A 288,358-nucleotide genomic window follows, 5' to 3' on the forward strand; every position below is an offset into this window, starting at 1 on the left:
ATTCAATAATAAATAATTGCCTTTTAATAAGAGAATGGAATCTGAGAATTAAGGTTTCAGGACTTCTTAAAATGCGAATTTTTAGAAAAAAGATAGAAACATTTTCAATTGTCATCAGAGACATTCCCTTTGAAGCATCTCAAACTGAACACAGTCCAAAACCAAACTTCCCATTTCTCTTATAGCCTCCAGCCTTCCATTTCCTCATACTAAAATCCTTGGAGTCAGCCTGACTTCTCTGTTTCTCCCCCATTAAAAATCCATGAGAAATCTTGTGGCTTTCACTGCTGCACACATTAGAATTCAGCTACTTGTCACACACTTGCCACCACCACTTTGTCCCAAACTACATGCTCTCCCACTGGGATTATGGTGATAGCCTTCTAACTGGTGTCCAGGAGGCTATAGATCCCCTCCTATATGGACTTTGTTCTCTTTAGCAGCCACCATGGTCCTTTAGAAATAGAAAATAGATTGTGGTATTCTTGTGCTCAAAACCCTCAAATGGCTTCCAGGGCTCTCAGAGAAAAGGCTGAGGTCTGGAGATACCGACATATCCCTATCTAACCTGTCTCCATAGCCCCCCTTCCTAACTTCATTTTCATGCATCAGCCCCTGCCCCCCCCCACACACACCCACACCATCTAGACACACTGACTTCTTTGGCTATTCCCTTTTTTTTTTTCTTTCTAAAGTGTAGCTATTAGAAAATTTTATTAATTAATGAATTTATTTATTTATTTATTTTTGTTTCAGGTTTTAATTTAAATTATTGTTACTTAACATGTAGTGTAATATTGGTTTTAGGAGTAGAATGTAGTGATTCATCACTTACCTATAACACCCAGGGCTCATCACTACAATTTCCCTCCTTAATACCCATTGCCGATTTAGCCTATCTCCCCACCCACCTCTTCTCCAGTAAGCATCAGTTTGTTCTCTATAGTTAAGTGTCTCTTATGGTTTGACTGTCTCTCTTTTTTCTCTTCCCCTATGTTCATCTATTTTGTTTCTTATATTCCACATACGAGTGAAATCATATGGTATTTGTCTTTCTCTGACTGACTTGTTTCATTTCGCATAATACTCTTGAGTTCTATCCACATCATTGCAAATGGCAAAATTTCATTCTTTTTGACGGCTGAGTAATATTCCATTACATATCTGTATCAATATTGATATTGATATCAATATCGATATAGATAGATAGATATAGATTCCACATCTTCTTTATCCATTCATCAGTCAATGGACATTTAGGATCTTTCCATAATTTGGGTATAAACATCAGGGTGCATGTGTCCCTTCAATCAGTATTTTTGTATCCTTTGGGTAAATACCTAGTAGTACAATTGCTGGATGGTAGGGTAGTTATATTTTTAACTTTTTGAGGAACCTCCATACTGTTTTCCAGAGTGGCTGCAGTTTTCATTCCTACCAACAGTGTAAGAGGGTTCCCCTTTCTCCCCATCCTCGCCAAAATATGTTGTTTCCTGAGTGGTTAGTTTAGCCATTCTGATAGGTGTGAGGTGATATCTCATTGTAGTTTTGATTTGTATTTCACTGATGATGAGTGATGTTGAGCATCTTTTCATGTGTCTGTTAGCCCTCTGGATGTCTTCTTTGGAAAAATGTCTATTCTTATCTTCAAGGCCATCTCTTTGAAAAGCAACCATCAAGAAAGATAGTGCCCCATCTCCCAGTCTCCCTCTCCCAGGGAGGATGAGACTAACTTCCATGTTCTACATTGGAACACCACTTACTGTCCATGAAGATATGAAAAAGCTTGCTTTCCTTTGGGTAAAGCCAATTAATGGACACCGATTGGATATGATCTCAACAACCCAGCTCTTAAAAATCTCCACTCCTGTGTGGAGTTCAATCTCTCTTCCCCTTTACAATAGTCTTAAATAAAATATTCTTTGCCTACTTAACTTTGTAGGGTACAAGTTTTCTTTAATAACACCAAGCACACTAATAACTTAGGCTCTTGGTATTTATTATTCCCCCTGTCTGGCATATGTTGATGGTTATATGTCTGCACGACTTGTGTGCTCACTTCCTTCAGACCTTTGTTCAAAATGCTGCCCTGTGAGCTCCCCTACCCTACATAAAATGGTAAATTCTACCCCTCAAATATTCTACACACTTTAATTTGCTTTATCTTTCCCAATAGAATTTATTTTTATATTAACTCATAATTTATTCATTGTCTGTCTGTCTCTCCCAATGCTATAAAAGCTCCATGAAGGCAGGAATTTTTTTTTCTTTTTTCTGGTTTGTTTACTGCTGCTGTATCACTGACATTTTGATAAAGGTATTGAGGAAGTGCTCAAGTAAATATTTGTTGCACGAAAAAGCAAAAATGAATTGAGAAATCAATGGCTATCAGTGCCTTTTTGTGTCTTTAGAGGCAAAACCTAAGTTTGAACTTTAATAATTCAGTTATCCAAATCTTGGTTAATTCCTAACATAAACAGGCTGAGCACCTTCATTGGTATAGTTTGTGAAATAAATATGTTAATGCATTTCAAATGGAATTTCACTGAGGACACAGACAGATATGAAGTAAAATAAGAAAAGGTGATAATTAAAAATCAGATTCCATTAGAAAAAACACACACTTCGTAGGCTTATCACTTCTGCTTTGCTTTCTCTGAATTTCTGATTCAACAACTATTGAAGAATCTATAAAATGAAATTTTAGAAGACATAGCATTGAATAAAATATAGTTCCTATTCTAAAAACTTATGTGCCTGGGTAGCTCAGTCAGTTAAGCATCTGACTTCAGCTCAGGTCACGATTTCATAGTTGTGAGTTTGAGCCCTGCCTGAGGCTCTGTGCTGACAGCTCAGAGCCTGGAGCCTGCTTTGGACTCTGTGTCTCCCCCTCTCTCTGCCTTTCCCCCACTTGTGCTCTGTCTCTTTCTCTCTCAAAAATAAACATTAAAAAATGTGAATAAATAAATATGTTCTAATAGGAAATAAAGCAACTTTGCAATGGAAAATACGAAGAAAGTTAAATAATGATAATTGAACACCTAAAACAAAGTGGGAATATATTTGAAAAAAAACATTTCTGAACTGCCAATTAACTGGAATATTTGATAGAATATATAACAAGAGTAAAGATCTTTACTGTGCCCTGGTCAGCACTGCACTCATCACCCATCCCTAGGTCTTATAAAATAACACTATACTTCAGAGCAGAGAATAGTGGTCAGCAATCTGTCACCTAATTTGTGAAATGAAAGTCATTCTCCCTTAGCTTAGATCTCTCCAGTATTATTCAAAATAACAATAATAAGAGCTAATACACAGCAATCGCATACCATTTACCAGGTACTATTTAAAACACTTTAGGGGCACCTGGGCAGCTCTGTCTGTTAAGCATTCAGGCTTAGGTCATAATCTCCTGTTTTGTGAGTTCAAGCCCCACATGGGGCTCTGTGCTGAAAGCTCGGAGCCTGCTTGGGATTCTCCCTCTCTCTCTGCCCTTCCCCCAGTTGTTCTCTCTCTCTCTCTCTCTCTCTCTCTCTCTCTCTCTCTCTCTCTCAAATAAACATTAAAAAAATGTTTTAAATACTTTACTTGGGTCATCTTATTGACTCCTCTCAACTCTGTAAGGTTGTATTATTAATGTCCTCATTTACATGCCAAGAGTCATATACCAGTAAGTGACAGGATCAGGACAATTACAAAAATCAGGTGAAGACAGTGGATAAATTATCATATAAAAATTGTATAGCTACTAGATAAGAGAATAAATAGTAGTATACAAAATGCATAATTACCCTGTTTTCCACCAAAGGCCCTAAAATACCTATCTAAAGGGAAATGGATCATTAATATCCATTCACAGCTTGCCAGTGGATTCCCAAGACCCTTAAGAAGATTATTTATGACTCTCTCCTTTTGTAACCTGTAATGAACTCATTCAAATCCTGTGGCCAATTTGAAACATTTTGCAGAGACCCTATTGCCAATGGTAGAGCATCTTTTATTTTAAAAAAATAATCCTAACTGCTGGTCTGCAGCTGCAGATTGCAAAACATAAAAATTAAAATATGAATGCTCCAAGACCATTTTGAAACAACAGAGAGGGAAAGTTGCATTAACCTGAATAGAAGGTAAGAACATAGCATCTAGAATCAAAAAGTCTTAGGTTTAAAATGGAACCTGACACTTAGTGGATGTTGACTTGAGCAACTTACTGAACTATTTGGAACTGAGGTTTTCTCATAAAGTAAGAAGGTAAAATTGGTGCATATTTCAAAGAATATTATGAGAATTAAATTCAATAAGACATGTAATTCACTGAGCATATGCCTATCATGGAATGAGTACCCTGTAAGTTACTGTTATTCCTCGCATTATTGCTGCTATTTTTTGCACAATCAACATATAGCACTTCAATAAAATATAATTTTTATGAGAGATATAAATTATTATTATTTTTGTTAATGTTTATTTATCTTAGAGAGTGCAAGAGGGGGAAGGCAGAGAGAGAAGGGGACAAAGAATCTGAAGCAGGCTCCAGGCTCTGAGGTGTCAGCACAGAGCTGCATGGGGTACTTGAACTCACTGACCACGAGATCATGATCTGAGCCGAAGTAAGATGCTTAACCGACTGAGCCACCCAGGCGCCCCTATAAATTATTATTAACTATAGTATTATAGAATTTATTAGAAGTTAATTTTCAACTTCAGAAAAATATTAAAACTTATTATAATATGCTCTTATTTGGTTTTATTCTTTTTTTGTTTCCTTTTCTGATAGAATGTAATCTCATTGAAGACAGAGATTGAGTCTCCTTCATTTGATTCAACAAATCTTTATTTATTGCCTGCTGTTTGTCAGCCATCATTCTAGGCTCAGAGAAATCAATAAGTAACTAAAAAGAAAAATTTCTTGCCTTCATGAAGCTTATTTTAGGGTAAAAACTGACAATAAACAAATAAGCATACTGTATATAATATATAGTTAAAGGGATGTTCCCAATATCTAAATAGGAACTGGTTCATATAGACACTCAATCTGAATTAAATTCAATTTTATTAGTTTAAATAATGTCTTCAGAACATGGAAAATATGTAGAGGGATACCGGAGTGAGCTCTTTCCAGCTAGGAGAGCCCATTGTAAACATTTCTTCCGAATTCTGCGTTCAATGACTTAACTTTTGCAGCTTTAAATTAGTCTATTAGGTGTTTTTATGCTACAAATCCCACCAATGCAACAAATTGCAGATAATTTTCCTGAGAACAAGTTGTTAAACATTTATCAGCACACCACCTGATCAAGGGTGACCAAGTGTGGAATCTGAACTTTATGTACTTCTGAAAATATGTAACCGTTAGTATATCACATTAATATATTAATGTATTTAAGATAATAAAATTTACAAATTAGGTAACAATGTTACTCTGAAGATGATTCAAAAAATATATGCTATATATAAATAGAATTATTTTTTCCCAAAAATAGGACCCATGGAAGAAGCAGGTCATGGATAACCCATAAAATCAACAAACTAACAAATGCTTCCTATTTAATTTTAAATATATCTTTCTGATAAACAATTTGTGTTTTGAATAAGAATTTACTTAGTGTGATGTTAAACATTGTATGTACTTAAAAATATAATAACCTGCTATTTATAAAGGGAATAGAGAAGTTCTGGGTGTCAGAAATCAGCATATTTGAAATTATTTTCCTGTGTAAAAATCATTTAGTAAACTTTATGAAGATCTGTGATGTCCTAGCCCAGGGCTAGAAATTTCCTAGGACCACATGCCTGGGGAGCATAAATTATTAAATCATAATTTTAAAAAGAAAAATGAAAGCACTTTAAATTCTTCTACAATCTGTGACTTATTTTATTTTAATTTTTTAAACATTTATTTATTTTTGGGAGGTAGAGAGAGACAGCATGAACCAGGGAGGGGCAGAGAGAGGGAGACACAGAATCCGAAGCAGGCTCTAGGCTCTGAGCTGTCACTACAGAGCCCAATGCGGGGCCGGAACTCACAGACCGTGAGATCATTACCTGAGCTGAAGTCAGACACTTAACCGACTGAGCCAACCAGGCACCCCAAATCTGTGATTTATTTTTTAAATTTTAGTGGTATAACTTATAAAATGTATCTTGTTACTTTGTTTAAGATATATATTCCTATTAAATATTTGATATAGATTTGTTTCTGAATCAAACATTTAAAAAAGGAAAACATTTGTGTATCCTTAGCCACCAGTAGATCTCATAGAAGAGGAATAAATGAGTCTGAGAATTATCAATCTGTTCTCAAAAACAACTTCAAACTGTATTTCTAGCCTATGCCCCAGCTGAAACATCCAGACCTTATTATATTTAGCTCAATAGTAATAAACAGTTACCATTTATGAAAAAACACCCCTACCCCAGAAAAAACTCTTGGCACTTCATATATTATCTCTAATGTGCATAACAATCTGTCAGGAAACCCTAATATTACAAATGAGGAAATTTGTATGCAGAGATTAAGTATTTTCTCTTAGGTCAAACAACTAGCAAATGATAAACCCAGGAGCCTAAAAAATTCCCTTTTGGCTCCAAAGCTTATGTGAGTTTATTGAACTTATTGGTAATTACCTACTTTTCCTGCTTAATCACTCTTAATTTGTTCTATGGCAGTCTTTTCTCCTGGGGGTTGGGGGGGGGGGGAGAGAAAATAAACATCAATTTGGCAATGGGGCAATTGTCTCCATAAACACTACCATCCAAAACCAACTCGAACAGATTGAATTGGAACCAAAAGTTCTCCCAGCTTTACTGTGGATGATCTGTTTTGATTAGCTTACAAATGGTACAAACTGTCCTTTTGAGTTTATGCCAGGAGCAAAGTAGAAGTTGTGGCTTTTTTTATTTTTTATTTATTCATTCATTCATTCATTCATTCATTCATTCATTCATTTATTTATTTATTTATTTGTTTTTCTGGCCAAGCAGTTTATACTCCAATTTGTGACAAAATAGGTGTAAGTAAAGAGAAACTCTCTAGCTAGGACTTTCACTTCCAGGTCAAATGACAGCCTCTAGTAAAAGCAGCCGAAAATCATTTTCAAAGGAAAGACTGTCTACAGTAAACTTTTCTTAAAGGTAACATACACATACCCTAAGATTAGAGTTGAAAACAAGTTATTTGGGTCCCTCAAGTCAACCTAAGAAAAAAGAATTTAGGTGAAAATAGTCGTACTGAAATAATTTATATGCAATCCAGGAATGATGAATTAAATAAAAAGAGAGATACTATGAAACACACAGCCCCATAAGTCATAAATATCAGAGGGCTGGTGCCTAATTTCTTATAAATCCAAGCGAGTTAACATATAGTATAATAATGGTTTCAGGGGTAGAATTTAATGATTCATCACTTACATATAACACCCAGTGCTCATCCCAATGTCTGCCCTCCTTAATGTCCATCACCCATTTAGCCCATCCCCCCACCTAATACCCTGCCAGCAACCCTGAGTTTGTTTTTTGTATTTAAGAGCTTATTGGGGCGCCTGGGTGGCGCAGTCGGTTAAGCGTCCGACTTCAGCCAGGTCACGATCTCGCGGTCTGGGAGTTCGAGCCCCGCGTCAGGCTCTGGGCTGATGGCTCAGAGCCTGGAGCCTGTTTCCGATTCTGTGTCTCCCTCTCTCTCTGCCCCTCCCCCGTTCATGTTCTGTCTCTCTCTGTCCCAAAAATAAACAAACGTTGGGGAAAAAAAAAAAAGAGCTTATGGTTTGCCTCCCTTTGTGTTTTTATTTCATTTTTCTTCCCTTTCCCCTATGATCATCTGTTTGGCTTCTTAAATTCCATATGAATGAAGTCAATATGATATTTATCTTTATCTGACTTATTTTGTTTTGCATAATACATTCTAATTCCATTCATGTTGTTACAAATGGCAAGATAACATTCTTTTAGGTCACCAAGTAATATTTCATTGTATGTGCATATATACCACATCTTTATCTATTCATCTGTCAATGGACATTTGGGCTCTTTCAATAATTGGGCTATTGTTAATAGTGCATGTGCCCCATATAATCAGCATTATTTTATTCTATGAATAAATACCTAGTAGTGCAATTGCAGAGTCGTAGGGAAGCTCTATTTTTATTTTGGGAGGGGATTTCCATGCTGTTTTCCAGAGTGGCTTTACCAGTTTGCATTCAAACCAGCAGTGCAAAAGTATTCCCCTTTCTTTGCATCCTCACCAGCATCTATTATTTTCCTCAGTTGTTAATTTTAGCAGTTCTAACAGGTGTAAGTTGATATCTCATTGTGGTTTCATTTTGTAATTCCCTGATGATGAGTGATTTTGAGCATCTTTTCATGTCTATTAGCCATCTGAATGTCTTCTTTCAAAACTGTCTGTCCATGCCTTTTGCCCATTGCTTCATTGGATTATTTGGGTTTTGGGGGTATTGAGTTTGATAAGTTCCTTATAGATTTTGGACACTAACCATTTATCTGACATGTCATTTGAAAATATCTTCTCCCATTTCGTTCGCTGTCTTTTCATTTTGTGGATTTGTTTCCCTCGTTGTGCAGAAGGTTTTTATCTTGATGAGGTCCCAATAGTTTGTTTTTGTTTTTGTTTCCTGTGACTGCGAGACAGTCTGGTAAGAAGTTGCTGCAGCTGAGGTCAAAGAGGTTGTTGCCTGTTTTCTCCTCTAGGATTTTGATGGCTTCCTGTCTCACATTTAGGTATTTCACCCAGTTTGAGTTTATTTTTGTGTGTGGTGTAAGAAAGTGGTCCAGGGTCATTCTTGTGCATGTCACTATCCAGTTTTCCCAACAGCATTTGCTGAAGAGGCTGTCTTTTTTCCACTGGGTATTCTTTCCTGCTTTGTTGAAGATTAGTTGGCCATATGTTTGTGGGTATGTTTCTGGGTTCTGTATTCTGTTCCACTGATCTAAGTGTCTGTTTTTGTGCTAGTACCATACTGTCTTATGATTACAGCTTTATAATATAGCTTGATGTCCAGAATTCTAATGTCTCCAGGTTTTTCTTTTTCGACATTACTTTGGCTATTCAGGATCTTTTCTGGTTCCATACAAATTTTAGAATTGTTTGTTCTAGCTCTGTGAAGAATGCTGGTGTCATTTAATAGGGATTGCATTGAATGTGTGGATTACTTTGGGTAGTGTAGACATTTTAACAGATGTTCTTCCAATTTATGCACATGGAAGGTTTTTTCATTTCTTTGTGACCTCTTCAGTTATTTCCATAAGTTTTCTATAGTTTTCAGCATACAAATCTTTTACTTCTTTGGTTAAGTTTATTTCTAGGTATTTTATGGTATTCGGTACAATTGTAAATGGTATCAATTCTTTTATTTCTCTTTCTCCTGCTTCATTATTGGTGTATAAAAATGTTACTGACTTCTGTATGTTGCTTTGGTATCCTGTGACTTTGCTGAATTCATGTATCAGTTCTAGAAGTTTTTTGGTGGGGTCTTTCAGGTTTTCCATGTAGAGTATCATGTTATCTGTGAAGACTGAAAGTTTGACTGTTTCCTTGCCAATTTGGATTGCTTTTATTTCATTTTGTTGTCTGATTGCTGAGGCTAGGACTTCTGACACTATGTTGAACAACAGTGGGGAGAGTGGGCATCCTTATCGTGTTCCTGACCTTAGGGGGAAAGCTCTCAGTTTTTCCCCATTGAAGATGATATTAGCTGAGGATCTTTCGTATATGGCCTTTATGATATTGAGATATGCTCATTCTATCCCTACATTCTTAAGGGTTTGATGCTGTATTTTGTCAAATGCTTTTTCTATTGAGAGGATCATGTGATTCTTATCCTTTCTTTCATTAATGTGATGTATCACATTGATTGATTTGTGGATATTGAACCACCCCTACAGCCCAGTAATAAATCCCTCTTGATCATGGTGAATAATTCTTTTAATGTGTTGTTGGATTGGGTTTGCTAGTATCTTGTTGAGAATTTTTGAATCCATGTTCATCAGGGAAATTGGTCTATAGTTCTCCTTTTTGGTGGGGTCTTTGTCCAGTTTTGGAATCCAGGTAATGCTGGCCTCATGGAATGAGTTTGAAAGTTTTCCTTCCATTTCTATTTTTTGGAACAGCTTCAAAAGAATCTTCTTGGTAGATAGACCCCTTAATTATGATATAATGCCCTTCTTCATCTCTTATTACAGTCTTAGTTTTAAAATATAGTTTGTCTGATATAAATATGGCTTCTCTGGCTTTTTTTTTGACATCCATTAGCATGATAGATGGTTCTCCATGCCCTTACTTTGAATCTTCAGGTGTCTTTAAGTCTAAAATGAGTCTCTTGTAGGTAGCATATAGATGAGTATTATTTTTTTATCCATTCTGATACCCTATGTCTTTTGATTAGAACATTTAGTCCATTTACATTTAGAGTGAAAGATATGAGTTTAGTGCCATTGTGTTGCCTATGGAGTTGGTGTTTCTGGTGATGTTCTTTGGTCCTTTCTAATCTTTGTTGCTCTTGGCCTTTTTTGTTTTGTTCTGTTTTTTTCTCCATTCAAAGAATCCCCCTTAAAATTACTTGCAGGGCTGGTTTAGCAGTCATGAACTCGTTAAATTTTATTTGTCTGGGAAACTCTTTATCTCTCCTATTTTGAATGACAGCTTTGGTGGATAAATAATTCTTGGCTGCATATTTTTCTTATTCATCACGTTGAATATATCCTGCCATTCCTTTCTGGCCTGCCAAGTTTCTGTGGTCATATCTACTGCAAATCTGATCTGTCTTCCCTTGTAAAAGTTCTTGTATGTTTCCTTCTTCCCTTGTAAAAGTCCTTGTTAAGGACTTTTTTCTCTTGCTACTTTCATGATTCATTCCTTCTCTGTACATTTTGTGAGTTTGACTATGATATTTCTTGGTGATGGTCGTTTTTTGTTGAATGTAATGGGTGTTCTCTATGCTTCTTGGATTTTGATGTCTGTTCTTTCCTCAGATTAGGAAATTTTTCATCTATAATTTGCTCACATAAACTGTCCTTTTTTTCTCTCTCTTCATCTTCTGGGACTCCTATGGTTCAAATGCTATTCTTTTTTAATAAGTCACTGAGTTATTAAAGTCTTGTATCATAATCTTTTGCCTTTGTTCCTTTTTTTCTGCTTCATTATTTTCTATAATTTTATCTTCTGTATCACTGATTCACTGCTCTGCTCCATCCATCCTTGCCATCATGGCATCCATTGGAGATTGCACCTCAGTTATATCATTTTTAATTTCACCCTGACTAGATTTAATTCTTTTATCTCCCCCAGAAAGGGATTCTCTGTGGTCATCTGTGCTTTTTTCAACCCCAGCTAGTATTCTCATAGTCATGGTTTTAAATTCTAGGTCATACATCTTACTTATATCTGTGTTGCTTAAATCCCTGACCATCATTTTTTCCTGTTCTTTCTTTCCAGGTGTGAGAAAGCTTTTTATTTTGATGTAGTCCCAATACTTTATTTTTGCTTTTGTTTCCCTTGCCCCTGGAGATATGTCTAGAAAAACATCACCACAACTGATGTGTTCTCTTGTAGAATTTTTATGATTTCATGTTTCACATTTAGATCATTAATCCATTTTGAGTTTATTTTTGTTTATGGTGTAATAACTGATCTAGTTTCATTCTTTTGCATGAAGATGTTCAATTTTCCCAACACCATTTACTGAAGAGACTTTTCGTCATGTTCTTGCATCATTTGCCAAAGATTCATTGATTATATAAGCATGGATTTATTTCTGGGGTGTCTATTCTGTTCCATTGATCTATGTGTCTGTTTTTGTGCCATACCATGCTGTTTTGATTACTATAGCTTTGTAGTATATCATGAAATCTAGGATTGTGGTACTTCCAGTTTTGTTCTTCTTTTACAAGATTGCTTTGGCTATTTATGGTCTTTTGTGGTTCAATACAAATTTTATGTTATGTTATGTTATGTTATGTTATGTTATGTTATGTTATTTTTTAATGTTTATTTCTTTTTGAGAGAGAGAGACAGAGACAGAGAGACAGAGAGAGACAGAGCACAGACAGAGTAGGTGTAGAGAGAGAAGGAGACACAGAATCCAAAGCAGACTCGAGGCTCCTAGCTGTCAGTATGGAGACAACACGAGGCTAGAACTCACAAACTGCAAGATCTTGACCTGAGCTGAAGTTGATGCTCAACCGACTAAGCCATCCAGGAGCCTCATTCCCTAAAAGTTTTTAAATTATTTGTTCTAATTCAGTAAAAAATACTGTTGGCATTTTGATAGGGATTTCATTAGGTTTTTATATTTCTTTGGGTCTTATGGGCATTTTAACAATATTTGTTCTTCCAATCTATGAGCGTGGAATATCTTTTCTATTTCTTTGTGTCATCTTCAATTCCTGTCATCAATATTTTATAGTTTTTCAGAGTACAGGCCTTTAACTTCTTTGGTTAAGTTATTTCTAGGTATATTATTTTTGATGTAATTATAAGTGGGATTGTCTTCTCAATTTCTCTTTCTGCTACATCATTATTATATATAGAAATGCAATGGATTTCTGTATATTGATTTTGTATCCTGTGACTTTACTGAATTCATTAATCAGTTTTAATAGTTTTATGGTGGTGTCTTTAGGGTTTTCTATATATATCATCATGTCATCTGATAGTAAGTTTCACTTATTCCTTACCAATTTGGGTGTCTTTTATTTACTTTTCTTGTCTGATTGCTCTAGCTAAGACTTCTAATACTATGTTGAATAAGAATGGTGAGAATGGACATTCTTGTCTTGCTTCTGATCTTTGGGGGAAATCTCTCAATTTTTCACATTGATATAATGTTAGTTGGAGGTTTTTCACATATTCCCTTTATTATGTTGATGTATGTATCCTCTAAACTTACTTTGTTAAGGGTTTTTATCATGAGTGGATATTGTATTTTATCAAATGTTTTTTCTGCATCTCTTGAAATGATCATATGGTTTTTCTTTATCTTGTATATGTAATCTATCACATTGATTGATTTGTGAATATTGAACCACAGTTGTATTCCGAGAATAAATCCTATTTGATTGTGGTGAATGATTTTTTTAGTGTATTGTTGGATTCAATCTGCTAATATTTTGTTGAAGATTTTTGCATCTATATTTGTTAGAGATATTGTCCTGTAGTTGTCTTTTTTTTGTAGTGTCTTTATCAGAGTAATGCTGGCCTTATAGAATGAATTTGGAAGTGTCCCTTCCTCTTTTATTTTTTTAAAATAGTTTGAGAATAGGTATTAACTCTTCTTTAAATGGTAGAATTTAACTGTGAAGTCATCTGATCCTGGAGTTTTGTTTCTTGGGAGTTTTTTGATTACCAATTCAGTTTTATTGTTGGTAATTGGTTTGTTTAAAATTTTTATTTGTTTCTGATTCAGTTTGGTCAGGTTATATGTTTCTAGAAATTTACCTATTTCTTCTAGGTTGTCCAATTTTTTGGCATATAATTTTTCATAATATTCTGTTATAATTCTTTGTAATTCTGTAGTGTTAATTGTTATTTCTCCTCTTTCATTTCTAACTTTGTTTATTTGAGTTCTCTCTCTCTCTCTCTCTCTCTCCTTTGGTGGGTCTGACTGAAGACTTTTTTTTCTTTTCAAAGAACCAGCTCCTGGTTTTATTGATCTGTTATTATTATTATTATTATTATTATTATTATTATTATTACTATTACTATTATTATTATTAGTTTCTGTTTCATTTATTTCAATTCTAATCTTTATTATGTTCTTCCTTGTACTAGTTTGGGGTTTTGTTTGTTCTTTTTTTCTAGTTCCTTTACTACAAGTTTAGGTTGTTTATTTGATATTTTTCTTACTTCTTGAGGTAGGTCTATATTGCTATAAAACTTATTTTTAGGACAGCTTTTGCTGCAGCCCAAAGATTTTGGACTGTTGTGTTTTCATTTTCATTTGTCTCCATTAACTTTTTAATTTTATCTTTGATATTTTATTATTTTTGTTCTTAGTGTTTATTTATTATTGAGAGACAGAGACAGATTTTGAGCATGGGAGGGAAAGAGAGAGAGGGAGACAGACTCTGAAGCAGGCTCCAGGCTCCAAGCTGCCAGCACAGAGCCTGACACGGGGCTTGAACCCACCGACCGTGAAATCATGACCTGAGCTGAAGTCCGACACCTATCCGACTGAGCCACCCAGGCGGCCCTATTTTCTCTTTGATTTTTTTGGTTGATTCATTCATTGTTTAGTAACATGTTATTTAGTCTCCATGTATTTGTGTTTTTTCCAGATTTCTTCTTATAGTAAATTTCTAGTTTCATAGCTTCGTGGTCAGAAAAGATGCAAGGATGACTTCAATCTTTTTGAATTTGTTGAGAATTGTTTTGTGGCCTAATATGTGATCTATTCTGAAGAATGTTCCATGTGCACTTGAAAAGAAAGTGTATTCTGCTGGTTTAGGATGAAATGTTCTGAACTTATGTGAGGTCCATCTGCTACAATGTGTCATTCAAAGCTTCTGTTTCCTTGTTGATTTTCTGTTTGGATGATTTATCCATTGAAGTAAGTGGGGTGCTAAAATCCCCTGTTATTATTGCATTCCCATTGGTTACTTCCTTTGTGCTCATTACTAGCTGCTTTGTGTATTTGGGTGCCTCCATGTTGAGTGCATAAATATTTATGAATTTTATATGTCAGATTGTCCCCCTTATTATTAGTGTCCTTCTTTGCCACTTGTTACAGTCTTTGTTTCAAAGTCTATTTGTTTATATAAGTATTGCTACCCTGACTTTCTTTTCACTTCCATTTGCATGAAAAATGCTTCTCCATCCCTTTCCTTTCAAGCTGCATGTGTCTTTAAGTCTGACATGAGTCCCTTGTAGGCAGCAGATAGATTGGTCTTGTTATTTTATCCATTCTGTCACCCTGTGTCTTTTGATTGGAGCATTAAGTCCATTTGCATTCAAAGTAATTATTGATAATTATGTACTTGTCATCATTTTGTTACTTATTTTATTATTGTCTTGTACTCGGTTCCTTCTTTCACAGTTTGCTGGCTTACTTTGGTGATACACTTTGATTACCTTCTGTTTATTATTTGCGTATCTATTACTCATTTTTGATTTGTGGTTACCATTTGATTTGTATACAGTATATTATGCATATAGCAATCTATATTAAGTTGATGGTCACTTAAGTTTGAAACCATTCTTTTTTAAAAATTATTTTTAATGTTTTATTTATTTTTGAGAGAGTGAGAGCAAGCGAGCGAGTGAGAGAGAGAGACAGAGAGAGAGAGAGAAAGAGAGAATGGGAGCAGGGAAGGGGCAGAGAGATGAGGAGACACAGAATCTGAAGAAGGCTCCAGGCTCCAAGCTTTCAGTTCACAGCCCAACACAGGGCTCGAACCCATGAATTATGACATCATGACCTGAACCAAAGTTGGACGCTTAACCGACTGAGCTACCCAGGTGCCCCAGTTTGGACCCATTCTTTACTCCTCCCTGCATCATGTTTTAGGTTTATTATGTCATACTTTACGTCCTTTTATTTTGTGAATTTCTTGGCTGATTTTTACAGATATACTTATTTTTGTACCTTTTGTGCTTTCTACTTTTTCTTTCTGCTACTTATATTCTTTCCTTTCCACTCTAAGAGTCATATTTAATATTTTCTGTAGGGATGGCTTAGTGGTCATGAATTCCCTTAACTTTTGTTTGTCTGGGAAACTCTTTGTCTCTCCTTCTTTTCTGAATGATAATGTTGATGGATAAGGTATTCTTGGCTGCAGGATTTTTTTCTTTACCATTTTGGATATATTATACCATACCCTCTGGCCTGCAAAGTTTCTTCTGAAAAATCTGCTCATAGTTTTATTGTGGTTTCCTTATATGTAACTGTTACCTTTTCTCTTTCTGCTTTTAAAGTTCTCTGTTACTACTTTTTGCCATTTTAGTTACCATATGTCTTGGTATTTACCTCTTTGTCTTGATTTTGTTGGGGTTTCTCTGTGCCTCTTGGATCTGGATGTCTGTTTCCTTGCCCAGATTTGGTAAGTCTTCAGTTGTTATTTCTTCAAGTAAACTCTCTGCCCCCTTTTCTCTCTCTTATCTTCTGGAATCCCTATAATGTGAATGTTATTATGCTTCATGGTGTAACTGAATTCCCTAAGTCTATTTTTATTTTTTTTCCTCTCTCCTGTTCGGCTTGATTCTGTTCCATTACTCCATCCTCCAGGTCTTTGATCCATTCTTTTGCTTCCTCTAGTCTATTATTTATTCTATTTAGTGTATTTTTAGTTTCATTTATTGAGTTCTTCATCTCTGATTATTTCTTATTTATGTCTTCTGTCCTTTTGTCAATGGTCTCACTGAGGTTCTCCACTCTTTCATCAAGTCCAATGAGTATCTTTATGATCCTTACTTCAAATTCTCTATCAGTCATATTACTTACCGCCGTTTCATTTAGCTCTCTTGTGATTTTGTCCTGTAATTTCACCTGGGACATATTCTTCTGTTTTCTCATTTAGTCTAACTCTTTGTGTCTGTTTCTGTCTGTTAGGAAATTCAGCTATGTATCCTGCTTTTGAAAGTAGTGACCTTATGAAGAAGAGGTCCTGTAGTGCCATGCAGTGCAATGTCCCATGTTCATCAGAAAGTGGCTGAGCCACTTTTGCCTTCAGTCTAACCATCTGCAATGGTTCTCTTTGCCTATTGCAGCCAGGATTTGGTCCCTGTGTTTTTACTGGTACAGTCTGGGGATGCCTTGGGCTTGAATTGAGTCAGACCATCTGTTTGCCAGAAATGTAACAGCACTGAACAGTAGGGCACTTTCCCTGCATTGCACCCTGAGAAGCTTTCATTGTTGGTTAGGGCCTGCAGTCAGACCAGATGTCTGCCCTCAGCCCACTGCAAGGGCCACAGTGAGACTGGTGTGTGTAATTATCTTTCTCTCACTCCTGGGCGGGAGTCAGTTTAGAGTGGTGGTCTCCCTGTTGAGGCTGTTTGCACATTGCCATGCTTCTGGCTCCACTTTGGATGGGCTCTGGCCAAGGGCATATTGGAGGGGGCAGGTCCACAACATAATAAGAGGTAAGGGCACACTGTGTTAGCAAGGTATATGTGGGTCTGCTGTGGGAGAGGACCTGAAGCCACTTCAGGAAACTCCTGCCTTGAATGGTTGGAGGGGGTGGATCTTCAGTAGAATACAGAAGTGGGGCTCACTTTTAGCAACTTAGGTGGAGAATGTTTGCCCCATGCTGGTTCCACAGGTGTCAGTGTGCCTAGGCTGGGAGTAGGGGAGTGGGAGGGAAATAGCACCAGTTCTTTGTTCCTGAAAAACTCTCCCAAAAGATTCCTGCCCCAGCACTTTCTGAGATTAGTAAATAAATCTTCCCATATACGACTGGCATTTTTCAAACTGCTGCTTCCGTGCTGTATCTTCACTGAGCTGTTTGTTGTGCTATTTCTCTGAGGGTGGGGATTCAGTTTCCTGTCATCCTCCTGGTTCTCTCAAAGTTGAGGCCACTGATTTTTAAAGTTTCAGGTGTTAAGCCCTGCTGATTGTAAAAACTCATGAAATTAGGCCCTTGTGGTTTTCAAAGCCAAATGTTATGAGAATTTATCTTCTCTCTGTAGGTTCCTCATGCCTGGGATACCTGGTGTGGTGTCCGTTTCTTTCCCTGCTTCATGCCTGTGGTTTCCCTCCCTTCCATGGATAGTCCTGGAGATCTGATTAGCTCTGGACTATGTTCCAACCTTTCTACCTTCTTCCAATGTGGTCTCTTCTCTACATTTAGCTGTAGAGAGTCTGTTCTGCCAGTCTTCAGGTCATTTTCGGGGTTATTTTCACTGATGTGGGTGTTTTCTAGTTGTATCTATGGAATGAGGTCAGCTTAGGATCCTCCTACCCTGTCATCTTACCCTCTGTGTTCTGAAGTTTTAAGTGGATATGTTTGAAATATTATACAGCTGGATAATATTTACAGCTTATAAAAATACTAATCAATTAGAATTCTCTGCATTTACATTGTGATTGATGATATGTTTGAATTTATTTTTGCTGGTTTATTTTGTGCTTTTTGTAGAACTTCTCACGTGCGCGCTTTTCACTTTAAAAAATTTTTCTTATTCCCTTTAATTCCCTCCACCAATTAGTCAATAATATGGTTTCTCTTTTCTTGCAGTTATTCTACAAATTTTTAGCATGCATAGTGTCTAAGATTATACCATTTCTTACTTTTTTCTACAAGTACAGTATATTTGTACTTGGATTATGATTTGCATGGTGCCCCCTTCAACGTATAAAGTATATTCCACACAATCTTATATGTTCAACAAAACTAGAAATTCAGTTTCCCTTAAATCTGGTTATAATCTATTCTTATAACCCATTCTTATAACCTATGTATACTTATTGTCTAAGATTTTAGTTCTATCATGATTTTTTTGAACTTACAAATTAGAAAACATTGTTATTGCCTATACAGTCATCATTTTCTTAAATTAATCCATAAATTAATGTTCTTTGTTAACAATTCTTTTTGGTCATCAAGATTATTTTGTAAATCACTTTCCTTCATGAAGAATTTCTTTCAGATGTAAGTTTAGTAACTTGGCAAAGATTTCAGTTTTGATTTGTCTAAAAGATTTTTATTTTTTTCATATTCTTGAAAAGTGGCAGCACATTCTTGTGTAGATTATTATCTTTCAATGCATTGATTTTTTCATTATTGTATGGATCTGCTGATATGTAGAATTCTAATATGGACATAATATTTCATTTTGTTGGCAAATTGTCTTTTCTTTCTATTTGATTTAAGATGTTATTTTTGATATACTACAGTCCCAGGCAGAGGGTACAGATATGAGATTCTTTTTGTTCATTCTCTTTTGACCCAGTGGGCTTACTGTATCTAAGGGTGGTGTTTTTTAGCAATTCTGAAAAATCCAACCATTATCTTGTCTTTCTATAATTTTCTTTATTGTCTTCTCTGAATTCCAATTATGCTTTATCTCTTTACCTTTCGTTTTTCTCTATTTACCTTTCTTTTATATTTTACATTTTTTAGTCTCTCTGTGATCTATTATTAATAACTTACCTCAAATATATCCTTCAGTTTATACTTTCTTCAGCAATTTCTAATCTCTATCCTTTATTTTTTCCACCTCCTTTTCAATATTTCTGGTCAATATTGATAGCTTTTTGTCATTCTTCATATTTTCAATGCATTATTTTATTTTTTAATTATTAAAAACACTACTCATATTTTTTGCAGGTCTGATTTAATATATTGTTGCTATAGTTGACCAATGGTTGTTTCTATGTGTTTAATTTTTTAATTACAAATTTGCATTACTTGGGACTTTTTCTTTGGCAATTCCTTGGTATCTGAATTTAGAGACCAGAAACCAGAAATGATTTACTTTTGCTTCATCCAAGTGCCTGGGGCACATACCAATTTGACAACACTTTGTACTATATTTTTCACTTGAAATGTATTGGGACATTTTGATAATGTTGATTCAAACCCAATATTCACCTGAAAAAAAAGTTAGGTCTTTAGAAATGTTAAGAGAAGAGGTTATATATTCATATTGTCTGTGTCTACAAGGTAATTGTTCTTTTTCTAGTTTCCTCTCTGAACATTATCATCTTTAATGGGTCCTGGATTTTTGTGAAGTTTTTCATCCTGTCCCCAACTCTGTTTATGCCTTAGACATTGTTTCTCATTCTCCAGTTGTGGACCATTAAAGTTCAAACTCTGTGGCACCAAGATTCTGCAGATACCCCAAGGCAAACACCAGTTCTCATGCTTCCTTATTCTTCTGGACTCCCCTCTTGTCATTCTGGTTTCTGAGGAAATTTTTTTCTTTCCTTACTGCAGACATGCACTGAAAGAGATGTTTTTATTTTACAGTGTATTATTTCTAAATGTGGCATATTTTGGTATGTTCTTCCAAAAAGGGATGTTATTCTTTGAATAAATATTTTACCATACTGCTAGAAACTGAGTATTCATGTTTCATTGTTTACAATTAATTATGTTTTCATAGAAGTTACAATTTACTGGATAGTTACTATGTTGCAGGCACTATACTAAGTTCAATCTATTACCTTATTATTACAACAACTAATAATATAATACTAGAGCAAAGTAGCATGGAAATGCTTGAGAAAATATGACCACTTAAGACATTCTAGTACTGTCTTTAATTATGAAGCTATTCTAAATCTTGGGCTTACTTTGCTTTAGAGTCTTAATATTAAAGATTAGAAGAAGGACTAAACAAGATCAAATGACTTTCCCTAATCACTCTTTGGTTAATAGCAAAGAACAATGGTATGCATTACTTTTCACAGAATAGTTTATAGAACTTCTGGTTTTGCCTAAGGCTTTCTTAATATCCACAACAGCTCCACACAACAATAAGCCTCTGAATTACCTAGGCAGTGTAGAATCAAGGAATTAGAAATTATTTAGGAATCACATACTTGTCCAATACATTCCCCACCTGAAATATATTACAAAATGTAATTAATACTGACCCTTCTGCTCAGCCTAGCTCCTTCACTGTGATGACAAATCTCTGGAAAAATCTAGATTCCTGTTACAGTTAATACAGACTCACTTGTTCTGCCCACAGTTTGCATAAAAGAAACAATTAGTGTTCAGATCCCACCTGCTACAGAATTAATAGGAAAAGATGAAAAATAGATAGAAACTGTTTCTCTTTGGCATGTGGGTGCTAAGACTATCCCTAATATTTGCTGAGCCTAGAAAAGAGTAGATATGAAGATTCACATACCATATATCTAAATATTTAAAAATTATAAATCAAGCTAACAAATAACCGTGCACAGTAACTAGAAGACTTGGGTTTGTATTTAGAATTCTGGGAAAATTCAGAGTTCTGCACTAGAAACTAGAAGCATGAAGAACCTCAATCTACTGGAACAAGGTGCACCTTCTTTTCTTCCCATTCCCTGCTGTGTTCCATATACACCTTGTATATGTGTATCTGTATGTGTATATATATGTGTGTGTGTGTGTGTGTGTGTGTGTGTGTATTTTGTTATAGCAGCCCAAATGAACTAATACAGTTACAGTACGCTTGCATAAAATGAATTGCATTTAGAATATAGTACTGTGAAAAAATAATTTGAGGGGGCACTAGTATAGTTTTCTGATATAGCTGTGTTTTCTTCTTGCCTTGATTGTCAGAAAACTCAAATGTAATACAATATATATGTTATGATATTTGTTTTTTCCTTATTTTACGAGGAAAAGACATGGCTATGAACAACATATCGACACCACTATTAAGGGAGGACAAAAGGGAGGTAACAGGGAAGAAACCTTGACTATGAGTTTTACTGTCATGACTCCAAAGTTGTTATCACTGGCCCAGAGTGGTCCAATATGGCTTTAGAGTAAATTGGGCCCTGAGGAAAGGAAGTATAATCAGATATGCAACAGGTCTAGTGGAGCGTAGAGAATAGGCTAGAGTCACAGGCACACATGGTACCATCCTGCTTCTGCCAATTACAAATAAGCTAACTACTCAGTGTCTAATTTTCTCATTAATGGGGGCAATAATAATCCCTAGCTCATATTTTATTTTTATGGGATGAACTACTAATGTTTAAATGAGTTATTTCATGTAGTATAGTGCCTGTGATGTAGTAACAACTATTAGTTTTATTGTGCATAAGAAAGGTAGTTGTGGTAGGCAGAAAAGCTCCCCAAAGATGCCCACACCTGGATCCCTAGAACCTGTGAATATGTTAGAGTATATGGCAAAAGGGAATTAAGGTTGTTAATCATCTGACCTTAAAATAGTGGGACCATCTGGGTTATCCTGGTAGATTGATTTTATGTGTCACTTTGGTTAGGCCACATTACCCAGATATTTAGTCATACATTATTCTAGAGGTTTCTGCAAGGATATTTTTAGATGAGATTTACATTTAAATTGGTGGACTTTGAGTATAACAGATTGCTCTCCATAATATGGATGGGCCTCATCCTGAATAGCACAAAAGGCTGACCTTCTCAAGTAAGAAGGAATTCTCTATCAGACTGTCTTTAAACTCCAGTAAGTCTCCAGTCTGCTGGCCTCCCCCATCGGATTTTAGACTTGCAAAGTCTCAAAAATTGTGTAATTCAAGTCTTTAAAATTATTCTCTCTATATAATTTTAGATTATAAATTATATATAGATCTCCTCTCTTGATTCTGTTTCTCTGGAGAACCCTAATGCAGATTTTGGTGCTGAGAGTGGCTCTGCAGGAACATATTAGAGGTGAGTTTTCTGAGTTGGTTCTGGGAATTCTGAAACTGACTCTCTAATATGATTAGATTTAAAGACGCTAATGACTCTAATTTTAGCAGTAAAGAGAGCACTGATCATGCACGGTGTGATATGGCAATAGAAATACAGAAAATATCACCATTGTATACTCACAGCCAAACACGTATGAGGAGCAAGGATCTTGAATTCCTAGCTCACACATCACATAAACAATCTGAAAGCTGCCCTGATAAAAAGACCCCTTTCTCTCATAGACACAGGGCTGGGATTTCTGAAAAACAAATCTATAATCTCATCCTGTGAGTGACTGAATTGCAATGCAAATTAAACTCCCAAGCTCACAGGTTATTTACTGTTCCAGTGAGGATATTGATTGGGAAAGAGCATTGTCCTGAAAGTTGGAATGGAGACATGTTGGAAGACCCTCATGAAGCTGAGGACACGTTAGCCCCTAAACTCTGATGAGTCTTTGCCAGTAGAATTAGCCTCACCATTCCCAACAGAAGCAGCCACACCACCCACATCTGAGATTAACTGAGGCAGTTGCCACGTAAACTAATGCTGATTCCCCTCAGGACTGACCCTGACCACTACTCTTTGCTAGTAGACCTATAATTAGACTAAAGTCCCACCAGGCCTCACCAACTATGAGGTATAAAGTGTGACCCGTGAAGATGTATAATACATTCCTAAAAAACTATTTGAGTTTGCTAATTTATACAAAGAAAAATCCTGGGACTATGTGTGGGAATGGATATTAAAGATGTGGAATAATAGTGAAAGTAGCATGAAGTTGAATTCCAATGAATTTGTTGGTATGGGCACACTAAGCAGTGGTTCTACTTTTAATGTCACAACTCGGGGAATTATAAAGTGTTCCAACAGGGGCGCCTGCGTGGCGCAGTCGGTTAAGCGTCCGACTTCAGCCAGGTCACGATCTCGCGGTCCGTGAGTTCGAGCCCCGCGTCGGGCTCTGGGCTGATGGCTCAGAGCCTGGAGCCTGTTTCCGATTCTGTGTCTCCCTCTCTCTCTGCCACTCCCCTGTTCATGCTCTGTCTCTCTCTGTCCCAAAAATAAAATAAAACGTTGAAAAAAAAATTTTAAACAAAAAAAAAATAAAGGGTTCCAACAGTTTGGTTGGTTGGTTGGCTCAAGTATGGACTAAAAAGGGCCCAGAGTGAGTGAGCTAGAAATGCCATATCTGCCTTGGTTTACTTGTAAAGGAAGGAATTCAAAGGCTTAGAGAGATGGAAATGTTAGAGTTGATTTGTCATTTAAGACCTACCTCCCCATGCTGGGAAGATCCAGGAGACATCGTTATGTGCCCCCCACAAATTAATATGCTGAAGTGCTTACCACCAGTACCTCAGAAGTTGACCTTCTATGGAAATTGGATCCTTACAGAGGTAATCAAGTTAATGTGAGGTCATTAGAGTGGTTTCTAATATGATTCATGTCTTTATAAAAGAGAAAATTTGAATAAACACACACACACACACACACACACAAGGGAGAGTGGTATGAAGAGACACATAGAGAAGATAGAATCTACAATGCCAATGAGATGGGCTAGGAACAGATTCTCCCTTACACCCGTCAGAAGGAATCAATGCTGCCAACACCTTGATTTATAGCCCCAGAACTACGAGACAATAAATTTCTATTGTTTGAGCCACCACCCGGTTTATGGTGCTGTGTTATGACAGCCCTAGAAAACTAATATACTAAACATTGAATAAATGTTATTTTCTTATTTTTATTACTGATGCATTTTGAAAAGAATAGAATCATAGTACATCCATCAAATTCATTGAAAGCTTTTGTATGTGCCAGAAAAGCAACTGCCTTCTGCTGGCTCCATAAACGTAGGCTTAAATGCATTGCTTTTATGTGTAGGAGTCAGCAGGCATAACTTTTCACTGGCTTAGTACATTTCTGGATGGTCCACTTATCTTTGTTATCCTCTATCCTTATTTGGGGGGCTTGCTGTCTTCTTTCTTGGCTAATAGTTTACTGCATTAAAGTCATGCCTTTTCCCAAAATCACAAATATAAAAACAGGGTTGGTTTATGTCACTATCCACTTGGTCCTCTTAGACAAAGTTTATCGTAACAAAAATGTCCACTTTTTTGGGAATAATGCACATACACATTCAAGAGAATGACATTCAAGTCTTCTTTCAGATTTTTCTCTTTCCTCATCCAGTCTTCAGCATTTTGCATGTAATAAAGGTACACACTGAGAATCTGTATGTTGAGAAAGAACACTTGAACTTCCTTCTTAGAATGCTTCCTTCTTTAGCACTAGATGAAGTTTTAGAAGGACATGAGGATCTGTTAAGTGGAATTATGGATGTTTCCTATCAGCCTCCGTCTAGACAGGCTTTCAACTCTGCTCTCTTGCATCCTGTCTCTCTCACCAAGATATTTTGCTGGCACAGTTTTCATTTCTGTCCACACTATTTGTGAAAACAAAATGACTATACCCCCATGTTTTTGAAAGTGGGTAGACAGAACACCATTAGAAGCTAAAAACTAGGACTTATTACTCCACATGCTGGAATTGTATCTTATAGAATGTTTTAAAATATTTCTAAGCTTAAACTCTGATGACCTCCACAATAAATATTGAACAAGAGTCTACTAATATCCACAAGATGCATGCAAATATAAATACAGGGTGTCCCAAAGTCTTAGAGACGTTCTGAGCTTTAATAAACTCAGAAGTATAAATGCTACAAACTTACAAAAACACCCTTTGAAAGGTTAATTACATATATTGCTCTCATCCTGATCTTTAAATTTGAAGAATAAATTCTTAATTTTAAGTTCTGGTTTTAGTTACTTTGCAGATGAATTTTTTAAGTTAATTAATAATTTATTCTTCTAAACAAGTGCAAAAGAAATGGAAATAAGTTTTCAAGTGATGTCTTTCATTTGTAAGCTTTTATATTTCCAGAGTTATTTAAAGCCTTAAAATCTCACTAATACTTTTGAGACATCGCTTCATTAATTCACTTTTTTTCCCCTTTAACAGGTCCTTTTCTTTAATATGATTGTATGATTTTTGTTTTCTCAGTAGAAGAATGTTTATTTTTCATTTCTGAATCTAGCCCATCTCGGCAGATAGATTTTGTAGTTGCCAATTAAAAGACATTGTTCAGCACTGCCCTGCCTAAAAAAACAATCTTCTTTTTTCCTTTCTACAACACATCAAAGTGCATTTCTATTGGAATTCCTCTAACATAGTCATCACCAAACTGTAACCCTGGGACTTCACTGAATTTGTTTACATTTTATCTGTTACTGTCACTGAGGGCCCAGCTTAAAATCTAAGTAAAGAAAGAAAATGTGCGGTTTCTTCTGTAAAGAATATTGCAAAACAGAGATCAAAGGCACAATTTCACTTCTCAATGTGTGCAATCTAACTTAGTTTATTTACAATTAAAGAATGATTTTAATTGTCAAACTTTTAAATTTTATTAAATGTTTGTGGCAATACATAGAATGAATTCCAGACCTATATAAATACACAGGCAGCTGTCTGTAATTTGCATTTTTATCAGTTTTGAAAGAGCACAATGTACTTCCTGCATCTTATTTTCAGAATTTGCATTTTATCATCTTTGGCTACCCAGTATACAGTATGGAGTACTTGAATATCTCATTCTTTGAATTTTCACTTTTGATTGTAAATCAGATGATATCTGGCACTTTTCTCTTTTCTCATTTTTCTCTTCTCTCAACCTCCAGATTTACTTGCTCCCATTTCTTCTTGGCTCTAATAATAAAACACAGAAAATCCTTCAATTATTTTCTTGTTCAGCATTCTTCAGGGCACCATCATTCTGCATTTCTTTGGCTAATTACTTACCACAAATCTTAAGGCAAAACAAAAACTAAGCTCATTGTCTTAATTCATAAATTTTCAAAACACCATACAAACTAATTCCATTTCTTTCCAAGGCTTTTGCATTTGGATGGAGGGATGAAAAGGAATGGAAACAATACTACATATAAGGTTGTACCTTGGTACACCCAGAATGAACAGAATGGATGTTCTATCCTACAGAGACAGGCACCTCCAGTCACACCAGCTCTATCCTGATCAGAAAGGACATGCAGCCTCAAGGGAGGGCTGACATCTCTAATCGCCTTTTGCTCCTCTCCTTGGTTCCCACACATTTTTCTCTCCTACTGCATTATCCTCATAGCATCAGACAGCATTTTCCCAAAAGGCTCCTCTCGCCCATTTACACTTCTGTAGCCTTGGCTCTGAGATATTCCTTAGTGGAATAGACTAGTGGCAGCTTGTGCTTTCTGCCTCCTCTCTCCAGCAGCCCATCTGTCCACTGGGAAATGCTGAAATCGCTCCTCTGTGCCCTAGCAGGAAGTGCAGGGGAAGAAACACAAGCTAGTCTTTCTCTAGTCTGAGAATCACAACAACAATTGGAAAGGATAGGAGTTTAGGGGTTACAAATTTCCCAATCAAAAGCTCAGGTAAATAAGAAAACTTTATTTTTATAATTCTATTTAATTTCTTGACTCTATGTCCTCATTCTGCCCGATGTAGAAAACTTATCTACTCCTTTTCACATAAACTTAGTCAATTTCAGTGATTTCTTATTATTTCACATTTATATTTCAACCACATTCTATTTGAAATTCTTTCTCAGGATTTTTTTCCCTCCCTCCCTCACCTCTCTGCTGCTTATCCTCATTTTTAGGGTTGGAACAGGGGAGAATGTTTGCTTCATTATGACAGCTTGGAAGAGAATATTATTTCAGCAATCTTGGGTCTCCACAAGGCCTGGGTCCTGTGCTGGTGAATGGTGGTCCAGACAACATAGCCTATGGTTTCTCAAACTTTAATGTGCCTCTTAATCACCTGGGGAACTTGTTAATATGCAGATTCTAATCCAGGATGTCTGATATGGAGATACTACATCTCTAATGAGTTCTCAGGTGGTATCATTGCTGGTTGCCCTCAGACAATATTTCAATCACAAGTAACAAGTGGATAATTTGGCTTATAATCTACTCCCTGGCAGAACAATCTTTTGAGATTCTCGTAATAATTTGAGATTGGAGTCCACTCCTCTAATAGGGCCTGACCACAAAGTCATCTTTTGATGCTATGCTTCCAGTCCCAGCCAGGAGACTTTGTGTAGCCCTCTGGCCGTCTCCTGGAAAACTCACTTTCACTTGAAACTCACAAGAATACATGATGCCCTCCCAAGCAAACTTGGAGCTTGGGAATCTCCAGAGGCTGTCTCCAGCCCTGTCTCATGTTAGACACTCCCACCACCAGATGGCATTGATAAATTCTCTCCAAAGCTTTTCTCCCTGGGTTGCATCTGGGACGTACAATGCAGATCCTGTTTATGTTCAGATTCTTATAAACTTCAAAGGGAAATCCATCACTGACTTTCTGCCCCTGAGCCCTGGCATAGCTGGAGGTGACAGGAGAAGAGCAGAAGGGGACTTGTATGTAATAAGTGGCCCCCCACTGTACCTGGTTCCTAGCTGCCTCTCCATACCCTCCTCCTTGCTCTACGGATTGAATGGGAAAAAGTTTTATAAGCTTACATCCCCTGCACATCCCTTTTCCTGTGCCATACACGGATGGTACATGTTTCTTGCTCTGATGTGATCCCTCCACCCCCCAAATCCTTCTGTAATTCATGTTTAACTACTTAGGATGGGAGAGGAGAAGGCTGCCGGGAAACAAGAGCAGTCACTGGGATAGGGACAGGGGATGAGGAGCATGCCCTTTAATACTCCAAATAGTATCGCACCCACAAGGAAACCACAGGAGAAAAAGATGTGGCTCAACAATGTGTAGTTGTATCCAGGATTTTTGCCAGCTTTTCACGTCCTTTCCCCCAAAAGTAAATCCAATTACATGTGAAAACCCACAGAAATCTAAGAGAAAATATAGCCAATTAAATAGCGCTGCAGCAGAGTTCTCTTGGAGTAATATGATTTGAAAGATCTGGGCCAAAAAAGAAAAACAATTGACTGCACAGTTGAAGTCAAGAGTTTTGAGAGATACTACTTAAGATCTCAGCTGTTTTTTGTTTTTGTTTTGTTTTGTTTTGTTTTGTTTGGAAAGTGGACAGTTTCTAACCTGGATATGTTCAGTTTTCATTCTGGGAAGCTCTTGTAAAAGAGTTTATGGATTTCAGATGATTCTGAAAGTTCTAGGTTAATGATTTAGGTAGGAACTTTCTATCTTTTTCTGAAAGATTCAAATTTCTGAAAAGTAACTGCAACTGTTTCATCCTGTGTGGTTTTCCAAATCTGCTGTGCCAGTCCCAGATCAGCTCGGAGAAGCCACTAAGCTTTTTAGAAAAACAATCACCTGAGGTTGGGTCTGCCTCAAACTTCATCCTGGGGAGGTTCCTAGGATCCCCACACTCTTCCAGAGAGCAGAGCACAAGGGGGACACCACAGTCACTCAGAGCATCCTGGCCTAGAAACTTCATCTTAAGGTGCCCTGTCAGACTGCATCAGCTAATATTTGTGTATGGTGGATAATAGTAGGGCTTTGATATTTTGTGTTAAGATATGGTTTTATATATTCACTTTGCAGTTCAACAAAGAATACATTTTAACACATAATTGCTGCAACTGCTAAGCTTGTATCTAAGGAGAGAGGTTTTTCAGAAGATTTCTGATAACACAAAGGAGAACACAATAAAAAAAGGAAATTAAATTGCTACTACATGATCTCTACTAAACTCCAATATCATGGAAATTCTCTTAATTTTTCTAAAATATGTTTCCTGACCTTAGAAACTTGTCATTCATTTTTTAGAATTGTATGATACATTAAAATCACTAGTAAATATTTACCTGTATATATCTTTTCAGTTTTTGAATATGTTTTTGAAAAAGGAATTCTTTTTCGCCAGGCTGAACCATTATATGATGTTGACATATATTTATCTGAGAAAAAAAGAAGACCAGAATTAAATATTTTCTTACTTTAAAATCATATTCCAAAAGTGTCTCAAAGTTATAAACATCTCAGAGGTGAAGCTATTCTCTGAGTAATTTATTTTAGCATTTCAAAGGTAAGGCATTAGGAACCCAAGTGAGTTTATTAAGACCATATATGTTATCAATGAACATGGTTATGTCCCTATTATTTGGCTGCCCAATTCTTCAAATAAGGCTCTCCCCATGAGGCTAAGCTAAAGGGGACTGTGATATCTGGATGTGATCAAAATATTTCATTGCCTTGCTTTACCATGATTTTACATACAATTCTGCTAATACTTGTAGAAGAAAGAAAAGATCTAGAAGGCACCACCAATTCCCTTTACCTTCCATAAGGTGATTCCCATGATGGCAGTGATTGCTCTACCATACTACCAACTCACTGTCCCAAGGAAACCAAAGCCTTTATATACTGACTCGGTCTATAAATACCTCATTTCCTCTGGCAACTTTATATCTGAATGATTATCTAACAATGTTCTATTTGTGTTTTTAAGTATTACTATGCAGCTATGATTCTAAAAGCATGGTTCATAATAATACCAGGAATTTCTTTGCTTTTTTTCCTGTGTTGACATTTGCACCAATGGCCCAAAAGCAATAGTGAACATAACTGTGACCACCTTAACACAGATCTAGACAGCCATCCACTCACAGTAAAATAATACATTTAATAATAAAACAATAGTAATAAATAAAATTAAGACTGTTTCACCTAAGAATATTCTTATTTTACACATAAACCATTATATCATTCATTTCTAAGACAAATAGAAGAAAAACAATTTAATAAAGCTAACTTCTATTTAAATTATAAAAGTAAGGACCTAAGAGAGACACTGAATTTTTACTTATGTTTCAGAAAGTACACAACATCCAGAACTCCACTAACTAGACTGTGAACACAGGAAAATACAAACATAAAATTAGAGGGAATTAAGTGGCCTTTTGTTAAGTTGAGAAAACTGAAACCCAAATTCAAAAGACCAAAATTCATCTGAGACAGGAAGAGAAGATATGGTTCCTTCCTCCCTTGTGGCCTTGTACTTACTGACATACTATGACTTTGCCTATTACATGATGAAATGATTTAGAAGCAATCTGCGCATGGTGGGAGAGATGAGAGGTTGTCAAAAATATTGCAGTTAACCCCCAAACTAACCCTTTCAGAAAGCAATCATGAAGGCTTAAAGAAAAGCCAAGGCACTACCTGAAAGTAGGACTGAACAATGCGGTTAGTGGAACAAGAAAATGTCAACCATTTGAAAACAATCCTCAAGAGTGAAATAAAGCTTATCCAGGGGGAACAAAGTGTGATGGTGTGAGACAAAACACTAGAGAGGTTCAATGTCTAGTCATCTTCACCCAACACATTTTTTAACATATCCTTCTTCTTAATTTTTTTAATGTTTATTTTTGAGAGAGAGAGGGAGAGAGAAACAGAGTGTGAGTGGGGGAGGGGCAGAAAGAGATGGAGACAGAATCTGAAGCAGGCTCCAGACTCCAAGCTCTCAGCAGAGTCTGACATGGGGCTCAAACCCACGAGACATGGGATCATGACCTGAGTTGAAGTCGGAAGCTTAACTGACTGAGACACCCAGGTGCCCCCTAACATATCCTTTAAACCGTGTGCACTCCTGCTTGTGGAAGAAATCTTCCCACTAGTTCTCTAAGACATCATGGTGGTAGTGATGGCCCGGAAACAGAACACCGGTTGGATAGGGATGAAGATTACTTGGACCATCAGGTGATTCCATGGGATTGCAAACCACGTGCATGAGTAAATCATGTAAGGAAAGAGCCTCACCTGGACAAAGGTTGAGTTTGGGTTCCTTGTTAACATCGACTTTATTGTAGGACCTATTTGTGGGCCTGCTGCGGGGAGGTGCACTCAGTGAGACAGTCCTGATAGCATCTCTCTGAACATGGATATAGGATGCATTCTCAGCACTTCTGTTTTTATTATTGCGATGGTAACTCATTTTATTTTTGGGATTTGGGGCCTGTACTGCTGTAAAAGAAAGCAGGAGGGGAGTGAGGGATAAAACAAGCTGGTTTCATACTCATAAATAACATACTGCATGGTAAATGTTTGCACTATGGAAGACAATGTGTGCTAAGAGAATTAAATCTATAGGATTTGGGTTGACATGTAAAATAACATGTTGCACAACAGTAATTTGTTTTTCAGGTAGAAAATATTATTTTATATTTAATTTTGTTTCAAATTATAATTTAGAAATATCAAATACATAGATCCTTTACCTCTCTGCATTCCTGGGCCAGGAAAATTCTTTGGTTCATCGTAAATCCATTTTCTTTTCTTCACACCTTTAAAGTGAGGCTTCCTCACTGGCTGGACATCATTCACTTGAAGAAGATACAAATTTTTACAGGTTTTTAAGAGATGCTTTCATCTGAAAATTACTATAGGTGATAATTACATATCTGTGCATACACATGTCAAGCAAGAGAAAAAAATAAATGCACTACACTAATATTTTACTTTCTAGAACAAAGTGTGACTTATTTTTTAAAGCACCCTGCCCTCAAGAGAAAGGCTATCCTGAAAATTGATTGATGAGAAAACTTTTGATACGTAGCATTCCTCAGAGGAAATGTTTCCCCCCAAAAAGAATTTGTGGATTGTTTAAAAGAATACAAAATTATATTCCAAATATAATTATATATCTCATTATAATGTTATTTTTAAGTAGTTTTAGAATTGTTATTTTGAACATAAATCTACTTCTTAAGAAGGTGGATTAATGTAAAATACTTTTAGTGAATATTACTTTATTCTTTTAAGTTTTAAGAATTTGAGTATAAGGTTAGTTTGGTGAAACAAGACTAAGTAGTCAGAATTGTAAGTGCTAATAGTACTAAATTATTCACTTTTTACTGGCATATTTTTACACTGAAAAATTTATATACAAGCTCAATCTTCTAGGAATTTCTAAGGTACATTTCTCCAGAGACTCTTAAAACAATTTAGTATACAGGCCATTCTTTGTTGTTTCTCTGTGTGGAGGTCCTGAACATTCACTATTGAACAGAGAAAATGAACATCAAGTTCACTATGTAGATTACATTAGCTCTCTGTAGTGGACTACTAAATCTGTCTTTGCCCTAGCTCTCAAATTCAGCTTAAGCATTAAGTTTGAATTCTGATTCACCACCTCCTCTCCAAATATCATGCTCCACCCTTACCCTCAAGCTCCCATTCCTAAGATTTGAAAACCATATTTTTAACAAATGTCACTAAACTGGGCTTCTTAGGAGTAAGCCATCATGTTTCTCAAGCTCCCACTCCTAGGATTTGGAAACCATATTTTTAACAAATGTTACTAAGCTTCTTAGGAGTAAAACCATCATGGTTCCCTTCAATGCCTGGCTGGGATCCAAGAACATTATAGTTTCAGTAAATGAAATAAATGAAAGAAGGAAGGAAGGAAGGAAGGAAGGAAGGAAGGAAGATTCATGAGTCTTAATTGTATCAAGAGAAGTAGCTCAGAATACAGAATGGCATGGTAAAGCCAAATCATGAAAAAAAATCCAACACATAATAAAAATTTGTCAATGTATCCCACTATGGGTTAAATTTAAAAGGGTGTACTAATGAATCTTCCAAGAAGGTAGTATATCATTAATTTTAATACCTAAATTAAACTAGTGGGTATGTATATAATTTACTAGGACCTACATCACAATTCATTGTCCGAGTTAGTAGAAGAATATTGTTTTTAATTCTTAATCCTGAATAATTTTCAAAACATCCTTTTTTCTTTCATTTTAAAAATTCTATTTCAAATAAGCAAAACAAATCCATGATAAGACAAATATATCTAAGGCCAAAAAGTGGTAGAGCTAATGTCTCACTTGAAGAGGGGTCCTCTCTGCACTTCATACTGATATTCTCAGTAGCATTTAATACATGCGTTGTAGGTACTAGTCGGGTAGTTAGGGAACGCTTTGGATGAGGGCTGTCCTTGTTATCTTTTAAAGCAAATTAAAAAAATAAAATATCAATATTAGTAAAAGAAGGTTTCAGTTGGTATTTTACTTTTCAAACATTATATGATGGGTATACCTCTTTAAAATATATATATTAATTTTTACAACACTGAAATTCCCTAACCACTACATTGAGTCCCCAAAATTTGTCACTAACAAAACATTAAATATCTGATATACAGGCATTATCTTCAATATATAAATAATATATTTGTGGCAATATTTTTAATAATTTCATAAGAAACAATCAGAAGGTTATCAATTTTAAATCAAATGTGCTGATTTAAAAATAGGTTCCAGAAATAATTTAAGTGGAACAACTTTCGTGTGTTCTATGCTTTGGAGCAGGACTGTCTAACAGAGCCTTATACAATGATGGAAATTTTCTCAGTCTGTACTGTACAAAATGATAGCCACTAGTCATATGTAGATACTGAGCACTTGGAATATGGCTAATGCAAACTGAAGAGCAGAATTTTTAAAAATTTCATTTTAGTTTAAATTTAAACAGCCACATGTGAAGAGTGGCAACGGTTATTACTGTAGTTAGAATTTTTTTGTTTTTTTGATCGATTCAGCGAAAGGTTTCCATCTTTGAGTGAGAAGAAAAGTTTTACATATCATTTCCCATAAGAATTATTTGATCACAAGTGCCTTAACCTATTCTTGAAAATGTTTATTTAAGGGTGGGCAAAACAGTAGATGAATTTGTTTAACATTTGGATGCAGAATATGTAAAGCCCTCTAATTACAGGACAGCTAAACTTTTAGTCTGTGACTAAGAGAGCTGCCCAGCAGAGAGGTACTAGCTGGGGGCTGCTAACCATGGTAAGGGGAGTACAAAACTATGAAGTACAAACTATGATTTTATTATATCCTTGATTATTCACAGACTATAGTTGGTAATAATTACAAAATGAGGAAGTCATAGAAGTCATCATGAAATTAATACTCTTCACAGTGTTCACAAACAAAGCTTTTTAAGAAAATTCAATCACACGGAGTATTTGAAGTTGGAAAAAGAAACTAAAAAGGACTTGGTTTTACCATTTAAAAGAACCAATAACTGTAGATCTAGCAAGACTCCTAGAAATTATGTAGTCCAACAGGCCAATAATTCAGATAAGGAGACTGAAGCTAAAAGAGATGAAGTCTCATGGTCAAACACTTAGGGACAGACCAGGACTGAAACCTTGGGGCTCTTGACTCCGAATCACTGGATTTAGTGTATATTTTAATTTATGACCTTGCCTCTTATATTGGTTTCAAGTGTCAAGCTTTATATTTACATTTCTCAATCCAAATTATGAACGGATTAAAACTATAGGATGGTTCATTACCTTTAGTATTTGAACATTTTGACACGATAATTTCTTTCTCTTCAGTTGCAGCTTCCTTTTCATCTACTCCAAGGAATATGATCCTCTGTGGAACATAACAGTCACCTCCTATGACAATACCTTACTGTCAGTGGCTATGATGGCAGAAAGTTGTAAAACACTATCTTCCAATACAGGATTATCCTCTACAATATACCTTTGCCAGTTTTGTTTAAACACTTCTTAGTGATACCACCCACATCTCTCTATATATCATATATGTTTAAATTAATACATGTGCATATATATGTATATGAATATACAGTATATACACTTACAGATAATTGCAAAAAAATTCACATAGTTAACAAAATTAATTTTTCTTTAACATATGGAAATCTTTATTTCTACCCTGTCCCACCCTTTAGAGGTACTCAGAATAAATATAATTTATCTTCAATATAACATCTTCAGATATACGAAAGCAATTTTTATGTTCCTTAAAGTTCTTCCATTTTCCAAGATAAACATCCATAATTGTTTTAAATGTTATATACTTAATTTCCAGATTCTTCACCATACAAATTACACTTTTGTAACATAAAATATTTGTTTCAAGTAGCCTTTTTTAAAAATGACACACAAATGTGGACTACCCTGTACAGAAATCAGTGGAACTGGTATAATAATAATTGGCATTTATGCAGCATTCTTCTAGGTATCAGACACTCCACTGGGTACTTTAAATGACTTATCACATTTAATGATCTTCCTATACTACTCCTAATAATTCAATGTGAGTTTACCTGAGCTATTTGGTAGCAATCACCAATTACTGAATAATTTTTAAACCTTGTGGACAACAAAAACACTTATTTTTTTCTTCACAATCTGTATCATGTCGAGTCTTTCCCGACTTGAAGAAAATCCACCATTAATGTCTTGAACTTAAATGCAAGACTATGTTTATCACAGCTTGACTTTACCTTGTTTAAACTTGGCTCATTGATCCAGCATATTAACTTCTAGACATCTGTCAATTTTATAAACATGTCTCATTCATCTAGCCATTCAATTGTTTAAACATAAAATCGTTTATTCTACAAATATTCACAGAGTGCACCTCATGTGTCAGACATTCTACTAATAAGGATTCATATATAGCAATTAATTATATACATTTCCAGGCCTCAAGTGTCTTACCCAAAGCCAACAATAGGAATGTCAAAAAGATTTTGAAAAAACAAAATTAGTTATGAGAGAGGAAATTTGACTCATTTATTATATGGTGATATATTCAGAATCAACCAGTTATAAATTAACTCACCTCCATTTTCAGCGTTTATTTATTTTTGGGACAGAGAGAGACAGAGCATGAACAGGGGAGGGGCAGAGAGAGAGGGAGACACAGAATTGGAAACAGGCTCCAGGCTCTGAGCCATCAGCCCAGAGCCTGACGCGGGGCTCGAACTCACGGACAGTGAGATCGTGACCTGGCTGAAGTCGGACGCCCAACCGACCGCGCCACCCAGGCGCCCCACTCACCTCCATTTTCAAAAGCAGCAATGTCAGTCCTTGGTTTCCTATCCAATGATGCTTTTATCTCACCTTGCCTTTCAGATAGGCTAAATTTTGTTGGAACTGTAAGACCATCCCCTAAAAAATTAAGTAAAAATAAGAAAAAAAAAGAAAAAAATAGAAAATCACCCCAGGAGCCATTAGGTACTTACATAAAATTCATGATGATAGTAAAAAGCCTAAAAGTTAGTGCAATTATTGTTTGCATAGTGATATGATGAACAATAAATTTATAAATATATGAATTTTAAGCATATTTTATAATTATCAAGAAAATAGCAAGCAAGTTTGTTTTCCTATATGTATTATTTATTAAATGGCAATTTAAAAATTTAAACAATCTAACATTACTATGTATGTATAATATATTTAACTTATTTGCTATGTTCTTCATATAATGAATTTTATAATATTTCTTTTGATTATACCTATTTATCATGAACAAATTGAGTAAAAAGCATTAGAGTCTACCACTGACAAATGGTAATTATACTGTGATAATTAAATAATTCTTAGAATTTTTCTTATACATCTCTAGATAATTTTTTACTAAAATAAGCTATTAAAAGCAGAATAAAGAGAGACATGATAATCTAATGCACCATGTGATTCTGGATTGGATTCTAAACCAGAAAAAAAAAAGTTCATTTTACCATAAAGGACATGGATGGCACAGCGGGTGAAATTTGTTTAAAATTCTGTAAATAATATCAGATCAGTGGTAATTTCCTGATTTTGATGGTTATACTAAAGCTATGTAAGACTTATGCAGGAGCATCATCTCTGCAGCCTACTCTTACACTAACAGTTTAGAAAAAATAACAATGTATATATTTAGAGAAAGGAAGAGTGAAAAATCAAATGTGTAAAACGCTAATATTTGGGAAAATCTGGTGAAGATTATTCATGAATTAACTGAAATTATTTAAATATAAAAGGCTTTTAAAACCATAATTTAAGGCGAAAGTACATGCAATTATCTTTAATCCCTAATGGTATTCTACTGTTTTTATATTCATTGCTGACTTGTATTATTGGTTTTGCTTTCTTGTCCAAGTAATGCGGGCAATGTGCCCTTCTCTAGATGTGGTGCTCGCCTATCAGTTAAGTCTTTCCTATCATTTTAACATCTAACATCTAATGGTATGTTGCTGCCACCTACTGCCATATGTTTAAATAGTTTACCACATATGTACTTGACTGGCAGGCATTTTACTCTTTATCCTCTACTTTATCCTACCCTTGTCTTGATCCTGGGAGATTTTCCCAATTATCATTTTTTACTTTTAGTGAGAGGAGAGGACTCAAATCTCCTACTTCAGCAAAACTTGCCTTTCATCTCATCCTCATGGCAGGAAAACCATATAAACTCGTAACACCCGTGGATTTTCTCTGAGTTTCTGGTTTTACATCCAGAAAATAATGTTCTTCTTATCTTGCTTTTAAGGGCAAATTGTTTACCAACACTGAAATCAGATTCACCAAAGCATAAGATCCATGAAAGGTCCAGCCTTGGAATAATCCAACTGCATTGTCTCTGAAATTGCCTGGTACACATAAGGCACTCATTCAATGCACAAATGTATTCTTGTTCTGCCACTAACGTCATCCTGTGATCTCCCTTTTATCCTTCTAGGGCTAGGTTGTCCTTTCTATTCACAGAGAAAAATAGCCCCTACTTCACAGGGAGAGTGATTTGCAAAGAAAAAAAAGATGGTAAAAGCAAGTTATTTATAGAATTACTGCATCGAGGGTGTAATGCCCCCCATGTGTTTATGTAGTCTTTTCATTCTGCACCTCCTCTGGGAAAGCATAATTAATAGCAGCTTTTCATATTAAATTTAGGTCATCTGATAAAAGCATTTCCTTCTCTCTCTCAATTCTGATGTATTATTTATCATTAGCTCTAGTGTACATCTTACTAAATAATTCACAGCCTATCACACCAAGTATCTCTTATACATCACCTTGAAATGCTGCCTTTTCATGCCTTACCTTCTTGCAATTCACTGCCATTTTCCGAAGGCTTTTCTAACTCTTTGTCTGCTGTAGAGGCTATGCTTTTTGATGATGAAATATCTGGAGTATGAAATCTGTAGTATTCACCTAATCTCCCATGAGAAAGCTAGTGGTTAGTATATTTGTCACATCAAACATTAGGAAATCCACAAATGTTTGATTTCTTACCGGATTTATAACACATCTCCTTTATTGCTCTTTTTTCTTCAATTTCTTCAGGAGTCTTTGTCCATAAACTAGATGCATCTATAGGATATATGTACATCTTTTTAAATTAAATTGTCCCGAAGCCAAATGGTATGAAAATATACAAATCAGAATTAAGAATCCCAAATATTGTTCTCACAGGTGGGATTTTTTGAAATTTTTAAAATCAGTAATTTGCATACTAGTAAATGTCTCAAACTGCCGTATTTCACATATTAGAAAAATCAGTGTAAGCAACTGTCCCTATTTAAATGAGGTCTATCTCCCAGCCATCATACAACAAAAACTCTCCAATCCAAATGATCATATATAGACATAGAACAAATTAGAACATAATGAATTTAATATACTTAATAAAATTGAAGCTATTTTCTTACTAAATTCTGCCCTATTTATTACATTATAAACCTCTAACAGTTAAAAAAATAAATTAAAAAACATGATAGGGTTTTGAATGTTCATTGTAAATCTGAGAAAAGTCTTACTAACCATTTTGTTCATCTCCTTCCTCCTCTTCTTCCTCAAAGTTAGTTTTTAAAACTAAAGGATGATGAATGGGTCGTGATATATTCTCCTGAGGTTTCAGGGGTTCCTGACTCTGGGTCAGGGGTGGAATTCCTTCCTGAGTTTCTTTCTGTGGTGTGATATCTACAGAGAAAATACAAAGTTTCTGTCCTTTTAAGATCTATATTATATACATGTCTAATGATCAACATTTACCTCCTGATTTATTATGCATTTTGTTAAGAGGTATCTCGTCTTATTTCTGGAAAGGTTTTCAAACTAAAAAAGATAAACATTTTGCCTGTAAAGTGCAGAAAATATGCCAATTCATAGATTTTAGATAGGAATTATAACCATGACTTGGTATATCACACTTTTGGTATAAATGCATAGTAATCATAAGTATCACTGTATTCTTACACTATGTGAATAAGAATAGCTTAAGTAATTACAACAAATTAATGAAGGCAGATTCAAATATGGCATAGCTTATAATGGCAGAGTATATACAGCAAAACAGGAATAATCCAATTGTTCTAGTTTTTGGTGGCTGCATGATTACTTGGAAGTGAGAAAGAGTGAAACTTTCACATTCCTCTATTGGCTACACATCGGTCAGACTGTCCAAAGTTCTAGGTCATATTTAAATGTTCTATAACCTTCAAAACTAACAAGCAATTACTAGAAAAAGCTAGTCAACATATGAATCTTCTTCATCATCAATTCAACCCCCTTTGTTTTCTAAATGAGTAGTTATCAAATTTGGCTAATTACCAGAATCAACTAAAGAAATTATTCAAAACATCTTTTAAGTCTCTGCTTTCTGAACTTCTGATTTAGCAGGTCTAGATTAAAGCCTGGAAATCTAATTTTATTTTTTAAAAGTCTCAGGTAATTATGAAATCAGCCAAATATGGAAACCACTGCCCCAAATGAATGATCATCTAACTAGGGTTCTAGATTATAGAAAGTCTTTAGGTGGGTATGCCATATCCCAATTATTTGAAAGCAAGGAATACAATTCCAGATCCTCAATTTCCATATTTATCTTTCCCCTAAAGTTGGTTTGCCTAAGAACAGGCTTAAGTTCACAATAACCTTTCCTCCACTGTACAAGATAAAGGCCTACCCTTCACTCATGCCAGAATTTACTATAGCACATGCTCAAAAGAGAAATCCTCCGTTAGTGATAAACCAAACTACCATAAACCCATAGGGCTGTCTCCATTACCTTAATTTATATACATTTCTACTAGGATAAAATAATGATGTGGTAGGCAAAATAATACCCCCCCCCCCAAGATGTCCATGTCCTAATTCCTAGACCTTGTGTATGTATTAAGTTATATGAGAAAGAGGTATTGAGGCTACAGGTAGAATTAAGACATAATCAGGTGGCCTTAAAATTGGCAGATTTTTTGCCCTGAATTATCCAGGTGGGCTCAAAGTAATCAAAAGGATCTTTACAAATGGAAGAGACATGCAGAGAAAGAGAGCCAGGAAAAGAGATGTGACAATGGAAACTATGTCAAGTGATGCAGTGTCAGAAGGACTTGACTTTCATCGAAGATGGAAGAAGGAGGACATGAACCATGGAATACAGGAGGCCTATAGAAACTGGAAAAGGCAAGGAAAGAGGTTCTCTCCCAGAGTCTTTAGAAGAAATGCTTCCCTGGAGACAGCTTAATTTTAATCAGAAAGTCTTCATGGAATTTCTAGAGTATAGATCTACAAGATATCAAATGGGTCGTTAAAGACACTTGGTTGATGGTAATTTGTTACAGCAGTAACAGAAAATGAATACACAAAGTATTAGAAAAAGTGCTACTAGTGTCCGTTTTGGAACATTCTAAATTCAAATGCATAGTAGAGTATGGCAGCAGTTAAGAATTTTTGTTGAAAAATTCTGCCTCTCCCATTTCTGGAGTAATGTTATATAATATATAACTCTTGAGGGGAAAGTCTCTTGACATCAATGGAAGGAAAGCACTGGTAAAAACTCTGAAGGAAAAACATGGCTTTAAATAAAGCTTTTTAGCTATTCTCAATATATATTCCCAAGACTTGTCATTAGCTGCAAAGAAAAGCTTCACTGAACATTCTAAACAGTAAATTTTAGAGCCACATTTTTAGAAGTTTCATTGAGATGTAATTCATATGCCATACAAGTCACCAATAGAAATATACAGTTCAATAGTTTTTAGTATATTTACAAAGTTGTGCAACCATTGCCCTAATTTTAGGACATCACTCCAAAGAAGAAACCTATTCCCATTAGCAGTTACTCTTCATGTCTTTCAAACACCCATACCTCTACACAAGCACTGACATACCTTGTTTCTATGAATTTGCCTATTCTACATATTTCATGTAAGTGGAATCATACAATATGTGGTCTTTTGTACATGACATCTTCCACTTACCATAGTGTTTTCAAGGTTTAGTCATGCTGTCACCTGTAATAATACTGTATTCCTTTTTTATACAAATAATATTCCACTGTAGACATATACCACAATTTATCCATTCATCTGAAGGTGGATACGTGGGTTATTTCCACTGCTTTGGCTGTTATAATGTAGGTATGAACATTTGTGTACAAGTTTTCATGTGGACATATGTTTTCACATCTCTTGGATATATACCTAGAAGTGGAATCACTGGGAAACATGCTGACTCTGTTTAATATTTTGAGGAGCTGCCAGAATGTTTTCTAAAACAATTGTGCCATTTTACATGCCTTCCTGCAATGTATGAAGATTCCAAATTCTTCACATCCTTGTTAACCCTTACTATATGTTTTTGATTAAACCATCTTGATGGGTATGAAGTGGTAGCTCATTGTGGTTTCAATTTACATTTATCTAATGGTTGATGATACATGATGAACATTTTTCATGAGTTTATTGGCCATTTGTAAATCTCTGAGAAATATCTTCAGATTCCTTGCCCATATTTTTCATAGGATTATGTTTATATTATTGGGTTACAAGAGTTCTTTATATATTCTGGATACAAGCCCCTTGTCAGATATAGGATTTGCAGATATTTCTCCCATGCTGTGGGTTGTCTGATCATTTTCTTCATGGTATTCTTTGAAACACAAAAGTTTCTAATTTTGATAAAATCTAATCCATTTCTTGTTTGGTTTCTTGCCCTTCTGGTGTCTCTCAGAAGGCTTTGCATAACCTAAGGTTCCTTATAAGAGTTTTATAACATTAGCTCTGTAGGTTTTTTATCTATTTTGAGTTAATTTTTTTGTGTAAGGTGTGAGGAAGAAGTACAAAATAACTTTATGTGGCTATCCAGTTGCCCTAACACCCTTTGTTGAAAATACTCTTTCTCCCCATTGAATGATCTATGTATCCTTGTCAAAAACCAATTGACCTTAGGTTGATTGATATAAAGGTTTATTTCTGGTCTCTCAGTTCTATCTCATTGATCTATATCTATACACCTATTTTTATGCCAGTATCAGGTGGTTTTGATTTCTATAGCTTTGTAATAATGTCTAGATTTTGAAATTATTAACACTGAGCTCTATAGCTTTGTTCTTCATTTTCAAGATTGTTTTTGCTATCTTGGTCCTTTGAATTTCCATATACATTTTAGAATCAGCTTGTCAATTCTTCAAAGTCATTTGGGATTTTGACAAGGGTGACATTGAAACTATAGATCAATTTGAGGAGAATTACTATGATAACAATATAGCCAATGTATGAACATGAGCTATTCTTTCTATTGAGTGTAATATTTGTACTTCTTGTGCTAAATTAATTCCTAAATATTTTATTCTTTTTGATGCTGTTATGTGTAATTGCTTTTTTCCTTTAATTTTTTCCTTTAATTTTCCTTTAATTGTCGTTTAATTGTGTGTTCCTTGCTAATAAATAGAAATCTAACCAATTATCATATATTAGTCTTTTACCCTGTAACCTTGGTGAATTTATTAGTTCTAATAGTTTTTTAATGATTTCTAGAATTTTTAAAATAAAAGATAATGCCATATGTATAGAGATAATTTCATTTCTTTTTTTCCCAAGCTAATTGCCTTTTATTTGTTACCATTGCCCAATTCTTCTGGCTTGAATACAAGTGACAAGGATGAACATCCTTGGCTTAAATGTAAGTGCCAAGAATGAACGTGATTGTTCTTGATCTTAGGGGAAATGCTTTCAGTCTTTCACCATTAAGTATGATGTTAGTTGGAGATTTTTCATATATCCTTTAGCAGGTTGAGTAAGTACCCTTCTATTCCTAGTTTGGCTAGTGTTTTATTTCTTTATTTTTTAGTCACAAGAGAGTTTTGGGTTTTGTTAAATGCACTTTCTTCATTATGATCATGTTTTTTCCTCTTTATTCTATCAATGTGGTGTATTACAGTAATTGATTTTTAAAAGTTAAACCAACCTTGAACTTCTGGGATGAATCTCATTTGGTCATGGAATATAATCCTTTTTTAAATGTTGGTGGATTTCATTTTCTATAATTTTATTAAATATTTTTGTCTCTCTATTCACCAGGAATATTGGTCTGTAATTTACCTGTGATGTCTTAGTCTGGTTTTAAAATAAGAGTAAATACCAGCCTCATAAAATGAGTTGGAAAATAGTCCCCCATCTTCTATATTTTTGGAAGAGTGTGAAGAGTTGGTTATTAATTTTTCTTCAAATTTTTGGTATAATTCAATAGTAAAGCCATATGAACCTGAGTTTTTATTTGTAGGAAGATTTTTAAGTGCTTATTCTATCTCCTTATTATAGGTCTGTTCAGATTTTCAATTTTTATTTTCTGGAGTCAGTTTTGGTAGTTTGTATCTTCCTAGAAAGTTGTCCATTTCGTTAGTTGTAAAATAATATTTGTTCATAGTATTCCTTTCTGATCTTTATTATTTCTGTAAGATTGGTAGTATGTCCCCTCTTTCATTTCAGTCTTTAGTCATTTCAGTCTTACTTCTTTTTTTCTTGGTTAGTCTAGCTAGAGTTTCAATTTCCTTGATCTTATCACTGCTTTCATTGATGTTCTCTGTCAGTTTTTTACTCTCTATTTCATTATTTCTGCTTTACTCTGTATTATTTTCTTCCTTCTGTTTGCTTTAGGTTTACTTTGCTCCTTTTTCCAGAGTCTTAAAATGTAAAATCAAGTTATTAATTTGAGATCATATTTTCATTTTTTTACTAAAATTTTTATATTTATTTTTGAGAAAGAGAGAGTGCACACACAAGTAGGGGAGTGGAAGAGAGAGAATAAAATGTGAAGCAGGCTCAGACTCTGCATTATCAGCGCAGGGCCTCGCGCAGGACTCAAACTCACTAACCATGAGATCATGACCTGAACCAAACAATGTTGGACACTCAACCAACTGAGCCACCCAGGCACTCCTGAGATCATATTGTTAAATGTAGGCATTACAACTGTAACATTTCTTCTAAGTACTGCTTTAGGTGCATCTCTTGAGTTTTAGTATGCTGTTTCTTCATTTTCATTCATTTCAAAGCATTGGCTAACTTTCCTTGTAATTCTCTTATAATTTTCCATGTAATTTCTTGGTTGTTTGCAGGTGTGTTGTTTAATTTCTACATATTTGTGAATTTACCATTATTTTTTTCTTCTATTAATTTCTAATTCCATTGTTTGGAGAACAGACATTGTATGATTTCTACAATTTCAAATTTATTGAGCTTTGTTTTATGGCCTAATATATACTTTATCCTGGAGATTGTTCCATTTGCACTTGAGAAATATATGTATTCTGCTATTTTTGCAAAGAATGTTCTACAGATATATTCAGTTGTGTTGTTTTATAGTTGTTCAAGACTTCTATTTCCTTGTTGTTTATGATTGTTTGCATAGTACATCTTTTTCATCCTCTCACTTTCAACTTGAGTTTTTGAAACTAAAATGTGTCTCCTGTAGATAACATATAGTTGAATATTTATTTGTAATCTGACAGTGTCTGTTTTTCTGTATTTTTACCCAATCATATTCAATGCTATTAATGATATATTGGATATTTATCTGTCATTTTACTTCCTGTTTGCTTTTTTATTCCTCTCTTCCTCCACTGCTTTCTTTGGCAGTGAGTGAATATTTTTTAGTGCAATATTTTGATTATTTTTATGAGTTTTCCCTATTTTTAAAGGTATCTTCTTGGGAGTTGCTCTAGAGCTTACCATATACTTCCTAACTTACCATAATCACCTGTGTATACATCACAGATTTATATTATTTAATTTCAGCTAAAACTAATAAGGTTATTCCTATATAGCTCTATTCCTTTTCCCCCTTCCCAATTTGTGCTATTGTTGTTATATTACCTCTATATGTGTTACAAACCCAAAAATACATTGTTATAATCATTTGCTTAAATTTGTATCTTTTAAAAGGTTTATTATTTATTATTTATTTTTGAGGAAGACAGAGAGTGCAATCAGGAGAGGGACAGAGGGAGAGGGAGAATCCCAGGCTAACAGCACAGAGCCTGATGTCGGGCTTGAACTCATGAAACTGGTGAGATCATGACCTGAGCCAAAATCAAGAATCAGATGCTCAACTGACTGAGCTACCCAGGGACCCCTAAATTGGTATCTTTTAAAGGAGCTTCAAGGAAAAGGAAGAGAAAATATATATCTATAGGGTTTGTCATATTAACTTTTTTATTTCTCATTTCTTTTTTATATAATTTTTTTAATGTTTATTTTTTTGAGGGAGAGTGTGTGCAAGCAGGGGAGGGTCAGAGAGAGGGGGAGAAATACAGAATCCCAAACAGGCTCCATGCTGTCAGCACGCAGCCTGATGCAGGGCTCAAACTCATGAATCATGAGCTTAAGAGTTGAACATTTAACCAATTCAGCCACCCAGGTTCCCTTATTTATAATTTCTGATTCTCTTCATTTATTTCTATGTATTTGAGTTACCACCTGGTATCATTTCCATACTATTAAATAGATTTTCTCCCACCTGCCTCCGTTATGCTCTTATTGACAAATATATTACATTTCTAAATGTTATGGGCTCAAAAATACAATTATATACATATGCATATATATTTTTCTTTTTTTAGTACTTTGTGTCCTTCTACTGCCTTATGGACTACAGTGTGTCTGAATCTTACTGAGGTTATTTTATATGTGACAAATTATGTTTACTTTGTTGTTTTCAAAAATTTGTTTTTGTTTTTGACATTTAACATTTTAACTGCAGTGTGTCTGGATGCAGATATCCTTGGGCTTATTCTACTTAGAATTTGTTGAGCTTCTTGAATATGTAGATTAATATTTCTCATTAAATTTGAGGAGTTTTCAACCATTATTTCTGTTTTTTCTCTCTTTTTCAGACTGTATAATCTCTTTAAGTTTCCTGATTGTTCTGTCAGCTAAAATATGTTGAGCCCTTCTAATATATTTTTTTCATTTCAATTGTTATACTATGCAACTCTAGAATTTCAATTTCATTTCTATTCATAGTTTGCATCTATTTATTGATATTCTCTATTGAGACATAATCATTATACCTACCTTAATATCTTTAAGCACAATATCTATTTTCTGTAGAATTTTGAAAATATTATAACTGCTTAAATTATATCTACTAACTCTAACATCTTCGCCCTCTCAAGGCATTTTGTTGCCTACATTTTTTTCCTATGTGTGAGTTACACTTTCCTGCATCTTTCCATGTCTTACACATTTTTTATAGTTTTCTTAAAACTGGACAGTTTGGACAATATATTGTAGCAACTCTGGATCTTGATTTCTCAACCCTAGCCCAAGGGTTTGTTGTTGTTTGATTTTTAATATTTTAGTGATTTGGTCAAACTATTTTAGCAAAACCTATTTTCTCCCACTCTATATAGCCCCTGATGTCACTCCTCAGAGGATGCAGCCTTGACATATCCACAGTGATCCGGGAATGACAATGGTTTTATCAGGACTCTCTTTGTCTCTTTCCTTGGTTTCTCTGTTAAGCTATCTACCTCTGTTGGTATCTCTGACAGCTGTCAGACTCCATTCCTTGCTGGTTGATTGCTCTATTATTTTCACTAGTGCACTCAGGCATAATCTGCTTCACCATTCGATTCACTTAAGTTCTGATCCCTTTGCAGAGGTAGTCTTTGAGTCCAGTCTTTCAAGTTTGTTCCAATCCCAGGAGAGCTCTTCTTGACTCTTTCCTTGTTTGTCTTTGGTCAAATCTGGTTTACAGTTTAGCTTGTTGCTCTCATAGAGCTACCAGTCTCTTCATCATTTCTTACCCCCAAACTCGCCATTGTTTTCCAGAGTGTCATAATTATAAACTTTCCCATGCTCTGTTCTGTTCCAGATAAATTCAGATCTCTTTTGGAGAGCCTCAGAGCTCTCTGCTCTTACAGCCTACCTCTCCTGCCTAAGCAAAACCTTAGTGCCACTATTGGGAACAGGGACAGGCACTCACTTCTCTTGGAATGACACCCCTGCTTTATAAGCAGGCACTAGGTAGGGGGATAGCCTCTGATATTTTTGGTTTGTCCCTTCTTGCAATTGGGTAATTTGGGGCTTATTATTCTAAGCCTGCTACCTCTGTAATAGAACTGCCCCATGAGTGGGGCTGGATAGAAGACCCAGAACTCTCAGCCTGAAAAATAGAGCTCTTTCAACATGAAGCTGTGAGTGAGGGAGTATGAGAAATGGTAGCAGCCTGCTCCTCCTAGGAAGATACCATAGTCCTCAGCAGGGAGCTGGAGGCAGAGTACCCCCTGTGTTCTTGGTTGAACCACCTGGTGTAGAACTTCTGCCACAGTGAACTGAGGAATGGAAAGAGGAGTGGGTGGTGATTTGAATACCAGACTTGTTGTTCTTACTGATATTTAACAGATTTCTTGAATAAATAAACTCGCCATATGTCCTTAGGACAATTTCCAGACACATTACTTTTTGTTTAATATAATTTTCATCAACTATTGTTGCCTTACTAAGGAGTAGATCCATGGAACCCTTTACGATGCATTTTTGAAAGTTACCTTAGAATCACAATTTTTTTTTAATTCAGGTGTAATTATTTACAGGGTTGCCAAATTACTCATGATATCTTAGATAAAACCAATGGGTAAAAAATATTTTGAAATGACTTTCTTCTAACTGAGTGTTGTTCCATGAGGTAGTTAAGACCCATTTTATCAAATAATATTATGAATTGTTCTTATTAAAATCAGTCCTCACTTTATTTCAGCTTATAAAATATTAACTATCTCCTAACTCTCTTGGTAGAATTAGAATAACATGCTAGTGCTGGATATTGGCTTTTAGCTATATGCCTTTTTATTTCATAAACAGATGAGAATAATTTTGATCATTATCTCATTAATAGATAATTTTCCAATAAAAGTCTATTTTTATGTGCAATAATTTATCAAAGTGTGCAATGTAATTATGCTGTTTACAAATTATGTATTAATAATAATTGTAATAATAACAACCCTAAAGAAATTTATTTTAAAAATGTGTTAATGATTATGAGGATCCATAGTGTAGAGACTTGCTGTCATAGAAAATAAAACAAAAATTTAGATTTCAATTTATATATGCATTTTTATTATACTTAAATTTCATAGGTGCTCAATAAAACTCAAGCATAAAAATATTAGATTAGGATAAAAATGTGAAGGAAGAAAATGAAAATAATAGTTTTAGGAGAAGGAAAGATTTTTTTAAATTTTTGAAGAAATTTTTGAAGTATTTATCACCTTTTGAAAACTGTCAAATATAATACATATCCAGAACAGTGCACAAATCATAAAATGTGTAATGTAATAAACATCACAAAGCCAATGCTTAAGTCAAGAAATAACAGCCCCCTCTGTGTCCTCTCCAGTTCATATCACTTTCCTTCTCCATTACCCACACTAGGTATGTTCATCGTGATTTATAATAATCACTTTGTGATTTTTCTTATAGTTTCATTACTAAGTATGTATTTCTAAAAATAAAGTTTAATTTTATAAATGTTCCATTTTATCAATGGAATTCAAGAGTATGCACTCTTTTTTCTGTCTTCCACCACTCAACATTATAACTGTGAGATGTATCCTTGCTTGCATATTTCTTTTATTAATTTTCATTACTGTATGGTATCCATTGAATGAATGCACCACAATCTCTTTATATATCCCACTATTATTGAACATTTATGTTATTTCTAGCCTTCAGGCATTACAAAAAAATACTGCTGTGAACATTCTTTTACATATATCTGGATGCACATGGGAATTAATATTTTTAGGATATATGCTCCAAAAGTGGAGTTACTTGGACTAAGTTATGTATAACTTTTCCTCGAGATCATTCTAGACTGTTTCCAAAGTGCTTGTTTCAGTTTATACTAACTACAGTCCCCAAGAATTGCCAGTGCTCTTTGTTTTACCAACAGTTGGTAGATTTAAAATTTTTTGCCAATACAATGAGTGTAACTTGATATCTCAAAGTGATTTCCTTTTTCATTTCCTTGATTACTAATAAATTGATCACATTTTCATTTGTTGGTTGACATTTGGATTTCCTATTTTTTTTCAAAATCTTGTTTATGCTTTCTGCTAATTCTTCTACCACAGTGGTTCTAGGCTGGGGATGATTTTATTCCTTCCCCTAGGGAACATTTGGCAATGGCTGAGTGTACTTTTTGTTGGCATCTCATGGGTATGAGCCAAAAATGCTGCTAATCCCATAATGCATAGCATAGTCCCTACCCCCACGCCCCCAACCTCACCTCACCCCCACCACACCAAAGAACCATCTAGGCCAGAATGTCAATAATGCCTACAGAGAAACCTGTTCCATCAGGTTCTCTGTCTTGATTTTTCTTCAAACAATTGACTTAAAGTCTTTTATTGAAGTCATGTAACAACATATGCTGCACATATTTTCTCCCATTCTATGGCTTATCGTTTCATTCTTTTATGGTGTTTTTGGTGAATACAGATTTTAATTTTAATGCATCCAAATTTATTCATCATTTCTTTAATAGCTAATACTTTCTGTGTGTTTATTACCTTCTGAAACCTTTAAAGATTGGCCTTTTACATTTTGGTCTATAATTTACCTAGAATTAATTTTTATGTATGGTGTCAGAGTAGTCCACCCTTAACTCATTAACTGAAAAGATCATCCTTTACCCATTGATCAGCCATGCCACCTGTTACAAATCAAGTATCCATCTCTGCAGGGATCTCCAGCTTCTTATTCTATCCCATTTGTCAGTTTTGTTAGCCCTTGGCTAATACAACACTATTCTAATCTGTATCACTTTATAGGCCTTGAAATATGGTTGAACAAGTGCTATCATTTTGTTGTTCTTCAAGCAGTCTTCACTGTTCTTGGTCTCTTTGCAGTTCTACATAAATTTTAGAACTCGTTTGAATTTTGATTGAGATTATTGTTCTTATATTTTTAAAGTATATGATGAGTATCAAATCATATGGCAATTCAAATGTCATCTGATGTATTTACAAGAGTATATCGATTTTCATTTTTAAATGTTAGTATTGATAAAATGTTGGAACTTTTGCAACTATTTAAATTTATGATGAGTTTAATCAAAAATGTTTTAAGGAATAGTTCATCAAAAATAAAGACCAATGTTCGTGATAACCTTGCCATTGAGTGTATTAAAATATACATCAGAAGGAGAAAGTTACAGTATAGGAAAAACAGCAATTTTGGTGACAAGAAACTACCCAGTTAAATTATGGAATAAAATAATTCAGGTGAATTAGTTGGTAATCAAGTAATGCAAAAACAAAAAAATTCCATTTAGACAGTTAAATTTTCCCTCTTTATAGTGGTTAAAACAATGGTGTACTAACAGTTTTGATACATATTAGTATATCTTTGTTGTTTTACAGTAACTTTCCCATGGGATTTGCATTTTAAAGAAGTACTGTAATGTACTTGCCATGGATTTACACAAATAGATCATTTTCATCACCTTGATTTTTCTACCTATAGCATGGTTTCATACCACTAAAATCAATTTTGGTGTGATCAGATCGATTTCATCTAACTCTTTGGAAAAAGACATACTTTTTTTATATCATGTAGTAACATCACTGTTTTTGTAGTCACTCCTTCCCTCATTTTAGGCAAAAGACATTAGTTTTCCTTCAGGGAATCACCTTTTCCCCATCTTCAATTCCTTTAATTTGAGTGACAATGACATCCTAGACCCAAGGATTAGCTATTCCCTTGGCCTGAACAATTACCAGGGATGAATATGTTTCCCACATCATTAGATGAGGCTCAATGTTAAGGCTTTAACTTGAAAAAGATTTCTTCCTTCAGAGTTTACTTTGGAATGACAATGGTAATGATGACAATAACGAGTGTTTACTCATTGCCAGAGATTCCTCTGAACTATTAGGTATTAATTCATTAAATATCTAAACCAACCCCATGATATAGGTATTATTACTATCTCTACTATACAGATGAAGAAACTAGGCCACAGAGATATTAAGCTGCCCAAGGTTATGGTGGGAAGTATGTGGCAAAATGAGATTTTAATCCAGTCTGACTCAGGGTTCTCCATCTTTGGGCTTCTGGGGGCAACTCTAGTATGCGGAGAATGGCAACAAGCCCAGAGCCAAGGGTTGGCAAAGGAAGCCCTAGATACATCTGGGTCTAAGTTCAGCTCTGTCCTTAATCTCTTCAGGTACATGAGCCAATAATTTCCAGTTTTCCCTCAAATCTGATGAAGGTGGGTTTGTCTTTTTAAAATCAGTGGTGTACTGGAGTAGACTCAGATCAGCAAATGAGAACTGATTGTTATTTTGCAAGCTGATAGCTGTTACATTGGTAACTTGAAATCATCGATGGTAAGAATATTTGCTCTATGGAAATAAGCAAATTCTGCCTTTTGTTTTGCTTTTGTTTTTATTTTTGGCAGAGTGGGGACAGGGAGGAGAATAAGTTTTTAAACATTTAACAGGACATCAGTGGTTTTCAACCAACAGAATCTCGTTTAGTATATATGATAGACCACTGTGTCATGGCCAGACATTTCAAAAATGAACAACTACTTTCTGTACTTAATCTATTTTCAAAACAAATTCAATTCCTTTCACTCAGATGTCATGCATGCTGTCATCATAATGCAATATTCCCTGCTATAAATTCCTTCCATAACTAGAACACAAATACAAAGGCAAAACAGGTAGATTATAAGAATCTTTTGCTTGAATAATTCAGTTATTTTTAGACAAATAAGTTGTTTTTATTCATATTCCTTGGGAATTGGGTACTATCTTTCCCTTTGCTTGAAAGAGTAAAAAAGATGATTATTTTTTTGTATAACTCCCAGAGTAGAGGCTTTTCAATTTTTTTTCTTTACTTTTCATAATTCTTTAGGAAAAACCTCATGGAATGATTTGATTAGGGCATTAGAAACATCTGTATAGTTTTTAAAATATATTGATTCATCTTCTTTGCAGTATTCTTGCCAAAAATGTTTAATCTAAATCTAAGTAGGATAAAACAAACAAACAAATTCCCATTTAAAATATATTCTGGGGGTGTCTGGGTGTCCCAGTCAGTTAAACATCCAACTTCAGCTCAGGTCATGATCACATGGTTGGTTCATGAGTTCAAGCCCCACATGGGACTCTCTGCTCTCAGCACAGAGTCTGCTTTGGATCCTCTGTCTCCCTCTCTCTCTGCCCCTCCTTTACTCGCACTCTCTCTCTCTGTCTCTCAAAAATAAATAAACATTTAAAATTTTTTTAACAAAAATAAATAAATAAATAAATAAATAAATAAATAAATAAATGGATATTCTGCAAAGCAACCAGCCTGAACTCTTTAAAATGTCAAATGAAAGAAAAAACATCATGTAGATATTAAAAAGACATGACAACTAATTGCAATAAATGGTGCCTAATTGGATCCTGGATTGAAAAAAACAAAAACAACTATAAGGCTACACTATTCAACACATTGTCCTGGGAACCTGACAGCTTGTTAGAAATGCTGACCCAGGTCCCAGCCTAGACACACTGAATCAAACTGCAGTTTCATTAGATCTCCAAGTAATTGAATGGTTCTTAAAAAGGGGGATAAATAAGTATAGGTACATTATATGCATATAGGTAAATATTATACTTACATATATGTAAGTACAATAGAGGGAAAAGAGTAATTTGACAAAATGCTTATTTGTGTATCTGTTGAAGAGTACATGGATGGCTGTTCATTGAACTATTTTTGCAGCTTCTCTGTTGAAAATGTTTGAAGTGAAATGTTGGAGGAAAACATACAGTGAAGGCTGGACTCAACACTTACCAGTTTAATTGGTGGTCTAGGTGGTGACTAGGAAATTTTTTGTTGTCATTGTTGGTTATTATTTTTTTAAGCTCCTCCAGTAATTCTAATTTTTTTAAGTGTTTTATTTATTTTTGAGAGAGAGGGAGACACAGAGTGTGAGTGGCGGAGGAGCAGAGAAAGAGGGAGACACAGAATCTGAAGCAGACTCCAGGCTCTGAGCTGTCAGCACAGAGCCCAATGCAGGGTTTGAACCCAGGAACTGTGAGATCATGACCTGAGCTGAAGTCGGACACTTAACCAACTGAGCCACCAGGCACCCCTAAACTCCCCCAGTAATTCTAATTGGGGGCTAGAGTTGAGGACCTCTGGATTAGGTGAACACCAGATGGGGTACCTTCACTTCTGGGCTTCAGATGATTAAAGGGAAGAAATTTCACTGATGTGTTGCCACAAATAAATGGAAAAAATAAACTTAGAGAAAGAGGAAACCTTATTTAATGGAAATATACATAACTCAGAAATGCTAGATGTAGTTCACTGTTTACTGTAAATATAAAGAAAAAAAGGGAGTTTTCTATTAAAGTAAAGGATCTTAATAGCTTTAAAAGGAACGCTACGGGGTAGGGAAGTGTAGGGTAGAATTAGCCTCTCAAAAGGATGAAGCCGGGTTAGGAAGTCTCGTGGGTGAGTCCACTCAAATGACCAAAAGAACTGGAGCATTCTTGAAATGCCATCTCTGGTTTTCTTGTTGTTGTTTTGTTTTTGTAAGACAGTCTTAGAGTCTAACAGAACCAGGTATCCTGCCTAAGATGTTTAGCTTTCCTAGGCCTCCGTTTCCTCATCTATAATGGGGATGTTGATAGTATCTATTGCTGGGTTACTACTAACTATTGTAGGTTTTTGTGAAGAGGCATGCAAAGTGCCCAACATAGTGTTGCCACAAGAAAATACTTAATTTTAGAAATTATGTGAAAGCACTGAATATGAGATTTTTCTTGTTTCTTGTCATCTGACTTCATTTTTTTTAATCATAATTAAAGTTTCAGTTTACATAATCCTAAAGAACAAATCGGTGGAGGTCTCAAATGCAAAGGTAACTAACAAATGTTAGGCCTAGACAACTCCTATTTGAGTACATGTCTTTATTTTGTTGCACTTTTACAAGCACTTTGGACCAAAGATGAGAACAGAAACAGTGTCCAGTCAGGATGAAGAGTCCCCCATCCAACCACAAATTGTTCCAGGCATCACCACTGTGTGGGTTAGGGCATTTACGCTACCCATCCCCCTCTTCCCAAAAGAGGAAAGAATGGAGTTGAACACGTTTCTTTTCTTCTTATAACCATTAACAACTGTTCCTCCCCCCAACCCACACACAAAATTAGTCTGTTTTGCCAACTCAAATATTCAAGTCAAAGTGTTTATTAAACTATTTAAGAACCATATAAATTACAATGGTTTGCCAATGCTTAGAATAAAAAGGTCATGTACACATATAGAATAGGCTAGACTTTCTAATGTTTTTTTTTTACATTTATTCATTTTTGAGAGACAGAGAGAGACAGAGCACAAGTGGGGGAGAGACAGAGAGAGAGGGAGACACAGAATCCGAAGCAGGCTCCAGGCTCTGAACTGTCAGCACAGAGCCTGACTCTGGGCTTGAACTCACAAGTTGCGAGATCATGATCCAAACCAAAGTCAGACGCTTAACCGACTGAGCCACCAGATGCCCCTAAGCTAGACTTTCTAAAGTGAGCTGATCTAAAGTTCATTTCAACTGGTCAGGTAGTCAGCTGTCCAAGGCACCTCTAAGACACTGACTTAGAAAAAATAAGAATCAAATTATTCTATTCAATTATCTGTCGTAGAATAATGTGGCAATTAGCCAAGGAGGTGAGCAGGTGCTTCATTGTTTGAGCCACTGTGTTTTGAGCAAATTATCCCTTAACTAAACTTAGAGAATTTCTTAAGGGGAAGGGTTTGTCTGAATACGCTCACCTCTGATGTATACCATGGAAGAAAGAGCACATACATACCATGCTTGCAAAGAAAATATAATATGTACTCAGAAATGCCTAGAAAATTCTTATAATTATAGCAAATATCAACTGAATTATGTTTTCTTAGCATTATGATTTAGTTTATTAGCTATTTGCTTTTAAATTTGAGGATGGTAACCAGAGGGATTAGACCTCTTTTTTAAATGTCTGGTTTAGCAACATTTAAATGAAGTCTCTTTCAAAAGAGTCCAAAACCTTTTTTAATTTGCTAGCAGGCTAAATTTTAAATTGCAAAAAGACTAACTGGCAGTTTTATATTCTCAGACAAAATATATAGAAATTTTGATAATTGCACTTAGTGCTTAAAGGTATACAACGGCAAATCACATATTGAAAAATTGCTTTTGGCAAGCAGCTCATTCTGGAAGAGCACAGCTGGTGACTTAGATAGCATGGCTGTGGCTCCAACCCATGATGGGTCTCAATTTCTCAAGGAGAAGCCCTAGAAAGTTTTACAGGTTGCACATTTAAATATCTAAATTTGGGGGCACCAGGGTGGCTCAGTCGGTTAAGTTCCCAACTCTTGATTTTGGCTCAGGTCATGACCGCACAGTTCCTGAGATCAAGTGCTGTGTGTGCTGGGCAAGGAGACTGCTTAAGATTCTTTCTCTCCCTCCTCTCCCTCTGCCCCTCCCCTGCTTGCGCTAGCTTTCTCTCTCTCTCTCTCTCTCGCTCCTAAAAATAAATATCTAAATTTTCCCTTATTTTAATCTAAGAGACAACATTATACATAAACTCCACAGTGCTATATGTGAGCCGATACTTACATTTTACTATAAAAAGTTGTCATAATCCCACCCTGAATTTATTAATCATATGCCCTTACTGAAACATAAAAAGGTGGATTGTAATAAAGGTATAACCTTGTAAATTTTGTGTAAGGTGAGAAAATTTATGGTCCTAGTTTGGGTTAATGTGAACCTTGGTAGATCAGTGTTCCTGGAAATACTGTAGGAAAGATTAGGTTTACAGAAAATCAAATTATTCTTATTGAGGAATTGAAATATTTTTTAACTGAACAGATGATATGGTAGTTCAACACATAACTCAAACAAGTATGTTAATTCCTTAAGTTTGTTAATTCAGTTCTGGAAATTAAATCTTCTTTCCTATAGAACAGAAATGTGTCTGGGCAGAAGGAAAATAGTTGCCTGCTTAACACAAATCCATACTGCTCAGGACATCCTAGGGTGGAATTGGCAACTGTGTGAAGGGTAATATTATGTTCCTTCTTTAAGTGCTTGGGATTCATCCGTGAACAAAATAAAGATTCCTGCTGTTATGGAGCTTTCACTCTATAGGGCAGAGTCAGACAAGAAACAATAGATGTAGTAAACAAGGAACTTCTGTATCTGAAACGTGTGTGTGTGTGTGTGTGTGTGTGTGTGTGTGTATCTCAAAAAGAATGGAGAGCAAGGCCAGGAATATTGGAAATGTGTAGGGAGGAAGTGATAAGGCTGACTACATTCCAAGAAGAGTGTTTAGATTAGACCTCATTAATAGGTCATTTTTGTGGAAAGCCTTGAAGAGGTAAAGGAATTAGCCATAGGGGCGCCTGGGTGGCGCAGTCGGTTAAGCCTCCGACTTCAGCCAGGTCGCGATCTCGCGGTCCGTGAGTTCGAGCCCCGCGTCGGGCTCTGGGCTGATGGCTCAGAGCCTGGAGCCTGTTTCCGATTCTGTGTCTCCCTCTCTCTCTGCCCCTCCCCCGTTCATGCTCTGTCTCTCTCTGTCCCAAAAATAAATAAAACGTTGAAAAAAAAAAAAAAGAATTAGCCATAAAGATATTAACAGAAAAGCATTTCATGCAAAGCCCCTAAAGCAGGGAAAAGCAAGGGAACTAGTGTGGTTGGAGAGAGTGAGCAAGTAAAAGAGTTATGTAAGATAAATTCAGAGTCAACAGGGCATCAAATCAAGTAGGGTCATGTAAGCCTCTGTTAAGGACTCTGCTTTTACTCTGAATTAAATGAAAAGCCACTGGAAGTATGACATCTGAGCGTATCACTCTGGCAACTGTGCTTAGAACAGACATAGAAGGACAAGAGTTGAAGAGTTAAGAGGCTGTTGCGATAATTCAGGCATCAGATGATGGTAGTGGCATGGCCCAGGGTGGGAGTAGCAGGAATGATGAGAAAAGGCAGACTCTGGATATATTAAGAAAGTAAACAGGATTTTTGTATGGATTGGATGTGAGATATGAGATTACCAAGGGAGTAGACAGAAAAGAGAACTAAGGACTATCTCCTAGAACATTCCACACGTAAGAAGTTGAGGAAAAATCAACAAGGGAGAGTGAAAATAGAGCACTAGGTACACAAGCGTTAGAAAAAAAATTCTTTTAAGTATAGCATCGCATCAAATATTGCTAATGGTTCAAGTTATGTAAAGACTGAGAATTGACCACTGGATTTAACAATTTGTGTAACACTGGTGAAAGGGGCTGAAAAGCCTTTTTTTACACAGGACTAAGAGACAATGGGAGAGGAGGATCTGATAAAAGCAGGAATAGATAACCGTTTTGAGGAGAACTGCTACAAAGGGAAAGAAAAATATGGGGTTGTAGCTTGTGAGAGAATGAATCAAGAGAATGGAGTATTTTTTCTAATAATTAGAGAAATAAATATATACTTGTATGCTGATAGGAATGATCCAATAAAAATGAAAAAAAATGATATAGAAGACAGAGGAAAGACTTGTTGCATCAGTGTTCTTGAGTAGACCAGAGTGGATAAGATGTAGTTAATAAATGGAAAGATAGCCTTTGACTAGGCGCTCATCTTTGGTAAGAGTAGGGAAAAGGCAAGTACACATTCTAATAGATGAGTATAGTGATGGAAATCTGTGGAGGCTATCCTCATTACTTAAAGTTTCTCAGTTCAGTCAGATGTAAGGTCATCACCTAAGGTGGGTGGGGGGACAGGAAGTTTAAGGAAGGAGGAAGGTATGAAACGAAGGTCTAGGAGAATATAGAAGAACTGGGGAAGTATTGTGTAGTATGATTGGCAGTCAGCATTAAGGTCTCATTTGAGGTCTGTGGTCATGAATTTAATTCAATAAGCACACCTACATATTTTACCAAAGCTATGTTCAGCTGTGATAGATTCAGGAACTGAGTAGGTGGCAAGTTGTGTTTATGGTTGCTAAGCAATACAGTGAAGGCAGAAAGTAGCCAGAGAGTAGAAGTTGTATGCAAGGGACAGATTACTAGATTGAGGTTCAAGAAGATATCCGGGGGGGGGGGGGGGCGCCTGGGTGGCGCAGTCGGTTAAGCGTCCGACTTCAGCCAGGTCACGATCTCACGGTCCGTGAGTTCGAGCCCCGCGTCAGGCTCTGGGCTGATGGCTCAGAGCCTGGAGCCTGTTTCTGATTCTGTGTCTCCCTCTCTCTCTGCCCCTCCCCCGTTCATGCTCTGTCTCTCTCTGTCCCAAAAATAAATAAAAACGTTGAAAAAAAAATTAAAAAAAAAAAAAAAAGAAGATATCTGGGGGGTAAAGGATTGTGAAAAGATGGTACAAACAATGAATTGAAGGTCCTAGTGGACTTGAAGCATTGTTTACCTCAAGATTCTGGAAGGACTGAAAGAGAAAACAAGTCATAGGGTGAAATGCATGTAATCGAGATCATGGGGTCTGTGGTGGTAATTAGCATTTGGTTATGACTAAGAGAGAGTGACTGAGATGGGGAAGAAAAGATCAGTGGAGGAATTGAGTTCAAGGAACTGAGAGGCTAGGGTGATGTGCATATCATATTTTTATATATTGAAATCACCAAGAATTGACACAGGAGTACAATGTGAGGACAATGAGCCAGGAGTTCAGACTTCTGAAAAACAAGGAGAGACCTGGATGGATGTAAACAGAGGCAAAAACAACAACAACAACAACAACAACAACAACAACAACAACAACAAAAACCAGCAACACTGTTGGCTGTTAATAATCTGTTGGCATGAAATACAAGCTGGATGGCTTTAGGGAGAAGGGACAGAGAGCAGTTTGAAGTTGGCAGTAAGGACCAAGGAAACCTTCTACCTCACCTCCAGGTCAAATGCTACTTCAGAGCTGGGAGAAAAAAAACAGCCACCATTTGGCAAAGTGGTGCAGGAGAAATAGGGTCTGGAGAAGAAAATTATGCTTACGTTAGATATGAAGATGAAGGGAAAGTTCAGAGAGGAAATTGAGGAAGAATCCTGCTGATAATGGAAAGTTGGGGAGGCATGGATGCAAGGGACCAAATAAGGATAGACATGAGTCAATTGAGAGATGGGCTTTCTGGTATTCACTGATATTAAATAATAGAAAACATATATATTGGTCTCTATCCCCAGTTCCTGGAACAGAGCTCCTAAAATCCTTGTAATTTCATAAATAACAACAGTATGGGGGGAGCATCTTTTGTTCTAATATTTGGCTTTTGACACTGCTTCCTGACATAGAACTCAAATCTCAGAAATTTCCTGGGTGATAGGAGAGTCCTTTGCTCTAAAGAGATGACTCTGGGTGGGCTCCTAATACCTTCAGGAAGGGGAGTTGTCACCAGAAAGATCAAGCCATAATTAGAGGCTTAGAACTTTCAGCCCTCTCCTCCCCATCCTCTAGGAAGGGGAGAGGGGCTGGAAAGTGAGTTAATAATCATGTCTGCACAATAAAAGCCTCCACAAAAATTCCAAAAATATGGGATTAGAAGAGCTTCCAAATTGGTGAACACATCTGCATATGGACAGCACACCCCAATTCCACAATAGAAGTTCCTGTGCTCTGGATCCTTCCAGACCTCACTCTAGGTACTTCTTCATCTGACTGTTCATCTGTATCCTTTATGATTTCCTATAGTATAAAATAAACTAGTCAACACAAGTAATTAGCTCCCTGAGTTCTGTGAACTATTCTAGCAGATGATGGAAGCTGAGGAGGGAGATCATGGAAACCTCCAATTTGTAGCCCAGTTAGGAGTTTGAGTAGCCTGGGGATCTACTACTTTTGATTGACATCCGAAGTAGTGTTTTGGGTGGGGGAGTCTTTTGGGAGCCCTCAACCCATGGGCTCTGTGTTAACTCCTAGTAGTGTTAGAACTGAATTGTAGGACACCAGATGGTGGTGTAGAGTGTTGCTTGGAAAAAAATCATTGATGTGGGAAAAATCCACAACATCTAAAGTGTTGTATGGTAGTGGTATGAGAGCAAATAATAAACACACAGGAGTGTTTTATTGTTCAAAAATAAAATCAGATAAATGGAAATAAAGGGCAGAATGAAATTGGTCCTGGTGAATTCAAAACAGATAAGGGTTGTGTGTTGAGGGTGTGTGGGAGGGTGTTATGGGTGTATGGGGCTCCCTCTTGTGCCTATAGAGGAAGGAGGTATGAGAAAGCAGGGTATTAGCAGCCTATGAAACTCACTTATCCCTCTTACAATGAAGGTATAATGCCTAGGCTTTGGTCCCAGTGCATGGATCTGGTCTTGATTCTATTGAGAGAGAGGAAAGCTTACTCTAAGAGTCAGACTCAGTCTTGATACCTGTTGAAGAAATTAAGACTTCCAGAAAAGCCAGAAGTTACCTTTAGCCACCAGATTCTATGTCTAAAAATTAGAGTAAAAAACATGTAACCCCTACAGAACTTAGCTCAGGGCAGTTCTAACAATGAGGAGACCAATAATTGTCAGTTGTACCCTTCTTTTGTACAGAGACGCAGTCTGTTTTCCTCTAGTCCTGAAAGAACTGGTTTGAAAAATAGTAATTTTATCATAGACCACTAAGAAGCAGAGTATTAACTATGTAGAAGGAATTTAGTACAACATTCCTGGTGAAATAAAATCATACTCTGTGTAAACCAATGAAGCGAAGTTGATCACTTAATAGGTACAGTAACTTTCACTACAGTAGGTACCCAGTAGTTTCCAGTCATTTGTCCATCCCCCATCCATCTATCTATACATCCAATTTTACTGAATATCTGTGCTCCAGACACTGCAGAGAGCACTGGTGAGGAAACTAGTTATGATCTCCATCCTTATGATGTTTGCAGTCTAGTGAGGAAGAGAATTGTTGATCAAGGTATTGTATATATGATGAATGACATGAGGTCAGAGTTTTCCAAAAGAAGGTAGAGGACCTAATTTTTACCATTTGCCAAGGATTATCTGAAGCCAAATTTTCAAATCCTAAAGGACTGATAACCTATAAGGTCATTTCTAAAATGATTCCATTGGCCATAGCAGGAGACTTGTGTAGAGCTATAGCACTAGGGAAACCTGACTATCCCAACTCCTTAAGCAAGCTTCTTGCCACTAACTGTTTTGGGGTATCATGTCCTCTGTATCCCCTTCCCAGAGCTTATGTTGACATTCACCACAAAGCAGTCTCAGTATCATCTATGTAGATTGAATTGTGCCACAGCTTTTGCAGCAATGGGATTGAGTTTTCTCCACAACTGAAGCTTAAGAAGAACCACATGTACAGCTGTTCTTTTAGAAGCTGAAGTGTGCAGCCCAGAGCATGCCCCCTTATAAGATAGGTTTCTGCACATTCACAGGGAGCAACAGTGAGGCATGATAGCCAAGCTTGGCTCCAGTTGAAAGATGCTTTGCTGAGACAAAATTTCCTTCTGCCTAGTGAGGTCAGTAGTCATTTCACTTTCAGGTGAATCCAGTCCACTTTAGCTGTGCACCGAGAAAGTTTAACTTGCTCTTTGTTCACTTCATCTTGGCAGTTACTTGATAGCTCATTCTAAGCCTTATCTCACGATTCTAGAATCATCCCAAATTATCCATTGGCTATTAAATCACATTCATTTTGCCATACTTAATTTAATCTGTCATTCTACACTGCTACTCCAAAACCAGATTATAATATGGTATATGTCCATGTTATTAAAAAAAATATACTCACTGCTACTTGGTGGCAAAAATAATCCATTGATATTTCGAGGTTTGCTGTGATAAAAGATACAACTGATCTTCACACAACCAAGAGGTTGAGTTTCCCAGAAGCATGAAATGCTGCAGTTTTGCTAGACAAAGGAGGTGGGGGAAATGTAATGGTCAGGTGCCATACTCAAAATAAATACAACGTGCTACATGTGACAAAACTATCACGATTACTGATTTAGGATCATGTGTGTTTTCTGGCTTTCAGTGTTTCTAAACTCTGCTATTTAAAAGATGCAATGCATATTCTAAAATATAGTCCTCCATTTTTATAAGAATTTAAATTGAGCAACATGCAAAGTGCCTAAAATTAAGTAGTGGAAGAAAGAATCATTTTTTCTCTATTGTGTTGTAAGAGTGTACATTTCAATATTATTGAAGGGAGATCCTTTTAATAAACATGATGATAGTGCGTAATTCTACCTGCATTTCCATGTGTCTAAATCTGCAAAGTGGATCTAAACATTTTCCCTCTCTCCATAATGAGCACACAGTGTCACTGCCAAGGGCCTCTTCACAGTGTCGGAATCGGCACTGGGAACCCTAAAAGAAACAAGTAAACAGTATAGCAAACTCAACATACTGGCGTTAGTGTTCAACAACAGTAGGTTGCTAATTAATTAAAGAAAATATGACTAGATCAAATTAGAATCACAAAAAAATACTACAAAACAAAGTCATAGGTCTAAATTTTAGCAAATGTGTTTAATTTTAGTGAGAGACTGATAATATAACGATTAAATAGTACAACATGCCACAAGTCACTGATAAATTGCTACTTTTTGTTATCTGTTAGTCCATATTATTCACTAAGAGTAGATATATGAGAGCAGTGATAGTTTTAATCACAATCAAATGACAGAACAATTTAATTTCTCTTTCTGGAAAAAGCCAGTTCTTTGTCTTGTTTTTAAGAAACACCAGTCATATTCTAATTGTGAAGATGATCTCCATTAATCAATCCCTTTATTAGATAATGTTTTCTTAGTCTATGGAGATACTGTTAAGTGTGTTTCTACAGGGGAAGTGAATGGAGCTTAAACTTCATATTATTGTGGAATTTTAGGGAATTACCACATTATGCTACAATAAATCTCTGTGCTTTATGCCCTTGGTCTACAGAGATAAACAATTGCGCCAATACATATATAAACATCTTTATATACCAACAAAAGCAAATGTGGATCATTTTAATGGGATGCTATTGCTTTTTTTTTTTTTTTTTTTTTTTTTTTTTTTTTTTTTTTAGTCTGCATCTTTCACACATAGGTCCACAGTTGGAAAAACTGCAGGGCCACTATCTTCTTGACAGAGAGGTATGTCACATACAACAAAAATATTCCATTGAATTCTCTTTTGGCACATGTTCCATGTTTTTTTCTTATCTTTTATTACCCTCTTACTCCTGTCTTCACTATTTCCCCTTTTTAAAAGTGGACTTGTGGATCTCGTAGTATAGGATAGTGGACAGGGGCTAGATAAACCAGTATTTGAACTCTTGGTTCTATTACTTGTCCATAGTTACAAAGTTAATTCATTACTCATTCTTTCTGTGCCTCAGTTTCCTTATCTGTATGAAAGGAATAAAATGCCCTCTTCACAGATTGTAAAAATTATGTGAGGAAGGTATTGTGGTTGCTATTATTATTGTTATTTAATAATTTAATTATTTAGTAAGAATTTACCACCCATAAATTACTGTGCTAAGTACTTGAGGATACAGCAGTAAAACAGACAAAACTCTGCACATATGGAATAGAAATTCTATTATTATTTATCATGTCTATGTTTAATTATAAGGGGACAGGCAATTGAAGTGGATTTAATTCTTATGGTCAAAGAGGTTGAACCCATTCAGTTTTCCTAGCAGAGATGAAACACTTTAAATCACATTCATTGTGTCTTTCATTTTGGCATGAACATGAAGCTCCAAGTTTCTACATTTATTTGGTTTCAGTGAGATCCATTAATTCTAATCTCTTAAATATTTTTCCCATTTAGCCTTAAAAACTTGAATTCATATTTAGCTAATTTGTTTATATTACTTCTTTTCCTTTTTCCACGTTATCATATATTTGCTGTTAAATGTCAACAGGGAAAAATTCAGTAATTGGGTTAATAAATTTCAAATAGGAAATCAATTAGATTTATTAAACTAAGTTTGATAGTAAGGTGAATTTAACTTTTTGAATTTATATGATTGGAATCACACTAACCATAACAATATGATGTATCATACAATGTTTCAATATGTTTCAGTATTAAAAATCTGATGTCTCAATGAGCCATTATATAGGCAAAACGAGACATGAAGACAAAAAATCCATAGGCATTTAACAATTGTAAACAAATAATAATTTTAATTTCCTTAGAGAAATTCAATATGTCAAAAATACATGATAAGCTTTTACTTCAGATTGAAAATATGTATAATATTTTGCAGGAAAATAATAAATTTTGACTCAGCAATACAAATTATTGCCTTATCTTCCTTCATTCTACTAAAAAGCTTAAGCATGTGAAGTACCATAAATTGTACAATATTTACCTTTATGCATGTTGAATTAAAAAAGAAATAGCAGTCATTCCCAACTTCTGCCATTTTCAACTCTCTTGCTGCTAATCCAATGTTTTTTAATATAAGAATTGCAGGAATGCAAATATGAGAACTATCAGTGTGTAAGGGGGGAAAATTTCTTTTCCACAGTCTTTCAGGCTATCAGTAGTATTCCTTTAAAACTGACCTCCTGTTGACAGTATATTACACAATAGATAATTCTTAAAGAAATTTAAATTAGAAGATACCTTCTCTAGCTTTGCAGAAATGTTGAACGTGGTTGCTAGTAAGCACACAAACTGAAACTTCCAGAATTTTCCTCATTGTTACCTAATCCATTGTTTGCTCATCATAACTGACCTCACGTGTAACTGCAGGCCAGCCTATCTTAGTGAATTCTGTATGGTCTTTCTTTCTCAATTCTAGTATATTAACCAAATAGGCTAGTAAAAATAAAATATTTATCTTTTAATGTTCTGATTGAATATGGGACTTAAACTAGTTCCTAATTTCATAGTCAAAAATATTAACTATTTCACAAGTAAATAGCTGTTTTCTAAATTCTCATTTCTATATATGGTTTAGAAAAAAACCACATTTTTAAAATATGTAAATATACTATCTATACTCCAAGATAATAAATAAAATTATTTAAATATATACTTACTGCTATCCAATGAATTGGGAAAAAATCATTCAGATTGTGTTATTTTAATAGGTACCTGGAAATAAGCTGGACTATTTATTCATCTTGTAGCTATATTCATTCATTTTTCATCCATCATAAAAGGAAGAATAACTTCTTCCTATAGCAGAAAGGTTCCAGAGTGTCTGTAAATTTTGAGAATTTGTTGAAGACAAGGTGAAGTACTCTGATTCCCAGAATGAGACATTTCAATCAGCAGTTAGAGGTCTTTCTTCATCTTAGTATTTTTTACTAAAAGAACTAAAACGTAGCAAAATTTAATAAAATTATTCATAGTAGGTGATGTAGAAGATGCCATAGAGATGACAGTTTAGTAGATCAAAATGTATTTTTAAAATGTAAGGTACTTTGAATTGGAAATTAATAATATAAAGATACATGGATTCCCATTTTCGTTAAGTAAAACAGACTAATTGGTATGAACTCTCTGAATCTAATACTTTAAGGTAAAATCAAGAAATAAAATAAAATTTAGAAAAGAGCTGTGTGCCTATAACTGTAAATAAGAGAAAAAGTAAAAATAAATGGGTAGTATTTAAGTGAAGAAGTAGAGAATAAAGACTTGGCTAAACCCTTGAAAATATTAGCAAAGATATATATTTAAAAAAACCTTAATATCTTGCTTTCTGTTTTGCTCTATTTTCTAACTCTAGAACAACAAAGTATTCATTTTAAGCACCTAAATTACTGAGAGCAGCATCTCTAAGAAATATCTTTCAGTGGTCTTTTCCTCCAGATAAATTCTCTCTCTGCCTATGGGCTTTTAGCTGCATGGATTATTTCCAAATACTGTTACCAAACACCATTATTGCATGATTACATGCAACATCATGGTTAACATAGGGGAAAGGATAAAAAAAAAAAGGTTTTTACCTTTTAGAGTTTGTTGGGGACAATTACATTTCCATTAGACACAGCAAAAACAGGTCAAACCATGATGGGAATTTTTGTTTTGTTATTGCAAAGAACAGTAAATAGATCTGTATATTTTGGTAGTCTTTAGCATGGAGCTTTAATTTCTTCTTCTTTTTTTTTTTTTTAAACAAAACTCTCTTTCTTTTCTTTCTTTTTTTTTTTTTTTTTTTTTTTTTTTTTTTTTTTTTTTTTTTTTTTTTACCCCTTATTCACTTCTTTCCTGATGTGAAATTCACTCTAGTCTTTCAGGAAAAGCTGTGACCATACTCAAGAGGATTTTTACTCCCTGTAATGAAGAGTGATGGGAAATTTGTCTCCACCACTGGGAGTAGGCCTGAAAATTCTGTAGGTATTTTGTGTTGGCCAAGGTAGACTCACATTGAGTGTCTTTCATCTTTGGTGCTTGCTAGAACACTAACACATCAGTCAGAGAAGAAAGTCTTTCTTTCAGTTTGTGATCCAATAATACCACTCTAAGTACAGGGGCTGGTAGTAACTCCTTGCTGGCTCTTCAGGTTTATGGGAATCAAGCAAAGCTGTTGGCTGCTACCCATTAGAATAGGAGCCCCATTTGTAACTGTGAATTGGAACTGTGTCTCTCCCCTAACCTGGGCTCCTCTGTCTCAGCCAAAGGCTTTGCTCCAAGCACTGATAAAATCAAAGCAGTGGAAATAGAGTGTTTCCTGAGGAATGGTTAGCCTTGCTGCTACTATTCACACAGCAAGTAGAATGTTTTAGAAGATGATCCCTCTCAGAAATGACATAATGTTGGATCTAGAAGATTCTGTGGCAGTTTGGGAAATGGCAGTTGATAGTTGTGAGAGTTATTTAATTGTTGTTCCCTTGAGACCCATGAAACAAGCTGCTTGTTAGGATTCCTCTGGAAGAACAGAAAATCACTGATGCTTAACTATACAATACTAAGTGTCTGGTCCCAATAGCTCACAGCCAGCATCGGGTGTTCTATTCGCCCCTGTCCCTTATATATATTTGGCCATTTTGTGTTTTCCTAGGAGAAAAAGATAGAAGAGGAAGTAAATATTTTGAAATGGCAAATCTCTTTTCTCTTCCTCTGTGAATCCAGTAATAAAAAAAATAGCGCTTTTTTTTGGGGGGGGGGGGTGGATATTTTATTCTTTGGAAACCCTCTTTTATATATAGATATTTTCTTCCAAGGGCTAAGTCAGGAAAATGCTGGACTCTACGGTTCTTGCCGATAACACAATTATAGAAATGAGACGTGGGTCTTGTCCAAGCAAATAAAAATGGCAGTAGTCAAAACTTCACTGGTAAAGACTACTAGCCTCAACAAGACAGAAAGGCTACTATTACTAAATATTTAATATTTTATTCAATCATTAATTTATCACTTACCCTCCAATATTCTTTTAAGCACTAAGTCAAATAAAGCTGTTTTTAGCTCTGCAGCTGACTGCCTCCCAACAACTCAAGCCATTTGGATTCTTTTGGAGCTCATACTGAAGATAAATGAGATTCCTATGAAAAAAATTGAGAATGAAATCGGGTTTTGGATTAGTCTAATGCTAAACTTTGCATTCAGGAAAGAACATCAGAATCAATTTCGACCATACTATGCTGCACAATGAGGCGTAATCCAAACTGTATTACTATGAGGGGTGGTTTCCCAGGTGTTTTAATTGTAGCGTTTTCTAGCACTCCTCTTGGGAAATCTGTTTCCATTAGGACTTGAAATGTCTCTGGATATTTCTAAACTTCTATAATGCTTCAATGAGGAACTTATTAAAGAAAACAAGCAATTAGCTTTCACCAGAATGGTGTTAAATCGCCATCTGAAATGATTCTTTACTTATAACTTGATATCATTTAATTTTCATAAATATCATCAGTTACATCAGTTATCATCAGTGTGGTTAAGTACACACAACACAGAAAACGGATCTCGTTCATGGTAACACCGGACCAACGCTCGCGGGAGTGCATACGGAGGTACTTTGGATTCCGCACTACCAGTCCCAGAAGGCGCCGCGGTCAGGTGGCCGCTTCTACGCGTGCGTCTCCGCCCCACGCTTGGCGTTGGGGGACGTGGGGGCGTTGCCGCCGTGCTCAGGGCGCGCAGTGTGCGTGGCTTGAGCACGGCGGCTGTTTGCAGGGGACGCTCTCCTGGCCGGGGTGCTGTTTTGGAAACGAGCTCAGCATTCGCACTGTCTTTTGGGCACACCATGAGGCGCCTAGGTTCGGTGCAGCGGAAAATGCCATGTGTGTTTGTGACGGAGGTGAAAGAGGAGCCCTCCACCAAAAGGGAGCATCAGGTACCGAGGTGTGCGGCCCCGTGGAGCGGCCGCGCAGGGGCTGCCGGGCGCTATAGAGCCGCCCTGCAGGTCGGGAGCTTTTTTGCAATTTTCGCTGGGGAGGTCTGGGATACGGGTCTCTACTCCCCGAGCTCCAGGTTCTCGTACCTTGTTAGTTGCAAGGGAGGGAATCTACGAGAGAAGTTTTCTGATGAGGCGATTCAAACTTGCCGTCTCGTGGAAATTGAAAGCCCACATCTTAAATAGTGTTCCTTTTCTCAGGTTACCACCTTTTTGGGGAAGACCCTTTAAGATTCGCATAATCACCGCAGTCCAAACTTTCTACTTTCAAGAATGTGGTGACAAAGTGGAGATTGTAGAAGACTTGCTTTGCCAGTTCTAACCTAGGAACCGTGGTGGTGTTGACAACTAGCCTAATTAGGTCACTAAAGATCAGATCTCACGTATTGTTACCAGTAATTACCTGCTTGATTCTAACTAGTGTTCCCATCGCTGGGTGTTTCTCTCAGCACTGGGTTTTACACATCGAGGGACCTTAGTAAGTACTGGTGAATGATTAGTAGCCAGTATCAGGGTAATTCTTTAATATGTAGGAAAGTCCTTGATGGCAGAATCCCCAGATATTGAGTACTTTGAACTCATCATACAAAATTCATCATGTGCATTTGGCATAGGCTCCCACCCCCCTTTACATCGTTTGCACATGTGTTCTTGTTTTGAGACTGCCTTGTTGTTTCTAGTCCCGATTTTTAGGACCTGACGTGTAGTAGGCACCTTGACACTTTTTACCTTATAACATCCTTTTTAGTGCCATTGCTGTTATAGTTCTTAATAGTTTATGCACAGTTTATGGCACTGCCTAATCGTTCTTTGTTGCCACCCAGAATGATCATTGTTAGGGTCTTCCCTAGTCAAAACCCTGCAGTTAACTAGTAAATGTCTGTAGCAGTAGTTGCCAAACTTGTATTTTTTTAGTCACAACAAACCAAGTAGTGATTCACTCTAGCTGTGATTCTCAATTTTGTACGTTGGCGGTGGAGGCGTGTAGTTTGTAAAAGGACCCTACACCCGGAAAAATAAGCCCCTGTTCATGTCCCTCTGTAGTTAAGATTAGCTTACACTATTATTTATAGCATAGTATCCAAATCCTTAACTGTAATTCAAGGCTTCCCATTAATCAGGTCCATTCTACTCTTGAAGTGCCTGTTGGACCTACCATGAGGTGCCTGGGCTCAGTGCAGCAGAAAATGCCATGTGTGTTTGTGACAGACTTGCTTCCTTAAAGGGAAGTCTCTATTTGAATAAAGTCTGTTTCATCCTGTGAACACTCCGGGCACAGTCTTGTCTATTTTTGCTCAGGCTGTGCACTTTGCCTGGATTAGTTTCAGGATTTTCGAATCAGACCTTCTCTGAAATCTTTGATCATCTTAGTTATCCCAGTGAGTTCTTCCACCCAGAAGTTGTAGAGGATCACTCAGTTGACATTTACTATTACTTTTTAAACATACATGCCTTATTTTTCCAGTGACAGTTTAAAGACTTCAATGAGACGGGGAACTTTGTGTACCCTTTGGTATCTTATATTGTCTTTTGGACATGTTGCTAGCAAAGAGTGGTTGAAAATTGATTCTTATGGAAGGAATATTTGGGGACTCATCAAGAGCTCCATCAGAGTAATCTCCTCCGTAGGATCCTTGGTAAATTTGAATACACACAAACATTGCTGTTGGGCCAAACCTCCTCTCTTCTGCTACCACAGGTTAAATTGATATCGTCTGTTACTAATTGCAGAAGTTAGTGATAAATCCCCGATCATTGTTTTATCTTGAAAGTACTGAGTCAGGAACAGAATGGTGCTAATTTCCTAAGTCTACCTGACTCTGAAATAGTACTTCCACATACTAGTTTTAAACCTGTACACACCAGTATTGTGCAGTATTTTTCACATGAAAGTTGAATGTTAATTTATACTGTAAAATGGTGGCTTAAGTCTTTCTCAGAAATAAAAATAAGTTACAGATAAAAAGTTGGTAGGAATCGCAGAAACTGTCTTTTCCTCCATTCTTGTTGGTCTTGGCGGCTCTTCCTGACAGTACGAAAACCATAAGTTTTGCAATTTACTGCTAAAGCTGAAAGAGTCCCATTTGTTTTTCTTCTTAGCATCAATTATAAATTATACCTGACATTGTATTACACATTCTGTTACTATTTTCCCACTCATTCAAATGAAAGTTCTACCAAAGGCAGGTATTCTTTTTTTATTAACCTCTATATTTCCTAGTGTGGAGGACAATGCTTACTTGACCCATAGAAGGCATTTAGCAAATAATTGTCAAGTTGTCAAGTGGATGATGGAACAGTCTGTGCTAGGGATACAGTGCTGCATAGGACACGGTTCCTGGTGTCAGCTCATTATGGTGGATAAAGAAACATGAGTAATTGCAAATCTGTGTGAGAAAACAGGTATTGCTGTGATAGAAAGGAAGGGGTGATTCATGAGAATTTCATGGGACAAATGTTTTTAAATTGTCTTGAAAGGTAAGCAGGAGATTATATTTTAGAAATAGTGAAATTAAGAACATTTCAGGTGGGAGTATGTGTAAAGGTGTAGAGACTGTTGATCTTAAACCAGTTTTCTTTCTCTCTTTTTTAAGCCATTTAAAGTTTTGGCAACTGAAACTATAAGTCACAAGGCATTAGATGCAGATATATACAGTGCAATCCCAACAGAAAAAGTGGATGGAACATGTTGTTATATTACTAACTATAAAGGTAAAATAAAACTACAAATATTATTATTATTATTATTATTAATGTTTGTTTTTGAGAGAGACAGACAGTGCGAGTAGGGGAGGGGCAAAGAGAGAGGGAGACATAGAATCCGAAGCAGATTCCAGGCTCTAAGCCCGATGAGGGGCTCAAACCCACAAAACTCGAGATCGTGACCTGAGCCAAAGTTGGACGCTTAACTGACCACGCCACCCACGCACCCTTACAAATATCTTTAATCACTTTACAAACTATATATATATCTGAAATGGGGCATTTACCCTTCATAAACCCTTTGCACTCTAACTATAATAGCACAATAATAAAGTCACAAATGTTACACTTATCTTTCTCTTGAGGGAGGAAAAGGTAATTAACATTTAATACTCATTAAAGGCAGACAGTGTGATAAATGCTTTATACATGTTATCTCTAATTTGCACAGTAGCCTCTCCATTTCACAGATATGGAAACCGATCTTCAGAGAACTTAAATAATTTGTCCAAGACCATATAATTAATGAATGACTGAATAGGTGATGGAACCTATGTTTAATCCTAAACCTTGTTCTTATGCCACTGATTCTGCTGCCAACTCCTTAGTTTTTATTACTATTGGCAATATCTAATTGATTTCAATTTAATGCCTTTTAAGAGCTAGAAACTAAAATAGAAATTGTCAGTTAAGGAAAAAAAATGCATTGAAAGGAGAAATGATCTTTGTGATTTCCTGAGGATAGTGAAATGACCTCTTAATTCCAGCAAGAGAAACAGAACAGTTAAATGTAAACTAGACACATTCCTGTTATCAGGAAATCTTTTCTGACTTGCATATTTTTCCATTTTTAATTGTGATTAAAATACACATAATACAATTTACTATCTTAACCATTTTAAGTGTACAGTTCATCGTTAATGCTACTATCACCACCATCTATCTGCAGAACTCTTCATCTTGCAAAATTGAAACTCAGTACCCATTAAATAATTTACCGTTCCTCCTCATCTAGTCCTTGACAACCACCATTCTACTTTGTCTCTATGGTTTTGACTGTTCTAGATACCTCACATCTGGAATCATACAGTATTTGTCTTTTTTTGACAAGCTGATTTCAGTGTTCATCCGCGGTGTAATTCCTGTCAGAATTCCCTTCCTTGTTAAGGCCGAGTAACATTTCCCTGTGTGTATATACTACATTATGTTTGTACATACCACATAATTTTGTGTGTGTGCCACATAGTTTTATGTATATGGCATTCATCCCTCATTGTACACTTGGGCTGCTTTCACATTTTGGCTGTTATAAACAATGCTGCTGTGAACATGGTGGGCAAATATCTCCTTGAGACCTGCTTTCAATTCTTTTGGGGATATATTCAAAGAAGTGGAATTGCTAGCTCATATAGTAAGTCTGTTTTTAATTTTTTGAGGAACTGCCGTACTGTTTTCCATAGTAGCTGCATGATTTATGTTCCTATCCACAGTGCACAAGGGTTGCAGTTTCTCCACATCCTCACCAACACAAATGTTTGTTTGGTAGTAGTAGCCATTTTAATGGGTATGAGTGAAATGAGTTTTTTGTATTTAGTAGTAAAAAGGACAAAAGGTCCGTTCAACCAGAAATGACAATATAATTTTAATCTGGTTCTTCATATTATTTACTGGGATAGTTAATAGGTAATACGTAATGTCTGAAACAAACTATAATCAATAATTTCAAAGTATATTTGAAGAAACTAAAAGATTTTTCAGGCTTTCATATTTACATTAAAAAACTTAAATATGCATCATTATGTATGATGTATAATAGTGGCAGTTAAGCATGAATGGATTATTAAAGAAGACTTACAGGACAGGACCCCAAATGACAGTGATTGCAAATCCTCAGTTTATTGCAGGTAAAGGGTACACAGCATTATCAAGGGCATGAAAAGTAAGGATGTACATCACAGCAAAGGGTCTGGGAAGACCAGGTGAAAGCACCTATTGGTACCCTCCCCACCGGTCCCCCTCTCCATTGCTCCCAGCCCCCAAGGTCCTAATGGGACACACTTTCTCAAATCAGGAACCACTGATGTATGAAGAGAACACACTTGGGTAATGGAATCCAAAATGGAGTTTCAGCTGGGGATTTTTATTGTTTTTAATTTATTTATTTTGAGAGAGAAAGGCAGAGAGAAGGGAGAGAGAATCCTAAGCAGGCTCCACACTGTCAGTGCAGAGCCTGAAGTGGGGCTTAAACTGAGATCATGACCTGAGCTGAAATCAAGAATTGTACGGTTGGTTAACTGACTGAGCCACTCAGGCACCCCTCAGCTGAGGAATTTTACATTCTGCTGGTCACAGAGGCATCTTCCTGCTAAGTAACCAGCCTCAACCGCAGAGCCCTCCAGGAGTCTTACTAAAACCAGGTAGAAGACTCATTAGTCTCACTGCTGTAAGTAAAGAATGCAGGCACACTGCCTGAAACTTTTTAGGTCCATGATTACAAATCACTAATCACTGTTTCATGCCCTGACCAGGGATCAGAGCCATGCAAAACAGCTCAGCCTAATTACAGATTTTTGGGAACTAACCCTTACAGCACACAGTTACGTTTCAGGAAAAGTGTGAATATGATAATCTGGATATGTTTCCATTTAGTATAGAGGTAGCTTGCTCACAAATTCTAGTTGCTAATAAAATATGGCAGTGGAATGTCCTTATGACAGGGTTACATATTTACTTTTATCTCAGGTTTACCATTCTTCAACCAAAGACTTCAGTCTTACTACATCAGGTACTGCTGGTAAGAATACATCACATACGGTGTCTGTTAGAATACATATTTACCTTTGTTATCTAGGATTGCTGCTTCTAGGGAAGGTCACCCTACTGTTTATTGAAAAACTTTATACTGAAATGTCTTCCAAGATAAGTTTTATTGTTTGCCTCTTATACTTTTCCCTTTTATTATTAATATCATTTTTTTAGGTCAGCCATACCTTTGGGCTCGACTAGATAGAAAACCTAACAAATTAGCTGAGAAAAGATTTAAAAATTTTCTACATTCAAAACAAAACTCAAAAGGTTAGTGAGCCTTTTTCTTTTCCTTTTTTTTTTTTTTTCATTTTTTTCTGATTTAAATCTATAGTTTTTGGCTTATTTCTTGCTGTGGTATTCTACACATTATATCCTTCTTAAAATTTAAGCACTTAGGGAAAAGAAGAAAATTGTAATTGAGTATCTTTATATGTAAGAGGTTGTTATTGAAAAATATTTTAAATTGTTTTCCTAACATTTTTATGACTCATTAGAGTATGTTGATATTAAAACATACATATTTCTATATATATATATATTATAAAGAGTAACACATTTTGGTTTTGTTATCTAAGAGAGAAGTCCATAATTTTATAAATCAAGCACAAATCTCAAAGGATTATCAGTATTTTTAATTATTATGTTAAAATGCCTCTAAGTATTTTATAAGTAGATACATACATTAATCATTATATATCCACTCTTTCATGTATATATTTATATATACACACTTATAGTGTATTAAAAATTTATCATAAATCTACACATACTGGAACATTGGCTACTTTAGAGTTTTATGCACTATTTACTTATGGTGGTGGGTTCAAAATTGAAAATTTAAAGTGCTAGTATACTCTAACCCTGATAAGTGCAGTCACATGGTGTTGATGATGGAGAATAATTATGATACCTGAATGGGGTTTACTACCTGTTCCCACGTTGAATTTATTCAGTCTTTTTAATTTTTTTTTTAAAGCATCACCACATATAAAATTATTGAACTATTTTAGAATTTTTTTGGAATGTTGAGGAGGACTTCAAACCTGTTCCAGAGTGCTGGATACCAGCGAAGGAAATAGAACAATTAAATGGGAATCCGATGCCTGATGAAAATGGACACATTCCTGGTATCATGAAAACTTTTCTAAAATGTGCTTTTGTTTTTACTTGTAAAAAGAACAAAAGATCCAGAAATTGCATAATTTAATTTTAATCTGGTTCTTTATAGTATTTATCTGTATAACACAAAATTTCTGAATCTAATTTATATTAATCTATAAAGATGTTTTATATTAAAAATGTCCTCACAGGTTTAGAATCTTCTCTGAGTTAGTTTGCTACCTATAGTTTCTGGGGATGCGAAAATTTTTGCAAAAGTGTGCTGAATGGAAAGATACCCCAGATTAAGGTTTAGTTCAGCAGGCATGTCTTGAGTACCTATAATGTGCAGAATACTCAGGTTCTAGTAATACAAAAATGAAGATCAGAACCTTGATCTTTTAGACACCAGAGGAAATGCAATATTGGTCTGATTTAAGAACTAAAAGGAAAGCATCCACAGGGTATAGTCAGAGAAAACAGGAAGAACTCTAGATCAGCCTGTGGTGTTTAGAGGAGGCTTCTAAGGGGAGAGGACATCTGTACTGAAGCTTAGGAACCAGGAAGTTACCTGGCAGGGAAGAGAGAAGGTCAGCTTAGGCAAACTCCCATGAAGAGCAGAGATTTGGAGTCTTGGAAGTTTTATGTAATGCTTCTCTGTGTCTGGAATGTTCAGGGTGTATGACCCTGGAGGACATTATAAAAGTTGAGGCTGGAGATGTGGAATGGGCTCAGATCTTAAAGGGATTTATATTTCATTTAAAGGAGTTTGAGGTTCATCCTGAAGTTGATTGTTAAGCAGGGGTGCAGCAGAACCAAATTTAAATTTTTAAAGCAGGATTATGATAAAAGTAGGTTGGGTTTCCCTGGAGACTAATGGACCAGTAAAGATTATTATAGTCACCTGAATGACTACTGAAGGCCAAAGATAGGACGGTCACAATGGCATATGTAGCCTAGTGATTGTTTGATAAAGAATTGTCCACAATGAAGGATCCTATTCTGGTAACAGGAGTTGGGTGAGGAATAGCAATAACGTTCAATACATGTAGAATCAATACATTATTCAGTAAATATTGGAACAGTGCAGTGAATTGTGGAACACTTAATACATGGTCTGTTGTCCTTGAAACTGGAGATAAAGTGGAGAGAAATCTTCAAAAAAATAAATAAGTTTCAGTTCTTGAAAAGGTAAATTTTCTGGTAAAGGAATGCTGAGTGCTCTGTACTGAATCACCAAACAGGTTAATTCCTCAACAGAATAAAAAAATAACCTTATTATTAAAAAATGATTGTGATTGAGTAGTAAAACTGTTAACATTATCACTGATTAAAAAATGATAATCTGTGTGTGATAAACATCCAAAAAACATTGAGAATTTACAACAAAAGTAAAAATTACCTCACATCTAAATCCAAAGAACAGCAATGTAGTAATAGTGTTTTCTTTGCCTGATAGGTTGGGTACCAGTGGAGAAAAACAACAAACAGTATTGCTGGCATTCCTCTGTAGTTAATTATGAATTTGAAGTTGCCCTGGTACTGAAGCATCATCCTGATGATCCTGGTCTTTTGGAAATTAGTGCAGTGCCGCTATCAGATCTCCTAGAACAAACACTAGAGCTTATCGGAACAAATATTAATGGAAACCCATATGGTGAGTGAAGCCTTTTCCTATTTAGTTACAGTAACTGTCAATTATAAAAAACTTCCTGGGTTCAACTTAAAACACACACACTAAAGAAATGACTAATAAGAGTTAAATAGCCTTGAGAATTATAGCCATTTCTATTTATGTCCATGGAGAAATTTATTCATGACTCTAACCATTAATTCAAAAGGTTGAATTAACTTCTCATTCTTTCCTATGATAACATTATAGAGCTATTTATGAAAGGTAATTATTCAAGTGTAACTTTTTGTTTTTTAAAATTTATGTGAACTGAGTTGAATGAAAATTATGTGTTTTTCATGGCTAGGTAATTAGTTTAGTATTAATAGCTAAGAATAAATTAAAGAATTGACACCGAATAGCATAATGAGCATTAGAATCTGCACTATGACGAATGGAGTCGAAGTCCAGAGGGCACTGGGGAGTACATTGTTGATAGGCAGATGAAGCTGGATTCAAGGACATTAAAGCTGGAATAGGAAAATCCTGTATAGAGATCAGAAGCTGACTGATTGGCAGGTATAAAGAAGTTACGATAGTAATTATACAAGTTATCAGAGATCCAGTGTGGCTGTTTGGCAAACATTGAATGATAGTGAACTTGGCTAATGGTATAGAGAAGGGGTTGGCAGATGTCTGTAAAAGTACAGATAATAAATACTTAGGTTCTGTAGGCTATACCTCTGAAACAAGGCCATAAACAGTACTTAAAAGAATGGGTATAGGGGCGCCTGGGTGGCTCAGTCGGTTAAGCGGCCGACTTCGGCTCAGGTCATGATCTCATGGTCCGTGAGTTCGAGCCCCGCGTCGGGCTCTGTGCTGACAGCTCAGAGCCTGGAGCCTGTTTCAAATTCTGTGTCTCCCTCTCTCTGACCCTCCCCCGTTGATGCTCTGTCTCTCTCTGTCTCAAAAATAAATAAACGTTAAAAAAAATTAAAAAGAAAAAAAACAACAAATGGAATTATGTTAATAAATATAATGCTTAAAAAAAAAAAAAAGAATGGGTATAACTGTGTTCCACTGAAACTACGAAAACAGGTGTTCGGTTGGATTGCCCACAGGTCATAGCTTGCTGACCCCTAGTGTAGAGTATATGAAGGTGAAATTTAGATTTAATGAGGTAAGGTGACACTTCTGAATGAGATCACTTGTGGTATATCTCTCTTCCAGGAAACCAACTAAACTTTTTGGTAAATTTATTCCTGAATGTTTTAAAAGGCTTTAAAAGGCTTTTTTATTTGGAGAAGTAAATGTTCTCATTTCTTTTTGAAACCTTTATGTGCCTAATGGAAATTTTTACCATTTAGGGTTAGGAAGCAAGAAGCATCCATTACATCTTCTTATACCACATGGGGCATTTCAAATAAGAAATCTACCAACCTTGAAGCACAATGATCTATTATCCTGGTTTGAAGGTTGCAGAGAGGGTAAAATTGAAGGAATAGTATGGCATTGCAATGATGGCTGTTTAATCAAGGTAATGGCAAAAAATAGCTTGTGGGATTATTTCGTCTTGTTCCTAAAACAAAGTAGAAGTGGCACGAGAATACTCTGTACAAATTGCAGTTAATTCTAATGTGTTGTAAAGAAATTTAATTTCCTCATCTCACATGCCACCATTCTTTATATGATAAAATAACGTTTCCCAGTGTGCATTCATTCTCTGGGGCTTTGGTTGTCCTACATGGCCTTCAGAATTAAGATGATGAAAATGTCTGGAAAAACTGCACATTACATATTCCCTTCTTGTGGATGTTGCACATGAATGCTCTCTGAGATAATCAGCATAGTTTAACTCCACATTTCCCAAACTTGATTGTAGAATTCGAGTTAAAAGTGCCAGGGTGACAGTTAATATTTACAGAATCAATTTGTTTATACTTTGTGCCCTTTCTGTCTCTTGGATTTGTCTACTCGATTTCGGACAGGTTCCTGAAATTAGTAATGTTCAAAACTGGACCTTTGTCATACCATCCCCAACTCTCAGCAATTCAAAACATTAGATAGCATTTTTAACCCCTCTCTCCATTACATACAATTATTTCTTAAAGATTCTGATCTATTGAATATATACTTCTCCCCAACCAGTTGGCATTTAATTTTAAGTTAAGCCAAAATTCATGCTTGATTTACTATATCACCCTCCTAAATGTTATCTTTCAGTCTTCTCCCTTTTCTGTCCATTCTTCACAGTAAGTGAAAATGTTACTTTGCTACATAAAACTGCTTAGTGGCATAAAGATTATTCATGACAGGACCCTTGCTTCACTTTCTGGAACTGCTGTACACCCCCAGCTGCCAAGCATACCCATACTGTATGTGTCCTAACCATACTTAAGTAACTGCAATCAGAGCAAAAAGCACCATTCTATCCCATGATATTTAGAATGCCTCTCCGCCCGTATTTTTCAATTGGCTAGCTTCTGCACTCAGCAACAGACTCCATTATATTTTTATGGAGCCCCTGATTATGTTCCTGGCAGGTTTCCAGGTGCTGGAAATACAGAGTCAACAAAACAATGTCTGTGCCTTCATGAAGCTCACAGTCTAATGGGGAAGATAGACAGTAACACGTAAATATATAATATGTCAGGAGAAGAACAGCTATGAAAAAAAAGGGTAAGAAAGTGGAGCCTTAAATAGTGCCTGGCAGATGGTGGGCACTGAAATATTTGTAAGTGAATGAAGGTAATAAAATCTAAAATCTAAATACCCTTTTTTCTCTTTTTAGGTTCATCGCCATCATCTTGGTTTATGCTGGCCAATTCCAGATACTTACATGAATTCAAAACCCGTTATTATCAACATGAACCTGAACAAGTATGACCATGCCTTTGATACTAAGAGTTTGTTTAATCTTCTTTCAAAAATAGATAATCAGAAATTTGGCAGACTCAGAGATATCATACTTGATGTATAAACTAGAAATGCAATTAAGAAACAGCTTTATTATATTTAAACCTTGAATATTCTGCCATGTGGGGAAGGTAAAAAATCTCAAGGTTCAGTGTCTAATATAGCAATACATCTTCTAGCATTTCAGGAAATGAATTTCCCAGTTGCAAATGTCTATTCAAGATTTTATTTAGAAGCAGCAAATGAATTTCAACCACTAAACTTAAAAAAATGTAATAGTAATCTCCCACCTTGTACAAAGGTTGGATTCTACCATTACTGGGTAGTAATTTAAAAACAGCAGTTAAACAATTCTGGATCATTAATTTTGAGGATTAAAGAATTTAAAAAACAATTTAATCTTACTAGACACTTAACAAAACATATAGCTGTAACCTCATAACATGTTTATATACATGTACATATATATAAAATTAGTCTTAACACATATAAGTATGTAAATATATGTAAAAGTCCAATTTTAAATGTTAAAATTATTAAAGTTCACCCTCATACTCTTTAAAAAACTTAAATATTATGAATGTACAGAAATTCATCATAGCTCATTTGATAGACATAATTTAAAAATCTTCAAAAATACTTTTCTAATGTTTAAAATTTCATATTTTAAATTATAAATTTAAAATTCACTAAATTTTAGTAAATTTCCAATTTAATTTTAAATTGGATATCTAGTAAATTTTACTAAAACTTCCAAGGTACAGGATATGGAGATGGAAATCATGTAGGTCAGAGACTTGATTTCCTGATGGAGTTTTAACTTACAAAGTTAATAAATAAAACTACAGTTATAGGTGGTCCTTAATAAATGGGGAAATTAGCAGGACTTTCCTCTTCATCTTCAGACTGTTCAGAAGCAGCAACGGGACTGCTTAATTCAACTCCAAATTGTTCAGAAAGTTTTTTTAACTTCTCTTCTAAGAGAATATTCTTTTTCACTTCTTCTTTATAATTATACTTCAGATCTTCAATTTCTTCAAAAAATGAAGGATCAAAGTTTTCCAGTTCTTTTTTCAGCTTTTTTATTTCCTCCTAATAGAAACATGATAACTTTAAAAGGTATAGGTAGGAATAAAATACATTCTTTAGGTTTGAACTGAAGAGATAATTGCAAACATAAAATCCAAAGTAACTTGAATAATCAAATAGAAACTATATAGGCAGAAGTATTTTCTTAGGATTCTGTTAATAAGGTATCACTGTACAAGGTTTTAAGTAACAAACTTGTTAACTGACAAATCAAACTGTTCTGTAAATTATGTCCTAGTCTTTGGAATTTATCAGTTCTTAAATTGTGTGTGTAGGGGGTGGATATTTAATCTTTATCCAAAAGCATATCAGATACTCTCACTGAGGTAATCAAAGACTTGGCTATTCACTACACAAGTTATGTTGGTTAAGATTCTTTGGTTTAGGCTTCATTTATATTTTTACAAATACCTATTTTTTTTAATAGTCGACTTCATATATATGTGTATGTGTGTGTGTATATATATTTAGGATTAGGGAAACTCTAGAACTTCTACCTGGATAAGAGGCCTCTGGTAAAGGGACCATTTGAACTTTAGTGACCATTTAGAATAGCCAGTGATTACTAGTTAATTCTCCAATTCATGCTCTCTCATTCTGTTTATAGATTCTTTAAGAGATAAAGCATAGCAAGTATCTTTCTTTAAGGGAGCTATTCTTGAAAAGAATTTCAAAAGGAAATAAAAGGCACTATTCCCAGTGTGACCCAAAACTTAAGAAAATATATTAAAATAATGAGCTATATTTGTGAAAATTAAAAAATAAATTTACTCTTTAATCCTATTTGTTTTGTCTGTTTTTTTTTTTTTTTTTTTTTTTTTGTAGCTCTTCAGTATTTTTAACATCGATAAATATAATGAACTCTGAAATGTTAAGGTCAAAATATTAAGTATATTATGTAACCCCAGGAGTTTTTAGGATGCATACTTAAAACTCATAGTGTTCATAAAATTTGTTTTTAACAGCTATTTTCACAAAACATTTATAATATTATAATTTGATAAAATTAATTACCTTCAAATACTGCTTTTCTATATCTGAGGTTTTGAGCTGTGTCTCTAAATCTTTTACCTTTTCCGTTAGTTGATCAAGATCTGCCAAAAAAATTATAAAAATTAGACTCCACTTTTCTCCACTCTGACAAAGGATTTATTTAGAGAACATAAGTAGAAAACTTATGAAACCAGAACCTGGAAAAATATGGCGTTTTATGACTGGAACACTTTTCAGGGTGTGAATACTGTAATGCTACTCTCAGGTAATTCTGTAGCAGACCAAGAGAAAAGGAATATGCTAGGTATTAAATGTGTAGAATCAGTTTAATTTTTACATGGGAGAAATTATTTTCCAGAGAAAAAATACAGAGCCAGGAAAAATTGTTAGGTACTCAAAGTACAGCAAAAGAGTAAGTAGACTGTTTGTTAGGGAAGGGGCTCTAACCCAAGTTGGGTATCGGCCAAGGCTCCTGATATCCAACAGTACTGGCTGTTCCGTATCGGTCAATACACATTTACTGTGTAATTACTACGTGAAAAATTTGGTAGGCAGTGTGGAATAATACACCCTAAATACCGTGGTTGGAAAGCATTAAGTACACAAATAGAGCACAAAGGCTTTAATTTATTAGATTCCTTCCACCCCCCTCACCTGGAGTTAACATATCTCTAATTTTATAATGAGAATCAGTGGACATGTAGGATTTATTTAATTGCCCTCTTTGCTAGAACCATTTTCTTTAAACACTACATAGGTCATATTTTGCAGCCATTGAAGGGTAAAATTTTTTTTTTTTTAATTTTTTTTTTTCAACGTTTATTTATTTTTGGGACAGAGAGAGACAGAGCATGAACGGGGGAGGGGCAGAGAGAGAGGGAGACACAGAATCGGAAACAGGCTCCAGGCTCCGAGCCATCAGCCCAGAGCCTGACGCAGGGCTCAAACTCACGGACCGCGAGATCGTGACCTGGCTGAAGTCGGACGCTTAACCGACTGTGCCACCCAGGCGCCCCGAAGGGTAAAATTTTAAAAGTAATGCTCAAGTTTGAAAATATAATGGGCAGTTGACATTTTCATGAATGAGATAGGAAGCATATTTCTATTAAGGATCATTTGGAATGGTCCCCTAATTATAAGTTGAAGACAGGAAATATTTTCCTCATCCTTTCCTTTGGGAATAGAGTTAGCAGAACCCATATTAATTTGGAAAGCAGAGCAAAATATTTTTCAGAATTTCACTCACCTTTGTAGAAAGTGCTAATGATTTTTTATAGAGTTGGTTCTTAATCACTGGGATGCTATATGTTACAAAGATTAGTAATGAAATAGTGCAGCAAAAGTGATTATTATGTATAGCACTTCCTGAAAGTTAGCTTAATGATATTTGATAGCTTGATAGAAATGGTGAATTCTGTTCTAAAGGATTATACCAATTAATAACAATACTTGACTATTTCATACAACTTTTTCAATATTCTCCCACATATTCTTGTTGCTACTTTGTATTTAAATAGTACTTTAGGATTGCCAAGACAGTTTTGGTTTGATTTTGAACCTTAACAGTCTTTGAAATATAACAGGTATCCTTATCTATCTTCTTTAAATAGATGAAGAATATAGGGTTCAGAAATTTCCTCTCAGGAAAGTGAGGTTTAGAGAGAACTAGCCTAACGTCAACAGTATTAACAAGTCTTTGGTACTGTGCTAGTGTAGTACACTAAGCTGGCTGCGATAAGGTATCCTGTTGTGGGGCACCTGGGTGGCTTGTCGGGTAAATGTCCAGCTTCGGCTCAGGTCACGATCCTACAGCTTGTGGGTTTGAGCCCCACACTGGGCTCTGTGCTGACCGCTCAGCCTAGAGTCTGCTTCAGATTCTGTGTCTCCTCTCTCAGCCCTTCTTCCTGCTCATGCTCTTTCTCAAAAATAAACAAACATTAAAAAAAAAATTTAAGAGATCCTGTTGAGAGAGACTGACTTGACTATTTTTAGTTGCTTCTTGGCAGTAATACAGTTTCTGTCATCAATAGCAGAGAACAATGAGGGGCTTTGGAGTTTCAGATTTAGGTTTCATCCTACTTCTCACTTTCTAGCTGTTGTGACCGTGTTAGCCTCTTTAAGGTAAAGATCACAGGTGAAATGAAGACAATGGTACCCACCACACAGGGTTATCAAAGTTATGAAATCCTTGTTAAAGCACTTAGCATAGTGTCTGGTACAACTCCTACATGATAGCTCATACACAGTAGTAACAAGAATATGTGGTGGAATACTGAAAAAGCTGTATGAAATGATCCAAGATTGTTCAGATATAAATTGGTATAATCCTTTGGAACAGAATTTGCCATTTCCATCAGGCTATCAAATATACATAATGAACAAATGATTCTTGTTTACAGTGATGTTCTAAAAAGTCAACGTGAACAATGAATTAGTGAATATTAAACCGTTACTCATAGGGAAAACGTACATACATATACATACTCAGATCTCACATAGATTAAAATTTTAAATCCTGGAAACAACTCATCCTGGTCAATTTTTTTTTTTTTTTTAATGTTTATTTTTGAGAGAGAGAGACAGCGTGCTAGTGGGGGAGGTGCAGAGAGAGAGGGAGACAAAGAATCCAAAGCAGACACCAGGCTCTTAGCTGTCAAGCACAAAGCCCGATGCAGGGCTCAAACTCAACGGACGGCGAGATCATGACCTGAGCTGAAGTCGGATGCTCAACTGAGCCACCCAGTGGCTGACTGAGCGCCCCTGGTCAATTCTGTTGTGTTTTAAAAAAAATTGTTCAGAAAAAATTCAGAAGTATCAAGTGATTCTTCTGAGGCTGCCCCACTAGTAAGTGTCAGAATTGGGATTTAAACCCTGTCCAACTGGCTCCAGAACCAGTTTATCACCCTATGCTGTACTGTCTCATACTGTCTCCATAACCTCGTATTGTCTCTCTTCTATATGAGAGCTGAAATAAGAATGCAGAGCTTCATTTTGTTGCATCTCATCTGAAAAACACGGGTCAAAAGTTAAATTTTTCAGTGCTGTGTATCTGCAAAAGCACCAGGAGTACTGGTTTTGGGGGTTACGAGTAAATTTTAGTGAGTGGCTGAATTCACAAATACAGAATCTGAAAATAATGAGGATCAACCATTAATTGTGTGTGTATGTATACATAATGCACATATGCATATATGTATACATATGCACACAGCAGTAGAATGATTAATCACTTCTGAATAGAAGCATGTAGAAGGCTAGACTTTGTTTTACTTTGTAAAAGGATAAAAAAATATAGGCAATGTTTACTATATGTAGTTAAGTTAATAAGATGACAACATTTAGAAGATAACATTCAGAGGGTTTAAAAGGGCCTATACTTAGAAAATGGAATCAAGAGACCTAGTATTCATTGCTTAGCATTGTATCATGATTAAATGTTAACACCATATGGAACACAAAGAGAAAAACACTTGAGCACCTGCTACTCAATATTATAAACAACTTAAAGGACTCAATAGGAACATTATTGTTGCAAGAAGCAAAGAGCTCTAAAAACCTGTTCCAGCGATTTGACTTTATACGAAGACAGTCATCAAAAATCTGAATAAAAAAGGCAAACCCTAATTAAAACACTTGGGTTAGGGGGCACCTGGGTGGCGCAGTCGGTTAAGCGTCCGGCTTCAGCCAGGTCACGATCTCGCGGTCCGTGAGTTCGAGCCCCGTGTCGGGCTCTGGGCTGATGGCTCAGAGCCTGGAGCCTGTTTCCGATTCTGTGTCTCCCTCTCTCTCTGCCCCTCCCCCATTCATGCTCTGTCTCTGTCCCAAAAATAAATAAACGTTGAAAAAAAAAAAAAATTAAAAAAAAAAAAAAAAACACTTGGGTTAGCACACATGCTATAAGTATGTTATAAAATACTTTACCAGATATGGTGCTTTCAGCTCCACTTTGGTCTTTGTTAACTTCTAACTGATGGATTAATTCTGCCTTTTCTTTTTCCAGCTGTCTATTAGCTAATCTAGAACACAATGATTATGTATTAAAACAATAACAAAAACCAGACATTTCTTCATAAAATACAAGTATTTCTTATAAACTGTGTGATGTGCATTGCTTATAACTTGCTGATAGTTATAAAGGTAAACATTTATTCATTTACTCTCACTACTGTAATGCTACCATTCTCAAACTGAGGTCAGAAAATGAAAATTCTTTATGTTTTGTAAAGTCTGATCTGATATCATTTTTAAGAGTTTTCCTGTTGGAGGAACCTCATGGGAGTATTCCACACAGAATCCGGAAAGTAAATCATTTTTTTTTCATTAATTAATATTTGCCTCTGGGCAAATTAGGATCTGGTTGACCCTGTTTTGTTTTTTTTCAGCATCTATTACGTAAAAGAGTAATTGGCATTAGAAGGATGAAATAAGACTGATAAGCCTGTTAGGCATCAAGTTTGAAAAATCCTAATCTCTAGATATAGCGAACCTGGTTATATCAAAAGATTTTTTTTTTTAAATGGTAGTCATATGAACAGATAATGTACCTTAGAACTTGAAGCGCCCGTTGAAGGCTCTGCTCTGTCTCAGCACCTTCAGGAACATGTTTGAGAATCTCAATCTTTGGGCACAATAAAAAGAGAGCAAAGTTTGATGTGGAACTAGAGTTTTAGAACGATACATATTTGCAGTAAAGCATCTTGAATATGGGGTTTTCCAAAAGCACATATGAGCACTTATCTATGGTGTTCTATTCACTAATCATTCAATAATTACTGAGTACTGCTTGCCCAGGCACTGAGGATATAGTAATGTGCCAGAGGAAGGAAGGACTATCAAGAAGAATAACTCAGGGTAAGAGGATGGAGAGCCATGGAAGGTAGATGAAGGGCTAAGGAAGGTCTGAGGAGCCTCTGTTTTATCAGAGACCTAGGGGGCTATGAAAATATTTCGGTACAGAGGCAAACAAGTGCAAGATCCCAAAGCTTGAGTTTGGCCAATTCAGAGGACTCGAAGGTCAGTGTGAATGAGGGAAAGCAAAGATGAGGCTAGAAAGGAAACCAGATGCCGGACCACATAGGTCCTTATAGGCTATGCAGAGTACTTTAGAATTTTACTCTGGAGTAATGGGGAACCACCAGAAGACTCTGAGGACAGGGTGCTAGGATTTTCTTTATACTTAAATGGCTGACTCTTCAGCTATGTGGAGAAGAGATCAGGAATAGGGACAAAGTGAAACAAGGCAAGAGTGGAAGCAGGGAGGCCAGTTAGGAAATTGTAACAGTTCACATGTGAGAGAATAGCTTAGACTGACAGTGTTGGAGGTGTGGAGACATCAAATTTGAGATCTATTTTGAAAATAAGAGCTGATGTTATTTAATGACAAAGATGGGGTGCGAAAGAAGGAATTGATAATCTAAGGCTTTTGGCTTAAACAAATGGTTGAGTGGTGGTGCCATTCACTTAAGAGGGGCCTTCTAGGGGAGGAATTAAGAGTTCCATTAAAAAAAATTTTTTTTTAAGGGGGTGCCTGGGTGGCGCAGTCGGTTAAGCGTCCGACTTCAGCCAGGTCACGATCTCGCGGTCCGTGAGTTCGAGCCCCACGTCAGGCTCTGGGCTGATGGCTCAGAGCCTGGAGCCTGTTTCTGATTCTGTGTCTCCCTCTCTCTCTGCCCCTCCCCCGTTCATGCTCTGTCTCTCTCTGTCCCAAAAATAAATAAACGTTGAAAAAAAAAATTAAAAAAAAAATTTTTTTTAAATGCTTATTTTTGAGAGAGCTTGAGCAGGCGAGGGGCAGGGAGAAGGGGGAACAGAGGATCTGAAGCCGGGCTCTGCACCGACAGCAGAAGCTCCATGCAGGGCTTGAATTCACGAACTGCAAGACCATGACCTGAGATGAAGTCAGGCACTTAACCAACTGAGCCACCCAGTTGCCCCAAGAGTTCATTTTTATATACATAAGATAATGCCAAGAAGTGGCTTGAGATGAAATGCATTATTTTCTCATAAAGAAAAATTACTTGCTTGTTGCTCAAGGTCTTCAGTGTATTTCTTAGCTTTTTGCTCCCTCTCTGTTGCTTGTTTTACAAGCTGTTTAAGATCAGTAAGGTTTTGCGTTTTTTTGGCAATGTCAGTTTCCAATTCTTTCAGCTTGGTTTCATACATTCTAAAAGTAAAGAAAAAATAGTGTAGACATGGAAATAATTCATTGATTTAAAAGCCAGTTCAAGTCATTGCACTAAAAATAACAGAGTATCTTACACTGCTTCTTCTATTCAAATCTTTTACTGCTGCATATTTACTTAGCATTAGGTGACAACAAGGGATAAGTACCCCTAATTAACAAGCCAATTAAAATAGAGGATTTAGGTGTTTCCCGAGGTTATAAACAAGGATGGAGCCTGTTTGATCACTAGCAAAAAGATTACAATTAGTTTTTTTTTTTTTTCAGTCACAAACCAAAAAACTGCAATTCATCAGATTATCAAATTCTGTATTATTGGGTAGTCTCAGAAATACACTTAAAGATCACAAACTAAGCAGTTCATACATCTATTATGTATACCTGCATAGAAGCATACAAAAAAAGGTACCCAGGTAGAGCAAAACCAAAAGGACACTATTGGGAGAGGAAAAATATGCAAAAGCATGGGTGAGAAAATGGCATATGACAAAATCTGAATAGATCTGTAGCCTTTAAAGAAATGACCAATAGTTTAAAAAACTCTAGACTCCAAAAGGAAATTTTAAAACATTGAGCCAAAATGATTTTAAAAACATATCATACCACCTTAAAGGGAGACAATGCTTATAATATTCAAAGTTTCCCACAGAAAAGAAAAAGAATGCTTTGGCAACAAAATCAGGTAAGGACATTACAAGGAACAGAAATTATTATTTCAATACATTCAAATGGTTTTGTTTTTGTTTTTTACATTTATTTATTTTTGAGAGACAGAGCACAAGTTGGGAGGGGCAGAGAGAATGAGACACAGAATCTGAAGCAAGCTCCAGGCTCTGAGCTGTCAGCACAGAGCCCAACGTGAGGCTTGAACTCACTAACCGTGAGATCATGACCTGAGCCAAAGTCAGACACTTAACCGACTGAGCCACCCAGGCGCCCCTCAAATAGTTTTTGGTAAATCTGAGAAACCATGATCAGAGAGGAGTGTTCTTAACCTGACAGACTCCACCGAAGGGATGAAATACCAGAAACTTACTCCTTCTCTTCATTCAATTCTCTGCTCAAGTGCCACCCAATCTCTGATCACCCCATATATAATAGCTGTGGCATCACCCGGCCTGTCTTAGCAGTCAGTATAAGGACTGATGACAACAGATGGCATTGGTCTGTTGAGTAAATAGAACATCTATGAAGACTGCAGCATGGAAGAGATCTAATGTGTCAAGGGTCCCAGAAGAGATCTCTAAACACTTTACTGAGGTGGGTGTATAATCCCAGCTGCAGATCTTTTTTTTTTTTTTTTTTAATTTTTTTTTTCAACGTTTATTTATTTTGGGGACAGAGAGAGACAGAGCATGAACGGGGGAGGGGCAGAGAGAGAGAGGGAGACACAGAATCGGAAACAGGCTCCAGGCTCTGAGCCATCAGCCCAGAGCCTGACGCGGGGCTCGAACCCATGGACCGCGAGATCGTGACCTGGCTGAAGTCGGACGCTTAACCGACTGTGCCACCCAGGCGCCCCGCAGCTGCAGATCTTAAACAAGTTTTGTTTTTTTTTTTCTTTTGAATTTAGGGAGGTTCTTGAGGTCAAGGATCAGACAGGATTAGCCTTAACTCTGTCAAGTGGATTCTACATAATTTACATAACTTTTTCAGGAGTTTACTGAAGGCAAAGTCCTCTTCAATTATGGTTAAGTATCACCCCTCTCAAATGCTTATAAACCCTTTTCACATTAATAATCTTTTCTGTAGCTTCACAGAACCCTTTTCAGAAAAGGAAAGACAGACGACCATCTCTATAGATCAAAAAAAAACAACAAAACTTGAACTCACAGAAGAGATGTAATTTATTTAAGGTCACAGTGAGAATTAGGTATTCCAAAGTCATGGAAACCACCTGGTTCCACAGGAACCAGACAAAGTCGGCCTTTTAGAGATACATCTAACGTGAAGCAGAGTGTGTGGCATGTAGTATGTACTGAGTATATTATCTGCCTAAAAAATCTCAAAGTAACTCAAAATCCCTTCTGAGTCTACGTGTGACTGTAGAAGGAAATAAAGGACCAACCAAGAACTCTACTGGATAGAGTCGGTGGTTGAGCACCTCAGCTGGGGTCCAAGCAGACAAAAGAGACCCCTTTTCCCTGCTACCTGTCACACATTATTTCCTTTTACCCCCTCGCACTAGCCTTCTCACAGAGTTAAGAGAGAACTGGGAAGCGGGGGAGTGGATTCTGAGCGCTCTCAGTACTGTGTTAGGAACCAAGGACCCAGCTCCAACACCCTCAGCCCAGCCCCAGCCCCAGTGTGTCCATATCCTGCCACCCACATTCATTAAATGTTTGAAGGAAGAAAAAAACACTTTTTTCTTCTGTCCTAGCACTGCCAAAAGTATCCTATTAAAGCAAACAACCAAATAGTTCATCAGGAAAGAACTAAATTAATCAGAGTGGTGTCCTATTCTTTTGAAACAATAAAGGCAGCATTGGAACTGATTAAACTTTGTGCAAATGATAAATTATTTGTTCCTACCTTGTAACAACAATTGATTTCCAGCTCTTGCTGTCAGCACCTTCAAGCTGTGGACCTCTACTTTCTGCCAGCTGTAATCTCTTGCCAGTCTCTTCTAGTTGAACTGTCATCTTCTCATTTAATATCTCTAAATTATTCTTAGCTATCCGCAATTTCTCTGCAGCTTCAGTCTCCTATCATTAAAGGCTAATTAGTACATGATGACAAAACAATACTGTTCTCATAGATGCAATATATTCAAAATTACCACCACAAATTAGAAAACAAAAGTAACCTGGAGCTCTAAACGCTGGTTAAAATTCTAATAAAAATCCAATGTTTCCTTTACTCTAAAACAGCAGTATGATCATAATAATTAGAACAACAGATGATGTAAACCAGGTTAGAAAAATACATTTGTGGGCACATGGGGTAGCTCGTCACTTAAGCGTCCAACTCTTGATTTTGGCTCAGGTCACGAGCTCACGATTTGTTAAGATCGAGCCCCACTTTCAGTGCAAAGCCTGCTTGTGATTCTCTCTCTCCCTCTCTCTCTCTGCCCCTCTCGCACTCATGCACCTGTACTCTTTCTCACAATAAATAAACATTAAAAAAATACATTTGCAAGTATTTTACTCTAGCAGTTGCTTTAAGTTTGTCATTTTTGGTGTGTCTGTGTGGCTCAGTCAGTTAAGCATCGACTTTGGCTCAGGTCATGATCTCATGTTTTGTGAGTTGAGCTCCAAATCAGGCTCTGGGCTGATGGCTCAGAGCCTGGACCTGCTTCAGATTCTGTGTCTCCCTCGCTCTTGGCTCCTCCCCCACTCGTGCTTTCTCTCTCTCTCTCTCTCTCTCTCTCTCTCTCTCTCTCTCAAAAATAAAAAAAACATTAAAAAAAATAAAAACAATAAATTTGTCATTTGGTTACTTTACATTTGTCATAGTATTTATAGAATAATGGGATAATGTCTTAACACACTTAAAAGAGGTTTTGTTTTGACCAATATTTGAGAGACCTAACTATGAGCACAAACTATGTGTAAGTACCATAAATTATTTCCACTAGTAAACATCCATGCAAAGCACACTACCACTACGGCCTCACAATATATTCAGATACTATTGTAACCAGTTTAAAAATCTCAATTTCAGTTTATTCACTGAATCATCCATATAAATAACAACACCTAGTTGTCTGGGGCAAGGAATATATTTTACGACTTAAATAGAAAGGGATCTTACTATTTAACATAACCGTTTCATATATTCCTTACTCTATACCAATCATTGTTCTAGGCCATGTGCACAAATATTAACTCACTTAAGTCCCACAGCAGCTCTGTGAAAGAGATATTTATGATTCCCAACTTCATAGACGAGGAAATTGAGCATTAGAGAGGGGCTGGTAGCTTGTCCTTGTTTCCACAGCCAGTTAGTAATAGAGCTAGGATTTGACTCCCAGACATGTGGCTTCTACATTATACTGCTTCTTAATTTTTGTATTTTCAATGTTCCTCATAGTGAAAGGATGGCAGCCAAAAAGATACAATTCCTAAGTCTCTGAATATCTACTTTGAATAGACATTCTCATCAAATTTTTCATTCACTTTTTCAAAGATATATTACTTAAGATAAAAAAGTAATTATAGTTAGTAAAGAAAGTCATACTTTTTTAAGTTCTTTACGAAGTCTTTCATTTTCAGCAACAATTTTCTCTGTGCCTTTGGTCTTGGATTCATAGTGCATGCTCAACTGACGTCCAAGATGAACTTTAAGTTTTTCTAATTCAGCCTAGTAAAAGATAAATTATACATTATCGGAATAAGGAAATAAAAGACGATCCTATAAACTCGTAAAACTTAATCCATAACAGTTTTAGAGATTATTTTTGATAGAATTAAAGTTTTCCCTTTCATACTGGTCATCTAGAGCAGAGGTTCCCAACCTTGGCTACACATTAGAATGAGCTGATGACTTAAAATCACAACACCTATGGTAGGACCCACCCCAAAAGAATCTAATCAATGTCAGGCTTGGGGGCTTAGGCACCTGCATATTTGAAAATAGACACTAGTGAGTGAGAATGCCAGAGTGAGAACCATTGGTCTTGAAATAATAAAATGCCCGAGTGGAGCTACTCTAATTTCTCTTGGCCTTGTCTCCGACAGGTTTTTCTGTATATGTAAAACAGTTACTGCATCTCTTAAAACCGTTTTAAATAGCAGGAATATATTTAAAAATTTTCTTTAAAACATGGAAATTATGTTGGGGTGCCTGAGTGGCTCAGTCAGTTGGGCGTCTGACTTCGGCTCAGGTCATGATCTCGGGGTCTGTGAGTTCAAGCCCCGCGTCGGGCTCTGTGCTGACAGCTCAGAGCCTGGAGCCTGCTTTGGATTCTGTGTCTTCCTCCCTCTCAGCCCCACCCCCCCCCCGCCCCCAAGAATGAATAAACATTTAAAAAATTTAACAGAAAATGGAAATTATAATGGTGAAAACATTCCATGCAAATTATCACATTGAGAAACTTAACAGAAGGCCATGGTGGAAGGGAAGTAAAAAAACAGTTACAGAGAGGGAGGGAGGCAACCATAAGAGACTCTTAAATACAGAGAACAAATGGTTGATGGGAGGGGGAAGAGGGGGAGAGGGGAAAATGGGTGATGAGCACTGAGGAAGGCACTTGTGGGGATAAGCACTGGGTGTTGTATAAGCGATGAATCATGGGAATCTACCACAAAACAAGAGCACACTGTATACACTGTATTTTAGCCAACTTGACAATATATTACCTTCAACTTTTCATTTTCCAGCTCAATATTAGCCATTTTTTCACTGGTCAGTACTCCTGATGCTTTTTTCAACTGTTCATTTTCCCTTTGGACTTTTTCAACTACTTTTTTCATTAAACCAATGGTTTTTTCTAGTTCTGGAATTGTCTTTCCACTTCTACCAGACTACAAAAGAATATATTAACTTTTTATTCAATCAAATATTTGAAAGAGTATGATATCAAACACCAACAACATAACACACTCATTATTACATTCATTTCTGATTCCTAACATTTGAAGCCAAAACTTGTATTCAATTTATCATTACAATAACCCTATGCAATAGGAATTATAATTCTTACTTTACATACAAGCAAATCAAGACTCAGAGAATTTGATATTCCTAGTCATGTAGCTAATGAGTAACAGCTTAAATACTCTAAATTTGATGTCTGTTCCAAATGAATAAAGCTAAGAACCTAAATACTCGATTTAGCTAATGTTCTTTCCAGTATACCAGAATTCTTTTTACATGGGGAAAAAAAAAAAAAAAACCACAAAGGAAGAGTTGTGTCATTAAAGAGCTCATGAGTTACCAAATTTGAATTGCAGAATAGAGGTGATTTTCTAACAATGGCCACTGATTAAGAAATTCAGTTTCTGTCCAGTATAAATACAAGAGACATCTGCAATTAAAAAAACCTAGTGTAGAGTTATCAACAGAGATAGGTCACCAATTAGGAAGTTCAACTGCTTATGCTTTAAAATAAAATAAATAGTTGAGTAAAATAATCTGCTTATTTTTTTTTGCATTTTAGTCAGTATTCACACTATATAATGAATAACCTTACAATACATAATTTTAATACATACTATCATAATTAAAAATCAAATTAACCCATTTAAAAAAATTATTAATGTTTATTTACCTTTGGGAAGAGAGAAAGAGAGAGGGAGAGAGAGCATGAGCAGGGGAGGGGCAGATAGAGAGGGAGACACAGAATCTGAAGCAGGCTCCAGGCTCTGAGCTGTCAGCACAGAGCCCGACAGGGGGCTCAAACTCATAAATTGTGAGATCATGGCCTGAGTGGAAGTCGGATTCTTAACCAACTGAGCCACCCAGGTACCCCCAGGTTTTTATTTATGAAATGAATGTTCCTGTCAAGCTAGATATTTGTTCTGAATACTTTTTTCTTTTTTTTTTTTTTTTAAATTTTTTTTTTTTTAACGTTTATTTATTTTTGGGACAGAGAGAGACAGAGCATGAATGGGGGAGGGGCAGAGAGAGAGGGAGACACAGAATCGGAAACAGGCTCCAGGCTCCGAGCCATCAGCCCAGAGCCTGACGCGGGGCTCGAACTCACGGACCGCGAGATCGTGACCTGGCTGAAGTCGGACGCTTAACCGACTGCGCCACCCAGGCGCCCCCTGAATACTTTTTTCTAATAACAACTCAGTATTTTCACCAAATCTGTCACATATTTAATGTTATTACTTGAATAAGTTTTAAAATTGATTGCTTCTATCTGTGTCCCTTGCTAACATGAAAACAACAGGGGTTTAAATCTTTGGCCTGGGCCTCAAAAACAGCATTTATTCATTGTAAAAAATGAATACAAAATAACATTAGAAGAAAAACCTAAGAATAAAAAAACCCAGGAAACATTTACAGAGCATTATACTAAGAAGTTGCCATGGAAATCATAAAAAAAATAGTCACAAAATGTTAGAATTGGACCAAGGAGCAGTGAGTAGTTACCTTAATGAACAGAAGGAAGATTCCTAGAAGTTAAAGGTTTTCAAGGTGTGAAGGGAAATGCAATGAAAAAAGATGATGTGGTGTCCAGTTGAAATAAAATGCTTGTTATATGTGACATGTTACAGCTTCTTAATGTTAAAATACATTAATTTGAAACACAAAGAAAAGCTTAATGATGTTTTACATTGTAGATCTGCAGAATAAAAACCAAGACTACAGGTAAGTAAAGGTATATCACTACTGTTTTGATGTATCCAAACTTTTTTTGTTTTTCATTTCCAGCTTATCACTGCTGAAATCAACACAAATATATGTCATATTCTCACACACTCACCCCTCTAACATGGCCAAGTTTCCGCTCAACTTCTGCTTTTTCTTTCTTAAGAAATTCACACATTTCCTTCAAATCTCTTACTTGATTCTGAAAGATTAAAGCAAACACATAACAGTTTAACATAGCTATAGCCACTGAAAGGGAAAACAATTCATTTGAACTATCAATTTCTTCAACTATATAGCCTATGTGAACAAGGTCTCTACAGCAATAAGGACTTTGAACTAAGACATATGTTGAAGTGCAGTGATACAAGAATATTTTATATGTAAATTTCAAGAAATATTTTCCACATTACTGCCTTTATATAAATGTAGTTTTTTTGTAAATGTTTATTTATTTTGAGAGAGAGTGTATGTGCATGTGCATGCAAGTGGAGGAGAGGCAGAGAGAGGGAGAGAAAGAATCCCAAGCAGGCGCCCGTGGTCAGTGCAGAACCCATGCGGGGCTCAAACTCACAAACCGTGAGATCATGACCTGAGCCAAAATCAAGAGTAGGACACTTAACTGACTGAGCCACCCAGGCACCCTTCCAGTTTTAGAATTCTGATTTTAACCACCCCATAAATGACATATATAGATCCTTATCCAGATGGTAGAGAGCAACAGCTGATATAATAGTATGGGTTCTAATAATGTAAAAATAAGTGTTCTAGAAGCAGGACATAATTATATCATTACCAGTGGAATTAACAGACTGCTAGTATTCCAGGTTAGAAAACAGAACTGAAACAATTAGCCAGCAAAAAGAAAAAGGGATTCCCATAAATAGGATGAGATTTGGAAAACCAAAGATAAACTTCTTATAACATCAAAACAAAATTCCTAAAAGAGATAATTATCCTAATTATTTAAGCTTAAAGACTTAATTTTTTTTAAAGAAATATCCTAATTAAGAGTGATAATTGTTTTTGAAATATACCAACCATCCACTTGGCCTCAGGACTTTGAAGTTGCTATTTCTGTTGTCTGGAACTCTCTTTCCAGTATTTGTATGACCCACTTCTTAACCTCCCGCCCTAGCTCTCTGATAAAATATTTTATTAAGAAAGCCTTCTTAATTACCTATTTTAAATAGCAATTCCATACAGTCCCAACCAACCCTCCCCCCACCACACACACCTTTCACACCAACCATGCTTTTCTCCTTACCACTTAACATCAAATTAACATCAGCTGACATACTGCATATTACTTATTATCAGCCTTTCGCACTAGAATATAAATTCTATGTGTGCAAGAAATATTTTGATTGCTGTTTCCCAGCACCTAGAAGAGTACCTGACAACAAAGTAGGCTTTCAATAAATAATTGTTACATGAACAAATGTAGAAAATATACCACTACCATAATATTTTATGAATATGAGTTTCCGGCATCTTCATAAACTAATACAAAGAGGGAGAAAAGGTTTTCAGGTATTAGATTTCTTAACTAAAGAACATTAAATTTACCTTTAATCTTGGCAAATCTTTATTTGCTTGTTCAAGCTGAAATTTTAGTTCAATATTTTCAGATGACAGCTTTAAGTTTTCCCTCTGAAGCTCTTGTTCTCTTTGACAGTGTTCATCTGACTCTATTCCTGAAGTCTTCAGGAAAATAAAGTTAGGAATATTTTTAAATGTTAGTAATAAAAGTTATATAGGACATATTGGATAAGAAAACCTAAAATGGTACACTTTCCCTCAAAAAATATGAAAAATTAGAGAACTCTAAAAAAAAAAATGACCCTAAAGAAGTCAGAATATAAAAACTGCAGGAGAAAAGGTAATACAGTTTAATATAGACAGCACAGTGAAGTATGTCTTAAAAACATCCGCACATATAATGTCTACATGTATGCTCTTCTAAGACTAATTTGTGCTAATTTTTCCTGTCCAAAAGTAAAATATGACTATTATTTGTTATGGTTTATATTATGCCCTAAATCCTACCCCACCCCAAAATTCATACGTTGAAGTCCTAATCCCAGTACCTCAGAATGTGACCTTGTTTGGATATAGGGCTTTTCCAGAGGTACTCAAGTTAGGGTCATTAGGGTTGGCCCTAACCCGGTATGAGTAGTGTTCTTATGAAAAAGGGAAATTTTGATACAGAGATATGCACAGAAAGAAGATAATGTAAAGAGGGCACAACTGGCCATCTACAAGCCAAGGAGAATGGCCTGGAACAGATTCTTCCCTCACAGGTTAAAGGAGTCATCAACCCTGCCAATACCTTGATTTTGGACTAATGGCTTCCAGAACTGTGAGAATAAATTTGTCAGGTCACCAAATCTGTGGTGCTTTGTTTCAATAGCCCTAGCAAACTAACACACGAGCCTCCAAAAAGAAGTGCCTTAATTCTTTCCTCTTTCAGAAAGCTCTTCTTCATTCCTTAAGTGCAAAAGTAACAACTTCCTCCTCTGAAATCCAGTAACACTATATTGCATTTCTCTTGGCACGAATCTACCTTGGGCTATTATTTATGTTCATTATTCTCATTCTAAACTACAGGTCATTTGAAAGAGAAATATGTGCTTGATTTCTTTTTTTCTATAAAGGGGGTAGAAAACCACCCACCTCCTATGATTGTTATGAGCATCATATGAAACATTTTGTGCAAGTATTCAGCATAGCTTTAGTTTTTCCTCCCCCATCCCATTCTCTCTCTGTGGTTTGATGGGCTATCAAGTCAATAACTCCAAAGACATTATAGTTTAAAAAATGCAGTGTTATACAAATATATCCATGGCTCTATAATAGCTTTTAAATTAGCAGTAGGTTAAATACTTCATATTCCGATATATTTACCCTTGGGTAATAAAAGCAAAAGAAATTAAAGACATTAAAACATAGAATATAGAAAAGTAAAGAAACTCTAGGCTATTTGATTCTGACGTGAGGGCGCAGAACCCTGGCAGAAACACTGCCTGTGTCCAACCTGACTTGTCTTTGTTCAAAGGAATGTGTGTGCATCTCTTTGTGTGCAAAAGACAGACATATTTGTTAATGTCTGTACCACAGGAATATGTCCGTGCTTATGCTCATTCTCTGTCAAATAACCCAAGTATCCATTCTGATTCTGCTACTATTAAGCTAACACTAGGCAAAGCATGCCACCTGCAAGGTCCTCAGTTTCTGCATCTTACAAATGAAGGCACAAGATGGGGTAATTTTTAAGGCCTCTTCAGACATGGAAATCTGTAATGAATGCCCTGTCCCGGAGCTCTTCTGTCACCCTCACTTCATCTCTTCTGTCTGTGGTAGCGATTTAACAAGTGATAAACACTTACGGGTACCACTGATTGACAGACATAATATTTGCTAATTATCAACCGCAGAAGAGAGTAATTCTATCTGATGATCTCACATGAGGATTTTTTTTTAACACATTCTCCTAAAACATGGATGCAATTATGTAAGTACATACAGATCGTTTTTTCCCCACAATTCTCAAAAAACAAAAAGTATTAGTTGAAATCGTCCAATTTCTGGAAAACAAATTCTAATGAAACTCTGTATTGTGTAAAAGTAATATAATTCTTGCATAATGAATTTTATGAGATTTCCAATTCTTTTATGGAAGAGGAATCCTGTTGAAAGGAATACAGTGCTAGAAACCAAATTCTTAGTGGATGGGAGTTAAGAAACACACAGTGGGAGCCTCAATTTTACAGTTACTTATTATCAAGGGAAAAAAGAGAAGCATTATGAACTTGGATAAAGATATGAAATAAGAATTAAGTCACTTTCATCCATGTTTTCTTAACCTTTATTTTTATTTTTTTAAATGTTTATTTATTTTGAGCAAGTGGGGGAGGGGCAGAGAGAGAGAGGGAGAGAGAGAATCCCAAACAGGCTCCACACTGTTAGTGTGGAGCCTGATGCAGGGCTCGATCCCATGAAACATGAGATCATGACCTAAGCAGAAATCAAGAGTCGGATGCTTAACCAACTGAGCCACCCAGGCAACCCCCCCTATTTTCTCTTAAGATTTCAATGTTTGTTTTTATTGATGTGTTTAGGACTTAGGTGACTGGCATATCTAGGTGGAAAGGATAAGGGGAAAAAAAAAGATATATTCTATTTGATTTCAAGTGGAGACAAACATGTCTTAGTCTGTACTGCATTGTAAACTGACCAAAAGTAGTGTGTACATGGAGAGATCATCAACTGTGAAGTTAGACCTGTGTTTAGATCCTGGTTCTGCATCACTAGAGATAATACTCATGCTCCAAGCTTCCCATGTCAAACAGAAACAATACTCTGCAAATATGTGAAAATTATACCTCAGCATCGAGCCTAATACAACATACACAGCAACACATGCAAACTCTCTTTATTCATTATAAAAAAGTATGTTATAAAATATGTGGCAAAAAGATGACCAAATAATGTCACACAGTATCCTAACACATTTTTACTGATATTATTCACTGTAATAAAAGTTTGTGATGAGATTTCAGAGCACCTTGAGTTAGAAATTTCTAAGGCAAAATGCACACCTCTAAAGAGCCTGGTTTTTGTTATCCTGTTACCTAACACTTTTTAAGTGAGTACCAGTGGTAAAACAGTGAGTACTAAAATCAATAAGAAATGCATAACCATTAATTTTTATAGGAACTCATCAATTAGAGCTTAATACACTCTTCATGAATAGTTAATATTTTTTTTACAAATCCCACGCAATTGATTTCCATTTGCACCACATACTGTATACCACTTGCTATAAGAAACAAACACAGGACTGCCATGGACTCAAACCTGGGACACTTCATTTCTTGGCTGGACTGGTACATCGGTTTCAGAATTTGCCTGTGCTTCCTCCTCAGCACTCTCAGTCAGTGCAGCAGCAACTGTGGCACAATCACGGTCTTCTCCGGCAGATCCTTCTGGATCCATGTGGTGGTCGTGACTCACATCTTCAGCTGTGTGTCCCTTTCCTTTCACATTCTTGCCTAGCTCATTCTCTTCCTTGTTTTCATGTTCCTGTTTATTATTTTCATGATAGTCTTGATTAATTTTCTCAATTTCAGGATCTGGTTCATTTTCAAAATTGGACTTAACATCTGCCATGGTACCATTAGTTGACCTAAACGGACTTGATTTATTTTTTGGTCTTGCCTCAGATTTATTTAACTCTGCAGAATCTACAATATCTTCTGTTGTGTGTCTTTCTTCATTACTGTAATGCCGTAGAATACTTTTAGGTACCTGATGATGTAAGTTGTTACTGGCATCTATTCCCTTCCCATTTTTAATTCTGAACACCATTATGGGTTTTTTTTTGTTCTTGTGGAAAGTGCTCTTTTTGTGATAAATATTATGCCTATATTTATTAACACTGGTAGCAAGGGTAGAAAGCGTAGTTGTGTCACATAACAGATTCTGCTTGAAGCAGAAGAAAGAGAAGAAACATGAAAAGAAGAAAAAAATAACAAAAATATACACACTATTGCTTTAAGGTAATATACAACAAACAATTCTACATTAATGTTTTTTTATAAAGGAAAACTAGAAATATATCACACGTTTGAATGGAAACAATGCTGTATTTTTCTAATTTACTTAATTGTATGTTCTTGCCACAGCAAAACTCAAAATAATAACTTCTTATACAGTTTTATGCAAAGTCTAAGAATCTTAGGTCTACTTATGTAAGAAGGATTAAAGAAGTTAATATACATCAGTACCTGGCAAAAATAAAAGTTGGATTTAGTACATTAATATTAATAAGAAGAAGCTTAAGGTTTTGGGCCAGATAAAGGTAAAAGTTTATATCACTTTTATTAAAAACAGAAAAATAAAAAGATGTACACTTACTGAAGGTCTAGAATATGCATCCTTTGAAAACTGTTTTTCTAAAACATGTAGTTTTTCTTGGAGGTATCTATTTTGTAAATGTAAATCTTCTATGACAGAATCTCGAGGAAGAGCTTGACGGGTCCTATGATAAAAAACAAGAGACTCTTTACTATTCAAACGCCAACTTTCCACAGCTTTATTGTATTAAAATACAGAAAAGAAAATATATAATGTATTTGTTAACATTGTACTTATTTTAATTTCTAGAAAACTTGTAAATTTTATAAAAATTAGGACATGACTATTTAGATTATAGTCTAATTATATATATATTACATATATATATTATATATATATAGTCTAATTATATAGTCTAATTATATATATATTACAGAGGATTCACTGTAGGGCTCTTTTGAATTATGAGTTAAAAAGTGTATTTAGATTTATAGAAATACATTAACATCTTTAAAGAACATGCATCTATTTATATGGAATTGTGTAAGATGAATCAAAATACTATTTTTAAAACACTATATAATAATTTCATGACATACTTCTCAAAAAGCTCAACAATATAAAAAAGGCTCTTAGTGGTGCCAGATAACAATCTGTTACTCCAAGTCTCACATGTGTCGCCTAAGGCCCTTCATAATCTGGCCCCACTATACCTATTCAACCTAATTGTCCAGGAGTCCACCTTTAGTAAGGCAAAAAAATCTGCCCTTACCCAACATGAAAGTTTCACCCCTGCCACCATGTCTCTGCTAGGGTTCTGCTTTCTTGGAATGTCCTTCCTCCCTTTAATATCTAGATTTGATTCATAAAATTTAGAAATTCACAGTTGAACTGAGACAGAACGCCAGTTCAATCTCTTCTATCAAATCTTCTCCAATTATTTCAGCCCATACAGGTTCACATTATTAGAAAAAACAAATTAAACCTCTTAAAGTATTAGGTTTCAAAATGAAAATATTTGATCCTGTGAAAACTGCAAAGGAGAAAAAAAGGGTTTAACATTGTTTTGAACACATGTTTAGATCAAGAAAAACAAGGAAGAGAAGGAGCCACTACTGGGATCAGACAGTAACTACAAAATAGATGTTGCAAGAAAGAATTCTTAATCACTTTTTTCTTCTCCATCAAGGAAAATTCTGAAGGATTTAAGAAACAATGACTTAGAAAAAAAGGGAATCGAATGTAGGCTAGAAACTCATGGGTACTTCTTTAAAGAAGTTCATATTACATTAATACAGACATGATCACAGGCATTAATAAAGAAACACTAATGGTAATTTTTGAAGATCAATGGAGAGGAAAAACATGATAAATTTAAGAACATGGAAACCAATGCGACAAATTTCATATGAAAAAAAAATTAAGAACAGTAAGTATCCCCATGTCCAAATATAACAGGCAGGTACCACACTTAGAAAATAATCATTAATATGATTCTGGGCTGCTTGTAAGTACTTAGAAGGAGAAGCAACAAATTTTGTAAAACTAATCTAAGTTCATCTAAGAAGAAATGAGTAAAGCAGAAAATTACAGTTTTGGGTGTTAAGACATGATTTTATCAGAAGACATAGCTTGGAAAGAGATGATGAAACCAATTTCAAAAGCTTTGCTAAAGAAATGACACTGGGGGCAGGGAGGGAGTCTGGTTCTAGGTAGAGTGGAGTAAACACACCCAATCTTGTCTCTCCCAAATGCATGGAACAGCTATTTGAGAACTCTGAAAAGTAAATATTTTACAGAGTGGGACACTATACCAGAATCTGAAGGCACACCAAACGGCAGCAATTTACCTTTCCATTGCTTCTAGTGTGTCTTGGGCTGAACACAACACTGCTTGAAACCTGAAGGTGAGTGTTAGCACTGAGGGAGAAAGCTTCAGGGAAGCCTTAGAGTTCTAGCTCCAGCAAGGAGAGAGGGCACTTACGATACTCTCCAAGAAAAAATCCCACCCCCCCAATATTTTTTTGTTCTCTCCATTCTCTCGTACTCCAACCCTCAAGCAATCCCATGCTACTGGTGGCATAGGCTGCATGGGAACCCACAGGAGTCAAAATATTTAGGAAATTGGTAGAGTTGTGATTACTAAAGGGGTAGACGGGAAGTAGCCCCCTCCCTCCCCATTCCCCTTTCTGCCCTCCTATTGCTTGGCTCCAGACATACACAAAATTGCTAAAGTAAACAGTAGAACAGGGTAACCAGAGCCCCAGATTTCATCTGAAATACAAAAAGGGGGAGCCCTGGGGAAACAGAGAGTGTCAGGGACATGGCAGAAAGGGAGGAACTCAAGGAAGGGATCCTATAATGTCGTTCATGAACTTCTGGCCTCAAGGTTGAGCTGTGTGTGCATGAATCTGATCTTACAGTAGCAAAGACTCACAACTGAACTAACGGATGGAAGGCAGCCCGTATACCAGACTTCCAACAGGAAGGTGCACAGGCAGGACGGATCCAAAGAGACTATAAAGGCTTTGAAAACAAAACTGATATTAGAACCATAGCCCATAGAAAGCAGGTGGGAACTTGGGGCCTGCACCTATCCAAGACTGCCTGCCTGTGAAAACAAAAATACTACATTTTCCATAGAATTTAACCAAGATCCAAAGTTTCACAACATGATATTCAGAAGTTCAAGAATACAATCCAAATTATGTGGCATACAAAGAATCTATCTTAATTCCCACGGGAAAAGAGAACAGAACCCAAGCCTAAATAAAATAATACACATTCATTACATCAGTTTTTATAGGTCAGCCAGTATTTCTTCATTGTAATAGGTCCCACATTTTCACATAACAGCTTACCTCATATATGATATGTCATTTTCTAAGTCAAGATTTCTCTTTTTCAATTCTTCCAACTCTTTTTCTGACTCCAAAGCTCGCACTCCCATAACCTGATCAACAGTAATGCCAGTTGTTTTTAGTTTCCTCTGCAAAGTAAGTTTCTCTTTGTCAGCCCTGTGGGATTCAATATAGCATCATGAAAATATAAAATTCACTGTTTTACTTGTTCAATTTATTAAACTGAAGCTTACTACTAATTAAACAACATCATAAAAAAAACCCCAAAACTAGATCTTGCTGTATTTGCTATGAGCTAACATTTCAAAATTGTAGGAAACTCCATTTACAAATTGTTAAAATAATTTTAAACACATTTTAAAGAAAATAAAGTGAATCACAGATAATAAATCATAATTAAAACTATGAAATTTCTCAAATATAACATCAAATATGTACTATCAAATACAATAAAACTATGTAACTTCCAGATCAATTAAAGACTTCACAAATAATTAACTAGGGTTAAATTTAAACTCACTTGGCAAAAAGATCCTTCAAAGTATTCAACTGCTTTGTTAGAATATACACTTCCCCCTCTTTCTCTTTTAACTTGTTTCTAATTCCTTCTATTTTGGTTTGCCATTTTTTACCTTCTTCCCACCTAATTAATTCTTCTTTGGCACTCTGTAAACAATAATGAGGGAGAAAATTACCAATATTTTAATTTCAAGATTTACTAATTACAATTTACAGGAACAATGGTAAACCAATACTTCCTAGGGAATATGTGAATACATTCATTTTGCTATATAATGTCTAGAATCTTTAGAGATGCCAAGCTACTAACAAAAATGCCCTTCAGTTTAAAGGTTCTGTATTCTATTATTGACGGGTAAAATTCTAGGGAACAGTTTGGACTAATGTCAACAGACTTAAAAGTCTTTAAGTAAAGATTCTAATAAAGATGATCATGACCAACGTAAGCTTCTAACAAAAATATGTATGTACAAATGACCAACCCAATTTTGACCAAAATAGCAATCTCCTAGCATCACAGCCTCTTCAAATCTTATCCAACAGATGGCTATATACTGCTAATCATCTGCCATACCACTCTCGGCATTAAGTGTAGAAGCACTCTCTGATCAGAGAAAAATCAGAGAAAAAGCATTATAGTCTAATTTATGTTGGTTGGGTAGATCAAGGAAGGGGAGCAAAATACAGAAAAAAAGCAAGAAAAAAAAATTTTGTAGTATGTTAGCTGCTGGTAAGTGCTGAGCACGGAAGAGAAATAGTTAATGGCATTAGTAATGCCACTGAATACATTTCCATCAGTTTGCACTTGTAGCTCTGAATTCATCTTAATGCTATAAGTCTATTTCATTATGTTTTCTAGTGTAGTATGCCAGAGCATCTTCATGTTGAAACATGACAGATGTAGAAACATATTATTTTTGTGAATTATTTTGTTTCTCCTTTATATTTCAATTAGGGCATTTATAATAATATTTAAAAAAAAATTTTTTGTGTGTTTATTCATTTTTGAAAGACAGATAGAGAGACAGAGCACAAGCAGGGGTGGGGCAGAGAGAGAGGGGTACACAGACTCTGAAGCAGCTCCAAGCTCCAAGCTGTCAGCACAGAGCCCGACACAGGGCTCAAACTCACGAACCGTGAGATCATGACCTGAGCCGAAGTCAGACGCTTACCCGACTGAGCCACCCAAATATCATTAAAAAATAATGATATTTTTTAAATTACACATGTAGGTAATTTGTATTAACCATAAATTTCATGTGGATATTATAAAACACTGTTTATTACAAAAGGCAATGTCAGGGCTGAAAGAGTTAAAAGCCATAGTTTAAAGTCAAATGCCCATCTAAGATACGTTGCCCTATCAACACTATCTTCTTTGATACTGGCCAATTTTTTACCTTATTTATTTAATTCAGTTAGCAACTACCCTTTAAAAAAACATAAAAACTTCAGTAAATGTTTAATAATTATTAACTTTTTTTCTGAAATATATACAAGAAATTTTGTGTACTTCCAGGAATGTAAATATTAGCTTGGGCATAATGGTATATAAATAAATAATTCTGCAGCATGGAATTGGGCATTTACCCTCTGATACCAGCCTCTGAAGACTGAGGGAAACAAGGCTGGAATTATTTAAAAATGAACCACAAGAAAAAAATAACAAAGGCAAACATCACCACAGATCTGTTCTTGACTGGGGGAGAAGAGAAGATGTAGGGAGAAGTTCTTTTTTCATGGTTTGTGTACCAAGAGCCACTTAGGATGGATTTCAGAATAATGTGACTGCATTTAAAATTTTTCATTCATTTAACAAATACTGAGCATCTAATACATGCTAGGGACTAGGGACTGTTGTAGGTGGCGGTTATACAACAATAAACAGGTAGAATTCCTGCCATTAAAGCTTATAGTCCAAAAGATAAACACATAGATAGGTAAATCTCTAGTATGTCAGATAATAATAAATGCTATGGAGAAAAGTATAACAGCATAAAAAACACAGGAATGTAAGGCATGGGGGTACGTTGACAGAGAAAATTGTACAGAAATTTCAGCATGAAATCATTGAGTATAAAAACATCCATAAATTAGAAACGCCCAATACTGTGGAATTTGAAATAATACTCTTGCTAGATTCCTGGACAGAAAATTTAGTATTAGTGTTGCTCTATGTGTTGTCCTCTTTTTCTAATTAGTAATAATATAATATCATACAGTGGTATGGACTTGATGACTTACAAAAGACTTGCACATATTGTCTCATTTGCCAAAATAATCTTGGGAAATTGGCAATGCAAATAGTATCATTTCTATTTTAAGGAGAAATAAACTGAAACAGAGATTAGGAGTCTAGGCAAAGTCACAAGGCTTTCTGACAGGAATCAGGTTAGGAACTGGTATCTGAGGATTAGACCTTCGTCCAAGTGGGGAGGCAGCAAAGAAAGCAAACTGTAAGAATAAGGACATTTTTATCTTGCAATTTTTACCAGAAAAGCTTCAGACAGCAAGTATTGTGGTTCAATGTATATAAATGAAAATATTTTAATAAAAATTATACTAACACTGGTGAATTTTCATAGCACAAAAATTTTTGGGAATATACTCTATTCAGACATTTTAATCCCATTACTACTTTCTATTCAGTGGCAATAAAATTCCTTAATTTTTTTTTATGTCCATGTTATTGAAATTATTTTATAGATATTGAATATTTTCTGCACAAATTTTACAATAAAAATTTTTCCTAACCTTAGCTTTTCTGTTGTGATTTTTTGCAGGGGCAAACATTACTACTAACACCAATATTTCTCAGGTCTCTATTGATATTTTCAGTGCTACTAAGTCTTCATTTTATTATTTGTAACAAATTTAATTATATGCACTTTAGCCAATTGAAGGGATTTGGAGGATTGATAATTTCTATCAGTAATATTTATTATAAAATAGTTGACTAGTTAACCTGTTAGAAAATTTTAAGCAACTTTTCTCACATTACAGAATCAATTTATGAGTGGTTTCGTTATTGATTACTACCAATACTGAATTCCACATCACTTTGTTTACCCTGAACTAACAGTCCATTCTACTGGATGATAAAAAGGACACATTTGGGTCAAGGTAGTAGACTAAAAACGCCGAACTTTCTTTCCCAAAGATCAAAAGCACCTACCTGCATAAACAACTATATTGGGGAAAAGCTGGATATGTAAGGTGTGAGGGGATTTTAGAGGTACTTTGTCAGGAAGAGGACATAATGATGTTGTAGTCACTTCTGAGCGGGAATTACATTATAGGGGCACCAGCGTGGCTCAGTTGGTTAGTGTCTGAATCTTGATTTTGGTTCAGGTCATGATCTAGGGTCACTAAATTTCTAAAGGACAGAAACTCATCTTAGACTTCTCTATATTATTTATATTACGTGTTAGGTCCTCAAATTAATACAGTATTTTTTTGAGAGAGAGAGAGAGAGAGAGAGAGAGAGAGAGAGCGTGCGCACACACAAGCCGGGGAGAGGGGCAGGCAGAGGGAGGGAGAGACAGAATCTGAAGCAGGCTCCATGCGCATGGAGCCGAATTAGGGCTCAATCCCACGACCCTGGGATCATGACCTGAGCCAAAATCAAGAGTTAGACTCTCAACCAAATGAGCAGCCCAGGAGCCTCTAGCATATATTACCTATTCATCAATTATATAATTTAAGTTAGGCTATCATTACGTTAAACATATTAATCAGTATGTTTCTTCACATACCTTTTCTTTCATAGGCTTTATTTCTGCCTCATCCACCTTTCTTTCCAGTTGGCTTTCTAGCTTTTTAATTTTCTTTTGGAGTTCTTCAATTAAACTTTGTTTATTATCTAACAGAGATTTTCCCTAAAATATAAGATGTATTTTTACATTTTAGAAGTAAAAAAGTATCACACAAAATACACAATAAATAGTCCAATTATAGAAACTTTTGAGGCTATAGCTAACCACATTTTCTAAATGCACTACTGACGCACTATGGATGCTTCTGCATTTTAAAGATAGGCTACCCTAAAACAACAAATACAACAGAGGTCACTGAAGGAATTAGCCACATTAATCAAAGTGATCTGAAAGTTGTTTCAGCAAATAGGTGAAATTAAAAAGTGAGAATAAACTACTACCTACATATTTTAAATAAAAGACATTATCACAATTAAACATAAAATTACCTGTAATCCACTGGTCAGTCTTTTAATTTGCCTTTTCAGTTCATCATTCTCTTGATCAATTCCATCTTTCTCTCTAAGCATTTTATTATAAGCTTTTTGTTTTTTTTGCAGTTCATTGGTTAAGTCATTCAAATTATCAGTTAATGAGTTTTCTCTGTTTTTACTTGTTTTAAGAGCTTCTTTCAATTTTAAAAGATTTTCACTTAAGTCTTCAATTTGTGACTAAAACAAAGAGGTTTAATTCATGAATCTTCATCAAGTACCAACAATAAAATATAATACATCTATTACTTATTAAAAAGAAAGTGGATCTAAATTTTTATTGAAACAAATTATTTTTAATAATACTTATTAAAAAAGGTTTAGTTAATGCTTATAAAATTAAAACTTACTAAAAGTAAAGTTTCAATCTGAATTTTTAAGGTCGCAGGGAAAAAAGCCCCACTAACTACATATATTTTTCTGTCTTCGTTTCAAATGAACCAAGTATCTTTTGAGAAAAACAAAATATGAAGAAACACTCTAAAGCAATTCAGCTTCAGCAAACACCCAGAAACAAAATTTTATCAAATAAGCAAAGGTTTTATTACGGTGGAACTGATTTAAAGGAACAAGGACATATGAATGTACATGGCATTTAAAATGCCAGTATAAAACAAAATCTCTAACTTGTAGTACTAACCCACTTTGTAAAGACAGGACATAAAAGGGTTACTTGCAGTGCTTGACAGTATGTTGAAGCCACCCACTATACAGGAGTTCCCAGCTGTCCCATACAGTAACAGCGATAAAAATACTGGTACTTAGTAGGTTTTGTTGGATAAACTACTACAGGTCAAAATTATTACCAATAATACAAGAAATTTAGCACTATTATAATACAGTCAGAAGAAACATACACTGTCCAGGAGAAGTCAGAAAAGGCTTCAAGAAAAAGGACTTTAAGACTGTTAAAGATTCAGAGAAGATGACATTTCAGGCAAAGAGGTATTGAGGAAGAAATCAACAAAGGGGTATTCCTGTTTATATATTTATTTACTTACTGGGTTTTTACTGTCAACTATACTGATAATCTTGATAGGTACAATGAGAGATTCAAAAAAGCTACAGAAGGACGCCTGGCTGGCTCAGTCAGAAGAGCATGTGACTCTTGATGGTGATCTTGGTCCTGAGGTTTTTTAAAAAAATTTTTACTGTTTACTTATTTTTGAGAGAGAGCAAATGCAAGCAGGGGAGGGCAGAGAGGGAGGGAGACACAGAATCTGAAGTAGGCTCCAGGCTCTGAGATGTTGCACTGAGCCTGACCTGGGGCCTGAACTCATGAACTGTGAGATCGTGACCTGAGCTGAAGTCAGACACTTAACTGACTGAGCCACCCAGGTGCCCCTCAGGGTTGTGAGTTTGAGCCCCATGACAGGTAGAGAGATTACTAAAGAAATAAACTTAAAAACAAAACAAAACAAAAACACCTAAGTAAAATCTAGTCCCTACACAATTTAATGGTGGTGAAGAGCACACACAAGTAAGTCAAGAGTAAATCAAAATTACAAACAAAATAAAACACAATTTTTATATTTTTCACGTTATGCAGAATATACTCTATGAAACTTTATGTAAAGAAATTTAAAAACCATTATGAAATACATGTGTTTTGTAAAAATAATCTTAAATCACCAAATCTAATGCTCTATCGTGTTTGAAAACAATAAAATACATAGCCAAAAAAATACATATTTAACTTCAAAAAAGCCTTCAGAGTTACACAGCTCTATGGATTAAATGTCAAGGACTATATAATCTCCATAAACTATTTCAGGGAGAAAAAAAGGAAAGCTAACTCATATTATGAACTAGTAAAAATTAGAAAAATTTGATGAAGCAAAAGAAATAAAACAAGGAAATCTACATACATATCTCATCAACACAGAAACAAAAATTCTAAGTAAAATCTTCGTCAATTCTATTAGGAAGAAGTAGCTAATAATGGTTTATTTTTGCTAATTTCCAAGATGACCATCAGTGTGAGAACAATGAAGATTCTCATTACTCAAAAATGTGTGTTTATCTATCTATAATTCATTAGAATAAATTCTCTATTCATTATCAAAATTGCTATCTATCAAAGTGGATCCTCTTCTAATAGTAATTATAAGGAATTTTGTTATATTAATGAATGTGTTGACATTCACCTTTAGCTCTTTAGTATGTCGATCAACCATTTGTTGAACATTGAGGTTTGCCTCTTTCTGAGAAGTTGCAGAAATAATACGTTCTTCAGCTGCTGCTGTCATTTCTGTCCGGAGTTCCAAAAGTGCTCGACTAAGTGCCTGAATATTAGAACATATACACTTTTTTAGAATTAATATTTTATATGAACAACGCATAATACAAAAAAATTAACATGTATCACTTTTAACTATTTTCCTAAAATGCCATGTCTTTACGCAAACATAATTCACAAAGAGTCCAACTTTTTCAAATGAAATTTCTATAATAATTGCACTCAATTCTTTTCAAACTGCATGTGAGTTCAAAATCTTGACACTAATTTTGAGAACCAATATTAAATCAAGCCATTTGTGCTATAAAAGCCGTATGTTTTGTTTTCAATATCCAAGTTTATTTACTTTTTAGTGTTTGTTTATTTTTGAGAGCGAGAGACAGAGCAGGAGTTGGGGAAAGGCAGAAAGAGAGGGAGACACAGATTCTGAAGCAAGCTCCAGGCTCTGAGCTATTAGCACAAAGCCCAACATGGGGCTTGAACCCACGAACCATGAGATCATGACCTGAGCTGAAGTTGGATGTTTAACTGACTGAGCCACCCAGGTGCCCCCCTTCAATATCCAAGTTTAGATATTTATCTGAATTACTTAGTACAAGTGAAATTAACGGAATTTATATAGACAAGTAAAATGATAGGATTGGAAGAGACTTGAAATTTGCCAATAAATTTCACAAGCTAGCACAGAAATACAGTGGCACCTTCTAAAACAATTGAGTATCTCAAACTTGAGATAAATTTTAAAAATACCTCAGACAATCCGCTAACCAACTGCTTCTCAAAAATCTATTTCTGTGACTTCCTTCTTTAAACTTTCCTCCTCACTGTCATTATCTCCCTCATACTCCCCAAAATTGTTCAATCATTCAAAATATTATTCAAAATAGCCTCAGTAGCATAAAATCCCAGTTAGAAAAGGAGAGAAAATAATGGGATTATGATTTCCCCTTATTTCCTACAGATAACCCACAAATCAAACTGATGACAACATAAAAAGAAACTGGGCTATATCTGTACTTTAAAACCCCACCAAAAGGTGGGGTTTTAACAGCATAAGACAAAGCTCATATTTTTTAGTACAACAGATTTATATATACAATCTTTTACAAGTCTTCTCTAAAAGCAATCTATTACCACATATATTTCCTAAATATTGACAATACTCTGTTGTTACTTACTTTTTGTTGTTTCTCTTTCAAGGCTAACTGGCTCTTTAGCCGTTCTACTAGATTTCTCATTGTAGTTGTTGGAGCTCTTGAATTTGCTTCTTTTTGAGCCTGAAGTTCAGATTTTAAACTCTGTGACTCCTTTTGTGACTGGGCCAGAAGACACCTTAAATCCTCTACTTCTGCTTTCACTTTTTTCACTTCATATGCATGGTTTTCTTGGAGCCTAATATAAGCAAACATATGTATTTAATGGAGAGGTTGCTGCAATTAACACTTTGATTGATAGGAATTTTGTAAAGAGCAAATATTGGGTCCTAAGTATCCCTACAACCTAAGTCTTAATTCAAATCAAAACAAGAACAATTCTTTGTTCCACTTAACCCTTAAACTTAACATAAAATAGACTTTTCCTTGTAGTTATTTACTATTTTTGGCAACGACTGCATCAAGTAATTTTGTACCTCTAGACAACATAAGGAACAAAATGGCACTTTAAATACTATGTCTCCTGCAAGATGTAACAAAAACTGAAGTTACTACAAATAATCATCAAATTATGAAAATATGAGGTCTTACTAAAGTAAACACACAGGTCTATAATTTCTTAAGACACATTAAAATACACATATCCATGTGCACACAGAATAAAAGTACAGTTTTAGTCTAAAATGACAATGGTAAGGTACAAAACAACCACTCAAGGATTTCATGTGGCAAAAATTTATATATATACAAGGTATTTCAAAAGATGATTATTTTCTACACTCAGGAATTAGATTCAAAAGCACAAGCAATTTTATACTCCAAAACATGACAGAGACTTACCAAAAATAACATCTCATGTAGAAAATTTAATACAATGGGGGAAATGAGATTGAAAAGATACCAAATACTATTGCTGGTTCTCTTCTTCTTTCAGAGAGTAATTTCTTAAAAGTGGTAGCTTCTTAATAAAGCAAAAGTGGTGTTAATATTGTCAGAGACATCTTGGATAAGTAGGTTAAGAATATAAAATTGTAAGACTTTCAGAGCTGGAATGGAATTATAAAGTCAAGTAGTTCAACTTTCTCATTTTTTCAGATGAGAAATTGAGGTCCACAGAGACAGCTGTTGGGTAGAGGCTAGACAAGAGCAGTGGAAGGAACACCCTGAGGCAGAGTCCCAAGTCCTTGAAAGGGAATGACAGAGGCCTGAAGTGGAGGCAAGGACCACAATTAAAAGAAAAAAAAAAAAAAAAAAAGCACACATTATAAGCCAGAGTTCAACATGTGGGCTTTGTGGCTTCAAGACCCCGGGCCTGATAGATCAAGAGCCACAGGTGCAGAGAACATGCACTCTCCTCTTCCACCTCTGCCCCAGGGTAACCCTTAGACTCACTATCATGCATAGATACCCCTACCTGCCTCTACTCCTCCTTGACCCACCTGCCACATGAAGGTTTTGGTGCAAACGTTACAGGGTCAGACTCCCCCTCCCAAACTGTGGGAGGAGTTTCCCAAATGATGGGGCTTCTCCCAGCCCAGAGAAACCCAATACTATCTAATTCCAAAACAACCTAGGGGCTTATTCCACCTCAGGGAACCTACCCACTCTCCTTTCCCACCTTGGAGTGTACTTTTGCTTTAATAAACTGCCTTATGCTTGCTACTTTCCTTCTGGATGTTTTTATTCTGAGCACTGATCCCCATGTAAATCTTCTCACGCGCAATCCAAGGACCTAGGCTGCCATTCGCACAATGCAGACACTCTCTCATTCCTAACATTCTACAGTGATTACAAAATACACTATAAACTCATTTTAGATCTAAAATCTATATTCTGATAAACTGGTTGAACAATGTTTAAAATCTCTAATAGAGCAAATGAATGCTGTCACTATGATTAATTAAAAAAAAATAATTTTTCATTCAACAAATATTGAACCTGTTATGTGCTAGAAACTGTTACAGGTGTGTAAAGAACAGTTTCATATTTATATGTTACTTTACAATTTTCAAATTACTTTCACATACAGTATCATTTGGCCTTCATATAGAAGGAGACAAGGTCATTTCTATTTTATAGATGATTAAATGGATGCTTTAACTAAAGAAGTTAAAAACGACAGTATAGAACAAGAATCATGAGTTGGCTCTTGGGCCAGATTAACTAGATTCAAATCGTGGCTTTTCTGTCTCCTCCTAAGGCATGTTACTGAGCATTCCTGTGGCCTTGTTCCCTATATGAAAAATGGAGAGAATAATCTATGTCATAATAGTCCTGAGGATAAAATGAGATAATACACATAAAGGTTTTAGACCATGCATGACACAGCAAATGCTTACATTTATCCTCATTCTATCATTATTACCATTTGCCTGTTTTTATAATACATTCCTAAAACTTACCGCAATTTGGTATTTTCAAATTCTTTGATTTTTAATTCAGTGATTTCTTTTTGTCTCTCTAAATCTTGAGATACTTCTTTTAGTTTGGCTAAAAGTGAGGAGAGAGAATCATCTTGTTCTGCTACTGTCTGTTCCATCTCAGCCAGACGAATAAAATGCTTGTTGGTAGGAACTGGAGTAGGGGACTGTTTTATTAAATCCTAGGAAATATGAATAAATTAGCCATGAGCATGTACAACCCAATGCCATACCTATTCCATAATTTTAATTTGGTTCCTCAAATGATCAAAATATGATTTCTAATTTAAATTTAATGATTTACTAGCCTATGAAGACAAGAAATACAGATCTTATTCTTTGTGGTCCCAATATTGAGCAAAGCATCCACATGTAGTGGACGATCAATAAATGTTGATTGAATTCATTAGCTAAGGCTTAAGAAAGCTAAGATATGTTCAGCTCAGGTCGTGACTTCACACATATGAGTTTGAGCCCCGCATCAGACACACACTGACAGTACAGAGCCTGCCTGGGATTTGCTGTCTCTCCCTCTTCACCCCTCCCCTACTCATGTTTGTTCTCTCTCTCTCTCTCAAAATAAGTAAACTTAAAAAAAAAAAAAAAAAAAAAGAATGGTAAGATTTCCATGTTAGGAGATGAAAGTTAGGTCAGTTCACATATATAGAAGACAAAGATCAAAGGAAGCAGGTATTAATTGAATTCAGAACATGAAAAGCAGTTAGATATTGGTAAACTTACGGTGAACATTACTTGAAAAGAAAGACTGAAGTCAGATCATGCAAGGCTTTGAGTACATGGCTAATAAATATAAACATGATTTTGTAGGCAGTGGTGAGCTACTAAAGATGTGGATGTAGGGGGAAAAATGATCAGAGCTGTGATTATTCCAACACAGGTAGGATGGCTTCTACTAAAAAAAAAAAAAAAAAAAAAAAATCATGAGAGCTAAATTTTCAATTATATGGTCTCAAAAATCAACAAAGAATAGAACGGGGGTGCCTGGGTGGCTCAGTCTGTTAAGCATCCGACTCTTGATTTCAGCTCCAGTCATGATCTCACGGTTTGTGGGATCAACCCTACATCAGGCTCTGTGCTGACAGTGTGAAGCCTACTTGGGATTCTCTCTCTCCCTCTCTGCCCCTCTGCCTCCACCAAAATAAGTAAAAATTTAAAAAAAGAAAAAAAAAAAAAAAAAAGGATAGAACAAAGTTCCCAGAATCTTACCCAAGCTGTTTGTTTGAATTTATTGAGTGAACTATCAGCCTGTAGTTCTAATTTACGATGAAGAATATGAAGGTCTTCTTCATGTTTCTTAACAATTTCTCTTTGCTCCTGTTTATAGCAAATCAAAATTGTGTCATAAACTATTAAATAAATTCACATTCTAAAGATCTTAAATATCTTATTACCTTTAATCTTCCAAAATCCCTATGAGATAGGGAAGGAAGATTACCTGTATGGTGTACATATAAATATATTTACACCAGTATTTATTCCCCTGGTACATATTCATATTGGCAAATCCAGCCTTAAATCATAATTTACTCTTAATATTAGAATAATATGTATCCATCATCTTTTAACTTGTTTCTAGAAAATTTTTTAAATGTTATAGATTTTCCTATCAACATTCTAGCAAATCAGATTTCCACTGACTGCTAACTAGTGTGATAGATTTCATTCTAACTTATTGCCTCAATCTTTACCTATAAACTCCATTGATATTTTTCAAAATCGTAACGGTTTCACCATGACAGCTAGTCCTGGTTTAGTCAGTCATAAGAGAAAAATACACATTTACAAACTGCCAGGTTTACTGACAGAGCTTTAATCCAATCATGTGAAAGTAAAAATTCCTAAATAGAATCACTTGAAAACAAGAAACAAACTACCACTTCAGGGAAGAATAGTATTTGGCATTTGACTAAAAAACATAATAAAGAAAAGAGCAAAGCATAATGTAATAACATACCTCTCTTGCTTTTTCCAGAAGATGTTGGTACTTCTTTAACACTTCTTCCTTTTGGTTTAACCTTGCCTGCATATTTGCAATGGTCTGCTGAGCAATTTTCAGTGTGTGATGTGATTTTGGCTCTACCTCTTTTCTGCCTAGTTCGGCTATAAGCTTTTCACGTTCTGCAGTGGCAGGCAATCGAAGCCTTAGTTCAGTGATGACTTTGTCCCTTGACAGAATATTTTGCTCTGCTAACCGTAAAGCAGATTCTTTTTCTTTTAGCTTCTGCAATGATCAAATCATAATAAAATTATTAAAGTATATATTTTCATTTTAGAATGCTTCATCTGAATTTTGGTCAGATTAATTATAAGCAAAAAAAAAAAAGGAGTTTCACTTTATTTTTCACATCATACTTATATTAGTGATATACTGATATTAATAAGGTTATATTTCTTAAATTTCCATGTGGCAGCACACTTGTCTGCATGCACATTTATTTATAAGATTATAATGTGTTATAAACTTCACTGTTTACTTTATTTAGCTCTTGTAATTTTAGAACTAGAAATGTGTGTGGTGGTAGTAGATTTAGAAAGGAAATGTAATAAATCATTTCTTTTAGTTTGGCCCAATAACTATCAGAGCCCCAGAAAAGTAAGCCATAAAAGTCAGCTGAGTATAAAAAAATTGGAACTCTAGTGGCCTAGGTCAATGAATCACCATTATAAAATCTGTAGCTTATTAAAATAAAGTGGAAAAATGTTTACTCTTCTGTAGGATTAAGGCAGATATTTTAAATCAAATAACTCAGTGGCAATTCGCATAAGTGACAAATCCTACAATTACTGAAGAAAACTAAGTTTCAATTGATTAAAAATGTACTATTTACAATTTTTTTTTTACTATTTACAAAATTTTTAAATGTATTTACCATTATTATGTTTAGATGCAAACCAAAATGAAAATCATCTTCAGTTTATATTTTCTGTATGATGTAATAAAGAGATTTGATCACATATTAATCAAATTTAAGACCCAGATTAAAGAAATAATTTCTAGCTCTCTTGCAAACCTTTTAACCACCCATAAAAGGAATGAACTGAAACTGATTCAGAGCATACAGCATGCACTTCAAAATAAAACATAAAAATAAACAAGTATGAAAACAATTCTTGATCATATAGAGAAAAGGTAATATATTGCTCATAAAACTACAAGATGCTTTTTGTTTCCTTTCATGTTTACTACTACTCATCAGTGAGTGACAAGTAGTGATGAAATGATTCACATTAACCCTATCTGGTGTTCCTTATAATAATGCTCGTTATTAAGAACATTATACTAGAGTAGAAAAGAAGATTAGAATTAGCAACAGATTCATGATTCTATGCTTCAGCCCTGTTAAAAAATATTTAGAAAATTCTAGAAACATACCCAATAATACACTAATAAAAATGCAAATTCTTATTACCTCTTCTAGTGATTTACAAGTTGCCCGTGTTTCTAGGATTATTCGAACATTTTCCTTAATTTTTCTTAGAGCAATCTCAAGTTGATTTGGAAGGGGCAAACTAGGGTCTGGCAATGATCCTGTCGCCTCTTCAAACTATTAAGAAATAGCATTTTTGAGAAAAAGCAGTTACATCACTAAGAATAATACTGTTACAACTATAGGACAAAACATGGTTAAACCTCACTTATATTTGAAATAAAAGAAGGCGATATCAATAAAATTTGATTGGACTTTAAAACCACTTCTGTGGGTTAACACTATAGGCCATGCTATAGAGTAGCAAACAGAGTTAATCATTCATACCTTTTGTGCTGCTTTTAGTATTTCATTTTGCTGATGGTCAAAAATGTCTAGTTGACGTTCTAGCTCAACTTCTCTTTGATCCCAGGCCATCTGCCTTTCTTCATGAAACTATCAAACACACAGACATTCACCAAGCATATGACAAAAAAGTTTACATACATGTTCTTATTTAATCCTTACAACAACCCTTTGGGGTCACTGTATTCTCATTTTATGGAAAAAGGATGCAAACTCAGAGAGATTAAGTAACTTGCCTTAGATCACAGAGATAGAAAAGTGACGTCAGGATTTCAATCTCTCCATGCATGCATCCATCCATCACATTTAATGACATGAACTATGTGCTAAGCGCTATTCTAGGCAATAAATAAATACGCATGTAATATGTTACAGGATGATGAGTGCTGGAGAAAAATGAATTTAGATAATCCCTAGTTAGGGAATCTTGATGGTAGAATTTACTGTTGTATACTGGGTGGCTAATGAAGGCCTCACTGATGAGGTAAGACATTGGAGCTAAGACCCAGAAGCAATGAAAGCATAAACAATACAAGGATCTGGGCTAAGAACACTTTAAGTGGAGGGAACAACAAATTTTGAGGCAAGGAAGCATGAGCTTAGGGAATTTTGTCTGCCTCTAAAGTATATGTGCTTTATTCTACACCAAGCTGCCTTCTCCTACTCCATCAATAAGAGCCAGTAGAGACTCGTAACTGTGAAGAGTCACATAACTAATGTCAAAATAAAAATTATCAAATAAATTTATGTATTATTTCTTTTAAGTTTAAAACTACTATTACAACATAAGTAAATAAATACAAATTTTTGAATGCCTTAGAAAACAAGAAACAGGGGCACCTGGCTGGCTAAGTGGGTTAAGCGTCCAACTCTTGATTTCCATTCAGGTCATGACCTCATGTGAGATCAAACTCTGCGCCAGGCTCTGTGCTGACAGCCCCCTGGAGTCTGCTTGGGATTCTCTCTCTCCCTCTCTCTGCTCCTCCCCTGCTCATGCTTGCTCACTTGCTCTCTCAAAATAAATAAATAAGTATTAACAAAAATAAGACAACGAATATGTTATAACAATAATAATGAGAGCTACAATCAATTAAGAGTATAATGCACGGGTGCCTGGGTGGTTCTGTCAGTTAAGCATCTGACCCTTGGTTTCGGCTCAGGTCATGATCTCAAGGTTCACAAAATGGAGCCCCATATCAGGCTCTGGGTTAATAGCCCGGAGTCTGCTTGGGATTCTCTCTCTCTCTCCCCTTCCCCAGCTCGCACACATGCATACCGCACACATTCTCTCTCATAATAAATAAACTTAAAAAAAAAAAGAGAATAATGGAATCACTCATACAATATTCTTATGTTTAGTATCTTAGCAACAAGACCACAAAATAAATATAAAATGAAACCTTGTTTTGCTGCACAATTTCTTCCTCCAGACTGCTGATTGTATGCTCATATTCAGAAATTATATTATTCAAATATTTTATTTCTTCTTTATCCTTGACTAATTCTCTATTTAGTTTAAGCTCTTGAAGACGTAGTTCTTCTATTTTCATATGCCAACTGATTACCTAAACATTTATAAATTACATGTACAAATGTAAACACTGTCCATATAATTATTTCTCCATTGATCCTAATAATTTTCATTGAAATTAATACATATTCTTTGAGATAAAAATTATTCTTGGTTCAGCCACACAGCAAAGTTTATTTAGAATTTTCATAGACTTTTATAAAAATATGTGCCATCTTAACATAAAACATTCTTCAAATTATGTGGGAATGGATAATACTAACACTTTCATTTATTATTTTCATATATGTAATTGAAACATTGGTTTTACTTTCAAAAATGGAAATCCTAAATACTTCTAACCTACAGATTAAAGTTAAGTAGCAAGGTAATTACTTTTCATTTAATGCATACCAAATGAAGGTAAAAACAAAATTATATTAAAAAGTAAATGTGGGCCTACTACTTGTAAATAATTTTAAACAGATAATAATTATGAAGGGTAGAATTCAACTGATAACCACTATAATGTTTATGAATAACTAAAATTAGTATTTAGCTAATATATATAAACTTTTCTAGAATGATTAAAGTTCTTTGATAGTATACAATCTAAGCATTTCTACCAAAATCACAGTTTAGAAGAGTCTCATTTTATTTTTACAATTAGACATTCAAATAGCCAAGCCTTAACTTACAAAACCTAAATGAATAACGTAATTGGAATTTTTGTCTTATACAAAACATTTTTCAGATAGCTATTTATTAAAAACTTAAAATTACTTTATAACTCTTTTGGAAATACTGAACCAAAAACCAATGTTTTACCTTTTGGGCTCCCCTGGCATCCTTTAAAGTGCTTATTAACTCTTCCAGCCCCTTTAACTTTAATTCCATTTCCATTGCTTTGTTCTCCATATTTCTATGCTCTTGTTGAGAAGTTTTCATTTCTTGCATTATCTTAAGTTTGTCGTTTTGTAATTGAATCATCGTTTTAGAGAACTTTTCCTGCTGTGCTAAGGGTAAAGCTCCACTAAACTGTCGTCGGAGAGACTGAATTGTTTGGCGCAGATGTTTTGCTCTGTTTCTCCCCTCCAGACGGGCATAATAGAGAGCCTGTTCCTTTTCATCAAGTTTCTGCTCTAAGCGCAAATTACAGGCCTCCATTTTCTGCAGTTTAGATGTAACTGATTCCAACTTGCCAAGCGCAGTAGCCTCACTGATTTGAAGAGAGACGACGTGTTGATGCAACTTGGCAATTAGTGCCTTTTCATCAGACTGTGCCTGATATAAAGAGTATATATTTATAAGTTTCAAGCTTTTCTAATGACACTTTTCATGGATTTAAAACCACGACCTACTACATAAAATTTAAAAAAGTATGCTATATGAGATCCTATAAAAATCTAGCCTGGCTTTAATACAGATTACCAAAAACTTGTCAAAGAAAAAACCCCAGAATCAAACATACTTAAAATCTAAATCTAGTATCCAACTAAATAACAGTTGGCATATTACTGTTTTGTTGTTTTTTTTTTTTTTAAACTTCCATATGTAAATAACAATGCTGGGACAACACTAATGTTTACAATTTTTTTAATCTTAAAAAATTTATAATGGGAGAATATGTAAAAAGCTACATATTAATACAAGAGAAAATACAGTTCTGAAACTTTCTCCTCAAACCTTAACTTTAATTAATGACCAGCACAATGTACCTGTAGGTATGTAAATGTTTTTCTGTATCATGAAAGATATTTCGAATTAAAGAGTTTTCTAATCAGGTTACAATGAACAAGTACAGGAGCTTCCATTTGATACAGCCTCTGATTAAAACCATAAAATTATCCAATATCTAATGTGAATTTAGGAAAAAGAAAAAAATCCACTTACAAGAGCCAATACTGTACTTACCTGATAGTCTAACAGTTGCATTCTGACAGATTCTACTTCTTTTTCCCTGGACTGTTGTTGTGCATTCAAAATTTCAACTTGTCTTTTGGCAATATCAGAAATCTCTCTCAGTCTAGGAAATGAAAAAAATACTTCAGGAACAATTAGGTCTATTTTCTAAGTAAATACTAGTATTTCAGATTTCTAGATTCTTGGAAAAGCCACTAATTTCCAGCATCTCTTCTTGGTGTGACATACTAAAGCAAAATTTCCTAAACCATTTAATGAAATAATTCCATGAGAGTTCTGTCAAAAAAACTCCATTCCCAACATCCCTCCCCGTTGAAAATTCATAATACATAGTATGAAATGTTGAAAAGTTCCAAAGTAAAAAATTATCTATCTATACAGCATTTTCCAAATGTATATGGCCATAGGACTAGTCTCCCACACTTTTTTCATAAGATACTTATTACCCTAGTTTCAAAGAGCTAGAATAAGGTTTAAGGTAGGTTTATTTGACATAATTGTACAGTTAAGGATACAGAAATTTAAGATTCCTAGGTTCCCTAGGTGGATTAATATATGCTTTAAATTTACAAACTATCAGAAATGAAAAAAAGAAAGATTATATGCTTACTACAATTACAAAAAATGGGAGAAGCTTGATGGTAAATTATTAAATTTTCTCCAAGACTACTATTATACGATCACACAGGTAAAGCAAAAATTCATTTTACTTTGGGCTAGAATAATTTTAGTGCACTGTGACATATAAATAAGCTTCCCTTATATTGATTATAAATGCTCATTACCAGTTACATAAGTTTTAAAAATTAAAATATAATAAAATGCATAGTTATAAATTAAATTATCTCAAAAGGTGAGGTCTATGAGGTAAGAGTAAGAATACAAAATGGAGTCCTTCATAGTGAAATGGGCTGAAAATGATGGACATTCTCAAAGGACTATCAATACTCCAAAAAAATGGGTAGTACTTTATAATACACTAATCATAAAACCCTTTTTACAAATTATTTTGTGGTTGACAGATCAACTTATGTTATGGCTCCTATTACGTTTCTACTGAAGTAACACAAAATCACCCATGAGAATGAGTACATAGCATCTATCTCACACACACTATTTACTCCTTAGATATATTTTGTGTTCCAAGTGAATAAACTATTTCCACATGTAAAATAAAAATCACAATGTTACTTTAAGGTTATTAAGTGTAATTATACGAGTTAATATATGTTTAATACCTAGCACAGTATATAGTACTCAAAAAATGTAAACTGAATCAAAATCTGAATTTTTCATTTTACAGCAATCTTATGAAACAAGTAGAAGAGATACTAGTGCTCCCTTAAAAAGGAGAAAAAAACAAGTTTATTTCATTATTTTTTTTAAGTTTATTTATTTTCAGAGAGTGAGAGAGAAATGGGGGGAAGGGGTGAGGGGCAGAGAGAGAGAATCCCAAGCAGGTTCCATGAGGTCAGCACCGAGCTGGATGCGGGGCTCGAACTCACGAACCATGAGATCATGACCTGAGCCAAAACCAAGAGCCAGATGCTTACCGGAATGAGCCACCCAGGCACCCCTTTATTTTTTTTTTATTAAAAATTATCTTATTGCTAAAAAATGTTAACCATCATCTATCTGAGCTTTCAGCTATCCATAATCTTTTTGCTGGTGGAGGGTCTTCCCTAATGACACTGACTGATCAGGGTAGTGGTTGCTTAAATTTGGGGTGACTATAGCAATTTCTTAATATATTTATTTTATTTACATTTATGTTATGTTGTTTTATTTCAGTATAGTTAAAATACAGTGTTATACTAGTTTCAGGTGTACAATATAGTGATTCAACAATTCCATACATCACCCAGGGCTCTTCCTGACAAATTCATTCCTTAATCCCCATCACCTAATTAACCCATCCCCCTACCCACCTCTCCTCTGATAACCATCAGTTTGTTCCCTATCGTTAAGAGTCTGTTTCTTGGTTTGTGTCTCTTCCTCTCTCTTTTTTTTCCCTTTGCTTTGTTTCTTAAATTTCACATATGAGTGAAGTCATATGGTATTTGTCTTTTTCTGACTGATTTATTTCACTTAGCATTGTATTCTCTAGCTCCATCCATGTCGTTGTAAACGGCAAAATTTCATTCTTTTTTATGGCAGAATAATATTCCTTTATATATATACATATACATACATATACACACCACTTCTTTATCCATTCATCTATCATGGACACTTGGGCTGCTTCCATAATTCGGCTATTGTAAATAATGCTGCTACAAACATGGAGGTGCATGTATCCTTTGAATTAGTGTTTTCGTTTTGGGGGGTAAATACCTAGTAGTATTTAGGGTAGTTCTATTTTTAACTTTTTGAGGAACAACCATACTTTTTTCCAGTGGTTGCACCATTTGCATTCCCAACAACAGTGCAAGAGGGTTCTTTTTTCTCTACATCCTTGCCAATACTTGTTTTTTATGGTTTGATTTTAGTATTCTGACAGGTGTGAGGTGTTTTTTCATTGCAGTTTTGATTTGCATTTCCCTTGATGCTGAGAGGATCTTTTCATGTGTCCATTGGCCATCTAGATATCTTCTTTAGAGAAATGTCTGTTCATTTCTTCTACCCACTTTTAATCAGATTATTTGGTTTTTTTGGGTTGAGTTGTATAATTTCTTTATATATTCTGGATACTATCTTTTTATCAGATATAAGAAACTTAAGTTTAAATAAGTTGAATGACCACCCCACTTCCCTCCAAAAAAATATTAGTATGTGGAAGAACTCGACTGCATAGGGTCTTGATTCCAAATTCAGTGCTTTCTGCAATACTATTCCTGGACTCTGAAAAATATGAATCTTGAAAAGTTATTTCCTCTTCAGTATTATTATTCATGCCTGTTAAAAACTAATCTTGTTAGTATTTAACCTTATTCTTACAAAAAAACAAAAATAAAAATAACCAGTATCAATTCCACTAAGAATATTACCCCGAACCACTGTAATTAGGTTTCTTAAAAATCAACTAGAGTAGATGCACCTAATGACTAAAAAGTTTGCATGCACTTACTTTGACACTTCAACTTTTAGTTCCATTTCGTTCTTCTCTAATTCTAGAATCCGTTGCCTATCAGCATCACTTACTGTCTTGCTCACACTATCAGCTAGTTCATCTCTTAACATCTGTTCCACCTTCTGTGCTTCCAAATTGATTTTGGTAAGCTAAGAAAAGCAACAAAAATGTTCAGATATATTAGTTTTTGGTGAGATTTTCTTCTCAACTTAGATATTACCACAGTTCTCTTTACTTAGCATTAGTCTGGATAATGAATTGAGTGTGAAATATTAAGAATAGATTGAAGAGGGTAAAGAGAGTCAGGAACAGATTATAAGAACTCAGGTTATATGCCAACCCACCAAAAGTCATTTATATTAGACAACTCATAGTCTAATATTTGAATCTGATTTTTTAACATTTGTTTGAAACGTAGTTATACTCATTATGCTTGACTTCAATTATATCATCTATAAATAAACATAAATGAGTTAATAAAATTTTAACATATACTTAGTGACTCAGTTAAAATAAACAAAATGACAAACATGTTTTGAAAAGTATACTAATTCTCAAGGTAAACATTATAAACGTGCCGCTTCATCATTAATTGTTGAATGTTTGCAAACTGTTTTAATTGCCAACCAATTTAATATTTCTGAGCATATCAAAAAAGTCTAAAACTTACTATTAAAATGTAAAGTCCCAAGAGCAGAGATTACTGCCTATTTTATTTCCTGTGATAAAACTAGCCCCCATACAGTGTCTGGCATGTAACAGGCACTCAATAAATATTTGTTAAATGAATGGATGGTAGTGGAAGGCAATTATCATTACTAAGCAAATAATATCTTTTTACATTAAATCTAATAATGTAATGCTGATGGAAAATAAGAACTCATTCACAGAAATACCTGTCTTTTAAACATTTCAGATTTAAAATACATCTTTTATGAAACACAGCACTATATTAACATTACTTCAGAAATACAAACAAATCTCTTACAATATAAAATGTCTAACATGACTAATCCTTTATACCAATTACATGATAAAAATTATATCAAACCTCAGCAAATTTGGTTTCCAATTCAAAATTACGTTCTTCCATTTGCTTTAATGAAGTCCTTGCGTGTTCATACATTTTTTGAGAATGTTCAGCCCGCTGCCTTTCATTTAATTCTTTCATCTCCAGCATAGTAATTTTTTTTGAAATAGAAACAATTTCACTGTTGGTTATTGATTTCTTTGCCTTATCCATGTTTGATTCATTTCCTATATGCAACAATACTAAGTCAATCACAAGCTGTTATCAAAATTAGATGCCAAATATTTTAGAAACTTTTTTTTTTAATTTTTTAACGTTTATTTATTTTTGACAGAGAGGGAGAGAGAGAAACGGAGTGCAAGCAGGGGAGGGGCAGAGAGAGAGGGAGACACAGAATCCAAAGCAGGCTCCGGGTTCTGAGCTGTCAGCACAGAGACTGATGCAGGGCTCAAACTCACAAACTATGAGATTATAACCTGAGCTGAAGTCAGACGCTTAACTGACTGAGCTACCCAGGCACCCCTGGACACTGTATACAAGGATGCAATAATATGGTTCCACAGAAAACACACGAGCCTTATGAATTATGATAGACCTAGATTCCAGTCTTAGCTCTGTTACTTACTGTTTGGAAACTGCCTATCCCATTTAATCTCTCGGGAACTTATATTCTTCATCAGTCAAATGATAATAAAAGTTAGTCCTTATAGAAATTTAGGAATTTCTACAGGGAATCCAGTACTTATTTAAGAGAGACAGAGTAAAATGAACAGAGAACTTACTACAATTGTATGTAATACTCTTTTTTTTATATTCTAGCTTAAATGATACCTTGTTTCAGGTAGCAGTTACATGGAAATCAATTCACTTTTAATTTCTTAAAGAATTAAAAATCACATTTCTAAAAATAGCTTATTTTTAGGGGCGCCTGGGTGGCGCAGTCGGTTAAGCGTCCGACTTCAGCCAGGTCACTATTTCGCGGTCCGGGAGTTCGAGCCCCGCGTCAGGCTCTGGGCTGATGGCTCAGAGCCTGGAGCCTGTTTCCGATTCTGTGTCTCCCTCTCTCTCTGCCCCTCCCCCGTTCATGCTCTGTCTCTCTCTGTCCCAAAAATAAATAAACGTTGAAAAAAAAATTTTTTTTAATAAAAATAGCTTATTTTAGATAATATTAGGCCCAATGTTAGGCTGCACTAAACTACTACACGTCCCAGTTACCAATTTAATAAAACAGCTCTATTTTGTAACAGACACCTTGAATAACATTAGAGCTCTAAGATCTAGAAAACAAACATACAAAAACACTTTATCCAAAGGAGCAAATTTATTTGAAAATTATAAAGCACAATGCTAGTAAGATAAAATTATTTAAACATCATAAACTAAGATAACCCTTTAAAAATGAATATGGAAAACCATTTGAAAAATGAATAAGGAAAATCCTAGCAGGACCCACAAAGATTTTAATATCTGTCATAATATCTGTTAGATATACATGAAGATGTTCATTGAGAACCATAAACAACAGCAAAAATAAGAAGGCCTCATGATTTAATCACTCAAACAGTAAGATATTACATGGATATTTGTATGTGTAAGAATGATGAATAAAGCAAATATATTAACATCTACTAAATGAATACAGTATATAATGTTCATTATAATTTAAAGTATATGTATGTTTACTATTAGAGTCATTTACATTTTATTTATTTTATTAAGTTTTTATTTAAATTCCAGTTAGTTAACATACAGTGTAATATTAGTTTTGGGTGTACAGTATAGTGATTCTACACTTTTATACAACACCCAGTGCTCATGTAAACATGTATAAGGGAATACAAAAAAATAATAATAGTAAAACTATAGGCAATATAAACTCTTTTCAAAATTATTTTGATGTTTTATGGTGACCTTTTAATTTAAATGTATTAAATGGTACATTCCTAATATAACTTTACACATATTACATGCAGTGGAAAACTTCTAAATACTACCACTAAAATATAGGTATTTAAGATTATTACCAGTCTTTATGGTTAAATGGTTCAAAATAGTTAATGTTCTGTCATAATTTTTTAACATATATGATTCAACTAGGAACTAATCTCATCTACTAACTAAAAACCAAATTTTGGTAGAGATTAGCATAAGATACTATTCATCAACTGTCTGCTAAATTAAACTGTTAGGCAGAGTTCATTTTTATCAAAATACTTCCTTTTCATCTGATATAGAAAAGGAACTATAAATGAATAACGTATTCACTATTAGATCTTCATCATTTTACATTATCAGAGTCATCATACTTACCTAATTTAGTTTCTTGTTCCCAGGCTTGTTCAACAGTGTAAAGTTTTTCCTTGGTAATCTCCAGTTCTTTATTTATAGACTCCACTTGTTCTTTCAGGGATGCATTTTCACACTCAATAAAACAGAAACATCACTGAGAAACTACATTATAATTCAGACTAATATGATATGTGATATTGACTTAACCTTATATAATATCTCCTAAAACTCACAATCCAGTTTTTTTTAAACAAAATTAGGAGCTCCCCTACATGTAATATATACACACATACATATACAAACACACGTGTATATACACACACACATATATAAAGAAAGTATGTTAAAATAATCAAAATCTTATATATCCAATATGTGACTTCCAAATATTAGCTTCTGCTATGTTCACTTTGGCCAAGCTGGAATGCTTAGAGTTTCTCACACAGTTACTGAGCATCACTAGCACACCATCATGTCAGGTGCTGTACTTCATGTCCACGGTGAAAAGAAACAGACAAAATACTGGCCTTCACAGGCCTCACCATTTAGCATCTGTGGGTATCTGTGTGTAGCAGGAGTTGGGGAGGGTATGGTAGGCAGAAGACAGTGAACAGGTAAGCAAACCAAAAACTCTAAGAATGTAAAGATCTAGAAAGAAACAGAGTATGGATCCAGAGCAAAATAAAAGGAACCATATCAAGATAGAAAGGTTAAAGAAGGTATTAACTACTGAGGAGGTGGTATTTAAGTCAAAAGCTAAGGTATGAAAAGGAGCCAGTCTTTTTTTTTTTTTTTTTTTTTTTTTTAAGTTTATGTATTTATTTTGAGAGACAGAGCAAAAGCATGAGAGGGGCAGAGAGAGAAGGAGAGAGAGAATCCCAAGCAGGCTCCACACTGTCGGTGCAGAGTCCCATGTGGGGCTCAAACCCATGTACCGTGAGATCATGACCTGAGCCAAAATCAAGAGCTGGACACTTACCCACCTGAGCCACCCAAGGGCTCAAGGAGCCAGTGTTGACAAGAAGCCAGCCAGAGAGAAGAGCTATGTGTTGATAAACCCTGATGCTCTGATGGAGGACTGAGTTTGGGGCATTAGAGGACTTAAGCACAGACAGCAAAAATAACACCGACGAGTGGTATAAGATAAAGTTGGAGTGATAATAGGGGGTCATACCAGGCAAGGCATGGTATGTCACGATAAGGAACTAGAATTTAACTTAATATATAATAGGAAATCATTTAAACATCTTAAGGAGGAAGTATTTTTGTTTTGTTTTTTTTTTAAATTTAATGTTTATTTATTTTTGAGAAAGAAACTGAGCATGAGCAAGGGAGGGGCAGAGAGGGGGAGACACAGAATCCAAAGCAGGCTCCAGACTCTGAGCTGTCAGCAGAGCCCAAAGCAGGGCTCGAACTCACGAACTGCGAGATAATGACCTGAGCTGACGTCGGATGCTTAGCTGACTGAGCTTCTTTAAGGAGGACGTTTTAAACAACCATTCTGAATGCAATGTGGAGAATAAATAAAGGGGTAAGCAGAGAAATCAAAATTAAGAAAATATAAAATCCTGATGAGTAGGGTCATAGCAGTGAAGATGGAGAAAAGAGGACACACATATGAATGAATTACATTTGGGAAATAAAAATGACAGGGGAAAGGAATGACAGAAAGTAACTCTAAGGTATCTGCCTTCATGGAGTAGGTAACAGCAGCACCTATTGAAACGGAAACAACTATGAGAGAAACAGACATTCTGGATGTTAAATTTGAGATCCTCTTGAAACAGGAGTTGTAAAATAGATAATCCCATTACAGTACCGAAAAGGCAGACTGGACACAAAAATGTAGGAGCTGGCACATAAATTTAATATACTCATTTACTCTTTGTTTTAACAAACAGAATACTAACTATATGCCAGGTATTCTAAGCCCTTGAATGATAAAGAAATTCTGTCCTAGAACTTGTGTTGGGCAGGGGGTAGTTGGAAAAGAAGCCAATACATAATACAATGTTACATAATACATATTATGAAGACTAACAGGATAGGGGCGCCTGGGAGGCGCAGTCGGTTAAGCTTCCGACTTCAGCCAGGTCACGATCTCGCGGTCCGGGAGTTCGAGCCCCGCGTCAGGCTCTGGGCTGATGGCTCAGAGCCTGGAGCCTGTTTCCGATTCTGTGTCTCCCTCTCTCTCTGCTTCTCCCCCGTTCATGCTCTGTCTCTCTCTGTCCCCAAAATAAATGTTGGAAAAAAAAAAAAAAGAATAACAGGATAATGAGGTTTTATTTATTTTTTTTAAGGGGACGTTATGATAAAAAAGAAAGCAAGATAAGGGAATACAATGTGACTTTCTGGTAATGTGCACAATTACAACCCCGTTCTAGGTACTATAAGTACATAGGGGGAAAAAAAAAAAAAGAGGGCTTAGAGGTTTTAACATCTTTCTACCTTTTTTTTCCCTCTTACTTCCAGACTTTCAAGAACTCTGGTCTTGCTCCAGATGCCATTCTTATTCCCCTGCCCTCGGTGGGGTGCCCTGCACCCACAGTTTTACCACCCACCTCTAGAATCTTCAATTGACCTCTCCCTATTTGCTCTAAATTTTCTTTCCCTCTACCCTCAAACTTCATTGGCCTGTTTAAAAAAAAAAAAAAAAGAAAAAAAACAGTTGATAAAATAAATCCTTCTCTTGATCCTACTTCAACCTGTATCTAATTTCTTTTTACTTTTATCATCAGTTTTTCTGTTGCCTTATCACCCACCATTCAGTTTTTGCATTTTCTTATCATCCACTCTCTTTATATTCTGAAAATTGATTTTTACCACTTTTACTCTCAATAAAGTCTACCCTTGGGGCTCCTGGTTGGCTCAGTCAGTTAAGTGGCCAACTCTTGATTTCAGCTCAGGTCATATCTGACAATTGTGAGACTGAACTCTGCATTGGGCTCTTCGCTGAGCATGAAGTCTGGTTGGCCTTCTCTCTCTCTCTTGCTCTCTCTCAGCCCCTCCCCTGCTCTCGCTCTCTCAAAATAAATAAATTTAAAAAAAAGAAAAAAGGAACTTTACTCTTGACAGGCATCAACAATTTCCTAATCACCACATCTGATGACCTTTGCACCATGGCTCTACACCATTAATAACTCTCTCAAGGTCAACATTTATTAGTTCTGTGTGCCAAAGAGGAAGTACTAAACACATAAAAGTGAATTAAATAGAATTCCTGATATCAAGAATATATTCCAGTAGGGGATGGAGACATACAAACACTCTTAGTATGATGTGATATAAATAGCAGAAACAGGTACAAGATAGAGAATATAGACAGCGAGACTTTGTTCTATAAAGAAAGATGCTTCAGAAAAAAAGACAGTGTCTCAACAAAGGTTTTTCTTTTTTTAATGTTTATTTATTATTGAGTTTATTATTTTAATGTTTATTATCTATTATTTAATGTTTATTTGTTATATATAACATTTTTAATGTTTATTTATATTATTTATTATGGGAGAGGCAGAGAGAGGAAGAGACACAGAATCCAAAGCAGGCTCCAGGCTCCAAGCTGTCAGCACAGAGCCCAATGTGGGGCTCAAACTCACAAACTGAGATATCATGACCTGAGCCGAAGTCAGATGCTTAACCGACTGAGCCACCCAGGTGCCCCTGAACAAAGTTTTAAACATGAATAGAAATTCACTGAGCACATAAGTGGAGAGCCCTGGGAGGGCTTTCGAGACAAGGAAACAGCAGGTACATAAGAATATATATATATGAGAAAAATCCTGTGTCCCAGCAAACTGGTAGTTCAATTTCAAAAACAAATTGTAAAAGTACTTAGAGCACCATAGGAGATGACATGAGGTAAGTGGGGGCTAATCACAAAAGGAATTTGGCTTTTATTCTTTAAGTGACTGACAGTGATTGATAGGTGTGAAGCAAAGGCGTTGTCCCATGGTCAGATTCATGTTTAGAATGACCATTGTGGTGGAAGTAAGAAGGGGGTTACACAGGAGATAGGGATAGAGTAAGGGCTACCACAACACACATAATAAAGAATAAAACTGACACATTGTCAATAGGGATACAAATATACTCAGAATTATAATCGAGATGCGGGAAAGAATGTAACACAAATGCATTTTTTTTTTAATTTTAAGGAAAGATGAAAAATATTCTTTGGAAAAATAGATAAATAAGTTAAAAATTACTCATTGCTGTTATCTACATAATATATTTCTTACATGGATTTTCTTGGTTTTTTTTTCTTACATGGATTCTAAAATCATACAGAGGAAGAGTGCAAAGGACATGAAAAATGGGGAAAAATAAAATAAATTATTACCACACCTAAATATTCAAAATTTTCTACAAAAATTAACATAATCATCTCCCTTTGGCAAAACAGTAAAAAGTAAACTGATCATGATTATTGCTAGTTAGTATTAATAAATCACTCAGATATTTTTATAGTAGTCACTCAAAGCTATTCAAAATAACATTTGGATGTTTTATTGAATGTGTCCCTCTAAGCAAGTAAAATCTATGAAGCTAACAAAATCAGACCTCATTCCACTCCTAGGAGAAGATCACAAAAGAGAAGATGTCAAAAGACACAAGCCCCTATTTCTGAAGAGGAAGATGAACAAATCAGGAGCTGGTTTTGCTTGCGTTAAAGGTATGGAGGTCAAGTGGCTACAAGAGGACGACAAGGGTTCTGGGCCATATCCACAGACTGTTTGAATGAATATGTGATACCTCATCCTATTTTTCTTATCTGTACAGTTAGAAAGGATGGGGATTTCCAGAGCTCATCCAGGGTCAGGAAGAGCCATTCTCGGCTATATCCATCCCAAGAAACATAAACCAAGGGGTACAAGAAAATAAGTGCACTGGGATCAGGGGGAAGAGAGAAGGATGGGTACTTAATGATGCCTCCTCTTTCGGTTACAATCATCTGTAACCTGTCTGGTTCATGCTTCTGTTTCTTTTTTAAGTGCCTGGTGTTAAGCGGCTTGATTCAATAAAATTCTGCAAGTGGACTAAGGAGGATGAAAGGATGAAGTCACTCCGCACCTACAGATAGCACCCAAGAGGGATAGCTAATATTACAAGGTTCAAGGCCTATATACACTTACCTCTAAGTGTTCCAAGTTATTTGTTCTTTGAACAAGCATATTATCTTTTTGCAAGATGTCCCTGTATTTCGCAGTCAGTTCATTGTACTGTTTATTGGCCAATTCTAGCTCAGACAAAGAAACGCTATTATCTATAACTTTTTGCAGAGCTGCAATCTTGAAAATGGCCATTTCCTATGTAAACAAACACACACTGAGTCAAGTTGGTGTATTTTTTCCTAGTGAAGTACTAGCCACTTTTCAGAAGGATAAGATAATATAGCTGAAAGCAAAACAGATTTTAGAATCACTAAAGAAAAGATTTCTTATGTATTAAAAATATTACAATAATTATTCATTTCTTTAGAAGAATAGTACTATTTAGAAATTTTAAATCATAATAAAAATTAAAAAAAGGAAATCCTTTCATAACTATCATAGTAAAATGAAATTCAATTTCAGAAAAGCATAATACACAGCAGCAAGAAAATATGTATCACCCAGAATAATACTACTTGGCAATAAGAAAAAATGAAATCCTGCCAGTTGCAGCATCGTGGATGGAACTGGAGGGTATTATGCTAAGTAAAATAAGTCAGGCAGAGAAAGACAGATACCATATGTTTTCACTCATATGTGGAACTTGAAAAACTTAACAGAAGACCATGGGGGAAGGGAAGGGGAAAAATAGTTACAAACAGAGGGAGGGAGGCAAATTGTAAGAGACTCTTAAATACAGAGAACAAACTAAGGGTTGATGGGGGTGGGGGAGAGGGGAAAATGGGTGATGGGCATTGAGGAAGGCACTTGTTGGGATGAGCACTGGGTGTTGCATGTAAACGATGAATCAGAGGAATCTACCCTCAAAACCAAGAGCACACTATATATGCTGTATGCTAGCAAGTTTGACAATAAATTGTATTAAAAAAAAAAAAGAATGTACCTCTGGATGGCTTTTCTAAATTTCATAAGCTTGAAAATAACTTGCCTTTAGTTAGCTGAATGGCAAAATTAGATTTACCACATTACAATTTACCTATTTCTGCTTATTATAGTTACACAGACTAGTTTTGTAATAAAAGAGAAAACCTTTTATTCACATGAAAGAAACAATACTTAGTGAGAAAAATTTTCTCTCAATTAGCTGTCTCTAATAATACCAATGACTTTAGTTACTTGTTTTACATTCTACTCATCAGCTATACAATTATAAAAATTCACTACTCGAAGACTCTGTATTAACACTAAGAAGAAACATCTGAACTTTTCTCTCTAAAGTTGACAAAGTAGTGCCAGGAATAACCAAATTTATAAAGTGAGGAAGATAAAGAACTACAGTTAAAATTTCTCGTGAAGGATAGCAATGAGGGAGGAATATTTGTGGTAGTGCTTCATATCTCATTTTGATAGCTTCTTTTCCATTTAAGTAAGTACACATAATTCTACCTTACTCTTAGAATCTGATTTCACACATTCTTTGTGTGGGGAGGGGTTTCCTATTTCCCATCTCCTAAAAATATCCAATTTTCAGCTCTCCAATTGTTGTGTACTATCTCCCCAAATCCAGGTCGAATAGTCAGGTTGAACAGAAGAACATTCTAGTTCTTTTTTCCCCTTCTATCTCACACACTCACTATATTTGCAATACTTCAGGAAAGCACAGAAGTAAAAAACAAGTACATTTCTTAAGACTCAAAATGTCTGGAGCACCTGGGTGGCTCAGTTGGTTCAGCGTCCGACTTCGGCTCAGGTTATCATCTCACAGTTCGTGAGTTCGAGCCCCGCGTTGGACTCTGTGCTGACAGCTCAGAACCTGGAGCCTGCTTCGGATTCTGTGTCTCCCCCTCTCTTTGCCCCTCCCCCACTCGCTCACGCACTCTCTCTTTCTCTCTCTCAAAATAAACACTAAAAAAATTTTTTAAAAAGACTCAAAATGTCCTTATCACATGTCCAAATAAAAACAGCTTTAATTATTCAACAAGTTCCTTTTTGCATCAGGATTCAGCTTTAAGATCATATTGAAAGTAAGTTTGTTAGCATGACAATTTCACTTATTACTATCCTTAAAAGGAACTCAACTTCATTTTAATTTTACTTTGAATGCTTATGCGTTTATATGATCCTATGTAAATTTGGACATGTAAACTGAACATGTACATGCTTAAAATAAGCTATATAAGACAAGATCTAAAGCAAGGTGTAGAAGAGTACACACAGCATGCAACTTCTTGTGTCTGTTAATATCTTCGAAAAGAAACATTAAAAAGATGATCAGTTACCTGTAGCAGTTAGGGCAGAATGGAGTCAAAGGTACAGGGACAGAAGATTTCTCTGACTACATGTTTAAAAGATGCAAATGTTTCATATATTCAAATCAGTTTTAAAAAAGAAACTAAAAGTAACTATGAGTTTGAAGACAAATGCAAAACAAATGAGCCTAATTATACATCAAATTTATAGTATAACCTCAAAAGGAGAAGAATTATTTCAAGTTACTGTAGAATATATTACCTTGACTATATACATCCTATTGAAAGATATTCTAAGGAAAATAAGAACTATAAGGAAATTAAATTTTTTTTTAGGTTTATTTATTTATTTTGAGAAAGACAGAGGCAGAGTGAGCAGGGGAGGGGCTGAGAGAGAGGGAGGGAGAGAATCCCAAGCAGGCTCCTCACTGTCAGCACAGAGCCTGATGTGGGGCCTGCACTCACAAAATCGTGAGATCATGCCCTGAGCCAAAACCAAGAGTTGGATGCTTAACAGACTGAGCCACCCAGGCACCCCAAGAACTATAAAGATATTTTAAACTAAATCTGGTAGCACTGCTGTTGTTATTGCTAATACCAATGCAAGATTATCTTCAAATTAATGTGTAAATATTACAGAATAATTATTTTAATATTAATAACAGATTTCCATGTAAGAAAAAAGTAATATGAGTATAAAATCAAATGTTAGTAAAAACTCCATACTATTTCCTAAACCCCACTATGTTAAATCTGAAATGTGGAGATAACAGTATGAACTCATGTTTTAAATATACACATATTTTCCTAACTTGCTCACTGAAAAGAACTAGTAGCAATGACATTTCAAGAGCAATAGCACCTAGTGACCAGTTTTGGCATCTAAATGCCTTTACCACTAGAAATAACCAGGGTTCTTTAGAGAAATGGTTTATTCCAAGTCTGGATTAAAGTATACAATGTAAATCTTGGATATCCTGTTGTGCCAGAAAAGAAACCAACATTTGAGGCTTGGTTCAAAGACTACTGGATTCTTGTCAAAAGGAAACAAGAACTAGCTTTAAAGGGCTCCCATTGGCCAAAATGAAGACAAATAATGACTAAGTGTGTTTAGTCTGTAATGATACTGAAAGAAGAGAAAGATGGGGAGGTCGGGCAAACAGGTAGAAGAAGTGGAGTATATCGACTCTGATTTCTGAAGACTAGTCATTAAAAGGAAAGGATGAAGCTTTTGTCTTGCCTTTCTAGTAGGAACTATACTTCAAAATAACCGAATAGGCTGGGCTAATGAAGAAAAGGTCTATATTTTATAAAAGAATATCTGCTAATAAGTGTAGAAAGTATAATATAACTAGAAAAATAATGTTTGCAACTCTAATGAAATAACTGAGTCAGGCAACAACAATCATCAGTGGATGCTAAACCCATTATGAGCACTGACAAAGAATTGGTTATTTGCATGGACCAAAATATCACCAGTTAACTAAATCACTTTATAATAGAGATATATGGCTGTCTCCCCCTTAAGATAATAATCACTCATTAAACACGGGACTACCAGACATTCCATCTCTTGAAGTGATGCAATATAAATAATTACTTCTAAAGTACAAAGCATTACTGATGGAGTATTCTTGTCAAAAAACGTTTAACCTGACATAAACAAGGCTTCAAAGCTTTTAGTAAATAACAAATAGAGGAACAAATAAAATTACAAAAGAAAATAATCATGAATCTTCAACATTTTTCACAAAGAGAAGAAGAAAAACAGGGGAGATTCTATGAATATTGAAGACATGAAAAAAAATAAAGACTTATGACATGTAATACACAAATACAACACAGGGTCCTTAACTGGATCCTGGGATAATGGAGGAAATGTGAATATGGTCGGGACATTAGATAATGTGAGGCAATTATTGCCAATTTTGTTAGATGTGATAAAGTTTGTGGTTATGTAAACAAAAAAAGGCTTTTTTAGAAATGCACAATAAAATATTTAGGGAAGAAATGTCTAAATTTATTCCTACAAAAAACAGATGAAACAATTATGGCAGAACGTTAATAGATGTTAACTATTAATCCAGGTGATGGCTGTTCATTGTATGATCCTCTCTTCCTCATAACTGAAAGTTTTCATAGAGTAAAAAAAAAAAAAAAAAAAATCAGATGTACCTTAAATCGTTGCAAACGTCCAATTTTTTCACCAACTTCAGCTTCCATTGATATCAATTCATTCTTCTGTTTCCCGTTTTCTTTCCTAAGCTGTCGCTCCAATTCTACTAAAGTAGTATATTGTCTTATGAGTGACTTTTCATTCACTTGCAAGACTGTAATTTTTCTACTATATTCTGAAAGTGTTTTTTTCATTTCATCCGAATCCATCTGAAGAGCACTAAGCAAATTCTGCACAAAGACACGTTTACATTACTTAGTGAACGTAGCTATCTTAATTTGTACAATAGTATATATTGATTTTGAAGGGTTTTTACTCACATTATATTCTTTTACTTTTATAGCACCTTGTTGGATTTGATCCTCAAGTTTTTTCTTTTCCTCTTTCATTGTTTCAGATTCTGTTTTCCAGGTCTCCTTTTCACTTAAAATAAAAAATGGCAATATAATAAACCTAATACTTACAGAAAAAGATAAATTATGGAAATTTAAAGTTTTCATGAAATAACAGACATCATAGCTACTGGTATCCGATAACAGAATAACTGAAAATTCCATTCCAAAAGGATTTAGCCTGTAAGTTATATTTTTATTAAATAAATGCAGTGTAAAGAAATTATCAAGTTACTTTCATTATTCCATGAATCACAACTCTACAACTGTTACAATACAACAACTGATGATGGATCTTATAAACAATTTATTGAAAACAGAAAATAGGAAAATAATCAACACTCCAAAGTAATTCTGGAAATTAGGTCTCAATTTTCAGACCCTAGTCTTAAGCTTGAGTGTTAATTTAAATACTTGCAAAACATAGAATACAAACATTATCAGAAATTATTTGACTTAAAAGGAGTGTAAGATACTGCTCCCCACCCAAGAGACATTCCAGTCACCAGAAATCCAGTCAGCATAAACAAATTACAGTGACATCGTTCATTCTCTTTGCTAGTGAATGGTTTGGACTTGAACATAGGACTCGGACAGCTCATTGGCCCAACTCTGGCTAAAGAGATCTGAGTCAAAATCTGCTCTGCTAGAAGACTTGGGAAAAAATGTTTTATCTAAAAATGAAAAGTCATGTGGAAAAAAATTCCCTCTTCTTCAGCAGGCATGATTGCATCTTTCTTGAACTCCTGCATCTGTTTTATAAACTATAATAGGAGATAATAACAACCCCTAAACATGACCTACCCTATAATTAGCTTTGGGTTTCTTGTTAGATCACATAATAATTACCCTTCATGTTTAAATCACCTTTGCTCAGGTATTCTAATGACCAATAAGAAAATTTTTCTGTTGATACAGATGAAATAGCAGAGATATGGAGAAATGTAATAGTCTCAATGGATATATATCAATAATGCTGACAGTGATGATGAAGAATGATGCTAACAGCTGACATTTACAAAATAAATGTGCCAGGACATTTACCAAATGCTCATATCTGAGTATTTCCATATAACAATTTAATTAAATTTTATAACAACCCTATGAAAAAGGCATTACTATCTCAGAAATTTATAGATAAGGAAACTAAGGCATAAAATAGGAGGAAAGAGGTATGAGGGAAGGGTAAAACAAAATACCTAAGTGTTCCCTTACATTAGTTTCATCATTAATAAGAACATACTGCAACCAAATTATAAAGTTTTGTTAACATTTATACCTTAGATATTCTTTATATAATAAACTCTGTTGATGACGAATTACTGCAAATTTTCTGTTATAGTCCTCAAGAGAATCTTCTAAATTTTGTAATTTATTTTCTTTATATTCTAGTTCCTAAAAATTGGTTTAGAAATAAGGATTAAAAAAGAATAAGAATATATTTTATATTTGAAAGTATAAATTCATAATCTGACAAGATTACAGAAAAATATATAGAAGAGAATAGTTACCAAATCCATTAGCAGCTCAGATAATTTCTATACTATTTTGAACATCTTAGTTTAAGGCATATGGAATGAGGCAATATGTTTAAAAAGAAGTACTATAAAATTGGTAACATTATTTTTATCATATTTGTTAGTTTCCGTAACCATATAAATTATCAGATACAATGGCTACAAACTTACCTCCGGTCCACTCAGCCTCACAGACCCTTTTGTGAACTTAACTGTTCATGCCTCTATTCAAATGTCCTTTCCAATTATTTCATTTTATAAATGAAGAAAGAGACTTGGAAAGATTAGCTTAACATTAAAACACTCATCACCACTACACTTGGTAATCATTTCTAAGCATATATAATATGGCAAACTTGGTGTCAGATGTTACATTTACATGCAGATCGAACACCTGAAATCAGGTCATGTCTCTAAAGGCTTTGGCTATGTCCATCACTCTTAGGTATGGGAGTCCAAGTACCTGTTTTGCCACTATGAACAGGTTTTCAGAGTCCCAATACGTGCTCCCTAATCTACCACAATACCTCTCATGTTTTTTTTTTTCTATAAAGATAAAAAAAAAATGAATTTCATCTCAAGCAACATGACAATACTGTCATTACTTGTTGACAGTGTCCTATACTGCAGGAGAATAAGTTATAAAGAGCTAAGGGGTGCCTGGGTGGCTCAGTTGGTTAAGCATCTGACTCTTGATTTCAGCTCAGATCATGATCTCACAGTTCATGAGTTCGAGCCCCATGTTGGGCTCCTCACTGACAGCATGGAGCCTGCTTGGGATTCTCTCTCTCCTGCTCTCTCTGCCTGTCTCTCTCAAAATAAATAAACTTAAAAAAATTTGCTAAAGTTATAAACTTAAAAGTAGTAATATAACATGCACTATAAAGTAATGTTCTAATAAGTGGTAAGGTTGTCCCTCCCTGACTTAGATAACACACAAATTCTAATTTTCAAAAAAAGATTAATTTCCAAATACAGAAACAAGTATTTGATAATCAGAACTCAAGTACAGTTACAAATGGATCATCTAGGAGATGGAAACAGTAGTGCTTATAATCAAAAATGCATTTCATTGATTTCAAACGCATTTTTGTAATTATATTTCCTTAAAAATTTTTTAACATTTATTTATTTTTGAGAGACAGTGCAAGTGTGAGCAGGGGAGGGGCAGAGAGGGAGACAGAGGATCTGAAGCAAGCTCTGCGCTGTGTGCATACAGCCTGATGCAGGGCTTAAACTCAAAAACCATGAGATCATGACCTGAGCTGAAACCAAGAGTTGGACGTTCAATCCGGGCACCCTTATAATTATATTTTTAATGAACATAATGTTATGGGTATTTACACTTCAAATGAAATAATGAAAAGCACCTCTCATTAGGCCATTCACAATGACCACAATATAGACAGCAAAAATGACAAACAGGGCAAGCACTTCCCTTCCTAATTCACTAATGGATTAACTAACACTTTACAAGATAAAGGGAAGAAAAACATTAAAGACAATTGGGTTTAAAACCTTTTTCTTGTAGTTAACACAAAAAAGGAACAACTCTAATCATTTCACCAAAAAGCTCTGTCAAGACTTTATTCACTTGAATTGCTTATCCAACCAACACTAAATAAAAGGTCTCCCCTTAGTTATACACTACTACTTTGGCTGCTGCATGTTATTCTACTATCATATATTTCATATGACCTGTATGTGCACAAGATATGTCAACATGCTTCTCATGCAGATGAAGAATAAATTTCTTTTATTTACAAATTTCATTTAATATCAAAATCTATAAAAATATACCTCAATGCTAATATTCTAAGAACTCAAAAGAATGTATGAAGACTAAATTAAAAACATATCAATTACTTTTGTTATTCACATGCAAAATTTTTACTACCTGTAAGATACGTATTAAATATTCATTTTGAGAATTAATAATATTGGCACTAGATGGTGCTATCCCGTCAGGTAAGTCTACTCCTTTAAAAACAACATTTGATCCTTCTGATTCCCGTAAAAGAATGGCTTCTTTTTCAAGATGATCTATCTGGAAAGACAGAGTTCAGAAATGAGAAACACATCTCTTACACCCAAAGACAAATTTAAAAGCAGTAACTTATACTTCGTACAGAATATTTTTAAAAAGGAACTGTATGAATGCCCTACCAGGCATTAATTAAATTATACTTTCAAATTCTATTTAGAAACCTAGGCATAGACTTAGAATTTTTGTATTCTTTTTTATTATAAAAGTAGTTATTTCCCACTTAATTAAGAAAACTCCAAAAAGGAGTTTTCTTATTGTTGAATTAATTTAAGAGGCATTTTCTCAGTGATTTTAAAAAAATTAAAAGTTTCATATTAAGCCTATGTTCATAATGCTTAGCATTTTCTATTATTTAATAAAATTTTTACCTTTAAATTTGCTTTTGCCAACTGCTGAGAATAATTTATAGCCTCCTTCCGAGATTCCCTGAGCTCCTGTCTTAATTCTTCATTCCTTCCAGTAAGTTGATCAACTTGGGCTTTCAAATGCAGATTTGCATCAAAGATTCCTTCTGCATTCTTTGATTCTATAGCCTAACATATTTAGATTATATTGAAGAAATGTGAAGCAAAATACTGAAATCATCATTTAAAAAATTACCCTTAAATAAAATTCACATTTAAGCATTTTACTGTTCCCACTGCCAGGTATAACAAAATATGCTAAATCCATTTATTTAGGAATCTAAATTTACAAAACTCTAGATTAACTTACAAAAGCTTTACCAAGCATAGTAATTACCTCATTAAAACAATTAACAAACATTTACCTAATTTTAGTAGACTGGTAGACTGGAAAAACTGGAAGGGAATAAGAGGACTAGGGTTCAAATCCTAACCAATCTCTTACTAGCTCAGCAGTGAATTAAATTCTTTATACCTTACTTTCCTTATCTCTAAAGAGGTAATGTTAGATCTGTCTGCTTCACAAAGTTTTTATACAGTCAAGATGAGATAACTTATATGCAAATACTTTGAAACTATGCAACACCCGTATTTAAAGCACGAGCAAAAGAATAAAATAGTTACTACATTTAATTAAATGACTTTTTATTGCTTCCTCTCCACACAGTTGAAGCACAGATGATAAAAATGCAAAGTATGGTAACAGAGTATTATCTAAGAGTGTTGGATAAACAAAAATAACATGTCAAATAGTAAAATATTTTCCAAGTGGCTTCAGTGGTCCTAATTCTCCAACAATGGCACACATAAATACACATATACCCCATACACATCTATACAGTACATACATATAAATATATTTGCATTTTAAAGAAACTAGGGGCGCCTGGGTGGCTCAGTTGGTTAAGCATCTGACACTTGATTTCGGCTCAGGTCATGATCTCACGATTCAGGATAAATTTGAGATAAATAAACTTAAAAACATAAAAATAAAAAAATAAACTATACATAACAAAACTGCTAATTGCAAAGTAAAGCTTCACAAAGGAAGGCAGAAGACAAGGAAGGTTAAGATGAGTAAAACCAAGTGCAATCCCCTGCTCAGGAGGGTGATCCAGAGTTTAACTTGCGGCAGTAGTTTTATAAAAGCAAGCCTTTATCCCAAGGAGATCAGAGAAGGCCTTATAGAAATAAGTTAATACTAATTCAAAAGGTATACCAGGAAGACAGAAGTAGGTGCAAGGAGGTATTGTGACAGATGACAAGGTAGTCTAGTTAACTGTCTTGCTGACAAATAGCACCATGTTGTCTACATGGCCTTTTAGTAAAATAAGGTGAAAATAGATGGTAATTAGAGGCACTGAAGAATATCCTGTGGCTATAGAAAGTGACATAAAGTACATAATGCAGAGATATCTAACATATCACTGATTCTGAAGATTTCTTACAGCAGGTAAGGTCATGTGAGCTGCACAGAGGGCATACCAATCAGAAAAAAGAATGACAACCCAGGATAGAAGCAGATGAAATCTCTGGAAGTAGGGGTCCTGAGAAGACCAGAAGCTGCCAACTGAAATAGATGAAATTAGAATTTCCTGGGCTATTTGTTCTGTTTGTATTTGGTTACTAAGTAGAGCTTCCCTCAGAAAACAGTTTGATCTTAGGGGTGCCTGGGTGGCTCACTCAGTTGAGCGTCCAACTCTTGATTTCAGCTCAGGTCACGATCTTGGGGTTTGTGAATTCAAGGTCTGAAATGGACTCTGCACTGGCAGAGGAATTCTGTCCTAATCCCTCTCTCTCTGCCCCTCCCCTGCTCAAACGCTTTCATTCTCTCTAAAACTAAGTAAATAAACATTAAAAAGATCATGACCTAAGCTAAAATTAAGAGTTGGACACTTAATCAAGTGAAACACCCAGACGCCCCTTAAATATTAAGAATTTAAAATGTATATTTTATTCAAGTTTATGTAACACTCATTAATACCATAGAATTCTCCAATCTCTACATAGTAAATATAAATAGCTTATTATTTGATAGCTAACATTATTCCTGTAGCAATGTCTAAGCACTGGAATATTTAAAATATTCTTACTACATTCTATTATACTTCTAAGTTTGTGGTATAAGGTCCTAAAAGACCCATGCTTAACAAGTTAATACAAAAAACAACTATTTAAAGGTTCTGGAGATAAACAAAGGCAAACAGATTTTGAAGAGGACTTAAAACTTGGAAGACAGAACCAATGAAAAGTGAATATTCCTTTTTTGGGGGGGAAGGGGATGGTGTGGGGTGGGCAGGCTTCGTTGTAGTGACCTGTGATCTTTCTGGCTGAGAAAACCAGAGATGGAGCCCAAAGTCATAGGAAAGTGAGATGGGAATTCCAGAAAGAAAATAACCAGCCAAAGGGAACTCCAAATTCTGTTTAAAAAGTCTCACAAGTCTCAGGCTGATGCTTGAAACAAAAATGGAGATGATAGAGGAAAATATCAGTGACCTTTGACCTTGGCCACAGCAACTTCTTACTCAATAGGTCTCTGGAGGCAAGGGAAGCAAAAGCAAAAATGAACTATTGGGACCTCATCAAGATAAAAAGCTTCTACACAGCGAAGGAAACAATCAGCAAAACTAAACAGCAACCAACGGAATGGGAGAAGATATTTGCAAATGACATATCATATAAAAGGTTAGTATCCAAAATCCAAAGAGTTAGTTACCAAACTCAACACCCAAAAACAAATTCTTCACCCCAGTAAAGAAATGGGCAAAAGACATAAAGAGACACTTTTCCAAAGAAGACACCCAGATGGCTAACAGACACATGAAAAAATGTTCAATATCACTCATTAGGGAAATACATATTAAAATCACAATGAGATACCACCTCACACCAGTCAGAATGGCTAAAATTAACAACTCAGGCAATAATAGATGCTGGTGAGGATGCGGAGAAAGAGGATCTCTTTTGCACTGCTGGTGGGAATGCAAACAGGTGCAGCCACTCTGCACAACAGTATGCAGGTTCCTCAAAAAATTAAAAATAGAACTACCCTACAGCCCAGCACTACTAGATATATATCCAAGGGATACAGGTGTGCTGTTTTGAAGGGGCACATGCACCCCAATGTTTACAGCAGGACTACTGACCATAGCCAAAGTATGGAAAGAGCCCAAATGTCCATCGATGGATGAATGGATAAAGAAGATGTGGTGTGTATATATATGTGTATGTATGTATATATATACATACACACACGCATATATACGTATACATACATACATACATATACACACAATGGAGTATTACTCAGCAATCAAAAAGAATGGAATCTTGCCATTTGCAAACAATGTAGATGGAACTAAGTGAAATAAGTCAGAGAAAAACAAATACCGTATGACTTCACTTGTGGAATTAAAGATATAAAACAGATGAACATAAGGGAAGGAGGGCAAAAATAATATAAAAACAGGGAGAGGGATAAAATATATAAGAGACTCTCAAATACAAAGAACAAACTGAGGGGTCCTGAAGGGGCTGCGGGAGAGGGGGATGGGCTAAATGGGTAAGGGGCATTAAAGAAGACACCCGTTGGAATGAGTACTGGGTGTTATACATAGGGGATGAATCACTGGAATCTACTCCTGAAATCATTTTTGCACTATATGCTAACTAACTGGGATGTAAATTAAAAGTAAATAAGTAAATAAATTTTTTAAAAAAGATACCTAGCAATCACCCAATCAGGAAAAGATACATAATTAGAAGAAAAAATGAACAAAGCCTCAAAAACCTATGAGACAATATCAAAAGGTCTAATGTGTCACTGGAGTCCCAGAGACAATGGGGCAGAAAAAATATTGTAGAAATAAAGTGGAAAACTTTCCAATTGTGACAAATGGCGTAAGTAAACAGATTCAAGAAGCTCAGCAAACCCTAAACATACACATACATACATAGATATATGTGCACACTCACATACCTACCAACATACCAAGGCACATTATAGTAAAACTAGTGAAAACCAAATAAAAGAGGAAATTTTCAAAGCAACCTGAGAAAAACCACATGTAACAAACAGGAGAATAATGACTCTAATGACCATAAACATCTCATCATAAACTATGAAGACCGGAGAACGGTGGAACAACATCTTAAAAATACGAAACAACAAAACAAAACTAACATGAAAAAACTTACGTTAACTAGTCTTTCAAGACTAGGAATAATTAGAGATGTTTCCCCTTTAACATCAGGATCTTTCTGCATTTCTTTAATAGCTTGCAATATTTCTTTCATACCTTCTTCCAGTTGCTTATTTTCTTCAACTAATTCTTTTACTAAAAGGACATATTTTTCTCATTCAGTGACTACCTTCTTCACAATTTATGCTATTCTATACAAATAACAAATATTTCATATACAGAAAAAATACCCATTTGGAAATACAAATGTAAATAAATGTAAAAAATTTTTTAACTAAAATCCAATGTGTGAATAGTTGAGTTAAATGATATACCTTATTAAATTACATGCACATATATATAAATATATACATATTTATATTTCATAGTTGAAAGAAAGAAATCATGAACATACTTTGCCTTCACTTTATTAAAAATCTTTTAAATTTGTTTTTCTCACTTAAATTTTATTGGACAACAAAAAAACTGACTTATTTGTCATTACAAAAAATTCAGATTAATAACTTTCTCTGACAATGAATACAGCAAGGCAAACCAAACAGATGAATGAGACTGAAGTCTATGTATTATGGAGACAATAAAGGTTAAAAACAGACTAGAAAACAGAGAATGTATTAAAATCCTTTTAGATCCATGCTTTTCAGTATAGGATAAATAAGTATCGAAAAATAAGAGATAATAGTAACTCACATTTATTCTGAAATTTGGTTATTACTGTTCTACCTCTTTCTAAATCTCTTTCCTTTTCAATTAGTTCTCTTGAAAGAAATTCATTCTGTAAAGAACATAAAGAATAAAATTTATTTATTTTTTTTACAAACTATCCCAATAGTTTATAGTTTCCAAGTTAAGAAAATTTGATCAGCTGAGGTGTAACACACAAGAAACAAGCTATAGAAACCTAGCAGCAGTAATAAAAATAAAATCTGAAAGGTAAAACAGATGGTGATCCCCGCCCCTACAACAAAAGGGAGAAAAATATAATGGAAGTTTTTGTCTTTAGTACCACAATCTACTCTTTTAATGGTCTTTATTTTTTTTTTTTTTCAACGTTTATTTATTTTTTGGGACAGAGAGAGATAGAGCATGAATGAGGGAGGGGCAGAGAGAGAGGGAGACACAGAATCGGAAACAGGCTCCAGGCTCTGAGCCATCAGCCCAGAGCCTGACGCGGGGCTCGAACTCACGGACCGCGAGATCCTGACCTGGCTGAAGTCGGACGCTTAACCGACTGCGCCACCCAGGCGCCCCATAATGGTCTGTCTTTATACTACCTGTTCTGTCTGGCTTCTATGACATTCAAGCTCTATTTCTGCATTTCTATTCTGTGCTTCCTTGATCAATAAATCCTGTGCTAGCACTTCATTCTAAAGAAATAATAAATTAGGCAAGTCAATGATTTCATATCAAATTTACTGCATTTTTACATTTTTTAAAAACAGAATGTGTGTGTATAAATTAGTGTTATATGCAAACAAAAAATTCTTATTATAATTATTATTTTATAGAACTTTGTTAGAGAAGCCATTAAAAAGGCATTAATAAAAAAATGATCCCAGGAATGTAATTTGGAGGAAAGCTCACCTGAGATCTAAGAAATACTAGTTCTCTCCGTAGCTGTTCTATAAGATTTTCAAGTGGATCTATCTGAGGTGATTTTGATTGTGCAGTAATAGGCACAGGATCTGGAAGATTAACTTCAAGTTCATTTGTCAAAACCTCTGTCTGTAAAGGTACTTCACTCTTTCTTATACCTTCTTTCAAACTGGTATCAGCATATTTTATCTGGGTATGAACCTGTTCATCTTCTGCTGTTGCTACTTGTGATTTTTCCATGTCGGCCCTATTATCATGAATTTGTTCACAAAATATCACAGATTTTTGCCTAAGTGATAACTTCTCCATCAAGTCAGAAGCTGTTGATAGGGCTTGTAAAGATGAACCGTTTTGTGTGAAACTAGTTTTCTCAAGTACCTGATGGCTTCTAGACACATTCTTCATGGAGTTGTCAGAGAGTATAAGTAGTCATCTATTTCTTCATGGCTCTTCCTACTAAAGGTAATGACTAATGATTCTAGATTTCTTAAAGATTGTAGACATGGTGCTTTAAAAATCTCCTTTATTGTAATCATTTCTGGAGGTGAATTATTATCTTTTACTTGTACAGATGAAGAATGTTTAGTTAAAGAGACCAAAGGATCCACCTCACTTTCTACACTATGTTGAATTTCAGATAACATTCTTGATAATGATCCTATGGTGACATTCTCTTCTGGCCCATTCTGATATAACTGTGGAATACTGAATGGAGGTCTCCTATGCAGCAGCTCTATTTTATCTGAACTCATAATCTATACTCAGAGTAAATAAGGTCTCATTAATCAATCTTTGGATTAACAGGTTATTTAAATTTTAAAAAGTTTCATTTTATTTTTTATTTAACAACTACAAAAAGATGCAATGTCCAAAATAAAATATGGGAGGCAGAAATGAAAACACTGATAATAATATTTTTCTTCGTTCTCTTTGCCATAACAACACTTTATACTGTTTACCTTTAATTGTGTTTCACTTATATTTTTGAGGCTTGTAAAATCGAATTTCCTTTCTCCTACTCTATTTTCTTGAGAAAAGTTTTCAGTTAGGTTTAGGTCCTCAATGGTTAATCCTACACATAAAAGAATTAACAAATTAGAAACATAAAAGAGTTCTCCATTATTCCAATCCTTTAATTCTTAAAAAGTAAAATCAAGTTCTAACTCAAACAAAAGAATTATTTTCCAAAATCCTTGATCCACATGTAGCCTATACAACTTTCTAATCTAGCTTACTTCTTTTAATTCTTCTTTTTAAGTTTATTTATTTTGTGAGAGAGTGTGTGCCAGTGGGGAAGGGGCAGAGAGACAGGCAGAGAGAATCCCAAGCAGTCCCTAAGCTGTCAGTGCAGAGCTCAAGAACTGTGGGACTCTATCTCAAGAACTGTGTGATCATGACCTGAGCCGAGATCAAGAGTCAGACCCTTAACCAACTCCACCACCCAGGCACCCCACAGCTCACTTTTAACATTAATAATATGAGAAACTAATATGACTTTTAGCTTCTCTATCATTCTTTACCTATTCTATATTAAAGTGTTTGTTAACTGCTAAAATAGTTTAATGACATATAAAATAGCTAAGAACCATGAATGAGTAAGCTAGTTAATATGTTAATAAATTATGGAGTTTTTCCTTTTAGAAATTTTTTGATATAGAGACCATGATGCTAAAAAAATCGAAACAAACCAAAACCAAACCAAACCAACCAATGAAAAAACCCTCTGCTATTCAGATACTTGTGGACTTGGGTGAAGTTAAAAAAAAATTCCTTCTCTATGGTCTGAAAAAAAGGCAATGCAATGGCTATTAGAAAACTAAACCAATTATTCTCCTGATATCAAGTAAGATAAAAAAGTTAATTTTTATTCAATAAAACATTACTTAAAAAGAATAATCTGCAAAAAGTTTTCAATGCATTGCTCTTAAGGAAAGGAAAAAATATTAACAGCCACATATATTAATGTAGAAATTACTAAATTCTATCATTATTGATCACAATGTATTGGAATTGCCTAGAAATTAACAGACCAACTGTGAAGTTTTCAAAAGTTGATGATTCTAAAGTTTTCTTTTCACTTATTTTCTGTTTATTTATTTATTTTTCTGTTTTTACCTGTTTCAGATTTAGGATAGAAACTAATGATACTCAAATACTTCTCATCTGGCCATTATTTCATTTCATTTATTAAACTTGTAGAAGACCCATGTTAATATTTCTAAAATACAGAAGATTTCAGCTCCAGACAATTGATTTTCCAATGATTCTTTTAAAGATTTGGAATATATCTGCAAATATAGATTTGGATATACCTGAAGTTGCAGCTCTTTTTCCTCTTTCTTGAGCCATTTGGCGAATTTTTTTTTTCAGATCAAGTCGTTCTTCCTCTAGACTTTCAATCTACAAAGTACAAATTATTAGTATTTCTTTTTAGTTCAACCAGAAAATAACTAACTGACCATCACACTTGCCTCTTTCAAAAGAATCTGGTTTTCAGCTCTGTACTGCTGTTGCTTTAAGCTTTTGCTATTTCTAAATTCAGTTAAATCAATCATTGTCTTCGGTTCAAGGCCTAAAATAGAAAGCAATACAATTAAAACCTTATCAACAATCAAATGAACTATAAAAACTTCATATAGCAATTGGTTATCATCAAGCAAATGATTATCACTTATTTAGCCAGTATCACTAGAGAATGGGGTACTTTTTGTGCAAGAATTTCCAGATATTTGAACTATAACCTTACAAGTCAATATTTTATCACAATTATTAATGGAAATCCTGACAATATATTTCAGGATCAGTCTTCTTCTCCACGTTAGGTTATCATGAAAGTCCTAGAATGTGTTAATTCAGAACAAAAGCTTTGGAATAAAACAGACTTGCACTCAATTCTCACTGTCAATTATTAACTAAGTTGTAGGAATAATACTGTATTTATTTTTTTGGCTTGTTGTCAAGGGTATAAAAAATTAACCCATATAACATACTTAGTCCAATGCCTGGCACACAGTAGTCATTATTAATATCAATATAAATTACATTATCATTACTAGTCTGATGTCCCCAGCGTGCCTAACTTTCTATTACTGAGTAGACATGAAGATCGTCTCAAGCAGTATAAACCAAGATTTGGAAGCTTTCAAATACAGACAATCTGGTGTTTGTGACAGCTGTCCAATTGGCTCAGTCATCTTTAGCGACCTCTAGTTTAAAGTTGGCTGTGATCTGAAGCTGATCAGAAGGCTAACCTGGGTTACTGGCATGATTCTGGGTCATACTTACATACATTTTACAAATAAATCATCTTTATAAATATTTACTTTTCCTTCCTCTAGAGAATAGTTTTCACAGATGATCATTTTAACTCTAAGAAAGCATTAACTGGGATTTACCAAGTATAATGAAATCAATATTTCGGTTTTTATTTTCATTCCAAAGTAGCAATTTAGATTGCACTGTCATAATTTAACATTCAAATGAAAAATACTCATTAATGAACTATTTACTGAAATCAATAAACTTTCAAGCCAAATTTACCAATTACTTCTTAGAATCAATAGTAACCTTAAAATACTAGACCAAAGTAAAAATTAAGCAGCATAAATATAAAAGTCAAGTACTTAACCAGTACTTCTAAATGTCCTCATGAATTTACCTGAACAAGAGCACTTTGCAAACTAACATGCGTCATACAGATGGGGGGGTGGTTAACTTCTAACGTGTGGTATTAACTTAGTAGACTTTCAATTTTTAAACAAGCAATTATTAATGAAGAGATCCAGAATGAATAAAACCCTGCTCCAGGTCTGACCACCCACCATCCCAACCCCATTTAATCCTCAACCCCACTTCAATCAGAGCAGCTCCACTTTTGTTTTAAATATTTTTAGAGGATTGATTTGGGAAAAGAAAAAAAAAAAACACTCACCTATTTTAAAGTAATACTGAATAAACAAGAAGGAAAACAAAAAAATGACTTGACAATTAGGGTTGATCAAACTATGGACTTAAAAGATGACTCACCCATGCGCTCCCTAAGTGCCTCATTTTCATCGAGGAAATCATTGATCTTCAACTCAAGTTTATTGATTTCCTTCGTCAATACTTCAATCTCTCGATCTCTTATTTTAATCTGGTTTTTACAATTCTTTATTTCAATAACAGCATCTTCTAAACCATATATTCCCTGAAAAATATCCAATCTAATTTAAGTATAACATGGTTTATTTGAATAAATTATCAAATTCATGAATTTATTTTCTTATTAAGTCTAAGCGGAAGTACACATATATGTAAGATTTGTGTCATTAAATGCTTTTTATTGTTCTTTCAAAAACCAAATCCAGCAATAATGATGGAAAATGGAACAGCTGAAACTTCCCAGTATAGCATCCTAATAACAAAGTGACTCAGAAAATGACATATAAAACACATAACAACATGTAGGAAAGGAATAATAAATCAGTGACACTATTAGAATACATAAGCCATTAGATGCCTGTTTTAGTGGTAATTAGATTTAAAAATACCAAAAGTACAGAGTAAGCACTGTGTGTTGGCACAGTAGGCAGCAAAACTGTCCCTGAAATAACTTTTATCAAATAAACCAATGGTGTCACATCTAGACAAGAAAACTAAACTTGCTGCCTCACCAAAGCTGCTTATCTGGGCAAAATGTTTTGATCAAATGATTAGAAAACAGTTCTCTTGCTGAAAAGTAAATGCTACTCAAAAGTTTGAGTAAGAGAACCTTGAACACAAAGCACTTCTGAAGGCTTTTAAAGGAACACAGTATACAGCATAGAACAGTCTCACTGTAAGTGGCAAGAATATTGTAAGCTCCTTGATGGACAAGATAAAAATACATACCGATTCATAATCTTTTAATCGCTTTAGAGTCTCAACTAGTTCTTTATCCTTTTCCCTAGCATCAGCCTCAGCCAGTTCAGCTGTTCTCTCAGCCTCTTTAGTTTTCTCTTCTAACATTTGAACCTTTGACTGAATTTTCATATAATGAGTCTGTTGGGAAAGAGTTGAAGCACCTACAGGGGGAAAAAAAAAATTCATGAATTAATAGAATTGAATTGACTACTTCTTCCTTTAAATCCTTGATTCCAATACGGGAAGCAGGAAAAGAGGTGTGTCACTAAAGAAAATCCCTTTAATATTAATTTATAATTTTATATCTTTAAAATAAAATTTGTTTTTATTTTCATGATAAAACAAGTTAAAAAGTTCAATAAAATCTTAGCTGAAAGGTTATGGATTATAAAAGACTGTAAAACACTGTTTTCAAAGAATGATCACTGTGGCAAAAAGCATTAGCTATCTGTTCCTACTGTTGAACCTTTGTCCACTGCCTTAGAGCTTTGCAATTTTAGACACACAGCCATTTGAAATACAGACTAAATTTCCTCTCATACCCCAACAGCTAGATGTGGTTGTGTGACTAACGGGATACAAGTAAACAAGCCATATGTGTATTTCAGGAACTGTTTTTAAAGGAGACGATTGAAAGCCTCTTTCTTCCTTCCTGCTATCTGGAATATGGTATTAAGTCTGGAACTCAAACACTCAGAATATGAAATGGATACTACATGTTAGGATAGGCAGAACAACAAGTAACAGGGTGCCCAATACCCAATATTTGAACAGGTATCATACCAACCCCAAACTAGTTGCTTCAACTTTGTTTACATCATGGAAGAATATATTTCTGTCCTGTTTAAAACACTATTACATTTGATTTTTTTCTGCTACTTGCAGCTAAACTTCATAGCTACAAAATCTCCACCTAGATTTCCCTACCAAACCGTTGCTTGAGGTAAATATCGTATTCCTATGATCAACACAAATCATTCTTATCCATGAGCAGCCACTGATTTGGAGCACATACTTAAAAGTAGGTGGTACTGGATTCGTGTGGGAGATCATGTATGTTTATAAGAAACGAGCCCTGCTCTCTGGAGTAAAAAGCCTAGATGGAGAATGTAACAGAGGCTGACTCCTCCCCAGTATCTATTCTTCCTTCTTCCACATGGCTCTCCACAACATATTTACCTGACTAACCTTCAGTGTGTGTCATATGCCTCCTGCTCTGGCTCCTCTACCTTGCAGTTTGGGATATGGATAGGAGGGGAAAGGTCCACCTTGGATGAAACAGATGAGGGCAATACCCTGGACTGCCTAATTCTACATCATTACACAAGCAGAAAAATAAACTTCTGTCTTGATTTTGCCACCATTTACCAAATCTCTATTTCTAATAGCTAAACCTAATGCTGGCCAATGAAAACCTCGGTCAATTTACAAATTCACTTCAGGTATACAGTATATATTAGGAGACACACCTTCTGTGACTTTAGGGGTCATATGACTGTGGACTGACTGAAATGTCATTAGGTAAGACCTGTTTTTTTTTTTTTTTATTTTTTTTTTAATTTTTTTTTTATTTTTTTTTAACGTTTTTTATTTTTGAGACAGAGAGAGACAGACCATGAATGGGGGAGGGGCAGAGAGAGAGGGAGACACAGAATCGGAAGCAGGCTCCAGGCTCTGAGCCATCAGCCCAGAGCCCGACGCGGGGCTCGAACTCACGGACTGTGAGATCGTGACCTGAGCTGAAGTCGGCCGCTTAACCGACTGAGCCACCCAGGCGCCCCGATAAGACCTGTTTCTTATTTGATAGCAGAGATCAACTGCCTCTTTTTCTCCTGGTGGCTGGAATATGCAAAACCCATGGTATCAGTCACCCTTTTAATGCAGTTTAAACTACTGTCAAAGTATAATTCTAATAAATACATAATACACACACACATAGAAATAAGTATAACAAATGGGCTTTGTTGTTGGCTCAACAATCATATTACATTTCCCTAGTCTGTTCACTCTTCCAGATAGCCATTATATACCTTCCCTTTTCTTCTCTCTCCTCAAACTGCTAACACATCTTCCCCAATCCTAACTTGCTTGAGAAAAGAGAAGCAATCAATACAGTTCCACCTATTCCCACCATCAGGTCATCTACACAGTTACCTGCTTCTGTATCTACACACTCCACCTTCCTTCCTGTTATTATGGATGAGTTCTCTGTGCTCCTAAGGCCAACTACCCCACTGGAACGCTAGCTCCCATCCCAATGCCTTCGCAAGGATATTGCTCCAGAAGTTCTCTCTCTCTCTCCTGTTTCATCAATGCCTCAATTTTTTTTCTTTAGTGGATCTTTCCTTTAACCTAGAAGCATGATTGTTTCTTCCATTTTAAGAAGAAAAAACACTTTTCCTCATGCAAGTTACTTCTCCATTTTTCTCCTTCCCTTCATACAAAGTCTTCAAGAGTTTCCATACTGTTTTATTTCATCTCTACCTACTTTCTCTTAAACCAAAATGACCACTGCTAAATCCACTAGTAAATTTTCAGTGCTCCTCATGACTTATCTGCAGCATTGGATATAGCTCTGAACACGGTTGCTTACTCTCTTCCTTGCTGACTTTCCTCATGTGGTTTTCAGGACTCCACACATTCCTGATTTTCCCCTATCTCTAAGCCTCCTTCGGTTGCTCCCTTTCATCTCCCTAGCCTCTAAGTAAAAGCATCCTCAGGCTCAATCTTTGTTATTTTTCTTAACATTTGTTCCTTTGATGATTTCAGCCAGCTTCATGACTCCAACTACCATTTTTACACATATGGTTCCCAAATTTAGATGTTGAGCCTGAGACTGTTGTCCTCCATCTCGACTTCTATAAATACAAGTGCCTATTTAATACTTTCAGTCAGATGTCTGATAAGCATCTCAAACTTAACATGTCCTATTTAACTAAGTACCTGATCATTTCTGAACCTGCTGGAAACCCAGCCCTAAACAGGTTTGCCTACTTCTGTCCTTAACACCCCTATGGTCTATTGCAGATACAGCATGGATCAAATTATATCACTCCCATCTTCAGAAACTTTCTTTGGTGCTTCTTCTCACTTAAAATAAAAGCCAAAGTCCTTATAGTGAACTGTAAGTCCCCATATGACATGGTCCCTGGTTACCTCTCTGATTTCATCACCTATTACCCCACTTGCCCACTGGTCCAGCCACAAAGGCTTCTTTGTTGTTCTTCAACATGCTCGGTACACTCCTGCTTCAGTGCCTTTACACTCATTCCCACTGTTTAGGGATATCTGCCTGGATTACTATCTCACTTGTTGTGTTTGTTCAAGTATCTCCTCAATGAGGCTTTTGCCTCACTATCTAAATTACAACATACAGGGGCACCTGGGTGGATCAGTGTGTTGAGCCTCCAACTCCCAGAGTCATGAGATCGAGCCCCATGTAGTTCTTCACACTGAGACCTCTCCCTCTGTCCCTCTCCCCCACTCACACACTCTCTCCCCCAAAAAAAACAAAAAACAAAAAACAAAAAAAACATGTAAAAAAAATTACAACCACAACTCCAACCACCACCACCACCACCACCATTATTTCACTTACACACATACACACTCCCTAGCTATTTCCCTTTGTGTTTTATTTTTTTATCTTCAGCAACTATGTTAAATCCGTCATGAATTTATCATGAATAGTTTGCATTAATGTGCCCTGGTATAACTATGGCATGTAGTGCTGTGGAAACAGAAGACCATTGATGTTGCATGTGCTTCTACTTAGATGTATTAGGCAAAGCAGTATGACCCAGGGTAGGGAGAATAAGATGAGACATTAAATTGGGTAAGGTTAATTCAAATGTTGATGAGTCAAAGAACTTCTGAAAACTATCTACAATGCTGCTACATGCATCACAATTTTATTCTCTTCTATTCTTTGTTAATTATAAAAAAAGGGGATAAATAAGTATAATTAATTATATCACCATTTTTCATTTCTTCATGTAACTAATCTGGTAATAAATGTTAATGTAATTTTCATCAGGGAAAAATTACTGAAAATATCTCTATCACTTAAAAATTTAAACACTAGCAATATATGTAAAGTAGTAATAACATACTGTATAATTTTTTGAAATTATGATAAAATTCAAAAAGAAAAATCAGTAATACATATAATGACAAGACATAATAAAAATACTTGTAAAATTGGATGGTACATAAAATAACTTTATATACTCAACATTGAATTACCTTTGTTTCTTTGAAGCTCATTTTTCAAATCTTCAATAATGAAAGTATTTTTTTCCATTTCTTTTGTATATTGTTCCACTTGCTCAGTGAGCATCTTAATTTGACTATCTCGTTCTTGTATACCCTATAAAATATTTTTGAATAATGAATGTTATTTCTTCATGAATGTTAACCTACATTTTAAAACTAAGGAAAAAAGTAGGTCTTGTGTTTTTTTCAACAAGACTATAGAATATATTTTTTATGGATCAAAATTATGTCTTCTACTACTTTGTAGACCCTCAACTGCACTACACAATGTTAGGTACACTGCTGTCACTCTAACACAGATGGATATAATGGCTAACATCCCAGCAAAGGGAGTTCCAGAACTTTCTAATATTAATGGCTTCATAGGACTTTCAGGCTACCATTCCTCATGACCCATCCATTACCATCTTTTACCTTACAGTGCTTCATTCAAAATACTGTCTCTTGCAATTGTTCTTATCCTCCAAATACTACCCAAATTTCCCTCTTTTGGATTATGACCACAGAGCCCAGATGATGAAAGTATAACTGCTACATGAATATATTTGTACCAAAAGAAAAATATTTTTATTTTTTATTTTATGTATTTTAAAATGTTTATTTATTTTGAGAGAGAAGAGACAGAGAGAGAAAGAGAGAGATAACATAAGTGGGGGAGGGGCAGAGAGAGAGGGAGACAGAGTGCCAAGCAGGATCTGCACAGTAAGTGCAGAGCCGGACATGGGGCTTGATCCCATGAACCATGAGATCATGACCTGAGCTGAAATCAAGAGTCAGATGCTCAACCAACCGAGCCACCTAGCTGTCCCAAAAGTAAATTATGTAGCACAAATTACAACCGCACTTTTAGTTTTTTTCACATTATACAGGACATTTCAGCACTAACATACGATATAATAAATGTTAATAGAGTACGAAGCTATTTTTAACTTTCTAAAAGTTTTTAAGTTTCTTATTAAATAATTCTCAATCAAAACAATATGGATATTATCTGCATCAACACAGAAAAATACACAAAATAATTCTATTCCTAACTCTAAACTTAATTCTAATTGTTTCTTGGGACTGGACTTTAAAAGACTTTATTATATACCCAATAGTGCAAGCCACTAAGTTAGACATGTTGACTAATAAACCAAATTTTGAGAAGGTTTTACCTGTTGTAGAGCCATCACACTACTTTTATCAGCATCAAGCTGGGCATTTTTCAATTTCTCTCTCAGGTTATGTAACATTTGCTGATATTCAATAATTTCATCATCTTTAGAAGACAAAATTAACTAGATATAAACAACATAGGATCTGTTACATAAGAGGAAAATTGACAAATCATTTTTCACTTATGATAAATACTCTTAATATATACCATTAGCATATTTCAAGAAAATACAGGAAATAAAATACACTTTGAAGTAACAAAGTATCAGCAACTATTTGCGTATCATTGTTCCTTTTGTGTGTATAATCTTAAGTTCAAGTAAGAAATGATTCAAAAAAAAAAAAAAAAAGAAAAAAGAAAAAAGGGGCGCCTGGGTGGCGTAGTCGGTAAGCGCCCGACTTCAGCCAGGTCACGATCTCGCGGTCCGTGAGTTCGAGCCCCGTGTCAGGCTCTGGGCTGATGGCTCAGAGCCTGGAGCCTGTTTCCGATTCTGTGTCTCCCTCTCTCTCTGCCCCTCCCCCGTTCATGCTCTGTCTCTCTCTGTCCCAAAAATAAATAAACGTTGGAAAAAAAAAAAAAAAGAAATGATTCAAAAATATACATTTAGTTGCTGTCTTAACATTTTAAAAAATTTTTGTTGTTTTAGAAATTCAATCTTTCAACCATCATAAGCTTCCAAAACCTATCCATGTTATAAATACCTTCATACAACTACAAAACAGTTTTGCACAATTAATCTTTATGGAGAAAACTTTAAAATGCCACCAAGAGGCACAAAATATTTTGAATTAAGGATGTCTTGTGTTCTTTGCTAGAAGAACCAAATACCAAAATCAACTTATAAATTAGCTTATAAATTTATCACGTGTCCAATAAAATAAGATTTCTTCTTTTTCTTTCCTTTCTTTCTTTTTTTTTTTTTCTTTTAAAGAGAGAGAGAAAGAGATAGAGGGCAGGGAAAGGGGAGAGGGAGAGAGAGAATCCCAAGCAGGTCCCATGCCCAGCCCAGAACCCAACACAGGGCTTGATCTCAGGACTGTGAGATCATGACCTGGGCCAAAATCAAAAGTTGGACACTTAACCAACTGAACCAACCTGACGTCTCTAAAATGAGATTTTTAAAAACTATTTCTAAAATTTATATTTAAAAAAATAAGTTCATAGGAAAGCATGTAAAAGCTGAAAAATGAACAGCTTTTACAAATATTTATACATAACAATAACTAAAACAAAGATACATGGTTAGAAAACATATCAATCGATATAAAGGAGAGAGTCCAAAAATAAACTCAAATTCAACAGAAGTTTCGTATATATTAAAAATAAAACTATTTCAGTAGGGGAAAGATAAAATGTTCAATATATAATGCTTGGATGACTGAGTAGGTCTACTGCATCCATACCTCATTCTTCATGCCAAAATTAATTATACATGCTTCAAAGACTTAAATGTAAAAGATGAAATTAGGAGCCACTAGAAGAAAGTATGAGAAAACAATTTTATACTCAGAACCCTTTCTAATTATGATAAAAAGGCACAAAAAAATAAACTATATATTATAAAAAGAAATACTTCATGGCAAAAAATACCATAAAGCCTAAAGGCAAGTGTCAAACTGGAGGTATGTATTTGGATATGTATCACAATTTGTAGCAATTTAACTTGCATATTTGCAAAATAACAAACACATAAAGAATTAATTATAACACTGTTTCTTTTTTTTTTTAATTTATTTATCTTGAGGGAGGGAGAGAGAGACACACACACAACATGAATGGGGGAGGGGCAGAGAGAAGGAGAGAAAGAATCCCAAGCAGGCTCCTCACCGTCAGTGCAGAGCCTGATATGGGGCTGGAACTCATGAAACCGTGAGATCATGACCTGAGCTGAAACCTAGAGTTGGATTTAACCAACAAAGCCACCCTTGTACCCCTGTAACATTGCTTCTAATATCAAAAACCAGAACCTTGCTAAGTGTCACACAATAGGGAATCAATTAAATAACTTATCTATAAAGAAAAATTACAAAGCAATTAAAAAGAATAAACCAGTACTCTATCATTCTTAAAAGGCATTAAGTGAAAACAAAGTAAACTGCAGTAGAATACTATATACTACCATCTCTCCCCCTCCAAATTAAAATAATGTAAAAACTTTTTACCCAGGGATGAAAAAACAGAATCAAATGCCAAATTTGGCCTGCTGCCTGTTTTTAGATTTATTAGGAAACAGCCTTGCTCATGCATCTATCTATTGTCTGTGGCTGGTTTCATGTTATAATAGCAGAGTTTAGTTATACCAGAGACCAGATGGTCTAAAATATTTATTCTCTGGACTTTTACAGAAAGTTTACTAATCTCCAATGGACCCTTTGGGCCTCATTTCCACTCCTACTGCTTGTGTTTAAAATATAGGTTATCTGAGCTTCCCAGATAACCAATTCCAAATAGCCAACAAGATTTATATGAACTGTTAAAAAACAATAACTATGGAAATGACAGCTTTTAAAATTAGAATTACTCATTCAGAATAGCTTCAGGCTTTTTTCAAAATATATAGTCATCATAACCCTTAGCTTCTGATATGGTAAGGCCAGGGGATTTGGTTGGGGTTGGAGAGTGGGGAGGAGCCTGAAAGGTGTTTTTTGGAAAAAAACTCAGATGATTCTAAAAGATCCCTTTCCTTTCTCCCATTTCCACTGAAAACCAATAGTTTGATTTGACGTGAGAATTAAAAAAACTAAAATTAAACCTGGAACTATAATACATATGCAAAGTAACTGAGTTATGTTGAAAAATTTTAATTTTACTTAGAATTATCTATTTTAGAGGACAAATATGTTATGATTTAGACTTAGACTTCTATCAAAAAGTTCAGCTTAAAGTTTAACTCACTGATGTGGAAGAACTCATTTACTAACAAATATGCTAGAGGATTCCACAAGAGAGAGCACTTAGTGCTCCTGTAACCAGGACATTTGATGTACTTTAAATATTGCCTAATAAAAATGTCATTAACTACCAAAGGCCTTTAAAGAAAACTAAGAAATTGAAATCAAAAATACAAATGCAAAACCCCTTATGTCAACTGAAAAAAACACCTTCCATTCTTCTACTTTTGCATTGACAGCAGCCATGACTGGATCATCTTCTTCATTTTTTGCTTTCAGAAGGTCTGTAAGCTCCTGCACCTAAAAGGCAACAATTATTTCAAGAACTGTTGCAAAATAGCACAATATATACGTATTTGTTATATATGCACATTTACACATACATTACATATATACATTATACATCCTCATACATGTATACACGTATACATTACCAATGCACATTCATTATTGGAGCAGTTCTGTAGTTAGAGGCAATATTTAATGGTTTCTGTCTCATTACAAAGGTATAATTATTTGTCATTACTAGAGAACTATATGTTTCAGCATTATTCTATGTTTTACACTAGTTTAATCCATGTAAAAAATGAGCAATGTATTGTTTTTCTAGGATATTTATATTTATATTTATTTTAAGGTGTAAAATTTAACTTCATGGCCCACAGGGCTTCTAAGAATCTTTAGTAGAAAATCCCCACATTTATTAGCTTCCCGGATTGCTGTCTACACATTCATTCAGGTATCAACTATATATCCTAAATGGCAAGAATAATGAGGTATACATAAAGGATACCTTGTGTCCCATTAGAGAAACACATATGGACAAATAGATCAGCATGGCAACATATTATAGTATAAGAGAATACATTACAGCATAAGACAAAAATACACATCCTAGAAAGTTAAAGTACTTTTCAGCTTCACACAAATAGTAATGATACAATATGAAGTCTGCACAAATGAGTTAATCTAACAGCAATTCTTACTTGAAGCCGATAATGATCATTTTCCTTTTTTAATTGGTCCATTATATTATCTGTCTGATGTACAATAGCTTTCATCCTGTTATACTCATCAGTCATCTTTTCCATCTCCTGTACAGACTCTTCTAGATTTTTTCTCATTTCTTGATTCTGAACTTCAATTTTTTCATTAGCTTCTGTTAAAGTCTAATAAAGTTAAAAAGTAATAGTTAACTTAAGAAACTGAAATTTAAACTAAATTAAAGTTAAACAGAGTCTTAACTGTCTGCTGGAGAGCAGAGAATTCTTTCCACTTGATCTATTAGATCAAGAGAATTCTTTCTACTAGGTCTGTAATACCAATTGTTTTTGACCAATTAAATTAAATATAAAGCAAATTCCACCTAAAAAAGTTTAGTTCTTTTTAAGCAATGCCCAAAATAGGCATATAAAATGAATGAATTTGCAACATTTGTAACTTCAAAGATGTAATTTCTTTCACGTTTACAAATGCATAGTTGAAGATTTCTACTAAAGGATTTAAATGTAGGACCAAACACTAGATTTACATTATAACAAGATTATTTTACAAGAATCATTGCCTTGAAATGACTTCTATTTTACCTGAATTTCATCCAGATATTGGACAAGCTCATAGTTTTTTTTAGACAACTGTGATCGGTAGTCACTGTCTTCTCCTCTTCTTGACAAAAGTGTTTCTTTTTGAGAATCTATTTGTTTCTGATAGTCAACAATATCCTGACGAAGTTGCTCATTCTGGAAGAAGACCAAATACAGTATTTTCTATTAAGAAACTATCCAGAGAAACAAAAATTTCATCCTCTAAATAGGGATCTCAAAACAGATCTTGAAATTCCCAAGGTATCACCACCCTTAAAGTCTCACCTTTTTCTTTAGACGTTTGTTCTCCAGAAAAGAACAGGAAAAATGTAATTAGAAACGAGAAAGGAAATATATAATTAAAAAACAAGCATTAGAAATTAAAACCAAAATGAGAAATTATAGGAGAATGAGATATTATTTTGGATGATCAAAGAAAGCAAGAATACTCATAATCAACCAAAACAAAGAATATTTTGATTATGTTAAAAAGATAAGAACTCCTATAAGGGTAAACAATACATAAATATTATTTGGCTCAGAAGAGCCAAATAATAAAGAACTTTTAAGATTTCATGAAAAAAACAAAACATTTAAAAGAACAGTAGGTAAAAGAAGAGCGATAAGACAGAAATCCAGTTGTACAGTCAGTTAGCAAACAAAGAATGGCTTATAAAACAAAGCAAAATTTACCCACGTAAAGTAAGAGATGAATACAGTACTTAATGGCTTCAACTCTCATTTTCTATTTCCCTGAGACAAATTCCTATCATAAAATCAGCCAGCTTGAAAACATTACTAGAAGAATACAGTTCTAGTTAGAGTATAAATTTACGAAAACTTTTTTAACAAGTATCTTTGTTGAACTGCCACAACTACTAAAATTTTTTACCAACCTCTCTTCTTAATTTGCTGTTTTCATTCTCTGCCTCCTCATTTCGAAGAGCCAACTAAAATAGCAAAAAAAAAAAAAAAAAAAGAAAAGAAGATTAATAATAATAAAATCCAGCAGTGATTCAATATAAAACCAGGCTTTCAGCCGATCAATTTAAATTTGAAATCCTCTCTAATGAAGTAGAGAATGATTAACTGTTAAGGATTTCACGTTGATCCAAGACATGAACAATAATCCAAAATTTGTGAAATCTAAGGATTGGGAAAAGTAAAACAGGTTAAGTTTAAAAGCTTCAATAATCAAACTAAAACCAAAACTCTAACCAAAGTTTTGTATACAGATTATCCACCCCCACCCCTGCCAAAATCTAATAAACAGTAATTTTCTGTCCAAAATCTTTAGCATTTTGCAGTTCTTCTATGTCAGGTCTAGAATATTCTGTGTTCTGTTGAGCATTAAATTACTTAGAAATATAAGGCAGTACAACATAATGGTTAAAAAGAAGCAATCTGAAATCAGACTGGCCCAAGTTTATATTCTTCATCCACCAATTTCTAGTACAATATGAACAAATCATTTACCATCTCTTAAATTCAATTTTTCCGTTTCATATGTTGATGTAAAAATTAAGTACATTGTATATAAAGTCATCAGCACAATGCTCAGTACATGAAATAACAAAAAAAATTATGGAGTGTTCCTTCTCCTCATATAGATGATTTCAGTTATGACTCTTTTTGTTTCCCAAAACAAATATTATAACCATTATCATAGATTTTTTTCATCCGTTGTCTAAACCCCAGCCCTCTTATGACCTTTCACTTTTCTGCTTTTGCCTCTTATTCAAGGAAAAAATAAAATATCAGTGGTTTGCAATTATAATACATTTAAAAGTCTTTAATAAATAACCAAAATCACTATGTGAACCTTGATGGAACCTTGGATATTGGATGGAGGACTGTGAAGGGCATTATTAGGCCAATAGAAAAAAATATGTTTATAGACTAGATAGTAGAGTATTGAATAAATATTAAATTTCCTGCATATGGTAATTATATAGTGGTTATTTTGGGGAATACACTTTCTAGGAGAGACATGCAGAAATATTTCAGTGTGAAGTATCATCTTATCTGCAGTCAACTCTTAACTGACGCAGCAAAGAGAAAGAGAGGGAGATATGTGTTTACAAAGATACTGACAGAAGGGCACCTGGGTGGCTCAGTCCATTGGGAGTCTGACTTTGGCTCAGGTCATGATCTCACAGTTTGTGGGTTTGAGCCCCACATCAGGCTCTGTGTTGAGAGCTCAGAGCCTGGAGCCTGCTTTGGATTCTGTGTCTCCCTCTCTCTCTGCTCCTCCCCTGCTTGTGTTCTGTCTCTGTCTCTCAAAAATAAACATTCAAAAAAGATTTTTTCTTAAAACAAAGATACTGACAGGTAAAATAAATGTGGTAGAATTTTGATAATTGGGGAATCTATATGAAAAGTATATTCATGTTTATTTGATAGTTTTGAAAATAAAAAGGTTAAAGAAAGTTTATAACAAAATGCAAAATGCTACACAAATTTGAGGAGTTTACCTACTACTACTACTATCATCATCACCATCATCATCATCCTCATCATCATCATCAGCTAGGAGGTAAGAAACAGTCCCATCGTTTATGATTTGGAAAATTTTAACAAGGACAGAGATGTAAAGAACACTGAAGCAATTAACACTACTCATGCTCTCTTCTCTTAGTTTGTCAAACATCACATTTTTTATTTTTGTCCTTTCTAAAGTGCTGTTCCTTGAAGCACCTCTTCCTATTCATTAGAGATTTCTCAGAGATCTCCTTACAGTCATTTCTATGGCTTCAATATCTATGTTGATAACTCACAAATCATCATCCACACTTTCTTTCATGAATTCCAAATCCATAGATCTCTTTTGTGAATATGCCCACTGGGACCTTGGACTCAACATGTATAAAGGTGAAAACTAATTGCACACCTTCTAAACCCCTCCTGCATCCCTACTTAGTGGGGCCCCTCTCTTTTCCTCCCTCTTGTCTGACAATCAATCATTCACTACATCCAATTACACCTACCTCTCTAAACGTGTCTCTAGCCCTTAATCCCTTGAGTTATGACTTTAATTAGTCCATCATTGGCACCTGCCTGAATTACCACACCTGTCTCCTTACTATTCTTAGTCCCCTTCAATCCACTCTCTCTAAAGCTGAATACATTTCAAAAATATAGATCTCATCATGATATTCTTGGATTCAAAATTCTTCATTGGTTCCTTTTAGGAAAAGGAGCAAACTCCTTAGAAACTGGCCTGTGCTTATCTCTCCAGAGGATCACAAATGTTTGAACTAGGAAGGCAGGATAGTATAGTGGTTTAGAACACAGACTCACTGAGTAAGTCTGGATTTAAATCCTGGTCTTACAACTTATTATTTCTGTAACCATGGACAATTACTTAATCTTTCTGTGCCTCAGTTTCCTCATTTATAGCATGGGGAAATGTTACCTATCTTATATGATAAGTATGAAATGAGGAATAACAAATGAGTGCATATAAAGTAACTGGCAATTAGTATAGGATTCTATACTAGCTATTTTACTTATATTTCAGCCAGAATGAGTAACTGTAGTTCCCTGAATTCACCATGCCATCTCTTCCCTCTAGATCTTAGCAAATGCTGTATCTTCAGCCCAGAATGCCATTTCTTTAACCACCAAGGCCATCCCATTCCCTTGCCAGACTAACTCCTACTTCAGTCTCAGTTTACAAATCACTTCCTGAACCTCAAGATTGATTTAGATATCCCACCCCAGAGTATCATCCATGTTACATTTGTTATTGACAATGAATATCAAGAAGCAGAATATGATTGCCCTAACTGTCTCTGGCAAGCTGTGAATACTCAATAAAACTGAATGACTGGTTAAGGGCAAAGAAGAAATTGCCAACAACTCATACTCATATTCCATCTCAAAGAATCTAGCAACTAGAATGGTATATAGCCTATGTATTCAAGCTCTCTGTGTATGTACCTATGAATAAAGATAGTAGTCTAAGAATGGACAAGGTAGTTGTGATTCGCTAAGGGTATGTGGTATAAATGACAAAAAGTTGACTAATACATGGGCTAGACAGAAGAACAATGGTCTAGAAAACCACAAACATCCCAACAAGCAATTCCATTACTGTATATCATAGGTTAAATCCCTTATGATTATTTTTTTTAGCATTTATTTTTGAGACACAGAAAGAGACAAAGCATGAGTGGGGAGGGCAGAGAGAGAATCTGAAGCAGGCTCCAGGTTCTGAGCTGTCAGCACAGAGCTGGAAGCACGGCTCAAACCCACGAACTGTGAGATCATGACCTGAGCTAAAGTTGGATGCTTAACCGACTGAGTCACCCAGGCGCCCCCAAATCCTTTATGATTATTAAGAAAGCCATAGGTCTATTACGTTTTACTGAGTCAACTAAACAGACAATCCTCTAAGAACTTATTTCTAATCTTTAGGTGCCATTAATCCATACTTTTTCCACTACAACAAGGGTATAAATAGCTCACTCTTACATGAAATCTTCTAAATTATATAAGAAAATCGATATAGCAAGAATAGGGATGTTTTTCCTTACAAATAAATTTATAACAGATTCTTTTAAATAGCAACATCACCTTATAATCATTGTTGTTTATTTAAAATTTACCACCTTCTATTTCTAAGAGAACAATGGACAAAATAAGATTCTCAGGATGTAATACACCATTCACTTAAAGGACACAAAGGTAGAGAAAGCTTCTGAGAATCTGGGATGGGACAGTTACCACACTTGCGCAGCAGATTTTGTATAAGTTGACTGATAGGTGAGGCAAATTGGAAACGTGTTGTTTTCCGACAGGAATTTACAAATTCATCTGCCAAAAATTTTGCTCTCAAACTAAATTTAAGTGTACACTGCATGAAGTATTTTATAAATAACAAGGAATAACCTAAAAGGTAATGACTATATTTGTATAAATGATGAAATATTATGATTTAAAATATGCATTGATTTACAAAATGTTGGCATTAACACAACTTAAGAACCTTTACTTTTTTATGGGTAGCTATTTATTGCATAAAGTTGAGGTACTCCTGAAGACAAGGAATTTGATTTAAAGATGTGATGACAACATGAACAGTGATGTAAAACCTTAGAGATAAGTATACAGTACATCAATTCTCACATAAAACATACTGATACTTACCACTATAAAATGCATAATCAGGTGTTTTTACGTAACTTAAATGGTTAAGATTCATTGAAAAAATGTTCCTTACTTGTTCATTAACTTTCTTCTCTTTCTCCAACTCCTTTTCCATGTCCTCCAATTCTCTATCTTTTTGTTCCAATTGCTTTTCAAGTTGGCGAATTTCATCACGTAAAAACCGAGTGTCACGACCACCTGCAGATTGCTGAGCCATCTTAAATTAAACCAAAACTATAAATCAATCTCCTTATAATTGGAGAATCAACAACTGACTTTAAATTTGTATTATAATCAGCACCAGGTGTTTAAAATCATGTTAGCTTAAGAACCTGTTTTTAAAACTGTTTATTTAAGCTTTAGTTTGCAGACTGGCAAGCCCTTAAGCTTTTTCTGAGCCACCCACAGCTACAAATGGACTGTCAGTCATTCAGGCTCTATTATAACCACTGAGCCACAGACCCCAGACTAAACTACACAGGCAGAGAACACAGGCAATGAGCTATGAAGGCTTCTCCTGAGCATCAGGACTCTGAAACCAGGCTACAACTCACCAGGGCCTCCACCCAGTCGCTGACCTCTGGTGCTCTTAACCTGCCCTTTCCCTCAGACTCTCTTTAGACCATTGCTATCTCATAGGACTTTCTAGGATAATGGAAATGTTCTCTGCACAGTAGAGTACTACAGCCACTACCTACAGGTGGCTTTGAGCACTTGAAATGTGGCTACTGCAACTACAGAATTGAATTTTTAATTTTAATTGTAATGAATTTAAGTTTAAATAGCCACTTGCAAATAACCACAAGTGATTAGTGTTACTGTACTAGATTGGCCTAGACTAAGGTCATCTTTAAAATGTTGTGCCAGATTGGGCACCTGGCTGGCTTAGTTAGTAGGGCATTCAACTCTTGATCTCAAGGTCATGAGTTCGAGCCTCACATTAGGGGTAGTTTACTTTAAAAAAAAAAAAAAAATCTTATGGCAAATTAAATCCATTTCACTTCATGTTCCTGTTACTTGGACTCATAGTCCAAAACATCCTTTTGTCATCTACCTGTCTCACATTCATCTCTTTACAATACAGTTGTATTAATCCTATATAATACTTTTCTCACTCTTTTCCTCCTTCAGAAAACCTTCCATTGTGCTCTCAAAAATCAAGATAAATTAATATTTTATACCCCCAGACCTTTTACTGAATCATACTCTCCATCTCCCTGCCTTAGGTCCAATTTGGTTCCTTTAATATACTAATTCCTTTGGAAGTCTTTTAATTGGGAGATGCTCATTCTTTCACATCCCATAGACCTTAGGGTCAAGACATGGTGTTGATTTACCTCAACCTGCAACTTCCAGGCTATCCTTCCTCCACCATTTTGTGAAAACTCCAGCTGCTTTGAATTCCACATGATATCCAGTTATCTATTCCCTACCTACTCAGGGTAGTAGCAAACTACTAACTTCCCAACTGTTCCCTCTCAAAATTCATTGAGAATTTTTGGCACATGGCTCCTAGTCTTCCACAAAAAGCCCCACTAAGCAGTTTCCATATCCATATAACTCTCATTCTGGTCTCCCTCTCTCACTCTTTTTTTTTTTTTTTTTTTTTTTTTTTTTTACATGCTTCTTGAATTCACTACAGCCTCCCACTTTCATGCCCACACCAGAACATTGTGCCAGCAGAAACATTCTCTCATGATTCCTAGTATACCTGCCCTCTGACCTCACAGGACCCTCTAATCCCTGGACTCCTCTCTAACCTCTCCCACCAATCAAATCTTGATTTCTTTACCCATCAGCTGAGATTTCATAATCACCACATCAACCACTTTCTTACTAGTATCTCCCACAGCCCTATCCTTCCATTCCACAGCAGGTACCTGGCTAAACACTAACAGAATGAATCCAACTTCAGAATTAATTTAGTAAGTATTAACTGAGAGTGGCTGATATTCTTCTAGGAGATGGATATACAGTAGGGGATAAAAAATAACTCCTCCCAGTTCACAGTTAATAAGTAAAAGAATCAGGATTTGAACTCAAATCATCTGGCTTTATATCTCCTAATCTCCACTTCACTCTCCACTATTTTTGAAGCTTAATCTTCCTTAAAATTTGACCATATATCTTCCCCTCTTATTTTCAGCAATCCCTCCAATCTCTCCACTTCCAGGTACTAAACCTACAAACATAAAAGCTTCTATACACATCCATTCCTCCTATTAAAAAGAAGGTCTTTTCTCCCTTTTAAAGGCTAATTTTGGTAGCACATTCCTTCCCACATTCTCAGGAATTTCAATGTATTGGTTCCTTAACACTACATTCATGTTTTGGCTCTTAGCTTTCTCAAAAGCTACTTCTTCTGCCATATCCTTCTGTCACTATTCCTCAAATTCCCATATGCCTCCATGCCAGCTCAATTACTAGTAATCTTCTGTATAACCCTCTAGTCTGTAAACTTCAGGCTATTTAATGTTTTTATTTTGTTCACAACTGAATGCTCAATTCTTAGAATTTAAGGTATGTAATAAATATATAAAATATATGTTGAACAATTAATTATGAACACAATACCACTCTTGTGATTTTCCAGACAATAGAAAATTGTAAAAGTATTAATTCAAAGTAATAAAATTAACAATTACACCCTAGGGAAATACAAAAGGACATACCTCCAGTTCATTTTCCAGTTTCATTACTTTAGTTTTTAATTGATTTTCTATTAAAAAAAAAAGTTTCAATTGGTCAGATTTATCTCAAAACAAACTTTTACATAAATTTCAATAAAGTAATAAAATTATTTTTAAAGACTCCATCATGATTGTAATAAGGTAACATAAGAGAAAGTAACTTCTATACCTCATCCATAAAACAGGAGTTCTAGACATGTCTTTCAAAGTAAGTTGGGAATACACACATTTTATAGAATATGTTAAACGGAGTCCCCTATTGGACACTATGATAAACTTCTTCCAGGGCATTACCGAATTTTGCTTGTTCTTCTCCAGCTTTTTCAACTTCCTCCAAAGCTAGTTCTACTTCTTGAGCTTTCATCTAAACATTTAAAAAGAAAAGTTATGTCAATACGCCTTTACAAAAGCACTGAAAACAAGGACTTTGTTTCATTTGCTTTCCTAGTATTTAATGCCTTCAGTACCTGGGACATGGAGATTTTCAGTAAATGTTTGTTGAATAGATGACTTTCTTATTTAAGCATATGACAGCTTCAAAATATCTTTGATTCCTCTTTTTCTCCTCAATCTCATACGTGGTAATGTAACTTTTCTAATGTTCTAATTTTTCCGTAATGTTTTCTACTATCTTTTCCTATTCCAATTGTAATTATTCTAGTCCAGAATCTTATGTTTAACCTCCTTCACAACGTTCTGTCTAAACAGCTTCAATTCCCTTCATTCTGTCCTTTTAACACACCTAGTTTAGCCTTCCTGAGGAATACTTTTGAATCAATCGTGGCTCAAAAAGCCTAACAGCTCCTCATAGGTGATAGCATAAAACACACTTAGACTTCTGTAAACTATACCCAACATTTATTTTCTCTACAATTTACTATTAACTTTCTGCACCTGTCTCCTCAAATGTAAAGAATAAGCACTTTTGCTAGTCCCAGTTTTTATTTAGGGTGATTTCTACCTGCAGTATACTCATTGGCCTTTGCCCTTTATGAGGTCTCTCACACCAAAATCTCTCCCCTTCCTAACAAATCCCTACATTAGTCATTCATATTTTTCATTCTGACTTTAGAATTATGTTAACATAATTAACAAAGGACCTCCGTATGTTATTTTTAAACACCCCCATCCTGTTTCCCTTATACATTCTTCTAGGAACTTTAGAGCAGAAACTAGCAATGTTTTGCACACTAAAATCCTCAATCCACATTTGAAGCAATCTCATTTTCAGTGATCTTGGTACTTTCATAAAGATTAACTTATTTAAGAACAGTTCCTTAAACGTCCTCTAATAGTCAAAACCATTGTTAAAACCCACAGCATACAAACCTTCATTAGTGATTGAGTAATTCTGAAAAGGTGTATCACATTTTCTTGACTTGCATGTTTTAGCTCACTTATTTCCACCTAAGTAAAGAGAAAGCAACTATTTTATATTTTATAACCCTCAGGCAAAATATGAGAACTCTTCCATTTGTGACATTCATTGATTTCGTGGACAACTTAATCATAGTTGTGCGTGTATGTACACAAACAACTATGTATTGTTTATCAGTTAAGCACCTTGGATAAGGAAACCAGTAAATTATCTGCCAATTCTTCTTGACGAGGCAGGTCATCTGGGTCAACTTTTATTATTTCTTTCCAGTTTATATTAGGTGGCATCGTGAAATCTTTCACTGCGCTTTACCTTCTGTAACAAAACAGGTGGGTATTAGCATTTTCAATGTAAACAACATTACTGTTTTTGTAGACTACATCATTATAACTCTAAGATGTTAACAAAGAGCAATGGCTCCTTAATTGTATGACAGATATACATATATACAGATATATATAGCCTTGATCAAAATTACAGCTGGCACAAACCAGCAGATGCTGCACCAGCTGAATAAACTACAAGCTCCCTTCCTAAGACTCATCTAGATCAGAAAACTAAGGTTCTGCATCTCCTCCTCTACGCCCCCCCTTACCACTAGAGGCGCTCGAATATCTAATGGTGCCAAGCGCGGGGCTGCCTGGAAGGCTGAAAATGAATCCTGATTCGGAGAAGCAGGAATTGGGGGTAAAAAGGGTGCGGAAACGGCTGAAATGGGCGCAGGTAGGCCGAGGAAACCAGGGCCGAAGCTAGAAGACAAATGGGTTGCCAAGCAAAGACTAGGGAGCAGGGAAGCTAGGCTGTTACATACGGGCCCTGAGGCTTAAAGAACCTGCTTGGAAAGAAACTGGCTGCTCCCTCTCACCAAAATCCACCCACCTAACCAAGGATGGCAACCAGCAGCGTCCCCTCATCTGCCGCACGGACCAAGCTTGGTCCCGCCGCTACGCCCGACCGCTCCACAGCGCGCTTCCACCCGGTCTCTGGATCCCGCCAACTGGTCCAGTGCAATCAAGAGCGGCAGCGGCTGCTAGGCGACACCATTCCCCACCCAGCTAAAGACGGAACAAGGCCCCGGATGCGAAGGGAGCCTACATTTCACGACCTTGGGTGATGCTTTGCGTTTAGATTCTCCTGCAAGGTCCCTTGTACTCTCTGTTAAAGACTGGGAGAAGGTGAGGGATGAGGACTCCAAATCCCAGAGTGCAGTTCTGCATGCAAAGTTTATGCATGCTGGGAAATGAAGTTTCTGAGATGTGGAGGTAGGCCGTTCCCGGCGTGCAATGCGGGAGGCTGCGACGGTGCTGGGGTGGTGGGGGAACGACCCGGAGGCGGGAGGCGCAGTGGCTGAGGCGCGTGTGCGCCGGTGACCAGAATTAGATAGACCATGACTGTGCCTTCGGTGGCGTCACTCGCTGGGCCGCTTTTCCTGAGATTTCCCTAAGCCATCCCCTGGTGGAACTGCTCCCAGGTGAGGTCGGGCTACGGGTCAGCGGCGGGGGAGGAGTTGAGGGGAGCGGTCCCAGCTTAACGAAGCTCGTGCTTTGGGGCGGAAGGACTCGGTCCAGGTCTGAAGAGGTGGGAAGCACCCTTCTCCTTAGGGGTTGCAAACGTTCCGGGGTGGTACCCTCTGTAAGAAGAAAAAGTTTTAGTTTTCTTTGCTCTCAGAATCCATTCAGTACAGTGGAGTGGGGGCCGCGCCGCCAAGATCGTGATTTCGGGGTGAGTAAAGAATCGAGAAAAGGACACATTCTTTTCTGTCCGCCTTACCTGTAGCACCGTAGCCTTCGTGGATCGGAGGACCTGAAGGTTGAGGTACTGGCATAGAGTGAAGGCTCCAGAGAGGGGAGTTTAGAATTTGTCCAGGCTACTGCTGGGGTGAAGAGAGAAGGGCCTCAGTGCTCACCAGCCCGGAAACTGTCACTTGCTTGGTTACCGAAGATGCCCTTATATGAAAGTGTTCTCAGGTGTTTACAGTTCTTTTGGACAAAGTTTCCCCATCCTGCTGCGCTCAGCCATTCTGAAATATAATATACTAGTAGGTAACTTTCTCAAAAAGCCTTAAACTTGAAATGACATTTTCAACTGTTTGGACCATGGCCTCTTACAATTACCTTCTTTTTAGGACTTTTTCTTAATTGTAATTGATATATTTTTCTTCTGAAAATACACAGATTTTTTTCCAAACCACGTGTTTGGGTAAAACAAATAGCTCAGTAAAAAATAAAAACATACCGATTTCGTAAGATACAAATCTGATGAATGTCTTTAAAATGTAGGAATGATGATTTGGTTGTATCCTTTACTGAGATTATATGCCACATACGGTTCATTATCTTTTCACATGCTTACATTACATCCTCAGAACCTGCGTACCTTGTAACTCTAAGTTTTACCTTTTGACTAGTCTGTTCTTTGTTTCAATGAGTTCGTTTTTGTTTTTTGGTTGTTTTGGTTTGGTTTTGTTGTTGTTGTTGTTGTTTTTTTTTTAGATTGCACATGTTAGATCATACGGTATTTGTCTTTTTCCGTCTGACTTATTTCACTTAGCATAATGCTCCCAGGGTCCATCCATGTTGTCCCAAATTGCAAGATTTCATTCTTTTCATGGCTGAATAATGTTCCATTGTATGTATATACCATATTTTCTTGATTCATCTGCCAGTGGTCACTTAAGGTATTTCCATGTCTTGGCTATTGTAAATAATTCTGCAATGGATATGGGGGGTATCTGCAATGGATACCTCATCCAGATAGTGGTTTCATTTGCTTCAGATGTATATCCAGAAGTGTAATTGCTTGATAATATGGTAGTTCTGTTTTAAATCTTGAGTGACCTCCTGGCTGTTTTCCGTAGAGGCTGCACTAGTTTACATTCCCACCAGCAGTGTGCTAGGGTTCTCTCTTCTCCACATCCTTGACCACAGTTGTTATCTTTTGTTTTTAGGATGACAGTAAACTGACAGGTGTGCGGTGGTGTCTCAGGGTTTTGATTTGCATTTCCCTGCTGTAGTGATACTGAGCACCTTTTCATGTACCTGTTGGCCATTTGTAAGTCTTTGGAAGAAGTTCTTTTGTTTTTTTGTTTGTTTAAATGTTTATTTTTTTTTTCAATGTTTATTTATTTTTGGGACAGAGAGAGACAGAGCATGAACGGGGGAGGGGCAGAGAGAGAGGGAGACACAGAATCGGAAACAGGCTCCAGGCTCTGAGCCATCAGCCCAGAGCCCGACGCGGGGCTCGAACTCCCGGACCGCGAGATCGTGACCTGGCTGAAGTCGGACGCTTAACCGACTGCGCGACCCAGGCGCCCCTTAAATGTTTATTTTTGATAGAAAGAATGGGAGAGGGGCAAAGAGAAGAAGACAGAGAATCCCAAGCAGGCTCTGCCCTGACCAAAAAAAAAAAATAAACTCTGGGCTCAAACTCACGAACCTGTGAGGTCAAGACCTGGGCCAAAATCAAGAGTTGGACTCTTAACTGACTGAGCCACCCAGGTGCTTATGCCTGTTTTTAAATCAGATTCTTTTGTGTTTTTTTTGCTGTTGAGCTGTTTAAGTTCCTTACATATTTCAGATACTAATCCTTTATCAGATGTATGATTTGCAGGTATTTTCTCCCATTGCATAAGTTGCCTTTTCATTTTGTTAATAGTTTGGTGTGCAGAAGCTTTTTAGTTTAATGTAGTCCCACTTGTTTATTTTTCCTTTTTGCTTTTGGTTTCAAATCCAAAAAAAAAAAAACATTGTCAAGGTCAGTGTCGAGGAGCTTACCTTTATGTTTACTTCTAGGAGTTTTATGGTTTCGGTTCTTACATTCAAGTCTTTAATCCATTTTGTATTGATTTTTGTGAGTACTGTAAGATTATGCACTTTCATTCTTTCACATGTGGCTCTCCAGTTTTCCCAACACCAGTTATTAGACTCTACTTTCTTCGTTATGTATTTTTGGTCCTTTGTTCATTTCTGGGCTGTCTTGTTCCATTAATCTGTATATTTTATGCAAATGCCATAACTATACAAATGCCAATACTATAACTTTGTCACACTATCTCACTTACTCTTCATCACAGTCCAGTGGAGTAGGTGCCTATATTGTCCTCATTTTCCAACTAAGTTAAAAAACTTAAGCTTGGAGAAGTTAAGTACCATGCTTAAGTAGTGTGATATTGGGCATTGATCTTTCTGGCTGGAGGACATTCTCTTGACTGCCATACTACCTCCTCAGGCATGCTGGAACCAGTATCTGTGGAGTGCTTCTTCTTCAGTCTTGCTGTCTGTAGTAAATATCACATTCTAATGATGTAACTTTGTTTACTCAAGAATTTGAATTACGTTTTTCATGTTCAGTTTTTAATTCATAATTTAGCAAGGAAGGGAAGAGATGAGATCTAATCATGTGCTTAAAACTGCATATTTATTTTCGTGGAATCTGATTTTTCTGTAGCACCTTGTTTTTTTTCTTGTTTTTCATTCATTATCACTATTCTGTATATTCATTTACTAGTTTCGTTTGTCTGTTTTCATCTTTACTACCCTTAGTTCCCCTCATCCTCTTGTTCACATTTATATTGCCAGCATCTCAAGGTACCTGGTCTGATGGTAAATTTTATTTTCACTTTTCAGAAGTGAAAATAAATTCAGAGAAGCTAAGTAATTTCCTAATAGTTAATGAATCTAAGACTGTTACCCAGATCTCAATTACAGTCCTGACAAAATGCAAAATCTTACTTAAATTTCATTTTTTTTTTTACTCTAACAATATTTTTGAGCTTGTACACTGTCCTAGCATCGACTTATAACCTCCTTAGGAGCTTTCCAGGTGTAATCCGAAACTGGCTTCTGAACATGGAGGGCAGAGAGACAAAGGGGAAGGCCATTCCAGGTTGGTAGGTGGCAGCTTCACTAAGTAAAGGGTACTTACCTACGAGGCTTGTCTTGCATAGTGGAAAGACTAACGAACCCCTGCACCCACCCAATCTGAAAAGCTTATATAGAGAGGCCTTAACTGGGTTCAGTCAAGTATATTGTGCAGGTGTTCTCAACACTATATCATTATCTCAAGGCTATGTCCTTGCAGTAGCCTTTGGGATAGCAAAGCTTGCATGAAAAGCAAACAACCCACATTCCAACTGGAGGGGACAGATCACTTGGGCCCAATTTATAGATCAGCTGGCAGTCACATTTGTTTTTTGTTTTTTTTTTTAAGTTTATTTTGGCGTGCAGGTTGGGAAAAGGCAGAGGGGGGGAGAAAAAGAGAATCCTGAGCTGACTCTGTGCTGTCAGCACAGAGCCCTATGCGGAGCTCAATCCCACAAACATGACCTGAGCCAAAATCAAAAATCGGAGGTTTAACCAACTGGCCCACTCAGGCCCCCCTGTCAGTCACATCTTTTCAATGACCTTCCCCAACAGCTAGACAAGGGCGATACAACAGGAAACAAGTTTGCTATGGTCTAGGTCCTTATGCATTATAGTATGTACGTAGCTGTGAATCAAATTTAACTCAAGTTCTACTTCAGTCACTCTAATTTTGAGGAAAACCACTAAAACTGTTATTTTTTTTTTTTATCATATTTTCTGCATCAGTCAGTTTTTACCAAGAGAAGAGTGATACCAAGAGATGTGATAATTTTATAAATGTCCTTGCTACAGGAACACTTGCCTGGACCTGCCTTCTGTCTTCTCTCTGGTTTTATGAGCAGTTTTAATCAAAATCATTTCACAAAAAAGACTTTCCCTTTTGTAATTGCTACCTCTGTTCCCTGTATCAGTCAACTTATTTTGTTCAGATGTTACTTCCATTCCCTTCTTTGCTGCTTTATCAAGAAAATGAGGGGCGCCTGGGTGGCGCAGTCGGTTAAGCGTCCGACTTCAGCCAGGTCACGATCTCACGGTCCGTGGGTTCAAGCCCCGCGTCGGGCTCTGGGCTGATGGCTCAGAGCCTGGAGCCTGTATCCGATTCTGTGTCTCCCTCTCTCTCTGCCCCTCCCCCGTTCATGCTCTGTCTCTCTCTGTCCCAAAAATAAATACAAAAAGTTGAAAAGAAAATTAAAAAAAAAAAAAGAAAATGAATGGTAGGTTATTTTCCAGCATCTATAATAAAGCATAACCATGAGAACTTTAGTATCCACTGTGTATAAAATATTTCATTTTGTCTGTTCTAGTAGAGAAGACTCAGTGTGCAGCAAGCTGACACTTGTCTCTTGACATGAGACTGGAAAGATTAGGAAGAGTCAGAGTAAATACTTCATAAACTTTGCAGGCCAAAGTTTTATACACTTTAAAATAGTCATAAAATTAGTCATAAAATATAGATTATTCTTATTGAAGAAGATCATGAAACTATTGAACTGAGAGAACTCTACTTTCCAGGTTAGTCACAAATTCATATAAAATTTTCCTGTAGGTTTATTTTTTCCACAGTTGTACTACTGGATTTTTAGAAAAAGGGGTACATGGTAACAAACACCTATGAGAATCTCATCTTTGATATAATGGTCAAGTAAGCATTTTTGCTTTCCTTTCTTTATGTTTAACAAGCATGTAAGGTACTATCATCTCTAGGTAAAGAAAGAGAAGCATTGAACCCCCTCTCCATGTCACAAGGCTTCTCATTTGCAGTGAGCTTGAGCTTGGAGCAGAAGACAATCCCTAAAGTTAAATCAAGTTGAGGGTTTTGATTATTATGTTGGCATTGAGCACGTCAATTACTGAATGGAACTGTTTGCAACTTAATGTGATTGTATAACTCTTAATTACCTAACTATATTTAGAAATCCTGGGAACTGTCCAAGTTTTTTAAAGTAACATTTTATAACCTTATGTTTTGTAAACCTTTAAATTCAACCTAAAAGTCTTATTATGTTTGTAAAATTACACGCCCCCCCCCACCCTCTTTTTTATATAACTCAAATTGAAAGGACTAAATGCATAAGCTACATTTAAAACTTGGTTAAATTGCCTTAATTTAAAATTGCATTTATAATTTTAATATATTTTTATTATTTTTTTAATGTTTATTTTTGAGAGAGAGCATGAGCATGGGAGGGGCAGAGAGAGAGGGGGAGACAGAATTTGAAGCAGGCTCTGTGCTGAGAGCAGAGAGCCAGATAGGAGGCTCAAACTCAGGAACCCGTGAGATCATGACCTGAGCCGAAGTCGGATGCTTAACCAACTGAGCCTAATTTTTATTCAAGGACTCAAGACACCTGACTTAAAAAGCAAAATTTTCTCAATACTTAAAACAATTTGTATACACCTAATAAATTAAACTTAAAACTATTGCAACTCCCAAGTCTTTACAAAAATTCCAATATATTTGCAAACTTGGCTAAATTAGTATACTTTTCAGCTAAAAAGCCTAAATCCACAAACTGCATGGCCAATAATTTAATATTATGTATATTTTACATATCATTGTGTCCTATAAAATTGCATTTTAAATTATTTTTGAAGCTAATATATCAAGAGTCTACAGTGTATAAGATTATTCTGAACATTATAAGTACTCTAATAATCAAATACATGTTAATTCCCAAATATAACTGTGAAGTAGTAGAACCACGGGTTTAATTTACTCCAATTTCCTCTATTTATTTTAATTTTTCCTGTGGTGAGAATGTTTAACCAAATAGTTTAACAGCAGTTTGGGGTAAGAACTCCCAAGTGTCACCAGGTCAGGGACCTGACATTATTTATGGGAGAGAGGTTTCTGACCGATACACAAGACCTGATTTTCATCTATCCCATGGTGGATGTTCTGAGTTGTTTTGTTTTCCTAAATTTCAATTACACACACACACACTGTAAGAGTAACATGGTTCTCACCCATTAGGTGCTCTGTTTATATCTTCTTGGGAGTGTTGTTCAAGAACCTTCTGACCTAGTATGAAGTGGTCAGTTGACTTGCTTGCATGGTTGTCATTCTGAGTATTTCTTTTTTTGCTTTGTTTTGTTTAGTTTTTGTTTTCTTCTGGGTATTTCTTTTGTTGCTATCTTGCATTGGATCCCCTGTCTCCTGATTTCCCTCTCTCTGTTTCTTAGTATACTCCCTAATTTTACTGGTATACATCTTCTGTTAGTTTCCTGAAAAGAGGAGACAGAGGTAATGTTTTTAAGACCTTGAATGTCTTAAAATATTTTTATTCTAGTTTCTTAGTTGGGTAATTTTTGTTTATTAACATAGAATTTTAGGTTGGAAATTATTATCCCTCAGAAACCTGAAGCATTACTCCCTTTTTCTTCTGCATCTAGCTTCCAGTATTAGTGAAAGAAAAAAGATTTGTTTGGATTCATAATCTTTGGTATGGAACCTGTTTTCTTTGTGGAAGCTTTTAGAGTCCTTTTTGTTTGTTTCCAGAGTTGTAATATTTTATAAGATTCTATACCAGTTTGTAAAAAAGAGCTGGAGTGTCTCAAAATGTATATAGACAGACTTCTGGTTAACCCTCATTTTCAGTTTGCTACCTTCTGACTTGTGTCTTCTGTGTCAGACACCTTGTATTTCACCTATTTCAGAGAGGAAGTCTCTGATCTTCTCCCCTGCTATACAAGAGGTCACTTGCCTGTACCCAATGGGAAAGGGGTCTAAATTCTAACAAATCCATATGTTCCAACCTATTTCTTGAGATCTTGTCACCAGTTTTGAGATTGATGCTGGCAGGGATGCAAAAAACTTTTTAAGTTTTGCACCTTAAGCTTTAGATTCACTTTCCTGAGCTCTGTTAGGTCACTTGATAAATTTTGTTTTTCCAGCTTCCAAAACTTGCTATGATTGCCTCTCCAGTGGTGTTTATCCTTGGGAATTTATACCTCCCTTTCTTTTCTCTTTTAATACTTTGTCATTTTAGTGTGTAGTTGAGAATGAGTGAGGCAAATAATGCCTGGTCAGTCTCCAATCTTTAAACAAGTGCTATCAGCTTTTTCTATGATAATAAGGTATAAGGTCTTACTCTTTAGAGATGATAAATCACTTGTGGACTCAAGATAAACCCTTAGATAATTTTTCTTTTAGTTAAAACTATCCTTCAAAAGGTACAGCTAATTTCCTTTGGTGATTGGTAGCATTGGATTTTGCATTTCTTTAAGTGTAATATATTCTAAGGTTTTCCTATCCAATTCTAAAGGCACTTTAATAGGCTTGTGTGTGTATCTTTATATAAACTTACGTCTGATTTTAAATCTCTCTCTGCCCTCCCTACTGTATTCTTCCTCTCTACATCTAGGCCAGATGTATATCAGGCCTTAGATCTTTTGGCTCTGTGAGTGATGTATTGTTTCTTCTTGCTGCTATAACAAATTATCACAAACATGCTGGCTTAAAGTAACAAAAATTCTATTTATTTATTTTTTTACTGTTTATTTATTCTTGAGAAGAGAGAGCATGAGCAGTGGAGGGTCAGAAAGTGGGAGACACTGAATCCCAAGCAGGCTCCAAGCTGTCAGCACAGAGTACGATGCAGGGCTCAAACTCATAAACCGGGAGATTATGACCTAAGCTGAAGTCAGACGCATAATGGACTGAGCCACACAGGCGCCCCAACAAATTTATTTTATAACTATGGACATGCAAAATGGGTTTCACTAGACTAAAATTGAAATGTCAATAGGGCTGTGGTCCCTTTAGAATCTAATGAAGAAAGTGGTTTTTTTGCCTTTCCACCTTCTAGAGGCTGCCATCATTCCTTGCCTTATGGCCCTAGCCTGCTGTCACATCACTCTCATCTCTGCTTTTCTGACTCTTCTGCCTGCCTTTTGTAAGGTTTCGTGTCATTGAATTGGCCCACCAGATAATTAAGGATATAATCTCTTCATCTCAAAACCCTCCATGTAATCATAACTTGTGAAGTCTCTTTTGCCATGTAAGGTAACGTATTCACAGGATCAGGGGATTTGGATGTGGACAGTTTGGGAGAGGGGCATAGTTCTATCTTCCACAAGTGATGAGCCTAAAATGATACTAATGATACTACTCAAGCTAAAAAAGTATATCATCAGCTTGTTTTTCAAGAGTACCCTTATTTTAATTATAGGGCTGATTCTTCAGTATCATCCAATTATTATAGTGCCTTTTACTCTAAACCATTTTCTCACTGAATCCTTTATTTAAAAAAAAAAAATTATTTTGAGAGAGCACCAATGAGAAGGGGCAGAGGGGCGGGAGGGGGTGGGAGAGAATTGCAAGCAAGCTCTGCGCTGTCAGTGCAGAGCCAGACACGGGGCTCCATCCTTTGCATCCCTGAGATACGTGACTTGAGCTGAAATCAAGAGCTGGATGCTTAACCGACTGAGCCACCCAGGTACCCCTCACTGAATCCTCTCTAAAACAATGACTTAATTATGAATTTTCATGTGTGAAGCCCATTCCCTATATTAAAACCATTTGTGGTAAAAAGAAAAAGAAACACTATTTAGAACTGGGTTTTAAGCTTATATGGGCCAGATAACATAAATCAATCAAACAAGTCAGGGTTAAAGACGAGATGATACTTAAATGGCTAGTATACAGCTATCTTAGGCTTAGAATTCCTATAGAGACATTTAAGACAGATATGTTTAAAAGGTTTTAACCAAACCAAGGCTGTGGGCTGCAAGTTTGGACACCTGATTTAGGTAATAGTTGATCTTCTAGTATATTAAGTACTAAAATAGAAGTTTCAAGATACATTTCAGAAAATCCATGTTCAATGTTTTTTCAAATATTTGTTTTCCCACAAAAATTTACTGTCCTTCCCACTAAGATTTATTTACTACTCCTTGAGTACACCATACTAGTTTTTTTTTTTTTAAGTTTTTTGTATGTATATCTGTTTCCCTGAGTAATCTGACCTGTGACGACTTATAAGGAATTCACTATCTAGTTAGCTAGAGATATAAATCCAGAGATTAAGTGGTGTGATTGTAGTAGAGGTATGAAATTCATGAAGCAGCAGTTAATTTTAAGTTAGAAATTTGAAGAGAGTGGGCAGCTAATACTTTTTAGAGGTGGATGATATTTGAGCTGAGCTTTGAAATACTCTCAAGGAGAATTAGCATTCGCTATTTTACTTATCCTTCTACTAAAATTTTACTTATTTGAAAAAAATGATGCTTATTTTATTTTCATGATTTTTCCCTCCTAGATTTTATCCACAAGTGCTTGTGGAAAAGATGGCTGATATTAACCTCAAAGAAGTAACCTTAATAGTAGGTGTGGTTACTGCCTGCTATTGGAACAGCCTCTTTTGTGGTTTTGTTTTTGATGATGTTTCAGCAATACTGGATAATAAAGACCTGCATCCATCTACACCTTTAAAAACTTTATTTCAGAATGACTTCTGGGGAACCCCTATGTCTGAGGTAAGTAGTTATTTATTGCTTATATGTATCTCAGATTTTAAATAATTCTAATAGTTTATTACTCATAATTCTTTATCAACATTGGCATCATAGCATTTATGAATTTGTTTCCCAAAAATTTGTATGTTAGATAGGAAGTTGAAGATGTGGTTATCATCTTTAAAGCAGTATATGGTTCTTTCCTTAGTTGTATACCTTGGTTTAATCTTTTTAAAAATAATATATGTGTGTGAAAACCAAACATTAGTGTATGAGTAAGTGTAAACAAATCTATTTCTTGCTAATTTTCTTTTTCCATGATTCAGGCCAAAGAGATGACCACTTTGGATATATTTAACCATCTGAAAATATGTGACTTCAATATAAATAGATTAGACTTTTTTTTTGAGAGTGATAGTGCATGTGAGCACTCATGTGATCATGAGTTTAAGAAGGGCAGAGAGAGAGAATCCCAAGCAGGCTTTAAATATGGAAGTTTCTCAAGGGTGGGGGTGAAGTCTGTCATTCCTTTAGTCACAGCACATAAGTATTTTTTCTTGTTAAAAAGCAGACTTTATTTTCTTAAACCTTCCTGTTCTCACCTAATTCTAGCCTTTAAAAAAAATACATATTTGATAATGAGGAAAAAATATGGTTCTATAATAAGATACATTATTTTCTAGTCAGTTTATTTCCTTCTACCCCTACCTTTTATCCCCAGAGACCCTTAGAACCCATTCCTACAACTTAAGCTAGTATCTGTTGTGATTTTAATCATGGCATTGAGATTTTAAACTGAAAGGTTAGCTGGCTAGATTAAAGGTCTCATGAAAGTTATACCTTCGTGTCAATATGATTTCCTCAGCTTTACAAATACAATATTTGATTTTGTTCAAAGCACCTCTAAGTGGGCACACTAAGAAAATACTCATAATAATAGACTCAGACAAAATGAATGAACAAATTAGAATAACAATATATGGTGGAGATTGTTGCTTCCTCCTGTTTTCAGATGGGCATCTTCTTTTCCTGTTGGGAAACATGCCACTAGGGAAAAATTGTTCTGAATAGTATTTAGGTATTATATGTTTTCTTGACAAGCCTGGAATTAGCACAAAGATCTAATGGTTGATGTCCATAAGTACTGATAGGCTAGAAGCCTGTGTGCAGATCACCAAACCTTTATAAGGATTTTTGTGCCAGTATAGAGCTTAAAGACACATTTTGGGCTTAGAACATTCTCCTGAACTGTATGAATACTGGCACATTAGGAATCTTTAGACTCCTTTTGGCTTCTCAGTGTTTAGATCATCTCTTTTATAAACCCATTCTTTGGATAGTAATACTCTGTTTTTGAATGGTTCGGTGTATTATAAATCTGGCTGCGTATTACAGTTGCCTGGGGCACTTATAATGTTACCAAGGCTCTACTCAAACTTTTTAGTTACAGTTCGCTCAGAATGGGATGTTACCATCAATATTTTTGTCTTGTTCTTTTTGTGTGTGTTCGCTTTTTTATTGTAGGATTTTGGGGGGGTAGAGGATTGGGTGTTTCTTAAGTTATCCAAGTGATTCTCTGGTGCAGCCATGGTTGAGAACCACTGAGCTGTAATGAGCCACTCTCTTCTGGCATTTGGCCTACAATATATCTATCTTAAGGTAACGTTTGCAAATAATCCCATTGCACTAGATATTGCCTCCGCTATATGGAGATTCACATTAGCAGGGAACTGTCCGCTAATTCACTCATTATATTCATCCCTATGTTTTTATTGCCACCTAATAATATGAGTAATTAAATTTTCTTTTAATACACCTGAATTTAGTAATGATCTATATTATTTTGTTTGTAATATAACTGTTTTACTGTACTTTCACAGAGTAAACCTGTTATCTGCTATGCTAATGATTATTTGTCATAGCAGAGTCTCAGATTACTAATGAATTGTGTAAATACAGTAAAATACTTGTTTGTGAGCATAATTTGTTCCGGAAACATGCTTGTAATCCAAAGCACTTATATGTCAAAGCAAATTTCCCCATAAGAAATAATGGAAACTCAGATGATTTGTTCCAGAACCCAAAAGTATTCATATAAAAATGATCACAATACTGTAATGTCATAGACTCTGGGCCTAGAGTTCTTTCTTGTCTAGCAAGAAAGCGGGATGCAGGATTAAAATGTGAAAGATGGCTAATGTCCAGGAGAAGACAAGAGCCCCTGATTAAGGGTCCTTGCTCCTTTCTTATTAGGATCAGAAGGCTTACAAACATGGTGATGAACGTGCAGAAAGAGACAATGAAACTGTAAACATTAACTCATGGACTCATGGGAAAGGGGATCTTGAAGATATGTGGGGTTAGGGGTTTGGGTTAATACAAAACAAAAAATCCTGGTGCCCAGAGGAAGGTTGTTTACAGCAGACCGCAGGCACCACCTGTTTACCTAAACTTGTCTGGGGACAAGAAAGGTGGAACATGTAACCTCAGAGTCAACTAGGAACCTTTCTTTTGTTAATTAGCTCTGCTCTGGGCAGCTTTGCCCTGTAGTGGTCTATAGCCCTATTTACCTGTTTACCTAATTTGGTCCTTCTGCAAAAGCAGCTTTCTGCTATAATACTAAGTTGGGGAGTTGGGGGGGGGGGGGGGGGCGGGTGGTATCTTCCCTGAATACCTAATCTTATTTACCTCATATACTTTTGTATTGGGGCATTGGCCCACCCTCTCTATACTTATTTACCTAATCTTGTTTACCCAAATTTGGGTGTGAGTATCCTATGGCTTTTTAATTCTTTATGCCTTGTTAACCCATCAGTGCAGGCTCAGGGAGTTCCTAAGCTTATTCCATTACCACACTGCAATATAATATAAAATTAAGAAAATACAAAATATAAAGAAAAATTAATCTGCACTTACCTTTGAAAACTTTAGTGGCTGCTGTGAGGGAGACGAGAGAAGAGGGTTATTGTGTAGGACAACTTTCACCATCACTAACGGAATCACTGCTATCTATAGACTCCATGGAACTTTCTCTTTTTATGCAACTTAAACAAAGAACCTATCCACTGGCACTTGCTTTTGCCTCCTTTTGAGGATTTCGTGGAAATGTGACATTGCATTGCCATTAAATAGATTCATCACTCACACTGCCACAGCCTTATTTGGGTGGTGCATTTCTATAAAATTTTGCACCGTTTCCACATTTTACACATCTCCCTAATCTCATTTGAAGTGAGGGATTCCTCTACCTTTTTCTCCTCCTCTCCAGATGAGATGCAGATGTAGACTTCCCATAAAATCTTGCAATTTCGGCCACTTGCATGCCTTGTTTCTACTGCTCAATGATTTCCTTCTTAACATCCACCATGATCATCTCCTTCTCACTGCCTTTCTTTTCAGCCTTTTTCTGCATGGGGGCCGTCATATACGCTTTCAGAGATACTACAATACAGTATTAATAAATTCTTGTCATATTTAATGAAACTGACAGTAAGACAGCAGAGGAAAAAGTCTATATCTGAAGGCAGTCTGACCTAAAATGAAACAAAGCATTCCTTAGCTTACTCCTGTGTGGAAAAGTGAAGTACGTAATAGGTGGTTTGAAGTGACAAACAAGACACTAGTGCCAGTTGTGGGCACCCTCCAGAGTTCTGAAACCATCGATTTCTGCCACAGCCTGAGATCAAGCATGTGACCATGGGAGATGGTCACCCACAATTCCACAGCCAGAGAGACAGAGAGACAGAGAGACAGAGAGAGAGAGAGAGAGAGAGAGAGAGAGAGAGGGAGAGAGTGAGCCATTGGCTCAGGTGTGATCATGTGACTTTGTTTCACATACTACTATTGTAAGACATTACTCATTTATCAAGTTAAAATTTATTAGAAATATTTCCTTGTTTTGTGGAACACTTACAGAACGAGTTACTTTTGCAATCCAAGATTTACTATAATTAGTTATGTTAATAATTAATTTTTTAATTGGCCATTACCTATGGCTCTCTAATAGACCTAACAAAAAAAATCATGTATATTGCAATTAAAAATAACCTATTCCCCCTGCATTTTCAGACTTCATCCATTCAGCTGGCAAATATGTCCCATTGGAACTATGGTAACATTTTAGGCTCTCAAAAGGTTTCTAGAACCTTTTTTTTGCTTTTGGATACAAATCATGTCAGTTCAGTATAGTGCCTTAAAAATAATTTTGTCTGCCTGAGCTAAAGCCAATGATGTACAGAAATTAAGCAGCAAAGAACATTCTAAGTAGACAACACTCATGGTGTGTGTAGTCAGTATAGAGATACTAAAATGTTCCTATTTTCAAAGGAGAAATATTTGTTCCTTGTGGTTCCTAACATTCCCTGGTAGGGATAAAAAGCTTACAAGTATAATACCAGGGTCCCAGCAAGATATGGTAAGAGGTAAGAGAGCAAAGAAGCTGAATTTGAATACCCTTACATAAAATTTTTATTTATTTATTTTTATCTTTTTTTCAATATATGAAATTTATTGTCAAATTGGTTTGTGTACAACACCCAGTGCTCATCCCAAAAGGTGCCCTCCTCAATACCCATCACCCACCCTTCCCTCCCTCCCACCCCCCATCAACCCTCAGTTTGTTCTCAGATTTTAGGAGTCTCTTATGCTTTGGCTGTCTCCCACTCTAACCACTTTTTTTTTCTTTTTCCTTCCCCTCCCCCATGGGTTTCTGTTAAGTTTCTCAGGATCCACATAAGAGTGAAAACATATGGTATCTGTCTTTCTCTGTATGGCTTATTTCACTTAGCATCACACTCTCCAGTTCCATCCACATTGCTACAAAGGGCCATATTTCATTCTTTCTCATTGCCATGTAGTACTCCATTGTGTATATAAACCACAATTTCTTTATCCATTCATCAGTTGAAGGGCATTGAGGCTCTTTCCATAATTTGGCTATTGTTGAGAGTGCTGCTATAAACATTGGGGTACAAGTGCCCCTATGCATCAGTACTCCTGTATCCCTTGGGTAAATTCCTAGCAGTGCTACTGCTGGGCCATAGGGTAGGTCTATGTTTAATTTTCTGAGGAACCTCCACACTGTTTTCCAGAGCGGCTGCACCAATTTGCATTCCCACCAACAGTGCAAGAGGGTTCCCGTTTCTCCACATCCTCTCCAGCATCTATAGTCTCCTGATTTGTTCATTTTGGCCACTCTGACTGGCGTGAGGTGATACCTGAGTGTGGTTTTGATTTGTATTTCCCTGATGAAGAGTGACGTTGAGCATCTTTTCATGTGCCTGTTGGCCATCTGGATGTCTTCTTTAGAGAAGTGTCTATTCATGTTTTCTGCCCATTTCTTCACTGGATTATTTGTTTTTCGGGTGTGGAGTTTGGTGAGCTCTTTATAGATTTTGGATACTAGCCCTTTGTCTGATATGTCATTTGCAAATATCTTTTCCCATTCCGTTGGTTGCCTTTTAGTTTTGTTGGTTGTTTCCTTTGCTGTGCAGAAGCTTTTTATCTTCATAAGGTCCCAGTAGTTCATTTTTCCTTTTAATTCCCTTGCCTTTGGGGACGTGTCAAGTAAGAAATTGCTACGACTGAGGTCGGAGAGGTCTTTTCCTGCTTTCTCCCCTAGGGTTTTGATGGTTTCCTGTCTCACATTCAGGTCCTTTATCCGTTTTGAGTTTATTTTTGTGAATGGTGTGAGAAAGTGGTCTAGTTTCATCCTTCTGTATGTTGCTGTCCAGTTCTCCCAGCACCATTTGTTAAAGAGACTGTCTTTTTTCCATTGGATGTTCTTTCCTGCTTTGTCAAAGATGAGTTGGCCATACGTTTGTGGGTCTAGTTCTGGGGTTTCTATTCTATTCCATTGGTCTTTGTGTCTGTTTTTGTGCCAATACCATGCTGTCTTGATGATTACAGCTTTGTAGTAGAGGCTAAAGTCTGGGATTGTGATGCCTCCTGCTTTGGTCTTCTTCTTCAAAATTACTTTGGCTATTCGGGGCCTTTTGTGGTTCCATATGAATTTTAGGATGGCTTGTTCTAGTTTTGAGAAGAACGCTGGTGCAATTTTGATTGGGATTGCATTGAATGTGTAGATAGCTTTGGGTAGTATTGACATTTTGACAATATTTATTCTTCCAATCCATGAGCACGGAATGTTTTTCCATTTCTTTATATCTTCTTCAGTTTCCTTCATAAGCTTTCTATAGTTTTCAGCATACAGATCCTTTACATCTTTGGTTAGATTAATTCCTAGGTATTTTATGCTTCTTGGTGCAATTGTGAATGGGATCAGTTTCTTTATTTGTCTTTCTGTTGCTTCATTGTTAGTGTATAAGAATGCAACTGATTTCTGTACATTGATTTTGTATCCTGCAACTTTGCTAAATTCATGTATCAGTTCTAGCAGACTTTTGGTGGAGTCTATCAGATTTTCCATGTATAATACCCTGTCATCTGCAAAAAGTGAAAGCTTGACTTCATCTTTGCCAATTTTGATGTCTTTGATTTCCTTTTGTTGTCTGATTGTTGACGCTAGAACTTCCTGCACTATGTTAAACAACAGCGGTGAGAGTGGGCATCCCTGTCGTGTTCCTGATCTCAGGGAAAAAGCTCTCAGTTTTTCCCCATTGAGGATGATGTTAGCTGTGGGCTTTTCATAAATAGCTTTTATGATCTTTAAGTATGTTCCTTCTATTCCGACTTTCTCGAGGGTTTTTATTAAGAAACTTTGCTGAATTTTGCCAAATGCCTTTTCTGCATCGATTGACAGGATCATATGGTTCTTATATTTTCTTTTATTAATGTGATGTATCACATTGGTTTGTGAATGTTGAACCAGCCCTGCATCCCAGGAATGAATCCCACTTGATCATGGTGAATAATTCTTTTTATATGTTGTTGAATTCTATTTGCTAGTATCTTATAGAGAATTTTTGCATCCATATTCATCAGGGATATTGGCCTGTAGTCTCTTTTTTTACTGGGTCTCTGTCTGGTTTAGGAATCAAAGTAATACTAGCTTCATAGAATGAGTCTGGAAGTTTTCCTTCCCTTTATGTTTCTTGGAACAGCTTGAGGATAAGTATTATCTCTGCTTTAAATGTCTGGTAGAACTCCCCCGGGAAGCCGTCTGGTCCTGGACTCTTATTTGTTGGAAGATTTTTGATAACTGATTCAATTTCTTCGCTGCTTTCTATTTCTTCCTGGTTGATTTTTGGAAGAGTGTGGGTGTTTAGGAATTTGTCCATTTCTTCCAGGTTGTCCAGTTTGTTGGCATATAATTTTTCATAGTATTCCCTGATAATTGCTTGTATCTCTGAGGGATTGGTCTTAATAATTCCATTTTCATTCATGATTTTATCTATTTGGGCCATCTCCCTTTTCTTTTTGAGAAGCCTGGCTAGAGGTTTATCAATTTTGTTTATTTTTTCAAAAAACCAACTCTTGGTTTCATTGATCTGCTCTACAGCTTTTTTAGGTTCTATATTGTGTATTTCTGCTCTGATATTTATTATTTCTCTTCTTCTGCTGGGTTTAGGCTGCCTTTGCTGTTCTGCTTCTATTTCCTTTAGGTGTGCTGTTAGATTTTGTATCTGGGATTTTTCTTGTTTCTTGAGATAGGCCTGGATTGCAATGTATTTTCCTCTCAGGACTGCCTTTGCTGCATCCCACAGCGTTTGGATTGTTGTATTTTCATTTTCGTTTCCTTATATTTTTTAATTTCTTCTCTAATTGCCTGGTTGACCCATTCATTCTTTAGTAGGGTGTTCTTTAACCTCCATGCTTTTGGAGGTTTTCCAGACTCTTTCCTGTGGTTGATTTCAAGCTTCATAGCATTGTGGTCTGAAAGTATGATGGTATGATCTCAATTCTTGTATACTTATGAAGGGCTGTTTTGTGACCCAGTATGTGATCTATCTTGGGGAACGTTCCATGTGCACTCGAGAAGAAAGTATATTCTCTTGCTTTGGGATGCAGAGTTCTGAATATATCTGTCAAGTCCATCTGATCCAATGTCTCATTCAGGGCCCTTGTTTCTTTATTGATCGTGTGTCTAGATGATCTATTCATTTCTGTAAGTGGAGGGTTAAAGCCCCCTGCAATTACCACATTCTATCAATAAGGTTGTTTATGTTTGTGAGTAATTGTTTTATATATTTGGGGGCTCCTGTATTTGGTGCATAGACATTTATAATTGTTAGCTCTCCCTGAGGGATAGATCCTGTAATTATTATATAATGCCCTCCTTCATCTCTTGTTACAGCCTTTAATTTAAAGTCTAGTTTGTCTGATATAAGTATGGCTACTCCAGCCTTCTTTTGACTTCCAGTAGCATGATTAATAGTTCTCCATCCCCTCACTTTCAATCTGAAGGTGTCCTCAGGTCTAAAATGAGTCTCTTTTAGACAGCAAATAGATGCATCTTGTTTTTTTATCCATTCTGATACCCTGTGTCTTTTGGTTGGCACATTTAGTCCATTTACGTTCGGTGTTATTATAGAAAGATATGGGTTTAGAGTCATTGTGATGTCTGTAGGTTTCATGCTTGTAGCGATGTCTCTGGTACTTTGTCTCACAGGATCCCCCTTAGGATCTCTTGTAAAGCTGGTTTAGTGGTGACGAATTCCTTCAGTTTTTGTTTCTTTGGGAAGACCTTTATCTCTCCTTCTATTCTAAATGACAGACTTGCTGGATAAAGGATTCTCGGCTGCATATTTTTTCTGTTCATCACATTGAAGATTTCCTGCCATTCTTTTCTGGCCTGCCAAGTTTCAGTAGAGAGATCAGTCACGAGTCTTATAGGTCTCCCTTTATATGTTAAAGCACCTTTATCTCTAGCTGCTTTCAGAATTTTCTCTTTATCCTTGTATTTTGCCAGTTTCACTATGATATATCATGCAGAAGATCGATTCAAGTTATGTCTGAAGGGAGTTCTCTGTGCCTCTTGGATTTCAATGCCTTTTTCCTTCCCCAGATCTTGGAAGTTCACAGCTATTATTTCTTCAAGTACACCTTTAACACCTTTCCCTCTCTCTTCCTCCTCTGGAATACCAATTATGCGTAGATGATTTCTCTTTAGTGCATCACTTAGTTCTCTAATTTTCCCCTCATACTCCTGGATTTTTTTTATCTCTCTTTTTCTCCGGTTCCTCTTTTTCCATAATTTTATCTTCTAGTTCATCTATTCTCTCCTCTGCCTCTTCAATCCGAGCCGTGGTCATCTCCATTTTATTTTGCAGTTCATTAATAGCATTTTTTAGCTCCTCCTGACTGTTCCTTAGTCCCTTGATCTCTGTAGCAATAGGTTCTCTGCTGTCCTGTATACTGTTTTCAAGCCCAGCGATTAATTTTATGACTGTGATTCTAAATTCACTTTCTGTTATATTGTTTAAATCCTTTTTGATCAGTTCATTAGCAGTCGTTATTTCCTGGAGGTTCTTTTGAGGGGAATTCTTCCGTTTCGTCATTTTGGATAGTTCCTGGAGTGGTGTGGGACTGCGGGGCACTTCCCCTGTGCTGTCTTGAATAACTTGTGTTGGTGGGCAGGGCCGCACTCAGACCTGATGTCTGCCCCCAGCCCACTCCTGGGGCCACAGTCAGACTGGTGTGTACCTTCTCTTCCCCTTGCCTAGGGGTGGGATATACTGTGGGGTGGCGTGGTCCGTCTGGGCTACTTGCATACTGCAAGGCTTGTGGTGCTGAGGATCTGGCATATTAGCTGGGGTGGGTAGGCATGGTGCACAGGGGCAGGAGGGGCAGTCTCAGCTCGCTTATCCTTTGATGATCTCCTATGGGAGGGGCCCTGCGGCAACAGGAGGGAGTCAGACCTGCTGCTGCTGCCGGAGGGATGGATCTGCAGAAGGACAGCATTGGGGTTTCACAGTGCAAGCAAGTTACCTGGCTAGAACTGGTTCCCTTTGGGATTTCGACTGGGGGGTGGGCGAGGGAGATGGCCCTGGTGAGCGCCTCAGGGGCTCAACAACTCTCCTTCCTGTTTTCCTCCAGCCTTCCAGCTTTCCAAGCAGAGCTGTTAACTTATAACCTTCCAGATGTCAAGTCCCTCTTGCTGTCAGAACACACTCCGACTGGCTCCTCCGCTTTTGCCAGCCAGACTTGGGGCCTCTGTTTGGCCGGCGGGCTGCCCCTCTGCCCCAGCTGCCTCCCGCCAGTCCATGTAGCACGCACCACTCGCTGCCCTTTCTGCCCTCTTCCGTGGGCCTCTTGTCTCTGCTTGGCTCCAGAGAATCCGTTCTACTAGTCTTCTGCTGATTTTCTGGGTTATTTAGGCAGGTGTAGGTGGAATCTATCTAAGTGATCAGCAGGACACGGTGAGCCCAGCATCCTCCTACACCGCCATCTTTCCGAGCTAAAATTTTTAAAAATAGCTAGGATAATATTTTATGTGGTTTTGACCTATGTTTTATTCTTAAATCGGCTTTAATTTTGTCTTACAGTAAAACTTTTCTGGTTAAGTGAACCTTACAGTTTGTAAAGAAATTCAGCAACTTCACATAAAATTTGATTTCTTGCCAGTAGAGACTATCATAACAAAGTTTTCTGTTCTCTAAGAAAGTTTTTGCTTTTGTATTATCCTCTGTGTAGTATTTAGTGAGTTTTTGGCTTAATATATTCAGGTGTATACATTACAAAGGTATTTTTCATAAAACAACTAGACAGTATCATTTTGAGAGTTCACCGTTTAAACTGTGCTGGTAAACACTTAATTCTTGTATTTCCTTTTGAAGAGCTAGCCAGCAGTTATATAAATGCTGGTATTGGTATAGATGGGGATATAGGCTTTGGAAGGAATCTTTCGGTCTAATTTGATCAGTGCTATTATATTTTTATTTTATTTTATATTTTTATTTTTAGAGAGTACACAAGAGGGTGGGGGGAGGGACAGAGTGGGTCAGAGAAAGAGAACCTTAGGTAGGCTCCACCCCTCAGTGCAGAGCCTGATGCAGGACTTGATCCCACAACTCTGGTATCATGACCTGAGCTGAAATCAGGAGTCGGACAGTCAACCAACTGAGCCACCCAGGTGCCCCTATTTTTTTCTTTTTTTAATTTGTGTGTTAAAGAGGAGTTAAAAGTCAAATGTTCTTCCTCTGCTGTTGATTCTTCATTATATTTAGGAGAGGAAATTGCCATGTTGTGGGACTAAGGAAATAGGAAAACACAGCTTATAAAGCTATATTTTATGTTTGTGTTATCCTTGGAGCATTCATTTCATTATTTTATTGCTAGTTTCAACAGTAAATACAGCAATTAGTTTGTGTGCCCTGAAGAACCTTGGTACTTTAATGATGATGATTGTTTTTTTCCTTTCAGGAGAGAAGCCACAAGTCTTACCGTCCCTTAACAGTATTGACATTTCGCTTAAATTATCTGTTTAGTGAGCTGAAACCAATGTCATATCATCTCCTAAATATGATTTTTCATGCTGTGGTTAGTGTGATATTTCTTAAAGTCTGCAAACTTTTTCTGGACAACAGGAGTAGTGTCATTGCTTCTTTACTTTTTGCAGTGCACCCAATACACACAGAAGCAGTAAGTAAAACTGTGAAATCAATTTTTTTTCTTTTTCTTTTTTTTTTTTTTTTAGCGGAGCCTACATAATGATTATAATGGTATATATTTTTAAGAAAAAATTTAACTGTGGCTTTAAATCAAATATTTGAAGATTTTTTAATTAGTGTAAGTCTTAACTTTCTAGGTTACATAAAATTTTTAAATTTAAAAGAAGTTTTGAAACAAGCATTTATTATTTAAGGGTATAAGATATAATTGCTCAAGATTAGTAATGTAAAATATAAATGAATATAGGTCTTTTTGCTAATTTTTTTATGAATATAGATTTAAAATATTTGTCAACTTGGCATTGTGTTTCAAAGGATAGGAAATATTTAGTAAGGCAAATTTAAGTAAAGGATGAAAATATATCAAAATATATGTAAACATAAACACATCCTAACAAATGATGATACCCAGTACTTTTCATGTTGTCTCTTGCCATGTGTTTCAAAATTGTTAGCTGTCTCTGCTGTTGCCAATATGTCTGTCAGCCAGTACCTCCTAAGACATACTTAAACTATAACTATTTTTCTTGAAAACCGTGAAACCCCAAAACTGCGCACAACAGAGCAAAGAGGACTCTGTTCGATTGCTTTGTTATGAGCTTTGGTTGTAAGCAAAAATGTGTATGTTTAAATTCCAAGTGTTTGAATGTCTGTGTGTATTAGAAGGGGTGTGTGTGTCTCTCACTGTCTTGAACCTTTTTATGTCTAATTGAACAGATATTTTTCCATATGTTTATAAAAATGATAGGTTGTTTTAAATTCTACAGTGAATTCAGAGTACTTTTTTTTCTTTTTTTAATTTTTTATTTATTTAAAAAAAATTTTTTTAAGTGTTTGTTTATTTTTGAGACAGAGCATGAGCCAGGGAGGGGCAGAGAGAGACACAGCATCCGAAGCAGGCTCCAGGCTTGGAGCTGTCAGCACAGAGCCCGATGCAGGGCTTGAACTCATAGACCATGAGATCATGACCTGAGCCAAAGTTGACGCTTAACCAACTGAACCACCCAGGTGTCACAAGAGTACTTTGTTTTTAAGTTTATTTATTTTGAGAGAGAGTATGAGTAGGACAAAGGCAGAGAGAGAATCCTAAGCAGGCTGCATATTGTCAACAGAGATCATGACCTGAGCCGAAATCAGGGGTCAATGCTTAACTGACTAAGCCCCCTAGGCGCCCCCAAACTTTTTATATACTGGCCTCTTTTTTTTCTTTTTTTTAAGTTTATTTGTTTTGAGAGGGGGAGAGAGAGTCCCACGCACGCTCTATGCTGACAGCAGAGATCATGACCTGAGCTGAAATCAGGAGTTAATGTTTAACTGATTCAGGCACTCAGGCATACTTTAAAGGAAGAGGTTTGAGGGTTTTATATTTAATTTTTTAGAATTTAAAAGGGCTTTTTAAAGTTCATTGTTTTTAGTTTATAAGTTTATTTTGAGATAGACCTTACTGAATTTATGATGTTTTTATATTTTAAGAACACTTGTATTTTAAGAAAATATGTAAGGTCTTAGGTTTTTTGTTTTTTTTAATTAAGACCTACTCTAGATAGTGTACTAATATTATGTAAGATGTTACTGTTGGAAGCTGGGTAAACTGTACACAGGACTTCTCTGTATCTATTTTTGCAACTCCCTGTGGGTCTGTAATTATTTCAAAATAGTGATGATAATAGAACTATTGTAGAGTCACTGGAAAATATATTTTTATGGAAGATACACAGATTCACCACACGAGGGCACTCAAAGAATGTCTAAGAAACTGAAACATGCTTGAAAAATTATGGCAATTTAATTTCTAAAGTGCTGTTCCTATTATATATGGTAGTTAAATTTTCAAGAGGCTCTTCATTAATATGAACTCCTCTCCCTTTCCCTTTTTAGGTAACCGGTGTTGTAGGAAGAGCAGAACTTTTGTCATCTATCTTTTTTCTAGCTGCATTTTTGTCATATACCAAATCAAAAGGACCAGATAATTCCATAGGTAAGTGTCTAACATTTAATTTTTTTTTCTATAGATATAAAACTTGCTAAGTAATTTTTATTTACTCTATTTGTTATAAAATATATGCCACACTTGGGTTTATCTTTATATATTATACTATTTCAGCACGTATGAACATACGAAATTGATATGCAACATTGTCAATAGTAAAAATTATTTTTGTATGCAGTTTATATTTTATCATGACTAACAGATTCTGTGTTTAATTTAACTTAAAAAATTTACCCTAGAGTATAGGAGTTTTAGAGTCATTCCTAGTTCCATCTGTTGTTACCTATCAGAGATACAAGTACTAATACTTCAGTTGTCTTTCTGTAATAACACCTGTGAAGGCCATGAATTGTATTGTTTAGATAAAGTTGAAAGCCTATTAGAATATAACTTTTATTAGGTGTTGATCATAGTTCAGCTATTTATGGAGTCCCTACCATGTGGCCCACCCTGGAAAATGCTTTGTACACATTAGCTCATTAATCCTAGTTACGCCAGCTATTATCAGAAAACAAGTTCCAGGCAATAAAAATGATTTGTGTGAACAATAGACCTGAAAGAGGTTTTACATAATAGTAACCTGTATTTGGTTGATCTAAACTTTAACTCTAATTTTTTTTTCCCTACATCATTGGAGAATTTTCTCACTATAAACCCAAAGTACTGATGATAAGGGGCCTAATTTTACATTAACGGAAACTAAGTTTCAACAAATAAGTGATTTAGCCAAACACCTTTAGTGTTGTCTTAGATTTGTAATATAGGTAGGTTTCTATCTCCATTTCCTGGAATGGAGTTCCTGGTATACAGTAGGTGTTCAGTATATACTTGTTGAGCAAATGACCAAGTCAGCGATTAAATTATAATTAAAAAAAGTGCTGAGCCTGCTTTGGACCTCTCTCTGTCCTCTTAACTCCCATAGTCCTATTCCACATTACATAATTTTATACTTGAGACCATAAACAGATTTGTCATCATCTTTTGTATTCACTATTTAACATATGTGTCCTTGCAAAGGTTTCCAATTTGTAATTATTTGATCACTTTAAATTCTAGGTTATTCATGACCCACACCCATTTTGAAAGCATGATCCACCTCAGGGCCTTTGCTTCTTTCTGTTACTTTGGGTTTCTGCTCAGATGCCATTAGCAGCACCACTCATCTTCCCATTCCTTTCTATTTCCCTTCACCTTCTGTTTTTCTTTATTAACACTTAGATCATCAGTTAACAAATAAATCTTGTTTATATGACTATTATCTTTCTCCTCCACAAAATGTAGTAGATACTTAAAATAACTATTTGAATATATGTGATTGCTAAAGGTTTGTATCTTTATACATGTAAAATTCAGTTTAGAAACGTATATTTTGAAATTGGAATGAATTTTAATGATTGAAATGGATTCTGTATTTATACGTGTATATTTTTAAGTGTTGTTAGTGTATCTAGCAGGGGGACTTGTTTTGGACAGAATTACACATGGTTAACTTTAACCCCAGAGATCTATTTATAAAATCAAAGTATGTGTTCATACAGTAATGTAATCACCAAAAGTTGAAGAACTGAAGTGACTGGTTTCAATAAAGCTTTTGCCTTTATTAGAGCTGTTAGTTGCTGAGATTGAATCCAGCATTACAGAATGCAGCTGTTTGCTTTCTGTCTTGGAGTGGAATTACAAACTAGGAGAAGCTCTGAATTTAATGTCAGAAGAACCAAGTTAAAGTCCTGATTTCTTTATTGTGCATGACTGTTTTTTGGACCTCTAAAATTCTTTCTTCTTCTTAAAAATGCACATGATTACATCTTCCCTTATATCACAGTAGAGTGATTTTGAGACTCAAATAATATATGCTCAACTGGTTATACAAGCCATTTGATACATTGTTTTAAATATCTTTTCAAGGCCGTTATTTCCCACTAATTTTTATTATATTCATACCCTTCCATTCATACTATTCTCTGTATCATTCATTTGCTAAGCTTATTCCCTCCTCCTCTCTATGCATGCATACCTCTTCCCCAGTTTTTCTGTGTATATATCTTCAAGGTTCAACTTTAGGTTCAGCTTGTTTTGTAAATAATCATCTACTGATTTCTTTCCTGTATGAATTTCTTACGGAATTTAGCATTATGTTTCATTCCTTGGTATAATGTACTTTTGTATTGATGGTTTTGATCTGACTAGAATATGAGATTTTTTTTTTTTTTGAGGAAAGGAATACTGTTTTACTGGGTATCTCCAATAGTGTTTGAAGGTTTTTTGAGTTGTTTTTCTTTCAGTAATTTTAATCAGTAGAGTATTTTAAAGTTGAAAACAATTTCAAAAATAAATGAATTTCTGTAGTAAGCCCAACAACAAAAGAAGATATATCAAACTCATGAATTATTTTTCTATTTATACTTGGATTTAAGTCAATTATTTGAGATTTTGCTCTGATTAATGTTCTTAATAAGTAAACCTGAGGCCACACAATTATACTGCAATATGTTTTTTTAACTTGAAAAGAATTGGAGGTCATATTTTATAGTAGGAAAACTTAAGCTCAGAAAACTTGTTCAAAGTCATAAAGCAAGTTAGTAGATATGAAATTATTCTCAAAATTCATTCTTCTTGAATCAAATTATTACTACTAACTAGTTGATATTGCTTAAAGTTGATGAAGTAGGTTTTCTATTTAAGTAGGACTTATGAATATTCTATTGATAGTATTTTTAAGTATATATATATATGTACATATATATGTGCATGTATATATATCCTGAGAGAGAGTGCAAGAAGGGAAGGGGCAGAGAGAGAGAGGAACACTACCAGCACAGCCCAATGCAGGGCTCGAACCCACAAAGCCGTGAGATCATGACCTGAGCTGCAACCAAGAGTTTGACACTTAACTGACTGAGCCACCCAGGTGCCCTCTAATGCAGATTTTTTAAAAGAGTAGTATTAATTTAAATTCTATTTATCTGTTTCAGTTTTTATACTCTTTAAAATAAGAATGTTATTCTACTTTGCTTAGTAGTTTTCAGTTTGAAGTTTTTAATAAATGACAGATATAATAAAACATATAGATGTCTGTGTAATAATTTAAAGAATTTGCCTTCATTTCACATACATGGTTCATTAATCACAACACTCCAGCCTTTAAGCTTCCCTTCTCCAATTTGGCCACCCTACCTTTGTTTTAAAAATTAGTATTTCAGGGCGCCTGGGTGGCTAAGTCGGTTAAGTATTTGACTCTTGATTTCAGCTCAGGTCATGATCTCAGGGTTCCTGAGATTGAGCCCAGCTTTGGGCTCTGTGCTGACAGCAGGGAGCCTGCTTGGGATTCTCTCCCCCCCCCCCCCCCCCCCGTGTGCGTGCATGCATGCGTGCATGCTGTCTCTCTCTCTCAAACTAAATAAACTTTTTAAAAACATTTCATTAGATAATTTTCCTCTCTACAAAAATTTTTTAGTTTAAGTTATACATTTCGATGTTTTGTTTTGGGTATATAAAATCACAACATTTAAATACATTTTGAAATATGAAGTATAGGTTAATGGGAAATAACACAAATGTGAATATAGAATCAGGAGGTTTTTAGTAATGTCCAGCAGTTGTATAACTTAAAATATTCATTTATGATACTATAAAATTGTTTTGTGTAGTTTATATTTTTCTGTTCTTAAATTGCAGTATGGACTCCAATTGCTTTGACAGTGGTTTTAGTTGCTGTTGCAACATTGTGTAAAGAACAAGGAATAACAGTTGTGGGAATTTGCTGTGTGTATGAAGTATTTATTGCCCAGGGGGTAAGGAGAAATACAATTTTTATTGTTATCTTTTATCCTATTTGAATTTGATGATAATAAACTTGGTTTCTAAATGTGTCATTATAAATTAGTCTCTTTACCAATAATGTTACCAAAAATTTGCAAGAAACTGGCATATTTTGTCCTCGTAGCCACTGAAAATTACTTAACATTTTATAACTCCTTCAGTTTTTTAAGACTGTTGTTTCAGTTTCAATAATGGAATCATTAGGTAATTTGGAAATGTACACAGTAATACCGTCCAATATGATTCATTATTGGGTAAGATTATTGGACTCAGTTTTATTCCTTATCAGTTCCACACATTGCTCCATACTGATTTTATAATTACAGTCAATTTATATCTAATCTTGCATTTTGAATGTATTGCATTGTTGAAAACGTTGTAGTATATTGTTATTTAAAACTTTTTTTTCCTTTTGCAGTATACTTTGCCATTATTATGTACTACTGCCGGACAGTTTTTCCGGGGGAAGAGTAATATTCCATTTTCTATGCTGCAGACACTAATAAAACTCATTGTTTTGATGTTCAGTACACTATTACTTGTTGTGATTAGAGTCCAGGTCATTCAGTCCCAACTTCCAGTATTCACCAGGTATGGAAATTCTGGTTCTTTTTTTGTTTTTGTTTTGTTTTGTTTTGTTTTCATTCTTTCTTTAACTCTTGATGTTCAGTGATTATAATAGAAATGTTTGATTTACATTGAGTTTTTTTTTCTTTTTGCATGTTTATTTATTTACTTATTTTGAGAGAGAGTAAAAACAGAGCACAAGCAAGGGAGGAGCAGAGAGAGAGGGTGAGAGAATTCCAAGTAGGCTCCACGCTGTCAGCACAGAGCCCAATGCGGGGCTCGATCTCATGAATCATGAGATCATGACCTGAGCTGAAATTAAGAGTTGGCTGCTAAATGACTAAGCCACCCAGGCGCCCCTACATTGAAGTTTTTTTTTAACAGCTTTTTGTATAATTAATATTTTTTTAAAACCTGCGTATATTTATAATGTACAAATTAGTAAATTTTGACATATTGAGTACACTCATGAAACCAACGAATAGAAATAATGATTTTAACCTAATGAAACTTTAACCTATTTTAACTTAATTGGTTATTAAGTGATGTCTTATATAGTTTAAGTGATTTTTATCTACTTGTTCTATTATTAAGTAGAGGATGTTGAAATCTTTGACTATAATTGTAGATTGGTCTATTTCTTCTTGTAGTTTTTACTTCATGTGTTTTAAAGCTCTATTTTCAAGTGGTTAACATCTAGGATTATAATGTTTGATGAATTAATCCCTTTACCTTTATTAATGAGTTTCTTTATCCTTAGTAATAATCTTTACTCAGAAATTCACTTTATGTATCTTTTGTTAGAGTTACATGGTTTATCTTTTTCCATCTTTTTACTTTTTATCTATCAATACCTTTTTTTTTATTTTGAGAGAGCAGGGAGAGACAGAGAGAGGGAGAAAGAAAATTCCAAGCAAGCTTTGAACTGTCAGCACAGAGCCCAGGGCAGGTCTCAATCCCACAAACCATGAGATCATGACCTGAGCTGAAATCAAGAGTAGAACACTTAACCAACTGAGCCATCCAGGCACTACTATCAGTATCTTTGAAGTTGATATCTTACAGGCTGCATATAATTGAGTCTTCCTTTTTTGTTTGATCAGATAATCTGTTTTTTAAATGAGGTGTTTCAGCCATTTACATTTAATGTGATTTTCGTATTGTACCATTTTTGTTTGTGACTAAAGGACTTTATCATTTCTTGACCTGTAGGTCTGTTGATGCCAAATTGTTTTAGCTTTTGTATATAAAAATATCTTTATTTTACCTTTGTTTTTGAAAAAGATTTTCCCTGAGTTTAGAATTCTACACTGACTGTTTTGCATTCAGCACTCTAAACATGTTGCTCTACTATTTTCTAGCTTGCATTGTTTTTACTGGGAAAACCTCTGTCATCTTTATTTTTGTGCTTCTGCATATAGTGTGTCTTTTTCTCTATGCCTGCTTTTATTATTTTCTCCTCACCATTGTTTCTCTTTTTATTTTATTTTTTAAATTGAGACATAACTGATATATAACACTATATGAATTTTAGGTATACAGTGTCATGATTTAGTATATGCATATTGAGAAATTATCACAATAAATTTACTTAACATCCATCACCACACATAATTACAGAGAATTTTTTTCTTGTGATGAAAACTTTTACGATCTACTTTCTTTGCAGCTTTCAAATATGTAATATGGTATTATTAGCTGTAGTCCCCATGCTGCATATTACTACTGTAGGACATACTTATCATATAACAAAATTTGGGTGAAGGTGGTCAAATGATACAAACTTCTAGTTACCCTTTTATTTTCTTGTGTACTGTGCTTAGGTTAACTGAGTTTAGAATCTGTATGTTTTAGTATGTAAATTTTGGAAATGTTTTAGCCATTACTCATTGAAATTTGTTTCTATTCTTCTAGGACCCCAATTACATGTAAATTAGGCCTTTTGAAGTTGTCACACTAATGCTCTGTTTATTCCCCTCCCAAAACTATTTTCTCCGTTTTCATTTTGGTAGTTTCTTCTGCTTTGCATTCAAGTTCACTGGTCTTTTTTATGCAATGTCGAATCTCCCTTTAATTTTTTCTAGTTTTTTTCATTTCAGACAGTTTTCATCTCTAGAAATTCTGTTTAAGCCTTTTTTCTATGTTTCATGTCTTTACATGTTCTAGTACTTTAATGTCTTCATCTACTAATTTTCTTGTGTGTGTCATTTCTTAGATTGAATAATTTTTCTCCTCATAGATTATATGTTTCTACTTTTTCACATGCCCAGTAATTTTTTAGTAGATGCCATATGTGAGTTTTACTTTAATATATTCCTATAAATATTTTAGAGCTTTATTTTGGGATGCATTTAAGTTATTTGAGAGATGTTTCATCTTCTAGTCTTGCTCTTAAGCTTTGTTATATGAGACCACAGCAGCATTTATGATAGAGGTAATTTTCTTCCACTACTGATTCTGTCTGATAGACTGTGACTTATGAGAGCTTTTATTCTGGCTGCTGAGGAACTATTCCTAGCTCTGTATGGCATTTGAGAATTTTTATCTAATTCGTTTGAGAGGTAGTTTCCTATTTCTATTATTTTTCCTGCTGCTGTAACAAATTAGCAGAAACTGGGTAGCTTAAAGCAGCAGAAATTTATTCTCTTACATAAGTGATGGAGGCCACAGTCCAAACTGTGTCAGGCATAGTTGGTTCCTTCTGAAGATTCTCAGGAAGAAGTCTGTTCCATGCCTCTTTCCTAGTAGCTTCTAGTGGTTGCTAGCAGTCTTTGGCATTCCTTGGTGTGTTGCTGTATCACTGCAGTGATTATACATTTGGTTTAAGGCTCACCCTAATCCAGTGTGACCTCATCCTAACTTGACTAATTACATTGGCAAAGAACCTATTTCCAAATAAGGAAAAAAATCTGAGGTTCTGGATAGACGTGAATGTTTGAGAGACATGGTTCAACCCACTACACTGACCTTGAGTATTTCCATATATATATGCTGATCGGTTCTGATCAGTACTACAAACTGGAAGGAGACCCTCTACAAATCTGAGTTCTCTTTCTCAGCAGCTTTCTTCTCTCTGGTATTCTCCCCCACTGACTTTATCGACCTGGGCTCCTAGGGATCCCAGTTCCATCTTCACAACTCAGGGATACTCCTTGGCTCCACTGGGTTCTCCCTCAATGCTCCACAGACTAAGAACTGTATCTAAGTATTGAACTTTCCAGGTAGGGTTTCCCTCATTTGTTTTCCTTCTCTTGGGTATCATTGTCTTTCTTTGCCTGATACCCAAGTGTGTTATGTCTTGTCCAGTTCTTCTCTCCTTTAAGACTAGAAGCAAAAAGGGGCGCCTGGGCGGCTCAGTCAGTTGGGTGTCCGACTTCAGCTCAGGTCATGATCTCACCGTCCGTGAGTTCGAGCCCCACATCAGGCTTTCTGCTGATAGCTCAGAGCCTGGAGCCTGCTTTGGATTCTGTGTTTCGTTCTCTCCCTGCCCCTCCCCCCACTAGCACTCTGTGTCTCTCTCTCAAAAATAAAATAAAAACATTAAAAAAAATTAAAAAAAAAGACTAGAAGCAAAAGTTATACTGAATTTAACAGTCTACATATCTTGTTTTCCTGCTCTAACATTTAGCATTTTCCCATTTCACCTTTTTCAGGGTAAAATTTATAATGAAATTTATAGGGGCACCTGGGTGACTGTCGGTTAAGCATCTAATTCTCAATTTCGACTCAGGTCATGATCTCATGGTTTGTGAGATTGAATCCTGCATTGGGGCTCTGCCCTAACATTGCAGAACCTGCTTGGGATTCTCTCTCTCTCTCTCTCTCTCTCCCTCTCTCTCTGCCCCTCCCCAACTCACACTCTCTCTCAAAAAAATAAAAAAGTTAAAAAAAAAATAAAATGAAATTTATACTAGTTTCTTACCCAATTTTAGTTAAGTGACTAACATTACATGCAAGATCTTTTAACATTTCCATGCAATATTCCTTTCAGTAGCATTTTTTTCTTTGAAGAATAATTACTTCCTAATTTCATGAATTTTTACTTCTGAGTCTAGCTGTGCTAAACTGAACCAACTTATTTAAATAGTAAAATATGGAAAAGAGATTAAACTATAAATATTTTATATTTCCTTCTTTACCCTCATATTCAGTGTTACTGTTTTTATTCCTTTTAGAGAATTTGCATCAACTGTTTTTATCTCCATTTCTGTAGTATGATAATGTGGTTTATATGTATTAATGTATTTTGTGTATGTGTGGATTGCTATATGGATTATATTACATATAAATACATATTTTCCAAATATAAGCATTTAAAAGTATGCGTATATATAAATTTCTTGTATTAAATTATCGGTGAAGTTGACTATAATATGGTTTCACATGCTTTGCCACATGTTCTTTTTCTATAGTACAGTTATTAAATCAGCTATTCTAAATAAACTATTAATTATAAAACTGAACTTCAAATAGTGGATTATAGGAAAAAAGACAGCCTTGTGTTCAGTTCTGTTTGTTATTTGATAATTCAAGCCTTGACTCAAGATTTGTTATTTTTCATATATGTAGACATTCAAATATGAAAGTTTTAAAAATGATGTTATTTGTTTAAATAGTATTTACTGTTTCCCAGCCATTTGAATTTTTAAGAAGACCAAGTCAAATAAATGGTAGAGGTTGATTTTTTTTATTAACTCATTCATTATAAAATGAGAAATTGGGCTTTTAAAGACTAATATTAACAAAACCAATAAAATTTTGAATGTAGCCTAAAGAAATGAGTATCTGAAGCCATTCATTTGAAATATACTTAACAAATGATTTGACTATGGTTTGACTTAGTTTGCAAGAAGCAGACTGAATTAATGAAACATACATGTAATATATCATAGCCTGGACAAATATAAAATAGGATAAAAGCAAACTGTAAGAGACTCTTAACTATAGAGAACAAACTGAAGTTTGATGGAGGGAGGTGGGTGGGGGATGGGCTAAATGGGTGATGGGCATTAAGGAGGGCACTTGGGATAGCACTTATATATATAAGTTATATCTGTTATATATAAGTTATATATAAGTGATGGATCACTAAATTCTACACAGAAACCACATATGTTTTACCATGTATGTTAACTAGAATTTAAATAAAAACTTGGAAAAAAAAGTATAAGCTTATGTTAGTATATAGTAGGAGAAAAAGTAGAACACAAATAAAATGTTACATAGGGAAATACAGCTACTATTCTATACTGGAAATTTGGTTTCAGCTTCCTAAAAGTCTAAGCAAAGAGGAAAAGCTCATAGGTGATACAGTTTTTTCTGTCCATGACAAAAGAAAACCTTTCTTTCTAGGAAGCATAATTTTTATTAGCATTTAGTGCTGAAAGAAGCATCTCATGCAGAAGAAAATATTGGTTAGTGTTCTCAGAAGCACTCGTACAGCACCTACAACGAGTCTATTAAAATGTTCTTTTTACTTTTAATCAGGTTATAATTTAATGAAAGCACTTCTGCAGGGTGCACATGTCTGATCTAGTTGCCCTTCCAACCATTCCTCATAGATTCTCAACTAGATATTTCATAAGGGTTGGACATTTTGAACTCCAGTGAGGACTGAGGTATTCATAAAAAATACTTGGTCATTTTAAGTGAGATTACATATGAAATACTGCTTTTATATGTTACATATTAATTTTGTGTTTGAAACGTGTTTTAGATTAAATAACTTTTTTTTTAATCTTTTTACAGATTTGATAACCCAGCTGCTGTAAGCCCAACTCCTACAAGGCAGCTAACTTTTAACTACCTCCTTCCCTTGAATGCTTGGCTTCTATTAAATCCTTCGGAACTGTGCTGTGATTGGACCATGGGAACAATACCACTTATAGAATCATTTCTAGATATTCGAAATCTTGCCACATTTATTTTCTTTTGCTTTTTGGGGGCTTTGGGGGTATTCAGTCTCAGATACCCTGGTGATTCCTCCAAGACTGTTTTAATGGTAAGAAAACTTTCTTAATTTTTCAATTGATACAACATTCAGTTGATTTAAAGACCACCTTTAATTTGTCAAAGCATCTTCTTAGAAACAGTATTTTTGTTTATTCAACATCACCCTAATTTATTAATTTATTTTAGGTTTTATATATGTATATATATATATATATATACACATATCAGAATTTCATATGCAGGCATATATATTCAGCATGTAAAATAAAAACTGGTTATAAGTTTCCCTATTTGGTAGGAACTCTGAAATCATGAAGCATCCCTTTTGGCATCATTATCTTCTACTTCTTTATCCAAGTAGATTATACACTTTTTTTGAGGAAATGGATCATATTATATACTTTGTTTTCTTGACACAGAGAAGAATGTCATGTAAGGTAGACAGCTAGAAACATATTAGCTCTTTAGTTCTCATTAGTAAGACTTCATTATTCTATGAGTTATTTTTTACTATGTTCAGAGGACTCTGATTATGTACAAAGTCTTCTTATTCAGGATGTATTTCTTTGTAATTTTCTTACTTTGCTGTCACTTCTAACAGTTTTGTTTTCCTTTAGTTATTGAAGACAATAATAATCTTTAACATTTTCTTGAGCATTTGCTACATGCCAGAAAGTGTTTCTAATACTTTACAAATACATCATACCTGGCTGCAGTCACTAGATTAATTTAGTCATTCACTAAAAGTTTTTTGTTGTGATCTGTGTACCAGGCAGCATTTTCCCGATTACCAGGGAATTGGCATTTTGGAAAAATTTGAAGCTAATCTCTGATATATAGAGACAATTGAAAGAATATAGGGTTTGGGAGAAAGATCATATTTACTATTATTTTTTGATCTGTTGAGTTTGATCCTAGTGGGGAATTTGAATAGCACCTGGTGCCTGGAGTTCAGAGGAGACGCCTAAGCTACACATAAAAAAATGATTGCAGTATTGGCGTAGAGATAGTAATTGAAACCAGGATATGATTAAGAAAGTCTATGGCGATTTTAGAGGTTTCTCACCTGGGGTTTTGTCACTGTTCTCAAAGATAGTAATCAGCTATTACCATTGTAGATGCATGGAATAGAAGCTAATTCATACGCATAATTAATGCCTTGGAGTATTTGGTCTTAATTCTTCCTCAGTAGATAGTTGAAGGGGCTAGATAGAGTGAAAAGAAAAGAAACCTACAAGTAGGTCTTTAAAAAACTTCTATATTTGGGGGTGCCTAGGTGCCTTAGTTGGTTAAGCATCTGACTCTGGATCTCAATACAGATTTTATTCTCAGGATCCTGAGTTCAAGCCCCACGCTGTGCTCCACACTGAGTGCAGAGCCTGCTTAAAATAAGTCAGTCAGAGAAAGATCTCCTATGATTTCACTTATATGTAGAATTTGAGGACCTTAACAGATGAAAATAGGAGAAGGGAAGGAAAAATAAGATAAAAACAGAGAGGGTGGCAAACCATAAGAGACTCTTAAATACAGAGAACAAACTGAAGGTTGGTGAGGAGTGTGTTAAATGGGCGACAGGCATTAAGGAGGGCACTTTTCGAGATGAGCACAGGGTGTCAGATGTAAGAGATGAATCACCAGGTTCTACTCCTGAAGCCATGACCACACTGTATATTAACTTGAGAAAATAATAAAAATAAAATAAATTAAAAAAAAAAAAGACCTTCTGTATTTAGATACTGTGTAGAAGAGAATGAACCTAAGTAAGAGCTAGACCAAGTGGACAGAAAGGTAAGTAAATGTTTTAAGGAAGATGGAATGGTTATCACTAACAGATGCTGTGAAGCAGAAAAGTGAGATCAGTCATATTTTACCTCTTTTGGTGTATTAGTTACTTAAATTAAATTTATTTCTGTGGAAAAATTTGATTAGGAGATGAGGACGTGAAGATTGCTAGTGTAGATAACCAACCCATAGGGTAACTCAACTTTGAATATTTCAGAGGATGAGCAAACTTGAATTTATTACTACCTAAGTGAGAGAATACTATGCCGACTTCAAGTATCACAGACTGATCTCATGTAGAGCTTGGAGGAAGCATGAAGATCTAGATTTGGTGTACCTTCAGAAGTAGGAGAATCACTTTCATTGGAGTACTCAGTTGGCTGACTTTTAGAAGCAAGGGATGTCAATAATGGGTTGATTTGCAAAAACATACTCATTGATTTGAATTGTTGACTAAGTGGGGTTAAAACGAGCTACTTCATACCCCCACTATAAAAGTGCTTTCGTAAGAGTGTGGGAACTTGATTTACACCTGAAGTACATAATGAATGGTAACGTTACATAATGGTAACGTAAATATATGTTGTCAAAGGACATGTTTAAGATTGGGGAGACAAGAGCATATTTAAATATGGATAGGAACGATACAGTTGATTAGAAAGTGGCTGAGTAAATGAAGGGATGGCTGATTGTGAGATTTGTGCGGAGCAAGGGCCATGTAGATATAGCTCAGGTTTGGCCTGAGACAGATGGAGATGCCTCTTATATCGCAGAATGGATGGAAATACATGTGAATGTGGATGTTGGTTGGTATAGGAGCAGGGAATTGAAGGAATTCTTGTTTTATGAGTGTAGTTTTCTCTGTATGTTTGGAAGTATAGTCACCTGCTGAAAATGTCATGGATCAGAAGTTTAAGTAATCAAGATTTAAAATCTAGGAGAGTGGGAATGAGCCTACCAAAGAAACCTAGAAATTCTGAGCAGTCTTAAGAATCATTTTGAAGTTGACCATGAATTTTTGATGATACTGATCTGTTCTGCTTTGGGACTGTCTCTAGTAGTGCTTTGTTGCTCAGGTAAATGCAAAGCAGATATATGGTAGAACACATCCAAAGCCGAGGTTCTGCTAAAAGAAAGGAAAAATAAGGAAGGTTGGGTGAATTTAAAATTTGGGCAAATAAAGTAATGATTTATGTAATGTAAGCTGAATAAAAAATAAAGAGAGGATCGTGCCAGTGAAGTAAGCATAGATTTACATAAATTTTATTTTATGTGTATAAAAGAACAATTGTGACCTTAAGTACTGCCTTAAGAGAGTACTAAACAGGTTATTTTTTATGGTGATATTTTCTGAAGATCTTTGGAAGGGACTGAGTAGATCAAAGGAGTACCTGCCAAGTACCAGATACCATGATAAGCACTTACTAAATAAAATGCCATATGTATCAACAATATAAGCAGTTATTAATCCCTTTTTATGAAGAAACACTGATTGGCAAGATGATTGAGTGGTTTACCTTATTATGTTACATAAGAAATAAGAAGTCAAAGAGATTTGTCCAAACTCTGTGAGCTTTCCACTACCACCTTTTCTTTTCTGTTGTTGTTGTTTTTTTTAATGTTATTTTTGACAGAGTGCAAGTGGGGGAGGGGCAAAGGGAGAGACACAGAATCAAAAGCAGACTCCAGGCTCTGGGCTGTCAGCACAGAGCCTGACATGGGGCTCAAACCAGCAAACCATGAAATCATCACCTGAGCTGAAGTCAGATACTTAACCATCTGAGCCAGCAAGGCACTCCTAACACCTGTTGTTTTAAAGAGAATTTTATGTTACTGAAGAGGAACTTATGGTAGCCATAGTTACCTAGGTTAGCATATACCAGTAGAGAACATATTAGAACTTTTCATTAAGTTAATTAGAGGCATTCCTTATCTAGGAACCTGTAGGTTTTTTGTGAGATTGTTTTTTTGTGTATGCAGCTTATGCATCACAACCAATGCATCTTTGAATGAATTTAACACTTTTAATTCTTTTAAATAAAATTGCTATAAGGAAGCCATGAATTATTTAAAAAAAATGTTTGCTTGTTTGTTTTTAGAAAAGGACTACATATTTTGGAATGTCTCTTTCGCAGCTAGCTGGTTATTTTTATCAAGCACTCCTGGGAAATGGAAAGTGAATTATGTACTCTGAATGTTTTACCTTTTTGATCAAAAAAGAAAACACTGAAATTTTAGATCTATAAATTATCATGATACTGAGCAGTTTGGTAGTGCTTTAGAGTTATTTCCTCATTACAAGTCATTAATTTGTGATGGAGAAATACACATCTTTGTATCTATATTTTGCTAATAAAATATAATAAAGGAAAAACAATCTTTCCTCTCAAACTGTTAGAAGACTCAAACTTCTGAAGCTGAAGGAACAATTTGCAGTTATTCAGTTAGATACTATAAAACAAATTAGGGTAACAAATTGTGGAAGCAGATATCTATAGAAACAGGTGTCTTAATAACAACCAACTTCTTTTCACAAGTTATTTGTGTGCTAGCTGTTTGTATCCTATCTTTTTAATGGCTTTATAATCTAGCAACCTTATGTTAACTCGTTTTCAAAATGGCAAAAACAATCTAAGCATTTTTATGATGTTTTATTTCAATGTACAGTGTTAGAATTTTAGAAATTCTTGTAGAATAAAAGACTACTATTTAATGGGGCAGTTTTATTTTTGTGTATATACTAAGCCACTGTTAAATGTATATGATCCATCAGAATGTTATGCAAGTAATGCTGGGGTACAGAAGTAGTAGTCTACTGTCTTGTCTGAAGTATACCTTATGTCATTTCCTCAATTTCCAATATTTGAATAGTTACAGTAGTAAAATTATAAAAACTTGTATGGTTGGTTTTCTTTTGTTAAAACCTGTTAACATCTTTATCAGTTTATTTTTACCACACGTACTTTAGTTGGATGTTTAAAAATTGCCTTATTTATATATATTCCCCCAAAATTTTTTTTATTTAATTGGATGATCTCTGGTTATAAGTTCTAGCTTGATCTCACTTTGGTGACATAATCCTGATATCTGTTATTACTATCCCTAAGTTGCCTTCCTTATGTTTAAACTAGTATTGTTTAGAGTATTATTAAAAATGGTCCACCAGTACAGTGAACCATTCAAATTAATAGTCATTTATCATTCAAGTTAAATGATACAATATTTGGATTTTGCTATTGAATGTCCACATATTTTTTAAATAAAATATCTTATTTTTCTTTGTAGGCACTTTGTCTAATGGCATTACCATTTATTCCTGCATCAAACCTTTTCTTCCCAGTGGGATTTGTTGTTGCTGAGCGAGTATTATATGTTCCTAGCATGGGGTTCTGTATTTTGGTAGCCCATGGATGGCAGAAAATATCAAACAAAAGGTGAATTAAAATGTTAGTTCATTTAATGCTTACAAACTATAGAATTAAGTGTGATACATTTAACTAAAGTGTTTAGTTTTATAAGTCATATTTTTATACCTTTTTATTTTCCATCTTGATCGTTTCCTCATATTTCTGTAATTGAAGTTAAGAAAGCTCCATGGCACCCACCTCACCCTATGTTCTTTCTCTTATTTATATAATTTTGTTGTAAGCCTGAAACCTAACACACCTTGAGTTAGACCCAAATGAAAACAAGGATATTATTGAGACTACAGTTACAAATTACCATTGCCATTTCCACATGCAGTGAACTAAGATATAGGCTTCTTATTTAAGTGAGTCATGTTGATTTAATATATGTAAAATGCATATAGTAAGCAGTCTGTAATTTGATATCACTATCTTCATCATAACTACCATGTCCTAGAGGCCTCAAACTAACAACTAAGGAACAGAATATTCACATTGTATATATGCAAGAAATGGTCACCGACTCTGCTTTCTCACTTTCTAGTCATCCTTCAACACACAGAATTCTGACTTCTCTCTATATCATTGCATTCTAGTAACTAAATCCAGTCAGTGCTTGTATTTAAAATTTATTTCCTGGGCATCTGTAAAAAGTGTCTCTCCTAATTCTCTTTCATGTCTCTTCATCTCTGTTCAGACTCTTCTCAGGTTCTTATTGCTATAACTGCTCTTTATTTATTTCTCAGAGTTTTATTCACAGCCATTTTGTCACATTGCATATTCTCTCTGGATGATCTCATCCATGTCTACAATTTTTGCTAACATCTACCAAGCCTTTTCTCTTAACTTCTACCCATTTATCCAGTTATAATTACTACCAGTTTTTGAGTGCTTCCCAGGTGCCAAGAGCCATGATAGACCTTTTAGATTTGTTTTCTCATTTAATCTAACTTTCCTTAACTCTGGTGTGCACATTTGAAAATTGAAGCTCATACAGATTACTGAACCAGATTACCTCAAGATCACACAGCTAGTAAATAGTAGACTCTTGATTCACATTTACATCTTACTGCCTCCAGTGTCCATTTTCTTTCTGATCCATGCACTCTTATCCTGATTAAGTGGGTCTGTCAAAATGAAAGAAGTTGAACTGTGTTACTGAGACAAAAAAATAGACTCAGAGAACATTAGTAATGAATGTGATCATAGGGATTATTGAAGTGTAACCTTTTTATACATGAGGAATTGTTTCCCAAATAATTAGCCTAAAGCTATATAAGCTATATTGTATCTATTATATAAAGAGTTAGTTTTACTATGACTTATCATAAATAACTCTAGCTTTAGAATGTAAAAATATTCAAAGAATGTCATGATAATCTGTGGTATAGATGCAGTCTGGGTAAGCCAAAATTTTTTAAAATACAGCCAATGATAAAATTGACCCTTGATAAACACAATTACAAATGTTCAAGTTGTAAGTAAAAGCCCCCCAAAAAAAGTCATACTTAAAAATTGGTTTATCGGTTTTTTTGTCATTAAACTTAAGCAGACTTTTTGAAATAGAGACCAATAGTGGAATATTTAATATAATTTAAGACTGAAGTAGAAGGCAGTGTGCATAATATTTAATTTTTTGGTGTTGCCTTTGAAGTTGGATGATTGTTAGAAGGATCCTCATTCCTTAAAATAAACTCAAACATGATATTTGGGGATATTTAACATATTTCTTACCTCTATTGTAAAAGGTAAAATGCTTCTGGTGATATAGATAATGTTGGTTTTGTTCTGCTTTTTTCTCTTAAACAGTGTATTAAAAAAGTTATCCTGGGTTTGTCTGTCTATGGTGATATTCACTCATGCCTTAAAAACACTCCACAGAAATTGGGATTGGGAGTCTGAATATACATTGTTTATGTCAGCCTTGAAGGTAAAGTATTACCCAGAATGACAGAAAAGTATGTCATTAATTATTTCTTATAGTCATGTTTAAGATGTTTTTACATTTAATTAGACATTTAACTGTCAATTTTAAGTACTTCACCAAAAGATTAATAAAAATTTGTTTTTTATATAATATATACCATAACCAGGGCTCTGAATAGTACTTAGTTGTATGTCTACAGCATATATGAATAATTTTCTAAATACTATACAGTTGTTAGAAGCTCAAATGATAATAGAATGTTTAAGAATACTGTAGGGGAGCCTGGGTGGCTCAGTTGGTTAAGCATTGGACTTCGGCTCTGGTCATGATCTCACAGCTTAGAAGTTCGAGCCCTGCGTCAGGGTCTGTGCTGATAGCTCAGAGCCTGGAGCCTGCTTCGGGTTCTTTGTCTCCCTCTTTACCTCTCCCCTGCTCAGGCTCTATCTCTCTTTCTCAAATATAAATAAACATTAAAAAAAAAATTTAAGAATACTATATATAGTTCACTAGTTCTAAAGGTGCACTTTTTCTTTTTTCTTTTTTTTTAATTTTTACCTTTTAACATCTCTAAAATCAGAATAAATCTTAGAGTGAGAGGCATCTTAACAATTTGTGGCTTATTTTTTTCTTTTTTTTTTTAATTTTTTTTTAAATGTTTATTTTTGAGAGAGAGAGACAGAGCAGGAGCAGGGGAGGGGCAGGGAGAGAGGGAGACACAGAATCCAAAGCAGGCTCCAGGCTCTGAGCTGTCAGCACAGAGCCTGAAGCAGGGCTTGAACTCACCAGCCGTCAGATCATTACCTGAGCCAAAGTCGGACGCTTAACCCACCGAGCCACCCAGGCGCCCCTAGTGGCTTATTTTTTTCTTAATGGTGAGTCTTAGAAATGATGGCATCTTAGATTCAATGAAATAAAATACATAACAAAAGTGGCACTTTACTATGTGGAAGATAACCGGTGGTTACAGTATGGTAGTTAAGATACGCACTGGCAGGAAGGAGTGATAAAGCATTTCTGTAGAATGGACAACATCTAGGAATAAGGTCTTTTTAAAAATCATAAAATTTGGTTTCTGTAAAAGTTAAAACCAATGATTTTGTTTTTCAGGTGCTTCTCTTCAAATCTGTAAATTCTTAAATTCTTTTTAACTATTTCTGTACTCCCCATTGCCTGGCTTTACTAGAATACTGCTTCATTCCAGTAGTCAATGTCATTTCTTGATTTGACATCAGTTTAAGATCACATGACTATCATTTAGTCTCAGTAGCTCCACTCTTTCCTCTAGCTCAGAAGTTTATAAACAGAAGAGACCTCATTACCATTCCTCTTAATCTGCACTCCTAAAATACCAGTGGAGCCCCATAATTTTCAAGATTTTTGCTTATCCTTACTCCTAGGACAATCTCAAAACCACAGTCCTAGTCACTGAAGCTAGTTCCTTGGCCAGCTACCATCCTCTTCCTGCAGGAACACCATGCCCATCAGTGAACTCTGAAAGCACAGATCAACTTAGAACTTTAATCCCAGGGCTCCCATTACCATAATAGACCACATAAACAGCTTTATAATAAGCCTAAAAAAATAAATAGTGAAGTGTTAAATATATTTTCATGTTCAAATGCCTTCTCTTCCAAAAGAATATAAATAGAGCAGCTTTCAAACAACATTGTAGCTTGTTTTTTGGTTTTCTTTTTAGTAAGGTCTGTGTCCCATGTGGGACTTGAATTCACGTCCCTGAGATTAAGAGTCACATTCTCTACTGACTGAGCCAGCCAGCAGTCCAAGCTGCTTTGATCAAATAAAAGTTTTAGTAAAATTCTAATATATAAAACAGATGAAATCAGACTGCTATGGTTTTAGTATGTTGATGTTAAAAGGAAGGAGAGTAAATTTGGTGAAGCTGTGTTCATTTTGCTCATTTCTCCTCTCCAGGGACACCTCTGTCAAACACTCCATTTCTAATAATATACCAAACAAATATCTGTGTTGATTGGAGATATATATATATTTAGATATAGGTATAGATATAGATATAGATCCACAAGTTTTTCTTTTTTGGGAGAAAGTCTCAATTACTTTTTCAAGTTTTATTGAGGTATAATTGACATATAACTTTGTATTAGTTTAAGGTGTACGATGTAATTTATGGATATATTACAAAATAATTACTGCAACAAGTTAAAATCTGTCACGTATTTACAATTTTTCTCTTGATGAGAATTTTGAAGGTCCACTCTCAGAAACTTTCAAATATACAACATTGTTAACTATAATCACCATGCTATACCTTGCATCCATAGAACTTATTTATCTTGTAACTGAAAGTTTGTATCTTTGACCACCTTCACCCATTCGTGGATATCTCTGTAGAATACTCCATTCCTAATGGTATACCAGATAAATATCTGTGTTAATTTGAGTTGTATTTTCTTAATTGTAACTAATTTCTATCTATGCTTATGTATTTAAGGTAAATAAAAATAATGCGAAATTATGGAATAATGTGGGTCATGCTCTGGAAAATGAAAAGAACTTTGAGAGAGCTTTGAAGTACTTCTTACAGGCTACTCATGTTCAGCCAGGTAAGCATTATTAATTAATAAAACTATTTGGATAGCTTGTTTTTAAAACTTGAATTATATTTGGGAAAATAAAAGTAAGAGGTTTGTTCATTCCAGGTGACTTGAAAACTATAGTGCTGGATGATGGCTTATTTTGAATTGGATTATATGTTAGAGCTACTTAGACATTTAAGGAATTTATTTTGATATAGCAGAGTTGTTGGGTGGTACTGATAATCAATTTGGTGAAGTATAGCTTTGCCAGGTACAAGTACTTGGTGTTAAAATAATTTTTCCCCTCATTGTCAGTTGTCACTGTTTGCCTTTCTTGAGATAATTGCTGATACTTCCATTAGTATGACTTCTCTACAATATTCTCAAAATTGCTGTTTCTAATTAGCCATGGGCTAAGAAAATAGGTAAACCAGTTTATTTGGGATTCTTTCTCTTCCTCTCTTTGTCCCTCCCCTCTATGTACGTAAAGTACTTGAAAAAGTACATAAAGTTAGAAACATTGAATTTGGTATTTAGAGGCATCCTAGCTTTTTCTTTGTTTTTTAGTTGTGTTCTTCATAGATTTGATAGATGAAATGGCATATATGGAGGGACATCAAGAGTCCTTTTTTGTCAGTGTTACACATACACAGATTCATAAGACTGGAGATAAGGGATATTGAGACTAGAGGTAAAAATTTGGGGTAACAAGTATCTAGATATTTAAAACCTTGGAACAGTTGAGCACATAAATAGGGATTCATAACATTTTAAAATAACTTTAAAAAAATAAATGAAACATTGAGTCTGAAAGCTTTTCTTGCTTAACCAGAGTAAGATTATAAATTATGCAGTGGTCTGAGAAGGTGACACACATGTTGTGTTAAACGAAGAATTGTGGTTTTTTTGTTTTGATGGTTACCAGTGTTTAAAAAAAAAAATTCCAATTCACAAAGATAAAATTTTTACAAATGGAATTGCAGTTTCCATAAACATCTTTACAAGACAAGGATAGATTTTTGTCAGGGAACACCAGAATTCTATAAGGTTTGTTTTGATTTCATTTTTATCTATCCAAATCTTTGAAATTATTCATGCGAGAAAACAATCATGGACCTGTAGTTCAACTTTGATGTTGTCAATATGGAAATGTTTAAAGAGTATTTATGAGTTTTCAGGTGTTTTTAAGTTTATCTCTTTAGATGAATTGACAGATAATTTTGTAGATAAGAAATACTGGAAAGCAACATAGATGCCAAGGCCACCAGTGTGAGATTGCTTAGCTTCATTGTTGGTGGAAAAGGAATTATTAGGTACAAAGTTGCCTAGTACTTGTCAGTTCTTATTTACATTGAATTAAAGATAGACTGCTAGATTCATGCTATTGTTGGTTTGGATAGCACACTCATAATAGCAGGACTGTCTGTTGAAATCCTATAGCTTTTTATTTATTTATTTTTTTTAATTTTTTTTTTCAACGTTTTTATTTATTTTTGGGACAGAGAGAGACAGAGCATGAACGGGGGAGGGGCAGAGAGAGAGGGAGACACAGAATCGGAAATAGGCTCCAGGCTCCGAGCCATCAGCCCAGAGCCTGATGCGGGGCTCGAACTCCCGGACCGCGAGATCGTGACCTGGCTGAAGTCGGACGCTTAACTGACTGCGCCACCCAGGCGCCCCTCCTATAGCTTTTTAAAAGTCATTTAAATGTCATTGCTTTTTATATCTTGTCTTCTTTTCCAACCCTTTTTGTTTGTTTTCAAATTTAAATTTACTTTAGTAATGGTTATTTCCTTCCTTCTCTGAAATCTTAAAACTCTGTTAACTTATAAGAAACTGTTTAGAAATTTTGTCTTTCATTTTATTAGCTTTGTTGTAGGATATCTAATTGCTACCTTAGTTCTTTGAGAAAGTAGGGCTGCCTTACTCTAGTGTCTGAAGTCTGCGTTGATGACAATATCTCCTTGCCATAATTTTAAGAACCTGATTTCCGTGGGTATTAATTTGCCTTGTCTTTCATCCAAGTAGGTAACCTCTTTCTTTTCTTTTATTAAAAAAAATTTTTTTAATGTTTATTTTTGATACAGAAGGTAGAGTGTGAAAGGGGTAAGTGCAGAGAGAGAGAGGGAGACCACAGAATCTGAAGCAGACTCCAGGCTCTGAGCTGTCAGTACAGAACCCAATGTGGGGTTTGAATCCATGAGCCATGAGATTATGACTTGAGCCAAAGTCAGACGCTTAACCGACTGAGACACCCAGGCGCCCCAACATATTTCCTTTCTACGATTGGAGCTGATGTCAATAACATTGTAAATACTCCGCTGAATTTTGTTTATCTAAACTACCAGTTTCTTTGTTCTTTCCTTAAATTCTCACTTTATAATTAATTTTTTTCAGGTTCTTAGTAACTTAGTTTTTCTAAGTAACTTTCTGATCTCTATAATAAATGGTATAGACTTGAGGAGCCTGAGTGGCCCAGTCAGTTAAGCATCTGACTTCGGCTCAGGTCATGATCTCATGGTCCATTAGTTCCAGCCCTGCTTCGGGCCCTGTGCTGATAGCTCAGAGCCTGGGGCCTGCTTTGGATTCTGCGTCTCCCTCTTTCTCTGCCCCTCGCCTGCTCAGGCTCTTTCTCTCTCTCTCTCTCTCTCTCTCTCTCTCTCTCTCTCAAAAATAAATATTAAAAAAAAAAAGAATTAAAAAAATAAAAACTTTAAAAAATTAAAAATACGTAAAAATAAATGATATAGATTTATTTGAAATTTTAAAAAATGAGCTATATAAGAGCAAATACTACCTATTTTTATATGCTCTTGGTAATGCAGTGAATTTCAACCTTGGTTCTACATCAGAACCTCCTTTGAAACCTTGTAAAAACATGTTCCCAGATCATGTTTCTGTAGATTCTATTTTGATAGAGTGAGGTGGTGCTGAGGTTATCTGACTTTTTGAAAGTACATAGGTATCCTAATTTGCAGCCAGGACTGGGAATGGTTTGCCTAAGCAATTTTTTTTCTTTTTTTTTTATTTCCCTCTTGACCTCTCCTGAAACCCCTTAAGACTCATTGGGGCGCCTGGGTGGCTCAGTCAGTTGAACGCCCGACTTCAGCTCAGGTCATGATCTCACCATTCGTGAGTTCAAGCCCTGCGTTGGGCTCTGTGCTGACAGCTCAGAGCCCGGAGCCCGCTTGGGATTCCCTCCCTCTCTCTCTGACCCTCCCCTGTTCATGCTCTGCCTCTCTCTGTCTCAAAAATAAATAAACGTTAATTTTTTTTTTTTTAAAGACTCAGCAGTACATCAAAAAACAAAAAATCAGCCCTTTCCTCCCAATCTTGTCCCTTACTTCTTTAACCAAACCTGTGCTGCGTATGACATTTTCTGTGCAGTGTGCACAATTACCAGCCTGAACCATAATGTACCAAGATTTTAGGACTGTTTACTGTCGTCCTAAGAGAATGACTAAGATACATATGCTTGGCCCCTATGTGTCCTAGGAGGTGCAGGCAGAAAACTATTCAGCAGGCAAAATCATTGGTGTCATAGGCAAGTAGAAATCATAATGTGAAACCTTGTCATGTCTGCGAGAGATTCATTCAATAACATTTGTCTGATTTAAGATCTTCTCTCTTCTATCTTTATTCCAAACCTTTGAAATATTTACTGGGAAATGTGTCCTAAAAGTAGTATGCAGTGGGCCCTAATATCTTTCTTATTTAAATAACGTATTTTTTGTTTCCCTGAAAAAATTTGCTGTGGGTTTGATTCTCCATACCAGAAAATCAGATAAAAGTTTCTGACATACTGATAGTAACACAGCCTTTTAAAAAGTTATAAATATGTTATGTAGGATGGGCTGCTGCATCTTAAGTGGTACTGGAGAATCCTAATATTTTATTATACTTGTATTCTGACACATTCAGAAAAATTTTAAAAAACAAAATTGCAGAGTTTTTTCATAGTCTCATTGCCCCATCCCACCATGCATGTATATTTGTTAGTTATAACACTTGAAATAATTCTAGGAATCATGTTCTTTTTCACTTGTAGATCTTTTTACTTTTAGAGTTGAGCCATACATTTTGAGTGAATTCCAGAGCTATGCATCAAGGAAATGGAAACAAGCCTTAGTATAGTATAGTAAAATCTGAAGAGAAATGATACAGATTTCTTTATTACCTCTGTATCTCCCCTTTCATGTCATATATGCAGTTTCTGTCCTTAGAGTACTTTATGACATAATTTTCTAGTATAGCATCGATCATTCTGTGTTAGAAGAACTTTAAGGAGGATGCAGGACCTGTTGCTTGCTTTTGTATTTTTTTGCCTAGTGTTTTGTTGCTAGAAACTTTGGGTTTACATTGAATACTATTTAGTATATTTGCCAACAAATGACTTTTTTTTTAATTTTAGATGATATTGGTGCTCACATGAATGTAGGAAGAACTTATAAAAATTTAAATAGAACCAAAGAAGCTGAAGAATCTTACATGATGGCTAAGTCCCTGATGCCCCAAGTAAGTTGTCATAATTTATTTCTATTGTGTCATATCTACTAAATGTCCATATTGAATAGAGTTACCTAGATTATCTTTTCTTCAATTTGTTGATACAAATGTAAAGTGTCCAATAAACCATTTATTACTACAAGTTTTTATTTAAATTCTAATTAACATATAGTGTGATAATAGTTTCAGGTGTACAATATAATGATTGAACACTTTCATACAAGTGCACTCTTTAATCCCCATTCCCTATTTCACCCATCTCCCCGCCAATCTTCCCTCTGGTAACCATCAGTTTGTTCTCTATATTTAGGAGTTTGTTTCTTGTTTTACCTCCTTTCTCCTTTGCTTGCTTGTTTCTTAAATTCCACATGAGTGAAATCATATAGTATTTGTCTTTCTCTGACTTATTTTGCTGAGCACAGTACTACAAGTTTTATAAAGGATTATATTTACTTTTGTAGCTCACTTAATTAAAAAAAAATTTCTAGGAGAGCTTGGGTGGCTCAGTTGGTTAAGCATCCAACTCTTGAGTTCGGCTGAGGTTGTGATCTCACAGTTGGTGAGTTCGAGCCCCGCATTGGACTCTGTGCCTGATAGTGTAGAACCTGCTTGCAATTCTCTCTTTCCGCCCCTTCCACATGCTCGTGTGCATACACTCGCTCTCTCAAAAATAAATAAATTTTAAAAAGGCAAAGATTAAACTTATGTTTGTAAAAAATTTTATAAAGCTATGAATTTTAGATATTCTTGATTACAAGTTATCAATGAGTTAAGTAACTTTAAGTGAAGAGATTTTTATATAGTACATTAAGCACTAAATGCAACATTATTCCTATCAAAAGATAAATGAATAAAAAACTAATAAAATGAGGGGATACACCTCTGTTGCTGTATTGTGTTCGTTGTAACAATGACACATGCAGAAAATTCATTGGATATTATAATATAGCATGAAAGTTGGAAAGTCAGATCCTGTCTTTCATCAGAAAAGACAGTTTGCAGGGCACCTGGGTGGCTCAGTTGGTTAAGTGTCGGACTTTGGCTCAGGTCATGATCTTGCGGTTTATGAGTGAGTTCAAGCCCCATGTCAGGCTCTATGCTGACAGTTCAGAGCCTAGAGCCTGCTATGGATGCTGTGTCTCCCTCCCTCACTGCCCTTCCCCCACTGGTGCACGCTCTCTCTCTTTCTGTCTTTCTCTTTCTCTCTCTCTCAAAAATAAACATTAAAAAAAAACTGCACTACAGTCTTCTCAATGGTAGTATATATTAATATTATATTAATAATTATAATATTAAAATAATTAGATATAGTTTGATAAATGTTTCAAAAACAGTTGGACCACATGAGCTTAAGCATTGTTTCAGTCCTAAGATTCTAAAGTTATATTGTGTTCAATCTAGACTTTTTTCAGATATAATTTATTACTTTCATTGAAAATTTGGGTCTATATATCTTTTATAATCTTTACTTAACCTGAATAATCAGTTAACAAGGGAATTTTATTTCCTAATTCTACCAAATGAGGCTTTAGTATAATTCTTAACAAATTAACCACCCTGTCACAACCAGGAAGTACTTTGCTGACAACATGGAAGCTGACATGCTGTAACAAATACACTAGACTGAGAGGAAAGATACCCGAGTTCTTTCTATTCCTTGTCTGATACAAATATGCTAACAGACCTTAGTCTCAAAAGTTTAGATTTAGTTACGATTTTATAAAATGATGCATGTAAATAAAAAGCTAACAATATTCCATTGAGCTGGCATGAGTGAAAAAATATCTCCTTTAATACCACAAAATATTAATTATTTTATTAACATTTTATAAATACTGTAGGTACTTTCACGTTTTTATGACTTATTTCAGTATAGCAATACAAACTGGTACCATAACCTTTTTATGTCATATATATTTGAAGTAAGCTACTAAAAATACTTATTTTTTATTTTTATGTGGTACTGAAACATCCAATTATGTTTTTCTGAACAGATTATTCCTGGTAAAAAATATGCAGCCAGAATTGCCCCTAACCACCTAAATGTTTATATTAATCTGGCCAATCTGATCAGAGCAAATGAGTCCCGGCTGGAAGAAGCAGATCAGCTGTACCGGCAAGCAATAAGCATGAGACCCGACTTCAAGCAGGCTTATATTAGCAGGTATTTGTAGTTCACTTTTAAGTTGTATTACAGAGAATTGAAGCTGTATCTGCATGTACATTTTGACTGTCTGAACTAAATTGCCTTTTTTTTTCTTTTAGTAATCTTATTTGGCGACCAAGAAGATAGAAACATACCCTAGTTTAGACTTACAATCAAATTTTTTCTTTTTTTTTTTTTTAATTTTTTTTTTTCAACGTTTACTTATTTTTGGGACAGAGAGAGACAGAGCATGAACGGGGGAGGGGCAGAGAGAGAGGGAGACACAGAATCGGAAACAGGCCCCAGGCTCTGAGCCATCAGCCCAGAGCCCGACGCGGGGTTCGAACTCACGGACCGTGAGATCGTGACCTGGCTGAAGTCGGACGCTTAACCGACTGCGCCACCCAGGCGCCCCGACTTACAATCAAATTTAATTGATTTGATTTGAAATTGACTGTCACTTGTAGTAGCAAACTAAGGTTTTATACGGAAGAAAGAGTAGAAGCTTCTTGTTAGTTTCATTTACTTCTTATTGTCACATTCTTTTTTACTTAAAGCACTTCAAACTTGTATTTTCTAATAATTACTTCTAATATCCAACTCTCAAGAGCTTTCTTAAATACTGACAACTGATTGGTTATTATGCCTTTTATTTATCACAAAGAAACTTTTTAGTTGTCAGTACAAAAACTTTTGGCCGCACATGTTAGAGAGAACTTAATATATTTTACCATGTAAGGATTATCATTTGTATTATACTTGAGTAAAATTGTATATTAAACTCTGCTTCATCCGCTGGCCCAGAAACCTAATCATAATTTTTAACATTGTTCTTATGGGGAAAATGCATTCAGAATTTCATTAGTTTTTGAGATAAAATCTGTTCATAAGTTGGGAGGCTGTCTTTGTTCAGTTTTATCCAGCAGTTGTTGAAATTAGCTAAGTTTAGCGGGGTTGCACATATAAATAAAATCTGTCATGTGTTAATCTATGAAGAATTATTCAACAATCTGCATTAAAAAATAACATCTTGGACAGATACTCTTTCCAGAAGTTGCTTTAATTGAGAATATTAGTCATTCATTTGATTTCATTCTATGCTTATACTTAAAGGAAATAATGGTATCATAATAAAAGTATTCTCATATTACTGCCTAAATTTATTTGCACATATGTGCTTAAACAAAATGACTTTTTAAAGCTCTAACAGATAATAGATCCATATTAGAAGGATTTGTAAAATGGTTTTCAAACTGTGATCTTCCGTTCCACATGTGTTCCTCAAAGGTACCTGCAGGTGGCACTAGTGCCCTCCTACCCTGCCTACCAGTCAGCTTTTTTAAAAACTCTTTTTTTGTTGTTTTGGGGAGTTTTTTCTTTCGTTTTAATGAATGGCCATTTTATAAGAATACATTGTAGAATACTAAATTAATATAAGAAGGGGCAAAATTTTCATTCTGCTCTTTATAAACGAGACTTCTAACATAGATTTGAATACTGGAATTTCCCCATCACTACCATATTTATTTTCCTTCTTCAAATGCTATGACTTGGTCCCCTGAAAACTTAATCTCCCGTTCTTGTCGCTGCCAATTTTATGATGTAGTCTGGTCTGCCTTCTTTCAAGATACAATTAAAGAATATATTTTCTCTGTTCCCCTTTCTTGGATACCTCCCTGCATCTTACCCTTTAAAGTCAGGTATGCTGTTTCTTTCTTTAATTATACTTGAAAACCTAACAAACCAAATTTGCTAAACTAATGAGTTCAGGTTTGAGGACATTTTCAGATATTTTTGGTAGAAAACTTTAAAAGCCTGGGTTAAAAGGAAAAAGGAAAGCTGTGAATATGTGGAAAAAGTTGAAACTTACAAAAAATAGTATCTACACATTGACATGGTAATGTTGTAAGTAAAGCTTGTGTTTGATTTTTCCACAGAGGAGAATTGCTTTTAAAAATGAATAAACCTCTTAAGGCAAAAGAAGCATATCTTAAAGCACTAGAGCTGGACAGAAATAATGCAGATCTTTGGTACAACTTGGCTATTGTTCATATTGAACTTAAAGAACCAAATGAAGCCCTAAAAAATTTTAATCGTGCTTTAGAATTAAATCCAAAGCATAAGCTAGCATTATTCAATTCTGCTATATTAATGCAAGAATCAGGTATGTTTTCTTAAAATAGTTCTATATTTAAACACATTATAGTTTGAAGTATAATGAAATCTGAACTTACATTATGAGTAGCAAACGTTTTATGAATAGTTTATATCAAAACTGCAGATAAATATAAGAATATTTAAAATACTTGAAGTAAAGTTTTCAAGTAATATGCTTTAACACAATTATTAGTTTAAAATACTTGAAGTAAAGTTTTCAAGTAATATGCTTTAACACAATTATTAGTTCTTTGGGTATGTGTTAAGACTTAATATTCAAGCAGTCTGTTAAGCAGTGCCTTTTTAATCTATTTTGTGAATTGTATGCACAGAAATATATAATTTCCTACTCCTAAATATACCATCCAAATAATCAGAACTTGCAAAAATTCTTATATAATTATTTCTAGGGAGACGAGCATTATATTTCTATTTATGTTAGAAAAAAAACAGAACAATCTATTTTACCTTGATTTGTAAGAGCAAGTACTTTTGGTATCATTTTATATCTGGTTTTATTTTCTGACGTATTATTGTAATTTACTATTTTTTGTAATTTAACAAAACTAAATCATTCGTGACAGTAAATTAGGATCTTTGATACATGGGTATTTTAGTACTACAACAAAAGGCAGTATTTATAATTTATAATCTTAATTTTTAATTTGGAAAAAGTTTGTACATTTAGATTTTTGTAGTTAAATCTTTTTAAAAACTTTTACAAAAAATGAAAGAATCATAAAATCATAGTATTTGAGTTAAAGAGGGTATTTGAATTTACTTTTGCCATTGTTCTATTTAGTATATTAGAGTAAGGACCAAATAGATCTAATAACTACCCCAAATGTCATATGGCTAGTTTAGTAAAACTAGTTCAAGATAAGAACTTAAGCTGACTGATTTATTTTACAATGTTTTTTATTCATCTTACTGTCAAATAAAAGTACAGAGGGAGATATTTATGCCTGGTATTCAAAACATAAATTTAGAGAAAAGCTAATGTTTTTGTAAAGTTAGCTAACGTTGGCAATCATGAAAAATGCCCAGTATTCAACACAAGATTGCACCCTAAGATTTGTAGTTGTGGAACTTGAAGTTTTTCTATTTATTTGCAATAGAAATTATCTCAAATATTTGCATCCTAATTTATATTTAAATTTATGAGCTTTATATTTAATGGTATATTTTTACCTTTGAAAATCTTTAAAAAATTGAAGTAATTAAAAATCTGATTTTGTAAGACTGAAACATTCTGTTTATCCAGTAGTAGTTACTATTTGCTGAGCTGTTTTACATATATCCCATGTAATGCCTAGAAAATTCAGCAGGCTAACCCAGAGAAGTTATTTGTTTAATGTATAAAGTCATAGTGTTAATAGAGTCAAGATTAGAATACATGTCATTTTTGGCAAATCCCAGGCCTCTTCCCCCTAATTGTGTTTTCTTCCTCTGCTACTACCAGTTAGATTCTTAACTAAGGAGATATGTCATCCCTTCTGATTTTTGAGGCACTCTTTCTGCTTTAAAGGAAAAGAAATGGGCTATCATTTCAGTGTTTCAAACACAACTGTCTTTCCTGTGAAAACTTTGGGTTTTTTTCATTCCACTTTTTGATGTAGGTACAGAAATTAGTTGTTTTGATGCTGTCTTTTTGTAATCTTAACTAGATAAATACTGAAAGTGGCTCTTGTTCCTCAGGCTTATTAATTCATTTGTTAACAATATGTATTTTTTTTTTTAATTATTCTTAGGTGAGGTTAAACTTAGACCTGAAGCTAGAAAACGCCTTCTTAGCTACATAAATGAAGAGCCACAAGATGCTAATGGTTATTTCAATTTGGGAATGCTTGCCATGGATGACAAAAAGGACAGTGAAGCAGAGATGTGGATGAAGAAAGCCATAAAATTACAAGCCGATTTTAGAAGTGCTTTGTTTAATCTGGCTCTCCTGTATTCTCAGACTGCAAAGGAATTAATGGCTTTGCCAATTTTGGAAGAGTTACTCAGATACTATCCTGACCATATCAAGGGTCTCATTTTAAAGGGAGACATTCTGATGAATCAAAAGAAAGATATACTTGGAGCAAAAAAATGTTTTGAAAAAATTTTGGAGATGGATCCAAACAATGTGCAAGGAAAACACAATCTTTGTGTTGTTTATTTTGAAGAGAAGGACTTACTAAAAGCTGAAAGATGCCTGGTTGAAACATTGGCATTAGCACCACATGAAGAATATATTCAACGCCATTTGAATATAGTCAGGGATAAAATATCCTCATCTAGTTTTGCAGAACAGCCAGTATCCCCAGCTGGTAAGACTTCAGGTGTAGAAGGAGACAAAATTCCAACTGAAAATGTAAAAGAAGTAAGAAGTGAACCCAGACCTACACAGATCATAAAACCAAGTGATAATAAAAGTCAGTCTAAGTCCAACAAACTATTAGGAAAAAGTACAGACAAAGAGACCCCCCATAAAACAACAAAAGAAATCAAAGAAATTGAGAAAAAAAGAGTTGCTGCTTTAAAAAGACTAGAAGAGATTGAACGTATTTTAAATGGTGAATAGCATTATTTATCATGTGACAATGTCTTCAAAGAACTTCAGTCTATCTTGTGTGATTGTTTATACTGGGAGCTTTGAAAAAACAACAAGTGTACATGTGACAGTCTATCATGAGCTGCCTCTACATAGGATCAAAATACATAGGATTTTCATTAAATACCTGTGTTACCCCAGGGTATGTATTGTATAAGATATGACAGTAGTTCTGAGTTTTGGCAAATATAGCAGAAATACTAAATTACAGTTGGCAAATTTGTATCTTTTATGTAGAAGAATCTACCTGCAGAGTAATCTTGACTACTCTCAAAAATAATCTAAAGCCTGAATGATAAACCCTTGGGGGCAGATTCAACATATGCTAGTTTATTCTATGAATTTGCATTTATTAGTTGACTTCATTACCTTCTGTTACCTTTGGAATCTGACTATGGATTGAAAACACTTAATGAACACATTCTTTTTTCTTTGGTAACTTCTGTTTAACAAAGGAACTTGGCACCACAAAAGAATACTGGCTTCTTTTAGATTATGTTCTTTGGTTGATTTTTAGAAGGACTGCCAGGTAAAACTTTTTAAAATAAGTCCTCTGACGTGTTAGTTTAAGAATGTATTTTTCATAATTGTGTGCTTGTCCTTAACTTTACTCTGAAATGCAATTTTTAATCAGGTAAAGTTTTAAATACACACACACATTTCTAATGGTGCTCATATATACTGTATTTTTATTTTTTTACATACTGAGAGTTTCACAGCATGAACCCCACATAAATCATAGCTAGCTTTGATTTTTTACTCCCCAAACTGTTCAGGTTTATTAGAGTCTAGTCAGATTGAAAAAGTTCCAATAATTATAACTTCATTTAAACTTTTGAGTTAAAACATAGTAAGATTCTCTTTCATCTTAGTGTTCTCTCTCTAGTGTTATTTGAATTTTAATTGTTCCAAAACATACTTAATCATTCTTAGATACTTTAAGCAACTAAATTGAGTTCTTTATTTAACTGAAGGCAAAATAATGTGACAAAGTTTTATTTTTAAACACTAAGTTCTTGATATCTTCCTATGGTGTATATTTTTATTAAATATTTATTTTGACTACTGAGCTTTCATAAAAAATTTAAAGCTGTTTTAATTCCATCAACTATGGAAAACAAATTGCTGTTGCATTTTCCTATAAATGCATATATTACAGTTTAACCAAAATTTCATCGTCTTTGGCATACTTTCCAGCTATAAAAGGTAGTTAGCCTCATATAGGATTAATAGTTAATTTTAGCAAATTTAAACCTGAAAACTGTTAGGTTGAAGAGTAGATATAAATCAAATTTATTAATTTATATCTGATTTTTTGAGTTAAAATACATTTCAGATGAGTTTTACAGTATCGAATAAAGTTGGTTTTCATTTAAAATGTTAAAGCTCAAGCTATCATCCTGAGATAGTAACTGATTTCTAATTATGTAGAATTTAAAAAACTATTTCTGTTCCTCTGAGATAACTAAATTGTTTCAAAAATCATTACTGTAAGTTTTTATAAAGAAATATTTTCTAAATAGGTCACAAGAAACATAGTCTACATTAAAGACCCACTCTTACTAGCTTCCCTGAGGTTGTGTCATAGATTTTTTTTAGGCAATTTAAATCAAGCACTGACACCATAGTTCATTTTTGATTTAGGAGATTCTATTCAGGATTTAAAGCAATACCCAGTTTCAGTTTTTAAATTATGGATTTGTGACTCCAGGTATAAGATGGAGAATACCTCATATACTATGACTTGAAAAACAAAATCTATGTTAATCTTATGTTCTCTACACGTATCTTGAGAAAAAGTTTCTGAGTTTGATCTCTTCTGTTATAGTATCAAACAAAGATAATTCAGAAAAGTAAAGAGAATCTTTCATGACAACAGATTATAATAAGAGCTTTGAGTAATATTTTAATAAAATTGTATAACTATTGAAAAGATAAAAAATATATTGTTATCCAATGATTTTTATAGAAAAAAAGAATTTCCTCCTTATTTGCACTTAGAACAATGCCTTAGAATAAATTAAATAATTTATTTAACTCAAATCCACCCTGAATAATTAATGATTTTTCCAAATTAATGTTTCAACCCTCACTTCATATTAGAATCATCTGGAGGGCTCTTAAATATGAATCCCACCCCACAACAATTTAATCTGAATTTCTTAGGGGGCCATGCTTCTATTTTTCTTAAAGTTCTCAGGTTCTAATTTGTAGTCAGGGTTAATGACCACTGCTCAAAATTAGTTCAGGAAATTCTAAATTAGTTCAAGAAAATCCTCTTTATCTCTTCTGTGTTAACTTTTTAATTTAGTAACATAACCCGCTTAAGTTTTGATGTTTTAATAATTATGCTCTTCTAATAGCTAGTATTTATTTCATCTTAAGTACCGTCAAGCTTGCTTATGTGTAAGGTGATTATTCTCTTTAAACTCATAGTAGAAATTTTATTGAAGCTGTTCAAGTGAAAAAAAGGTAATAGATTTTTTCCCACCTCTTTGGAACTGCCTTTATGGGGATATGGATGGTTAGGGGCATTTTAGTCCAGGTCACTAACCTATGGTTCATAGTTGTAGGCATCTGTATGTTTGGAAAAGAAAGCTTATCATAGGTCTGTGTGCTGGTAAAGCGATGTAGTTTTAGTTCTCACTGTTTTACAAAAGAATATATTCCCCCAGGAGTTCTAGGAAAGCTTTGACAATCCCGAAGGGGCAGTTATGTTACTTTTTCACTCCTTCTCAGAAGAAAGAATTACATTTTTCTCCTATTGCTCCTATGGTATTTCCTTGTTAACATTCAGAATTGGGAGGTTTATCTTGTAACTATACCACTAAGTGATTTCATGAAGCTCATGACTTGGAGGATAAAACAAATATGTTTGCAATTTTGTGTTTACGTTTATGTAAATATTTAGTATGTGAATTACACAATTCTAATAAAACCTCATGCGTTTTCGTTACATCTAATTTGAGCTCTCAACTTCATGTTGCAGAATACTTCTTTGAAGATGCTTTAATGAGAACTATTATGAAAATGTATAGATTTGTATGTCAGTTTCTACTTCAGAAATCCATATATTTGTCATATTTATTTTTTTAAAAACTTCCTAATTGTTTGCATGACTAAATGATATTTAAAATGAACCCCCCCCCAAAATATCTGGTACCTTTGTCCAAAATTTTGTCTCTTGGAAGCTATCAGCCATCCATGTTAAGGGTTTATAAGAAAATAGTTTAATATTATATGCATTTTATATTATGGTGGTGTCTGTGTGTACCATATTTCTAAATATTCAGTATAAAATGCTTTTTAAAACCTTCACCTGAATTGCCTTTTAGTGTTCAAATGAGAAGTACAGAAGTGTATCAACAGATTTCTGCCCCACAAAGACAGAAGAGCTGGTGGGTAGTTTTTATTAGCAGTGATATGAGAAAGATGTGTTAAATTGCTTCAAGAACAGTGATACATTTTCAACCCTTAGTGACAGAAACTAAAGAAAATGAGACAAATTCAAATATGGATTTTTATGCACATAAGTAGAAGTCAGTGTGGTGAAATAATTAGGAGTCTGAGTTATGGATCTGCCTGGATTCAAATCTTGGTACCACCCTTACTAATATAACTTAAAGGAATGTTTAACCTATATGTCCTTGGTTTACATTTATATAGGTTTAATATGTATATATCCTATTGTATAAACTGGCAGGTATTTTTGTAACTACAAATAATGCATGCTCAGCCATGTACATTGTAAATAGTCTTTACCAAACATGTTTGATAAGGACCATAATTAACATCACGTAGTAAATTGTGTTAAAGAAAAGCCATGATTTATTTGATGTAATTGGCTTAATTTTTTTTTCACGTAGTATCAACATGAATCTGTTTACAGCTGTAACCAACCAGTAGTACTGATCTGTTCATCCAGTGTTGTCTTTATTTTATTTGATTGTGGCTTGATAATATTTTATTAGATTGGGAAAACTAAAGAAACAATGGTTTTAGTTTTGCTAAAGACTGGCCTTATTAATGACCAGCTTTCCTAACAAGTGATTATTGACTTTTAGCGGGTGTTAACATCTGTTTCATAACATGGCAGTATGTTTATATGTCAGAAGTTTTATGACATTTCTAAGTTGATTTGTTGAAATAAATTCAGCAAGTGGAAAAATCTATATATTAAAAATATTAATATATTCAAATTGTTTAGGATAGTTCTTGGTATAGTAAATGATAGATGTTAATCATTAATGTAATCATAAGGCTTAGGTATGTAGTAAATAATAGATGTTAATCATTAATGTAATCACAAGGCTTAGGCTTGCATTTGATACATATGATTTGCTTTATGTGTTAGCAGAGATAATGTTAATGATGGTCGTATAGCAAACAGATTATTAGATATTTAATGCTGGTTCCTTAGCCAGCTAAGGACCTTGTTCTTTTGCTGTTCACTGCTTTTAGGAAGGTAGCATAAGATAAAATCTTTCCTAAAAGTCTCTGAAGACTTAATCTCAGGCAAATTCATGTTCTTTGGAACCCACTTTATTCAAAGTAACATTTCTATGATTCTGCCAATGGATAGCATAATTCCCGTCAAGTCGTGTTTTTATTGTATAGGAACCTGATGCCTTCAGTTTTTATCTTAAGCAAAATACTTCTCACCAAACCATTCTAGTTTTCTCTTTCTTAAAGACTTTAGTGGTTAAACTCCATTGTCCTTATTCCTTCCTTCCCCCATGGATTTAGTTTCTGATATTAGGAAAGTCATCTGATTAATCCATGTTAAACTACAAATGATAGGTCTTGTTAGTCATCTTAACAGTTAAATCAAATGAACTTCTTTCTTTATAAAGTTGCAGGCAATACAGTGGGAGTTATTTGAGGGATATGGAGTCTCTCCACCATTCTGCCTATCTAAGCAAGGAATTGCGAAAGACCACAGAAAATCTTTGTAACTGCACGAAGGCCACTTATGACCAGAATCCTGTTTTTGATGGGCACTGGCAGGCCAGGTAACTGCCTTTTGGGAGTGGAATCAGAGTAATCAAACTGTCAGCAGAATTGGACTTATGCTCAATAGTGACATCTGTAAAACTAATTCCTGAGTAGTGAATATACAGATCTTACTTGATTTACGATGGGGTTACATACCAATAAACCCATTGAAGTTGAAAATATTTTAAGTTGAAAATGTTCTTAATACATCTAACTTAGTGAACATCATAGCTTAGCCTATGTTAAATGTTCTCAGAACAATTACATTAGCCTACAATTGGGCAAAATCATCAGACACAAAGCCTGTTTTATAATAAAGTGTTGAATGTCTCATGTAATTATTGAATACTGTACTGAAAGTGAAAAACAATGGTTGTATGGGTATAGAACAGTTGTCAGTGTATTGATTATCTCATGGCTGGCTGATCCTGCCCACCACTGACTAGAGAGTATCATACTGCGTATCACTAGCACAGGACAGGATCAAAATTCAAACTGAAATACAGTTTCTACTGAATGTATATCTCTTACACCATCATAAAGGCAAAAAATCATAAGTCAAATCATTGTAAATTGGGAACCTTTTGTAGTGTGTACATTTTTAATACATGATCTCTTTATATGACACCGCAATTTCCCTTGGTGATGGATCTGCAGTGTCATTTGCAAGCTTTTTAATTTATACCTGTACCTTAAATACCAATGTTCTCTCTTCTACCCTTTTTATTTCCCTGTTTCCTTTGAGCAGTGGTTTCAGCTTTATAGGATTCCAAACCTCCAGCCTAGAGTTTCTCTAAACTTCAGGACCATGAACCCAGTGATCTATTAAACATCACATCCAGAGGTGTTCATTCCTCCCATCCTTTCTTCCAAACCCCATGCCTATTGGATAAGTTTAAGAAAGAGAAACTAAAAGAAAAAGAAAGTATATCCAGTTTAAAGCAGGGAAGGAGGAGGTAGGGGAGAAACCAAAAGAACATGAGAGCTTACTAATGGTTTATTTACTCAAAAACGGTGGCAAAGTTTAAGACATCATTAAACATGATTATGGGGCTTAGGTTAAAAACAAATACTACTGGGGCGCCTGGGTGGCGCAGTCGGTTAAGCGTCCAACTTCAGCCAGGTCACGATCTCGCGGTCCGTGAGTTCGAGCCCCGCGTCAGGCTCTGGGCTGATGGCTCAGAGCCTGGAGCCTGTTTCCCATTCTGTGTCTCCCTCTCTCTCTGCCCCTCCCCCGTTCATGCTCTGTCTCTCTCTGTCCCAAAAATAAAAATAAAAACGTTGAAAAAAAAATTTAAAAAAAAAACAAAAACAAATACTACAAATATACGAAACATGTGTAACTTTTAATCCATCAGAAGAAAACACCGTAGCCCAATGGAATATAGTAATAGGGCCAGGGCAAATGAAAGTGCAGTACAAAAAAAGATGCTAAGATATAAAGGACTAATGTAGCAGTAATTCAAATGAATGTAAAATAAGTTAAACCTAACAAAGAATAAGCTGTTAGAGTTCTCTTTTGTTTTCATTATATTCAACTAAGTTTTATATAATTACATTGAATTATAAATACAAGGTCCAACAACATGTTGTCCATGAAATGCTTTTATATAGAAGCAAAAGTATGAGAAAAAGCCTACCAGTAAATATGAACCAAAGCAAGCCAGGGTAACAATTTTAATACATGACAAAACAAAATTCAAGGCCAAAAGAGAAGAGAAAATGAATGATGCATACTAGTAAAAGGAACAATGTAACAAGACATGTCCATCATAAACACATACATCAACAATATAATCTAAAAATAAGCAACAGCGAGTAATAGTACAGGGAAATAAATCAGAAATTGTAACTAGAGATTTTAAGGAGTAATAGTACAGGGAAATCAGAAATTGTAACTAGAGATTTTAACAAAATCCTCTAAGAAACTAAGGGGTCAAGCAGAGAAAAAAATAAGTGGATAAAGATCTAAATAACTTTGACCTATTAAATTTATATAGAATTTCACTTGACACAATATGCATTATTTCCTAGCACATAAGGAATCTTTACAAAACCACACTATGTATCAGACCATAAAGGAAACCTCAGTAAATTCCAAGACTGTGCTCTTTGATCATAATGCAAATGTTCACAGTAGCTTTATTCATGGTGACAAAACTGGAAACAGCCCAAATGCTCATCAGATAAATGGATAAACAAAGTGCAATCTATTCAAATGAAACACTCTTCAGCAATTAAAAAAAAATTGTATCTCTGAGCAAAAAGAAGCCATATACAAGAGTACATCATATATGCTTTCATTTATGTGCAATTCCAGAGCAGACTATTTGTAAATTTCTAATACTAAAGTATGGGTCAGGAGCGAAGGAAGCCAAAGGAATTTTTTAGGGTGATACAAATATTCATGACCCAGCAATTCTACTCTGAGGTGTACTAACAAAAATATACCTACACACGCTCTACAAGATACAAGAATAATCTTAGGATTAACTGTGCAAGCTCCAACCTTGAAATAACCAAAATACTCATGAAAAACAGACAAGATATTTATGATATAGTCATACAATGAAATGCTATGAATATATAATGAATATGCATGAATCACTGCTACATGAAGCAACATGGATGGGTCTCGCAATATAATACTGGATAAAGCCAAACACAAAAGATACTACTATTACAATTCTATTAATATGAAACTCAAAACTGGCATGATGAATTTGTGCTGTTACAAGTCAGAATAGTGGTTCTGTTAGGAAGGGAAATAGAATGTTATTTTTTTTTTTTTTATAGTTTGTATTTCTCAACATTTATTTATTTTTGGGACAGAGAGAGACAGAGCATGAACGGGCGAGGGGCAGAGAGAGAGGGAGACACAGAATGGGAAACAGGCTCCAGGCTCTGAGCCATCTGCCCAGAGCCCGACGCGGGGCTCGAACTCACGGACCGCGAGATCGTGACCTGGCTGAAGTCAGACGCTTAACCGACTGCGCCACCCAGGCGCCCCGGGAAATAGAATGTTTATTGGAAAGGAATGTGAAGTGGGCATTGATGTTCTGGTCTGCTTCTTGGTCTGAGGGATATTTGCACAGATATGTTCAATTTTTGGCAATTCATGATATATGCTTTTTTCCAGATGTATAATAAACCTCAAAAAGAAGTGTAATATTAAAAGATGTGTTAAGAATATGGAAAAATAGAATAAAAATTTAGGTGAACCATTTATAAAAATTCTACAATCAGTTTAGTAATATCAAATACAGAGAATGACTGGAAGGATGTACCATAGAATATTTTTAAAACAGTTTTATGGAGATAATTGACATACAGTGAACTGTTCATATCTAAAGTGTACAATTGGTTAAATTTGACACTTATATACACCTGTGAAACCATCACCATAATCATGATAGTGAACATATACACTTCTCAAAGTTTCTCATGCCCTGAGTAGTCCCTCCAGTCCCACTATTCCTTTCCAGCCCTGTCCCTAAAACAATTGATCTGCTTTATGCCTCTGTAGATTAGTTTACCTTTTCTACAGTTATATATAAGGGCATCATACATTATTTGTCTGGCTTTCCACTCTTGAAATGGACTGAATGTTTGTGCCCCACCTACAAATTCATATGTTGAAGTCTGAACCCCTAATATAATCAGAGATGGAGCACTTGGGAGGTAATTAGGTTTAGATAAGTTCATAACAGTGGGGATGGGATGGGATTAGTGTTTTTATAAGAAGAGGAAGAGAGATCAGAGTTCTGTCTTCCCACTTGATGAGAACACAGCAAGACGGCAGCCATCTGCATGGCAAGGAGAGAGTTTTCACTGGGCGTGAGTACCTGCTGGCTCTTTGTTGTCAGCTTCCAGAACTATCAGCAATAAATATCTGTTATTTAAGCCACCCAGTCTGTGGCATTTTGTTACAGCAACCCAAGCTAAGACACACTCAAAATTTTTAGACGCATTCATCAATAGTTTATTACCAAGTAATATTCCATTATATGGATATGCTATAGTCTTTATCCATTCATCAGTTGACTGGTCCAGTGGTTTTTATTTTCTCCTGTAGGCATTATATATTTTTCAAATACAAATTAAAAAAAAAGTTTTAATTCTGTTATTTACACATTTTCTGACTCGATATTCAATGTCCTCCACTTCTGCAAATGGCCATTTGGGGATTTAGTCCTTCCTCATAATGAGCCCATGTGTTTTTGGAGGTGTGGAGGCCGGAGCATATGACTCAGACTTGTCATTAAGCACTTGGTATTAATCCATCTACTATGATTCATTTAGGAATGAGAATGTAACCAGATCAAAGCCAATGAAATGACCCTTGATTTTGCTAACACTTCAATGACTTGAGAGAAAATGTGAGTTTAAAATTCTGACAACCATCTCACCACATGGAGAGATCTTATGTGAGAATACAGCCAGGACAAAGTAGTTGATTATAGAGACGAAAAGTTAGGTCACAGTGGATATTGTTAGAAACCTGGTCTAACTACATTTGGAAAGGCAATAAAGTAAACCAAAGTGGAAGAATCTTGAGCCATATTTGGTTGTGCCAGCTTTTGAGCAGGAACTATACTGTGTATGTTGTCTGGCCAAGCTCATGAGGTCCCATGGTGGGCAGTGCAGGTCTCTCAATCCCAGACTTGAAAAGAATTTTAATTAAGCATAAGCAAAATAACTGGTTAAATTGTCCACTCTGTGTCTTGTGCTGAACAAGACTACAGGACAAGGGAACTTGTTTTGAAAAATTCAGCAAAATAGAGTCATTAGTAAGGTCAAACCAGAACGAGGAAGTTTTAAGCTGGATCTGTTCCATCTGAAAACAAATCAGAGAATATTGTTTTGTATGATGGTCCTTTACCTGCAGTCTGAAATCTGAGATAGCTGCAAGTATATTGACAGGGTTGGAAAAGCCAAGTTCTCTGCCCCAGGCTACTGTTGACTCAAGCAAAATCAGAGGTGGGACAACTTAGCAAGAATGGTAGTTGAGAAGAGATTCTAGTATCTCCGACTTCTCACACATATTTCCATTTAAGCAGTCATGGCCCAAGAAGGGGATAAATTACTCCCATTGGGAATATGCAGTCCAGGGGCACAGATACAAAACAAAACACATTCAGCCCAGGCCTATTGTCATTAGCAGTGCATTGTGGCTGTATTAGTTTCTTAGGGCTGCTATAACAGAGTACCAACTTGCACCAAAATACAAACTTGGATGGCTTAAAACAGAAATTTATTGTTTCACACTTCTGGAGGCTAAAGTCTAAAATCAAAGTGTTAGCAGTGTTGGTTCCTTCTGGAGGCAATGAAGGAGAATCTGTTCCATGACTTCTTCATAGCTTCTGACTATTGTCAACAATTCTTACGTTCTTTGGTTTGTAGATGTATCACTTGAATCTGCCTCCATTCACATGGCATTCTCTCTGTGTCTATGTGTCTTCCTTTAAGGGCACCAGTAATACTGGATTTAGGGCCCACTCTAGTATGATCCCATCTTAACTAATTATATCTGCAATGACCCTGGTTGCAGATAAGGTCACATTCTGAGGTACCAAGAGTTAGGACTTCAACATATTTTTTAGGAGCACATAATTAAAGCCAAATAGTGGTCATAGTCAATTTCTAGAAGACAGGAAATTGAAGGGTGATTTTCAGATTTAAACACTGATTCTTCATATGTCTCTTTGTTTACTATCCCATGCTATAGAGTGAATGAAAATAGATTAAAATTATATCAGAGTTTAAATAAATTTTACTATTAGAGAAATCTAATTCTTTACAAACAAGAGGCTAGGGTTGTCTCAAACCTGAAAATCATCCTCAGGCTCCAGAACTTGAGGTTAAACAAAGAACACTGATAAAGAATTACGTTACTCATCTCAGTTATGGTCATGGAAAACAATTGTGTTAACTCACTGGATTGAATTATCAAAACACACCCACTAAAATCATAGATCTCACTTTACATCAAAGTTTATTAATATTTCAAAAGTTACAGACACCAGATACAGGCAAAATCTATAAATGTCAGGTTTTTCTACAGTAAGAAAAATAGATGGATCAGAAATATCCTATATTGTAGTTAGGGAATCCCTATGTGCAAGAAGATCTGGTGGACATCATTCTTTCCCCCCATTATCCCCACTAGTAAGTGGTTTATTAACCTGTCATTAATCATTTCCTTCTCAACAATGCAATAAAGATCCTTCTAGAGAGCACAGGACAACTAGATTTGTTGACCAAGGAACCACATTTCACTACTGAGTTGAAGTGTCTTTGCCTTCTCTATGTGCAAGATATGATGAGTTATGTAGCAGCAACTGCTGTATGTTGTATCTCTTCCCCAATGTCAGATTAGCAAGGAAAGGTGTATTGGATGTTTTGGTATTCATTAAACGTATTATATAGCATTAGTTCTGTGGGCTGAGAGGAGTTAGAGATGGGTCTGAAAAGACTGTGCACTGAGAAGATATTTTGTACGTAACAGATATATGCAGTAAGTGAATGAGACTTGTTACTGCTTTGGGAAAGGTGAGGATATTGTGTTTTCTGTGGGACATAGCATAAGTTTTTTTATGTAGATAGAGATATTTTAAAAGATGATTGGATGAAAAGATGGGGTAGACAAATAAGTGAACATTTATTTCCTCGGTTGTCTATTTGCTGTCAAACATCAAGTCACCCTATTTCTGGTACCACCATTTGGAGATTCATTCAGGGATGTTCTACTGGATAGGAACTGAGAGAAATAAACATATTCCATCCCCTTGATTATGGCCATATGTGGCCAAGTTCAGGAGTTTGTGTGTGACATAATAAAAATTAGTAACATGCTGGAACTTCCCAAAATCTCTCATTCTTTTTCCATTAGATTTGTTTGAGGAACAATCCAAGTCTAGAGTTAGAACAGCTAGCTCAAACATAGGTGACACATAGTGTTACATTATTTTCAGGTGTACAACATAGTGATTCAACAACTCTCTACATTATCCTACGTCCACCACAAGTGTAGTTACCATGTGTCACACTATACAATATTAGTACAGTACCATTGACTACATTTCCTATGCTGTACCTGTACATTTATCCCTGTGACTTATTCTTTCCATAATTGGAAGCCTAAATTTCCCATTCCGCTTTACGCATCAAATAATTGATTTTTCAGATACATGAAGCAATTACTTTTCCTTTGTTCTTAAACCCTTCTTAATCCCTTTTAGATTGGGTTTCCTGTCACATGAAATTATTAAAAAATCTGATACATAATTTTTAAGCATTTAAATTTTCAATGCTTCATAATCCAAGAAAAAATTTTTTCAAGGCAACATTTTTCTCTGGAGTCAGTCTGACGTTAATGAAAGACAGATTGGAACTGATAAAATTGCACAACAGTGGGGACAATGAGGAATTTTTTTTCACATTTTCTGGATTTTGTATCCTTTTGAAAATTTTGCAAGAAATAAGTCTGACTAATGTGCTTTTAAAACTCCTACATTATCCTTCTGGCTTAGCTCCTACCTCTCTCGTTCTCAACTGTTTCACTTCCTGTCAGCCAGTCTTCTTACTGAGCTCCCACTTCAAGGCCCTTGTACTTCTCATTCTTTGTCTAGAACAATTTTTTCTTCTTTCTCCTTCTTTCTTCCTTCTTCTTTCTCCTCCTTCTACTCCTTCTCCTCCTTCTTCTTCTTCCTAGTTTATTTTTTAAACTTTAAATTCTAGTTAGTTGATGTACAGTGTAGTCTTGGCTTCAGGAGTAGAACCCAGTGATTCATTTCTTACATATGATACCCAGTTCTCATCCTGAAAAAGTGCCCTCTTTAATGCCCATCACCCATTTAACCCTAACTACCTCTCCTCCAACAACCCTCAGTTTGTTCTCTGTATTTAAGAATCTCTTATGGTTTGCCTCCTTCTCTGTTTTTATCTTATTTTTCCATCCCTTCCCCTATCTATGTTTATCTGTTGAGTTTTTCAAATTTCCACATATGAATGAAATTGTATGATATCTTTCTCTGACTGACTTATATCGCTTAGCATAATACCCTCCAGTTCCATCCACATTGTTGCAAATGGCAAGCTTTCATTCTGTTTGATCACCAATATTCCATTGTATGTATGTATATACATACATGTGTGTGTGTGTGTGTGTGTGTGTGTATCACATCTTCTTTATTCATCAGTCAATGGACATTTGGGCTCTTTTCATAATTGGGCTATTGTTGATAGTGCTGCTATAAACATCGGGTGCATGTGCCCCTTTGAATCAGCATTTTTGTAGCTTTTGAATAAATTCCTAGTGCAATTGCTGGGTCATAGAACACTCCTCTTTCAGGTAGCCATATGGGTTCCTAAATCCTTTAGATTTCTTCTCAAAATTGAACACCAAATGCAATGAGAAAGAAAGCATAAGGGTAAAGAGCTGAGAAAAAGGTAACAATTGACTATAGCTCAGAACATTGATAATAAATAGAAAAACCAATCCTTGAAAGAGAATTATTAAAAATTTTAAAGAGCAACTGAAGTAATTACCATGGAGGTCTTGTCTTCAAGTCCACTGTTTAAGGCACAGCTTTACTAGAATGGATGTACCTAATGTCAGCACATACAAGGGTAATTGAGGCAGGTTGTGCAGGTCTCAGGGAGTGGAGTAAAGGGTATGATTCTGTAAAATATATTTTTTTAAATAGTTGCCTGTGTTGTGTTTTCTTCTTTTTGATGTGTTTTCTTTTGATATTTATTTTTCCTTAGTTATCTCTCTTCATGGATGGCTCATATATGGGATCATATCTAGGAGCAACTTCTCAGAAGGTCTTTGAAAATCTCGAATAGTCAAGTATGGCCAAGGTGTAGCTCAGAGGATGGAGTCTGTGAGGTAGACATTTTACTCGTGACCTTAATGAATGGTTGAAATTATGAGAAATTGAAATGTAGCCTGAATTTCCATGGAGGGGTAAGTGGGAAGGGAGCAGGTAGTCTCTATTCATGTCTTCAAACAGAAAAAGGCAAAGAAGCCCTTGATATTCAAAGTTCAGGAGTAAGACATGGGATGGGCAACTGAGAACACTGAACCTTACCAAGGAAGAGCAGATTCAAGTAACCCATTACATACTCACTCTTTCATATGTCTATTGGGTAGAATGACAGGTAGCATGGTATATATTTTTACATTATTTCTTTCTCTCATCAAGCATGCAATTTAATTCAAGTTGTTTCAGTGTGACTAGTATGAAATTCCAGTGTACTGCAAACATGCAACAGTAAGTTGAATGTGTCCCCTCTGCACCGAAGACTCACTTTTTAGCACAATGCCACAGCACTCTTGTATGATGCAGTGGGGATTGCTCTTTATCCACTATGTCATTTAATCCTTAGAACATCCCTATTATGGAAGTAGGCCTTAATTCCATTTTATAGGTGAAAGACACAAAGTTTAGAGAACTGGCACTTTCCCAAATGTGCATCTATACAGTGAAAAATTTTTGTAAAAGTAGCAGGTTAGATATAATTAAAGAAGTTCATGAATCAGCTGAGAGTCTTTTCCAGTTAGTTATGAGTTCCCTGGTATAGTGATTGTGGTAAACTGAATAATGGCCTTCAAAAGATGTCCATATCCTTGGGGCACCTGGGTGGCGCAGTCGGTTAAGCGTCCGACTTCAGCCAGGTGACGATCTCGCAGTCCGTGAGTTCGAGCCCCGCGTCAGGCTCTGGGCTGATGGCTCAGAGCCTGGAGCCTGTTTCCCATTCTGTGTCTCCCTCTCTCTCTGCCCCTCCCCCGTTCATGCTCTGTCTCTCTCTGTCCCAAAAATAAATAAACGTTGAAAAAACAAAAGATGTCCATACCCTAATCTTGGGACTCTGTAAATATGTTACCTCAAATGGCAAAGTTCTCTTACAGATGTGATTAAATTAAGGATGTTTAGATGAAAATTTATTCTTAGATTATCTGGGCGGACCCAATGTAATCAGAAGGGTCCTTGGAGCACCTGGATGGCTCAGTCAGTTGGACATCTGATTCCTGGTTTTGGCTTAGGTCATGATCTCACAGTCTGTGGGTTTGAGCCCCACATCAGTCTCTGCAAGGGCAATGTGGAGCTTGCTTGGGATTCTCACTCTCTGCCCCTCCCTCACTCTCTCTCTCAAAAATAAATAAACTTTAAAATTTTTTTTTAAAAAACAGCAGAAGGGAAATTAACAATGGAAGCAGAGGTTGTGATGTGCTTTGGAATTGGGGCGGGGGTGGGGGGTGGGCACTGGGGAGGGAAGAGCCATGGCCATCTCTGGGCAGATCAACCTCTGAAACACTTCAATAATGGGAATTTAAAAGTTGCAGGACTGTATAAACTTTCCCCTTTTGCCTTTTTATTTCTTGATTCTTGTCTCTTCTTGTAGGGTCTATGTTCTTGGATAACATCCTAAAGTGATGTTTTTCCTCATAGGCAAGTTATGTATAAACTCTTGTTGATAAATTAAAACACCTTTAGCCATTAGCTACTTCAGCATAAATAAAAAGATTGGATTATGATGGTTCATTTTAATGAGTCAGTAGGTAAAATCACTTAAAGCAGCTCAGTTTGTTCTAGTGGCTGAATAAGCAATGTTTCTTGGCTATTGCTGTAGTTAGATTACCAGCTTGTACTAATGAGCAGTTTTAAGAATAAGAAATTTGAGAAGTTATTTGGCTGGGGTATGCAAAAACAAGATGTCATGCTAGGGCTTGTTAAAAGTCCCTCCGTGACAAATTCAAAGATACACAATATTATTAACTGTATCTTGGCAGCTCATTTTCTTCTTCTATAAACAGTCAAAAAAGCAGCTCTGGTTTATTTAATTTCAAGAAAAGAAGAATTGGAACCATTTAGCCTGCTTAATATCAAAACCCTTCTGACCCAGAGAAGAATCAGGAGTAATTTCACAGAATACTTTATTTTACTTAACATCGTCCCATATACAAACTCTGACTGCAAATGAAATAGAATTTTTTTTACAACACTAATACAAATTTTATTGATTCATTTCTTCTATTATCTCTCTCAATGCTCTTTCTCTGATATCCTTTTTTTCTACCACCCTATAGAGATTTCCAGGAAATAATCCCTTGTTCTTTGTTCTTTTCCCTTAAAATTCATCTTCTTCAGAAGGTACCCCATCCTCATGTTATGACTTGCCAATTTTGTATGGATTGATTGCTAAATGTGTAAGTTCCAAACTCCTGGTGATTGTATGTAGACCAATCATGCTCATAGCAAATGCTAACCTGTTATCTTTCTTTCCAGAAAATGATACCTTTCAAAAATATATTCATGCACCCATGCTCCATTATATCATTACCTATATATCTCTCATGTGGGTGTTTTACCAGGACCTCTAGACTTCATAAAAGTGGTCAAGCTCAGGTCATTTCTTGAACTACTCACCGTGTGTGTCTAAACTTTTCATCATTTCACTTCAGCTGTTCTTTTAGGGCCCTGGAGAATGGAGCCATTGGACAGGTAAATTTTGAATAACAATCAATACCATGAGAAAATAATGAGAATTACAATTTTAGAAGATTGCTCTGACTGTAGTGTAGACAATGGGTGTTTGGAACATGAACTAAAAGGTTAGTGTAATTCTTCAGTGAAGTGAGAAAGAGGGAGGAGAGGAAAATGTGGGTCATAATTACATGTTAGGATCTAATAATGATTATCTACGTTATCTCTTCCACAGAACAATCATATTTAAAATGACCCAAAAATGAAGAAAAAAGGAGAAAGAAAGGAAAATACTTACATTGACATGCATGCAACTTGGTGTGTAGAATTCAATAAATATTTTCTGGATAGATGAATAGCTGACAGGTCAGATAAATGGCAAAAATTTAAGTTATCTTGAAGGACTTGTAGGGGACATATTTTTTCTCTGAAAGTGGCTTTCTCAGCACATCTCCATTTGCACTGTGAACCTGGCAACTCTATTTATTTCTGGATATGGATTCCTATCTATTCTCTTCCCTGACTAATCACATTTTATTCCTGTCATTCTTCTATGTCATTTTAATATCGTGTGCTCCTTGATAATTGTCATGTAGTAATTCTACATGGTTTCACTTGTGCTTATGTTGACTCACAGGGAGTAAACTCTTTAATGTCAGGGACCAGATTTTCTGAAATATCTCACAGTACCTAACAGAACGTTCTGCACAGCAGAGATCTAAACATGCTTGGTGCCTTATTCTGAGTACTGATTACATACGTTAACAAATAGCATGTTATTATAGAAAATATCCAGATTATTCTCTGCTATAGGAATTTGATTTTGAGTATGTTAGGTTGTTTTGTCTTATCTATTCTGTTTTTATGTTAAATTCACCACATTTCTCACTTTAGAGGAAAATCGCCTTTACTTTCCAGGAAGCAAACATTCCCAAAAGATGAATCATTTATTCCTTTGTTTTCCGTGACACCATCTCTTTTTATGATGTAAATTTCCAGATGTTAGTGTATTTTCTTCAACTTGTGCTTGTGAATCTTGATATTTGGCTTTATTCATACACAAAAGACCTGGAATTGAAATATATTTAGAACATGTCACAAACAGCTTTATAAGTCACTTCTTCAAGCCTTGATAAGAATATTTGATCACTTGGGACATAGCTATGACTAGTATAGACTTTGAGACATAGTAAGAAATTAATCTGATAGCTCCTTTGTGACAAGAGATATTGTATATTATTTTTAAAATTTACATAAGATTTCTTCTTTGGTATTATTAAAGCACTTTCTTTTGCACTTTTAATACTTTCCAGTTTTTTAAATTTTTTTAAAATTTATTTATTTTTGAGAGAGACGAGAGACAGTGTAAGCAGGGGAAGGGCAGAGAGAGAGGTAAAGAGAAAATCCTAAGCAGGCTCTGCACTGTCAGCACAGAGCCTGATACAGGGCTTGATCTCACAAGCTGTGAGATCATGATCTGAGCTGAAACCAAGAGTCATAAGTTTAACTGACTGAGCCACCCAGATGCCCCTTAATATTTTCCAGTTTTATTGAGATTTAATTGAGATGTAGCATTGTATTAGTTTAAGGTGCACAACATAACAATTTGATATAAATATATATTGTGAAAGATTACCACAATAAGTTTAGTTAACATCCATCATTTCATATCATTACAAAGCTTTTTTTTCTTCTGATAAGAACTTTTACGACCTACTCTTTTAGCAAGTTTCAAATGTGTAATACAGTATTAACTACAGTCCATATCCTGTATATTACATCCCCAAAACTTGTCTTATAACTGGAAGTTTCTTTTGAATTTTAAAATTTACTTGTGATTAAGATAGCTGTTTGCATTCTTGTGAGTAAAAACTTCATGTACAAAGTTTATTAACTCCTAGACTTGTCATATGAAATATTGAAAAATTTTAATTACTTATTCTCTCTATTATAGAAAATATTTTATTAAGATAATTTCTATTTTAACACAGTTGAAACACTAAGGAAATGCTAAGATTATAAAATTTACTGAAGTTTGTGTGTTAGTTTTCTATGGCTGCTATAGCAAGTCACTACCAACTTAGTGATATAAAACAACAGAAATTTATTATCTTATAGTTCTGTGGGTCAGAAGTCAGATGCATAATCTCACTGGGCTATAAACAAGGTATTGGCCAGCTCTGAGTTCCTTCCTGGAAGTTCTAGGGAAGAATTCATTTCTCTGCCTTTTTCAGGTTTTAGAGGCCACCTGCATTCTTTGTCTTGTGCTCCCTGTCCTCTGTCTCCAAAGCCAGAAATAGACCAAGTCCTTCTCATGCTGATTCTCACTGATCCTTTTGTCTGTTGCATCTCTCTCTCTCTGATCACAGCCAGGAAGGGTTTTCCACTGTGATGGACTAGTGTGATTAGATTGGGCCCCAAACTCTATCAGACACCAGCATAATTTCCCATGTGAAAAATTTTAAATTATAACTTAGCGTACTAAAAAGTTCCTGCCTTCAGTCTGAATCAGGCATCAAGAAGATAGTAAATTCAGCCTGAAACCAGATCCCTTTCCTTGAAGTCCTTAAAGGCTCTCTTATCTGTAACTGCCTTTTAATCATTTTCTCCTTGAAAATAACTGAGAAGACAATGTATGTTATTAAAGACAATGAGGTAGAAAATTTGGAATAAATAAAAGAGTGTTTCTCTATGCCCAGAGGAAATGTTCAGGCTATAAATGTGGTTATTAGTTGAAGGTGTTAAAAGAATAAGAATGGGTAAATTAAACTTAAAATGCATTTATATGTGCATGTAGTATTATTTATTTAGGTAGAGTTTTATGCATATGTGGAGCTTCTATCTTTTCTTTCCACTGAAATTTTCAATATAAATTATTTGACAAATTATTCCAAAATTGATTCTGTCTGTAGCCATGCTCAACTTAGAACAGAAAAAAAAAGGCTTTAAACAAGAGAATTACTTTAGTAACTCCATAATGGTATCAATGGAGAGACAGACAGACAGAGAAGGAGGTAGATAGATACATATATAGATATGTTAGAGGCTGGGTTAAGGGAAATTTGCCTGGCTTGGAAAATGATTGAAAAGTGGCTTTACTATTTATAATTTTCCTTAAGCAGTTCAAATTTCAGATTTAGACCTTAATCTGAAGTTTGATTTTAATGAAGGACCAACACATGCATTTTTCCAGGTTTTCTTTGCAAGATTTGATATCCTTGGGTACTTCAAACAAATACCAAAACATGATACTGCACATTTGATCCCTGGTCAACAACTCCGGTGGAAGTTTGCCTGTGGTTCTGAAGATAGACTTATGCTAAAATCCCAAAGAAGACCACAGGGAAGCAGAGAATAAAGTCAGTGGAAGAAGCCAGGTGAAGTGTCTGTTCATAACCTTCAACCCTTTGTGACACTCAGAGGTTTAGCTCAGCTGTAAATTTTACTCTTTTTTTCTGGAATAGATTGAATCCTTTCAACATCCACAGGAGAGTTCAGTGTATAACTTTGAGCAACCACCACTTGTAGAAATGTCTTTACAATGTGGAAGGCAGGTAGAGTAGAATGGGACTAGGTGGTTTCAAAGATGAAACTTTAGATTCTGGTTCTTCTTTATGTTTCTTCCTGCATCCCTCTTCTGCCGGTGCGTCTTCAACTTGCTCACTCATACTTTATACAATATAATATGCTCATACTCTATATGATGTATTTACTATATATACTATATAAATCCTATATAAAAACAGTAAAAAATAATAGTGTTATGAAATTAGAACTCTTCAGGAGTACAAAATATTATTATGGGTAGCCAAATTTATGTAATAACTATCAAAGAGCACCATGTTTGTGTGAGGTATTAGATTAAGCACTTAATATTACCTACTTAAAGCCTCACGAAAACCTTATCATAGACATTAGCTGTCTTCACTTTACAAAGGAGGAAGCCAAAGCAACTTTTTCTAGGTGACAGCTAATAAATGGCAGGTCCCAAATTGAATCCAGGTTTACTTAACACTGAAGTCTTTTCTTTTACACATTAATGACTGTGGTACCATTTAATAATTAAACTCCCCATACCACACTATCCCAAGTTTCACTTCCAGGTCAATTAGAACACTTCCTAAGTTCTCATTTTTTTTGTCATTATAGTCCTTCAATTTTACTCTTTGGTCTGAAAATTTTAGTTCAAAATCATTTGAATGAGCAAACTTTTGTCTTTTCCTGAGAAAAAGAGAGAGAAGAAAATTTTTAGTTAAATATTATAGAGGAACTCATGTTTGCCCTTTTTCTTTTAAAACTGTTGTAAATGAATAACAATGTATAAACTAGAAGGGGCAAAAGGGTGGGAGATGATGTTATATAACGGATGTCAACAAATTTTTGACGTGGGAAAGCCAATGAACGAATTAGTAACTGATGTAAGCAAAGAAGAAAAAATGGAAATCTAAGTTTTTATAGACAAAGATGTCAAATGACACAAGAGGATAAGCATCAGAGAACCATAAACATTCATGAATCAGAAGCATTAGGTACCAAAGAGGGCAGAAAGATTGTTTGAAAGTCTGTTAGGCATCTTAATTCCATCCTTTTGCCAGTATCTACCTTCCTGCATGCTGGTAGTATAAAAGAAATTTGTTCTCTGGAGAAATTGAGTCAGCCTGGCACTAGCCTTCGAGACATATACTGAAGACTTGATTAATTGAAAGTATATGGAGGGAACTAGGAGACCCTAGCCGTCCTCTCATATTCAGCTTTGAGAATACTGATAGCTAAGCCTATGCCATCCATCAAATGCATTCCTTAAAGATTGGAGCAGTGCTTTCTGGAGAAACAAACCAGTCTAAAAGGAAAATCCTACAGCTTCTATAATTTGAGGGTTCTAAAGCAAGCATCTGTGTCCCCTTTCAGTCACCACACAGTCTCAACCCCCCAATCCACACATCTAACCTCTGAACATACACTGTCCAGTCAGCATTTTAGTGCCCCATTCTTAAATATGAATAAATAGCCAAGGAGGAAAACACATGGTTTTCTATGACCCTTAGTACATAAATATTATGTGTATATATTTAAAAATGTGGTCATGCATGGCATTTATTTTATCACAGTCTCAAAGAAAACAAAATTATAAAGCATACCTGCTTCAGATACCGAATGCCTGCCTAAAAGTTCATTATCTATCACATTTTCCACTCTTTCAAAGAATTGCTTCCTATACTTTCCTCCACTAACCACAACCCACTGTCAAGTTGACTCTTCTCTTGATGAGTACAATAAATATTTATCATTAAATTTCACCTACAAACCATGTATATTTATTTTCAGATTATTATAGTTTAGTTATATAAGTAATTATTTGCTCAATTGATATATTTTTCTGTGAAAATCATTTGGGTATTATTTTGCGTTGGGAAAGAAATACAATATATTTTTCCCCCTTAAAACTGATGGAATTATTCTTTTTTTTTTTTTAACAACTTTTGAGTTAGCAATGGGTTCTCAGAAATAAACTAAAACTGTTAATTGAGGGATATGTGTAATATAATACTTATAATATTATAAAGACATTTTCAGGTACCTAAGATCATTCCTCTCCCCAAAAAACTCTTTCAGGAAACTGGTATGTTCCAGAAAATAATGAGGATGAAAACAAAGAAGTATGTGCTTCAAGAAACAAGTGTTCCAACCTAGGAAGGGTGAAAGGGATTCCCAGATGAGGTTGGAAAGAAAGTCCTAGAATTACTGTGGAGGAGCCCTGGTTAGCATCTGATTTCAATTAGATGCAGCCTCTACTGCTGGTCTGTAGGGAGTGTTACTCAGAAAATGTTGCCTCTTGTCCTAACCAGATTTTGATGGCATTCCCTAGCTGACTTGATTCCTGGCTAGCTGCAGACCCACAAGTTTTTTCCATGTCCTCCAACTCTCAAACCTTAATCTCTGCCAGAGATCATTGTGCTGCTCCCAGTAAGCCCCATAGCTGATCTCTCTATTCTCAACATTCATTCATATCATTTAAGTCTAGAAAGCAGCTTGGCAAAGTTAAGCCCTAAGGCCCCTCTCTCCTATCTCATAGAACATCAAGGAAGTATGGCCAAGCCACAAGCGCATCATATAAGGTGAGCTCTTTCTACATCTTAAATAGGAAATTGGGGAACAGTCACTCTCCTCCCACGTTACCTTCACTTTTCTAAACCACATTTTCCTCTCTCTGAAAGTAAATTGAGATGGGGGGTGGAGGTTGTCATACACTCACCTCATGCTTCTTTTTCTTGCTATCCCTTCCCATTCTCTCCTGGGACCAGAAAATGGGCTTTTTGTTTGTTTTCCTTTCCCTTCATAGCATCTCCTTTCTGCCACAGAGGAGAAGCAAGCTTGGCTGCTTTTCTGTCATGGGTTAAGAAGTATCTCTGTGGGACAGGAGAGCTCTGTGAGATAGGTCCTTCAAGCCCTTGATATTTTAATGGAGAAAATGAAGTAATCTGGAAAGTTTTCTCTCTTGCTCTCTTAACTGTAATCTTGTTTCTTGGTTACACAGAGCGCTAGTTTGCATATTAGTGGCTGAATCCAACCTCTTCACTTCTTGTATTTTTCTAGTAAGAAGTTCTTATCTCCTTCCTGTTAAACAGATATTTCAAGATAACTTGGACAAAGAAAGGAAAAGAGAAAAACACATCAATAATTAAAAAGTTATTAGATTTGTATAAAATCTTTTTCTTCAAGATTCTATTGTAACACACACACATACACAGAGAAAACACATATTCTGAGAAATGGTTAAACTTTTCCCTGCTTATATGGTATGGATTTTTTTTAAGTCTTTAGGTTGTTTTTGCCAGCCAGCAACATAAACATTTTAAAGAATAAAATAAGGATAAGGTAAGGTTATATGAAAAAAGAATAAACATAAGAGATTTTGAGGTACTATTTTATTTTGTAGTTTGTTTATGTAACATATAAGGAGAAAAATATAATAGCTTGAGTAAAACAAATCCAGTGTATATATGAGAGGGTACTTGCCTGACTTAATCAGTTAGGAATGAAGCACTTTGGGACATCAGTTATGTAGTTTGCCTGTCCAAGTTATACTGTGAGGTTAATAAATGTTTAGATGACCAGATTTGATTATATATATACTATTATTATAATAATAACAACAACAGCTACTATTAACTGAGTATTCTGTGCCAGACATTTTATATGCATATATAATTAACTTCTTTAACATTTCTTTTTTTTTAAACATCTCTAGGTAAGTAGGTATTCTTATCTCCATTTTTAAATGAGGAACTTATGACTCAAAGACATTATATCATAGCACAAATTTCCATTGTTAGTGCAGGTCCTGGTATTGAATTTAAGCCCTCTTTTCTTGGATAAACTCCAGAGACTGTGCTATTCCTTTTATATGCTAGAAAACCCCCTGTGGTATCCTGGGAATACTGCCTTTTCTTCCTCTACTAACACTCACACTCTCACCATCATTAATATGCCCATGTTTCTGAAAATACGTCAAAATTCTGAAGGTAACTTAATCAAATACACTAACTATAGTTTACCAGTATTGACTCAAGGATTGTAACTGAGAAAAAAATAAACAGAGTTACCCAAAAAAGGTGAAATCCAGGTTAGGCAGCATAGTGTTGGGTCAAGGTTCCAGGGCAAGGCTGGAAGAAGAGTTTTAGAAATAAATTGATAAGCCTCAGTGTTACATGATGCTCATGATTCCACAGCTAGGAAGCAGATAATGCAATTGCTGCCATGGCAATGACGTGAATGTGGCCTCTCCTCTTTATTTCCTCCTCCCAGTCACCATATATTCAAGGCTGTGGCAGATGGAAAAACTTTTACTGGAGATTTGGGAATCATGGGAGAAAGGTCATCAACTAACACTTAAATTATGTAACATTAAGTAAAAGAAGCCCCTGTTTTAAAAAATCTTTGCTATTAAACTACCCTATAAGACTTCTTTAAAAAAAATTTTTTTTTTTACATTTATTTATTTTTGAGAGACAGAGACAGAGCACAAGTGGGGGAGGAGCAGAGATAGAAAGAGACACAGAACCCTAAGCAAGCTCCAGGCTCCAGGCTCTGAGCTGTCAGCACAGAGCCCGATGCAGGGCTCTTAACTCACAAACCGTGAGATCATGACATGAGCCAAAGTCGGACGCTTAACCGACTGAGCCACCCAGGCACCCCAAAACTACCCTATAACACTTCTAAATGTGGTCTTCTTACAGGCTCTCCATTTTTTCCTTCTTTCTTTTTCCTCACCTTTTTTTCCTCATCCCTCCCACTAGGAGTGTAGAAATGTGCCATTCACTCCATCCTATTCCAATATCTTCTCATTCTATCATGTAGAGAAATTCACGCTTTTCAGACTCTTCTAAATCCAGCACTCTGCAGCCATATCCAGAGTTCACATGGATGCAGCTGGAAAAAGGGCACCAATGCTAGCAAATCTTCACACTCCTTTGATCACATATCACTCAGAGAAAAATAATTTTGTATACAGTCCCAATATATAGCAATTCATTTATAAATTATATACACATACTACTGTCAATTCGTATTTTAAATCTGAATGTGTTTTATTTCTTTCTGTATGAATGCTACATAATAAATAGAGGTAAGTGAATATTTTCTTCCCATTCCCCAATGGATTGCTTTGCACAACTACTGGAATGGGATCATCTCATTTTGCAGACTATTGTTCTACCATAATTTTAGCAACAGAAAGGACCAGGAGGGACCTACGATTACCTTTCTTTAAAAAACAACAACAACAAAAAAAGCCTTTTCACAAAAGGAATGTATTCCTTTTATCTAGAAAAAAAATACTTGTAGCAAATGGTAAATAATTGGTAGAAAAGAATATAAGAAAAGCTAGTTTTCTTTTGATACTTACTAGAATGATACTCTTAGCAAGAGGATTTATTTATTCTCTTGAAAATATTTAGGGGATTAACGCACTATGTTATTAAGGGGAAATATGATAGTTTTTTCATGAATGAGAAAACACTGATTTTTGCCTATTTTGCTTAGCTTGATACTGAAATATATGTTCTGTTTCTCATTATTTATCCTTATATAAAAATAGTTGGCTGTGAAGGATATTTGCTCCAGCTATTCCCAAAAATAACTTGATATGGATACACAGTTTTATTTTGTTCTTCACAAAGATATCTAAACATGAGTCTGGGTCAGAGTCTATTTGAACCCGACTAAAGGCTTAATTCACTAAAAGTTATCTTTAAAATACTGATTCCAAAATTAAAATAACAGTAACACAAACCCCTGCAATTTGGAATATGGTATACATCTCTTTTCTATACATTACCAATAATTTAATTTTTAAATCTATAGATGATACTTAGAAAGGTAGATAAATTCAAATAACCTGTCAATTCTTTCAGTTAGTTTGCTTCAAAATTATCTTTGGTTGTTTTGAGTTCATTAAATCATCTTGTTAATTTTATGGACACACAATCAGAATCTTCAACAGATAATCTGAGACAAATGCTTATTCTGAAGCCACAGGACAAAATTCATAGAGATTGTTTTTAGCAAGAACATACCCTCAGACATATTGGAAATAATTTCTGAGCTATGTTAAAATACTGACATTAAATATTAAATGATAATTTCTAAACAAGTCACTATTTCCCACTATATTCAAAAACTATATTAAAATGTTGAAAACCTCTTATGGATGCTCAATAGAGAAATAAATTTTTTTCAAGTAAAATCATTATTTGTCAAAAAGATAAAACTATAACACTTTTTAGAGCCTAAACACATTAGAGAAAAAAGAGTCTTTTGCAATCAATGTACATCTGTTCACCACATGTGTGCTTCAGTCAAATTATATTTGTAAAATATGTATTTTTTAATATTTATTTTTGAGAGAGAGAGAGAGAGTAAGCACAAACAGGGGAGGGACAGAGAAAGAGAGAGAGGGAGAGAGGTGGGGGATGGGGGAGAAGCGGGAATCCCAAGCAGGCTCCTCACTGTTAGTATAGAGCCCCAAAGTGATGCGGAGCATGATCCCATGAACTGTGAGATGATGACCAGTGCTGAAATCAAGAGCTGGACGCTTAACTGACTGAGTCACCCAGGCACCCCCTTGCAAAATATGTTTTTAAATAATGACTTTAAAAGAAAGAGTTTTTTAAATGTGCCACAATACAAGAAAAGATTTGGTTAATATCCTAGCCAATTTCATCTAAGTCAGTGTTTTCTCAACCTTGATCGTCAACTAGAATTATCTGGGGGGCTTTTTAAAAAAAATACTGATGTCCAGAAGCCATCATAGAGCAATTAAATCATAATCTCTGAGGGTGGTTCCTGGACTTTGTTGTTTTGTTAATGATTCTCATGGACACTTAGAGTTAAGAATGTCTAATCTAAATGAGTAATTGTAGCTGTTATAATAATAACCACCCCCATCTGTGAAGTGTTCCTCTCTGTGTCAAATATCAAGCTAGGTGTTTAACCTACATCATGCAGTTTAATCTCTAGAGTAAAAGCACTTTTACTTTACATATAAGAAAACATACCAAACCCACCATAGTCAGTAGCAATGCCAAGACTCAGATCCCACACTCTCTCTCTGAAACACCATCTCTCTCCACTTTGCTCCAAGACACCAAAGCAAGGGTTAAACAGACAACAATTGGATCAGTCAGCAGTCAGCCAAAGGAAAAGTATTTACTTTGATTTTTATACAAATTCTGGGCAAGAACCACAAAAGAAAGAAAAAATGGGTTGGAATTCTTCTGAAATGTTTTCAAGGCAGCCCTCAGTTTAGGATGTGGCAGGCAGAATAATGGCACCCAAATATGTCCACATCCCAATCCCCAGAACCTGTGAAAATGCTACTTTACACGGTAAAAAGGATTTGCAGATGTGATAAAGTTAATGATTTTGAGATAAAGGATTAATCCTGTATTATCCAAGTGGGCCCAAAATAATCACAAGGGTCCTTATAAGAGAAAGGCAGGAGGGTCAGAGTCAGAGAAGGTGATGAGACTATGGACAAAGAGTGATACAGGGACATGAGACAAGGAATTCAGATAGTCTTTAGAAACTAGAAAAGGGAAAGTAATCAATTCTCCCTGAGGGCCCCCAGAAGGAATGCAGACCTGCCAACACATTTTGAACTTCTTATGTCCATAATTGTAAGACAATAAGTATATGTTATTTAAAGCCTCTAACGTGTGGCAATTGTTATAGCAGCAATGGGAAACTAATACAGAAGATATTGTATATGTTATGTAAAGTCACAGGATTATGTAAAACTCCATCCAGTGTGACAGTTTAGAATAGTTCACAGAGTTATCTTAGTGTTGTTGAAAAAGAGAAACCACGAGAGGACTGGGAAGATGGCAGCATAGGAGGACGCTGGGCTCACTGCACGTCCTGCTGATCACTTAGATTCCACCTACACCTGCCTAAATAACCCAGAAAACCGCCAGAGGATTAGCAGAACGGAGTCGCCGGAGCCAAACGCAGACGAGAGGCCCACGGAAGAGGGTAGGAAGGGCTGCGAGGCGGTGCTCGCTCCACGGACTGGCGGGAGGGAGCCGGGGCGGAGGGGCGGCTCGCCGGCCAAGCAGAGCCCCCGAGTCTGGCTGGCAAAAGCGGAGGGGCCTGACGGACTGTGTTCCGACAGCAAGCGCGACTTAGCGTCTGGGAGGTCATAAGTTAACAGCTCTGCTCGGAAAGCGGGAAGGCTGGAGGACAAAGGGAGGGAGAGTTGCTGAGCCCCGGGATGACAGAGCTCAGTTTGGCGGGGAACAAAGGTGCTTGCCAGCGCCATCTCCCTTGCCCACCCACAGCCAAAATCCCAAAGAGAACCAGTTCCTGCCAGGGAACTTGCTCGCTCCGCGCAAACACCCAACTCTGTGCTTCTGCGGAGCCAAACCTCCGGCAGCAGATCTGACTCCCTCCCGCTGCCACAGGGCCCCTCCTGAAGTGGATCACCTAAGGAGAAGCGAGCTAAGCCTGCCCCTCCTGCCCCCGTGCACCTTGCCTACCCACCCCAGCTAATACGCCAGATCCCCAGCACCACAAACCTGGCGGTGTGCAAGTAGCCCAGACAGGCCACACCACCCCACAGTGAATCCTGCCCCTAGAAGAGGGGAAAAGAAGGTACACACCAGTCTGACTGTGGCCCCCGTGGTGGGCTGGGGGCAGACATCAGGTCTGACTGTGGCCCCGGCCACCAACTCCAGTTATACACCACAGCACAGGGGAAGTGCCCTGCAGGTCCTCACCACTCCAGGGACTATCCAAAATGACCAAACAGAAGAATTCTCCTCAGAAGAATCTCCAGGAAATAACAACAGCTAATGAACTGATCAAAAAGGATTTAAATAATATAACAGAAAGTGAATTTAGAATAATAGTCATAAAATTAATCATGGGCTTGAAAACAGTATACAGGACAGCAGAAATCTCTTGCTACAGAGATCAAGGGACTAAGGAACAGTCATGAGGAGCTGAAAAATGCTTTAACGAAATGCAAAACAAAATGGAAACCACGACGGCTCGGATTGAAGAGGCAGAGGAGAGAATAGGTGAACTAGAAGAAGAAGTTATGAAAAAAGAAGAAGCTGAGAAAAAGAGAGATAAAAAAATCCAGGAGTATGAGGGGAAAATTAGAGAACTAAGTGATACACTAAAAAGAAATAATATACGCATAATTGGTATCCCAGAGGAGGAAGAGAGAGGGAAAGGTGCTGAAGGGGTACTTGAAGAAATAATAGCTGAGAACTTCCCTGAACTGGGGAAGGAAAAAGGCATTGAAATCCAAGAGGCACAGAGAACTCCCTTCAGACGTAACTTGAATCGATCTTCTGCATGACATATCATAGTGAAACTGGCAAAATACAAGGATAAAGAGAAAATTCTGAAAGCAGCAAGGGATAAACGTGCCCTCACATATAAAGGGAGACCTATAAGACTCGTGACTGATCTCTCTTTTGAAACTTGGCAGGCCAGAAACGATTGGCACGAGATCTTCAGTGTGCTAAACAGAAAAAATATGCAGCCGAGAATCCTTTATCCAGCAAGTCTGTCATTTAGAATAGAAGGAGAGATAAAGGTCTTCCCAAACAAACAAAAACTGAAGGAATTTGTCACCACTAAACCAGCTTTACAAGAGATCCTAAGGGGGATCCTGTGAGACAAAGTACCAGAGACATCACTACAAGCATAAAACATACAAACATCACAATGACTCTAAACCCGTATCTTTCTATAATAACACTGAATGTAAATGCGCCAACCAAAAGACATAGGGTGTCAGAATGGATAAAAAGACAAGACCCATCTATTTGCTGTCTACAAGAGACTCATTTTAGATATGAGGACACCTTTAGATTGAAAGTGAGGGGATGGAGAACTATTTATCATGCTACTGGAAGCCAAAAGAAAGCTGGAGTAGCCATACTTATATCAGACAAACTAGACTTTAAATTAAAGGCTGTAACAAGAGATGAAGAAGGGCATTATATAATAATTACAGGGTCTATCCATCAGGAAGAGTTAACAATTATAAATGTCTATGCGCTGAATACCGGAGCCCCCAAATATATAAAACAATTACTCATAAACATAAGCAACCTTATTGATAAGAATGTGGTAATTGCAGGGGACTTTAACCCTCCACTAACAGAAATGGATAGATCATCTAGACACACGATCAATAAAGAAACAAGGGCCCTGAATGATACATTGGATCAGATGGACTTGACAGATATATTTAGAACTCTACATCCCAAAGCAACAGAATATACTTTCTTCTCGAGTGCACATGGGACATTCTCCAAGATAGATCATATACTGGGTCACAAAACAGCCCTTCATAAGTTTACAAGAATTGAAATTATACCATGCATACTTTCAGACCACAATGCTATGAAGCTTGAAATCAACCACAGGAACAAGTCTGGAAAACCTCCAAAAGCTTGGAGGTTAAAGAACACCCTACTAACGAATGAATGGGTCAACCAGGCAATTAGAGAAGAAATTAAAAAATATATGGAAACAAACGAAAATGAAAATACAACAATCCAGACGCTTTGGGATGCAGCGAAGGCAGTCCTGAGAGGAAAATACATCGCAATCCAGGCCTATCTCAAGAAACAAGAAAAATCCCAAACACAAAATCTAACAGCACACCTAAAGGAAATAGAAGCAGAACAGCAAAGGCAGCCTAAACCCAGCAGAAGAAGAGAAATAATAAAGATCAGAGCAGAAATAAACAATATAGAATCTAAAAAAACGGTAGAGCAGATCAACAAAACCAAGAGTTGGTTTTTTGAAAAAATAAACAAAATTGACAAACCTCTAGCCAGGCTTCTCAAAAAGAAAAGGGAGATGACCCAAATAGATAAAATCATGAATGAAAATGGAATTATTACAACCAATCTCTCAGAGATACAAACAATTATCAGGGAATACTATGAAAAATTATATGCCAACAAATTGGACAACCTGGAAGAAATGGACAAATTCCTAAACACCCACACTCTTCCAAAACTCAATCAGGAGGAAAGAGAAAGCTTGAACAGACCCATAACCAGTGAAGAAATTGAATTGGTTATCAAAAATCTCCCAAGAAATAAGAGTCCAGGACCAGATGGCTTCCCAGGGGAGTTCTACCAGATGTTTAAAGCAGAGATAAAACCTATCCTTCTCAAGCTATTCCAAGAAATAGAAAGGGAAGGAAAACTTCCAGACTCAATCTATGAAGCCAGTATTTCTTTGATTCTTACACAAGACAGAGACCCAGGAAAAAAAGAGAACTACAGGCCAATATCCCTGATGAATATGGATGCAAAAATTCTCAATAAGATACTAGCAAATAGAATTCAACAGCATTTAAAAAGAATTATTCACCATGATCAAATGGGATTCATTCCTGGGATGTAGGGCTGGCTCAACATCCGCAAATCAATCAACGTGATACATCACATTAATAAAAAAAAGAGAAGAACCATATGATCCTGTCAATCGATGCAGAAAAGGCCTTTGACAAAATCCAGCACCCTTTCTTAATAAAAACCCTTGAGAAAGTCGGGATAGAAGGAACATACTTACACATCATAAAAGCCATTTATGAAAATCCCACAGCTAACATCATCCTCAATGGGGAAAAACTGAGAGCTTTTTCCCTGAGATCAGGAACACGACAGGGATGCTCACTTTCACCGCTGTTGTTTAACAAAGTGTTGGAAGTTCTAGCATCAGCAATCAGACAACAAAAGGAAATCAAAGGCATCAAAATTGGCAAAGATGAAGTCAAGCTTTCACTTTTTGCAGATGATGTGATATTATACATGGAAAATCCGATAGACTCCACCAAAAGTCTGCTAGAACTGATACATGAATTCAGCAAAGTTGCAGGATACAAAATCAATGTACAGAAATCAGTTGTATTCTTATACACTAACAATGAAGCAACAGAAAGACAAATAAAGAAACTGATCCCATTCACAATTGCACCAAGAAGCATAAAATACCTAGGAATAAATCTAACCAAAGATGTAAAGGATCTCTATGCTGAAAACTATAGAAAGCTTATGAAAGTAGTTGAAGAAGATATAAAGAAATGGAAAGACATTCCCTGCTCATGGATTGGAAAAATAAATATTGTCAAAATGTCAATACTACCCAAAGCTATCTACACATTCAATGCAATCCCAATCAAAATTGCACCAGCATTCTTCTCGAAACTAGAACAAGCCATCCTAAAATTCATATGGAACCACAAAAGGCCCCGAATAGCCAAAGGAATTTGGAAGAAGAAGACCAAAGCAGGAGGCATCACAATCCCAGACTTTAGCCTCTACTACAAAGCTGTCATCATCAAGACAGCATGGTATTGGCACAAAACCAGACACATAGACCAATGGAATAGAATAGAAACCCCAGAACTAGACCCACAAACGTATGGCCAACTAATCTTTGACAGGAAAGAACATCCAATGGAAAAAAGAGAGTCTCTTTAACAAATGGTGCTGGGAGAACTGGACAGCAACATGCAGAAGGTTGAAACTAGACCACTGCCTCACACCATTCACAAAAATAAACTCAAAATGGATAAAGGACCTAAATGTGAGACAGGAAACCATCAAAACCTTAGAGGAGAAAGCAGGAAAAGACCTCTCTGACCTCAGCCGTAGCAATCTCTCACTTGACACATCCCCAAAGGCAAGGGAATTAAAAGCAAAAGTGAATTACTGGGACCTTATGAAGATAAAAACCTTCTGCACAGCAAAGGAAACAACCAACAAAACTAAAAGGCAACCAACGGAATGGGAAAAGATATTTGCAAATGACATATCTGACAAAGGGCTAGTATCCAAAATCTATAAAGAGCTCACCAAACTCCACACCCGAAAAACAAATAACCCAGTGAAGAAATGGGCAGAAAACATGAAGAGACACTTCTCTAAAGAAGACATCCGGATGGTCAACAGGCACATGAAAAGATGTTCAACGTCACTCCTTATCAGGGAAATACAAATCAAAACTACACTCAAATATCACCTCACGCCAGTCAGAGTGGCCAAAATGAACAAATCAGGAGACTATAGGTGCTGGAGAGGATGTGGAGAAACGGGAACCCTCTTGCACTGTTGGTGGGAATGCAAATTGGTGCAGCCGCTCTGGAAAACAGTGTGGAGGTTCCTCAGAAAATTAAAAATAGACCTACCCTATGACCCAGCAATAGCACTGCTAGGAATTTACCCAAGGGATACAAGAGTACTGATGCATAGGGGCACTTGTACCCCAATGTTTATAGCAGCACTCTCAACAATAGCCAAATTGTGGAAAGAGCCTAAATGTCCATCAACTGATGAATGGATAAGAAATTGTGGTTTATATACACAATGGAATACTACGTGGCAATGAGAAAGAATGAAATATGACCTTTTGTAGCAATGTGGATGGAACTGGAGAGTGTGATGTTAAGTGAAATAAGCCATACAGAGAAAGACAGATACCATATGGTTTCACTCTTATGTGGATCTTGAGAAACTTAACAGAAACCCATGGGGGAGGGGAAGGAAAAAAAAAAAAGAGGTTAGAGTGGGAGAGAGCCAAAGCATAAGAGACTGTTAAAAACTGAGAACAAACTGAGGGTTGATGGGGGGTGGGAGGGAGGAGAGGGTGGGTGATGGGTATTGAGGAGGGCACCTTTTGGGACGAGCACTGGGTGTTGTATGGAAACCAATTTGACAATAAATTTCACATATTAAAAAAAAAGTGTAAGATAAACCACAACTCACAGATTGCATTAATTGGCCCAATATTTGCAAAGCAGAGGAAGGGAGAGAAATCACATGAAAATTCAGAGGTCTGCCATATCATTGAAATTTCAAGGCCAGTGGTTTGGAACCAATGAACATATCCCCTCAAAGGTTGTTGTGCCGTACCACCTAGCACTAAATGGGGCTCGATGCTACATAGCCATTATGGATTTGGGAGACAATGTGCACCTTATTTGAATGTATTAATTGAAACCATTTACTGAGTAACCCATGAGGGTCCTGATGTTGAGTAAGGACCAGAGCAAGAGAAGTCTGTGCAGCAAGTTAAGGCATCAAATACAGGTTGCTCTGCTAATTGGGCCTCATGACCTAGCAGATCCAATGATACTCAGAGCGTCTATGGCAAATATTGATGTACTGTGGAGTTGCTTGCAAGCACCAATTGGAGAATGTCAGACCTCCAGAACTTTGAAGTAAACCTTTGCCTTTTTCTGCAGATTATTATTCCTCCTTTGAGAAATATATCCTAACTTCCTATTGGGTCCTGGTAGAGACTGAATGCCTAGCCATGGAACATCAAGTGACCATGTGACCTGAGCTTTCCATCTCAAACTGGGTGTTTCTGACCTGCCATTAAGTTGGACACGTACAACAGCACTCTGTCATCAAATGGATGACATCAAATAGGCTCAGGCTCCTTTGACACTGACTCCAGCTGCTGCATTGTCTCACTGCTTTCAGTACACACCTGTGATCTTATGGAGAGCTCCTTATGACCAGTCAGTTGAGGAGGAAAAAAAAAAAAAAGCCTGGTTTATAGATGGGTATACACAATTTGCTAGCACCAACCATAGCTGCACTGCTGTAACATGACAAGCTCACTCAGGGGTGGTCTGGAGGAAGAGAAGGAATATAAGTCACCTTAGTAGGCAGAACATTGAGTGGGACATTTTAGTGTCTACCTTGTCTAGAAAAAACGATGATCAGAATAATGAATCTACATTGACTTATGGGAAATTGCTAGTGGTTTGGTTTTATGACCAGGGACTTAGGAAGAACAGGACTGAAAGTGTAGTGGTAAGGAGGTTTGGAAAAATGCATATGGATGAACTTCTCAAGCTTGACATCTAGTGTGAAAATAATTGTCTCATGAGTCCTCACTAAATGGCATCTACTATAGAGAACTCTTTCAACAATTAAGCGTACCAAAGGACATATTCTCCAAAATGTCAAATATCTCTTTCTCCATCTAGTAGTTGTTCAGTGAACTCATAGGTAGACTGGCCATGGTGACAGGATAGAAGCTATACATGGGCTCAGCAATCTGAACTTCCTCTTACCAATGCTGATCTGGCTACAGTTTCTCATTAGTTCCTACCTTTAAACAGCCAACAAAACAACCATGCTGTTGACATACCATATCTATATGTATAGTAAAGGATATCAGTCCTTTAGTACATACAAGTTTAATAAATATTTTTTCATACTCTATTACTTGCCTATTAATTGTCTTAATGGTGTATTTTAATGAGTAAATTTTTATTTTAATGAATTCTATTATTTTTTGTTTTGTTATTTAATGTCTTCTCTTATCTGAGAAAACTTTGGCTACCCCCCCAGGTCACAATGGTTTTTTTATATTTCATTTAAAAATTTTCATGATGTTAATTTTGGATTACATCTGTGATCCATATCAAATTAGTTTTGTGTGTGGTATGTGTATGGCCAGAGTTTATTGTTTTCATGTGAACATTTATTTCAGCACCATTTGCCAAAAGGCTTTTGTTTCTCATTAGATTGTTTTGCAGCCTTTATCAAAAACAAAATAACTAGGGGCGCCTGGGTGGCGCAGTCGGTTAAGCGTCCGACTTCAGCCAGGTCACGATCTCGCGGTCCGTGAGTTCGAGCCCCGCCTCGGGCTCTGGGCTGATGGCTCAGAGCCTGGAGCCTGTTTCCGATTCTGTGTCTCCCTCTCTCTCTGCCCCTCGCCCGTTCATGCTCTGTCTCTCTCTGTCCCAAAAATAAATAAAAAACGTTGAAAAAAAATTAAAAAAAAAAAAACAAATAACTAAGTGTAAGTCCATTTCTGAGCTCCCTATTCTGTTCTATCGATCTATTTTTTGATCTGTATGCCAGACCCACACTGATTGGTTATTATAGTTTTATATCAAGTCTTGAAATCAGGTAATATAAGTTCTCCAAACTTAGTCTTCTTTTTCATGACTATGTAGAATATTCTGGGTTCTAACATTTCCAGATACATTTTAAAATTAGCTTGTTAGTTTCTATATATTAAAAAAAAAGCCCTCTGGAATTGAGATTAGGACTGATGCTATCTTTGTTGTCTCGCTGGTGAATGAGGAGTGCCCTAGTTTTCCTAATAGGAGTAATTATTTAATTACTGAACATTACAGGATTTTGTTAAATTAGACTTCCATGCTAATTCAGTCATCCTTTCATGTGCTGAGGACATGACACTGGCACTGACAGTGTTGTCTTCTGTGTGTGGCCTGGACTGAAAATATCAGTATAATCCTAAAGAAATTCTTGTCTTTTGTACTTAGCCAAAAATTTCATGGTTCAATCTAAATCAACACCAGTAAAAACACTACAAGGAGGATACACACAATGGTAAGTGTACTAGAAACAATGGCTATAAACACAAAACAGGAAAGCCATGTACTCATCAGTCTAATGATTACCATGTGCTCATGACAATTGACATTTTCCTGTAAGTAAGTTAAGTTTTTGAAAGCAACTTCACTTGGGATACTTCAGAGTAAACCCACATCAGTAGAAGAATTCAGGACACCCTGTTGTCAGTCAGACACTAATCACATTATTTTATTCTTACAAGGGTTATAAAGATGAATTCCTTTAAAAATTCAATCAGAAGCCTTTTAAAACCTTTTATCAGGCACCCAGAAGAACTTGATCTATCACACAATGTTCTTCAGTAGCTGCTTAGAGTTTTTTGCTTCTTAATAGTTGAATTGTCTCTGGATGGATCATATAGACTTTAAATAAAATGTAGTTTAAAAACGTGATCCAGACATATGATCTATCTGATAATACATTTCATAATATATGTCCATAGCTGTATAAAGGAATCAAATTCTGAGACTTGCTTAAAGAGTTCTTAACAGAAGGGAAGTCTGTTTAAGTCAGTAGGTCTTTTGTCTTTTGGCTGAACATAATCCACAGAGAATTTTGAAAATGAAGATGCACATGGAATATACCAAACCCATATTTAATAAGTGACCACTCAGTTTTAGGCACTGTATTAAGCACTTGGGATAAACATACTAATAAAATGCTGTCCTTAGATAATTTCACAGCTAGTGGGAAAGGAATACGTAACAACAACCAACTCTAATAACAAATTATGACAGAGTTAAATACAAAGTGTTCTAGGAGCCCATATGGGGAACAGTGAGTCCTGCTGGAGAAAGTATCCCTATTTGCAGATAGAGGTCAAAGACAGCTTCACTAAAGAGATGGTATTTGAAATAGAACTTAAAGAAGTTAATAGTCATGGCTAGTAAATCTGAAATTGGAAGAAAACAAAACATGCCTTAAGTCTAGAATAAATTTTAAGATGCATTAAGTTCCCAGTTCCAATACTGAGTTAGTTAATATTTTATTAAAGTGCCTTTTTAAATCTATATTCTGAATCTGTATCTTTTAGGATTACATTAAGTGGTCGTTGTTATTGCTACTTATTATTCCTTATAGTTTTGGTTAGGAAACCAAGAATGCTCTCATTGACAATGGAGGTACATAAACATTTCAGATCACTGGCAATGCAAATTGTTGTAAAGGGTTTTCTCCTACCTGCCAACTAGTAGCAGGGTCTATGACATGGTTGATGCAGGAGATCTTTGCACATCTCAATGGGAATCAGTTATATAGTATAGAATATAGCACTATTCTCTCTCTGATGGCTGTGCTTCCTTAGCCATTCAGGACTCTGAATATTAGCAATTATCTTGTATTTATTGGATTAGATCATTGCCTTTAATAAAAGCTTAAAGAGTTATTTTACTTGGGACTTTACAAAGATAATGTAGGAATATCTTGAAAATAACTAAATATATACTAAGACTTGACAAAATAATGCATTACCATGCAATTACCTTAAGAATAACTATAAATACAGCCTGCTGTCAAGAATGCAGTTCTTAGGAAACTAAACTGAATTACCTGCTGAAACCTTTGGGATATGTGGCCAAGGAAAATCTCTAAAGATATTATACCAGTACTATTTGATTTTTTTCTTTTTATTTAATCGTTAAATTCATTTCTCCCTCTTTTAAGTCTGTGTTTATTCTCATCTGAATTGAAATGGCCACTTCCCTTGTATCAGGGAGGGGTATCAGGACTTTAAAATCAATTGCCCAACTTGTACCCCAATGTTTATAGCACTTTCAACAATAGCCAAATTATGGAAAGAGCCTCAATGTCCATCAACTGATGAATGGATAAAGACATTGTGGTTTATATACACAATGGAATAATACTTGGCAATGAGAAAGAATGAAATATGGCCTTTTGTAGCAACGTGGGTGGAACTGGAGAGTGCTATGCTAAGTGAAATAAGCCATACAGAGAAGACAGATACCATATGTTTTCACTCTTATGCGGATCCTGAGAAATTTAAGACCATGGGGAGGGGAAGGAAAAAAAATTTAGAGAGGGAGGGAGCCAAACCATAAGAGACTATTAAAAACTGGGAACAAACTGAGGGTTGATGGGGGGTGGGAGGGAGGGGAAGGTGAGTGATGGGCATTGAGGAGGGCACCTGTTGGCATGAGCACTGGGTGTTGTATGGAAACCAATTTGAAAATAAACTTCATATTAAAATAATAAATAAATAAATAAATAAATAAATAAATAAATAAATAAATAAAATAAAAGCTACCAATTGCAAAAAAATAAAATAAAATAAAATCAATTGCCCAGTACTGTCAATGTTCCCATGCAGAATTTTTCAGCATTTCATCATTTGTTGCTCAACATTATTTATCTCAGAGATAGGAATGAATATAGAATTTAAGACTGTCTCCTTTTTGTAAAATCTTTCTGTAAAATCAGCTTTTTATTGCCCAAGAATTTCTTTTGATTAGGTTATCTGTCTTTTTTTCCCTCTAGTTGGCTCAACATTGCCGTGACTAAAATTTTCTCAAATGCTACATTTCCCGTAATCTTATTCTTTTCAGTAAAAATTATTTCCCACACTGTCATTACTCTAGCTTCAGAGTGGCTAATGATATGAAGTGGATGCTAATCTATACACAGTGAGATTTCCATACTGGATTGGGGCTTTTTATGGGAAGAAAGAGGAATCAGAATTCTCTTTATCCTTGTGATTTACCTTCCTAGCAGAATGTTATGATTGGATTGGCAATTTTTTCTTGGGAAAGACTTCTGTGATAGGGGACTAATATTTCTTATAGGATTACAAAACAATCTGGGGGCCCACATAGAATCAAGGGAAAAAGGATCAAGGGAGGGTAGATTAGCTGTGTATTAAACTTTAAGGAATAGATATAAAAGTGAGAAAGATTTTTGATGTTTATGACTTTTCCAGCCAAACTCATTATAGCAGAGATTTTTGGAAATAATGCTAGCAAGGAATAATGTACACACTTTTTGCTGAAGTGTAGCTAGTGTCATGTAGCTCAGCCATCTTTAGTGGCGAGCCACCCAGTAGGGTATAGATGCAGTGCGGGAAGGGAGCTTTAATATCTTGGAAACTTCACTAACAAAGGCAATTACTTCAACAGAGAAAGTGAAATGTAACACAGGATCTGAAAGAAATGATCCCTTGTCAGCATGTCTGTACAAATTCTCTCTTCTTCCACCTCCACCCTCCCCCAATCACTTTTATAGACGATAAATACTTGTCTATATTCATTGAGAATACTCTCAATATAGGAAATACTTTTTAGGACATGCTAAATGGCTCCTATCTCTATCTCTATTTTGCTGGCACCCTTTTTTAAGGGCTTTGTAAATCTATTAGCACATTTCAGAGCTATCATCGTTAAGAAACAGACCAAGTTACTAACATCTTCTGAAGACACACTCCAGTATAAATGAAATTTTAAGATTCACAAACATAATGAGTATGTCTTCCATATTTTAGTAGTTAATACAATTTTTATTACTTAATTCAATGCCTGTTGAATATATGAGTGAATGAATGAAAAGAGCTTAGCGACTTGGACTTCATCCACAAGAACAAAATGGCACAGCAGTGCTTTAAAAAAAATGACATTTAAGCTTATATTTCCTAATCATTTTACTAAAAGACAGTTCTCTTGACTCCAGAGGTTCCTACCAGTTTGATTCTAATTTAGAAATGGAGTATTCTTAGTACATCTGGTTGGCTCAGGTTAAGCGTCCAACTTTGGCTCAGATCATGATGTCATGGCTTGTGAGTTAGAGCCTTTCACTGGGCTGTGTGCTGTCAGTGTGCTGCCTGCTTCAGATCCTCTGTCTCCCTCTCTCTCTGACCTTCCCCTGCATGCTTTCTCTTTCTCTCTAAAAGTACATAAACATTAAAAAAAGAAATAAATGGAGAAATCTCTCTTTTTGATGCCACTAGCTGCCTTACCTGCATGTTTGGAGGTAGTCTGACAAAAATCAGAAGAATGGAATCCAGTCTTCCACTGGAGATTTAAAATTACTGAATACTGTTATTAAAATAATATTTTCTTTTCAATCAAGTGCTTAGTGAACTAGTTTATCACTTAGGTAAAAACTCCATTTAGCGTACTAACAGTCAACAAAGGATGTTGGGTTACATTGTGTGGAAGGTGTTGTGAGGGGAGTGTGCAGAGCTAAGAGCAAGGACTCAGACCTCCCAGGAAAGCACAGTCACTGACACTCTCATCTATGGAGTAAAAATCATTTCAAAGTTGGAAAACATTTGAGGATGTAATTCCTTATTTTACAGATGAGGAAGCTGAAAGATAAAGCAGTTTAAGAAGTCCTATTTTGTCTAGCACAGAGGAAAAGAGAACACAGCCTTGTGGACCTTGTGGATTTTCAATGGCTAGACGAGGTAGAGATTGAAGTATTCCTGATTTAGGCTTTAGGTTAAATAATCAAAGTGAAATAAATAAGGGAAGTATTCTTTTAACTAATTCTGTTGGTGTTATTTTACCTTACTTTTCAGTTCTGAGGAAGGGAAGCATAAAAACCTTGACTTTTATTCATATTGCTCAGTGGCAATGTTCAGAGAAATGTGGCATTTTTTTTTTGCCATGATTCTGGTAAACTTGGTTATTTTTGTACGACCATCTGCCCCTTAGTTAGATTATTAAGGATATTCTTAACTTATATCTTTTCAATGGAAAAACAGAGAATAAAAAAAAAGAAGCACTGAAATGTTTTTCTGTGTGATAACTAAGTGGGTGGAAGGAGAAAGAGGAGGGGAGGGAACACAAAGGGACATGCCTTAAATATTACTGACTTATAAGATAGAAATTGGGGAGTTAACTTTTACAAAGTTTAATGCTACTTAAAGAACATAGCACTCCTAAACTTTTTCTGTCAAATCTTCTAAACTATGAATAGAATTCCTGTGATTTGCCTCTAATAATATTGTACCATTTATTTTTATTGATATATGTAATGCTAGTCTGATTTAGAAAAAAAATACTTGTTTACTACTAATAATTACCTAGTGATATCCTACCACAAAAGCAATATACGTTCAAAAGAGAATGTAGACACTACAGACAAGAAGAGACAGAGAAAATAAAAATTACATGCAATTCCACCATCTAAAGATATTTCTGTCATAAGTTAGTGTAGATGATTGTTGTTAAAAATGATGTTCGAGAGGTCTGTGTAACAATTTCTCGATGAGTTTAAAAACATTTGAAAATGTTCATGAAATGTGAAGTGAAAATAATCAGAATTTAAAAACACAGTTCTGGATCAAGTAGGCAAGTAGGCATCCCAGTCAGCAAAAGCCCCAAGGGGAGCCTAGACCTCCACCCTTACCTGGGAGTATAACAAAGACTCTCAACTTCTTCACCAGAGTGTTATCAGAGAAGGTTGAGTAGGGAGCTAGGACTTTCACTCTTGCCTGGTGATAAGCAGGCCTTTTACCATATGGTTTCAGTAGAGGCCACATGAAGATTCTGGATTTCTATTGCCACCCACCCATATTAAACACCCTCCTTCTTTCCACTACTGTGAGAGGAGACAAAGCAAAAAACCAGAACATTCATCATGATCTAGTGGTAAGAAGCCCTCCTCCAACTGCAATGTCAGTGGAGGTCATGCAGGAAGCATAGGATTTTTTTTATCATATCCTGCACAATTTATGTATTATGTTCTGAGACTATGAACCTCATTGAAATACCTGTTGTAGCAGACCGCCTCTGACATATAGGGATGAAAGTCTTGGTGGTTTGTTCAACCTTCTTTGACATCCTAACAGGGAGGAAAACCTTGTTATAGCCAAAAGCAGAAGTGGTATTTCATGTTCTCCATGAAGTATCTGATGACACCACACTGCCTGGAAGAGGAAAAAGCACCCCCCAAAGCAAAAACCAGGAAATCTCAACTTGTATGAGAAAAGATAATTAATAGATGATAACACTGAGATGACACCAATGTTGAGATTAACTGATAAAGATTTCAGAGCAGCCATCATAAAAATACTTCAGCACCATTTATGATCAAGTTTGAAACATGAAAAATTAGAAAATCTCAAAAAAATAGAAGATATCAAATAGAAAATTTAAAACTGAAATGTAGTAACCAAAAAAAAAAAAAAAAAAACAAAAACAAAAAACAAAAACTCAATGAATTGGCTCAATAGCAGAAAGAAGTGGATGGAGGACAGAATAAGTGGACTAGAAGATACTACAGTAAAAATTACTGTCTGAGCAACAGAGAGAAAATAGACTGAAAAATAAAAACAAAAACCTAGAGACATGAAGGACTATAATAAAAGATCTAGAATTGGAGTCCAAAAAAAATAAATAAATAAAATTGGAGTCCAGAAGGAGAGTAGAAGTAGTATGGGGCTGAAAAGTATTTAAAGAAGTAATGGCTGAAAATGTCTCAAATCCAGAAAAAAACATAACCTTCAAATTCAAGAAACTAAGTGAATCCTAAGCAGGCTAAACCCAAAGAAAGTTGCACAGATGTGTCTTAGCCTTAATTATAATAAACATTCTCCTTTTGTTTGTTGTTTTTAGCAGATTATTTTTAACTTTGACTGTTATGGTCCCTACACAAGTAGAAATTATGCAGCTATTCTTGTGGATTAAATATGGACCCAAATTTCTCATTCTCTCCATTGAGGGGTGGAGTTTATTTTACTTCCCCTTAATTAAAGTCCTGTGACTGCTTATCACATGAAATGCAATGGAGGCAACATTGTGCTAATTCCATGTCTAGCTGTTAAAAGGAATAGCAGTTTCTGTTTCCTGTCTCTTGGAATGCTCACTGTAGGGACATTCTCTCTCAGAACAAAGCCACCATGCTGTGAGAAACCCAAGCCCCTTGGAGAGGCCAGAGCACCTGACAATCTGCATCAATTGTCAGCCATATGAGTGAGCTCCCTTGGACAAATTCCAACCCAAATGAGCCCCAAGATCACTGCAGCCCCAGTCAACATGATATAGTAAATTAGAACTGCCCAGCTGAGCCTGGTCTACCACAGAATAATGAGATATAATAAAGTAGTTTTTTTAAGCCATGAGCTTTGAGTTCCTTTGTTATGCAGTAGCAGATAACTGACAAAACTAATAAAAACTGCTAGAAATAAAAATAAATAAAAATAAAAACTGTTAGAAAGTAAAGACTATTACAAAATAGACTGATGATGTGGGACAATGTTGATTTTAACATTAAAACAGATGCAAAAAGAGACAAAGTGTGATCTATGTTGTTTAAAAACTTGTGGTAAAAACAATTTCAGTTAGTACTTCATTTATATGATGATATATGATATGTGACCATGATTATGATATAATCATCTTGATCTTTTATAATTGTATGACTATAAGGAAATAGGTATATGTACACATGTATATATAAACATAAAAATATATATTAATATATACAAATATATATTTATGTTATATATTACATTATATTTGTACATATACATTCATATATAAATATATATTTATTATATAATCATCTTGGCCTTTCATAATTTTATGACTAGAAGGAAATACAATGTTACCAGTAGTTGAATAACTAATTTTCCTAAATCTCTATACTTTTTACAATTAGCAGGCAATCCTAGTTGTAAAAGAAAACACTCAGTATTTACTCTATCATTAACAACAGACAGAATAAATCTGGTGCATGGAAAACAAGGCAGTATATATACAATAATAATTACATCTCAGTTTGGAAGAGAAATTCAGAGTAGTAGATCATACTCTGTTATAATATAACTTAGACAAATAAAAATTATTATAAGAGTTAACCCATTTGTAAGAAACATCAGTTCTAATTTAGCTTTGCTCTGATAACCAAGTAATTATTTAGAGTGTCACTAGGTCAATAAGTATTACCTCTTCGTAGCAGGTAATATTTGTGATTTTAATTTATGATCAAATGACTTCTGTTTTAAAGTTATTTTTAGAAGCAGTTGTTTTAAATAAAAGTATTTTGTAATGTATTATCGTTCTGATATACCAATTAGAATTTCTAATAGATATATATATCATAGAAAGATATGAAAGAGAACTTTGTTAACCTCTATCTAGTTAACCTCTTAATTTAGAGAGAGACAAATGTAAGCTAAGGAACTAATCAGATCTATAATGCAAAACTGTAAAAAGAGTAGCAGAGAGAGTAAATTTGGTAATCCAAGTTGGATCATGAGACATTATCCAGCCTTCCTGAGGTTTTGAAGTGGTGGTGGGGTGGGGGTGAGTAGGGACCAGATGCAGATAATCCTACCAAGGAGGAATTTCAGTTACAGGCAAAGTTAAGCTCTGAGAAGTTGCAATATATGTAGTTTTGCTTATAGTAAATCATCATTTGGAAAACCAATTTGTATAAATTTGGAGGAGAATTTTGAATGTTATGTTATTTATACAACATGCCCAAATTAAGTGGGTGACATTTTAGAAAGTGAGTACTCTAATTTTTTTCACAAATCCTGTATTAACTTCCTGAACTCTCCAAGGATTTTTATAGGATTAAAATAAAATTTGTTAGTTCTCTACTATAAGGCAACCATATTAAAGCACATTATTCTGCTGGAGAGTGATATTCTGGCCCTCAAGAGCAATCTCTATTAGGGAAGACAATCATTCATTTGTTCAAATAATTTTTATTGAGCACATTTTTACTCCAGTCACTTAAATATGTTCTGAGATACACCAGTAAATAAAATAAAGTACCTGCTCTTATGGAAATTATTAAAGAGAGGAAAAATAATAAGCATACAAATAAATACATAATAAAATACATAATATTAGGTAGTGGAAGTGCTATAAACAAAAATAAGGTAATGGGGCTATTTTATTTTTAATTTTTTAAGTTTATTTTTTTTTATTTTGAGAGAGACAGGGGAGGGCGATAGAGAAAGAGAGAGAGAATCCCAAGCAGAGAGAGAGAGAGAGACGGGGCTCAATCCCACAAACCATGAGATCATAACCTGAGTGGAAATCAAGAGTTGGATGCTTAACTGATTGAACCACACAGGCATGCTGGAAATGAGACTATTTTAAATAGAATGATCTGGGAAAACCTTTCTGAGAAGATTATATCTGAGCAAAAATCCAAATGAAGTGAGAAACATAAATACATAAATACAAATTTATTTTATAATATTGGAATACAAGGAAAGTGAAGGATATGCAAGTCACATCACCATTTATTTCACACATCAATATTTCCAAAAATTTATATTCTCTAGCCAACCTCAGTAACTTACTCTAGTGCCAATCCTTTCTCAATTAGAGAAAATCTTCCTTTAAGTAAGTTTTTCATGTAAGATGAACTTCTTTATATTTACTAATGAATGTATACCTTGCTTAATGAGATATTTATGTTATTCGCTATTTAATTATAAATCAATATATTCTTAGTGATATAAAAATTAGGCAATAGAAATGCTGCCACTGGGGTGCCTGGGTAGCTCAGTCCGGTTAAGTATCTGACTCGATTTTGGCTCAGGTCATGATCTCATGGTTGTGAGATGGAGTCCTGCATCAGGCTCTGCACTGGGCATGGGGCCTGCTTAAGATTCTCTCTCTTTGGGATTCCTCAGTGACTCAGGAATGTCCAGCTCTTGGTTTAGGCCCAGGTCATGATATCATGGTTCATGGGATCAAGGCCCCCATCAGGCACCATGCTGACAGCACAGAGCCTGCTTGGGATTCTCTCTCTCCGTCTCTCTCTGCCCCGCCCCTACTTGTGCTCTGTCTGTTAAAAAAAAAAAAATGACAACAAAAAAATGCTATTACTGGTATTCAATTAATTCTATAAAATAAAGGCATAGCATAATTTATAAATGATACAAATAGAAACTGTTTATGATAAAAATTATTACTTTTTACTTTTTCATGTTTCTTTTAATTTAATTTTTGACTTTAAAAATAAAAATAGTAGTACTAGAATAATTAAAAATTTTCTAAGTAAAATTAACATTCCTAAACTGCTTTCCTAGAGGGTACTTCAAACATATAAGAAGAGGAAACATACAAGATTTTCATGTTTCTTTGAATATTTTCTAAGAAATTAGATACTCTTGTCCATACATCTTATTCTATATCCCAGTTAAGGGTATATTTAAAATCCTCAAGACAAAAACTGTAGTGTGTCATCCATTTTTTGTCTGTCACCTTTCAATCAGTGTTTAGTTTGCATTAAAAACATTTTTTTTCTCTAAGTTTGTTTGAGACAACTCTCCACATTTTGTTGGTTTTCCTGGGCCATTTTTCCAATTGAATTCTTTTTCTTAATACATAATTAAAGTAAGTATTTTTAAGTGTTTTTGAAAGCAAATATACTTGCTGATATAATTTATTGAAACTTTGTGAATTAAAATGTTCTCCAAAACAATTGTTTCCTGTCAGAGTTTTAAACAAATTACTCCAAAAATCCCAGACAGTAAGCCAACAAAATGTCAAAACAAATTTTAACTTTGATCATATGGGTAAACTATTCAAATTCATGTGACTCAACCTAAGTGTGCCAAATAAAATAAAAATCATTGAAAAATGAAATTTTCTGATTTTCCTTTTTAAAAATAGTTTACAGAAGATGTTTCCAACTATACTTTTTCTATTACTTATGGAAGAAAATGAGATTCTTGCCACATCATTTTTTTCTTTTCTTTTTTATTGCTTTCTGGACATAATTGACCATTAATTTTCTATTTCATAAAAGAGGTATGGTATCCTTTAGCATTTGAGGGCTAATGATATATCAAAAGTGTGAGAAAATTCAGTGCAAGTGACTTCATCATGAAACTTTTTTTAGTTAGAAAATGATATAAACTTGGAAAGAAGCTCTAGAAATCCTGTTTGATTTTTCCTACTGTCTTATACCAGTTAAACTTATATTGGACTGAGAAAATGAAGTAATCCATCGTCATCATCAACCTTTTTTTGAGGACTTACTTTGTTCCAGACCTTGATATGACAGCATCATTTTATTTCATCATTTAATCCCCTCAAGCAAACTTAAGGTAGGATGCTGTTATTATTCCAGTCCCCTGGAGGCTCCAAGAGATTAAATTTCCAGTTCTTAAGGGGAAGAGCTGACTGCATCTATTGACTACATAGGTTTGAAGTCAAGAGCTCTAATTAGAATAATTTATAACCAATATGTTTTTTTTGTCCCTGTTATCCCACTGCTTATTGTCATTGAATTATATGTATTTTTTCTCCTTAAATCCAACATGATTGAATTTATCATGTCAACCAGACTTAGTTTTAGCTTTGGATTGTGGTGTTTTGTTTCCTTTCTGACTCCAAAATTTTCAGGATTCAGCATTTAATTTTTTTGTGTGTTTGTTTAAGATAATTTTTTATTTTTAGTTGAAAATGGATTCATCCAACAAACTCTTATCCAACACATTTATAATTTGGTCTTTAATATTCAGGCTGCTGAGGAGGACTAGTGAACCATTTCTAATTTTTTATCTTTCTTTTTTTTGTCTCTTTCTTTCTTTCTTTCTTTCTTTCTTTCTTTCTTTCTTTCTTTCTTTCTTTCTTTCTTTCTTATTGGTCTCTGAAGTAGAACTCAGTGATTCATTACTTACATATAACACCCAGTGCTCATCACAACAAGTGCCCTCCTTAATGCCCATCACCCATTTAGTCCATCTCCCTCTCCCCTCCAGCAACCTTTGGTTAGTTCTATATAGTTAAAAATTTATGATTTGCCTCCCTCTCTGTTTTTATCTTATTTCCCCAGTATTCATCTATTTTGTTTCTTAAATTCCACATATGAGTGAAATCATGTGGTATTTGTCTTTCTCTGACAGATGTATTTCACTTAGCATAACATACTCTAGTTCCACCCATGTAGTTGCAAATGGCAAGAGCTCGTTCTTTTTTGCTGGCTGAGTAATATTCCACAGTATGTATGTATGTATGTATGTATGTATGTATGTATGTATGTATATCACATCTTCTTTAACCATTCATCTATTGATGGACATTTGGGCTCTTTCCATACTTTGGGTGTTTTTGATAGTGCTGCTATAAACATTGGGGTGCATGTCCCTTTGAAACAGCATACCTGTATCCCTAGGATAAATACCTTGTAGTGCAATTGCTGGACTGTACGGTAGTTCTATTTTTAACTTTTTGAGGAATCTCCATACTGTTTTCCGGAGTGGTTGCATCAGTTTGTATTACCACCAACAGTGCAAGAGGATTCCTCTTTTTCCACATCCTCGCCAAAATCTGTTTACTGAGTTGTTAATTTTAGCAATTCTGGCAGGTGAGAGGTGTCTCCTCATGGTTTTGATTTGTTATTTCCATGATGATGAGTGATGTTGAGCATCTTATCATGTGTCTTGTATATCTTTGTATATCTTCTTTAGAGAAATGTTTGTCCCTGTCTTCTGCCCATTTCTTAATTGGATTATTTATTCTTTGGGTTTTGAATTTGATAAGTTCTTTAGTGATTTTGGATACTAGCCCTTTATCTGATATGTCATTTATAAATATCTTCTCCCATTCTGTTGGTTGCCTTTTAGTTTTGTTGATTGTTTCCTTCACTGTGCAGAAGCTTTTTATCTTGATGAGTCCCAATAGTTCATTTTTGCTTTTGCTTGCCTTGTTTCTGGTGACGTGTCTAATCAGAAGTTGCTACAGCTGAGGTCAAAGAGGTTGCTGTCTGTGTTCTCCTCTAGGATTTTGATGTTGTCTCATATATGTCTTTCATCCATTTTGAATTTGTTTTTGTATATGGTGTAAGAAAGTGGTCCACTTTCATTTTTATGAATGTTGCTGTCCAGTTTTCCCAACACCATTTTTTGAAGAGACCGTCTTTTTTCCATTGGATATTCTTTCCTGCTTTGTCAAAGATGAGGTGAGTATACACTTGTGGGTTCATTTCCGGGTTTTCTATTCTGTTCTATTGATCTATGTGTGTGTTCTTGTGCCTGTAGAATACTGTGTTGATCACTATAGCTCTGGAATATAGCTTGAAGTTTGGAATGGTGATACCTCCCTCTTTGCTTTGCTTTTTCAAGATTTCTTTGGCTATTCAGGGTCTTTTGTGGTTCCATACAAATTTTAGGATTGTTTGTTCCAGCTCTGTAAAAAATGCTGGTATTATTTTGATGGGGATTGCATTGAATGTGTAGCTTGCTTTGGATAGTATAGATATTTTAACAATATTTCCTCTTCCAATCCATGAGCATGGAATGTTTTTCCATTTCCTTGTCTTATCCTCAACTTATTTCATAAGTATTCTATAGTTTTCAGAATGCATATCTTTTACCTCTTTGGTTAGGTTTATTCCTAGGTGTCTTATTATTTTTGGTGCAGTTGTAAATGGAATTGATTCCTTGATTCTCTTTCTGCTACATCATTATAGGTATATAGAAATGCAACAGATTTCGATACATTGATTTTGTACCCTGCATCTGTGTTGAATTCATGTATCAACATGAGTTCTAGCATTCATGAGTTCTAGCAGTTTTTGGTGGAGTCTTTCCGGTATTCTACATAGAGTATCTTGTCTTCTGCAAAGAGTGAAAATTTGATTTCTTCCTTGCCGATTTGGATGCCTTTTATTTCTTTTTGTTGTCTGATTGCTGAGGTTAGGACTTCTAGTACTATGTTCAACAATAGTGGTAAGAGTAGATATCCCTATTGTGTTCCTGACCTTAGGGGAAGAGCTGAGTTTTTCCCCATTGAGGTTTATGTTAGCTGTGGTTCTTTGTATGTGACCTTTATGATGTTAGCTGAGGGTCTTTCATATATGATCTTTATTATATTGAGGTATGTTCCTTCTATCCCTACTTTCTTGAGGGTGTTTATCAAGAGAGGATGCTGTATTCTTTCAAACACATTTTTTTTGCATTTATTGAGAGAATAATATGGTTCTTATCCTTTATTTTATTAATGTGGTATATCATGTTAATTGATTTGCAGATATTGAACCACACCTACAGACCAGGAATAAATCCCACTTATGAATGATTATTTTAATGTACTGTTGGATTAAATTTGCTAGAATCTTTTTGAGAATTTTTGCATTGCTGTTCATCAGGGATATTGGTCAGTAATTCTTTTTAATAGGGTCTTTATCTGGTTTTGGAATCGAGGTAATGTTGGTCTTGTAGAATTAATTTGGAAATTTTCCTTCCGTCTCTCTTTTTTTGGAATAGTTGAGAATAACAAGTATTACTCTATATTTGGTAGAATTCCCCTGGGAAGCATCGAGACTTGCATTCATGTTTGTTGGGAGATTTTTGATTACTGATTCAATTTCTTTGCTGGTTATGGGTCTGTTCAAGTTTTCTGTATCTTCCCGCTTCAGTTTTGATAGTTTATATGTTTCTAGGAATTTATACATTTCTTCCAGATTCTGCAATTTTTTGGCATATAATTGCTAATGATAGTCTCTTATAATTATTTGTATTTCTATGGTTTTGGTTGTGATCTCTCCTCTTTCATTTGCAATTTTATTTATCTTGTTATTTTCTCTTTTCATTTTGATAAGTCTGGCTAGAGGTTTATCAATATATTTTTTTTAATTCTTTCAATGAACCATCTCCTAGTTTTGTTGATATGTTCTACTGTTTTTTTTCTATATCATATATTTCTGCTCTAATCTTTATTATTTTCCTTCTTCTGCTGGTTATAGGCTTTATTTCATTCTCTTTTCCAACTCCTTTTGATGTAAGGTTAGGTGGTGCATTTGAGACTTTTCTTGCTTCTTGAAGAAAGCCTGAATTGCTGTATACTCCCCTTTTATGACCACCTTTGCTGTGTCCCAAAGGTTTTGGACTGTCATGTTTTCATTTTAATCAACTTTCATGTATTTTTTATTTTTTATTTCTTCTTTAATTTCCTGGTTATCCCATTCATTCCTTAGTAGCATGTTATTTAGCCTCCATGTATTTGTGGTCTTTCCAGATTTTTTCTTGTGGTTGACTTTAGATTTCATAGTGTTGTGGTCTGAAAATATGCTTGCTATGATCTCAATCCTTTTGTACTGGTTGAAGCCTGATTTGTGACCCAGTGTGTGATATATTTTGGAGAATGTTCCATGTGCATATAAAAAGAATGTGTATTTGCTGCTTTAGGATGAAATGCTCTGAATATATCTGTTAAGTCCATCTGGTCCAATGTATCGTTCAAAACCATTTTTTTCCTTATTGATCTTCTGCTCAGATGATGTATCCATTGTTGTAAGTGGGGTGTTAAAGTCCCCTACCATTGTTGTTTTATTATCAATGAGTATCTTTAAGCTTATTAAATGATTTATATACTTGGCTGCTCTCAATTTGGAGGCTTAAATATTTATAACTGTTAGATCTTCTTGTTGGATAGGCCCCTTTTTGTTTTATTGCCCTCCTTCATCTCTTATTATAGTCTTTCACATAAAATCTAGTTAGTCTGATATAAGTATGGTTACTATAGCTTTCTTTTAATGTCCCTAGCCTGATAAATGGTTCTTCATCCCATCACTTTCTATCTGGAGGTGTCTTTGGGTCTAAAATGAGTTAGGTAAGCAGCATATCAATGGTCTTGTGTGTGTGTGTGTGTGTGTGTGTGTGTGTGTTTATCCATTCTGATACCCTGTGTATTTTTATTGGAGCATTTAGTCCATTTACATTCAGAATAATTATTGACAGATATGAATTTAGTGCCATTGTATTACCTGTGAGGTCACTGTTCCTGTAGATAATCTCTGTTCCTTTCTTGTCTTTGTTGCTTTTGGTCTCTCTTTCCCACTCAAAGGTCCCCTTTAATAAATTTCTTGTAGAGTTGGTTTAGTGTTCATGAGCTTCTTTAATTTTTGCTTTTCTTGGAAACTATCTCTCCTTCTATTCTGAACAGCAGCCTTGCTGGATAAAGTATTCTTGGCTGCATATTTTTTCCATTTTTCTTGTTGAATATATCATGCCATTCTCTTCTGACTTGCAAAGTTTCTGTGGAAAGGTCTACTGCTAACCTCATGTGTATAGCCTTGTAGGTTAAGAACTTTTTGTCCCTAGCCGCTTTCAGAATTCTCTCTTTATTTTGTATTTTGCAAGTTTCACTATGATATGTTTTGGGGTTGACCTGTTTTTATTGATTTTGAGGGGAGTTCTCTGTGCCTCTTGGACTTGAATGTTTGCTTCCTCCCTCAGATTAGGGAAGTTCTCAGATATAATTTGTTCAAATAAACCTACTGCCCCTTCTTCCTGCTCTTCTTTTGGGACTCCTATGATATGGATATTATTTTGCTCTGTGGAATTACTGAGTGCCTTAAGTCCACAATTGTAATCTAATAGTTTTCTTTCCCTCTCCTCTTAAGCTGCATTATTTTTCATAATTTTATCTTCTGTGTCATCTATTCATTCCTCTGCATCTTTCATCACCGTTGTGATTACATACAGTCAGTTTTGCATCTCATTTAGAGCACTTTTTATTTCTGCCTATTTTTTAAATTTTTTTTTCAACGTTTATTTATTTTTTGGGGGGACAGAGAGAGACAGAGCATGAATGGGGGAGGGGCAGAGAGAGAGGGAGACACAGAATCGGAAACAGGCTCCAGGCTCTGAGCCATCAGCCCAGAGCCTGACGCGGGGCTCGAACTCCTGGACCGCGAGATCGTGACCTGGCTGAAGTCGGACGCTTAACCGACTGTGCCACCCAGGCGCCCCTCTGCCTGACTAATTTTTAGGTTTGTTGTCTCTGTAGCAAAAGTTTCTCTGGTATCTTCTATGCTTCTTTCATGCCCAGGTAGTATTCTTATGACTGTTGTTCTAAATTCTTGTTCATATATATTGCTTATATCTGTTTTGAATAAATCCCTGATTGTGATTTCTTCTTGACCATTCTTTTGGGGCACATTCCTCCATCTTGTCATTTTGTCTAGGTTTCTGTCTTTTGTGTGTATCAAAGCTTATTATGTTTTTCCTGCTCCTGAGAGTAATGCTATATCAAAATGGGTCATACACTCTCCAGGACATGGCACTTTAAGAAGTGTTTCTGGTGTATGCTGTGAACACGCTGCTGTTGAGTTTTGGCTGCTCTTTCCCACAGGTCAGTCATCTTCGGGGCCTCTCTGGCTTGAAATAGTAAGTTTTTGGACCTTTAACTTGGTGTGTTTTGATCTGTTTGTTAAAATAAACCTGATTAAAATAAAAAAACACCCTGATCCAAAAACAAGAAAAGAATAAGGAACAAAAACAAACAAAGGAGGGGTGCCTGGGTGGCTCAGTCGGTTGAGAGACCCACTTCGGCTCAGGTCATGATCTCACAGTTTGTGAGTTTGAGGCCTGTGCTGGGCTCTGCGCTGACAGCTCTGAGCCTGGAGCCTGCTTTGGATTCTGTGTCTCCCTCTCTCTCTTCCCCTCCTCCACTCATGCTCTGTCTCTCTCTGTCTCAGAAATAAACATTAAAAAAAATTAAAAAAAAAAGGAAAACAATAAGCCTGATTCCAATGAAAAAGAAAGAAAATAAAGAAGAAGAAGCCTAGTCCTATTTCAGCCATAACCGAAGCTGACATTTTGAAGCACTATATGATCAGTAGACTTGGTACATGCAGTGGGGCCTATGCTGGTCTTCTGGGTGAGAGGCCCACTGGGCTGATTCACAGTCAGTCCTGCCATAGTAAAGATGCACCTGCAGGGCACAGGGGTGTGGGGTTTGGTATAAGTGGCCCCAAGCTCCACTGGGGGCTCTGTGTTGCTCACTGAAATCTGACCATGCTGGTGAGTTGGAGGTGGGGGAGTTAGAGGTGGTAAATGGCGTCACCCCACTCTCTCCTCCCTGGAGAAGGGAGTTCAGCCTGCAGCTGTTCAGGAAGTCCTCAAAGAAAAGCAAACAATCTCCCTTCCTGTATCCCAGGCTTATGTCAGATTCCTGCCCTCATTCTGTCTGTGCCTGGGCAGTTGGCATTCCTGGAACCACAGTTCTCCTGTATTTTATCTCTGGTGCGCGGCAGGGATTCAAAACTCCAACAAATCATAAAAGACCTGGCATGGTATAGACCCCATCCCCTCTCCTCTGGAGGAGAGCCTCATAGCACTGTGCCTAATACTGTCCTATCCCAGAAAAGCAGCTGCATAGCTGGAGCTTAAGGTGACACACAGCAAAAACCATGACCACTTATCAGCCTTCAGTACATGCCTCTGTCCCCTGCTGTTACAGCCTCTCAAAGGTGCCCAACAGGTGTTTTGCCCTTTGACAGTCAGTATACCTTCTTCCAAATGTACTCCAAGAAGGGGAACATTCTCTCCTAGTGCAACCCAGGGGATCTCTAACCATGCTGTCTGCTCCTAGTCCTCTGCTCCTTCTCCCCTGGAGCAGCATTGTCCCTGATTCCAGCGAATGCCACACATTTCTAAAACCTCAGAATTTGAGCTCCACTGTAGGTGAAAACTTGCAATAGTCGGTTCCTCTCGATTTCCCAGTCAGTGGTTTTGAGGAAGTATTTTTCTTGCATGAACTTGACTCACAGTTTTCTCTCCCCCTCTCTCTTCTCTCCACAGAAAGGGCTCCCTTCCGTCTATGGCACTTTGGTTTTTCTCTCCCCCAGTTTTTGTCTCTGCACCTGGTATCTGCCATGTTCTCTCTCTCTCATTATGCATGCAGATTATTCTCTTAATCCTCAGATTGATTTCCTAGGTGTTCATAATGATGTGATGTTAATTTAGCTGTTTTTGAGATATGAGGTAAGTCCAGCTTCCTGCTTCTACTTCTCCATCTTAACTCCAAAAAGTAAATTTTTACATTTCTTAAACACTTTTTCTTTTATATGACTTCAGAAATTCTAGAGATTTTCTACTAATTGAATGTAATTTTATTTATCTTATATAACATTTAACTAAAATTTAGCTTAAGCACATTTAGGAATATTTACCAAAAAGAGTAATTTTGAGAATAAATGATAGCAATTATTTTTAAAACACGTGAAAAACCAAGTTTTTCTAAACCTAAAGAGGAGCTTTAATGCAGCCTACCAACCCTGTACATCCCACAGGTCACATTTTTTTCTCTCCTAATTCTTTATCTCTTCTAACTCAAACTTTTAGAGAGAATACGCTGTACCTACTCTTTTTACTATGCCTTTATTTTCTTTTGCTACTAACCAGTTGCTATATACTTCAGTTTTGACACACTGAAACTTGTCATCACCAACAACCTTTAACAGTCAAATCTAGGGGGAACATTTTTGTTTTTCTGTTGATGTCTTTTACTTCTTCTTTTTTGATCTTTAACATTGTTAAGCACCTAAATCCTCGAAAGACCCCATTTTCTTGAAGCCTATGATATCATTCTTTCCTGGACTTTCTTTTATGTAGATTGTTTGTCTCCTCATGGTCTTTTCATATTTTACTTATTAAATATGAGTGTGCATCCTGAGCTTTTATTATTTTCCCTTTTTTTATACTCTCCTTCAAATAACTCACTCATATCCATGTATTTTATTAATGTGTATGAGGCAATAACTTCCAACTCTGTATCTTTAACTCAGGTTTAATTACTGAGCTTCAAAGTATTAGTATAGACCTCTCACTTAGAAAAATTTCAAAACAGAATTTAGCTTTCCTTCCAGATCTTCTCTTCTTCTGAATCTGTTTTGATGAGATGTCTACATATATCTACTCTTCAACACAAATACCTGGGATTTTTCATAGTGCACTTATTCAACATATTCAAGCAAGTTTCCATGTTTTGTTATTCATCTTTAATATCTTTCCCAATTGTTCCAAAGTCCTCCATTATTACTACTACTGCATAAACACTTTCTTAAACCAGTAGAAAAAGAATTGAAAGCCAAATGGCATATGGAAGCCTATATATAACAGATAAAAGCACATTTGTTCTGTTCAAGCAGAAGTGGAAGACTCAAAGTGCTATTCATTTTATATCCATATTACCTCCTGTTGGGACTTTTGCAATACTTCCTTTGAGGTTTAGTAGAAGTGCATTTAAAATACTGCCTTCATTTTGCTAAGTGAAGGAAGCTAGACCCCAAAAATGTGTCAACTGTATGATTCCTTTATATGGTATTCTGGAAGAAGATAACTGTAGGAATGGGTAACAGATCATTAGTTGCTGAAGATTAGGAAAGAAAGGACGAAATGGCTATATAGGAGCCATACAGTGGCATTTTTAGGGTGATGGAACTGCTCTGCATGGTATTGCTGTAGTGGATGTGTTTTCTCACTGTCAAAAAAGGAATTTACAAATAAGCCAGTAGGGGGAAGACTAGAACGAACCTTGTGGTACTGGGTTGGAGTTGGAGATAATAGAATAAACTCGTATTTACTATATTACACATACAGATAGATACAGAGGTAAACATTTTTATGTGTGCATAGTCATTAGTATACACACACATTTCCTAGTTCTGTCTGCTGAAAAGGCCTGTAAGCAATGATGTCTTTTTTGCAGTGAGTATACCTAGTGCCCAGATCTTGGTTTGTCAATATAGTTATCCAATAAAAGGAATCTGGGCTCCTTAGAGAAATGGTTGATCCCAGGGCTGGTCATGGAAAATGTAAAATTAGTGTAAAGCATTGTGTGATACTAGAAAGTAAGGGAATGTTCAGAGAGAGAGAGAGATGCATAGATGGAGTTATATCAAAAGAACAAAGGAACCTACTTAAAAAAGTTCCCAACAACCAGTGCTATAACAATTTGAACAAAGTAATAATATTATTGAATTATACACTCCCCCAATATATAAATCTATACTGATATAAGTGAATGATTGAATGAATGAATGAATGAATGAATTGAGGAGAGGGAAGAGATGTGTCTTCCTTTTTGAAGATTTTCAGCTAATGGACATAGAAGAAATGAGGGAAATAGAAAATCACTATTAGAACATCACAGTAATACTTGCTGTAGACACGGTCTACTGATGAATGTTATACTTGGTGGGCAGACTTTAAGGAGAAACAGGATATTTGCATAGACTCAAATGATTAAGGGATATTACAAAAATTTTCAGTTGTCTGTGAATGGGTTTCTTAAGAATGTTTTCCATGAGCAAGTATAGAATTAGTGTTATTTGTACTTACATCTAGCTTTATACCTATAGTTCCTTGATTGTGACTTGTACTATATAGACCACAGGATATTAGGGTTTCTTATACAATAGTGAAAATTAAAAAACAACATAAATTAATAATAGAGTTTCATCATGTTTTATTTATATATAAATGTACAAGCCATTAAAAAACACATTTTTTGCCAAAACTAATGATACCGGGAATTATTATTATAAAATAAGTATGTAAAATCAAAACACAAAATGTATATGCACTATTAACACAATTTTATTTTTTAAAATATGTATATAAACAAATAGAAAAAAGATGAGGAAGAGATATATCAACAGGTTAATATATTGTGTTTATCTTGAGGAGTGGAGTTGCAGGTAATTTTTTTCTTCTTTTTTATACTTTCCTCCAACAAACATTTGTATTTCCAGAAAAAAAAAATAGCAATAAAACAAAAGTAACTTCCATGGCTGACGTCCAAATTCTTCCTCATGTGGATCCATATTAGGCTGTCCCGGGTGCCAACCATTCCTGGCACTGGGAGTGGGTACCAAAGGGCCAAAACAAAGGAGAGCCATCGTATCAGAAATAGCCTAGCATGGGAAGTGTCACAGCACAGGGTTGAGTACAAGTCAAAGAATTAGTAAGGATAATTAATAGCCCAAAGTGAGGGAAATTGAATGTAGACACCCAAATCCAAAAAGTAAAAAATATAGTTTCAGTTTAGAGCCAGATAGAAAAAAAAGGATGAGAATAGAAGTCAGTTAAGAAGGAATTGAAGAATTCCCAAAAAGGACCTGGGGCTCATTTTCATTTTCATTTCTGGCCTTCAAGAGGTCCAGCTGACTTGATTGCATAGTGTTAAAGTAGCAAGGAGAGAGAAAAATATTACTTCAAAATATCCCATTTCAAAATTTTAGTATGTTTAATGTGCTTTGAGAAACACCGTGTTTCTAGTCTTTTTCTTTCTGCCACATTATCATCTGTGCAACTCATGATGGTCTCGTTCAAGTTTGACTTTCTCTCTGAAATCTTTTTCAGTCCTCCAATCAGATGTGATTTATTTTTTCCTTTAAAGTCCTGCAGGTTTTATTTATATTGTTTGTAAAGAATACAAATTTGTAAGCACAGTGAAATAGCAAACGGGTCTTTCAGGTTTGAAAACTCACAGAAGCCTAGGTTGACATATATTATGACCCTTATGTGACACATTGTATGTAACTTTTAGTGAACTAAATGATGAAGTGCTACAAACATACACATTTATTAAGAGAAAAATGATAAGGAAATTTGTCACCCACTACAAATATACTTCTCTTGGAAGCTATATTTTATCTTAGTAGCTAATACTTACACATACCTGCTAGGTACTTTCCTGCTTGCTTTTGAGTCATAAATTATTCTTTAAAAGATGGCATAGTTCCCAATGTCAGCGTTTACACATTAAATGATAATCTATAACATTTCCTTTACGTAGCCTGGTAAGATTTAAGTTAGGCCTCCAAGACACTGACATTTTCCAGTTAATCATGTTACATTAATGCTGTTAAGATTAAGACAGAAGAGGAAAAGAAAGAAATGGGAAAGCCTGTCATACTTTCATTTTAAAGAAATATAGATACCAACAATTTATTATCATTGCAAATACTTTTCACGTTATACAAAATTTCAAATTAATGAAATTATTTCAATATTTCTGATTCCTAAACTTTTTTCTTCTGCAATATGATCGTCTTCTTATGAAGCTATTGTTATTTATGATTATGTTGTACTGCCTCTAATAATCTGCAAATTGACTTTCTTTTCTTATTGATATATGATCAACTCATGACATACTCTGAAGTAAACTTTTGACATCTCACATAACAAGGCTGTAACTCTTCTTATAACTTCTTACTTGACTTCTCCATTAGGGACCCCCACAGATGCCTTAAGCTCAAAAACCAAAATCATTGTGTTCACCCATTCTCTCCCTTCTTTGGTAGAGATTTTCTTCTAGCACCTGGGGTCATCTGGTTCTCTATCCCTAACCTCCCACATCCAACCAAACACCAGTTCTTCTCAGAGCAAACAGACATAGAAATTACAAATAGGATACAAATTACTGGGATTTTAGGTGGTAAATACATAGTACCCCCTATTCTTTGGTCAGTGCAGAACCAATTGAGAAACAGTGTCAGAAAGCAGAAATGATAATATTGCCTAAAATTACTGCTAAATGCTTGAAGTCAGTCGTAGAGGAGTTAAATGACTAGAAAGTCATGGTAGCCCCTCTTTCCTCTCATACTTCCATCTGTGTCTTAAGAAAGTTCTGTAGGTAAATTTAGTGTTCAAAAATGAACTTAAGCTTTCTCTTCCCACCGGTCCAGTAGAAAGAAGAGAAAAGATATTGAAATCCTCAGAGATAGAAGATGATTGACATAAAATGTAAACCAGTAACTTTCAGCCACAGCAGAACCTACTGTCTTCTGCATGTAGGGGAGCGTTTGAGGAGTGTAGCAAGAGGCCAGGAGTTTATGTTAGGGAGTCCCAAATGCTGGAAACAGGAGAAAAGACAAATATGTGTATTCC

At 35.4% G+C, this 288,358-nt stretch overlaps 4 protein-coding genes across 25 annotated transcripts; 2 read left to right on the top strand and 2 right to left on the bottom strand.

Annotated features, from left to right (window-relative positions):
• Positions 1-25,727: 25,727 nt before the first annotated feature.
• Positions 25,728-68,504, bottom strand: CB4H12orf50 (chromosome B4 C12orf50 homolog). Of its 12 annotated transcripts, none has more exons than XM_045062142.1 (15): positions 68,369-68,504; positions 67,779-67,901; positions 65,506-65,614; positions 62,650-62,769; positions 62,189-62,309; positions 38,945-39,103; positions 38,417-38,494; positions 38,225-38,335; positions 36,197-36,307; positions 34,673-34,780; positions 33,198-33,314; positions 31,584-31,688; positions 31,126-31,329; positions 29,172-29,264; positions 25,728-26,094 (listed from the first exon to the last, which is right to left on the bottom strand). In XM_045062142.1, exons 4-15 carry the CDS (start codon positions 62,659-62,661, stop codon positions 26,069-26,071), a joined length of 1,245 nt encoding a protein of 414 aa, XP_044918077.1. In that variant the 5' UTR covers positions 62,662-62,769; positions 65,506-65,614; positions 67,779-67,901; positions 68,369-68,504; the 3' UTR covers positions 25,728-26,068. The 12 variants fall into 12 exon arrangements, with proteins under 12 accessions (XP_044918077.1, XP_019690877.2, XP_044918075.1 ...); XM_019835318.3 differs by having other exon boundaries at positions 68,309-68,432; XM_045062140.1 differs by lacking the exon at positions 68,369-68,504 and adding an exon at positions 68,034-68,281.
• Positions 68,505-68,561: 57 nt separating this feature from the next.
• Positions 68,562-81,764, top strand: CB4H12orf29 (chromosome B4 C12orf29 homolog). 2 transcript variants are annotated; one of them, XM_003989096.6, is made up of 7 exons: positions 68,562-68,695; positions 71,350-71,467; positions 74,438-74,533; positions 75,277-75,393; positions 76,824-77,021; positions 78,344-78,513; positions 79,768-81,764. In XM_003989096.6, the coding sequence occupies exons 1-7, from the start codon at positions 68,606-68,608 to the stop codon at positions 79,954-79,956; spliced, it is 978 nt and encodes a 325-aa protein (XP_003989145.1). In that variant the 5' UTR covers positions 68,562-68,605; the 3' UTR covers positions 79,957-81,764. The 2 variants fall into 2 exon arrangements, with proteins under 2 accessions (XP_003989145.1, XP_019690878.1); XM_019835319.3 differs by having other exon boundaries at positions 68,606-68,764.
• Positions 80,103-173,292, bottom strand: CEP290 (centrosomal protein 290). Of its 7 annotated transcripts, none has more exons than XM_023256243.2 (55): positions 172,914-173,283; positions 172,220-172,349; positions 171,986-172,063; positions 170,951-171,020; positions 170,639-170,685; positions 168,040-168,183; positions 163,712-163,765; positions 163,101-163,121; positions 162,819-162,971; positions 162,219-162,401; positions 161,443-161,532; positions 158,340-158,462; positions 157,153-157,276; positions 152,896-153,068; positions 152,050-152,212; positions 150,495-150,595; positions 150,336-150,423; positions 148,983-149,095; positions 147,118-147,202; positions 146,423-146,562; positions 142,190-142,354; positions 141,672-141,821; positions 139,537-139,652; positions 138,186-138,288; positions 137,865-138,095; positions 133,462-133,635; positions 128,351-128,462; positions 126,062-126,267; positions 125,008-125,159; positions 121,932-122,043; positions 120,846-121,301; positions 119,908-120,072; positions 118,490-118,597; positions 118,145-118,279; positions 116,689-116,955; positions 115,941-116,048; positions 114,696-114,895; positions 112,318-112,531; positions 111,048-111,185; positions 108,859-109,080; positions 108,410-108,532; positions 104,656-104,801; positions 104,136-104,291; positions 101,335-101,458; positions 100,276-100,899; positions 96,985-97,119; positions 95,531-95,617; positions 93,456-93,620; positions 92,335-92,457; positions 90,688-90,860; positions 87,996-88,137; positions 86,519-86,592; positions 85,896-85,990; positions 81,996-82,075; positions 80,103-80,984 (listed from the first exon to the last, which is right to left on the bottom strand). In XM_023256243.2, the coding sequence occupies exons 2-55, from the start codon at positions 172,319-172,321 to the stop codon at positions 80,754-80,756; spliced, it is 8,064 nt and encodes a 2,687-aa protein (XP_023112011.2). In that variant the 5' UTR covers positions 172,322-172,349; positions 172,914-173,283; the 3' UTR covers positions 80,103-80,753.
• Positions 173,293-173,316: 24 nt separating this feature from the next.
• On the top strand, positions 173,317-233,659 carry TMTC3 (transmembrane O-mannosyltransferase targeting cadherins 3). 4 transcript variants are annotated; one of them, XR_002743961.2, is made up of 16 exons: positions 173,317-173,505; positions 183,157-183,373; positions 194,675-194,893; positions 196,801-196,900; positions 200,588-200,703; positions 201,150-201,322; positions 207,047-207,299; positions 212,318-212,466; positions 214,249-214,369; positions 216,837-216,948; positions 221,333-221,436; positions 223,422-223,591; positions 225,511-225,737; positions 227,482-228,468; positions 231,662-231,724; positions 233,180-233,659. XR_002743961.2 is itself a non-coding variant. In XM_006933916.5 (14 exons), exons 2-14 carry the CDS (start codon positions 183,185-183,187, stop codon positions 228,294-228,296), a joined length of 2,748 nt encoding a protein of 915 aa, XP_006933978.3. In that variant the 5' UTR covers positions 173,317-173,505; positions 183,157-183,184; the 3' UTR covers positions 228,297-231,644. The 4 variants fall into 4 exon arrangements, 1 of the variants encoding a protein (XP_006933978.3); XR_002743960.2 differs by having other exon boundaries at positions 231,662-233,659; XR_002743962.2 differs by lacking the exon at positions 231,662-231,724.
• Positions 233,660-288,358: the final 54,699 nt, after the last annotated feature.

This window comes from Felis catus, chromosome B4 (assembly GCF_018350175.1).
Source record: "Felis catus isolate Fca126 chromosome B4, F.catus_Fca126_mat1.0, whole genome shotgun sequence".
In the NCBI taxonomy this organism is placed as follows: Eukaryota; Metazoa; Chordata; class Mammalia; order Carnivora; family Felidae; genus Felis; species Felis catus.

What these genes read in the sequence shown, in the direction of transcription:
- CB4H12orf50 (XM_019835314.3), bottom strand. Translation starts at nt 64,828, where the DNA reads ATGGCAGAAGTTGGGAATGACTGCTATTTCTTTTTTAATTCAACATGC. An exon ending in TTAATTCAACATGCATAAAG is followed by an intron (nt 62,770 to 64,774) that starts GTAAATATTGTA and finishes TGTTTCTTTTAG; the next exon opens with GGTTCCCAGTGCCGATTCCG. An exon ending in AAAATGTTCAAATACTAAAG is followed by an intron (nt 33,315 to 34,672) that starts GTAATGAACCAT and finishes TTGCTTTAAAAG; the next exon opens with ATAACAAGGACAGCCCTCAT.
- CEP290 (XM_023256243.2), bottom strand. Translation starts at nt 172,321, where the DNA reads ATGCCACCTAATATAAACTGGAAAGAAATAATAAAAGTTGACCCAGAT. An exon ending in AGAAGAACAAGCAAAATTCG is followed by an intron (nt 170,686 to 170,950) that starts GTAATGCCCTGG and finishes TTTTTTTAATAG; the next exon opens with AAAATCAATTAAAAACTAAA. An exon ending in TAGAAAAGCAGTATTTGAAG is followed by an intron (nt 80,985 to 81,995) that starts GTAATTAATTTT and finishes TGTTTCTATTAG; the next exon opens with GAGGAAATAAAAAAGCTGAA.
- TMTC3 (XM_006933916.5), top strand. Translation starts at nt 183,185, where the DNA reads ATGGCTGATATTAACCTCAAAGAAGTAACCTTAATAGTAGGTGTGGTT. An exon ending in AGGACCAGATAATTCCATAG is followed by an intron (nt 196,901 to 200,587) that starts GTAAGTGTCTAA and finishes CTTAAATTGCAG; the next exon opens with TATGGACTCCAATTGCTTTG. An exon ending in CAACTTCCAGTATTCACCAG is followed by an intron (nt 201,323 to 207,046) that starts GTATGGAAATTC and finishes ATCTTTTTACAG; the next exon opens with ATTTGATAACCCAGCTGCTG.
- CB4H12orf29 (XM_019835319.3), top strand. Translation starts at nt 68,606, where the DNA reads ATGAGGCGCCTAGGTTCGGTGCAGCGGAAAATGCCATGTGTGTTTGTG. An exon ending in TGAAAATGGACACATTCCTG is followed by an intron (nt 75,394 to 76,823) that starts GTATCATGAAAA and finishes TTTGCCTGATAG; the next exon opens with GTTGGGTACCAGTGGAGAAA. An exon ending in ATGATGGCTGTTTAATCAAG is followed by an intron (nt 78,514 to 79,767) that starts GTAATGGCAAAA and finishes TTCTCTTTTTAG; the next exon opens with GTTCATCGCCATCATCTTGG.